We start from the raw sequence: 288,358 nt of genomic DNA on the forward strand, positions 1-288,358 counted from the left end.
CCCCACCCCAAGCCACAAGGTCTTGCAAAGTCTGGGGATTCTTAAAACTATTCCAGGGCAGCAGAGAGACCCCCAAAGCCTTCTGTCCACAGGGCTGCAACAGCCATGCTTATTCTCCAGGGCCTCACTGTCCCTTGGCATCTGATAACTCTGCCGTTTCCACGCCATACTTTGGGAACTTTAAAAAGCTGTAAACCTAGAGCTGGTTTCCAGACTCCGAAGGGGACTCAAGTCCTGCTGCCCTCATGACCCTTTGAACCCCAACTTTCTCTTTCCCTGTAAATCACCCTCTGTTTTCTTCCATCTCTCTCTCCATCTCTCTTTCCACTTTCTCCCCACCTCTCTATGAAACCAGACAATTTGGTCAATAAGTTCAGTTGTGTACAAATGACAGGCAGAGCCAGGGAGATTTTGTCTGGCAAATCTGGAAAAATCCATGAGATAAGAAAATAGAAAGGCTGGAATGGGGGTAGAACATGCTTACAGGAAGAACAAACACAAATTAACCACTCTGTCCTGCTTCATCATGTCTAGCTTTTTCATCTCTGTTAATCTGATATTACAAAAATTGCTTTTCTTTTCTTTGCTCATTCTTCTCTTGAGGTGTTTCTTGTCTTCCACATTGATTAGAAATCTTTTAAATCTTTGTCACCCTAATAGGTATTAGATTATATTTTGCTTTGGATTTGTATGTATTTAATTTAGTGATGTTGGTCAACTTCTCCTGTGTTTGTTCTTCATTTATAAGTCTCTTCTGTGAATTGCCTTTTCCTTTTCTTTGCTTATTTCCTAATGAGTGTTTGACTTACTGATATGTAGGCATTCTTTTTGTTTTTTAATTGGAGTATAGTCGATTTACGATGTTGTGTTAGTTTCAGGTGTACAGCAAAGTAAATCAGTTATACATATAGCCACTCTTTTTTTTTTTTTTTTTAGATTCTTTTCCCATGTGTAGACACGCTTTATAACAAAAATATTCAACCTTTCAAATGCATCACAAGTACTTCCTCTTAGTCTGTTATATACTGGCCAAGTTTTCTATGGTATTTAAGTTTCTAAATTTATGTAATCAAATGTCAATATTTTCCTTTTCACGTTTCGGATTTTTTCCTGAGTGTCACAATAGGCTTTTCTACACCAAGAAAGATTTTTGTTTTAGTGCTATATTTTGTTTTGGTGCTCCCATATTTTATTATATTATTATATTCTTTATTTGCATATTTAAACTATCTGGATTGTGTGTGTGTTATATGAAGAAAGAATATAATTTTTCTTGGCTGGCAAATTTTCCCAAATTATTTATTGATTAATCTACCTGTTATTTACCTACTTGAACTGCTTCCTTTTCCTCATTCTTTTTTCTAAGTAGTATTGCTGATGTATATAACTAATTCTATATATCTACCTTATTTCTAACTGCCTTACTGAACTCTAATGTGAAACTATCAGTTATTTCTTTGGGTTTTCTATATGTAAGAATACTAGCATCATCAAAGAGAGCTGTTTTTAGCCCTCATATAAACATCAATGAAATTATAGTTTTCTTCATATGAGTTTTATGTATTTCTTATTAAATTTAGTTATTATTATTGGGAATAGAGTAGATAGGTGACTGTGGGTCTGTTTGTCTTATTGCCTAAGTAGGACAGCTTGAGCAATATTAAATAATAAAGCTGAACCCCTTCTTCCCTTAAAAAATATTTTGCTGCTAGTGAATGCACATTTAAAATATTTAAGGGACTGGTCAAGTTGCCCTCTTAAAAATATTTCCAATTTATACTCCCACTCGAGTACCTAAGAGTGTCTATTTCCTACACCTATGTCGGAAAAGGGTCATAATGTGTAATATAGATATTTCATCTGGGCATGAAATGAACATGGTCTTTGAAGCAGTAAATCAGATCACCCTGGCAATAGTTTGGCATATTTCTCTCCTAGTCTTGTTTTCCCATTGCACCAACTGTGGGCTCAAATTCTTTGCTTTGCGGCTGGTACTTTCTCCACTCAGCTCACAGCCTCCTATCTTGCCTCAATCTTGGCTCTAACCTAGCCATTCCTCCCCCTTGTTTGATTTGCTAACTCATCCCTACGTGTAGGAGATGGAGTTGGCCTGGTCAGTCAGATACTGGCCAAGTGGAGCAGAATGTGTCAAAGACTGGGTTTCCCAGGGACTGGAGCTGGAACTAAGTCAAAGTCCAGAGGTTGAAAAGCAGAAGATACCCTGTGCAAACAACAGGAGGACCAAATGCAAACACTGGACCCGAGCTTTCGAAACCCAGACACAGCCGGCTCACTGCTGAGCCCATCCGCCTCAGGGAAGCAGGTAGCACAGTAAGAAATAAGTCTGGAGAAGTGGGCAGGTACCAGAAAATGAGTAGCCATGTGTACCCTACTTAGGCGTTTGGACTTGGATGTCTAAGTAATAGGGAAAAGATCCAAGTTACAGAAATATGAAATCAGATCTGATAATTATTTTGAAAAATAATTGGAAAGGAGTATGACTGGGTGAAAGCTCTACAGAGGAGAAAGTGTTGAGGAAGGCTTTTAGATTCTTAGTATGGATGTCTAAATGGCTGGGGCATCAATTCCACGGTTCTTCAGAGAAACAGAGCCATGATGGGTGATGGCAAGTCTGAAGTACGTAGGGGAGGTTGGCAGGCTGAAAACTCTCAGGCAGGAGCTAAGCTGATGCTGCTGTCTTGAGGCCAAATTTCTTCTTCTTCAGGAAAGACTCAGTGTTGCTTTGCCACTGATTGGATGAGGTTCACTCAGATTATAAAGATATTCTCCTTTACTTAAAGCCAACTAATTGTAGATGTCAGCCACATCTACAAAGTACCTTGTAAGCAAGACCTAGATTAGTGTTTATCTGATAACTGGCTACTATGGCCTAGACAAGTTGACATATAAAACTGACCATTACAGACTGTGACACTATTAACTGTATAGAGACTACAGGAGAAGCGAATTTGGGGGCAATTGAGAAAAAAATCTGTTTGGTTTTGGACACGTTGAGAGTGATGAACCTACAGTACATCTAGGGGGAACAGAGATACTGTAGGGTGTCTGAGAATGTGTTCTGGATTAGAACTTTAGAGTGAGGTAGTTCAAAGCACAAGTAAGGATAAGACTCCTGAGGAGGAGTTCATGAGGAGTAGCTGCAAATACTCACTCATGGAAGTGAGTTTAGGGGGTAGACCAGAGATTTCAGTAAGTAGGGAGTAGTGAGGGCTATAGTAACCGGAGAGCAAATGGCCAGCAACTTCTATTTAGTTCCAACTAAGTAGCTATGCATAAATGTTGGTCTAGTGTTGTCAAATCTTTCCATGTTTTAAAGGAACCTGGAAAATCTAAATGAATCAATGAAAAGTTCAGGTTTCAAATCCTGTTTCTTTTTTTTTTTTCTTTTTTTTTTTGCGGTACGCGGGCCTCTCACCGCTGCGGCCTCTCCCGTTGCGGAGCACAGACTCCGGACGCGCAGGCTCAGCGGCCATGGCTCAGGGGCCCAGCCACCTCCACGGCATGTGGGATCCTCCCGGACCGGGGCACGAACCCGCGTCCCCTGCATCGGCAGGCGGACTCTCAACCACTGCGCCACCAGGGAAGCCCAATCCTGTTTCTTATGTTTGCCTAAAATACCACTGAGCCCAAATTGAATGTATCTGTGGACTGTATCCAGTTTGTGGGCCTCTACTTGGAGAACTCTGAAGAAGAGTGAGACCAGAAGACTGTGGATGGAACTCTGGGAGCTCCAGCATTTAAGGATCACTATGAGAATATGTCAAGCGTGGGATACAAGGACTAAAATGAGGCCATAAAACATGACCATTGGAAGTCAGGTGGTGAATTAGCCTGTGCAGTATCTTAGTAGTCTGGTGGAGGCAAAAGGTGGATTATACATGTGGAAGAGTATTGAGACTATTTTTTCAAGCCCTGTCTCAGAAATAATTTTTTTCCACATAAACAGTTTAGTAACTCCCGCCTCACTTTTAGTTCTTGAGAACACAATGTACGTTTCTTGCTCCCTTCATGGGTCTGTGCTCAGACTGAGGGAATATGTGGTTCTATGGTCCACTTTGACCTTCCTGGTTCCTGGAGTTCAAGGGGCACAAACAAAAAATATCAAATAAACCAAAAATGCAATTTATTTCTGCCAATAAATTCGATGTAAGTTTATGCAAAGCAATTAATAAAAATAATACATTGCAACAATTTATGAACACTGCCCTAGACAGAATCACTGCAACTTCATATATTCAGCAAAAATAATAAAATTTACACAAAACCCTCATTCTTCCCAAGATTCTCTAAGACCTCCAGAGAATAAGTTCATCAAAGGCCAAGGAAGTTGAAGTTCGTAGCTTCTATACTTGTCAATTGACAATTCAGTATTTAGCCACCAGTCACGCCTGTATTTTTTTCTATGTTCTAAGACCCAAAAGGTGAAAAAGTGTCCCATGCAATTGAAATTGTGTTTGCCCATGAATGAGGAAGAAGTGTTGCTTGTGTGCATATGTGTGTGTGTGTGTGTGTGTGTGTGTGTGCGCACATGAATGAAAAACTTTATTTCCTCGTGGGTTTATACCAGTCAGCAGGACTCTGCAAGCTGCTTTCATGCTCCATGAACAAAGCTGCACTCTTGCCGTCAAGCTTGAGATGGCAGCTGGAAGCGACTTTTCTGGGGAAATAAATGTAGGGTCTTTGGAGACTGGCCCTAACCAAAGGGGGAGGAAGCTTCATAAATGAGTTGAAAGTTAAGGGAATGAAGAAGTCTGTTACCATAGATGTCCCCACCCTGTCACCAAAATCCCCTTTAAATTCCATGCGATTTCACTAATTGTAGATGAGTATGGGTTAACATGCTTAAAATGCAAAATCTCAGGCAGGAAAAAGCAGTTTTTTCACACTTTAGGCTTGATTTGGTTTTTCTGTTTACACTCCTCTGAGATCAGCAGGTGTGAGAGAATGTGAGTTTGATGGAAAAGGAAACTGGAAAAAAGTAGTGATCACCTTGGAGGGGGAGAGCCTTCAGAGGAGGCAGGGAGAGGACCTCAGAGAAGACATGAGACTCAAGGGACCAGGGGAGCACGAATCTGGGTAAGGATAAGGAGAAGGTTAGGAGGCAGAGGATAAGAACCAAGAAGTTGAAATGCTAAGTAGCAAAGACAAGTTTTATTTATGTCTTATTGCCACTTGACTCTCCTTGCGGTTAGGTGATGAAGTGCTTTTCCTGGTGGCAATTAAACTGGCAGGGACTTCCCTGGTGGCACAGTGGTTGGGAGTCCGCCTGCCAATGCGGGGGACACGAGTTCGGGCCCTAGTCCGGGAGGATCCCACATGCTGCGGAGCGGCTGGGCCCGTGCGCCACAACTGCTGAAGCCCACGTGCCACAAATTCTGAAGCCCGTGCGCCTGAAGCCCGCGCTCCGCAACAGGAGAGGCCACCGCGGTGAGAGGCCTGCGCACCTAGGTGGGGAGTGACCCCCGCTCGCCGTGGCTGGAGGGAGCCCACGTGCAGCGGCAAAGACCCGGCGCAGCCAGGAATAAATGAATGAATGATTGAATGAATAGATAAATTTATATTAAAAAAGATTTAACTGGCAGCTGCCTGGGCTGGGGTTGGGGATGATGAGGGTGGGGGAGAGGAGGGATGGATCCCACCCAGAGATGCTGGGCTAAAGTGAAGATGAGGAAGAACCTAATTAAAAGATCTCAAATTAATTAAGAAACCATGGTAGTTGAGGGATGAGTCATCAGAACACTGCCACAGAAATCACTTTCTAACATCTTCATCTATTGGAGAGGGGCTTTCCTCGGATCTGATTTCTCCATTTGGCTAAACTTAAATTGAAACTATGTGTGTGTGTGTGTGTGTGTGTGTGTGTGTGTGTGTGTGTGTGTGTGTATAGTAGCTAATACAGTTTAACTGTACAATACTCTTGTTCTAACTTGACTTTAATTTGTCACAGGTTATTTTTTACAGGTGACTGTAGTTGTGTTAGTTCTTGGATTTTAAACGTATTTCCATAATTTTTATGTGAGGGGAGGAGTTAAGAAACTGGTACTAAATTATCTTTAATATCTTAGATTCACATACAGATTTACAGTGCTTAGTTTTGGACTGAACAGTAAAGGTGAAAAGAACATTTAACCTTTCAATCTGCACAAATTCCCTGAGGAAGGCATTCGTATTTCTACTTAACAGCTAAAGAAACTTAACTTCCCTGTCTACCCTCTTTGTGACTCTGTGTGAGCTATTTATTCACATATGTTGTTCAGAGGGCATCAGGAGGAAGCAGGCAATTAGGAAACGATCTGAGTAAGGTAAACAAACACCATATAGAATGCTACAGAGTTTGTTTAAAATGATAACTCTTGACTTATATTTTTATTTTATTTTTTTTTTAGTTGATTGAATTGAGAAAGTTGTTTAATTTCTTTGAAATTCAAATAAAATTAATGGCTATTGTCAGGATGGAGAAAATCCGCATAATATTATTTGCATATTAATTACTACAAAGTAACACTCTATAATGTTAATTATTGCTATTATTATTATTATAAAAAGAAAAATCTTAAATCTAGTGCTCTGAAATTATAACCATTGACTTTTAAAAGAGTAAAGCAGAACACCAGATTCCTAACAACTTGGCTGTCCACATGTTTCTGTAGTACATATGGCTGAGGCCTAGCAAATTTTGTCTTCACATTTGTTGTGAAAAAGAAATCCTTATGACTACCTGATAGCTTGCTGTTTTGTTCTGAAGATTCAGTAAAAGCAAATGAAGTAAAGAGTGTGACTAGGGGCTTCCCTGGTGGCGCAGTGGTTGGGAGTCTGCCTGCTAATGCAGGGGACACGGGTTCGGGCCCTGGTCTGGGAGGATCCCACATGCCGGGGAGCGACTGGGCCCGTGAGCCACGGCTACTGAGCCTGCGCGTCTGGAGCCTGTGCTCTGCAACAAGAGAAGCCGCGATAGTGAGAGGCCTGCGCACCGCGATGAAGGGTGGCCCCCGCTTGCCACAACTAGAGAAAGCCCTCACACAGAAACGAAGACCCAACACAGCAAAAATAAATAATAAGTTAATAAACTCCTACCCCCAACATCTTAAAAAAAAAAAAAAAAAAAAAAAGAGTGTGACTAAATATGATAGATAAAAATGGAAGAACTATGCGTCAGACATGAAAACTCAAGAAGACCCGTGATATTCTTATATTGCTGTTTCTCTTAAGCTTCCCAGGGTATGCTAAATTTTTGCAAAAAGTCAGGAGGTTTAGAAACCACACAGAGAAACATTCCTTGGAAAGAGGAACTCTTCAATGGTCTAAGATTACAGATCCTTGAATTGGAATGGTATGCAGTTGAGTTTTCCATTCACAGTTCCAGGAAAAAATGGGATTTTTTTCCCATTAAGAATACTGTTATTTAGTTATTTTGAAGTATACAGTACATACATGCTTTTTTCTAAAACCACTAGATTTCATAAGAGGCACACATTTGAGTATTTCAAACCTTCTCTGTTGATTTTAGATCAGACATGGGGCTCAACTGTAGATAAAATTTCATTTCAAGTACAGTACAGAACAGAAGCAGAGACATCCATCATACGGCTCATAAAGTGCTTAAATTTACTATTTACTTCTTGGGAATGGCTCAGCATTCATATTTATAATAACAAAATACTACACAACAACTGCCAATAAATATTGGAAAGGCTGACCTATCTAGATACAGTGCAGTAATTATTATATCCTGACGAAACTCTTTTAAGTCTTGATGGCAAAGAGAAAAGTGCTTTAAAACTTTAAAAGAATCTTAATTAAATAAAAAATTAGAGCATTGCCTTTTCAGTCAATTTTCCTTTTGCCCTACCAATTAAGTTGCTTAAGATCTCTAAACCTCAGTTTATTTTCCTATAAAACAGGGAAAGTAGTAACAGCTCAACAAAAAGCATAGGATTCTTTCAGTTGCAAATGAGAGATACTCAGCTCAAAATGGCAAAAGGAAACAAAAATAATGCATTGACCCTCCAGGAGTAGCCTTGCATTGGTGTGGCTGGATTCCGGTTCAAACAGTATCAGTGAGGACTCAGTCACTGCCATAGACTGAAAGCTTGTGTCCCCCCAAGAACTCATATCTTGAAACCTAATCCTCAGTGTGATGGTATTTGGAGGTGGGGTTTTTGGCAGGTGATTAGGGCGTGAAGGTCTTGAGGTGACCTGGTAAAAGGTAGTGCGTTTTAAAAGAGACCCCAGGGAATTACCTCGCAGTCCAGTGGTTAAAACTTGGCACTCTCACTGGCGTGGGCCTGGGGTTCAATCCCTGGTCAGGGAACTAAGATCCTGCAGGCCGTGTGGCGTGAACAAAATATAAGTAAATAAAAGAGACCACAGAGAGCACCCCTGCCCCTTCTTGCATGTGAGGACACAACAAGAAAATGACATCTATGAACTAGGAAGCAGGTTCTCACCAGACATCAGTCTGCCAAGCAACTTGACCTTGGACTTCCCATCCTCCAGAACAGAGAGAAATAAATTTCTGTTGTTTATACACCACCCAGTTTATGGTATTTTGCTACAGCAGTCCGAACAGACTAAGACAGTCACTCTCGATGCCGTGGCTCTGCTTTCTTCTGTTAGATCCAACTCTCAGGCAGGGGGTGAGATGGCCACCAAGAACTCCAGCTTATATCCAGCGAGCTTCAGAAAGAGAAGGTCTGTTTCTCAACTGTTACAACAGTAGTTAAATCATTGATTGGCAATGACTCTGATTAGCATGACTTGGATGTTGTGTTTATCTCTGAATTACTCCTTGCAGTAAGGCAGATGTGAAGTTTTATTGGCCCGGTCTAGGCTCTATGTCCATCCCATAAATTAGAGGTATAGTCAGCTCCACTCAAACAGTAGGAACTTGAGAGTAGGTGAAGAGTAGCATTCTCCATAGAAAATCTGGGTGCTATGATGACAAATAAAAATAATATATTAGGGTGACTATGATAATTAAATAAGATAATACATGTACATAAGATATTATGTGAACATAAGGAATTCTTATGTATTATGCCAGATGTTATTTAATTAGGATATCCCTAAAAAGACTTTTTTTTTTTTAATAACGACATTTGAGATTTTGTAACTTGAAACATCTGAGTTCTACATCTCTTGAAGGTCTCTTTCAGTTTGCCAAATTCTCCTCTGTAGTTATGGTGGCAAATTCTCATAGAGCTGATGCAGGATTAAATAACCACTAAGTATTGGAAAGCCTGACCTATCTAGATACAGTGCAGTAATTATTCTATCCTGACGAAACTTTTCTTAAGTCTCTATAGCAAAGAGAAAAGTGCTTCAAAACTTTAAAAGCCGATGCAGGATTAAAGAACCACTAAGTATTATCTTTAGCATAAGGATTTGAATTTCTCTGGAAGAATTAAGCAAGGCTTTGGCATCCAAATAACAAAGTGTCTTAAATGAGTAGAAAAGACTAGTATGATCTTATTTTGGAATTACAAAATAAATGATACATTCTTTGAACAATACATCTGCATGGGAGCACAAATGTTGACAATTGGTATTGTATACTTGTTATTTGAGCACTTACCTGAAAACTAGCTCTTTGATTTTGAATTGTTGTAGAGACTGTCTAGATGGTCATCTATCCTAGTTCCTATTCCTAGGCAGACACAGGGTTGGATTTAACAGCCTCCTTTTTTTAAAAAAAATTATTTATTTATTTATTTATTTATGGCTGTGTTGGGTCTTCATTTCTGTACGAGGGCTTTCTCTAGTTGTGGCAAGAGGGGGCCACTCTTCATCGCGGTGCGCGGGCCTCTCCCTATCGCGGCCTCTCTTGTTGCGGAGCACAGGCTCCAGACGCGCAGGCTCAGTAATTGTGGCTCACGGGCCCAGTTGCTCCGCGGCATGTGGGATCTTCCCAGACCAGGGCTTGAACCCATGTCCCCTGCATTGGCAGGCAGATTCTCAACCACTGCGTCACCAGGGAAGCCCTAACAGCCTCTTTGCATTGGGTTGAGACCATGTGACTCTGTCTGGTCAATGGAATGTGGGCAAAGGTGATTTAATCTCCTTCTAGGCATATTCCTTAAAATATCTTGAGCAATCCTTCAGCCCCATCATCTAATATGACACCCTCAGAAGTCACATCTCTAAGATAGCAGATTTATAAAATTGCAGGAGCTTAAATCACTGAGCTAGCAGGAGCTCTGATAAGGGGAACCACTAGACCAACTTTGAAAGGTTTCAAGAGAGTGAATTTTTATCATATTAAACCTGATTTGGGGATTGTTTATTACAACCTGCTTAATACAATGAGCGAGTCTAGAACAAAACAAAATTTCACTAATAATAACATTGTTTCATTTCTAGACAAATCTACATAGAAGTTATTGAATTTACCAGAGCAGCAATTGATTCAGGCTTCTCTAGACCTTAGAGGAAGTTTTCCTTATCTTTTCCATCTTCAGTATAAAAATAGCTGAAGAAATAATTAACAAATTTGACTCCTTTATTTATTAATTTTTAAAAATCAAACAATTACTATGCACCAAGGTTATGCCAAAAACTTACTATATACCTGCAAACTCTCAAGCACAAGATAGCCACATTGAATCCGTTATCTTTCCCTATACCTTTGAATGACATCACCTAAGCACCCAGGCCAAATAATTGAGAATCATTCTTAATTCCTATTTCTCTTTAACTGGGTCCTGTAGACCTTACTCTCACATAATTCTTTAATCTTCACATTTCTCTCCATTCTTATCACCACTGTTTGGAAACATTTGTGACCTTGGATTAGGCAAGGATTTCTTAGATAGGACAACAAAAGCATTATCCGTAAAAGAAAACAAAATGGAAATGTTGAACTTCATCAAAAGAGAATGAAAGACAAGCCATAGACTGGAAGAAAATATTTGTAAATCAGGTATCTGATAAAATATTCTACTCAGAATATTTAAAGAACTCTCAAAACTCAACAATAAGAAATAACTCAGTTTTTGTAAATGGGCCAAAGTTCTCCACAGATACTTTATAGGCCAAAGTATCTCAAAAGATACTTTGCAGCTAATCAGCATGTGAAAAGATGCCCAACATCATTAGTCATTAGAGAAATGCAAGTTAAAACCACAACAGGGTACCACTACATACCTATTACAATTGTTAAAATTAAAGGACTGACCACACCAAGTGTTGACAAGGCTGTGGCAGAAGGAGAATTCTTATAAACTGCTAATGGGAATGTAAAATATTTGGAAAATATTTTGGCAGTTTCTGAAGAAGTTAAATATATACCAATCACATGATCCAGACATTTTGGCTCTAGGTTTTTACTCAAGAGAAATAACAGCATATATCTCTTCAAAAACCTGTATATGAATGTTCACAGAGGCTTTATTTGTAATGATCAAAAACTGCAAATGACTTAAATATACATCAACAGGTGAATGGATAAAAAATAAAATACAATCCACATTGACAAATAATGAACTGCTGATGCATGTGACAACACAAAACAATATTTGTATCCATGGAAAGTGCTTTACAGTTTGCTAATATTTTGCATTTCCTAATGTATGATGCTGTGAACTGAATGTTTATATCCTCCCAAATTCACATGTTGAAGACTTAATTCCTAATGTGATGGTATTTGGAGGTAGGAGTCTTTGGAAGGCAATCAGGTCATGAGGGTAGGGCCCTCATGAATGGGATTAGTGCCTTTATAAGAAAAGACACAAAAGAGATGATCTCTCTCTGTGTCATGTAAGGCTACAGTAAGAAGACAATGATTCTGCAAACCAGGAAGAGGATGGAGCCGGGAACTGAATCAGCCAGCCCCTTGATCTTGGACTTCCCAGCTTCTAAAGCCAAAATTAAATTTCTGTTTTTTAAGCCATCCAGTCTATGGTATATTTGTTGCAGCAGCTGGAATTGACCAAGATATATGGATAGAGTCATCTCATGATAATGTAACTGTCATTTAGTAATGCAATGCTTATAGAGTCTAGACCAGGGAGTGACAAACTCTTTATATGAAGGGCCAGATAGTATATATTTCAGGCTTAGCAGACCAGACTGTCACTGTCACAACTATTCAGTTCTGACTTTACCACTCAAAAGCACCTATAAACAATACATAAATGAATGGGGATGGCAGTGATCCAATAAAACTTTTTTGAAACAGACAGTGAGTGGATTTGGCCCCCTGGTTTAGATTATTAGCACTGGTGTGAGTCTTTCAAACTTCCCCCTACTTGGTAGGTTGGATCTGTGTCCTACTGGCCATTTGCCTAATTCATTGATCCTGGATATCAGGAAAGTCATCAATGGATCTCAGCCATCTCTGTGGTGCCAAGAAGCCTGAGTTATCTGGGGACTTTTCCAATGTCAGTGAACAGATTCTTTATCTCACAAGATGCCAAAAGTCCATGAGAAGTGTGGTGGATTAAATATGACTGCAATTTTTTTTGTCCCCACCATGGAGAGGTGGTTTATTTCTGCTCCCCTTGAATCTGAGCTGGCCCTGTGATCACTTTAGCCAATAGAATGTGATGAAAGTGATACTGTACCAGTTCGTGCCTAAACCTTAAGAAGGCCTTAGAATATTCTGATTTTATAATTTGGGAGCCCTGAGCCACTATGTAAGTCATCTTCTTACCCTATGAAGATACCATAAGCGGAGATCACATGGTAAACACACGTGAAGAGCTAGAGATCCTGAAACTAGATGGAGAGAGAGAGGCCCGACCATTCCAGCATCCAAAGCTAAGTTTGGCCTCACATCCTTCCTTATCGAGGCATTAAAGTGGGCCATCTTGGGTGTTCTAGCCAAGTCAAGCCACAGATAACTGCAGACTCAGCCAACATGTGGAACAGAACTGCCCAGATTATCCCAGTCAACAAAGATAATAAAATAAAAAGCTACTAAGTTTAATTAGCTGAAACAAGGAGATAAAAACATTGAATGAGACCTCCGTCTGAATGAAAGAATTAGAGTAGGTTAGTGATTCTCAGAGTAGGTTCTATGAGATGCCTATAGGTGTCCACAAAGTAAGAACATAAGGGTTTCATGCTCAACTAAGATGAAAACTACCTTGTGAGTCAATATTAAACAGGTTTAATATTGACTGCAGAATTAATGTGTACATTTAATAATAAACATTATGAAACTCCAAGAGGAGGATGTAAAATTTGCCTGTGACTTTTTTTAAGGTGTACTTATTCACATCCTGAGGAAGAATTCCCAGAAGATATGATATCTAAGCTGTGTCCCGAACAAGAAATAAAGTCTGGAAGATGCTGGACAAGATGGTCTTAGTTTATTTCCAGCTCCAAAATGTCATTATCTAGAATCCATTATGAAATGGTCTCTCTCGCTAATACAAGCAGTAGAGCAAGCACATGGAGTTCCTGGTGGATATCCAAGCCTCTCATACAGCCTTCACTCAGTTGCACTCATTATGGATAAAGGCTTCTGCTTTAAGCCACCCAGATACTTTTGACCTCCAATCCAAATTAATGCCTTGAAACGAAAATATGGTCATTGAGGATGGAAAATAAAACCCAAATCATGATCTAAGGTGTGAGACCTCAGCAAAAACTTTATACAAACTAAGCTTTTCTCATTTGGTATCATATTTCAAAATAATGACTCTGGTGACTCTCAATTTGAAAATAGGCTCAATGGGCTTTTCTTTTTTAAACTAGTGAAAACAAAAATGAAAACAGCATAACACTATCCAATCTCATTTACTTGTTAGGATATTATCTTAATTGCTTTACTCAACATCTCAGCACCAAATTTCTTGAGTTAGCTGTCCGTACAGTTTGCATTTCTCTCCTCTCTTGCCATTTACTCCACAGTCTACTACAATTTGGCCCCTTCCTCTCATTCTCAATTACTTTCAAAAATGGCACCTGCTCCCAGGTAAGCTCATCCAATCCCAAACTTTCAACTCTTACCTATGTACAACATGACTGAGAGTAACGAGTGTCCCTATTATCTATACTCCAGTCCACCTCCTGCCCATACCATAAGCCCAATACTCACACTCCAGACCTATACTGTCAACTGCCTATTTCTACTTGAATATCACACAGGTATAGAGAAACTTCTCCATCCCCAACAACAACATCAGACCTGTTCAAGTGTTTATTCATTGATTCAACTAAGTTTTGTTGAGCACTACTCTGGGTGAAGAACTTTGCTGGATATTAGATTCTGGCTGTGATCAGGACTCTATCCTTGGGGAGCTTACACTCCAGTGGTGGAGATAGATAAATAACCAGAGATAAATAACCAAGTCTTCCACTTACAGGGGAAAACACAAGTTTCTATGTGAGCACCTAGGAGGGACCCTTCATTCAGCCTTGATAGTGATGGTGGGGAGGTTGGAGAAGGGTGGTATAAAGGCATTCCAGAGATAAAAATAATTAAGTCAAGTCCTTAAGGATAGCTACGGCAGATAAAGGAGAAGAGAACAGCAGCCAGCCAGAGGAGGTACCTTTCTGGCAGACTTACAGGGAAGAGACTAAGTCACGTACTCACAGAACAGCAAATCATTCTGCACGGCTGGACCAGTGAATGATGGTGGATGAAGAGTAACAGGAGAGGGAGCACAGGTGGAGGAAGAGCTGCTTTTACAGAACACAGGTTCATTGACCGCGTTGATACTGTACAGCAGTTACATGTTTTCTTTTGTTTTTTTCCTTGTAGATGGAATATTTTAAATACATATTCCATGTTTCTAATACAGTTAAACAAACTTCTACCCTGTGACCCAGAATTCTATTCTCAGGTATTTACTCAAGAGAAAGGAAAACATATTATGTCCACGCAAAGACTTGTACAAGACTTTTCAAAGCAACTTTATTCATAATAGCCCTCAACTGGAAAGAACCCAAATGTCTGTCAATGGGAGAATGAATAATTGTGGTATATTTAAATAATGGAGTCATAGTCATAAAACAGAGCAAGGTACCAAGACACGCAACAACATAGTTGCCCAAAATCACTATGCTGCGCAAGGTGAGACAGATACAGATCACACACTATATGGTCCAATTTATATAAAGCTCAAGAACAGGCAAAGTATATTACAGTGACAGAAATCAGAAGATGATTGCTCTGGGTGTCAGGGTGGATGGGGAAGGGGAAATCGATAGGAAAGAGACAAAGGGAATTTCCTGGGATGGTGGAAATATTCTTTCTCCTGTTTTAGGTGGTGGTTACATGGGTCTAGTCAAAACTCATTGAGTTAAACTCTATGATCTATGCATTTTATTGAGTGATAATTATACCGCCGTTTTTTAAAATGCCAACAAGAATATTTCTTTCAAGAGTCTAAGGATAATAATACTGTTTGCCCACAGAAAAGCTGCTCAAGTCTTACAGTGTGGTCCATTACAATATAATGACCCTAAAATATATTCTCAAAGTCATGGAAGAGAACTATAAACACAAACTAGGTGTAAAACATTTACTCAAGAAGATGATAAAGCATAAGTACTGGTTTTTTTTTTGTCCTCACCGTGCGGCATATGGGGATCTTAGTTCCCTGAGCAGGGATTGAACCTGCGCCATCTGCATTTGAAGCGCGGAGTCTTAACCATGGGACCGCCAGGGAAGTCCCAGACTTCCCTGTCATTTTAACTGCAATTTGTAGATGTTTTGGAACTTTTCAATTGAAAAAAACCTGAGAAATCAATGACTTCCATGAATTAATTTATTAAAGCACTGAGAAAAAATCCAGATGAAAAAAGACTATAAAAGAAAATCGAGTGATAAAATCAACAGAAATTCTTTTAATATCAAGAAGTAAATTATAACAAAAACATCTTTCAGATAATACAAAGAGCAATAATTCATTAAGAGGAAGAGATCAGTTTTGAATTAAAAGTACTAAACAGGCTATTTATTCTTTGATAATCTAATTAATGAAGAAGAGTGAATTACATGAACTTCTTGGAAAAATATTTAAATGTCTTTCAAATTAGATACACAACACTGGCTTTGATGGAGACAAAATCAAATTCACAATATACCATTATAAAAAGGACACGAATGACTAGCTGATTCACCACCATCATCAATTGAAAGAGTATTTAAAATTATTCATACATCAGAAAATTTGCAGTGCCCTGGAATCTTACAGCTCTTACAGCTTACGTATGAAAGAAACTTGATTGAGTTTTTTCTCTACTTGACAATTCTGAAAATTTACTTTTAATTATGAACAAGTTGTGAACCAGAAAGAAAACAAATTTTGATCAAGCATACCAGAGGAATAACTGAATTATCATTCTATGGGAAATGATATAACAAAATTCTTGTCATGTGGTCAACAGTATGCAACCAAAATGTAAGACAAATAGAATTATAGATGTGAACCAGGTAGTTAACTAATAAAAAATATAGTTTTTTCCCCTAGAGTTTGTGATATTTCTGGAATTTGTCCGAATTTTAAAACTTGTAGTTTGTTGTGATTTCTCTTTGAGATAAATATTCACTTTCACTCTTAATTTTGTGTTTGTAATTTTGTATTCTTTTCTTAAAATGCAGATCCAAAATTACACTAGTGGAAGGCCCTACCACACCTGGACCCAACTGCTGTTTTTAGATTTTGTGTTCTTCAAGGTCGTGGGTTGTGATCCTTTTCTCTTTGTATTCCAGGCACACTGCCTGACAAAAAGTAGGAGCTTAACAAATATATGTGCAATTAAATGACGTGGGGGAAATAATCTGATAGCTTAGTATAAAGCAAAATATCATTGATGGAGGGGGCACTGCAGATACATCAGATCACAACCTAAATTCTCTCCAGGGAACAAATATCCTTTTACTTCTTGGGATACCGGCCTGGAAGACTCTAATTTTTAAGAAGGTTTATCCAATCCAGCCCTCCTGTAACTTCACCTCTGCAAGTGCTACTCAGTTAAAATTAAAAATTAAATATAGGGCTTCCCTGGTGGCGCAGTGGTTGAGAGTCTGCCTGCCGATGCAGGGGATGCGGGTTCGTGCCCCGGTCCGGGAAGATCCCACATGCCGCGGAGTGGCTGGGCCCGTGAGCCATGGCCGCTGAGCCTGTGCGTCCGGAGTCTGTGCGCCACAACAGTGAGAGGCCCGCGTACCGCAAAAAAAAAAAAAAAAAAAAAAAAAAAAAAAATTATTAAAAAAAAAAAAAAAAAAAAAAAATTAAATATAGGATTCTGTACATTGCCTTATCTCTAACCTCCATGTGAGGACATAAACTGAGTACCTTTCTGGTTTCATAATGTTTTGGGAAAATATTACAAAAGGGTAAGTAAGTTTTGAGCCTTTGCTGTACATTAAACTATATCCCGAATAATTTAGTTATCTATCTTTGCATTGCAAAACCTAATGAAAACTCTTTTATAACGCAATTAAATTGATAGTCGTTGTAAGTCCCAGTTTGCTAGGTGAACTGAAGTTATTTGTTACTTTTTCACAATTAGAAATAGAAGTGGTAGAATTACCAGCCTATGGGTTTGCTTGAGAAGCTGTTTAGTCAGGCAGTACCACCATTATTCTATCCCAACAGATGTAATGCTATTTTTAAAGACTTCTGGGAAAGGGAGATTCCCTCACCTCCCTCAGCAACCCGTTCCGATGTTTAACAACACTTGCTGCCAAGGATGCTGGTTCTCTGAGCCTGGCTGGAGTATTTTTATGTTTCTATATGTTGGTGTTTTTCCTTGTTTCCATTTCCTCCTTTAGTATTTCTTTTATCCCCTCCTTTCTTTGCCCTTTTTTCCATTAATTTTGCTGGTAGACAGCCTTTAATTTTTTTTGCAAATTAAAAAGAAATTTAAAATTGCCAAAACTCTAAAATAAAAGCAAAACAGGTAGAATATTAATTTAGGTGTCACATATACTTGGGATGGAAATGAGTTTTAACTTAAATTTTATGCAAATGATACACAGGCATTTGGTAATCTGTCATTCTGCTTCTACTACACATTTATGAACTTGGCTGTGTTGAGGACATATACCATTTTATTGAAACACATTACATTTTGGTAGCTTTAAACATTTCAACATAGGTATAATTTCATTTTAGTCTTTAGTCTCTTCTGAATCTCTCCAAATTTCCATATTTTTCATTCTGTTAATGAGCTCTGAACTGGAAATGAAACTCTAACAGAGGTCTGGGTAGTGCTAAACATCTCGGGCAGAACGCCTACCTCGTTAATTTACAGTTTTTACCTGTAAATCCATCAATACATGTAGTACATAGCTGACCAATAATTCTTAAACACCCAGCTGGCTAAGTCTCATAGGAGAGGGGTGATTTGACAGATGCCAGGAAAATACTGTTGTTTTGAAATAGTTCTCATTATCAGACACCTGACTACTTGAAATTTCACTGTCAGTGAATGATTTGATTGGAACTATTTCTTTGTGGGATCTTTGAAAATGGAAGACTTCCTAGAATTATAAGACTTTAATCAATTTAGTCCAAGAAATCAGCACCTGGCCAGAAGAGTGTCTGATAGATGGCTGGGAGTGGAGAGATGAAGAGAGAGGGTGACCATACATGCCAGTTGGCCCTGGACTGTCTTGGTTCATGCCAGTTGCCCAAGCTTGTTTATTCATAGCTTCTCCTTTCACTCTCAAATGTATGGTCACTTCAGTAAAGTCAATCAAAGGGAAATGTGGTTACTAAACGGATTTGTGAAGTCTGGGCCATAGCTTTCGAGCCCTTACTTCTGGACTTGAATCTCAGCTCTCACTTGCTGGCTGGGTCATTATGGGTAGGTTATGTAACTTCTCTTGCTCTCAGCCTCCCCACAGACCAACAGGGACCTAAAATCAACTGTCTTTTGGATATGTCTAGTAATGAATGCTGCCGACATTATTATTGGAAACTCCTGTTTTGCCCGGGCTTGGCATTTGTACACTGCTCAAACCTACCAAGACAGATCCTTTTCAACTCTAGAGTCACTCTCTATCTTGTTATTTGCATTTCATTTCTTTTTGTTTTCCTAAATTTTACCTTTTTAAATGTTCTTTTATACATACCAAGGAACTGATCACACTTATAATCTGTGCCATTCTGTTTGGCGCTTACTTTCGCCTTCATCTATGTTATTGGCTATGGTTCTGTGTGTGTTCACTCTGCCCTTCCTACCTTATTGTAAGTTTCTTGAAAGCAGAAAGATTCATCTTGCCTTTTCCCAGAACCTAGAGCAATATGAAGAACGATAAAGAACAGATTCGTGCGGCTTCACTGAGTTAAAACCCTAGGCTATACAGCACTCTCAGCTTCATTCTCAAATTATTTTCGCTGAGGATGAAAGGCACTGAAACGATGGCCATCGGTAAAGGGTGTCTAATAGCTTAAGAGAGGCCCAAACATTCTTAAAAAGTGTAGGAATTGCATCTTTCAAGATTGAGATTCAAAAGAAAAACAACTTTGATAGTGACAATTTCTTTGCAACACAAACTAAGAAAATGAGTCTGCCTTGAACTAGAGGAAACTTCTACAGAGTTTGAGCTGTGTCTCCATGTGGTTCATTGGGTTCTTAGCCTTCTCACTGGGCCTGCCAATCAAGACACTTAGGAGATTGCTTTTTTGGTAGACAAGCTCTGACTACTTGAAATGAGGCAGACATCACCAGAGCATTTCAGAGGCCAGACAACAGATGGTAATAGTACATTTCAACTATTAGAAGTTTGGATCAGAAAGATAAAGGCGAAGGCCTTATCTCATTTGTCAAATGATGTAATTCATTATTGAATCAGGACAAACCAGTTAACATCTGAAGTATAATTTTGGTTGCTATTTATAACGCACTCACCGGTTCATTTGGCTTAACTGGCTTATTTAATTGTGTGTAGCATTTCACAAAAAGGTTAGGGTGAGTGAGGAAATGACCTATGCAAATCGCAGTTCTGGATAAATCAAAACTTTTCTTCAAGGGCCAGTTAAACATTAGCATGCTTGAGTTACTTGATGAAATTATGTTTTATTTAAAATAATTTGAAGCAGGAAACTCTCCAAGCAAATTTAGTGAGCTTTGACAATATGTGTAGGATTTTGGTGCCATAGGTTTTTAGAACGAAAGTGCACACAAAAAGTACTCATATTCAGACTCACAAAAAGAGAGGGTGGTGATAAGTGAGTCAATTAATCTTTTAAAACTTTGTTACCAAAAGAAAAAATGAAGATGTTAGCAGATCAGGGTATCTACACTGGGAAATCTCTATTTCTTACTGAGAAGTGAATACATTTAGTCTTGAAGAACTTTAGAGGATAAAATCTTGGTAAAGCTGGCATTGACTCCAGAAAAAAGAGATCATATGATCAATCAGATACTAAATGTTTTATAACTATCACACTATTTACCAATGGAGTTATCATTATCATCATCACCATCATGGCTAACATGTATGTGCCAGGCAATGTTCTAAGAATTTCTACCTGTCTTAATTCATTTTATTCTCTCAAAAATTCTGTGAGGTAGGTGCTCTTAGTATGCCCATTATAAAGATGAGGAAACTGAGGACACACAGATAGTAAGAATTACAGAATATTAGAGTTAAAAGGACACTTCGGGCTCACATTGTTCAACTCTCAGTTTATAAACAAGAATTCTTAGGCCCAGAGATTAATGGCTTACTCAGAGTCACATAAGAAGTTAGTGGCCAAGCCACAGATATTTATATAAACAACCAGCACATATTAAGTGCTTACTGCATGCCAGTTATCTGTTGCAGTAACACTGAAATAAATACTATTGTCCCAATTTTGCAGGAGAATAGGCTCTCAGAGATGTTAAGGTATTTGTGCAAATTGACCTCAGGTAAATGAGGGTTTTCGGATTTGGACTTGGGTCTCTCACTAGAGGTCTTAATAATATCAGTAGACTGCCTTCCAAATAGGACCACCTCTCCTGTGTGTGCTTTCCCCTGTACCAGCTGGCCTCCTCCTTAGGCTATAAGCAGCTGCATGTTAATCTCTGATCTTGTGAGGTCTGATGAGGGAGGAAGCGGTTCATGGGATCCTGGAATGATTGAAGAAATAAACCAAAATGAGTGGCAGCTTCTCTTCTAACTTCTGAACCACCTAATCCAGTAATAGCCTTTCAATTTTTTCCATATAAAACCAAACCTCCATAATAATAGAAAATTCAACCATATAGCTTTATGCTTTCAAACATTTTGATATTTAAAATCATGTACATTTTCTTCATTTCTGCTTTCATTTAGGTTTTTTTTGGGGGGGGTGCTTTTTGCAAACACTGCTATTATATTTATGTGAATGAACCTAGCGATGAAATCACTTATTGAGAACTTAAACTCAAATGTAAGTTGTCTTGATTTTTTCCTTCCTCAAATTTCACCCTGACAATGAAATTTAGTATTTCCCAGCATGTATATCTCACAGTGTTTGTTTTCAAATAACATCATGGTTTTAATTAATAAGGGATGTTTTTAAGGTGATACCTGGCTATGTGTTTTTAGCATATATTTGTTTCTACACATTTGGACCAGTAAATATTAGAAATGCTTTTTAAAATGAGAAATATATATTGTTGACTAAAGAGAAGATATATATGTGTGCATATATATATACCTGAAATTTTTTTTGAATGTTTGAATTTTATTTATTTTTTTATACAGCAGGTTCTTATTAGTTATCCATTTTATACATATTAGTGTATATATGTCAATCCCAACTGAAATTTTATATAATCACATTTTTTGTAGTTACACACACATGAAAATGGTGGTTTTCTAAGCCGCCCAGCCAAATATCACATTTTCTGTATAAAGGGGAAAAATTGAAAAATTAGATTTTCAAGAGCAAAGTGAATTTGGGAGTTGCTTCATTAACATGGAGACATAATTTGAACTTAAGTATTCGCTAATAAGAGAAAGTTACCCTTAATAGATATTCAGAAGGCTATTATTTTTACTCATCTACTCTGATAACACAATGAATGTCTGAGACGAGCTGGGGGTGGTAACCAAGGGCTTCATTTATCTGAAATTAGAAGTGCCCATAATGGGTTGGCAGGGCTGTGGGCAGCATTATGTGTTTCCCAGTTCTTTCTAATTAGCCGTAGAAAAATGTGAAGAATAGCACCCACATTATCCAAATTCTCTTTAGGATTTGTTACCTTAAAAACTATTTTCTTTTTATTATGTTCAAAGTGTATAATTACGCTTTCAGAAATTCCTCTGCTTTGGAATTCTTTCCTTGCTGACCTGCCACCCAGTTGCAAGTCATATCCAGCAGTCACTACTTATTTACAGAAGGTTCTTTATGGGAAAAGTTTTAAAAGTTAGTTAAAAGAATATATCATACATATATTTTTAAAATCTCCAATGTCTGTCCCCTTTTTTTTTTTTTTTGTCCCCTTTTTTAAAGTCACTTACCCCAAAAAGGCATGTTCCTCTGGCTCCTGGTGGCTTCTCTTACATCATCTGTCACGATTCTCAGAGCTTCTTCTTGTCTTAGGGACTTTACACCTTCAGTTCCCTCGTCCTGGGGCTCTCTTTCCCTGCTCTTAGGTCAGTTCTCAGAGCAAATGTCACCTCTGCGGATACTCCCCACCCCCATCCAGTATTTCTCTACCTTACCTATCTACTGTCTATCGATTACCTTGTTTCATTCTTCATGACTTTTTTCATGATTTAGAACTATCTTGTTAACTTGTCTACTATCAGTTCCCCAACCAGAATGTGAGCCCCACAGAGCCCAGAGGCCTCGTCTGCCTTGTTTATCCCTATATCTCTAGCTACCAAATAGTACCCACCACATGGGCACTTGATACATTAATTTTGGGAACAAAAAAATAGATACATGGATAGATGACAGATGTCTTCACTCAAAAACTAATCTATGGAGATAGAAGTTAGAATGCTGATTACCTCAGGGGTATAATAACTGGGAAAAGCCACAAGAAATCATCTTGCAGTGTTAAAAACATCCTCCATCTTGATCACGGTAATGGTTATACAAACGCACACATAGGTATATGCAAAAAGCGATCTAGTTATATACTTACAATGTGTTCTTTTTTTTTTTTTTTTTTCTCCCGTTGCGGAGCGCAGGCTCGGACGCGCAGGCTCCGGACGCGCAGGCTCAGCAGCCATGGCTCACGGGCCCAGCCGCTCCGCGGCACGTGGGATCTTCCCAGACTGGGGCACGAACTCGTATCCCCTGCATCAGCAGGCGGACTCTCAACCACTGCGCCACCAGGGAAGCCCCAATGTGTTCATTTTGTGTACCTAAATTTAAAAATAATACTAACTGCTGTATCAGTCCAACAATGCCCAGTCTATGTGCATGGCATTTCGTAAGCTTGGTGCTTTGCCAGGCAACCCTAATGCTCAGCACAAAATCTTTGATTGTGCGAAAGTAATTATTGCCTTAAAGGACAGATCTAAGATCAACAGCAGAACAGGCTGCTTTCCCAAAGCCACATATTATTCTTTTTAATGTAGATCTGTTTTAACTCTGATCCTATCTGTGTCATTATAGGAGACTTTATTTGGCTAAGGCCATGCCATGGCTTGTACATAGCGGCCAGGGAAAGGTAAGAAGGCAGGTGTAAAACACTAACTTTAAAATTTATTGTACTTATTCACCCCAATGCATAGTTGACACAGTCTCTGCTAATTGAGGATTCCACAGTCTAGATCAGGAGAAATAGAAGACAATGATAGATAAAATTAGAGGGCACTAGGGGGACATGAAGTATGTCAGTTTGCTGGGACAGAGCCTTTTGACATATTCATCTATATAGGCAGGAATGTCAATGGGAAATGACATACTGAATAAGTGGCTCCTCCATATAAAATTTTTTAAAAAGATATAAACCAAATAATTAGCTTTCCGGTACTGCTATACTCTATGAAAATCAATGAGAATGGTCTCATCTATGTAGGTGGACTTTTCAGATAATTGAATCTTAACCCTCTTAGCTACAAAATATTTTAAAAATAACTTTAATTTTCTCTTGTGGAAATCTTTCTAAACGATCATGCATTTCTTCCTTTCCTTATGCAAAATGTATTGCGATGACACCCTCCTCTCCATGGTTTGAGCTCATGACGCACACTGATGGTTGCATGGGACCATCTCAGTGGTTATGCCCTGCACTGTGTTGCTACTGAAGTAACAGCTTGATGAACGCCCCTGCTGAACATCTATGTAATTTTGCTATCTCCTTCTTTGCTGAGAGTGTCCTCCTCTGGGTCTCAGCTAATATCCTCTACTAGTACATCTCCTCTTTGACGTAAGGCTTTTAACATGCTACCTTATTTTACATAAAGTGTCTAGCTAAGGGCCTGAGTCACTACTCAAGCTTTGTGACAACTATTTGACTTCTTTTTCTCCTCTTAACTCAGATTCCAAGCTATATAAAAGAGGGTAAGATCTGATCAGTGGATAGATTGGGAGTGGGTCAAGTCACTATTCTCAGAAATAACCTAAGTGTAAGGATTTAGGTACCAATAAAAGGCTTCATTGGATAAATTCAAGAAAAACACTTTTTTCCCTAAAACGTTTTAAGGCTGATAATGGGAAAAAATTCTTCTCATTTCTGGGCATACAGCACATTGAATTTATATAGCATAGGTTTAAACCAAAATCTCTATCCCCTTATCCATACCCATTATTATTATTTTTTTAATATCTTTATTGGAGTATAATTGCTTTACAGTGGTGTGTTAGTTTCTGCTTTATAACAAAGTGAATCAGTTATACATATACATATATCCAAATATCTCCTCCCTCTTTCGTCTCCCTCCCTCCCCCCATCCCTATCCCACCCCTCTAGGTGGTCACAAAGCATGGAGCTGGTCTCCCTGTGCTATGCGGCTGCTTCCCACTAGCTATCTATTTTATGTTTGGTGGTGTATATATGTCCATGCCACTCTCTCACTTTGTCACAGCTTACCCTTCCCCCTCCCCATATCCTCAAGTCCATTCTCTAGTAGGTCTGCGTCTTTATTCCCGTCTTACCCCTAGGTTTTGCATGACCTTTTTTTTTTTTCCCTTAGATTCCACATATATGTGTTAGCATACGGTATTTGTTTTTCTCTTTCTGACTTACTTCACTCTGTATGACAGACGCTAGGTCCGTCCACCTCACTACAAATAACTCAATTTTGTTTCTTTTTATGGCTGAGTAATATTCCATTGTATATATGTACCACATCTTCTTTATCCATTCATCTGTTGATGGACACTTAGGTTGCTTCCATGTCCTGGCTATTGTAAATAGAGCTGCAATGAACATTTTGGTACATGACTCTTTTTGAATTATGATTTTCTCAGGGTATATGCCCAGTAGTGGGATTGTTGTGTCATATGGTACTTCTATTTTTAGTTTTTTAAGGAACCTCCATACTGTTCTCCATAGGGGCTGTATCAATTTATATTCTCACCAATAGTGCAAGAGGCTTCCCTTTTCTCCACACCTTCTCCAGCATTTATTGTTTGTAGATTTTTTTCATGATGGCCATTCTGAATGGTATGGGATGATATCTCATTATAGTTTTGATTTGCATTTCTCTAATGATTAATGATGTTGAGCATTCTTTCATGTGTTTGTTGGCAATCTGTATATCTTCTTTGGAGAATTGTCTATTTAGGTCTTCTGCCAATTTTTGGATTGGGTTGCTTGTTTTTTTGATTTTGAGCTGCTTGTAAATTTTGGAGATTAATCCTTTGTCCGTTGCTTCATTTGCAAATATTTTCTCCCATTCCGAGGGTTGTCTTTTCATCTTGTTTATGGTTTCCCTTGCTGTGCGAGAGCTTTTACGTTTCATTAGGCTCCATTTGTGTATTTTTGTTTTTATTTCCATTCCTCTAGGAGGTGGGTCAAAAAGGATCTTGCTGTGATTTATGTCATAGAGTGTTCTGCCTATGTTTTCATCTAAGAGTTTGAAAGTGTCTGGCCTTACATTTAGGCCTTTAATCCATTTTGAGTTTATTTTTGTGTATGGTGTTAGGGAGTGTTCTAATTTCACTATTTTACATGTAGCTGTCCAGTTTTCCCAGCACCACTTATTAAAGAGGCTGTCTTTTTTCCACTGTATATTCTTGCCTCCTTTATCAAAGATAAAGTGCCACATGTGCATGGGTTTATCTCTGGGCTTTCTATCCTGTTCCATTGATCTATATATCTGTTTCTGTGCCAGTACCATACTGTCTTGTTTACTGTAGCTTTGTAGTATAGTCTGAAGTCAGGGATCCTGATTCCTCCAGCTCTGTTTTTCTTTCTCAAGATTGCTTTGGCTCTTCGGGGTCTTCTGTGTTTCCATACAAATTGTGAAATTTTTTGTTCTAGTTCTGTGAAAAATGCCAGGGGTAGTTTGATAGGGATTGCATTGAATCTGTAGATTGCTTTGGGTAGTACAGCCATTTTCACAATGTTGATTCTTCCAATCCAAGAACATGGTATATGTCTCCATCTATTTGTATCATGTTTAAATTCTTTCATCAGTGTCTTATAATTTTCTGCATACAGGTCTTTTTTCTCCTTAGGTAGGTTTATTCCTAGGCATTTTATTCTTTTTGTTGCAATGGTAAATGGGAGTGTCTTCTTAATTTCACTTTCAGATTTTTCATCTCTAGCATAGGAATGCTAGAGATTTCTGTGCATTTATTTTGTATCCTGCTACTTACCAAATTCATTGATTAGCTCTAGTAGTTTTCTGGTAGCATCTTTAGGATTCTCTATGTATAGTATCATGTTATCTGCTAATACTGACAGCTTTACTTCTTCTTTTCTGGTTTGTATTCCTTTTATTTATTTTTCTTCTCTGATTGCTGTGGCTAAAACTTCCAAAACTATGTTGAATAATAGTGGTGAGAGTGGGCAACCTTGTCTTGTTCCTGATCTTAGTGGAAATGGTTTCAGTTTTTCACCATTGAGGACGATGTTGGCTTGTCATATATGTCCTTTATTATGTTGAGGAAATTTCCCTCTATGCCTACTTTCTGCAGGGTTTTTATCATAAATGGATGTTGAATTTTGTCAATAGCTTTCTCTGCATCGATTGAGATGATCATATGGTTTTTCTCCTTCAGTTTGTTAATATGGTGTATCACACTGATTGATTTGCGTATATTGAAGAATCTTTGCATTCCTAGGATAAACCCCACTTGATCATGGTGTATGATCCTTTCAATGTGCTGTTGGATTCTGTTTGCTAGTATTTTGTTGAGGATGTTTGCATGTATGTTCATCAGTGGTATTGGCCTGTAGTTTTCTTTCTTTGTGACATCTTTGTCTGGTTTTCATATCAGGGTGATGGTGGCCTCGTAGAATGAGTTTGGGAGTGTTCCTCCCTCTGCTATATTTTGGAAGAGTTTGAGAAGGATAGGTGTTAGCTCTTCTCTAAATGTTTGATAGAATTTGCCTGTGAAGCCATCTGGTCCTGGGCTTTTGTTTGTTGGAAGATTTTGAATCACAGTTTCAACTTCAGTGCTTGTGATTTGTCTGTTCATATTTCCTATTTCTTCCTGGTTCAGTCTTGGAAGGTTGTGCATTTCTAAGAATTTGTCCATTTCTTCCAGGTTGTCCATTTTATTGGCATAGAGTTCCTTGTAGTAATCTCTCATCATCCTTTGTATTTCTCCAGTGTGAGTTGTTACTTCTTCTTTTTCATTTCTAATTCTATTGATCTGAGTCTTCTCCCTTTTTTTCTTGATGAGTCTGGCTAATGGTTTATCAATTTTGTTCATGTTCTCAAAGAACCAGCTTTTAGTTTTATTGATCTTTGCTATTGTTTCCTTCATTTCTTTTTCATTTATTTCTGATATGATCTTTATGATTTCTTTCCTTCTGCTAACTTTGGGGTTTTTTTTTTGTTGTTGTTCTTCTTTCTCTAATTGCTTTAGGTGTAAGGTTAGGTTGTTTATTTGAGATGTTTCTTGTTTTTTAAGGTAGGAATGTATTGCTATAAACTTCCCTCTTAGAACTGCTTTTGCTGCATCCCATCTTACCCATTATTTATCCATCCTCCCAAATAGATCAATTTCTTTCGAACTAGAAACTGAGGTTTTGCCCTAAGAAACAACTCAATAGCTTGGGAGGAATGCAAAGGTCCTTGATAAGCTCTTTCCCCTATTTTTCTCCTGCTCCCCTCTCTTCCTGTTCCCTCCCTTCTGACCCTGCTGGATTGCCAGGAGTTCAAATTTCAGAAACTGTGGTTAGAAGGGGATCCCTTTGTTGTTTGGATGAGGAAGTGGAGGCCTAGAGAGGGAAGACAAGTCTCCCTCTAGCTCAAGGTGAGAGCGGGACATATACTTTGGGCTGACAGAGCCACCCACCTCACTGCTCCCTGAGAAGCGCAGATCATCATGGTGCCCTCTCCATGGGCCCTGAGCAGAGGCATCCTCAGTGGGTGCCAAAGACCTTGTTCTGCTTTGCCTCTCTCTCACTTCATATTTCCACAACTTTTCCCCTTTAGTCTATTTCCTATTCCTAGACCTCTAGTTTAGCCCATAGCAGTTCTGTCCAAGCTTTGGCCTCTCTGTCTTACCCAGGCCCCCAATATCATTCCCATTTTTGCTTTATCAACATAAATCAGTGTGTGTCCTAAGGTAGCTGTCACTCTGGAAAGGCAATTTAATAAATTAATCTCTCATAAGAAGTTAATGACTTATTAAGAGCTTAGGATATTAAGACCTCACTATTTGTATTTGGCTTGAAATGGAAGATTTCTATAGGTGCAAAGCCTTAACCCCAAGTGACGACTGTTGAGTGAAGGAATTTCAGCTACGACTTATTTTGGAGTGGGGAGGTGATGGAAGAGAGTAGAGTGGGGAAGGTCTAATTTGATGTTGTTAAATTATTAATGAGGCATTGTAAGCCTACGTTTCCCTATATCTAAGGGGGCATTTGGGCTTCAGTAATCCTGGACAGAGTCCTACTCCTGCTACTGACTGTTACCTAATCTGATATTTTTGTTCTTTACTCTTCAAGAAGGTTTTCCATGAGAAACCACTGAACTTGTCTTCCTTAGGATAAAGACCAGATGTGTGCAGACCTTGAGTGCTCTCAGGAATGAAGAAGCTAGTTTCCCTAGCAGCTTGGACTGCTGAAATGTGCAGTACCCTTTCAGAAACTGTGGACATGGCTAGTCCCAAGCTAAACCAGAAAATTATCAAAGTTTGTTTGCATCTTGTTCATCCCCATCAACTAAACTCTCCCTCACCCTTTTCTCCCCTGTACATTCCTAATTCTGTTCTCCAGCAGGCCTTCATCTGCTCTCCATCCTTCCTATCCCCAGGGCTGGTTTATTCACTGGGGCCTTTTCTTTTCTAACATATTTTTACAAAGATGAAATCTGGTTAAAATAAGATCCAAGAGACTGTCTTTGAAGAATAAAAAGGGCCAACTTGTCAAAAGGGATCACATGAAACCTGAGGAATGTGATAAAGAGGGGAGAAGGGGGTTCTCAGGCAGCCAGCCAGCCCCAGATCAGTCTTAGAGGTAAAGTGTAAAGCAGTGGTTCTCAAGCTTAAATGAGAATAGGAGTCAGGGGAATCTTATTCACTTAGGAGTTTCGCAGGCCTAACATTGAGGATTCTGATTTGTAACTTTAGGGGACAGCCCAGACTTTTAAATAGGCATTTCAAGAAATGTTGCTACAGGTGGTCTTTGGAATATACCTAGAGAAACTCTGGAGTGTGGGGTGACATGTGGTTGGTTGGATATCTCTGGGCTCCACCCACCCTGCAAAAGGCAGGAGGATCAGAGCTTTATCCTTCATCCTAACAGATGTCACCTTGCGTCTCACTCGATAAGTCTGGCTTTAGCTGATTGGTCCTTAATTACCACCCCCTCCTTCCACTCCCCAACCAAAGGAGGTTATAGTGGGATAAAGAGACTGGTCTGCATTACAGTGGCTTGTATCCTAGTAACAATTCAACAGACAGGCTGATTCTCCCTCAAGATTCTTTTCTTCAACTAATTTTTGGAGACCTAAGTCTTCTTCACACCACACAAATCATGATTCTGCTTAATTTTTCTCCATATACCAATTAAAGCAGATGAGTAGGAAGTGGGAGATCCATTAGAAGGCAGTTCTAAATCATGCCTCTTTATTAAGACCCAAGGCTATAATCCATTTATTCATCAGAACCCCATAGCAGGTACCCCTTTAGTATTTTATGGATATATATATATTTTTTATGCAACACTTACATTTTATTTTCTGAAGTTTATCATTTTTACAAAACAGAACAAAAAGCAGGTATCAAAAACAGCAAAGAGTTTACAGAATTTCTGTACCAGTTTTCACACAAGTCAGTGATTATGAAACTGGTGTCTAATGTAAATACTAGATACAGTTTGATTTCCTTCTTGGTCATAAGCATTCAGGTGGTTTGTTTTAGAGCTACTGAATAATTACTTTTCATAAGCGATGGTCATCTTTTGAGAACCGATTTGGTTTGTCCAACAAAGTAAACACTTTTTGATGTGTGGCATTTTCATTAAAAAAAACAAACACTGAGCTAAAATACAGAATGTGTATGTGTTTGGATCCTAACCAAATCTTCTGAGATCCCAATTACCCTGAAGAACACTGAAGACATTTATAGGACATATTAAATACTAGTTATATACCTCATAATGTTGAAGGCAGCTACTATAATTCTAAAGAAAATAGCATTTCATTCAGAGGCTGCCCAGAGTTTGAACTACATCATAGTTTCCACATCCTTTCTGATTTGGAGTAGTTTCCCCAAATAGGGCCATATTATTAGACAAAAAATTGTATGCTCATGCCAAACAGGGTCTGGCATTTTACAGATACATTTGTGTAGAGCAAGATTCCTTGCTCTGTACCCCAGGTGACCACAAAGAAATCAAGAGGCCACGATTATTGGATGCTGAGAGGAGGAAGCGTACTTAAACTCACATAATCTGGAGGCGGGTAGAAACAGAGTTGGAACGTGGTTGTGGTGTTCAGCTACCACTTGTTCCAGGAACACACTTCGTTTAAATAAGGGAAGTATAGTCCAGTTTTGCAATGTTAATAGCTGCCAGTATCGCAAACCTTTTTTATAAATTTATCTGAGGGAATGGCATGCCAGTTAATTCATTTTGCACAGTTTTGTGGAGGTATTTATTACAGAGATTCATATAGAATGTATAGTCATAAGGAGTCAGCCACATCATCTTGACCCACTTCCTTACTTAAAAAAATAGGGAAACCAAGGCCAAAGACTTAAGGAAACTAGTGGACACCTCCAACCCCCAATACCTAACTCCTCTTCTTTCCTTTGGGAACTTGTCTTTCCATGAGGACCACATCCCTACTCCAGGAAAAGATATGACCAATCAGATCATCCCATCATCCAGAGCTCAGTGATCGGTTTAGGTGCAAGGACTTGACTACTAAGGCTGCCTGAGCTATCTGGGAAGGTCTTTTCCTACTGGGGTTGCTAACCCAGGAAAACAATAATCTGGGACTGTTGCCACCACCCCGCAGAATGTTTGTCTGAAGAAAGAAATGAAGCAGAGAGACACAAAGAGCTGTGAGAGGAGAAATGACTGAACCAGGGTAACATCATTTGAGCCTCAGGATCCCACTGAGTTGGAATTTAGTCCGTGAAATTCTAGTTGTGTGAGTCAGTGAAGTCCCTTTCATTAAGCTAATTTGAGTTGAGGATTGAAACTTGCCAACTGAAAGAGTCCTGATTAGTAACACGGCCTTGCCTGGTTCTGGAAGCTTTATGTACAATGGCTCCTGGTACCCAGTTCTCCTGCCTGGGTGTATCAGCCTCCGTGCTCTGTGGCAGTAGGTCTCAAGCTTTAGAATGGATAAGTGTCAACTGCATTATCTGTTAAAATGCAGATTCCTGGGCCCACAAAGGTTCAGGTTCAGTGGGATTGGGTGGCAATGGCCATAAATCTGTCCTTTGTCAAGCTTTTTCCTGAATGAGAAAAGTCCTTACAGTGGCCTGGGAGGCTGTTCTATTCACTGGCTGTCACATCTGTTCCCATCACACTGTTTCTCTTAAGGTCCACAAACATGCCAGGCTTGCTCTGGTCTTAGAGCTTTATCTTAGCTGGTCCTGAAAAGTTCTTTACTCCAGGTCTGTCCACTACTAAATCATTTCCTTCAAGCCTTGGCAGGAATGTCACTTCTCAATGAGTCCTATTCTGACGTTCCTTTTTAATACAGAACCCCCCCCCCCCACCCCACACATATCCTTTACCCTATTTTTGTTTTTCCCTGTAATTCTTTTCATCTTCCGAAGTTCTCTACCATTTATTTCTTATGGCTATTTTCTATCCTGTTCCTCCTCCATCTCCTTTCCCCCCACTAGGATACAAGCTACAGGACAGCAGAGATCTTCCATGTGTTCACTGATGTATCTAGTACCTTCAGCACATAGTAGGCACTCAGCGCATATTTTTTGAATGAAAGTGCTGTCAGTTCGAAGCGATTTCTGACTCTGTAAAAATTCCATACTGCCATGTGGACATTAATTATTTTACTTTCTTAATATCTCATAATCCAGATTACCAGATTTCCCTTTCCTTTGAAACTGAGAAGTAATAAGAAAGACAAGTAATGAAAAGAAAGTTCCTACCTTGTTGTGATACTCCATATGGGTGGCTAGATAGGGTCAGCTATGCTCCAGCCAACCTCACTTTCCATAGATCTCCTTAGGGCTGAGTGCACAGTTTACCAATGCCAGTTTTGGTTTTGACTACAGAAGTTTTCTGGGGAGAGGAGTTTTTCTGTTACCATATTGCCCTTAAATATAAGCAACTAGACAGACATGTGTCAGCATTAGGGGCTGGAGACAGGGATGCCTTTACTTAAAGACAGTGATTCTTCCTAGCAGAGGGGATGTCACCTAGTTTACACATATTCATAAATATTTTTACTTGTGCTTCAACTCAATTCAGGCTATCTTCTTTAGTGCTTGATGATTTTGGAACAAGGCAGTAAGAATCAAAGTTTGACTAATGACTGTCTTTAGGGGTCTTAGGTCATCATAACTGATGTCTATTTGCTTTTTTTAAAAAAAATATTTAAACGAATTACCTAAATATCCTAATATTCACATTATACCACTTAATCTAGTCCTTTAAAATAGGCATTTAAGATTTCAACTAATATTTATTCTTGTGAAGCAAAACGCTGCTTGCTACTTTCCTTGCTCAGTTTCTGGGAGCTTGGGCAGCTGCTGTTGTGTGTGCTGAAGGGAAATTGGATTCTTAAAGAAAGTGCTTAATCTTCTCTATTAAGCAATTAAATAAAATGGGCTCTGGGAGTATGTAGCAGGTGGGTTTGGAAGTGAAAAAAATTTTCGAAAATCACGTTTTGCGTTTTAAGTGGATGTTTTAAAAATGCAATGGCGTACATTTAAGAGAAAATGATGATGAGGGGGGCGTTTTTATTAATTGCTTCAAGTCAAGAAAGGCTGAATATTAAAGAACTTATACAATGAAAGGAGAAGCCGCTTAAGTGGAAGTAGGCCCTGAAGTTAAATGAGATCAGTCTCAAAAGACACAGTGCAACTTCTTTCAAATAGTTCAGATTTTTCTCCTTTGAAAAAAAAGTATCGATAAAAAAAATGTATCACCGGTTTATTTTGCAGAGTCGCCCTTCGCGGCTATGTCGCCATTGCTCGGGCACCTCAGAAATACACTGATTATAGGTCGAAATGAAAACAAAACAAAAACGAAACCGGCAGTGCTATTCTCGCAGTCATTAAAGGGGCTGTCCTTTTAATGCACTCGCTTTTAATGAAAAGGGAAAGGAATATTTGATATGCCTTGACATTTGGTCCCTTTCCGCGAAATCTGAAACTTGAGACGCAAAACATTCCGCAGTTGTCGGTGAAATACCTGCCTTAAAAGCAGAACCACAGTGAATGTCTTTGGCCCGGAATTCCAGAGACTAATTTCCACCCCTCCCACGGAGTCACCTGCTCAGGGGGAACCCCGGCCAGAAATCCGGGTCGCGCCAGGTCAAATCTTGCGCGTCTCTTGTTTACTCCGCCCGGGGCAGGGCGGCGGCGCGGCCGCTGGGTGGGGAGGGCCGCTTCGGCCCGCGGCGCCCGGGAACTCGGCTCCGCTCGGCTCCGCTGCTTGGGCGCCCGGGAGGGGCGGCGCGCGGTCCCCGCCCGGCCCGGAGACCACCCGGATGCGGCGCTCAGGGCGTCGGCTCGGCCCGGCGGCCCCTCACCGCGGTCCGGCCGCCGCGGCCTCCCGGGAGCCTCCCCCAAGGGTGCACACGAGTCCACACAGGCAGGCTAGCGGCTCGAGGGAGCCCCGGCGTCCCCCGGGTGTCGCCGGGCCGGGGAGGAAGCCCAGCGCCCCGGCCCCACTCGCCTGGGATTCCCCCGCCCCCTGGCCCCGCTCTCCCCGCTCTGGGTGTGATTTCACTCGCGTCCCTTCGGAGGAAGGGAAGCGCGCAGGCTGGAGGCGGCTTTTCGCCCCAGGTCCCAGCGCGGCCCACCAGGAAACCGGCAGCTGCTCCCCGCGCCGCTGCCCAAGCCGATTTGAATACCCCGGCGAGGGCGGGCCGCGTTCCCCGAACTGGGTGTGCCCAGGGAGCCCTGAGGAGTGACCCCGGGGAAGGCAATGGGGGCATTTCGAGCGCGTGAAAAGTTCGTGCTTCCGCAGGGGCAAGGGAAGGGCTACTAAAACACTTTGCAAAGCTCCAGAAATGCAGCCAGGAGCTACAGTCTGATTTTGTTTTTCTTGACCGATAGCATAAATGTGAGTAGAGGCGGGGGCGAGGGAGAGGAAAGGGATCAGAGGTACCCTGACAAAATCTTAAAGACAATACTAATTATTCTATAATTCCGTGTGTCTTCAAGACAGGGAACTATCATCTGGGGAATAGGGAAGATGGGGGTGGGGGGAGGAGGTTTCCACATCCCTAAAGGAAATTCTCAGGCTCCTAAAGACGCCCAAGGTTTTTTTTTTTGCAAGACAAGTAGAGACCGGCTCTCCGGGGAGATCCCCGACCGGAGCGAGCGGGAGCGCGGCCGCGATCTTCCCGCCCGGAGCGGCCTTGGCAGGGCCCGGCCCTGCCCTCCCGGTCGCCTCCCTCCCCAGTCTCCCCGCACGCCGCTCAACCCTCTCTGTTCGCCGGCTCCAGACTGGTTTTTCTGGTTCAGCCTCCCTCCCTGGGACGCGCTGGGGGATCCGATGACGTCGCTGGCTGTGTCTCTCCCTCTTCCTCCCTCCCTCCCTCCCTCCCTCCCTCCGCCTCTCCCCCCGCCCGCCCTCGCCGCGCACTCCTCCTAGTAACTTCTGTTCGGGGAGGCGCTGCCAGGAATAACCCGGTGCGTCCACAGACCGGGAGGGGAGGCGGCCGCTGCGGCTCCCGCACGCAGACTACTGCGGCCCGGGCCTCGCGGCTCCCTCCCGAGCCCGGTGGCCGCTGCCCCGGGCCCATCTCCGTACCGTGTCAGAAAAATAAATAAAGGGAAGAGGAGCCTGGGCAGGCGGTCGGGATCGCTTCCCTCCCTCCGCGCCCGCCCTCCCTCTGTCCTTAAGGAAATGCTACCAGACACCCCCCACCAGACACGCTCAGCCTTGGCGAGGAGCGGCCGCCGCGGCAGCGAGAACAAGGGCACCAGGGGGGTTTCCTCCCCCTCCTCCTCTCCCTCCTCTTCCTCCTCCTCCTCACCGTCCTCCTCCTCCTTCTTCTCAGCGGTGACTTTCCAGGTGAGCGGCCGCCGCTGCTGCTGCGAGGATCCCCCTCGCCCACTTGGGCTCGGGCCGCCGTGTCGCGCCCTCCTCCCGCCCCTGTCACCCGGCGGCGGCCGGGAGCTGACAGCCGCCCGAGGGGCTCGCGGCCCGGAGGCTGGCGGCCGGCGGGAGGTGGGCTGGAGGTGAGGGGGTGGAGAGGAGGCGAGCGGGGCGCCGCCGAGCGCTGTCTCTCCCCGCCGGAGGAGGGTCTCCACAGGAACATCTTCGGTGACTGTGGCACAAGTCTTGGCCAAGTTGTGTCCTGGACGTTGAAGCTCCCGGGAGCCCGGAGCAACTTGGAGGGTCTCCCGGCCAGTTAACCATATTCCTGCACGTCTCGACTTTGGGGTGCTGGGTGCAGCCTTGGGGTGCGTGGACAGACCATTCGGGCGAGCAGAGCGGCGGGAATCTAGGTTCCTCGGCTCGGTAAGTGGCCTCGGCGCGGTGTTTTTCCTGTCTCCTTTAGCATTAGGAGCTCGTTTCACTTTACACGAAATCGCCTCCGCCGGACCCCACGGCCCCTCCCGCCGCGCGCCCCCGGCTTCGGGCGGGCGTCCAGAGGGTGAGGGTCGGAGGGGGCGGGGATGGGGGAGACCTCGGGAGGGGGGTCCGGCGCGTTGGGAAATGCGGGGAATACCCTGGCCGAGGAGCTATGCAGATGAGGGGACGCTGCTTTGCGTAAGGTCCTGGGTGGGGGGAGGAGGGGGGCGGCGCGGGAGCGCTGGAGGCAGGAATGTGCCTGGTTACTAATGAGGGACGTGCACCGGCGTGCACCGCCGGGCCACCGCTGCGGCTGCCGCGGCCGCCGGCCGCCAGTCTTCAGGTAGCGGGGGAGGGGGCCGCGCGGCGCTGGCCGGGGGCGGGCGGCCGGGCGGCGCGAGGGCCGGGCCGCCGGCCTGCGGCCCAGCGTGCGCAGCGCAGGAGCCGGCTGTTGGCATTTCGGCGACTCCTTTCTCCTCGCGAGCGAGGAAGGAAGGAAGGAACGAGAGAAGGAAGGAAGCGAGGAAGGAGGGGACTGACTCGATGGAAGGTTCAGGCGGAGGCGCCCTCGGCTTGCGGGTGCACCGGCCGCAGAACGGCTCCCCGCGCGGCGGGCTGCCCGGGGGCGCGCGGAGACGGGTGGGGGCGGTTTGCATGCGTGTTCCTCTGTGCGTCTACCCGGGGACCGGGAAGGGACATGTGTGTTTGGGCTGTGCACTGTGGGGAGCTGGGTCTGCGCCTTTATGTCTGTTCCCTGAAGTGGGTGGAACGTTGGCCCGTTCCGGGAATGTTCCATGACGTGGTGCAGCCACAGGAAGGGGGTTAACGAGGGGCTCTCTGCCGCGGCGGCTCTGCCGGCTGCTATCAAAGCAGATGTGCTGCCGCTGCTCCTCCTCCTTTCTCACCTCCCTTCACCCCTCCCCCCGCCTTTCCATTCTGAGCGTCTGGTACTGGTAGGGGTGAGACAGGAAAACACTGCTGGGCGGGGGGTGGGGGTGGGGATGGGGGTGGTGATGTGTGTGTGGTGTCTGTCGTATTTGGTGGGGGAGACTCCAGATCTGCTCTGCCAGCCCAGCTGTTATCACAGATCGGTGCGCTTTTTACGCATGTGCCTCCCGTGTCCTGTCCCTCTTACATAACACATCCAGTGCAGCAGAGGACACGAGAAAATGCGACCCCAGCCCTCCAAGCCCAAACTGGGTGAGGGGATAGAAGGTCAGGAAGTGTCCCTCGGTGTTGTCCTTCAGGGACGTGGCTCCAGTGGGGGAAAAGGAGGGGGGAAGGAGGGTTTTCTTCAAGTGGCTCTTGTCTGACTTGAAAGCATCTAAGTAAAAAGGACTGCAGGAACTAGTCCTCTCTAATGGGAAAGCTTTTACATGCTACGCCGAAGAAAAGTGGGTACTTTAACCTCGGGAGTGCAGAGAAGAGAGAGGGTCCTTAATAAAGGCACTCGGAGGAGATGGGCAATAATACGTGCGGGGTAGGGGGCAGTGGGGATGGCTTTGAGGGGACCGGAGGATTCCCCTGATTACAGATAGGTTTCGCTGGAGGGTTTAGGACACCTGTAATGGTTTAGAATTCGCACAGGAAGCGGAGTGTGCAACTGACATTGCAAAAGCCTTCCTCTCTGCACAGTTACTTAGGCCTAAAATGAACATAAAAAGGCTCGTTTCCGGTACTTTCATTATAGTGGAAAATTTGAACTGATTTTTCTCCTTCCTTTTTTTTGCCATTTTAAAAATAATTCAGTCTACTTCCAAATTAATATTGGTACCCTCCCCCATCCCCAAAGGCTAGACCTGGGTAAGTCACAAGAGAGCTGTGTTTTTCTAGCATGCTCAGAGCCCTAGTCAAGGGCTATTGATTTTTCTCTTCAGTACAGTTGTTTCTTCTGTAGTGCATAATCAAGCCCAGAAGTTACTTGAAATATTAATAAGATACATTTTAATTAAATTTGCAATGATCTGTCCTCCTAGAAAAAGGCAGTTTAACTTTATTAGAAACATTTCCTCTAGTGATATAGTAATATTTGGTGATATTTGTCCTTGAGGAAATCAAGTTTTAAAAAATATTTGCATATATATTATGTGTAGTATATATTATATATATTATATTCATATCACATATATATATATCAGAATTTGCAAATGTCCTGTGCTTTTTCACCTTATAAGAGTGCCAAAGCAAAATTTTAACCAAGAAGATTGTGTAATGAGTAGATTGGTTTTGATTTTTAGGATATAGGCCAAATAGTTTATCAAGACAGAAATGCCCTCCACGTGAGTAAAATACATATCATTTTCATTATTCAGACAAAATTCCTGTGGAACACCAAGAAGTCATGGTACCAGATGAAAACTGTGCATTTTCATTTTGAGGTGAACGGGATTTACTAACATCTCCTTAATGATAGTGTGCTTCAAGTGTCATAATCCTTTTGACCACTAGGTTTGAAATGCAGTATATTTCTTATATACAGAAAAATGTTATATTACAATGGTGAATCTTTTGAAAATTGTCTGAGTTTCTTGCTTTGAACATAGGTCAGGTATAAAACAAAATCTGCTTGTTGGTGACTATATTTCTGTGATGGTGATTGTATTTTATGTGGTTGGCTTTATTAGAGACTGCTTTTATTTATGTAAGGGTATTTATGATTAAACTGATGTGAAATTGATTTGGGGACAATGTTGAAATGGTAATATATTAATGATATTACAAATTAAGATCTAAGTGATTTTTAACTGGTTAGATCCTTGTGGAGGTCTTTGGAAAAATACCATTAGAATAGATAAAACATGTCTATATTTCTCTTAAACATGGAATGTAAAAGTGAATTTACTATGTATATATTATCACATAATGAAATCATGCTATTTGACTACATTGAAAGATTAGCCGGAAGAATCTTTTGATTGATCAGGCTCCATTTACATGAGATGTGTTTACAAATGTTCTTGTTACTATGAAACCAAAACAGAGACAACGTGTATGCAGGTGTTCCTTGTGGAATAATGGTACATGTGTCTGCTTGAGCTTTTGGCCCTTTGTCACTGTTCAAAAAATTAGGCTGAATCTTTTACGCTGATTCAGTCTAAAATGAAGAATCTTTAAGAATTTACCAATTTTGTTTTTTGAAGCAGGACTTATTTCAACAAGTAGCAACAACAAATAACATGTACTCTATCTGTGTTGGTTTTAGATTTTTGAGTTATCAATAATTAGCTGAAATTAATCAGAAAGCTTCAACATACGGAAAGTAGCTTTAAAGACTTATAGAAAATGTTATTTGGCTTGGAAAGTGTAATCCATTAAGACAGGGAATAATTTAATACCTGATGTGGTAATTATTATAATAAGGGGAATGTGGCTAAGATCAACTGTGTAGACGGTGGTGGATCAAACTAATCACCTATGTCTATCACAAATAAACACTGTTTTCATGTTTGGTTCATAGTCAACATCAACGGAACTCTCTGTAGGTCTATGCAGTAGACCTGTAGGTGGAGAAATGGTTTGCAATTTAAATCATCTTCACCTGACAATTACAGTGATATGCTTCTGGTTAATGTATTTATATATGAATTCATTGTGAATCCATATTTTGGCTAAAACTTGGTAGGTAAGTATTGCACCTTTTTAAGTGATATTATAAAAAGGAGCAGAGGCAGTTTTCTAACTCAACTCAGTGGACTTCAGATTTCATAAGGAACTTCAGACCATGTGTATGGCTTTGCTGTAACCACAGGGGCAGAGCCTTCATTAATTTTGAGTAAAACTATAGTGAATGTTCCAGTGAGTCTTCTCAAAGTTTGAAGTTGTGGGTGAACACAGAAGATGGAGGGAAAATGGGAAAACTTTATGAAAACAAGATTGTGCTTATTTGAAGCAAATTTTGTAAGTGATGTAATTTTCTGTTTGTTCCTGTTATTTGATCACAATCAAAAGCATTGCTTTCTATATGCTATTTATGGCAACTCTAACAAAAAGGAGGTTATAAATCAGTATTTGTAGCTATGAGATGGCTCTAAATAATTTGGAAAAAATATTTCAGCATTTTGTCTATTCCTGTGAAGCAACACCCAGGTCTTTTTTTTTTTTTTTTTTTTTTTTTTTTTTTTTCGGTACGCGGGCCTCTCTCTGTTGTGGCCTCTCCCGTTGGGGAGCACAGGCTCCGGACACGCAGGCTCAGCGGCCATGTCTCACGGGCCTAGCTGCTCCGCGGCATGTGGGATCTTCCCGGACCGGGGCACGAACCCGTGTCCCCTGCATCGGCAGGCGGACTCTCAACCACTGCGCCACCAGGGAAGCCCCCCAGGTCTTTATATACAAGGAGAAGACACAGCTTACTTGGTCTGTGCAATCTTTGGTTTCTCTGAGGTGGATCATGGCTACTAGCATGAAGTTAGATATAGGACTATACCGTCTTAAACACTGCATTTCGAATAGAATCAGAACTGCTTGATATTTTGTGTCACTATTGTCCCGGGCCAAATAATGCGCTGCTAATCTTAACATATACTCCCATTACCCATCATGTGGGGTATTAACTGTGATGTGTGATCTATCCCACAAGTGTCCATAGTGTTAGATTTCCTAACAGTTACAAATTTGGAGTCTGACCATTTGACATATTTGAAGAAAGTGCTTTGGAGAGAAATGATGGAAATGATGTTTGTGTGCCTTAAGACAATTCTGGGCAGAAAGCAGGTGGGGTTTGACCTACCCCTTCGGTCACAAGGTGGCTGGATGTAAGGTCAGGAAGTACTCAGGGATGTCCAGCATTTTTGACTTGTCACTCACTTCTAATCTTAGCCCTTTCTTCAGAGTAGTATGACAGGTGCCCTCGTTGTCTTGATCAATGCAATTTATTCGTCCATTCATTCAACCAGTATTTACTATGGGTCAGGCCTTGTGCTAGACACCAAAGGTATAATGATGACCCAGACCAGAAAAAGAGCTTGTAGTCTAGTGGGGCTGACAGATAGTAATCCTGAGGTTTGTTATAAGTACTACGGAAGAAATGTAAAGGAGTGTATAACAAGGGGTCTACCACCTCTGTCTGGGAGTGAGGAAGAGGTCTCTCTGAGGAGGTGATGTTTGGGCTGAGACTGCAGGATAAATAAGAGAAGAAAAAGGTGGGTGGGGAGAGGGAGCATATTGTACAAAGAAGAAACGATGCAAATGCGCTGAGGTTGGGGGATATACAGTGTTCTGAGGAGTTGAAAGCAAGCCAGTGGGGCTGGAGGGCACATAACAAGAGAGGTAATGCAAGGTGAGGCCAGAGCATGTGAGCATGTTGACCACATGAATCATTATCTAACTTGGCATAAATGGAGACTGTCCTTGGCACATCAGGGCAGGTGATGACCCTACTCTTAGCCATGTTAGAGACTGATCATTGGAGAGGGAATTTGGGGGGCAGGGCCTAGAAGCTGGAGGAGGCTTATGTATAGCATGTGTCTTTTCACAATGCTTCCACATAAATGACCTCCCTGGAAATTTGTTATGATTTTATGTGCTGACATTAGTTTGAGGGGTTTAGTTGTATAATTATTTGCAGATAATTTTTTTTAGGAATAAATAATTTGTTTTAAAAAGTAATTATTTGGGGCTCCAGTTAACCAAATTGGCCAGCATCATTGATTCAGTTAATGAATAACTGCAAATTCAAAAGTCTCTACAAGGTCACTGTGTGAAGTAACCGATTAATCTTTAGAGCCCTGCATGAGCTGGATCCGTATGATTCTAAATAGCTACTAAAACAGTCAATTCCCCAGATAATTTGTCTACATGTTTGCAAATATCAGAAAGTTTAGAGAAATTTGGATGTGATTTTTTTACTTTCCATATGATGAGGAATCAGTGTAATACATACAAAAGAGTATGAAGGCAAAGAATAGAAAAAAAGAGGTTCTTGAAATACAGCATTCCTTTATGCAGCCTTGGACTAATATTCCATTTTGTCAGCTGTATCATTTAACTATTTTCTCCCTGTTTTAAAATTTATATAATGTAGAAAATGCTATTTAGGTGGCAGAAAGGGTATGTAGTAATCCCAAGCCTGAGCTGTGGAGTCATACTGGGCGTCAGAATGAGTAACTGAGAGAATAAAAGGACAAAGATCCCTGACCGCAAGAATTTTACTGTCTAGAGAAGGCATATGGCTTCTAAGTAAACTTTATTAAAACTTACTAGTGATTTTATTTGAACTAATTACAGAGTCACAGAAAGTTATAAAAGTACTACAGACAGGTCCTATGTACTCTTCACTTGGTTTTTTTCCCAGTGGCTGCCTTCTAGAATGAGAGTATTATACCAAAGCAAAGAAATTGATATTGTTATATGGTATACTCCTATGTCTTGTTGCCACAGGTATAGATTCATGTAACTACCCTGCAATCAAGAAACAGAACTGAAAGATGTTCCTTGTGCTGCCTCGAGGAGGTGTGGATATAGATCATACCTATCTCCTTTCTCCCCACCATCCCTAAATCTAGACAATAATTAATTTGTTCTCCATCTCTGTAGTTTCTTCACATTAATAATGTTAAATAAATGGAATCATATAGCTACAGCAAACAAACAAAAACCCCCAAAAAACAAGTGAAAGCAGTGTATAAATGAAGACATATTTTTTTCCAACAAGAAAGATTAGAAAGTCTTTATGGGAAGATGTGAATTTTTTGATTGGGGGCCTTTGAAAGTTGAGTAGAATTTCAGTGAGCAAAAAGGGAAGGGAGAGGGGCTTCCCTGGTGGCGCAGTGGTTGAGAGTCCACCTACCGATGCAGGGGACACGGGTTCGTGCCCCCGTCCGGGAAGATCCCACATGCCGCGGAGCGGCTGGGCCCGTGAGCCATGGCCGCTGAGCTTGCGCGTCCGGAGCCTGTGCTCCGCAACGGGAGAGGCCACAACAGTGAGAGGCCCACGTACCGCAAAAAAAAAAAAAAAAAAAAGGGAAGGGAGGGCCCCAGCATAATTTGATCTGGAGTCGTGGGGAATAGTTAAAGTTACGGGAGGGAAAGAACAAGGTGAGCCTGGGAGGGCATATCGGTTCCAGATCCTGTGAGGCTGTATAGCCCTCCTAAGAAAGCTGGATTTCACTTAGGTTTTTGAGCAGAAGGTTTTTGAGCAGAAGAGTGATGCTATAATATGTATGTTTTAGAAAGATTATAAGGGTATAGGGGATACTGCTACTAGGACCCGGCGCAGCCAAATAAATAATTTTAAAAAAGGGTATGTGAGTTGGATATCTTGATAGCTAAGGGGCAGTAAAATTCCTGTAACGCCCAAAAGAGAAGTAACTACTCTCTTACTTCTACTTGGTAGTAGATTGATACTACTGCCTAGCAATAGGAATTCTTTCATCCTGTTAATGGATGTATTTAAAGCACCTTATAAAATAGCAACAAGAGTGATTAAAATATTTTGATAAACGCGGCCAAATAGATATGGCAGATTGTCACTCTGCACGACATTTTAAGTACGGTGCCACTACAAAACTTTTTACTCCAGAAAACACTCGTAAATGTAATAGTGAAAGTTGACCATCAAACACCAAGTTATAAAAATGGTTATACTTAGAATTACAAGGTATTTGTGTTTTCAGGTATAAATATTTAAGAAATGAATCGATGATTCATTTCATGGTTCATTAGAATGCTGCTTTTTATTTGATACCCAATTGTACCTAACGCACGACAATACTGGACAGATAGCCTACTGCAGTGTATTTGAAAAGCAGTGTTTTTTGGACAAAGATTTATTTGGTGGTTTCGTTTTCTCTGAAAAAGAAAGCAGGAGCTCACTGTGGCAGATTCACTTAATTTCAGAAGCTTAACGAATAGATGGGACTTTTGAAACTAGGCAGTAGGTAAATGTAGACACACCCTCATTTGTACTTGCTTGGGGATCTGTAGGCGTGCATATGTGTACGGGCACGTGTGTGCATGTGAACACACACATATACTAAGAAAAGCATCTGTATTCAGTGAGAAAGAAAATTTTGATACGTAAAATACAGCACAGTAATTCTCATCCTCATAGTCGCAGGAAGTATTTCTTTTAAAATGGAGATTAGGTCTAATTCCATAAAAAGAAGATTATAGGAAAGGTAATTTAAATTGGAAGGAGCTTTGTTCACTAAAATGCTACATTCATTTGAAACATGTTTTATTTCTTTTGGAAGCCAGACAACTAGTTTAATAGTGTACATATGAAACACTAATTGGGCTTGTTAATTGGATGCAATTAAACTGAGGTTATTTTATACTGCTTAATTGTCTGACAGTGACATGCGTTGCCATGCCTGTGTAATGTGAGGCAAAAATGGGGGGGGTATAGTGGGAGTGGGGGGCGGAGGACGTAAGGTCTAGTTGTGTCTTTGCAATTAACTTTCCTTCAAAACTTGGAAACAGGTCGTTTTAAACTCTCTGGACTTGACTTGGAAATGGAAAGGATGGGAACAGATGGCCTCTAAAGCCTCTTCCAACTCATATTTTATCAGTTTATAAATTCTACTTTGTAGTTATAGAGAATGCAGTGTCATTATATTCTGTAATTATGGTATTACAAGGATGAACTAAACACTTAAAAAAATCACCACAGTGCCAATTTAGCAAATCCGTTAGAAGGAAAGGAATTTAGGCTTGAAGAGCACTTAGTCTGTGCAGGTTTCAGACCAGGCACTCTCCAGTAACAAACCCGAGAAGATTTGTTGCCATATTCATGGTTACACTTAAGGAAAGGGAGACTCAGAAAGGTTAAGTGGTTTTTGCAAGGACACTCTGATATGGTGAAGCAGGATTTGAACTCAGGGCCATTTAGTTCCAGAAACGTTTGGTCTTTTCACCATTCCATGCAGCATAAGCAATTGTTTACACATCAAAATTATTTCAAAAATTAAAAAAATCGTCAACGATTTTATCCCTTAGCACAGTGTTCTCCACAACAGTTTATGCACATCTGCCAGTGGGAAACGCAGGTAGCCCTAGGGGTTAAGAGCCTGGTTTGAAGTCACACAGAACTGGGTGAATTCCAGCTCCATGACCAGCTGGGGGAATTTATGAAGGTCGGTTACCTTTCCGAGGTTACAAAATGAGGATGATAATATCTGTTTAAGGGCCATTGTGAAATTTTTATGAGAATGTGTATACCAATCTCAATGAGCACACAGTAAACATTTGATACCTGGTAGCTATGATTATTATTAAGAAAAGGTGAGATCAAAAGAAATGGCAATAGAAGACATATTTGATTGAAATGGTTTAAGAAATGAAGTCAGAAGGCACTTGTTTTTCAATAGTTAACAAATGCAAATAGCAATTAAAGTTCGGTGTGTTTTTCCTTTAGCTCAGCCAGTGCTACACTAGTGAAGTGAACTAAATTCTCTGGTTCTCTGTGGATCATCCTTCTGGAGTTTTTGGTCTAAAAATAGGCTTTGAGGCTGGAATTACCCAACTTGAACTTCTACGTAAATTGCAAGAGCCAGAGAATCAGTATTTACCCCTGGGGCCTTGGGCTTTCTTAGGAGACCAGCTAAACTGTTCATGGGAGTGCTGACTTTTATTGTTTGTTTTTTTAAACATCTTTATTGGAGTATAATTGCTTTACAATGGTGTGTTAGCTTCTACTTTATAACAAAGTGGATCAGCTATACATATACATATGTCCCCATATCTCCTCCCTCTTGCGTCTCCCTCCCACCCTCCCTATCCCACCCCTCTAGGTGGTCACAAAGCACCAGCTGATCTCCCTGTGCTATGCGGCTGCTTCCCACTAGCTATTGATTTTACATTTGGTAGTGTATATATGGGACTGCTGACTTTTAAACAAACAGTTATTAATTCAACAAAAACTTATTAAGCACCTACTCAGGAAAAAGTGCTATTCTAGACACTGGGGATTCATCAGTGAACAAAATAGTGAAAAAAAAATTCCCTGTCCTCATGGCGTTTACATTCTAGTGGATTAATTTAGAAACTTTTTATGGCATATTCAGCCACTGTACTACTTTCTAGTGTTTTTAGGAATTTCTACTTTTTAATTGGGTCTCTCAACCCAAATAACAGTTATAGAAGCATTGCAAAATCTTACTAAATCAATAATGAAAATATCCCATTATATATATATATATATTTTTTTTCTTAGTAAGGTAGTTTTACCTTATTATAAATATTATAGCATTAGTTTTTCTAATGCTATATAGCATTAGAAAATGCTATTTTCTAATTATATTATATATATATATTATATTATAGCATTAGTTTTTCTGGTTTTTTGTATTTTGGCTGTGCCGCACAGCTTGTGGGATCTTAGTTCCCCTATCAGGAATTGAACCTGGGCCCTCAGCAGTGAGAGCACGGAGTCCTAACCACTGGACTGCCAGGGAATTCCCCATAGCATTAGTTTTTTTTAAAAAGTTCCTCTTTATGGTTCAGCATTTCCACTCTTCATACCTGTAGAATCAGGTCCTGGCTATTTTTTTATGGGGAGGAAAAAAAGATGGTTTACAAATGACGCATATTATTGTAAAATGCATTGCTAAGCTTGTTAAAGTGAAGAGATTACCACAAATTATATTTGGAATGTATATTTTTAATCTTATTTAAATGAATTTTTCATTTTTTAACTGATAATTTTTGTTATAAAATTTCTAGTGGGTTAGGATGGTTTATACTTTTACAAAAGTATGGTAAACACAGTGCGTGGTATGCAGTAGGCACACAATAGATATTTGGTGAATGCTTAAAGTCATAATTCTCAAGAAGCTTACTGTCTACATGGTGAGAAAAGACATTTGACCCAGTGTAAGAGAAGGGGTCATCAGAACCACACAGGGCATGAAGTCCTGCTCTCCCACACACCCAGTCCATCAATCTGCTCACCCTTAACTGCTTCTTTGGTTTTGTAAAGAAGTTCTCCAGGAAACAGCTGCCTCACCGATCCACGCTGCGATCACAGACACTTCTTGAAGCCATAGTCAGCGCCTCCTTGGGCTCTGCACTTCCCGTTTTGTTTTTATAGCCAGGGCACAGATGGAGTCATCTTGAGGTAATTTTTTCCTACAGTTGGACAGAGAAGTTTAGAGTTGAACTGGGATCTTTTGTTCAGGACAGTTTTCTTTGGATGTCTTTTGTTCAGGGTGCTCTGAAAAGGAAAGCAGTGTGAGGATGGTCATTGCTCAGGAGGGTGGGGTGTGAGGAAGAGTTGTTTCTTGGTGGGCCTGCTTGGATGAATTAGCAGAAAAGAGCGAGTACTGTATATATTCCTTTCCTCCTTTGAAGACGCTTGCCCTATGGAGGCAAAGGAAAATGAAGAAGCAAAGGCTGGGGGTGAATCTTTTCCTGTCATTTGAAGCTAGTGATGAAATCTGGCGTTGCAACTCAGTAGTGGCCCATGGGACAATCCTGATGGCTGGCCCTGAGACTTTATGGACAGGTCATGGGAAGTTCAGCTTCTCATTATCCAAGGAACAATTATCAAACTATATTTTTCTTTTTTATCCTGATGCTTACATTTTGAATAATCCCCATTTCTCTAAGCAAGGGAAAAATCCAGGGTTAGAAACATTGAATTAATTTTCTTTGGGAGAAATAGAGATTTTGGGGGGTAAAATGGGGATTTCAAATATCTTTTGTGCCCGCATCGAGAGGGTGTGCTCATTAGAGCCCACGCCAGGGGTGCAGAGGACACCAGAATGGCTGATGGGAAACCCTGATCCCCACTAGTTTATTGCTTGCCTCATTATTGATTTTCAGAATGATTCAGGCCAAGTGACTGTACCTCTGTTATATTTCACTGTTTCTTCATCTGTAAAAAATGAAGCATTGTTTATAGCACTGCCCTGCCTCCTGGGAACAGAGCAGGGTTACAGGAGAGAACTGGAACTATTTTTAGGATGTGAAGCAACACTAAGTTTTGAGAATAATTCAATTGTTGAAAAAAAATCTGATGCACAGCAATACATTTGTGACAAGGGTTAGTAGAGTGTTCTTGAGATAATTGACTGCTATTGATGCAGTTTATTACAGGCATATGTAATTGTTTTCAGAAAGATCATGGTCAGTGGCTCCATAGCTTGGTGTAATATCCCCGATGCATCTAAATTTTGCGTAGGTCACTAATGCACATGTGTACAAATTTCGAGATAGTTATACCCATGTGGAGCAAAAGAAAAGGAATCCAAAGACATTTGTTTTTGAATTTGTAATCTGTTTACCTCTTCAGATGACCTCAGTAATATTTACGATGAACTTGTTGCCCACATTTAATCAAGTGTAGCTTTTAAAATGGGCCAAGTGGCTGAGAATATTCAAAATGACCTTTAAAAATAAATCACCTGACAGTGTAGAATATAGCAAATAATGGGATGCTGTGTGGAGATTAGATTTTTAAATGGATAAACTCCAAATTCGTTCTGTCATCAGTTGACTTTTGTCCATGTTTGGTGAGAATTTACTAATGTTAAACCTAATAGTGTCTGTAAATAGGTATGATGGGTATTAATAGCTGATCTGGAAAAAATTTTACATTCTAGCTAATAATCTCAGGAACTTATATTGTGAAGACATTGTCCTGATAATTTGTCTTTCTTTTCCTATATTCTTTTGGGTTATATAGAATGGGAACAATGAGAAGCAAATAGAAGACATTTTGAAATTAATAACAAAGTTTTCCTGGCTTTGAAGCTTGCTGTGATTATTGTAACCTTTCTTATAGCTGTAAAAGCAGTCAGTGTCTAACAGTATATTTAACATTTGTCATCTCCTTTAAGCCAACTGGTTTTGGTTTAAGTTTCATAAAAAATTTTTATAATATGCCACAAAATTGTGTAAATCAGACTACTGTTCTTATGTCTGACGTGTAAGTATTTCTGAAAAATGAGGCAATGAGAGGGGTAGGCATGGGGAAATGGGATTTTCAGACTCTTTTGGAATATGCAAATGGCCTCCGTCCTTATTCAATGGAACCTCTCCTTGTGCTTTTTTCCAGACAGGTCAGATCTTGGTTTTGAACAGGCTGCATCTTCAGTATCAGTTTAGTGTTTTGTGGGAAATTTTACCTCTTCCTGTCACTCTGATACAATGTGTGGTACTGCAGTGATGACTTATTTAGGGCATCCCTTAAAGTGCCTAATTTGAATTATGCTGGTTAATTTCCTTAAGGGTAGGATCTGATGTATTGATTTGCCAAGTGGTGACAGGACACTTTGCAATGTGAAGTCTTTCATAGAATTTCAGGATTAGAGAAAACCATCATTTAATCCCCAACTGAGCAAGTAGAAATCACTCAGGACAAATCACCAAGGACTGCCTGCATTTGGTCTCCACTTACACACCTCTTCCTTTCTTAGGGAGGCCTTTTCCACTCTTGGACACTTCAATTTATCAGCAGTTGAGCCCTCTGCCGCTATCCAGAGCAAGTTTGCTCATCAACTTGCATGACAATCTTACCATTATTTAAAGATAGCGATCATGTTCACCGTAAGTATTCTTTTCTCCAGGCTAAATATCCCTAACTCCTTCAACTAGACCTCTTATTATGTAGTTTTCATTTTTATTTTATTAATTTCTTTAGGGATCAGGCTATTCATTTCTGAAATTTACTCCAGGCTATTATTTTTTTTTAATGAATCCTCAAAAAGAATTACTTATCTTCAGTTACTCTTCAGAATATATCCTCTTGCCAACTGGCTTAGAAACGTTTTACAGAAAAGGCCTAGACATGTTTGCTGAGACTTACAACTGGAACAGAGCAGGAATGTCTAATAATATAATACAAACCTATTTTAACATATATTATTTTGGAGATCCTGGTACGTGTAAGATATATGGGAATATGAAATAAAGTATAAATAGAGGATAAAATATAAAGAAGAGTGTTTCACTCTTCTCATCATTGAAACTTTTTTTAAATAAAATAAACTTAAATAATAATTAAGGCGAGCTTGGTCGGTGAAGGCAGGTTATAAGCAGAGGGGTTTTTAACAAGCGGTTCCCTTACCTGCTGTTCTTTAAGACAAGCTCAACAATTTCTGGTAATCACCAGTTTCTCTTAACCCTATGGGGCACGGTTTCAAACTGTTTACACCTGTGAGACTATCACTACAATCAAGATAGTGAACATAATCCTCACTGCCAGAAGCTTTCTTCTGCCCCTGTGTGTCGTCATCAAAACTTTTACAATTTACTATATTGAGGGAAAGAACTATGCAAAGGAAGCCATAATTAAAAGAAGCAGGTTAAGTACCACAAGGGAGGCATGTATGAAGTACTAAGGTGCAAAGTCACCCTTGGCTGGGGATATCCAGAGAGGCTACCTGGGAGGAGACGCTTTAGATAGGCCTTGATGTTGACAGGCACCAACCTGGGAAAGTGCCAAGAGTGTTTTCAGAGAAGCATCTGATTTGAGGGCAGCACAAAATGCATATTAAGTGAATGTTGGTGAAAAAGTTAGAAAGGTTGGGGTATGTTGTCTAAGGGCTTGTATTTCAGCCTAAAGAGTTTGTACCTAAAGTGGTAAGTAGTGGTGGGCATACGTACTGTAACACATGGAGAGTTTGGTCCCCGATTTGGGCAGTTCCATACAAACACAGTTAAATGAAACAGATGAAAGACATGTATGTGAAAACTTCTATGCAGAAAGTCCTACTGCATTTATAAATAGTTTGAAGTATGTGTATTTTGCATAGGAGACATATTGGCTTTGAATTAGCATATTATTATTGCAGTCTTTGTCCCAGGAGCCCAGAAATCTCGAGTATAGTGACTTTAATCATAAAAATAAAGCAAATATATTGCTGGTGGACACGCTGTTATTCACACCTGTACCAGTTATTCAAACCTGTGCCAGTTATTCGAACCTTTTCTACTTCCCACTTTTTGGCCATAGAAATGACATGCCATACTGATAACTAAGTTTAGCTCAAATGGTTACCACTTTAATATAAATGAACCTTTTCTTCAATTTATGTTTTCTGTTAATTAAAAGTGCAGATATAGAATGTTGGGAGGTACGTCCATGCAGGTGTATTACTTTTTAAAATTTTTTTGGCGGTACGCAGGCCTCTCACTGTTGTGGCCTCTCCCGGTGCGGAGCACAGGCTCCGGACGCACAGCCTCAGCGGCCATGGCTCACGGGCCCAGCCGCTCCACGGCGTGTGGGATCTTCCCGGACCGGGGCACGAACCCGTGTCCCCTGCATCGGCAGGCGGACTCTCAACCACTGCGCCACCAGGGAAGCCCCAGGTGTACTACTTTTAAGAATATTATCTAGACAGTACCTGCGTGGGTTTTGTTGCATCTTAATCACAGTTTTGAGAAATATTCTTAATTTAGATCTAGCTTGTCTTTAGTGTCCATGAGAAAACTCTCTTCTTTTAATTTGCCTGCACAGTTTGCTTATTAATCCACATAATGAATAGGAAAGAAGGTGGGTATCTAGATGGGGGCATATTTCATAGAACAAGTGGCACTGTATGTAGAAGTGATGTATCAGACAATAACTGAAAGTTAATAACTATATGTTACTGAAACAAAGGATATCATTTTCTGAGTGGGCACTCTGACTGTGGAATCCTTGTAACCACTATGGAAAGTAGCTTATTTTAGATTTAACTCTAGTCACACTTTTAGTCTCTGAGGAAGTACACAGGGTTTTGTGAGGAACTAGGAGAGAATAAAACACTACAGTGTCGGGCTTCCCTGGTGGCGCAGTGGTTAAGAGTCCACCTGCCGGTGCAGAGGACGCGGGTTCGTGCCCCGGTCCGGGAAGATCCCACATGCCTCGGAGCGGCTGGGCCCGTGAGCCATGGCCGCTGAGCCTGTGCGTCCGGAGCCTGTGCTCCGCAGCAGGAGAGGCCACAACAGTGAGAGGCCCCTGTACCGCAAGAAAACAAACAAACAAACAAAAAAACCTACGGTGTCGTAATAAAAGAATTTGTACAGTTCATTAATTTTTGATCTCACTTTAGTTCATGTGGGAGCCCTGATGTCCCAATAATATGCTTGATGATAGGCCATGGGGGCACTTAAACTATTATTTAGACTTTATCGAGGGCCAATTCTGAAATATTAAATGTAGACGGGGGCTGGAAAAGGAAGGGTGTTCTTAAGCATTTGAGTGCTGCATAAATATATTTCCATTTGAAGAAGACACTAACTTTTACGGAGAGCCTGAGGGTATGAGGTGATGATTCCTCCTCTTGCTGTTGTCTAGAGAGAGTCAACCACCTGTAAGTTCTTGGACTGTCTTAGTGCTGTCCTTTGTATGGTTATACAGTCTTGAAGAGATCAAGGCACTAGTCATTTGTGCTGAAGGCCACTTGATAAAGAGAAGGTTATAATTCGGGGGGTGATTTGTAAGAAAAAATCATGGGGCTTGGAAATACGGAAGTAGAAAAATGGTCTTACTGGAACCAGATTGTGAAGCATGTAGGCAGGTAGGTTTTTCAGGAAAGGTTTATTCATTTGTGTGTGTGTGTGTGTGTGTGTGTGTGTTTAAAAAGAGGTTCTCCCTTTATTCCTGTACTTTCCTGTTCACTCAGTGAGCTGTCCTCTCCATTGGACTATGCTTCAGATATTTCATTTTGAGCTGGGCTCTGACCTGGGAAAGTTCTGGCTCTAGAGGAACAATGCAGTCCTACAGTGTGTAATGAAATAGGATGTGACCTGAGAAAGAAGAGCGTCCTGATGATTTTGTTACTGCGTTTCTTGGGAGCCAGTTTTCTGGGAAAACAACAAATGACTGGCAGATGTCCATTTGAGAAGAAGAAAGACTCAATATTGGATATTATGAGAGAAGGATAAAAACTTAGGATGCCTGTATATTTTTAGAGATGCCAGCTTGTGAGACAAGTCAGTCTTTCACAGTCAAGTTGCATCAAAGACTAGTCAGAGTCTAAGAAAATGTGGAACCTCTTGTAGCAAACTGGGATCTCAAGAAACATGGAGACCCAAACAATTACTGCAGTAACTCACTATTACTCTCATCTCGTCACTACACATCTAAGGGAAACCAATCCTGAATGAAATAATGAGTTTTAAAAGAATTAACTTGGGAGAATTCAAGTCTCAATCCTTTTCATTGAATGAAGTGATAATACATTTTATTAAGTTGGATTTGTTCACTCTCATACTTCAAAGCACAAAATTGGAACATTAAAAAATTTTTTTCTGGCAGTTGCTAAAGAGAAAGTCTAAAATATGCTATCCTGCAAAACATCCTTTTATCCTCACAGTCTACTTGTTCTCTTTTATGATATAAAAGAGATGCATTTGAAAATAGCACCAGGAACCTAAAGAATTCATACTTTATTATTATGGTTTATATTTTCAATTATATGTTTATTCACAAGTTGATTTATTTTATTGCTGTCATACTGGTCTTCATATAAGTCTATACTAAATTTATGGTAATACTGATTTCCTTTAGTATGTAATTAGGATTATAAAATAGGGTGATTTTTAGTCGTCCTTCTTTTGTTCTTTCCACGTGTCATCATCAGCAATTAAGTATAAACCAGAGAGCATGAACTTTGAATAAAATCTTCAGTGAGCTTAGACAGTATTTGGGCAGTTACTTGCAGCTTGTGGAGTGTTAATTATATACCATTGACAGATGATTGAAAGAATAAGTAAAAATATGTTCTAATCAAAAACACAAGAATCACTGCAGTGATTTAATGGATAAAAGGATGATTGATATGAGGAGAAAAAAGACACAAAAAAGTTGATGTGAGATCACCCAGGAGACAGACAACCACAGCAGTATTTCCTAGGATCGAACACATTCGGAAACACTTTGACAATGGAGATTACTTTGATACAACTTGGGAAGCCCAGGGAAGTTGTTTAAAAGTTGCTGTATTCAAACTAAGTAAATAACAGTTTGATTATTTCCCAGGCCTCTCCCAGCATTCATATCACAGAGGCGCTGGCTACCAAGCTAGCCTAAGAACATCTTATGTAGTACAGAAGGGGTGGTTTTAGTTTGGAGTTAGGAGTATGGAAATAGGAAGGGTTTGCTATTCCTTTTCAAAAAGATTGGAAGGAGCCCATCTGAGGTCCGTACATCTATGCTAGTCCTGTGTTCTCTGAGCCAATTTCTTGATAAAATGGGGATAGGGAATATATGTGAAATAAATGTTAATTCTAATAAACCGTGCCACTTTGATATTATTAGGTGATAAAATATCCCATTGTGTTATTCAGATGTTTGGAAAATAGGACAGCAGAAGTTCTCAGAGGCTTTGGATCACTTTGAGTAGAAGCCAAGGTTACCTTCCATATTGCCCTTAGTACATGCCCGGATAGGACAACTAACATTTACTAAATCGTAAAGTCTTTCATGTATGTTTAAAATGTAAAAAAAAAAAAAAAAAGAAAATTTTAGTAAACTTAAAAAATGTAACTTCTGGGAGTTTTTATTTATTACAATCAATGAACCTACAATGACATGTCATTATCACCTAAAGTCCATGGTAAAGCCCTAAATATTTAAATTCCATGTCCTGATGTGAAACATTGCTTAGTTCAAATGTTAAAGATATTGGCACAGTATAACATCTGTAACATTGATTCACCAGAATAGAATCTATAATTTGTTAAGCTCATTCACTTTTTATTTAAAAATGATTGTACAATACCTTATGGTCTCATTTTTAACCCTTATTAACCTTAAGTCATTGCTTCTCTGGAATTACACGTGGTTGTCATCTGGTTTATGGTTTGTAACTAAATGGAAGGCTGGAAATTTAGGAAAAAGGAAACTTTAAAAATCACCATTATTTTTATATGAATAGGTAATTTCCATTTTAAAACATTCTGGCCAAAAGTTCTGTGTGCCATTAAAGTGGATATGTACAAGACTGATTAAGAGACGGATCTTTTCAAATATTAGATGAGATATGATAACTTAGGACCTAATAAGTAAAAGGACTTTATATGTTGTGTTTAATAATGAAAACGTTCAGAATATGCTTTTAGAAACGTCTAAGGGGTGTCTTCTTGCCTTCTTTGACCTCACTGGAGCTGTGCAGGAGAGAACAGTTCTTTTTCCTCTTACAACTGGCAGTTACTTGAGGAATCCGCAAACAGGAGATGGCAAACGAGGAGAAAACATAATTGCAACAACACTGACATGCTTTTCACTTTTCATTATTTAAAAATAATCCTACTGGAGAAAAAGTCATCTTGGGGGAAATTACGTGAAAAATTAAGAAAAGAAACTTGCGCCAGGAAACTGCTTCCTCTGAGCACCTGGAAACCCACGCCTTTCCCCTCACTCCACGGAAGAAGCAGGAGGACGAGAGGCCGGGCCGGGCTGGGCTGACCCGGGCAGGCGGAGAAGCGGCTCCTGCGCGGCCCCCGGCGCCGGGGTCCTTGCTGTCCCGGGGAGCCCGGGCCGCCCGCCCAGGAAGGGGCTGAACTTGGGCCCCCCGGGCCGCTGACACCCGAGAAAGTGTGAATGCGGTGACGTCTCCGCCGGTTTCAGCTGCACAACAGGAAATGCTCTCGGCCTCCCCGCTTCCTGCCCGGAGAAAGTGGGGCTCGTGCTCGTGCTCCCGCTGCGCCGGCCCAGACCTAGTTTCGGGGCTGCGGCGCCGCCGGCTCCCCCGGGGGCAGGGCACTCTGAGAAGGCACCGACTTTGCCAAGGCTCCCTCTGCCGAGCCTGCCTGGGGACTCCGCTGTGCTGGAAAGGCCGGGAGATTGGGCGTCACAGGCCTTGGGGGAGACCGCGGCACTTGCATCATAGAGAACCCCGGTCCGCTGGACCAGAAGCCTTGGGGCGGATAGTGCTAAATAATGCTGGCTGCAGAGGGCCTGAGCGGACTTGTTCATTGCCTTGACAGAATGTACCATCTTTCTTTTTACAAAGCCCTAAAGGCAACCTCTTGTTTCACCCTACTTCTGTCACCTTTTTACTTTGTTGTGGAAGCAAAGATAGGATGTTTAGTGCAAAGCACAAGCGTCGTGCCCTTATACTCTTCGAGACAGAATCATTACAAGAAAACACAGTATTTATGATTTTCATCGTTGTTATTTAGGTCGTGAATCTTATTTGAAAAAAATGCTTATGATCTTGTGAATTTAGGAACAGTACTGTGGCCCTGGATTTACTATGCTCAAATTATAGATGCAGGTTTTTTTTGTTTTTGTTTTTTTTTACTATTTTTCTACTTTTTTTTTTTTTTGCTATAGATAGGCTTAAAAAATTGAAGCCAAGCAAATCTAGCCTTTTTAATAACATGTGTTTTACTTTGCATTAATGATCTTGAGTTACATTTTAGAATCAATGTTCAATAATAATCTCTTATTTAGTCACATGAATCTTGCCTCTTTCCTATACTAGTGAGCATGGTAAAGAAGAGTAATAGTAACATCGGCTGGGCGGTCATGATTGTGATTACTTCTCTGGTCGACTCACGAGTGGCCTTTGTAATGGTAGGTTGTGCCTTTGGTCCCACGTTCAAAATGCCAGGGTTCCCTGGGAGGTCTGCTAAGGTTTCTTACATCACAGATTTGACAGAGAGGATTTAATAGATGAAAATATGATTTAGTAGTTCATAGTAAACCTAGAAAATCATTCTGAACTGGCACATACACTGTTAACATGTTTTAAGTCAAACTGAGTCACAAAGCTAATGACTGACCTATGCTTTTACAATCGTTGCCTAAATATTTTCCTTTAAAAAAATTCCCACAGGATCATTAGATGTGGATGTAGTACCATGTCATTTCCCTTGGGATGCTTTCAGCTGATGTATGCAATATGGGAATTAAAGAGTATTTGAGTACCCTTGGAATAAGAGCTATAGACTTAAACATTACATCTTTTTTAGATAGCTTTTTCCTTTGACAGAATATAACATAAATATCCTCTTTTTACCATGTGAGCCTCATTCAAGTTGTTTTCATAGCACTCTTATTTGGTTGTGAGATGCACAAAAATATTTGTACAGATATTCTCAGTGACCCTCTGAAGGAAGAAATAAAGTTAGAAGTTAAGAACAGAGGGGAAGTTGTGACTGCTCCATATTATGCCAAAGAGAGTGGACTCCATTAAAGTTTGCTTTCAATAGTTAAATGGATTCAAGGGGCAAATGGGATGGTTTGAGGGAAAATGTGTTGTAAAGCTGGAAAGCAATACGTTAATGCAAGATTCGGTGTGTGTGTTTTTTTAATGTGATTCTTTTTTCCCATCTCTCCCCCATAATAAAATTACACAGGAGGAATATCTGAAATAACAAGGAAAACTGTTAAAGTGGAAATTAGTTTCAATCCTTTGTGGCCACAATATAGTTGGGTCCCCTGCATTATGCCTATTTGCTTTATAATAAGATTTAACTGCTTTTAAACCGAGCTTGGACATTTGTAGCACTGGTATTATGGAAGTATTTATTTAGCAGTATTAATATAAGGGTCAATTACTCCAGATCTGTATTAGCAATAATCCGCAGTTTTTATGCAGCATCTCATTGGGGGTGCCAAGTAGGATCCTTAGACACATTAATTAAATCGCATAACAACCAGGAGATTAGCGTGCTGTTTTGTAAAAACCACTGTGTGAGGCATTCTTATGGCCTATATAAGAATATAGAATCTGCCTTTTTATAATGTTAACCCAAACCCAACACCTCATCTGTAATTGTGGTCCAAACATATATAACTTGATTCATATAGGAGTTACAAATATATCTACTATGGGAGGTAGATTCTACTTTTTATGTGGCAGGAGACTTTTGTGCCTGGATAGTGAACAAAACTATAAACCTGAGTAGGGTGGGTAGAGGAATAAATCATTTATTTCTCAGCTGAGAAGTTTGTGCTTCTTGGAGGAAAATCCTAGAATAAATGCAATCCATTATATCTTGGAATCATAATTTGAAATATTTAAAAAAGTATTTAAAAAAAAATTTGTTTTCTACTGTCTGCCTTTCCCAGTGAATTTCACAAGCCAGGGCAGAGTTTGTCTTGTCCTCACTGATTCCTCAAGGCCTAGAGCAGGGCCCTGCCCAGAGCAGTTGCCCAGGGCACAGGTGCCCATTGAAGATACTAAGATGCTGCCACTATCTCTCATGTTTTAGACGCTGTTTCCTCTTTCTGGGCTGTAATTTCAGAGTCCTCTTTTTGTTCAGTGGTTTGAATTCAGCGAATATGAGACAGTATTTGATTTTTTTCAAAGAAGTGTAAACACATAGTAGATGCACGGTAGGCATTTAGTAAGTTGAAAAATGTTGAGAGAAGCCTGATATTTAGCAATATCGTCAGCCTGGGTGCTTTGTTTCCTGTACTAATCATGTGTAATCCTCCTTTTTCATCTAAGGAGAATCATTTTTTAACAAACATATTGGCCTATTGATTTACAAAGGAAGACCTTCAGTGAAGCAAGAGATCAGTCCACTTGAATTTGAATCATTTTTATTAGCACTTAACCCTAAGGCGCTACATACCAGTATGAGATCCAAAGATTCTTTGAGCTCTTAAACATGATTTCTCTTTGACCATTCATTGCCTAATAGGATCTTTGATGTTGCCTTTGAACCTTTCTGGAATTGGGGATTATGGATTAAAAGGCCACTTCTCTACTTTCAGTGCCTAGGATGGTGCCCAGCATAGAATCTAGGGGCTCAAGAGGGCTAGCTTCGTGGGTGGGTATGTGACCTGTGCAGTCCCACAGGCCCCTGAGCTTGGTTTAATGCTCTGTTGCCTGGAAATTCTTAGTTTTTGAACGAGGGGCCTTGTATTCCTGCTTTGCACTGGGCTTTGTAAATTATGTAGCTGATCTTGGTGCTCAATAAATATTTGTGACAAAATGAGTAACTTGAGTATAGGACTTGGAAACTTAGATATTTTGTTCCTGAAAGCGTTGGTTTGATGCTGGGTCTTAGTTTCCCTGTCTCTCTGAGGTGCAATGAATGAAAAGCGGACTGGGTTCCATCCAATAAAGTATCTCCACTAGAATATTATTTGGAAGTGAATATGAATGGCCTTAAAAAAAAAGTATTTTCCAAAGTGTTCAATATAACCTCTTGGTTGGGTTGGGCTAGGTAAAAGTTCTGATAGAGTGTGGAAGATTGAAGCTAACATAATGGGAAATGTAATAGGTAGCATCACCTCTCTATTTTATTCTTTTCTTTATGGTGTCAGCTGTATTTCAGTTCGTGTTTATTTAAGTATTAACTTATAAATATTTGTCCTTATCAGTGATGCAGTTGTTCATAATTATTGATTTATTGATAATACTCAGTGTGTTAGATATTGGGCAGAATTTATATTAAAACATGTGTCTTCGTTTTCTGGGGAGTATGGATGAGTATGTAAAATAATGAGAGAAGGTATATAGTAGTGGAAGGAGCATGCTGTGGTCATCTGGTCTTTCCTTTGCCTCCAGAGACAAGTTGGTCTTTAAAAAAAAAAATCTATATTTAATGCTCTAGGGATGTAAATTTCATCATCCTTGTTGAGAGCCAGTTCTGTTGCTTAATCAGGTTTATGGCTAGAGAAGAGGCAGTATAGAGCATGACCAGGAGTGTGGGTTTCAGACCTGGGCTGCCTGGGTTTGAACGTTGCCTCAGCCACTTTCTAGTTGTGTGACTTTGGGAAAGTTGCATCATGTCTCTTAGCCTCAGTTTTCCTCACCTGTACAACAGGGTTAATTCCTAAAACGGATCTCAAAGGTTGTTCTGAGGATTAAATGAGTTAATCTATGTAAAGTACTTGGTCTATCATAAGCACTCAATACATACTAGGAAAGGAGGAAATTGTAAAAAGTCTACTTATTTACCTATTTAAGTTACTTATATATTATCAAATAATAATTGAAAGCTTACATCGCTACCCTCAAAGCCATCATGGTCTAGCGAGGGAACTGGCTTGTAATCCAAGGACTAGGATATTGTGGAATAAGTGCAAAAATAGAAGGCAGTAGAGGGTGAGAAGACCTGGAAGGAGCCCTAAGCCATCCTTGGGGGAGGGGTGAACCGTTCTCTCAGCAGCTTTTCTGAGGGTCAGTAGGTCTCTAGAACAGTGTGGTGAAGGTTTGAGAATGCATGGGGGAGTTTGGGGAATCCTAAATAGTTTAGTGTGTGTGAAGCTTAAAGGATAATTGGGAGCTCATGAAAAATAGGGTAGAGATGTAAGCTGAGACCAGGCCATGAAGATGTGGACCAGAGATACAGGAGGGCAACCAGGAAAGTCATATCGTAGGAGCCAGGGTTTCCCCAAAGAGGGAGGGAGGGTCAATACCAAAGGCTATGGACAGTTAAAGTAAGATAAAAACTGAAAAGTGATTTAATAACTAGGAGATGGCTGGCATTTATTTTTTGTTTATCATTTGCTATTTCGTGCGAATGGCTGTTTAAGCTCCTACTATTGGTAGGTGTGGGGAAGACATTTAAATTAGACACTGAAGTTTCTGATTTAGGATTAAATCCTCGAATTACCAAAAGAAGTTTAAAATCCTTTTTTCTCTAGTGTTTTCAGATTAGGATAAACAAGTTCAAAGTTAGTTCATGACCCCACTCCATTGTCATCTTCAGTTGGGAGTGGGCAATAGAGCTTATTTATCATTGTAACTTTAGAATCTGATCAAGCTTTTAGTTAATAGTGATAACTAAAAATAAAAATTATTGAGTGCCAGGCACTTTTCTAGGCACTTGACGTGTGTTAATTTAATCCATATCTTTAAATCTTTATCCTCTTATCAGGTGGGGCTTTTAGTCTCCTCATTTTAAAGGTGAAAAAGCTGAAGGACAGAGAGATAAAGTATCTTGTCCAAGGTCGCAAAGCTAGTGTGTTTTGGAGCTTGCGTTTAACAGGCAGTCTGAATTCAAACCTCAAGACACCTCTATCATGACTGACCCTCCTGCTTCCTTACTGTAGCTGTTATACGTTTGCTGGATACATGGGTGAATGAATGACTAAATTACTGGAAACAGATGGGATTGATAATTACTCTTATCCAGGTTAGTAAATCTGATTTTAAAAAGTCTTTCTCCCTGTTAGTGGTTAAGTTTCTTTTCTTTTTCTGAAGGGCACTTTTTTTTTTTTTAATTATTTCAAACAGTAATCCAGCTCCTAAAGTCTTGAAGTTTAAGATGTATTTGGGAATTTGTTTCTTGGTAGCTGGGGAATAGCCAAATGAGCTCTCTTTCTGGTATGGGTCTTGGGGGGGTGGGTCCTCAGTTTGTTAGTGGTGGTAATCCAGAAGGGGAACGTGTTACCTGGGTGGTACAAGAGTGGAACAGTACTGGAACTCCCTGGGAAATGGTAGCACTGTGAGCCACTGGACCAAGGCCAGCTCTGAGTGCCCTGACCTTTAGAAGCCAGGACTCTTGGAGATACCAAGATAACTAAGTGACAAATAAGTAGCAGAAGATGACAGGAGGGACATTATTCTTATGTTTGTGACTTTCTTTTTAGCTGTAACTCTGTGACCTTATGTAGCAGGTATGCAAAATGGTCTATAATTCTTATCTTTGGAGGTGAAATGAGTGTGAAAGGAAATGTTTGCAGGGCTTATAGAAAATTTGACTACTGTGTCTTTACAATGAACAGAATAACTTCATATGATGAAACTAAATTTCCTACTGTAGAAATATTTTTAAAAAGTTTATGTTTAAGGACATAAAAATTGTGCTTGAAAGGTCTCTGTTTTTACCCAGAATAAAGAATATGTAGAGTGTTTTTTAACTCCTGTGGTTTCATCAGTGAATAGGTAACTGAGACATTTCTGCCTCCACTGAGGACCAAGATTCTTTGCTCTTTAACATTACTGACCAATGTGGAATTGGCATATATTTATTTATAAGTTATTAATATTACTTGAGCATAGTCACACTAAATGTGAAAGGAGTGGAGTGAGAGCTGTGTCAGGGTATGTTTTTTTAAACTAAATATGATTATCAATATTTAAACGTGTAATGTTACTATTCTTGCACAGATGATGGATATTGCGTTTTATTTCCCTAAACGTTAATAGGTTTGAACATAGAGTTTATTTGTAGAAGGAAAATAAGAGGAAATTTATAAAAGTGGGTCTTTGAATAGAATAATAATAAACTTATCCATCCTATAAACTGCATTTCGACATGTGTTTCATTAAGAGCAATGTGATTTGAAAAAAAGGCCTGTATGTGAGGAGACTACTGTGGCCCTAGATTTAATTAGAAGATATTTGTAGACGGTTCCTGATTTGAGCTGTCGCTGGCGAAGCACATCCCTGACCTCGCCAAAGAGAATCTAGTAAGATTCACTTTTTGATTTTTAAAGCACAATTATAATCAAATCTTAAAATATGAAGCTCTGAAATGGGTGAATCAAAGCTCTGTCATCAGGAAGAAGATAGAGGAATTTTATATATTTCATACAAAATGCATTTCATACTATTATTTTCTAGTTTTCCTTTTATTTACTTTATTTAGATCATATCTCATGAAAAAAGAGAGTTGAGTTGACTTACTTTAAAGGTCTTTATAATTTTTGACAGTTCTTTTTGCTTGTGTTTTTATAGACCTAAAATTTTTTTTAAAATGGCAAATACACTGGAATTAAGAAATCCAGTGTGAGTGAATGAAAATGTCATTAAAGGGATAGATCAGTGACTTGGAGTTAACAAAGACATTTAAATCAAAGTGGAAAATATGTTTTAAAAAATAAAGCAATCTAGATTGTATGACTTAAAAGTAAAATAATATGTAGGGAATTATATACTAAGAAGAAACACATGAATGTGTTAATAACAGATATTTATATTAAAAAAATCATGGTGAGAATGATTTAATCTCAGACTTCAGGCTCTCTCAGTTAAATTGCTTTTATGCCATCCTCATTTTCAAAATTATTGAAACCTGTATGTGTCAGTTTGTTTTTACATTGCTTGGTCATGGGAGAAAAAACATTTGTGTAAGTTAAGGCTCTTTCATTCATTTATTTCCCCTGTACTTATAAGATATGAACATGTTAGTTCTCTAAAATTGAAAGCACATTGTGTTTATTGGTGAATAAGAAGTTCTTATAGAGTGCTCTATTTTTACAGCTGTGCTTCATGGCATCACGTTCCAAAGAGGTCAGCTGGGCATGACCTCATGGGCATGAATCTTGGGGAGACAATTCTGAAACAGCCACAGGCCTGCAGAGTTGAAAGCCAATGCAGAATGCCCAAATGCTGTAGTTAGGAGGCATCTAGTCTATTAGTGCTTTAATAGGGTTTTTTGGTTTTTTTTTTTTTAAAGTAGAATCTAAATTCAAAACTGAATTCAAAGATAAGAGGACCAAGTAGGGTATACGGCCCAGGAAGATGTAGCTAGTAGGAAGCAGAATTTGCATCCATGAAAACTCTGGGTACTGTTGCAGTTTTAACTCTGAGTTTGCTTAATAGAAAAAATAAATAGGATGGTGAAGAGAAGGGTCGGGGTGGGGGGTGTTGAAGGAAGAAAGTATTGAAAAAGGGAGGAGAGAGACTATTGTGATAGTTTCATTTCAGTACTGATAGTGTTCCTGTTAAAATTATGGAAAAATATTATAGTTTTGAGAATGTGTGTGAAGCTATTTGAGAGACAGAATTTGTTTATCTGATGTACAGACACGATTATTTTGGGGATATTGCTTAGCGTTGTTGCCCTTGGTACAATCATGTCCAAGGTTTGTGGCAGCTGTTGGGTACACATATCATTGGAAGTTGTACATAAGACTCTCATAAAATAAAATAAAATCTGAAATACTAACATTTCCCCATCATTTAGAAAAGATGTGTTACATTCTCTTTTATCATCACTGTTAATGAGAATGAAATTTGTCAATTTGAAGTTCACATGCACTCGTACCTGTTGCCATCTTCTGTGGGTGAGCTTTACAGGGAAGTCATACATGTGGCTTCTGCTGGCTGTTGCTGTGGCCTTCTCAGCACCACACCAAGACATGCACTCAGGAAAATTTGAGGAAAATGTTTTAATAGGGCTGGGATGAGTAAGTGACTCTCATTTTGGAGATGTAACACCAGTACTTTATTTTTCTACTATTAAGCGTATTTTATTTTTCAAATCAAGTAGATTGATCATCTTGGAGAAGGAAGAATTGGTGGCAAAACTGAGAGCATATCACAGATGAAACTGTTACTTAACTTTCACTTACTCATATGATGACGATTAGAATAAGAGTAGGAAAGAAGTTAGCTAATTAGATTTGAAATTTTTAGTGACATAAATTAATAATTTTTTGTGGCAGCATACGTATTAACAGTACCATATTAGAAGAAATATGTTTAAAATCTAGTTTAGCTAAACTAAACTATTGCCTATAATGTTTTTGTATATCCACTGGGTTAGAATAGAAGCTTTTGGAAAATTAAAAAGTACTGTATATAAAGAAAGAATTTGCATTACAGTATGATAGACAATTAAAACACCGTAGCTTCTTTCAACACATATATCATGTTTGCTTACTATTCCTTAAGTTACTTAACAAATATTTATCGAATGTCTGTTTATATGCCAAACACTGTTCTAAGAGCTGGAGATACAGTGGGAACAAGAAAGTCGTGGTTTCAGCCCTTGTGGGGGACACTCATCCATATTAATCCGATAGTCATATGAATGTATAATTACAAACTATGCTTAAGTGCTACTCAGGAGAAGAGTAAGGTGCGAGGAGAGAGGAGAATGGGGCAGCTTTGTCTTTTTGGCGAAGCCCAGGAAAGATCTTCTGAGGAGGGTTGTGTTGAGCCCGGAGTGACTGATGAGAAGACATTAACTAAGTGAAGGGAGTTGGCGGGTTCTGCAGGTGGAGGGAGCAGCTTGCACACTGGCCCGTGATGGGCGGGATCATGGGTCCCATCAAAATCAAAGGAGCACTACTGTGGCTGGAGCACCTTCAAGAGCAAGGGAGGCGAAGGGGGAGAGTCGGTAGGGCCATTCCATGCAGAGCCTTGGTTTAGGATTTTGGTGTTTATCCTAAGACGAATGGAATGGAAAGCCAAAGAAGTTGTTTGAGCATGGAGATGAAAGGGTCAAATTTGCTTTGTGAATATTACTCAGTCTGCTGGGGAACAAATTGGAGGGTGCCAAGAATGGATCTGGAACTAGTCAAGAGGCTATTGCAGTAATCTAGGGAGTGGATTGTTAACATTGGATTAATCCACTGCAGTGGAGCGGTGGAGGTGGAGAATGGGGAAAAGTGGGGAGATTTGAGAAGTTTCCGTGGGGAGAAATAGAGGATTTGTTGGTGGATTGGATGTGGAGAGTGAAGGAGAGGAAATAGCCAAGAATGAATCCTGTGTGTGGCCTGTACACCTGAATGGGCAGAGTTGCCATTCATTGGCCTGAGAGGAGCCCGGTTTCAGGGAGTGGTGATGTTAGTTTTTGGATTTGTTGAGTATAAAGTGGCTTTGAACTATCCATGTGGAGATGTCAAGTAGCCAGTTGCACATGTGGATCTAGAGGAGAGGATAGATTGGAGATAGGAATTTGGGAGCCATCAGCATATAGATGGTAATTGAATTGGGGTAGATGAAAGGATGTAAAGGAGGATATTTAGTGTGAGAAGAAGAGAAGTCTTGGGGCCAACCCTGGAGAATCCCCAACTTTTAAAATCTTGAAACAAGGGAATGAGCCCACCAAGAAGATTAGAAAAGGCTGGCCAGAGAAGAAGAACAACGATAAAGAGAGTCCAGTGTCACAGCCTCAAAGTGAGGAGAGATGTTAGTTTTCCAGGGCTGCTATGACAAAGTACCATAAACGAGGTACCTGAAAATAGCAGAAATCTATTTTCTCACAGCTCTGGATATTAGAAGTCTGAAGTCAAAATGTCAGCAGGGTTGGTTCCTTCTGAGGGCCATGAGGAAGAATATATTCCATGCCTCTCTCCTAGCTTCTGGTTCAGGCCTACAGTCCTTGTGGTTCCTTGGCTGGTAGATACATCACTGCAATATTGGTCTCCATCTTCACATGCTGTTCTCTCTGTATCTCTGTGTCTTCACATGGCATCTTCTCCTAAGAACACTAGTCATACTGGATTAGGGTCCCACTGTACTCCAGTATCACCTCATCTTAACTAATTATATCTGCAACAACTCTATTTCCAAATAAGGTTACATTCTGAGGTACTGGGGTTCGAACTTCAGTATCTTTTTTTTTGTGTGGGGCGGGGCCCCAATTCAAATATAAGCAGATGGACTCTATGTGAGACCTTACAGGGGAGGCAGTGACAATTAAGACAGAGTTCCCATTCTGGTATAATATTTTAGCACAGGTAGTGTTCTTCTGTCCAATGAGGTCCAAATAAAGTGAGTATGGTGGCTGAGATGAATGTGAGGGTGCAATAGAAAGAGGGAGGATAAGATGGGAAAAAAATCTTAGAAGAAATGAAATTTGAATTGGGCCTTGACAGATGGGGTTCAGGATTTAAATTTGCAGACAGTCGAAGTAGAGGGGCCATTATGGGGGAGAAAATCTGCCCAAAGTCTTGATCTAGAAACATGTTCCCAGCCTTTAAAAAGTAGGAATCTGTTATATGTAATTTAACCTCAAAGAGCCATGTACCTACTGGTTCCCCTTTATATGAAGGGATATTAGATGTTTTGTTTGTTGCAAGGAGTCTTGTGGCATGAATAAGGCTGGGTTGTACATTCAGCTGCTTTCGTCAGCAGTTGCTTATTGAGAACTTACTCTGTGCCAGGCACAGTGCCAAGGGCTGGGGATAAATCAGATTTTAATTAGGTATTTCACCATCCCTCCCCACACCTCTGCGTTAACCATCATTCTAACACACAGTTTATGGTTAATAATAGGAGGATTTTATCTTATGACCACATCCATTTTCACAGCCATAAATTTAACTAATAATAATTGTACATCTTACTCAGGGCCAAGCACTATTCTAAATACTAACATTATGTTAACAAATTTAATCTTTACCAAAACCCCTATGAAATAGGTTCTACAATATTTCATAGACGTTAAGGTGCCGTCACTCGTAAGATGGCATTTGATGTATTTCTAAGAAAGAACAGTAAACCCTACAATTAATTGAAAGATGCTCTTGATGATAGTAAGACACCATCTGGCTTCAGAAATGTTGAAATATGAAAACTATGCATATGTCTTAGAATTGGTGGACAACTTAAATTTGATGGCATATGGTAACTGTCGTTAGTTGACAGATGAGGAAATGGAGGCACCGAGAAGGTAAATAGCTTGCCCAGGGTTACACACGGATATGCAGTGATGCCCGGAGTCTAACACAGGGGGCTTAGCCATCCTGCTCCATCGCCTGTACCGCGACTGCAAAATCCAAGCACCTCCCCAGCGCCTTTGTTCATATACTGGGAGCCTGATAGTGTTTCAGGGCCCCAGGTTGACCAGGTTTGGGGGACGTTGTGGCAGAAAAGGTGTGTGCGGAGGTGCAACTTGCTGTTGGCGATTTGGCTAATCAAGCATTTGGCAGGGTGGGGCTTTTGGTTGGCTGCTTTTTATCAATCTAAAATGTTAAAAACGAAGAAAGGCGATAATGATGAGCAGAGAAGATGGGGGTGAAGGTGAGGTGGGGGCAGGAGTGGGTGACTTTCTTGTGGAAAATGATGCGTCTACACGGGTTTGAAGTTTCGCTTCCTCTGTAGGCCACCTTAGCACCCCCTCTAGCCTTTATCTTGATCTCTCCGACTGTCATCACTTGTGCTCTCGCTCTTTTGCCTGGTTTCATTTCCTGTGAAGTTACCTTTCCCCTGGCCTAAGGTGGCCCTGAAGGTATCTTTAGCTTCCACGGCTTGTGGGAAAGTGTCCTGAAAGCTTAATTAAGAACTGGAAACTGAATTAAAGTTGACTAAATAAAACCCTGAGTGGTGAAGTACAAATGTGATAACTTTCCCTTTTTAATTTTTCCATCTTCATAGACACATCCAGTGTGCCCTGATACATGGGTTGCCCCCCGCAACAGGTTTTTTCTTTTTTTTAAATGAGACCTTTAATTAATTAATTCATTCATTTATGTATTTATTTATTGGCTGCGTTGGGTCTTCGTAGCTGTGCGCGGGCTCTCTGTAGTTGCGGCGAGGGGGGGCTACTCTTCGTTGCGGTGTGCGGGCTTCTCATCGCAGTGGCTTCTCTTGTTGCGGAGCATGGGCTCTGGGCGTGCTCAGTAGTTGTGGTTTGCGGGCTCTAGAGCGCAGGCTCAGTGGTTGTGGCGCACGGGCTCAGCTGCTCCGCGGCATGTGGGATCTTCCCAGACCAGGGCTTGAACCTGTGTCCCCTGCATTGGCAGGCAGATTCTCAACCACTGCACCACCAGGGAAGCCCGCCCCAACAGGCTTTTAAAAAATATCAGATATTGTTCATATGTTAGATTATTTGAAACTATCCAAATGATAACAGGAAGGAAATTTACTTTTTTTGTTTTTTAGTGGTCCAGAGGAAGTTCTCAGAGTGAGGGAAGGGGTTCTCATTTGAATCCCAAGGCTTGAGGTTTTGAGGACAGTGTAATTGCATGAATAAGAATCAAACTGATACAAACTTTATTGAAAAAGCTTCTCCTCAGCTATGCTGTCCAATTCCCATAGGGCACTGAGAGCACTGGCTTTGTCACCCTGCACAGGGGTTGGGGCCAGTCTCTGTGCGCTGGCTGATGACACTGACGTAGGGTAGCTGACAGGTAGCCCAGTGCTCCTCTGGTTTATGATATCAGCTCAGTACATTTTCGGACCTACTCCTAAAAGAATTTGATTTTTCTCCTTCTAAATATGCAGCACAAGCAATATTTCCATCTAAGCAGTTACCACTTGGTAATGATTGCAAAACCTTACCATGCTTTAGACCTTTTTCTGTCTTCCTTTCATTTCTATTATGTTCTACCTAGTAGTCTTTTTTTTTTTTTTTTTTTTTTTTTTTTTTTGCGGTACGCGGGCCCCTCCCGTTGCGGAGCACAGGCTCCGGATGCGCAGGCTCAGCGGCCATGGCTCACGGGCCCAGCCGCTCCGCGGCATGTGGGATCTTCCCAGACCGGGGCACGAACCCGTGTCCCCTGCATCAGCAGGCGGACTCTCAACCACGACGCCACCAGGGAAGCCCCTTAGTAGTCTTTTAATTAAGAATATACCTTGTATTTATGGAACTCTTATTGAGCTGGGTTGTGAGAGTGCTCAAGTGACCCCTCTGGTCTGGAGGAGCTCACTGTAGGGGGAATGATGTGCACATAACTATCAAGTTAGGATGAAAACCACCATGAAAAGAGAAGTACGATGAGCAGAAGGGATTAATAGATGTCTGAGGAGCAAGCTATGAATTTCTACTCAAGGCACTTGGACAGGCTTAGTGGAAGGGAACAACACAGTTTGGTCAGTGTTGTTGGCATATGTTTAGAACTAGATGTAAATAACAACTGTTGTTTGTATTGGGATCTGTAGTTGTATTTTTGGAAGGAATGGTACTCTGGAGCAGTGGTGTCCAATGGAACTCTGCAGCGATGGGACTGCCCTATATCTGCACTGGCCACAGGGTAGCTGCTAACCCCATGTGGCTTTGGAGCACTTGAAATGTGGCTGGTGCACCTGAGGGGCTAAATGTTTAATTTTATTTAATGTTAATTTTAAATTAAATTTAAACAGCTACCTGTGGTTATCATATTGGACACTATAGCCAGAGGAAAGATGTGTCTAGCTAACCCAGTATGGCGATTTGGAGTGGTCATTTTGATCACAAATCAAAGAGACTTTGATTATTTTTCAACACAATTTGTCATAAATGCTAGTGCTGCTGGAGCAGTCATGAGATGCTAAAGTACAGTGACTCTTTATTAAGAAATAATGACTGGTTAGTTAAATTAGTCACACACTCGTGTGCATACGTGTATGCTCACATGTGGCCACGTGTTGCACACGTGCATGCACACACACACAAACACACACACACACACATCTTCCCCCTGGCTTCTTGAAATGGAGGGAGGGAGAAACATAATGTTTTTGAATGGCTTGCTGTTTTGAAGGACAGGTGATGAACTAATTACCCTTCTACCTGGGGCAGTGTCAGGCTGGGCGGAGAATCTCTGATGGAAGGAAAGGACCAGTTCTGGAAAGGGCCTCAGATGATTCTTAGTTTCCTCATCTATAGACTGGGCATAACAATACCTCCTCTGTCTGCCTCAAAAGATAATATGTATTTGTAAAAGCTCATTTTCAAGGTTCGCCCAAACAATGTCTAAGGTTTTGCTAACCCTGCATCTGGACATTTCTCTGTGGCAGCAAGAGATATGATGATACGTATTTTCTTCTTGATCTTAAGTGCCCTCTGGCAACCCCTACACCTCTTCAGAGGCTCGCGCTTGAAAATCTCTCCTTTTCAGTTCTGCCCCACGCTTGTCTTGGAAGTCTTCCTTTATGGGTTCCAGTGGTACTCTGCTCAGTCCTGGACTCGGCCCCTCTCAATGTTCGTTTGCCCACCGTACAGCGGAATGCTGCTGGGCCCCCATCAGCTTCCCCTGAATGCTGCGTGTGTCTATTTTAAAGCTTTTTCATTTGTCTGTGTTTTGTCTTCCTGGTCAGAATAGAAGCTTCCTGGGCAGCGACAGCTTTTCAACGTTATTTTTTAAAAACTTTTTAAACTTAATTTTATCCAGTGCTTTGCAGAGGGTGGCACTTGGTAAGTGTGACAGGCTGATAGTGAAATAAGGACTTGGGTCTTTAAGCTCAGCCTGACATCTTCAATGAGCACTCTTTGATTATTCAGATCAGTGGTTCCAAGCTTTATCATGCTCAACAGGCTCCCGAGGTGCTTTAAAAAAGTTCAAGTTCTTAGGCTCTATAAATATGATTCACTAGGTCTGAGGAGGAGCATAGGAAACCTGAATTTTAAGAAGCAAATCAGGCAACTCTGATGCAGGTGATTTGAGGACTACTCTTTGAGAAACATAGTCTATATGTTATGATACCATTTCCAAGTACTCTGCTTAAAGAAACCTTTTCTGACAGCAAATATATTTCTTTTAAGCAGAAGTGTGGGGTTTTTAATGTTTTTGTAATGTTTTTAGAAGGGGTTGGGAGAAGAGGTGGGAAATTTTGTGGGTAGAACATTTGCTTAAACTGTCTTCTCAAACGCCTGTCTGGGTCAATAAGATAATAGAAATATCACATCAGAAAGAACGCCACGATTTCATCAAACCACAGTGATATAAAACGCTTAATAAGCCATCACTTGGAGCTTATTTGTCCTGATTTGAGTCTCAGTTTTCACTGGCTTAGTGATCCAATCTTCTAGAGATGATCAGGAGCTGTACATTAGAGGGAAGGAGAAGAGTGTCACTGGTAAAGGATGGCACACTGATTGCAAGAGTGATAGCGGACAGCCTGAAAGTGAAGAAGGAAATAGACAAACTGTAGAGATCAGACATAAGATCTTAAAAAGGCAAACAAAATGTAGGCCAATGGGGAAGCCGAAGAGTGAAGGAGTAAGCAAATGCCTGCATCTCAGCAGCTTGAGGAGGCATTACTGAGTTACCCCAGTTTACAGTAACTGTTGATCTTTCTTCTTAGAATCTAAGTGCTACCAGGGCTGAGACCATGCTTATCCCATCTGGTACTGCATTTCCAGGGCTTAATGTATTCCTTGTCTTATAGGAGCATCTCCATAAGTGTTTGTGTGTGTGTGCGTGTATAAGATTTGCTACAGTAATCTATGCTCATGATAACGACTCTAGTATTTTTCTAATAAATCAATATAAATAAATATGTAGGTGTTCTGGGTGATCTGTGTTCACGATAATGACCCTGAGAATTTTTTGGCTGAAAGCCAAGTACTTTGAACCTTTTCAATATATATTGTTAAAAAATCTCAAAAATTTTTGGTATGTGAAGGCTTATTTTACATCCTTAGTATATAATTCATTCCTCAGCTCTGTACTCTTTAATATTGTTGACCTTTCCTCTGCCCTGTTCATATTTAAATTGTCTTAAAATGCATAGGGTTTATTTTTCAGATTATAAATGCTCATATATGTAGATACATACTAAAATATTTTGAATCATCAACCAGTGTACACTATACCAATGCCACGTGAACACAGCATATTTTAAAGTCTTCAAAAATATTCAGATAGATTTATGTATATAGATAGAAATCTGTATATACCAATTTGAAGATGTCTCTTTTTATATAGTTAATGCCAAATCATATTTTATATGGCTAATCATCCTTTGATATATCATAATGGTTTCCCTGGATCATGACACATCTATTAAAATTGATATTTTAGCATGCATACTAACTAAGAAAATGCATATTATGTGCTAGGCAAAAACATGGGCTCCATATAGTAGAGAAAACCATATTTAGATCCTTCCGAGATGGTATATCTCCTCTCCAGGTGTTTCTCATTTGTATTTAAACTTGCTCTTTAGTAGGTTTTTGTTAACTGAAAAAGGAAAATCATTTCTTGATATTATATAAAGCAGGTTAAATTGTGCTGGCTTACTTTGTATTTTGTTTCAAAACTGTGCTTTTAATTGGTCATGTAGAATTGGGAATTCATTTTCTCAGAAGGTTGTGTCTTACTGGCAGGAGGAAGAGGTGAAGAGGAAATTCTCTTTTTCCATAAGTACATGTTTGGTCTTAGGCAAAATTTTTTTTTTTTTTTTTTTTTTTTTTTTTTGCGGTACGCGGACCTCTCACTGTTGTGGCCTCTCCCGTTGCGGAGCACAGGCTCCAGACGCGCAGGCTCAGCGGCCATGGCTCACGGGCTCAGCCGCTCTGCGGCATGTGGGATCTTCCCGGACCAGGCCACGAACCCGTGTCCTCTGCATCTGGCAGGCGGACTCTCAACCAGTGCGCCACCAGGGAAGCCCTTAGGCAAAGTTTTGAAATAAGGAGAAGTGTGACTCTGAGAGTGACATCCTGCCACTTAGCACCCTGTCCAACCTAGTGGGCCTGAGGGCATCAGGTTATCAAAATTTAGTCCTACGTTATCTATCACTATATTCCTTTCCAGTCTAAACTACTCCAACATTTCTAGTTCCTGAATCATCTGTTTCCATCCCAACCAAAAGTCCCAGTCAACAGTTATTTAAGTACCTGTCCTGATTTGGGCAATGAGCTTGGAACTGTGTAGAAAGAAAGGTGAATCCTATGCTATTTACATTTTCAGGGAGTATACATAAAATCTAGGATTGCTTATAAGACATGCATAACTAACTCATTATACTGGAAGACAGAATATGCATAAAAGAGGCATAAACCAAATGAAATGAAAGTTCAAAGAAAAAGATTACAACCAATTGTAGGAACTGGGAAAGGTTTTATGGACTTTGAAGAATGTTTAGCATCTTAAAAGCAGAGATGCGGTTGAGAGATGGCATTCCAGGTGGAGAGAATGTTACAGATGAAAGTAGGAGCACCCCATATGGCTGCCTAAGAGTTGAATATTGCTAAACTTTTGAAGGCAGCATTCACATAGACTGTGATATAAATGGTGCCCCCTGTAGTTGTTCAGCATGGTGGCCGTGAGTGAAAGCCAGGAGGCAAGAAGTGTGCAAGGATAGGATCAGAGAATCATAAGGAGTATAGCCTGGACCATATTGTGATGGATCTTTAATGAAAGAGTGAAGTTGTTTTACCCCTTTCACTGTGAGCTAAAAGGTCTTAAAACCTTCTCAAACTCTAAGATTCTATGATTTCTCTAATTCAGTTGGTAAGAGGGGCTGAGGAAGATTTTTGAGCAATGGAGTGGCTCAAATTTTCAGAAGATGAGTATATATATATATATATATATATATATATATGGTGAAATGAATTGAGAAGTTACTAGACTTCAGATGTGCATAAAGTGATTCTGCCATCTAAGTGATGCTGGAGTAATACATCAAACTGGGGCTCTGAGGGGTCACAAGATTATTCCCAAACCAGCCCACCCTTACTTTGATACATCTTTACTTCTTCCATATCACACTAAGACTTCATTTTTTTTTTTTTTTTTCCGGTACACGGGCCTCTCACTGTTGTGGCCTCTCCCGTTGCGGAGCACAGGCTCCGGACGCGCAGGCTTAGTGGCCATGGCTCACGGGCCCAGCCGCTCCGCGGCATGTGGGATCTTCCCAGACCGGGGCACGAACCTGTGTCCCCTGCATCGGCAGGCGGACTCTCAATCACTGGGCAACCAGGGAAGCCCAAGACTTCAGTTTTTTGATCTCTTATTTGGCATCCTTATTAATAAGCTTTGCTAGACTTTCAACTTCAGTATTTCTTTCACCGTTTATGTCTTGTCTTAGCTTTCTGTATATCATGTACCTTCTGCCTGCACGTTTGGAGATAGACCTTTCTGAGTTGGTCCTAGGCTTGGACTCTGTCCTGTGAACTGCCTTAGTGGGCAGCCTCTTGATCACAGCTGTTTGTTTCTGGATTTCAATTCCCTTCTTTAGCTCCAGCTCTGTGAATCAGGAGCCCGAGAAGGAGGCCTGTTATTAGGCTGTTGGAATAGGATAGGGACAGAGTCATCAGGCTTAAACTACAGGAGTGAACGCGGAAAGTAATTCATTAATTCATCAAATGTTTATTGAGCCCTCTTGAGGGTAAGCACGGGCCTTGTGTGGCTTCCCTGGCTGGTCCTGCTTTCATTTCTTTGACCCTTCCTCCCTTCCAATGCTCTAAGAAGTTTAAGATTTTTTTCACAACAGCTGAGTCTCTCTGGGAGTATCAGCAAGACCTCTGGTAGTGTTAGAAGGAAACAACCCGGGGACAGCAGCAGCTGGTTTTATTTTTGGTTTTCCTCAGTCAGGTGTTTGTAAGTTGAGAACTGCCTGTATTCAAACAACATGATTTGGTAGCATGTCATGAACTCCCGTAGAAATAATGGATGTGGTACAGTTAAAAGGATAACAATGAGCCATTCCTAACGTCACAAGCTATACAGTAAATGTTTAAAGACCTGGGTGTGGATTAATGGCTCTGAGGACACGGATATGCTACGGATCCTTCACAGTCTCATTTTGTGTAAAATTTGAGTCTTGCTTTGGGTACAGAGATCCGGCCGTGGGTGAACTTGCCTGAGGAATAGTCATTGTCTCATGGTAGGTACTGGTTGATGCATTTGGGAGATTTTATTTAGGAACTCATTAGATTACTGCATTCATTTGTTCTAGTCAAGTTTTAAATTTTATCCCTCATGCACTATTATGAAACAAATAAATAAAAGATATAACTATCCAATCACCTTTTACAATCTATCGATCTGATTTTTAATTTTTCCTTGTATACTCCTGATCTTTGCTCATAGCCCCACATTTGAAATGGTTATAATCATGATATGGATATAGCCCTTATTTTCAAAATCATATTTTCATAAACACTTTCCATTTTGCTAATTTCTGTACTCTAATTTTTTTTTTTTTTTTTTTTGCGGTACACGGGCCTCTTACTGTTGTGGCCTCTCCCGTTGCAGAGCACAGGCTCCGGACGCGCAGGCTCAGCGGCCATGGCTCACGGGCCCAGCCGCTCCGCGGCATATGGGATCTTCCTGGTCCTTCTCATTTTCATCATAACAGTACCAAAGTGAAAATCTTCCCTGACTTGTTGTTTTGGTTTGTATTTCTTTAATAATTAGTGAGCTTCCTTTTTAATTATATTTCTTCTCTGAATTGGCTTGTCATATTTTCTACTTTATTTCCTAGCTATTTTTTTGTTTGTTTTTTTTTTTTGCAGTACGCGGGCCTCTCACTGTTGTGGCCTCTCCCGTGGCGGAGCACAGGCTCCGGACGCGCAGGCTCAGTGGCCATGGCTCACGGGCCCAGCTGCTCCGCAGCATGTGGGATCCTCCCGGACCGGGGCACGAACCCGTGTCCCCTGCATCGGCAGGAGGACTCTCAACCACTGCGCCACCAGGGAAGCCCCTAGCTATTTTTGAAAAATAAATTTCTATGAGCTGTTTACATATTATAAATATTCTTTTTTGTGTGTGTGTCAACAACTTTTATTACCACTTACATATTTCATAGGAAAGGCAATGTAGCAATCAAGTCAGAGTGGTGTAAAAATGCAGGTCGGCCCGTGTTCCTCCATTGACACCCGGGGCAGGTTCTCCGCGACATCAGGCACAGCAGTTGCACTTGTCCCAGGCCCCTTTGCAGACGCAGCTCTGGGCACACTTGGCACAGCCCACGGGGCAGCAGGAGCAGCAGCTCTTCTTGCAGGAGGTGCATCTGCAGGCTTTGCAGGTGCAGGAGCCAGCGCAGCTGCAGGAGCCGCCAGTGGGGCAGGAGCACTTGGAGTCCATCTGGAGGAGAAGTGAGGCCCAAGGTCCAAAGCAAGGGGCAAAGCTGCTTCACGGGTCTGGTGGGGGCCGTGTATATAAATATTAATTCTTATTACTTTTACTTGGTTCTAATATTTCTCAATGGGATTTAATTTTGTTTTGTTATTTTGTAAGTTTAACAATTTTAGCTTAGTTTTATCTGCTGTATCTATTTCTGATTAGTATTTGATGAATGCTTTCAAAGTTTTTTAAAAATTATAGTCATAAAGGTAGTGCAGTTCTCTGCTTATTATTCATGTTGCTTCTTGGTCTACTGTCAAGTGTATTGGATTCTTAAAGACATGTATATTCTAGAATCATGGAACGATCAAGCCAGAGGGAAATTATCAGCTTATATTTTTAATATTTAGACGATCTAACAAATAATATTTCCCGTATCTACAGATAAATGTAGATTTCCAGATGAGAGTTTAGAAAGCAGATGAAAATTACATTTAAGACCTGAATACAGTGAAGCTGGTTGGTAAATTAAGAAATATATTTAACTTCAGGGTTTAATGACAAAAAATTGTATCATGTTTATAAAACACTTTAAAAACACTGTTTGAAAATCAATTTTTCCATGTGTTTTTGAGCATTTATGACACTGCTTTCCAGTGTCCTAATTTTAAAATTTAAATATAATTTCAGAAATGTGGCTTCAAATCATTGGTCATTTGCAAAAATAACTTTAGTGGCCTCTTATTGATTACCTAAACTGTGTCTTGTTGTTGGTTTTCTTCTTTTGAGGCTCAGATTCTATTATGTAACTGGGGTATACTTTTGGAATTTATAAAGCACTTCAACATTTTTTTTATTGGTTTAATTGACCTTATAATCATTTAAAAAAACCTCAGTTACCTGATAAATATTTAGTTTATTGGTAATAGTTGAGCAGTTTTATTTTTCAACTGATTTAGAAATAGGTGTCCAATATATCTTCCAGTATTTCATTACAGGGAGGAAGAATTTAAAAAGCTAATGAAAGGTTGTTTCCTTTAAGTAATTTTAGAAGAGAAATTGCTATATCAAAAATATAAATGGGGCTTCCCTGGTGGCGCAGTGGTGGAGAGTCCACCTGCCGATGCAGGGGACACGGGTTCGTGCCCCAGTCAGGGAAGATCCCACATGCCGCGGAGTGGCTGGGCCCGTGAGCCATGGCCACTGAGCCTGCGCGTCCGGAGCCTGTGCTCCGCAACGGGAGAGGCCACAGCAGTGAGAGGCCCTCATACCGGAAAAAAAAAAAAAAAGGGTAAACAGAATCATCAGAACAGTAGTTAGGTTGGTTTTAATACATCACAGAGAAGGAGGAGTCATTCCAGTTGTGTGCTTATGACATATCAGCATACTCTTACTCTGGGTCAATAGATACGATAACCACAGTTTGCTCATGGTTACTGAACTGATAAATTATGGTGTGGGTTGTGAAATTGAACCAATTCAATTAGGAAGGCTCAGAATGAAGTTTGAGGCAAGTTAGGATTGACAGATGAGAACAAATGAATAATAAACTGTTCTTACAGACTATTATAGGTTCGGTTTTACATTTTTAATATCTTCAGTATTGGTAAAGATGTTCTTGCATGTGGGACTTTTCTTTTGAGGGGTAAAAAAGGGCAATTTATCTTCTTTGATCACATGATCAACTTCATTGAGCTGCTTTATTTTCACTCAGAAAGAGGATAGGAACTAATATCCATAATATGTTACTGTTTAGACCTAAGTACACTAAAGGGAAATTTGTCAGTTCTGATAGTGTTTGGAATGGAGTATGACATTCATCTCTGATTCTGCACCTACTGTGTTTTCTCATAGGTTTTATTTTTTCATTTCAAGTTTGCTGTCCCACTGCTCATGCTGAACAACGGACTTACAGAATCATATCTAATATATTATTGAAGGAAAGTATATGTGACACTGCGACCTTTTGACTCTCGTATTGTTTTCAAATGTTATTTACTAAGTTTTCCATGAAATGATTTTTAAGGAGAATCAAAGGGATTCTCTGGCATAAAAAGGATTGATAAATCATATTTGGGAATGATGTTATAATGATTTCCGTTATAACAAATGGAAAACAAAACAAATGGAAAACAAAAGAACATGTGTCTTCAAACTCATCTACTTCCTACTCATCTATTTCCTACTTCCTCATTTGGAGGTTCTTGTCAAATATACTAGTTGAAATCCAGGCAGGGCGAATTGATATTGTAAGTCTTAAAAGTACAAGAAGCTCATGTTTTGTATTGATACAAGCTCTTGTATTTATATTTAGTCTTCAGTGAGTGAGCTTGTACATCTTGCTCAGTTTTTGTCTCTGTCCTCATTCCCCAATGCCAGGCCGCCATTCTGTCTCCTTATAATATAACAAAATGACCAATCAGTGTTAGGACGCTTTGAGTGAAAGAGATGCTCAGAGACTCATTTAAGCAGCAAATTGTCACAGAGATGTGGTTTAGTTTTGGCTATTGTTTACTCTATTTTGGTGGAATAATCAGCAAGAAAACAAGAGAGGAGTGGAATAGATGCAAGAGAGGAATATTGTGGACTTTAAGAAGGCATTGTTGGTTGATAACACTTTCTTGAAAAACGAGCCCCAAAGTGTACTCCCATAGTGGCGATTTCATTTGTTTTGTTCTCTTAATTGATATCGGATATCAGAATCAGTATGGGAATAAAAGGGAATCACTTGAGTTATCTGCCCGAGTATGGAGACTCCATATAAGTGAAGTCTCTGAGTCTAGATACTCTATACAAAGGAAGCACTATGTTTTATTTCAGAATTTCTTGAATTTACTCTTGACAAGAATGCCCCTGAGCCTGTAAATTATTATCATTGTTGTTACTAAGTGGCATAGATGAGAGACTGAATGTAGTAAATAATCATTTAAATTATATATTCAATCCACAGCAAGGGTGGATCTATTAAAAGTGTTTTCTGGGGCTTCCCTGGTGGCTCAGTGGTTGAGAATCTGCCTGCCAATGCAGGGGACACGGGTTTGAGCCCTGGTCTGGGAAGATCCCACATGCCGCGGAGCAACTAGGCCCGTGAGCCACAATTACTGAGCCTGCGCGTCTGGATCCTGTGCTCCGCAACAAGAGAGCCCGCGATAGTGCGAGGCCCGCGCACCGCAATGAAGAGTGGCCCCCACTTGCCACAACTAGAGAAAGCCCTTGCACAGAAACGAAGACCCAACACGGCCATAAATAAAATAAATAAATAAAATTAAAAAAAAAAAAGAATGATCCATGCTTTAAAAAAAAAAAAAAAGTGTTTTCTGGCCTGAAAAAATATTATATTTTCACATCATTGTTTGCATTGCCTTCAAAGGATGATTACAGCATTTGTTCAGGGTATAGTGTTTATGGTTCAACAGCCCAAAGTCTTAAATCTTGTGCCTGGGTAGATGCTGTGTTGTACAGTAGTAATTCTGTAAATTATTTACAATAAAGGGGAAAACACTGGAGAAAACATCTATCTGTGTACTGCTCCCAGTTTTACAACAAGGGAATACTGTTAAAGTTCCAGAGTAGCTTCAGTAGTTCAGTAGTTGAGCTTTTCCATCCCCCTCCCCGCTCTCCAACATCCTGTTTAATCACAAATATTTATCATTTTATTCATTGGTTCTCCACCCGCCTTGTGGGCTGTTGTGCTTGCTGTCACCCGGCCAAGAGGCTGGGGAATGCCTGTCCACAAACAGCATGGGGTGTCTGGCTAGGGTGCTCACCAGGTCCTGTAACTGGCTAACACTGAATTGTCATCACTGTTGTGCCATTGAAATCCATGTAGAGTCAGCCTATTTAAATAATTACCAGAATCACCAATAGCAGGCATGTTGCTGCTAGTCATAGTGAAAATATACATACTATTTGTGGTGAGAAAAAAACTGAAGTCTACAGCGTTTGGAGATGTCATTCTGATGTGTTATGGAAGCATTAAAATTAAAGAAAAAGAAAAATGACTATTTAAACAAAATTACTGCCTAAAAACGCTAGTCTGTTTGACTGCTTGGTTAACAGTTTAAAAGACTTGTCTGGTTTTCCTGAAAAGTCCATTTAGTATTAACTGGCTACTCACTTTTAAAATATTAAATGTAAATGAACACAAAATACAATATGATAGATAATAACATACATAGCATACCGCGGCATACCCCGCTTGTTTCAGAAGGGATGGATAGTTTTGAAGAGTATTGGCCAGGAATTTTGTAGACTGGAGTTATGGGTTTTGGGGAAGAAGACCAGAGAAGGTGCCCTTCTCATTGCATTATATTATGGGGTGTGTCCTGTCAACATAACTGATCACCGTGATATTAACCTTGATCACTTGGTTAAGGTAGAGTCTGCTAGGGTTTCCACTGTAAAGCTACTACTTTTCTCTTTCCATGTTCTGTTCATTGGAAGTCAGCCCACACTTAAAGGGAGAATAATTAAGCTTTACCCCTTGGAGGGAGGGAGTATCTACATGATTTATTTATTTTGGTATGGACTCATAAATATTTATTATTTTATTCTTTCGGTTATCATCCAGTGCTAATCACTCTTTATTTTTGTTGCTCATAAGCTTATTTTAAACTTTTTAAATTGTATTTTGCTTAGCCATCTGGTATTCTGTGTAGCTTGGTGCCTCATGTATCACCCGCCTTTTTGGCCTGTCCCACCTCCACGTGTTTATGTTCTTTCTTCAAACCAAGAGATTTGGTTTTGCAGCTTTGGTTAGCACTTAAGGTCATTTTCATAGTCAAGTCTTAATGTACGCGCTGTGGGAGGAGAAGTCATAACACAAAACTTCTTGTCAGCAGGTTGGCGAACTTACCTGAGAAATTGAGACTCGAGATTGTGAGAATGTGTGACTAGGACCGAAAGCAGATTTCCAGGTAGGAAATCAAAATGATTTTCTTTAACTCCTTTGCACTTGACTTTGTAGAACTCAAATCACCATTTCTTGTGAGATGCAAAATTCCAAAAGGAGGGGTGGCATAAATATTGGGGTTGCATTAGCAAATCACGTTGTGTTCCTCTTTTAGATTCTTTTTAAGATTCTTTTATTTGATTTTTAAACAGTAAGGTAATAGCTGAGCTTTGAAATGAAACCCAAGGGGAGCTTGCAGAAGTCTATCTGTATTTGCAAAATTATGATAGATATGATTTTGAACGTTGAGGCCTATTGAGAAGTACCCATCAGAGTAGAAATAATATTCAGATTTTTCATGTCAGAAAACAGCTGTGGTTACAGGATGTTTTATGTGTTTCACAGAATATTTACTAAATACGGATTGATTTCTATTTGGCATTTCTCATCAACTCCCTTAAGATGTGATAAGGTCATAAACTCTGTTAGAAAGGAGGGGCTCAGGGAGAGGAAGCTCCCAGATTGCATATGTGCTCGAGTTTCTGCATACTAATGTTACCAAAACAAGCATCAGTTTGCCACTGTGGCAGTCTTACAAAGAGTAAGTTAAAAAAAAATCGAGCTCATATGAACACGAAGACAAGCAACTGAAAATCTGCAATACAACTAGAGTTAACATCATGCAGTGATTCTTACCTTTGCTGTTGGAAGTATAAAAGCAGCGTGATCCCTCCAGCTAAATTACAGAGATTTCAACTCCATGGGAACATGAAGAACCTATCTGTCAGAGGGTGTGTGTACACAAATGCTTTCAAAGCACGGGGGTGGGAATGAGTTTGGGGCGGGCACGGTGGCCGGGGCACGGAGACCAACCCTCCAAGTCTTGCCCACGCATTTTTATGTCTGTATTATAATAAGGCCTTTGTGCAAGGAGGCTAGATAGAACTTCATGTCCGCTGCCCTCTGGACTTTTACATGATCTAGCTGCCATCACCCACCTCCCTTGTCTCTTCAGAAAGGAGGCAAGAAAAGGCAATTAAAGAATACTGCTGGGAGGGAAATGCTCCTCCCCCTTTTTCTTTTTGGAATGTCAACAGAGTTACGGCTTTTCTGTGTGTCTCTAGGGGTAGTTGGCTGCTTCTGTCCACCGTCGTTTTCTAGGGAGAGCCTTTGAATTGCAGTCTTCACATAGTGGGGGGCTCCTGAAAGCTGTAATCAGCTTCCTCCTTTGTGGGGAGGAGTGCTTTCTGGTGGTCATCTGGTGTCCTGCCTTCTACTTAAGGCACTGGGGATGGCGTGGAGTGATTGGTGAATTAAGTATCCCTGCCCACCATTACTTGGCCTCTGTCTCAACTCTGAAACTTCAAATCCCTTATCGAACTGTGCCTCACAGCCACGCTCATCTCCGTCAATCCCACCAATCCTTTGGTTAGTTTCTCCACTTGAAGAGATAACTTCATAACCCGACTATTTATTATTTGTCCATGTCCCTGTCCTGTATTTTGGGAATGACAGAAAAGTCTGGAAAATGTTTATTTTTGCTGTGCTTCAGTTTAGCTGATCCATGGGATAAATCAAATGTCCTGCTCTATCTTGGTTAGCTCTGAGAATAATCTCTAATAAGTCTTAGACCATTTTTGTACCACTTAAAATTTGAGGTTGAGTTTGGACGGCTCTCTGCACCAGGTTCAGAGATACAAATCTTTACTCTTTTCCTTTCACTCCTAAAGGTTATGCCTGCCCAACCTCATGGATGGCTCTGTGGTGGTAGAAGGAAATTATTGATGAGAGGCCTGAGGACTTTATGTGCCTGAGGGCATAATAGCTAAATGTTTTCAACTTACACTTTGGGCCACACTCATCATTTCTTCACCCAAAGAAATGATCTATTTCCCCCATTGTTTCTGCTTGAAACATTCTTTCTGGCTTTACTCTTAAAAATAAATGATCTGCAACTAAGATGACATATACCCACATACCATCAGTTTCATTTATTAATTAATTTATGACTTTACTATTTTTGACTTACTTTTGTGTGCTGGCCTGAGCAGCCGAAACACAACTGGTAAGTGTCTGAGCTAACGTTCTAGAAGTAAAGTGCAGACTGCAAAATATTGCAATGCGTTGAAATGGGCTGTAAGAGAAAATACACAAAGCCTAGCTGTGACATAACAGGGAATCAAGTTCTGCTGGGGACCTGACAGAGGAGAAAATTCTAGAGCTGCATCTCACAAGCTGCATGGCAGTCTGTCTAGAAGGCAGCACAAGGAAGGGCATTCCAGGAAGACAGAGCCCTGGCATGCAAAGAACCAAAGACATAAAACCAACAAGTAAATCTTCATATGGCTGGATGACAGGGTATAGGGAGAGGATGGATGTCACGAGGGAAGGATCTGGAATGCTCGGCAGGAACCAGGTCAGGGAAGGTATGCCATGCTTTATGTTGGAGCTCTATCCTGTAGGCAAGGAGAAGAGACACGTTCAGATTTGCGTTTTACCAGGAGCTCTCAGGCCGCATCACGAGAATGAATTAGCGGGACCCAAGCCTGCACTGAAAGACATAGCTTGCAGACAGTTACAGTAATCTTCAAAAGGAACAACTGGAGGCCTGAACTTATGCTGGGATATTCAGAATAGTGAGCACAGGATGGATTTGCAAGTCTGGGAAACAGTACTAGTGAGTGAGTGAGTCAGTGTGAAGGATGAGGGAAAGAGAAGGCAGTTCTCAGGACTGTAACTGGACCACAAGGTGAATAGCGATGACATTGCCCGGGATGAGAAATACAGGAAGATGAGCAGGCCTTTGAGACAAGCAGTGACCTGCATTTTAAACTTGTTCTATCTATCGTCATGTGTGGTCTATGGAAGGATCGCTGATTTGGGGATCAGAAAGAACCTGAGTTTCAATTTTACTTCTCCAATTTATCACCTGTGTAGTTTTAGGTAAGTTACGTAACCTCTGGGGTCCTTAAGTTTCCTTGTTGTTAAGTGGGCGCTAGTAGTTACTAGCTTGAAGCCCATTGGTGAGGGAGAAGAGAGATAATCTATGTAAAGCTCCTGACTCAAAGCCAGTTTTTAAATAAAGGGCAGATCATTATCTCTGCTGTGGTCTGTAGGCAGATCTTGAAACCTGGAGCCTAGAGGGGAGGCTGAAAATGCCGTCTTCAGAGTCAAAAGCATAGGGAAGAACAGAATTTATCAGGGGCCAAGGCAGCCTGCCCATTCATTCGTCCAGAATCAGTTGTTCAGAGCTGGTGTGTGTCAAGTTCTGTGCAAGAACTAGGGAAGTTAAGACGAAAAAGACTGTCTCTGGCCTCAAGGATCTTAGAGCCTATAAGGGTGACACAGGGAAGGGAATCAAGAGTGTTTTGAATAAGAAGAGGATCAGGGCAAATCAATATATCCAGATTTTAAAAGTTGTGTAGGGCTTCCCTGGTGGCGCAGTGGTTGAGAACCTGCCTGCTAATGCAGGGGACACGGGTTCGAGCCCTGGTCTGGGAGGATCCCACATGCTGCGGAGCAACTAGGCCTGTGAGCCACAGCTACTGAGCCTGCGCGTCTGGAGCCTGTGCTCCGCAACAAGAGGGGCCGCAATGCTGAGAGGGCCGTGCACCGTGATGAAGAGTGGCCCCCGCCTCGCTGCAGCTAGAGAAAGCTCTCGCACAGAAACGAAGACCCAACACAGCCAAAAATAAATAAAAAAAAAAGTTGTGTAACATAACATATATTCATAAAAAGACATATACAGTTGGATGAATTTTCATGAACTAAAGAGCAGATCAAAAAACAGGACATTATTAGCATTGCAAGAGCACTTCTCTTGTCCTTTTCCAGCACAAGGGTAACTACTATCATATAGATTTTGCCAACTTTTGTACCTTACATGTATGGAATCCTACCATACGCTGTGTTCTCTTTTGTTTCTGGCTTCTTTCAGTTACCAGTACGTTAGCAAGATTCATTCATGTTTCGGGATGTAACAATCATTGTCTCGTTGTATGGAATCCCACTGTATGAATTTACTACAATTTATTCATTCTACTATTAATGAATTTGGGTTTTGTTTTTGGCTATTACAGATAATGCTTGTGTGAATATCTTAGTACATATCTGTTGGGTGTATACCTAGGGGTGGAATTGCTGCATCTCAGGGCTTGTACATATTTAGTGTTAGTAGTTAACAACCACACACTTTTTCAAAGTGGATGTGCCCATTTATACTCCTTTCAACAATACCTGAGGGTCCTAATTGCCCCCACCCTGCTGTGGTATTTTCATCTTTCTCATTTTGACCATTTTCATGGTTATGTAGTGGTATAGCCTTGTAGTATTAGTTTTCATTTCTCTGATGATTAATGAAGTTGAGCCCCTTTTCATAAGTTTTTGGCTGTTTTATGCTCTCTTTTATAAAGTGCCTGTTGAAATATTTCATTCACTTTTCTATTGAACTTTCTGCCTTTTTGAAGCATCAATTTTAAACAATGAGAATTATTTACAAAGGACCTACCAAGAGCTATTCTAGCAGGGGGATCAGAGGAGAGGACAGTAGAGTCATACTTTTGCCCTCATAATCTTGACCAGTCTTTCCAAAAGGTTGGCTGGGCACAGGAGGAGTGAGATGATGGACAGATAGAGGTGGGACCCAGAGAGCATTTTTGCATAGATGTGAACCTATGTATGTGTGCTACCAATATAGAGCCCCTGGAGAGGGAAAGGTGGTTGATATAAAGGAAAGGTGATCATTGATTGAGCAGAATGCTGGAGCAGCCAGAGTGCTCTTTTTTTTTTTCGTTTCATTTTTTTTACATATTTATTGGAGTATAATTGCTTTACAATGGTGTGTTAGTTTCTGCTTTATAACAAAGTAAATCAGCTATACATATACATACATCCCCATATCCCCTCCCTCTTGAGCCTCCCTCCCCTCCCTCTTTTTTTTTTTTTTTTTTAAACATCTTTATTGGGGTATAATTGCTTTACAATGGTGTGTTAGTTTCTGCTTTATAACAAAGTGAATCAGTTATACATATGTTCCCATATGTCTTCCCTCTTGCGTCTCCCTCCCTCCCACTCTCCCTATCCCACCCCTCCAGGCTGTCACAAAGCACCAAGCTAATATCCTGTGCCTGGCGGCTGCTTCCCGCTAGCTATCTACCTTACTACATTTGTTAGTGTGTATATGTCCATGACCCAGAGTGCTCTTAACTCCAGGAAGGGCTGATTGGGGCAGAAGGAGGGGAGGATAGGGAGGTGTGCTACTAAGTTTATGGGCAGAAACTGTACGTGGATGAAATTTTTCCTTGACAAACTCATTATTTTATTTTACTTAAAATTTATTATTTATTACTATTTTTATTTTATATACAATTTCTAAAGGTTATACTCCATTTACAGTTTTTACAAAATATTGTGTTGTACAGTACATTCTTGTAGCCTATCTTACGCCTAGTAGTTTGTACCTTGCGGTACGCGGGCCTCTCACTGTTGTGGCCTCTCCCGTTGCGGAGCACAGGCTCCGGACGCGCAGGCTCAGCGGCCATGGCTCACGGGCCCAGCCGCTCCGCGGCATGTGGGATCTTCCCGGACCGGGGCACGAACCCGCGTCCCCTGCATCGGCAGGCAGACTCTCAACCACTGTGCCACCAGGGAAGCCCTGTACCTTACATTTTACTTACGGTTTTTGTGAAGGAGAAGGCAAAGCCACTTGTCCGTAAAAATTGGATAATACTGAAGAAAATGGGGAACATTTGGAGCTGCCTCTAGAAGCATGGTGATAATGCTCACCTGACCTGCAGAGGGCTCAGCAGAAGTAGCTCTGTCTCCACAGCTGATGGTCCTCAGCCACTCCGAGGAGGTGATGCAGGACCTGGAGGGCCAGTGATCTAAAAGTGGTTTTGTGGATGAGTACGCTGAAGGCCAAGGTGGCAGAGGGTGCTGGCAAGGATAAGGGAGAAGCTGGTTCCCAGCAGAATCTAGACAGGATCGGGAAGGGAGCCTGGAAGAGGGGGCTGGGGGAAGGGGAAGGAGCTGGGGAAGAGAGAGATAGGCTGGGGAGGAAGAGGTCCTGAAGTGTTGGAGGAGAGGGGCTGAGGAACTGAGTGTCTCTGTGAGGCTGGAAAACAATAGCCCGGGAATGTGACAGGTTAGGCGATGTGAGGAGATTGACTAGAATACCTGTCCTATCCCTGTAAGGTGTTGTGGAAAATGATCAAACACTTAATTAAGCAAAGAACCTCTCAAAGGGGGTCACATTTTGAGTTTTAGTTTATCTTCATTGTTAGTCAATAAATATTTGTCATTAAATGAAGACTTCTGAAGAAGTTTCATTGGAGTATTGTCCCCCCCCCCATATCAGTCATTGGTCCTTAGTTGGTTCAATAAAGTTGGTTTTAGATAATGAAGGCAAATATAGGGACCCAAATGTCAGGTTTTACCCTTAAGTAAAATGCTGAAAATGGAGATCTGTTGCATCAGCAACTTCCACTGAAACAGGGTGGGCCTGTCACTTTAAGCACTTACATTGGGCATCTTCATTTGATCCATTTGGAGTCCTCATTTAATCCAACACTCATTTGTTGTGTTTCCTCATTGCTACACATGGAAATTAATAGACTGTGCTAAAATCTTTGGTTTAAATTTAGTACATAAGATGCATATTGTGTGATGTTCTCAGCTGAAGTCTTGAGAGTGAAGTTTACATTTTCCTAAAACTAGCAAATATTGCATTGCTAAATGAAAAAGGCTTCAATAGAAGAACCGTATCAAGGAACTGGCAGATTGCAAATCCTATGATGTATCCCAGTATGTGTACGATTTACCAGGCAGCTTGCTGAAAATGTAGATTTGGGGCCCGTCCATGGAGGTAATGATGTGGGTTGTCTGCAGACTCAACTTTGAGAGACCTATAGACAAGTTTCTAGTTTTGGAAGATTGCTACAGTACTGGGCACCACCCTAAGTCATTGTGACAAAGAAACAAAATAAACAACAAGAAAGGAAAAAGTAGAAAGTAGAAAAAGTATAGTAGAAAAGAAAAAGCTAAGGAGAAAATAAGATTGATGAGGGCAAGAAAAGAGACAAGAATTTAAGTCCTGAAGAAATCCCTCTACAAATTTCTGTTTCAAAAGGCAGTTTTCAAAGGCTGATAGATAGAATCACAATGATTTTAAGATTACAAGTGAAAAACAATGTGAAGTATGCAAGGTAACATGGGAAAAAATATCAAAAGATACTGTCCATGAAGAGCCAAACTGATTATAAATGCAAACTTCAAGTATCAAAATTAAAATGTAACAGTAAGTTTTATTTTTGCAACAACTTTTAAAATTGTAATGTGATGGGTATATTACTTGGGGTAAGTTTTGGTCATAGAACAGGATTGTTATTATAAACAAATTGGATTCTTTTATTTTTCTCCTGAATATCAGATCATGCCAGTGAGTTATCGAGGCAACCTTCAATGTCCAAGATGATTAGCACTGCTGCCTAGGGTTGTTGTAAAGATTAAATGAGATTTGAACTGTGGATGCCAGAATCCCTGGGTTCAAATTATTGCCCTGACACTAACTAGCTTTATACCTTTGGGCAAGTTAATGCTGCTTAGTTTCTTCATTGGTGAAATAGGATAATAATAGTGCCTACCTGTAGCAATGTTGCCAAAAATAAATAAGTTAGTAAATGTAAAGCATTTGGAAAAGTGCAGGCCACATGGTAGACATTCAGCAAATGTTACTCTGAAACATAACATCTATTGTCATTCTCTGTTAAAGCACGTACATTTTTTACAATGATTATTCAAAATAGGGACATACATATGATTTTATAAAGTTATACTTATCTTGAGCCTTAGTCAATTAAATTATTGAATACCTACTCCTAAGACACCCCAAGCTCTGCTGTGACAAGTAAAACATGGCCCCATCCCCCCAGACACTCGAGCCTTGGTAAGTTATCCTGTTAACTTGGTTTTCTGGGGTAGATATTATGCTATGTTGGGGAATAGCATAGATGTTAATTGAAACTGTTTTGAAGCACAAGTAAAAGATAGTGCATGAAGGACAGAAGGGGATGCTAATAATAGATCATAGCTTGATGTATTTCTAAGCATAGCAGATCACCCAAGAAAAGATGTTGGTATTCTTCCAGAGCTAGATATAGTAAAATGGATGCAACAGATAATATCAGAAAAACTGGATATTCAAGTGCTAAGTCTGCTATTTCCTGATTATGTGACTGTAGGCAATTGGTTTGACCTATGTCTCCATTTCTTCATCTGAGAAACAGGCCCATAGCCACTTTGCTGAGTAGCTTGTTTAGATGAGCCAATGTTTGTGAAGATGTTTTATGAGCTACGAGATGTTAGGCATTTGTATGTTTTTTTTCATGATTTATATTATATAAGGCTTGCGGATTTCTGAAGATCCATGGCTCAGAAATGAGTACTTAGAATAATGTAGTTTTAATAGGATTACAGAGAACTTTATTATTCTCTGTAGAATTACCTGTAGATCAGTAATAGATGGGTAACTTGTGGCAGAAATCAGAGCCCCCAAAAAGTCGCAGCTGGAAGGTGAAACAGGACAGGCTGACCTAAGGAAACAGTTCACAAGCTGTGGAACAGGAACTGAACCGGAAGATTCTCCCCTCCGCTGTCCACACCATTCCTTGACTATTTCTCAACGGAGTGGAAGGAGTACAGGCTTTGAAGTCAGACCTGAGTTAAAATCCCTGCTCTGTCACTTACTAGCTGTGACTCAGGCAAGTTATGAAACCTCTGTGAGTCTCACGTCCCTCATCTGCAGAGGGGTAGAATCACTTGCCTGGCAGAGTTGTGGGCACTAGAGATCATGTCTGCAAGGTACCTGCCCAACAGCTAGCTGATATGTTATTTTTCTCATGATTATACACTGCCAAATTTCAAGGCAACTTGAATTACACACTTGCTGAATAGGAATACTAATGCAACTAATAATAGCAACTGTTTAACTGAAGGGTTCCATGTGCCAGGCACAAGTCCAAGTACACTACACCTATGAGTATTTATTTAATCTCCAAAACAGCCTGATGATGGAGGTATTACTGTTATGGCCACTGAGGCTCCAGGAGTGTAACTAACGTGTCCAAGGTCACCCAGCAACTTTATGGTGGAGCAGGTTTCCAAACCTGGCCGCTTGTGACTCCGGATCCCACTTTCCTAGTTACTGGATTATTCCTGTTCCTCCCTGGCCAGTTTAGGGATGTGGGACAGAGAATGAAAGGACTAGTTGTTTCACGAGAACGGTTTTTTGAGTAGGGTGAGTATTTGCTTTCGGAATCTTCATTCGGGTAGACGGTATTGGAAGGGGCCAGCACTTACCCATCATGTAACTTTTGAGTATGTTATGAAGCCTTGTAGAGCTCCACCTTCCTTCTTTGTACAGTTTTATGCTTGTCAGGATTATAGTGAGCATTCAAACGGTGGATGATAACTGGAGGGCACAGTCCTGGCAGCCATCTCCAGTTCTAATCTCTGCTCCCCACTCCCTTCTTAAGTAGCAGGCTGGCACTGAGGACAGAGCCTTGGGGAATGCCTGCTTTCTTTTTCCACTTTAAACCAATGGGGTTCTCTGTTATTCAGCACTCCCATGTTTTAAACCAATGGTGTTATATCACAGGATTCTGCAACTGATCCCCTTGAAAGGGCATTAAAATATTTGCTCACATACCTTCTCATTGATCTGTTACATACTTCCGATCAACTGCCTTAGGTGAAGATGGGCACATCACGTCAGTCTTTTCATTGATTTGCATCCTGTGTCTGGATATGTGCACTCAGAGCACAGTCCCTTTAAGAACCACTAGCCCTCAGCAAAAATAACCTAGAGCAGCTCAGGTTACTGCCAGGCTCCAAAGACTCTTCAGGGGGTCAGGTTGCTTATTTCTCTGGCACCTACCTCCGCAGGAATGTAGGAAGTTTATTTATGCCAGCAGAGGGGGTCTGGGTGGATCTGTGCACTGGAGTCCCCACCTCTAGCCAGGAGCCCTCACCTCTGCTTTTCTGGACGTGCCCCCTATTTCATGGTAGGAAGGTTTTTGGTTGGGCCACTTAAGTGGCATTTGATTCATTGTGACCCTGTCCCTGGACCTGGATGTCGGAGCCAGTCTTTCCTATCAACCTTGGGTTTTGGATTGTTTCTTTGAAAAACAAAAATGAAAACGATATCAAAAGCCATCAAAACAAACATGCACCTCCCATCCCCAAATTGAAAGCATGGCAGTGCAGTGAGGGGAAGTCACGGGAGGACACGGCCTTTTCCCCTGGACCCCCTGTGCCTGCACGTGTCTGTCTCACCAGCCTTTCTTGTAAGGAATGTTTTTGCTGGCTGTACATAAGCCCAAGGAACAAAGAATAAACAGGGCCTAATGCTCTGTAAAGATAAACAAACAAACAAATGGAATGAAGTCTTCAATTGTGAAAACAGTGAGATATCTTAAGAGGCGGTACAGTATGGGAGGGGGCAAAGAACCAGCGAGGGCTTAGACCATCCGGGGCCTTGTCTCAGCCATGCTACTGAATTAGCTGAGAGGCAGAATTGTTGAGTTTTGTCAGCTAAGTGGTATCTGTGAGTGACTCACATTCTTTAATTTTCCTAGAAGGAAGATGTGGCTCAGAGAGGTTGGGTGACTTACCTAAAGTTACTCAACTTTAGGTTGGTAGTAGATCTGGACCTACAGCCCAAGTACACACATCGTTGCTCGTCATCCTGCTGCAATGACATTATAAAGAGTCAAGATCTCTCCAAGTCCCTGTTTCCTTATCTAGAAATGGGGATTCTGCTACCTGGCATACCTTCTTTGTAGGATCTTTTAAGGATCTGCTAAATGAGTATGGGTGGAAACACTTTAAAAAACTATTAAATTATATATTAATATTAATTAATAGTAAATTATATATATACACATATGATGAGATATATGTACGCTGTGATACCTAATATTTTGTTAAAATTCTTCTTGTGGGAGCATATTAACAAAAATCTGGATTCTTCTTTGGAAATGTGAAGCACCATGAAATTCCCGGATGTATGGTAAAAACTCTAGACTTAGAGTCATTAACCTGACAGTTTTACCTACTAATGCTATCATTACTCTACCTTTCTGAAAAATGGGAATAATAAATTTCTCGGCCTATCTTATCCTGAAGATAACTTTATGAATATATGTGAAAGTACTTCATGAACCGTAATGCACAGAAATGAATTATTATTACCAAATATTCCTGAGGGCCACAAACCCTATCCAGAGAGCACGTGAGGTATGATTAAGGAGATAGGTCATATATTCAAAAGCAGATTTCAACATTATCTGACCTTGGTGTCAGATAAAGACTGTACTCTACAGATAGTGATTGCAATGAATTAATAAGTCCTTTTATTATAGTTTCCAAATGGAAGTATAATCATATAGAAGGTAGAGATTTAAATGTTATTTTTACGACTTTCTCAGTTACACCATCTGCTCTAATATTTATATGTCTGATTTATCTCATTTGATTATTACAGAATATTTGTGAGTTTTAATTAATATTATCATTATCTGATGAATGAGAGGTCAAAAGATTTTCCTAAGACCTTATGGAATGTGAATGGCAGAGCTGAGAATTGAAACAAGGTCTTATGGTCCCACATCCTGTGCACTTGCCGCTGTAACCTGTCTCTGTGCTGTGTTGGGGGTTCCATTCTGTGGACTGTATTCTTCATTGGTTTCTTTCATTGATACAGTCATTCATTCAACATGAATACTCTATATGGAACTCTGTCATATTATCTCATACTCCAGGACTAAATCTCTTTGGATAGAATGGGTTGTTTTATGTCTGATTCCTTTAATGGAAGGAGAAGTAGTGACACTGACACTTGAACCTTGCAAAAATACTGATTTGGGGTTGGGGGAGAAGAGGAGACAGGCCATGAAAGGGGGAACCACTGCTGTCAGAGTCAAAATAAATCTTTGCTGTGCAATAAGGTAGTCCCCCAGTCCCATAGGGTATTTACATTTACATTAATTAAAGCTTAAAAATCAGTTCCTTGGTCACACTAACCACATTCCAAGTGTCAATAGCCACCTAAGGTTGATGGCTACTATATTGGATAGTACAGATATGTAGACATGTGTCTGGTCACTGGAATAGATAATTTTGATGTCTGATACGAGTATGTATAATTGCACACCGGAAATGAACTTGTTCTGTTATACATTTCTACGTAAGACATAATGAGAGCTACCATTTACTGAGCACCTTCTCAATAAGCACTAGGCACATAATGTATATTGTTTTATTTTATCCTAACAATGTTTTTCACACTGGGAATCTAAGGTTTGGGAGGTTATGTAACTGCCTAAGATATGATAGGGCTATGGAGTGATGCCAGTTTTCTTTGATTTCAAAGAGAATGCTCTTTTGCTCTAGCATGCTGTCTTTCTATAGCCTAATTGGATTGCATCAGGAGTTAACATTCTCAATGCATTGTCTTATCATTCAGTCCATTTCAGTTCAGCAAATGTGCCAGGCGGTCACTCTGTTGGAAGCAGGAGGTGCAGCAAAATCAGCACAGCACAGTCTCTGACCATAGGGAGCTCCAAACCAAATAGAGAGTTCAGACATATAAAGAATAATTGTGAAAGTGGAGCATGGTCTCTGACCCAAGACTGTGTGATGTAACCAGGAGCCATTGAAAGGTTCAATCCAATGAGTGCCATAGTCAGATTTATATTTGGTAAAACTCCCTTTTTAGTCATGGAGAGTCTTGTTTGAGAGGGAAGGGAGAACCTATGATAGCTATTGTATTTACCTAAGTGAAGGAATGTTGAAGGCTAAAACTAAGGTCATAGTGGTGGAGTTAGAGAGAAGATTGATGAGAGAGAGAGGCAACTTGATAAAACTGTCAGGCTTCGGTGATTAGAGCTGAGGGTAAGAGCAGTTAAAGGTGACTCTCTCGTATCTACCTTGGGTGCTTGGTGAATGTTTGGCCTCCTCAAAGGACGTTAGCTATGAGGAAAATGTTGTGCATGAGCGTGTGTGGTGTGTTGTTGTGTGTTGTGTGTATTGTGTATGTGGTGTGTGTTTTGTGTGTGTGAGCAGTCACCCTCAAGTAGGTGAATTGCAGGGTGGGAAGGGGTGAAGATAATGACTTAATTGACCACAAGCCCATAAAATATCCAGAAAGCAATCTTATTTGGCAAGTGGAAAAGGCCGCTATAAAACAATGACATCTTTTAAGAATGCAATTAAAAAAATGAAAAATAAAACAGAATCCTGCCATAATACTGACTAAAAGGGAGAACTAACCTTATAGTCTAAATATGATGCATCTGTCCTAAAAGGACTAAAAGGGAGACTAAAAGGGAGACTAAAAGGGAGAACAAACCTTATAGTCTAAATATGATGCATCTGTCCTAGGCTAGGCATAGTATAGTGAACTAGAGATGCATTTTCCATATAGTCACAACATGTAAAAATATTTATTATCATGAGATTCCAGTAGTAACATAGAGGATGGATTTAAATATGGCTTCTAGGGAGCCTAATGTTGAAAAGGCAGATTTTTGCTACATTTTCTTTGGTACATGTGCCCCCCACCCTTCTTTTTATATAATTAAATAATCTGTTTTTAACTTAGTGACCAGATAATTATGTTGTTTGATATTTCTAAAAGAAAAAAGTTAGCAGGTGTTCTCTAAGATGGTTTCTGGCAGTTCTTAATTTTTTTTTTTTTTTTTTTGTGGTACGCGGGCCTCTCACTGTTGTGGCCTCTCCCGTTGCGGAGCACAGGCTCTGGACGCGCAGTCTCAGCGGCCATGGCTCACGGGCCCAGCCGCTCCGCGGCATGTGGGATCTTCCCGGACCGGGGCACGAACCCGTGCCCCCTGCATCGGCAGGCGGACTCTCAACTACGACGCCACCAGGGAAGCCCAGCAGTTCTAAATTTTAAGCAGTGGTTTGTTTGTGTTGCAGCAGAAAATAACCTCATAGGGTTAAATAATTATAATGATAGCATAGGTTCCAATCTAGAGTAAGGAGGTTCCATTTTCTTTAGAAAAAAAAAATCAGTTGTTCTGCTGATAGTACATTTAACAGACATGGAATTACTAAAACCAGGAATGCTGATGGAAATAATTTCTTCTGGAACTCAATCTGTGGTCTTTGGATTGATAGTTATGTCTGTGCAGTTTGAAACAGTGTCTCCTTTGGAGATTGTCATTGTTTTAAAATTATATGAGGATCCTCAATTCAGATTTGACCAGCATAGACCACCATGACAGAAGGCTGTCAAATGCATGATGCGGGGTGAAACCTGATTATTTCCGGGTGCCTTGTCTAGTTTTGAGTTATTTAAAAACACGAGCTTCTGTAAAATTTGTGAAACATTTTTGGTTTCTGAGTCAGTTAACTTTATGTACTTCTTTCTTCTTGAGCAAATACAGACATATCTCATTATCTTGTGTTTTAGATTTTTTCCCCCAGTTTCTTAAAATTTTTTTTCCTCTATTCATTTTCAAAATGAATAATAAAATCTTATGAAATAAAATAGACTCTAGATTTAATGTTTTATTATCTCACATTTTATGTTAGGAATTACTTGCTGAGCTGTTATTAATTAGGAAGTTTGCAATACTTCTATGGGGAGAGTGATGCAGGTACATGTGTATTTCTTCAAAGTTGCTTAGCAGTGATGAACTAGAGGGCACCAGCGAACATTTCTATTTGGGTTCTTTAAACTAGGCCACGTACTGTTGACACGTATGCACAGGAGAGAAACGTGAATGCTTTGCGAAATCTTAGTACTAAAAATAATTTCCACCTGTATTTATAGCAGTGTTATCATACTTGAGGAGAGTGATGTAGAACCTACCAGTACAGGAAGAAAAATGTCATCTTGTTACCCTTCCTGGAGAGCTGCCCTCTAGAATAAAGCCCTTCAGTTTGTCCAGAGTTAGAGCAATGCTGCTCATAGGTCTTCCCCAATTGCATGGGCAGGATAGTTAATATCACTAAGTGCTGAGATACATTCTATCACAGAGAAGTGTTCTGTGCCTAATAATTAACTGGGTAACAATGAAAATCTGTCCACTATTAGGAAAAGATTGGTAATTAAGACTTCCAAATAGGGCATGCAAGTAGGAAGTGTTCAGGTCCCGAGGCAGCATTTGGGGTTCCGTCAAAGCCAGTTGCCTTTCTGGTTCATTGTGTCGGCACATTTGCTTAAAGGAAACTGGAGAGGGAACATTTAAAAATATTCAGATATTAAAATGTACATAAATCCAGCATTTTCTAATATGAAAGCTGTGTGAAAAGACTTTCCTTTGCAGGGTAACTGTCCATATGTTTGAGTGGGAGAATAAAGAACAGATAATTTGAAAACTGTTGAAATTGTTACACATGTAAAAAGTTATTTTCCTCCTCATAAAATAAAAAACCAGGATTTAGTCTGAGTTAACATCTTGTCACTTAATTAAAATATTTGCATATTGCATTTCATTGGTTGATTCATTCATTCAGCGTTTTGGCACACAGTAATATGCCTACTATGTGTAAAATACCACAGTAGGTATTTCTAATACATGTGAGATTTATTTCTATACGTGAGCAAACCAGCTCAGAAGAGATATAATTGCAAATATGGTGTGCAAAACGTCCACTTCTTGGGTGAAACTTATAATTAAGCTTAACTCTACTTGAAAGCATGTTTTAAAAGAATATAGCTGCAGAACTGCAATCTGTGTCACTTTCCTAACGTTTATTTGGAAAGCAACTAATGTTCTTCTGTGGATCGATTAAGTGTTGATGTTTGGGGAGCACGCTTTGCAAAACGAGGGGCTGTTATATGAAGGAGAATGTGACTAAGAGAAAAGATTAGGTGGCATTTTATAAGAGAGTTGGTGGTACTGTTTAATGCTTATAGAGTTGTGTTAAAATTTACTAAATAGCTTGGTATTGCAGGAGCTTATTTAAACCAGCTCTTTGTGGTTATGTCTGGTGAGGAAGCTTCAGCTTCGACTCTCTCCAGCCATTTAACTGCAGCATAGTGACTTCAGGTCTCTTGTAAGAAAGTCTAAATGTAGGCTGTTGAATAATCCCTTTGAGGGCCCTGTAACTATTTTTATGCCTGGATATGCGTCATCAGTGGGTATTTTCTCTGGTGACTTGCTTACATCAGGTCTCCTACCATACATTCTATCAGTGAGTGACTTATGATTGATGGGAACCACGGCTGTTGTTTAGCTTATCTGTGACCTCAGCGAACGGACAACAGGAATTTCCAGGCTGTCACATTCTCTGAATGCTTGAAGACAGGGGCTCACGGTGTTGATCCAGGCAGGTAGCAGAGTGATATTATTCACCAGCAGGGGAGGATGGGAGGAGGGATAGGAGAAGCAAGGGGAGGGAGAAGGAGGGGAAGGGAAGGGGAATTCCTTTGGTGAACGGCGGCAATTCTGGCTCAGCTGGTTGCTTCGCCCTTTGGAGGCTGTGTTGTGTGGGGAAAGGTGCGTTTCCTGACCCAGTCAGAGCCTTGATGGACGCACCGAGTGACTCCGTGGGGTTGGCCAGGGAGGGCATTGAGTTCTCGTTCATGAGTTAAGATTTTGTTTCTCTAATCAGTTGGGTTGATCCATGAGCCACACTGGATTGTTCTGATCCTGGAGAGAAGTAAGGGCTTTGAATTGAAGATGTACCAGCATTCGTGGCGATGCATAGGAATCCAGTGCTGTCTTTCATCTAGAAATGTTGGGAGGTGATTTGAAAAAGTTAACCTGCACCTCACATCAACACATTTTTGGGGAGTAGAGCCGTGCATTGGTGTATGTGTGTGGAAATGAATTATAACTGAATTCACAAAAATGTTTTCTCATTTTCTTCCTTTTCCCCACCTCTTTCCTACACATGGTGAATAAGTTTCCTGAACTGTAGAATGAGAGTTACCAGCATTTTCAGAGCTACATTTGCTTTGGGATAAGCGTGTCCATCTCCTAAACATTTTTCCTCATCTCTGTATTCCCGTCTCCTCCTTTTCTTCCTCATCCTCTTTTTTCCTCTTCCTCTCTATTTTTCCCTGGTGTTATTTTGTTTGCAAAAGCAGTTCTTGGCCTTTTGCTGAGTTAAAGATGACCACATTCTGCACAGATGGAGTGAGGTACACATGTGAATCAAACCGATGCTGGTCTGCCCGTGTTTGCAGGCTATCCTTCCTGTGATTATTTTGCTTTTTTAAGCGACAATTAGACAAAATTACAACACTCTTTTTAGTGTAATGCAATTATATCATTTAAGCATTTAGGCAAAATTGTTTTTCTGATCTTTTAAGACTATTTTCATTATGGAAATATAACATTTATTGATTTGACTCTCCAAGTTTTATTCCCCCCTTTCTTCCCCAGTACTGAAGCCATATCCCCTTAATGTAACAGATTACTAAGGTTACCATTCATGTAACTAATTTCTTACTGGCTTGCCTCCCGGGAACCACATTCTGAGATATATCCAAGAGGCTAGTATCCCCAAACAGGTGCTAGGTGGGGCAAAAAAATTCCTAATGGAAAAAAGAGATGTTTATTCTGATCTTTTGTACCTCATCCAATGCCACTGAGTGGGCATGGACGTTCATTATTATTTCGATAACCTCATTTCCAATTAGCTATCCTAATGGTAAAGATCTGTCCAACTGTCAAGTCATATTGTTTCAATTTCAGACTTTTAAAATTCAGATGGTGAAAGGAGAAAGATAAATGAATGCCTTTGTAAGCCTCATCTACCAAAAAAGCCCACTTTTCTTTCCTCTCAAAAAATCGCTTCTTGGGTAAGCAGTGTGACTCATGACCAGCAATTTATAATTTGAAATTTGTGAAAGATTAAAATTCAGAACTCTGTGAGTTTTGAGTCATTAGTAGCTGAATGAGGTAAGGCTTCATAATGTACCTAATTCGAAAGAAATCATTAAAGTGTTAGATCTGTTGTTTATATCATGATACTTTCTCCAGGAGCCATTGGTGACTAGCTTTACTTTCATAAAAGTAACATTATATGAAAAAGGTACATTTGGGTGTTTGCTCAGATGTTAAGATTCTTTTTTGCCCTACATTGTAGGGGATGTTATTAGAAGCTGTAAAATTCTCCTTCTCTTTAAAATGTATGTATGCTTTTATGTGGAGGAGTGTAAGAGCAGAACCAAACATGTAGGAGGGTTATGTATTCTTCATTAAAAATATATTTCACAAAAGATTATAGTTTGTGTGGGAGGGAAATAGCTGCTTGTCTGCTGATTGCATTGTGCTTATTCCGTGTAAGAACTATTTGAGTTTAGAAAGGATAACCTCATTTTGATAATTTGATGACTGCTTCTGCTTGAAGAAGAGAATGTAATTTCAAGGCTGCTTGCTGATGGGCAACAGTAATTACTCTCTTTTTGGCAGAACTTAGCATGGAATCTGCTTTGGTATTTTTGTAACTACATGTGCAAATCTTTTCTTCCAAACCTTTTCTTTCCCCCTCCCTCTATGTGCAGAGCTTTTTGCAGTCTTCAAGACTGTGAAATTCCAAAGGTGTAATATCTAATGATATCAGTGTATGATGATGTATAAATTTAAGTTAGAGCAATACCTTGCCTTGAAGTGGAGTCTTTTTGTTAAAGCAGACCGTTCACTGTGAGTGGATTCCGCTGTATACTTGGTTTCTATGGAGACACTTTTATTACTTATGGATGATCAGAACATTTGAATGTAGTAGGAGTGACTGGCGTATTGGCTTTGGTCAGTGCGGCTGGTGGGGTTTCCTGGTTAATATGGGATCTTTCACTAAGTTTCTTGTTATGTTGCAAGGGGATGATGCAAATACCCAAAACCCACCTAAAACACTGAGGCGCTATGATAATTAATTTTACCTTCTTATAGATACATTACTCCAGTGTTACACAAGGACAAGAAGAAACCCTCAAAATTATGTAAAATTAGGATAATACCTATAGGGAAGTGTCAGAACAATTGAATGACCTATATATATAGCTCATTCTGGGAGGGTGTAAAAAGATTTCATCTGGCAAATGATTCTTCCGCTTCTTACCTATGTAATTAGTATGTTAACCGCATGGAAGGAATTCCTTAGTTTTATGAATCCTTCTTAGTGATTTTTCAAGTTTCAAGAGGCTGTGTATTTTACTGTTGTCATTTTACAGATGAGGACTGAGAGGTCTGATAAACTGACGGGCTTTATACCCCAAATTACACATTGTACTGACAGCAGCTAAGGGGCAGGCCCTCTCCATTGGAACTTTCCTGCTGTGGCTTAGGAGCTGGAAGGCTCAGATCTCATAGGTGTGGTGTCAGGAGAGAGCTTGGTGACACTGGGCCCAGTCCTCCTGCAGCCCTGATAATGGTAACAGAACTGTGCTAATTAGGTAGGGCAATGTTTGCAGCTTTGAAGGTTTTGTCTTGATTCTCGTGGGACAGAAGTTGCCAGTGTCCTTCAGTGACTGGTGTGTGGATCCACTGTGAGATCCTCAGATGTCTATTACAAGACATCATTACCTGAGTCAGCAGGGTAGAGGTTCCTGTTGAATGGTGGCTCATAGCGCAGGAACAAGGAGCTCAGTGGTAGATGCAAATCACTCTGGACAACAGTGGATGGAGATAAGTGTATTTCTTGTGGAAATATTTCATTCTACTCTTTTCACTTAGTGTGAAAGATCTAGTTTCTATAAAAGGAAGAACCCAGATGATATATTTTTGGATACAAATGATGGAACTCAGGTCTAAGAATTTTCATCAAAGGCATCCTTCTAACTTACTAAAGTTAGATGACACTATCTAATTTCCTCAAAGCTAAGGGATGGACAGGAATATCCTCTAAGAACCTGTGTAAGGGAATTCTTGCTGTGTCTTAAACAGGTTGCTGTAATTATCTACACTCACCATCTCAGCATTCACTTGCTGCAGAATTTCATCTAAAAATATCTCCCTTTCCAAATCTTTAGATTTTTTATTGGATGTTTAAAAATTCTTGACATGGAGACTTACAGGTATTTAAATAACTAATTGTGCACAAGTGCCTCATTTTCTATAAAATTGCAGTCTGACTCCTGTGTGAACTAGGTAAGGTCATATTGAAAATGGTTTCCTTCTGTTATTTAGGTTAGTTTTATGTGAGTGGAGTGGTATTCACAAGGCCACATAGCATAATCCAACAAATAATTTATCTTCCTTCTGAGGGAATAAGTTTAAGAAAGACCAAGAATAAGTGGCGCCAACCATGAAAAAGGCCTATGCTTTTTAACTGTAAAGCATAAGGTAAAAATCCTCTGTCCTCAAGAAACTTGAATCTAGTATGGGGAGAAAATGGTGTGTGTCCCATGCTTTATCCAAACTGAGTGCTGGACGCATCAAGGGTGACTGAGGTTTGAGCCCCAGTGGGTCAAGGAAGGCAGGGGGTCCTAATAAGAGAAGGCAGAATCACTGGGGTGAAGGCATATTTGATTTTATAGAACTTCTCTGTCCAATAGATGTGTGAGGAACCTGCCATTATGATCGTGACTTTGAGTTATGCCTGGGCATTGATGGGAAAGAGAAATCAAGATGGAACCCAGCTGTAGGCTGAACTTTGCCTGAAGATGTAGTCAGAGTCAAAGCCATGTTGGCTAAAGGGCAGGTTTGGCCAACTGCAGAAGCAGAGTGGGTCCGTTTTCCCCATTACATTCATTTGTAATGAAGTACTGAAGCAGACCTTTCTGTTTTATGTGGAAGACTGTCTTCAAGGAAGGGCACGAAGTGCCTTTAAAGGTGTAAAGCCCTCGGGCCTCCGAGAGCCTGGACTTTGAAAGGCAGTAACATCCCTGAGAAAAGAGGCTTCTTTGTCATTAATGTAGGACACTTTGGTGACTGTCTGGTGGCAAAGACCTGCCTGTCAGTCCCACTTGAGGCTCAGCTGTCCCCACTGGGAGGGTCCGATTCCTCTCTGACCTTTGTTCCTTTTCACTGGAATCAGTTTTTTTTGGCAAGGCTTGACCTCCTGGAGCAGCCCTCAAGTTATGGGAATCTTGGCAGGAGTGTTGAATTTGTGTCCTAGTGAGAATAATTGTCTGAAATATCTCGACGTTCTCCTGTGTTGGTGGGGATGGATCTCTGTTGGAGAGAGAACAAAAAGGGAATGTAAGAGAGCCGACTTTAGAACCCTGGGAAATAGTCTTATTTGGGGGGCAGGAAGAAAAACAGAATCTAGTAGAGAGGAACAGTGAGGGGGTAGATGGAAGACAAGAAAAGAAAGTAAATAAGAGAGATGCACTATAGAGTTTCCAAATACTATCAAATTTACTCGTTCAATATATATAGAGGGTGTTCTGTATGCCAGGCCCTGTGCTAGCTTCTGTGGATACAGTAGTGAACCAGACATTGTCCTTGTCCTCAAAGAAGTCTTTGGAAACCAGAGATCTCTGCCCACGTAGCACGATTGAGTGACTTCTGTTGGTGTTTCCAAGTAACCGAGAGAAACAGAGAAGCAGCCTGTGGGGTGAGCCAGGTTAGGAGGGGGGTCGGGGTGGGAAGATGGAGGGATGTGAGGAGAAGACACTATAGGAGGCTGGTGAGGGTGTTACTGAAATGTCTGACTCTGTGGTCCGTGGTTGCCCAAACAGCTGAAGTCCAAAGGCCTGGGAAGGGTGAGATTAAGGGGCCAGAAGCCAACAGGAGGGCAAAGAGCCTCCTCTCCAGCTGTGAGGAAGTGAAAAACATTTCATGAAAGGAGTCTGGCCTGAGCCAATAGAAATCTGAGTTTGAGATAGAGGAGAAAGAAGGTCCAAGAGGGTTAAAGTTGGAATGTTAGTGGAGGGCTGAAAAGGTTGAGTGACCGAGCTGACCCTAATGGTAGCTCATGTACTATCCATCCCTAATGTGTTATTATCCCTGATACTCAACCTTTGTGTTCTTCCAAAAAAAAAAAAAAATCCCCTACTGTATATTTCAGCTACCACTACCCTCGAAAGGCTTCGCCATGTCTAATCTACTACAGCCTTCTAGATGCTGCTCCTGACTCAGGTTACTCTACCTGTGATTCATTCCTCAGTCCGCTGCAGGGCTCACTTTCTTAAAATACCATTTTTAATAGGTTACTGTGAAGATCTAGAACCTTCACTGGCTACCCATTGCCTACAGTTTAAAGGATGTGCTCCTCCATAAAATGAGAAATGTCCATTTTCACAAGACTTCATAATTCACCCAGGGCTTCCTATACATAACCTTACTGAGTTCTTACAAAACCCATATGGTGTACAGGACAGATATTGCTCTCTTTCTAAGTTCATAAATGACATAACAGAGGATCAGACAGGTTAAATGACATGCCCGGAGTCACAGAGTTCATGAATGGCAGAGCCAGGAATAGAAATCAGGGGCTTCTGAGTTCAAGTTCAAGGTGCTCTGTACCACACCATGGCCTCACCTTGCCTGTGGAGCCCCATCTCCCTTCTAACCCTGTGATTTCTGTAATTAGGGTGACAAGGTGGTCGGTGTGCCTTCCCTTCCAGCAGGAGTACGCTGAGGCCTCTCGGCATCCTTGCAGTCCCTGTTCTATCTGCTGAGAACCGCTGGGAAATTGTGATCTAGAGTTGTCAATGGAGACACATTTCCTGGCTGGTTTTCCCTTAGACCGGGAAAAGACTGTCTCCTGCCAGGACATCTGGGGAGGCACAGAAAACACTCTGTACTTCCCTGATGTCATCCTTAGTGCCTGCTTGTCTCATGGGACTTGTAGAGAGGGTTGTCACTGACTTTGCAGTGGTTTATGGAGGTCCTTTGCTGGCAGGACCATCTCTTCCTCCTTTGACTGCTCTCTCTCCAATAAGGTGTCACTGAAGCACAGTTTGCCTTTTCACCCAGAGGAAGTAATGGTCTGAAAACTTGTTTAAAAATGTATTCTTATTTGTTATATTAACGAATGTATAGATTTGTTACCATTTAGACATGAATAGTTCTGGGAAATACTGTATACAGAAGGAGGTAGAGCTGTGCTTTGAACTACTTGTTAAAATCAGGAACATTTGTTAGAATGCAATGATTAGTGAGTCTGTTAACGTGATTTTAGAGTACACTCTGTTTCCATCATTTTCTCATTGGACTGAAGCCAATGTGATTTGGATTTTGACAGTTTGGGGAGGCAATTTACTGTATTCGAAATTTAAATGATATAAAAAAATATGCCTGACAGTTGTCTAGAATATCAAGAATGGCCTCCACTCCTATAAAAACTGATGTAGGAAATACATGCATAAGGATTAGCTAAATCATGTATTGCAAGAGTGTTGCACTGCCTTGAGGGCTCCACTTTAAGACACACACACACACACACAAATCCTGGAGTCTGTTTGGAAATTGTGACCCTGAATCCTTTAAGCTGTGTTTCCGTGATGAAGGGTGCATCATCTTTCCAATGACAAAAGCTTAGGAAGAATAGTTGCAATACCTTTTTGGAAAATGAAGTATTTTAGAGTCCTCATTGTTTTCCACCCCCTCGTAATAGTACATTCCTCCTGGGAACGATAGCATACTTCTCAGGAGGCTGAGATATGTATCTCTTAATTTTTTTCTAATGCTTTCCATATGTTGGAATTAAAAGGCCAGTAAAGGTATGGGAGTAGGAATATGAAGGATTCAACTGCTAAACTCTGAATTTTTTTCCCTTTACTTTCTTTAAGTTTACCAAAGGTATTATGATATACAAAATACTGGAATGACATACAGTTTGAACTTGGGTAGTAAAGCATTTTAGGGAGGCGACCAGACATGTATATTTTAAATAGTGTTGAATGGAAATATTTCTGAAACGGAATTTCAATTCTGAACTCTTAATGTTGTATTATTTACCTTCTAGGTAATTTTTTGAAGTTTTATTTATTAAGGTACTCGTTGGAAATACTGACTTATATTGTGACCTTATATTCTTCATTGGACCTTAGTTACAATTAGCTGGCCAGGTAATAAAAATTGAATAATTAAATAGGACACTCTTGGTTAAAAATAATTGGACTGTACAATAAGGTAAAAGATGGTTAGGTAGACTAACTTATATTTTATTTAAAGTATTAGCAAAACTAAAAGAAGCCTGATTATAATATTTGATAAGGAGAAGAACAAAAATATGGAAAATTGATATTTTGTAGATATCTTTATGCCAGTCTTGATGTCACGTGACATATCTGTAATAGAATTTTTCAAAAGGGCTTACTTAGACTTTTTGTATATTACCACATTGTTTTTCTCCTACCTTGTTAAATGACTTTTACTATTAGTGGCACTCAGTTTAAAGTCATTCTCACTTCTTTAGAGCTGCCCCTGTGGCCCATTCACCTCCATTCTTGCCCCGCCAATGCAGGCTGTCATCACCCTGCAGCTGGAGACCATGGCATCTTCCACCTCAAATTGATCTTGTACATGGTCCAGTTAACTTGACCATAACTCTCTCAGAGCACCCCTCTTTCTGGTTCAGAATTCCTCAGGGGGTCTTTATTATTTACAAGATGAGAGGCAGCTTAGAGACAAAAAATAGCATAGGGCGTGGAGTCCAGACACCTGCTTTTAAATTGCTGGGCCTGGAAACATGACTGTTCATCAACACTCCTCAGATTTATATGTTTCTACTAACAGTCTCAAGTTCACCTTCCGTACATCTTGTCAAAGCCAGTGGTGTCATTCTTTGTCTTCCTATAGTCAACTCTTAACAGTGTTTGGAGCAGTTGACCATCACCTTCCTTAATGAAATGCTTGATTCTCCCAGCTTCCCTGATCCTACACTTTCACAGCTCTTCATCTGCCTTGCCTTCTCAGTCTTCTTTGCTGGCCTTCACCTAAGTGTTGTAGTCCCCCGTGGCTGTGTCCTAAATCCAGTTATCTTCTTTATCTAAACTCTTTAGCAGATATCAATAATTGCATGGTTTCAAATATCATCTATATGCTGGTAATTTTCAAAGTTTTATATCTATGAATGGGTCTTCTAAGTTCCTGACTTAAATAATTCCTTAATATGTGCCCTGGGCAGTCCGATGGACATTTCAAAGTTAGGAAAGTCAGAAAGGAGCTATCAATGTCCCCCTGCAACAGCTCTGCTCCCACACCGAACTTGGCCCATTTCAGTAAGTAGAACCACCATGCCCCCCGCCCCCATTGCTCAGGCCCAAATTCCAGAATTCATCTCCTTCCCTCTGACTTCCCATTCAGTGCAGCGAGTCCTTTGGCTCTCTCTCCAAAATAACTGCTGAATGAGAGGTCTTCTTACTGTCTTCTCTGCCATAGCCTCAGTTCAAGCCACCAGCATCTGGCCTAGTCTGATGCAAAAACTCTTAGCTCACTTCCCTGACCCCGCACTCCCCAGAGTAGCCTATTAAGTATAAATCGTATAACGCATTCCCTTGCTACAAACTCTCCAGTATATTTTCATTACCCTTAGAATAAAATGCAAGCTTCTCACCATGCCCCACAGGGCTCTGCCATTCTGAGCACATCTCCCTCTACTCTCCCCATCCCCTATGAGACTCAACCAAACGTTCAGCCTTCATTCCATTCCTTAAACTTGCTAACCCCCGCCTCCTGGCTTGGTCTTGCACTTACTGCTTTTCCTGCTTGGAATGTGGTCAAGCCACATCTTCTGAGGTATGGCTCCTTTTCCTAGTTGAAATCTCACCTGCAACCTTCCTTCTTTGGACAGGCCATCTGGGATCCAAGTCTGAGGAGTTCTCTCCATCTGCAATGCACCCGATATCACACTATTGTGATAGAACTTATCAGAACCTGAAATGATCAATTTAATTGTTTATGCGTTTTTTTGTGTGACTTTCCCCACTCTGGACTCTGTGAGGTCAGTGACATTTTGCCACGCTCCTCTGCATCTCAGTGCCCAGCAGAGTAAATAGTGCATCGTGGGCATGTCAAAGTTCTTGTGGACTCGTTCACCACCTTGAGCCCAGTTCCTTATTTATTAAATAAAGGTGTTTGGACAGGTGACTTCCGAACCTGTCCTACCCAGACAGTTTTAATTCTCTTCATGTCTCAGCCTTCTGATGGAGTCCACTTACCTTATTATTTTTTTTTTTTTTCCCGGTACGCGGGCCTCTCACTGCTGTGGCCTCTCCCGCTGCGGAGCACAGGCTCCGGACGCGCAGGCTCAGCGGCCATGGCTCACGGGCCCAGCCGCTTCGCGGCATGTGGGATCTTCCCGGACCGGGGCACGAACCCGTGTCCCCTGCATCGGCAGGCGGACTCTCATATATAACTATATGTTATAACATATAACATATAGTTATATGTTATAACTATAACATAACTATGTTATGTGACTATGCGCCACCAGGGAAGCCCCACTTACCTTCTTAATGTCATGTAAATGGGCTGTGTTAATTCAGGTCTTTAGGCCTTTGCTCACTCGCTTCTCTCCTGAATGTCCTTCCCCTCTTCTGTGCCTGACGAATTCCTTAAGGATTTCCCTTTTTCTCCTTTTGTCTGTACCCCTCAGAGAGGAATGTAATTGTTTTATGTCTATGGGTCTTGCCTGTGCTACTAGATGGTTAGCTCCTAAGCATGGGGCTATAAGTTATAGTTATAACTTTGAACCCCCATGGCATCTATTATGGTGCTAGCCTACACCACATACTCAGTACATGCCTTATAACTTAGTAATGAGGGCATGATGTCCCAAAATGTTGATTTCAGAACAGTAAGAGTGTTTGGACTGTTTTACTAATTTACTTGGAACAAAACATTTTTAAAAAGCAACCAAATAGGTATATCTCTTTTAAGCCTGAACTGGAGAAAAAAAAAATCTGCAAATGGAAATTTAGGCTTATGATGATGTGATATTTTGCAAACATTTGTAAGCAATCTTAACAAAAAAGTTTTTAAAAAATATATATTCATAGATATTTGAAAAGAGAAATAAATGGGCATTGTTTTCTTATAAACTGAGGTTAAAGCTTGAGCTGGGTTTTTAATTTGGTTTGGTTGGTTCAGATATTAGGAATTTAGAGAAGCTCTATGAAAATATCCCACCTACACATTTTGAATATCCACTTCCTGCTTATCTTCGGAACAGCTTGGTTCTTTTAATAGCAAATGGCTGAGTGGAGGGGGAACCATTTGTAGTGGGTAAACTTAAGTACAGTGTGTCCTCCCATCCCAAGCAGAAGTCATGCTAACTGCCCAGGGATTGGTGCAAATGTGTTTGCTTTTTGCTGTTGGCCAGATGCCTGAAAACTCAGTAACTCAGGATGTTACCCATTCTTATGCAAGTAGAAGAATTACTGGTCAAATTTTTAAAAATTCAGGCGCTAGGGAACACCTCATCTATTCTTGCTATAAACGTGTTGATTTATTATGTTTTTTTAGAGGCTGTTTTTTCAAATTTCCGTAGGCTAGGACAGGAAGAGCTGGTGTTGGGGAGAATCACAGGCTTGTTTCTTCATTTCGTGCGTAAACCTAATGCTGTATGATTGTGTGTATACACAAATGGTAAATTCCTCTTAATCCAGAGCGGCTGGATAATGTGTGCTCAAAATTAAGGGTAATCATATATTCCATTCATGGATTAACTGTTTTCAAAGAATTCAGTCAAATACACTGATAGTATTTAAAATTAATTTTTAATAACATAAATGGCACTTAGTAGCCCATGGTAATCATTGTGTACATCAACTATCGGTGAAGAGCATTATTCTAAATAATGCCTGTGATTGGATTAATTCTTGGTCTATCCCAGAATTTGCTGTTTTGCATAAACGGCTTGTTTTCAAGACATCCATTTCTTTTGGAAAAGTAGAGATGAGAAAAAAAGAGTCTGCTTCTATAAATATCTTGTTTGGGGTAAATAGCCTTTTTTTTTTTTTTTTCTAGTGAATAGATGCAAAGGATTTCCCAAAAGGTTGCTGTACTTTTGCATGGGAGAGCTGGGAGAACACTTGTTGGGTGCACTGTGGGCTGTTGAAGGCAGGGGAATCTTGTTCTGTGTCCTTATACAGCAACCTCATGCTGGGGTATAAGCTGTGTGGTGTCTGGAAAAAGGTTTGCTGTGTAATGCTTTAGGATTGGCATTGCAAATTCTTCCTGTTAGGGGAGCATTGCTGATGTGGATGGTGGAAGGATGGTATCCTATGGCTGCTGGTGTGACCCAGTTAGATCCCTCAGGGAATTAATACCTACAGAGGTCGTGGCTGAGGAGACTGGGAATATAGAGAATATAGGGAATACAGTGGATTCAGGGTGTCTCAGTCGAAAAGGGTGGGAACCATCAGGGTAACACACCGAAAAGTGTCGGATGGGAAATGAACCAGGAAGAAACCCAATGATGCATGGAATTTTACTGTAACCCTCAAAATTGGCCATAAAAGGGCTGACTTCAGTTTCAGGGAAAGGGTAAATACTTAATTCAGACCTATGTGTTTAGGTAAATCACAATATCTCTTTAGTTTGTTTTGGTAGGATGACTTGGACTTTTTCCTTTTGTTTTTAGGTAGAGACGAGAATGCTCTTTAAATGATACTCTGTGATATTCTGTGGGTTTCCTTTCCCGGTGAGCTCACCGGCTTGTCATCCCCCAGGCTCATCAGCAGCTGGTGTTTCACCAAGTAGTGGTGTGACTTTCACCACACATTCGCTTGAACAAAAAGAGAAGCCATCAACTTATACTTTAAAATAGAGTTTGAAAGGTTTTATGAAATCACCGTCCATTTTGATTAATTTTTGCCAGCAACTGCCCGCACTCGGGCTTTGTTCTTGGTTGGGTCATAACTATTGAGGGAAGATTGCTGCTTTTTTGGAATGGTTCCAAAGACTCATTGTTCCAGACATCGGACATCCTTATGTTTTTCAGGTTCTACGGTATTTGGTCTAAAGCAGATTAATTACTAAACTCTCAGTGAATAATTAACCATTTGACTTGTTCCCAAGTTATATACTCACTGGGTTAGAAATGATTTCCCAAACTACTGAAGATAAGAGAAGGTTATTCCTGGTTTCACAATGTCCCCATTGTTACCGACTTGTGTGTATATGTGAGAGACATCAGGTAATACCTATGCACTGGTCCGGCTACTCAGTCAAACCACTTCCTGGGGTTTTCTCCGGTAATGGCAGTGATTCAGAAGATACCACAGTAGTTTTAGAGGACTGCTCCCTGTGCGTAAGACTGAACCTGAATGACTGGGAGCTGTCAAATTCAAAAGGAGCATTTTTGTTGCACTACCATTAAATCTGCTGTTTGCTTTTGCTCAAAGTTGCATTTCAGCTGAGTTTAGGATTGCTTGTCTGTTTGCTTTCAACAGTATATTTTTAAAGATTATTTACCTTATAGTAGTGGGTTAATGCCTAATTTCCATCACTTCATCAGTCCATGCCTTAGTTGAGTTCCCACTATGTACAAAGTCCTATTGGAGGCTTGGGGCTCCACAGGCAAAGGTAAATCATTTCTGGCAAGGTAGTCATTTATACCCATTCAGGAGGTGGTGGTACTGGGGAGATAAGAGATCAAAATGGAGGGGCCCAAAAGGGTGTTAATGTAAACATATGCAATGTTACTATTACAATTACGTATTTCTATGATTTTAGTTTATGAGTCTATTACATCAGGAGTCCGCAACCCCTGGGCTGCAGACCAGTATTGGTCCTCGGCTTGTTAGGAATGGAGCTGTACAGCAGGAGGTGTGCAGCGGGTGGGTGAGTGAGTGAAGCTTCATCTGCCTCTCCCCATCGCTCGTGTGACCGCCTGAACCGCTGGCGCACCGCCCCCCCCAGCCCCCATCTGTGGCAAAATTGCCTTCCATGAAACGGGTCCCTGTGCCCAAAACACTGGGGACCGCTGTATTGCATGGGATGTTGCATAAGACAAACTTTGTATTTTTAGGATTTAATTCACAATATAAAGATGCAGATAGAATTTCTTTTATAAAACTTTTGTTTTATTATCTTCCTTAAAAAGAAAATAAGAATTTTCATAATTATCTGAAATCACAAGATATGTGTTCTTTTCCAGCCCTTCAGAAACTCCAAAATTGCACTCTGGCCTTTGAGTAAACAAGAACCTTGGGAATTTCAGAAAGTAGTTCTCTCCTTGGTTATTTTGACACTTGACTTGCCTTTTTCCTTCCAATTCTTTTTTTTTTTTTTTTTTTTTTTGCGATACGCGGGCCTCTCACTGTTGTGGCCTCTCCCGTTGCGGAGCACAGGCTCGGGACGCGCAGGCTCAGCGGCCATGGCTCACGGGCCCAGCCGCTCCGCTGCATGTGGGATCTTCCCGGACCGGGGCACGAACTCGTGTCCCCTGCATCGGCAGGCGGACTCTCAACCACTGCGCCACCAGGGAAGCCCTTTCCTTCCAATTCTTGCAAACCTTCTCCTACACTCTTGGCTGGATGATCCAGATCTGAAGCGATAACGTATAAGGAAGCATTCTGTAAGCTGGGAGGTATTGTGAATAAGCGTATATTATTATTGTTATTATCATTGTTGTGACTGTTTTCATGTCATCACTGCATTGTCCTACCAAGCATACTTCACTTCTGCAATGTCAGAGATGACTGTGACTATCCCAATGTAGAAGCTACTTTCTGCTTTGAGCTTAAGAAAATTTGGTTCACTGACGGGACCTTGTCGTAGGCAAAATGTTGATTTCACCAGACCTGCTATTGGTGTCCTGACTGAGATTGTGAGATTGTCAGAGAAAAGAGGTGATGGGGAGGTTTATGAAGGGAAAAGATTCAGTCTATTTATGTTGTGTGGTAATTGCGCGTTGTTTGGCTATCTGCACACCGTGAGGCTCACTTTATAAAACGGATACTTGGTTTTTATAAATATCTTTATTCTTAAAATGAGAGGCTGTTCTTGGTAGTGGTTAAGAGTGCAGGGTCTGGAATTAAATTGTCATGCTTCTCATTCTGATTCCTTCATTTCTAGCTGGGTGAAAACTGGGCAAGCTTTCAATCACTTTGTGCCTCAGTTTTTTAAGCTCTAAAATAGGGATAATTTCATTACACGGTAGGGTTGTTATGAAGCTCAAATGGAATAATGCATCTAGAGTAGTTTGCACTCAATATAGATTAAAGAGGAAATAAAATTCTGTGCTGAAGTGATGACATGTACCATTTCTTATACTGTTTTAGGCTCTATTTGATGGAATTTGGTTGAGTTTGATGCTCTGTGTCTTGAGAGGAAGAGAAAGGGACGAGGAGGGGTGGTTAGAGCAGAGGATGCACGTGGAGGAGCAGGAAGGAAGGTGCGGGGCTGGGGTAGCCCTTCCTAGACACAAACCCACGTGCTTTACGGTACTCAGCAGCTTACAGAGTTCTCTTATATACATATCTTCCCTTCAATCCTCACAACAACCCCTATTTTACAGAAATGGAAACTGTGCCTCGGAGATACTCCTTGACTGGCTCCCAGACAAGTAGCCAGAAAGGGGCTCAGGGAGGTCAGAAAAGCAGAACTCCTAGACTTGGGTGGTAATGTCCTTGCAGGACATGGTCCTTCTCTGCTGTATACAAATGTTTATGATAGCCTTGGTGCTGAAGCCCAAAGGAGCAGAGGGTCACATGCTGCTGCAGACCTGTGGGGAGGGTATTGGTGGAGATCTGGTGGTAGGGGCGTCTCCTCCTGTGACCCTCAGAGTACTAACCCACCGCTGTTCAGGGCTGGTCTTGCCACTGCGAGGGCTGTAAGTGTCCCTTAGCTCCTCCTGGCCTCTGTGTGACGATTGTGTTTCATTTCTCCGAAGGGCCATTTCGAATTGGTGTTCTATGGGAGAATTTGTCAGTCTGTCCTTCTTGCTAGGGAGGAAGGGAATGAGCGCCTATTGAGTGGTCAGACACAAGCGATGCAAGTTTAGCAGTATGCATACACCTTAACCTAGGCCTGTTTGGGGTCACTGTGTTGATAAACCTGAAATTACTAACATATATAATCTAAACCTTAGTTTGATTTAAGTAAGTCTTCTGATTGTGAGTCGGTTCAAGTGTACATTTTAAAATGGTGGTTGTTATATAATATGTATTTTACTTTTGGGGGGGCGGGTTCTAAGATTAAACACAGCTTTAAAGTTCGATTTTCTCCTTATGCTGGTGGTCCTATTTGTCATATTAAAAATCAAGTGATGAGGGAAAATTCAGTAGAGTGCTCTGGAATTTTAAAAACATTGAGAGCAAATTAAAATTGGAAGAATTAATTTATGCTTGCTAACGAGTAGAGATTGAATTGATTTTAGTATATTTAAATACATTATTTTTATGAAATCATTTTCTCCTCTGAATAAGAAATTTATATATAGTTGATACAATATGTTTGTCAAATAAATAAATTTGTTTTTATGCATTAACATTTTGATTAGCAGTAATCCTTTTTTTGGATCTATATGCACTGTAGTTTTCAGAGAAGAGGTAGGTAACAGTGACTTTTTTTTTAAGCAGCATCTAGACCAGGTATTCTCCACCTTGATACTGTTGACATTTGAGTCTGGACAGTGCTTTGTTGTGGGTAGGCTGTTTTGTATATTATAGGATGTGTAGTAGCATCCCTGGCTACCCACCAGTAGTCACCAATAGTACCCCCTATTCCCAGTCTTGACAATCAAAAATGTCTCTAGACATTGTGAAAGGCTCCTGAGAGAGCAAAATCATCCTCAGTTGAGAACCATTGATCTAGGATTTTCAATATATACTCAAATCATCTACCTTACCTAAATCTATATTATTTTATAATTTTGAATGGATGTTCAGAATCATACCAAAAAGGAGAAAATACTATATTTATAGAGGCAATAAACTGTACTCATCAGTTATGAAAAAAATAAGACTTTTCTTCAATATGCATTGAAACATTTTTTATGAACTCTCAGTTACCATGACAAATCCAATTTACCAGCATTCCAGATGTTTGCATATTCTGCCTCCTCATTTTCTCTCAAAGTAGATGTATCCCTTTGATTCTGAATTAATTTATAACAATGACTTTTTCTTAACTTCACATGACTGGAAATAATAGTGTGGTTTGCCACATATTAAATGCTCTCTCTGATAAGAACATTCTATGTGTTCCTCATGCACATACCGAAAGGCTTCATTGCCTTTACAGATGTGCCTCAGTGAAGCAGTTGTGCAAAAGGTGCTGAAGTTTAGTTTCAGAAACCCCTTTATGGACTTTTTAGTGGATGCTTTAGCATAAGGAGACACATAGATACACCTGGCTATTAACTCCCGTAGGGATACAGACGTTTCACTTGGCCCAGGAATTACATGACTGCTTTCTAAAATGTGTTTTGTTAAGGATAGAACATATTTTTTGTTCTTGTGAACCATGAACTGAAGCTTTAGCCAATCAGAGGAAGGAATGGACTGTCGGGTAAAAGGAAGTATTTGTTCCGTTATTATAGTACATGGCCTCTCGCCATCTTTGATAAAGGATTGAAGTGTTGTGCACCCAAAGTCTGCTACCCTCTTGACCCTTCATCAGTCATCAGCCAGACTGTGAGGTTAAGTGAACTGTGGCTCAGTAGGGTAACTATTGTTTAAGCATTGTGTAACTCTTGAAAACGGAAATTACTGACACAGCAGTCTTGCAGTGTGATGTCTTTCTAGTTTTAAGATTATAGACATATGTTTCCTTTCTGTTGCTAATTGTGCCAATTAGAGGTACAAGATAATATATAAGACTTGAAGTTGGGTTATTCAGATGGGTGACCCTGAGACTGTTGGAAGTTTCTTTTTCTTTTTCAAAATAAGAACATAGACAGAAATGACCTAGCACAAAATTTCAAGAATTTCACATGGGATCCTGTTGGAATTTTTATTGTCTTAAAACCACTAGGGTGCCTTGCAACTCGTGCATGCTGCTCTTCCACTATTCATGTATTAATTACTGAAAGCATATTTTTGTCCACATGTTTTCTGAGTAACTGATAGCACATACAAATCCTTTCATCACATAGCTTTTTTTTTTTCTAACTAGCTCAGGAAAACTTTATAAGAGCTATGTCCAGTATTCACAGCTTTATGTCATCTCATCTCTATATTTATGCCATGTCCTTAAACAAGTAGAGTAATGTGTCAGCTGCAGCTGTTGCTGACCAAGGCTGTTAGAGAAGTGGGTGGAGGAAGAATCAGAGATGCTGTGTTCAGGTTCTGTGTTTCAGAAGCATATCTGTTGCAGTCAATCTGTGATGATAACAACTGGCTTGTAGAAGGCAGATAAAGCCAGATATGTGTTTCATCTTTGACCAGACGTACAGTAGCTTGGATGCCCTGGCGATAGGCACTGCTGACAGTTAATAAACTGTTTGCGGATATGCGATTGTCTGACTTGTACAATAAGAAATACTCATTAGTGTGAAATATTCATTAGTTTTGGCTGCAGCCTTTCTATAAAGTTATTAACATAAAGCTTGATTTTTAATAGCATGCAACATTTTAAAAGAGGACAAATGAAAATACATAATAGCCAAAGAGTAAAATGTATGTTTTCTGATGTAAGTGGGCAATGATGCTTTCTAGTTAAATGTATTTTGATTAAAGTAAATATTTACGCCAAGGCACATATCCAGTTGCTTATTAGAAGAATATTAACACCACACTTACTAGAGCTGGTTAGGAATACTGGACTTAGTATAGTCCTATCTAAGATTTCTCATAACCCACTGGATCTCACCCTTCCCCATCTTCCATCATTCCCATTTTCCAGTTTACCATGAGGGCAGAGAAGAGAACTAAAAATCCCCATCAAAAAATTGTAGCCAGATTTTTATCTTTTTTCCCACTTTTTATAAAGACAGTTCAGGGGAAAGAGAAACTATGTTTTTAGTAGCAGTTAGAAAGGGATAATTAGCCATGATGGGCTGCCTCTCCTTGTTCTTTAATCCTGTTGGGGGTAAAATGAAATCCTCATATGGTCAAATCAATTAAGGGAGAGACTTACCTTAAAGATAAAAAGAAAGCCCTTTGACAGCTTTACATATTAGACCTCCCAATAATTCTTCTCACTGTCATTAACATCAGCATACATACTGCTTTTGAGATTGTCTACATGTTTTCTAAGTAACTGATGGCATATACTGATTCATTAGGCTATAGGTGCCTTACAAAGACAGCCTCCCAGACGAAATACTTAACATTAAAGATAGATGCTTTGATATGGATATACACATACATTGGACAAAGATAATAAAGGAGTTAGCTCTTACCTAATTCTGAAAAAAAGCTTCACAGCGACGTGGAATTTCAGGAACTCTTTATTGCCGAAATATCTGTGTGGCTGGGGGTTGAGGAAAAGGAAGTGTGTGCCAATGTTTATGCTCAGTGACTTATTAATAGCTAACATTTACTGAGTAGTTACTCTGTGCCAGGTGGGAGTGCTTTATATGGACAGTGACCCCTCAGTATCACTGGGGAATTGGTTCCAGGATCCCTGCAGATACCAACATTTGTGGATGCTCAAGTCCCATGTATAAAATGGCATAGTATTTGCATATAACCACAAATCCTCCTTTATACTTTAAATCAGCCCCAGGTTACTTATAATACCTAGTACATTGTAAATGCTAGGTAAATCATCGTAAATACAATGTAAATGCCACGTAAATTGTTGCCAGTGTGCAGCAAATTCAAGTTTTGCCTTTTGGAACCTTCTGGAATGTTTTTCTGAATATTTTCAATCCTCCGTTGTTTGAATCCCTAGATGTGGAACCCATGGATATGGAGGGCCAATTGTATTAACTTATTTAGTTCTCCAACAAGCTTTTGAGGCAGTTACTGTTACTACTTCCACCTTCTAGATGAGGAAACTGAGGCACAAGGAGAATAAATAACATGCTTAAGGTTCTAGAGGTAATAAGAGGCAGAGTATGCCTCTTAACCAATGCACCCTGCTGTCTATCTAATTTAATTTCCATCACAGCCCTGCAAACTAGGGGTTTTCCTCACTTAACAAATTGAAGAAATTGAAGCCCAGAGTTACCTTTGTCAAAGTCACTGGTGGCCAACGGCAGAGGAAGGATTTGAACTAAGGTCTGACTCTCTCAGAGGTCTGTGCCTTTTCACTGCAAGAGGAGGCCTTCTTGGGAAGGCTCAGTGGCCCAGCTGGCACACACAAAACATGGGAGGTCTAACTCTTTCCTTGTAAAGACGGTTAAGGTTATAGATAATCCTGTGTAGATTGTTCAGAGCTCATCATACGGCAATAGAGTAGTTGTTTACTGAGGCATGAGAAACCCCTTCTGGCTCAACTCTCTTCCAGAAATCGTCTGCCTCTGTCATCTGCCTGGGTTGTGCTTCATTTGGTTTGGTGTGCCTCTTTTCAATGCACTGGGCTGTTCTATTCCTGTTTATAAATCTTTTAAGTGTGCACATTGCAGAAGTAATTAAATTGTCATTATAATTTATAGTATGCCTGAAGTCAATCATCTAATTAAACTGCAAGAGAAGAGAGGTGGTGGATTCATATGCATTTATTAAGTTACTGGATTAATTATTCAAGGATTTAGAACCAAGTAAAAGAGAAAACAAATGGTAACACTAGTCTTTAAAGGTTTTTCTATTTCTGCTCTTCTCAGTTCAATAATTTGAGGTCCTCACTAGTTAGTAGCATAACCCTAATATCTTTGGGGGGTAACTTTTAATGAATTAGGATTTTTAGGTCTTTCGCTCAGCATTTTCTTATAATGCTCCTGGCAGCATTAATGCACACCATCCCACATCCTAACTGAATAAGTAATTAGAAATATAATAGAAAACAAAACTTAAATTCATGAGTTATATATTTCAGTCCAAATTCTGTCTTGAACTATAAAAATGGTAGCATTTTAAATACCTGGAGTTATTCAGAGGAGATTTGGTTTTCCCAGACCCATAGTGACTGTTAAGATGCTTATTTTCTTATTAAGGAATACAAAAACCACAGCAACAAAAACAAAAACCAAATAGGGTATAATTAAACTCTTGCTGGAGGAAACTATTTTTGAAGAGTTTACTTTTCAGTTCTAAGCTCTAGTGCATATATATGTATATTTATTACATGAGGAGAGAATTGATAACTTGGATAGGTGTTTCAGCCCCTTGGGAAGTAATTACAGTTTGTAATGGAATTGGCTGAATTCATTCTTTTGGGATTTGGGCCTTCAGGAAAAGGAGAATACTGAGAGACATGATCAGGTGTCATCCATGTGAGTGACAGATTGTGTGCAGTGGATTTCCCCCTCCTCGTGTTTAATTTTTTTGGGGGGTGGATGGAACTGAAGTCTGTAATTCCAAAAGAGGCAATCCTTAAAAATAGAAAAGGCAATGGAGAGCAGAATAAAGACATTTAATTGAGTTATGTATTAGCAAATGTACATGCCTAGAAGTTACTAGATTCTCAGACAACTCTTGGATAAACAAGTATCACATGTAAAGATTCCAGTTTCTTTGCCCCTCTATGTGCATATAAGATATCCTCAACTTATAAACAGTTTTCTTGGATAATATTTATTTTTCTTTGCTGAGTCACAAAAGCTGAGTTGACCTGTAAAGTACTTGAATTATTGGTAATAATTAAGGAGTTACATACCTGGGTGTCAATTTCTCTGCAGAAATGCATTCTGAGTGATTTGGGGGAACACAGCTCTTTCTGCGATTGTGGGAGCAGTGTCTCTCCTACATCTGATTTCTAGGCTTCTCCCAGAGTTCTTTTTTTTTTTTTTTTTTTTTTTTTTTGTGGTACGCGGGCCTCTCACTGTTGTGGCCTCTCCCGTGGCAGAGCACAGGCTCCGGACGCGCAGGCTCAGCGGCCATGGCTCACGGGCCCAGCCGCTTCGCGGCATGTGGGATCTTCCCGGACCGGGGCACGATCCCGCGTCCCCTGCATCAGTAGGCGGACTCTCAACCACTGTGCCACCAGGGAAGCCCCTCCCAGAGTGCTTGATTGAAGAGATGAGGGGAGGCTCCTGCTGACACTCTTGTGGGCTGGAGAGTGGGGGAGAGAACCAGTAAAGGTCGGTTTTGGTTTCAGGCTGCAGGACTAGAGTGGAGAGGGCGGCAAAAGAGTGATATCCCCAATGTGGGTAGTGGAGGGAAAAGGCATCCCCTACAGCCCTTTTGCTGGTCTGACTGCTTACTGGGTGGTCTTTCCAGTGGAAGAGCAAAAGGTAAATCATGTACTTTTAATTTGAAAATTGCTAACGCATATATATATCCTTTTAATACAGTCTTTGTTTATAGCAGTATAGACATTTTTCCATACTGGAACAAAAGCTACATAAAATAATAAGGATGATATTTAAACAAAGATTTTTCATATAAATGTGTTTTAGGGACCTGTGGACTATAAATATTCCTCAAATCAATGCTCAATGGAATGTGAGCTTTTCCATAGAAAGATATGCATCTAATAAGATCCTAGCTCTTGTCCCAGAGTTTGATAAATTGCAGGCCCTCAAAATGTGTAACATGTAAAAGCATGGTTAGGAGGAGATAGATGTGAATTATTGTGAAAACTTTGATTTGATATTTTTCATTTACCTTAAATCTGGCATGACATTTACTGTTGAATTTGACCTCTTTGGGGAAAGACTTTCTAAACTTATTTCCTTTTTACTTCTAAGAACTCAATTAAATCTGTAGAAGAATTCATAACTTGATATTTGCCATGCACTATCTTTAGAAATATTTTGTAATATTATATCTTATATGCTTTTTTTTCACACACACACACACACACACACACACACACACTGTATTTTATTTTTACAAGAGATAAATAAACTGACACCAAGCATTGTAAATGGATGACCACAACAGAAGCAACAATGATTGCAATTACCAAACATGAAACACACTCATACTATGTCATAATATTGACATTCAGTCCAGTAATCCTCCACTGTAACAGCTCCTTTACTTTGCAGTGAAAATTGATTTGTATCTTATATGCTTTTTGATTCTCCAGAAAGCAGTATTTTAGAAAGTTTTTTATGCATAATAACCATTAATAGACATTAATAATGTAAAGAAGTTAATTTGTAATTTCCAAAAAGATCTTAGGTTTTAAAATAAAAGTAGTATCTGTGTTAATGTCAGGAACATTGACAAGGCTGAGAAGAGATTTTGCCTGTATTCAAAATTTATATTAAAGAAACCCAAACTAGTAGAATTCAGAGTTTATTTATACATATAGTTCTGCTATCTGAGGTTTCATATTAAATTTTGTGGTGTTTTATGTATGGAGCTATGGACAGAGAATTTATAAGAAAAACATAACCAAATCTGTTTTTGCCATTTTTATGTATTTCGTTTGCTACAGTAACAAATCCATTATTCAATATACTTTTTTTTTTTTTTTTTTTTTTTTTTTTTTTGCGGTACACAGGCCTCTCACTGCTGTGGCCTCTCCCGTCGCGGAGCACAGGCTCTGGATGTGCAGGCTTAGCGGCCATGGCTCACGGGCCCAGCTGCTCTGCGGCATGTGGGATCTTCCCGGACCAGGGCACGAACCCATGTCCCCTGCATCGGCAGGCGGACTCTCAACCACTGCGCCACCAGGGAAGCCCCTCAATATACTTTTTAACTGTTGGAAGTATTAAAAATTGAGGAAGAAGTGACCCTTGTCTTTCACATCTGGAATCTAATACAAATAAATTTGTTTCATGCTTTCTTGTAATTATGTTAGTCAAACACATGTTTCAATTATTATTAGTGTTTCTTCTCTGTTATGGAGATTTATATAGTGGAAAAAGAGAACATAGGGCTAAAGATTCAGGTATAAAATATTGACAACAGAGTCTTATCGAGATTGCTGGGCTGATGTGCTTCCTTAACTTCATAAACCTAAAATCTGAAAAAATTTTCAAGTGCATTATAAAAATCTAAATACTGTTTCATTGTTGTTGTTGTTGGTTTTAATCATTACATAAATCAATAGCTCTCAAACTATTTTCCCCATCTTCCTGCAGCTGTCCAGAATTACCATCTGCTCTTGCAGGTGGACCAAGTTCTAATCCCTGGTAAGGCTTGTCACACTGTCTGGTCTGCTTACTTACCATTTCTTTCTTAGGATCCCACTTTGAAATGGAATCCTTTTCTAAATAGAAGTTCCATACACTGAATTTTATCTATTTATAATTTGAAAGTGTGGGGCTGACAACTTTGAACCTAAGAAGACATGAAATTGTTTAGAGGGAAAGGATGAATTTCAAGGGCATTTATTGACAGCTTGGAAAGAAAACCAAAACAGATCTTGTTTTCTGGAATATTAAATTTCTAACATCAGCCTGACTGCACAATGTGTATGTGTGTGTGTTTGTGTGTATCTTTTAGAAATTTCTGTTATTTGTGTGGTGCTATTCTACTTTATCCAAGCACACCTGCAAGAAACAGAATAATTTTGTTAGGCTGGTTATCAGTGCAATCAATGTTATTGCGTCAGATCTTTGGCTTACGTGGGACATGGCCTTCCTTTTTCTCCTATGCAGACACTAAAGATTACTCATCTCAAGCTTAGAGTAGTATACATTTGTTAGAGCTCACCATTATTAGCAAATTGCTTCTAGAGATCAATCATGTGAGTACTGCTACTGGGGAAGGCCATTCTAATTGATCTGTCAATGAACAGGGAAAGACTTTGCTGCTTCCTAATACAATACAACGGTGATCATGTTGATTTCCAAACAGATAGAAGCAAAGAGGCTTTGTTATTCTAGCCAACATTTGCCTTTGTGAATGCACTTCAGCGTTTGCTTATGCTGCCTGGGCTGCCTTCATTTGTCACTTGTTAGTGACTCTCTTGAGGTGTTTTCCAGTTATCTGATGCATGTACTCTCTAAGTAGATTTTTAACTTCCTTGAAAATCGATCCAAGTCTTATGAAATGATGGTTGAATTTTAACTTCTCTTTCTCTTTTTTCCATAGTTTAATGAAGCACCTAGAAATTAAAGAGGGTTTACCTCATTTTAAGAAGTCTGTTTATTACTCAGACAAGTTGCAAAATTTGTTAGGAATAAGGCCTTCTACCAGGGCCAGTAGTGACAGTAACAGATAGCTTGTGGAACTTTATAATAGGAGTGAACATATAAGTAATTGAAAAACATCTGGAAACAGATGATGAGTACTAGGAGTTTATTTCTCTCACATCAGGAGCTCATTTAAGTTTTTATCCTCTTGTTCTTCTTAATATTAGTGGGAATCATGTGAAGGCAACACATGTACATTTAAGCATAATTGTGACTCAGAGTTTTTCTTATCCATTTTACAGTTCAGGTCTGAGAGGATCTCTATTTTCTTTGCTGAATTGCTGCCTTTTAAAAGGAGAACTTGTAGGAAGGGGAGAGATGTTTACACTTTCCCTGTTGTGAAGTGTAACCCAAATGAAGATTTTGATTTTGGTTAGAATCCTTCCCTTTCAGTGACTTTCAAAGGATATTACCTCAACTTCTTGCCTAGCGGGACAGCAATAAATATTTTATTTTCAACTTCCTTTAAAAAAATTCTTTCTCTGGTCTTTATTTGGACAAGTTTACGTGGATTAAGTCTTATTGCTTTGCCTCTGAGAGGATGTTGTTGGCTGAGAAAATGCCGCAGACTTCTCTAGTAGTGACCAAAAGTTACAGTATCAGTAAAAGAAAAAAATACAGACAGAAATCTGTGTGTTTTACTCCTTTTTATATTTCTACAGTGTCTACATGGTCCCTGGCCCCAAAGTAGGCGATCACAAGTGATTCATTTAACAACACTCAGCTGATGTTGTTTTGAGCACCTGGTATGTGCTAGGTGCTCAGCAGAGTTTCCACCTCCAGAAGCTCTGGGTGTAGAAGAAAGGCAGATGTTAACGAACTCAGTGCAGTAGGTGAGGGTTTCCACAGAGGCTGGCACAGAAGGGGGGAGGTTGTGAATAAAAAAGAGGCATTCATTCTGATATTAATCAATCACTTGCTGTTTTCTAGGCACTGTTTAAGGTGTCCAGGCTACAGGGAGTAAACAAAACAATACTGCCTCTCTTGAGAAGTTTCTATCCTAGTGTGAGGGACAGATATATATATATATCAACCTTCCTAGCACATATGCTTTGTGTGTGTGTGTGTGTGTGTGTGTGTGTGTGTGTGTGTGACTTAGGTAGGGAGAGGAAAAGGTGTGGGGGCAGATGACATTGGAGCAGGGACCTGACCATTCCGGCAGAAGGAACAGCTGCCCTTGTAATAGTGTGGGCTGCATACATATACTTACATGTCCCCTTAAAAGAAAGGAATGAACATTTTAAAGTGAGGAAGAGGGATAGCTTATTATAAATGGGATAATGTATCAGGCAGGGCATTTGATGCTTTATGCCATGTGTGGGCCACCAGGCTCCATACCTAGGCTTCGGCCAACCTGGAGGTGCCATTGGCCGGCTGCTGGTCCTGGGCACGGCCGTGGAGTTGGAGTGCTGCCCAAGCCCAGGCTGAGATCCCCTTTCCAGAAGGGTGCCCCCCCACTTCCTCCCTAGGTCTTGACCCTATGCCTCAGCTCTCCTCCCACCCTTGGGTCTTGGCACAGGGAAGGCTCTGGCTTGGAAAGGATGAATCTGACCTAAAATTAAACCTGGAGCTATAATATAAAAAAAAAAAAATGCCATGATTAGGTGTTTACAGTATGGAATCTTCAACAATTAAAGAGAAAAGGTGTGGGTGGGGTAAAAAATAGCAATACCCACACTCTGAAGTTTTTGAGAAAAACAGGAAACTAGTCTTTTTTAACCAGCAATGCCCAGAACTGGTTATTGCAGAGAGGGTTGTTTTTCTAATGCATTGTGGTCAGTGCAGCTGTGCCAGAAGTAGATTTCTGCTCATTATGACAGCTGTCTGTGGATTTCTTCAGCTGACAAACCTATAGAGAGGCAAGCATAATTATCAGTAGTAACCTGGTTATTATGGCCGGATGGTGCTTGGAAAACAATTTGCACAAGTCCTGAAAGCCTGTGAAAACACAGAAAATAAGAGCGTTTGACCACCAGGCAGCTATTTCCAGGAGTTGTGACTGACCCAGACCTGTGAACCATACAATAGCTTATTGTAGATGGACCATTTGAATTCTCTCTTTATTTGGATTTTTTTAAAGTTGCCAGACAACATTTGATGGCAAGTGACATAATATTTTTTCTAATTTGCTCATTAACTCAAGCTCTACTTTCTAACAGTGTTTTAGACCTCTTTATCTTTTGCTTATATTTGCTGGTTGGTGGCAATTAAATATGATTTAAAAAGTAAAATTGTTGAAGTCATAGAGATGTTGTCTCTGGCTCTCAGAATCTCACAAATGCACCCTTACTGCTGCCTTTGTGAAATAGGAAAAATGATTACAGAAGGGATCATTTGGGCAATTATTGATTACTTCTGAATAAGGTAAATTTGGCTTTAGAACCAAAGTGAAAAAGAGCAGTTCCCTTTATCTGCACTTACTTGTATACGGAAGACCAGGTTAGTACAGACTAGTCACTGAGGTTTCCCCTCAACTTCCTGTGTGGGTTCAGTGTTATTGGGGAGCCCCTCTAAACCAGAGCACTCCCTTGCAGGCCATTTCTTTGTGCACGTGGAGATGTCATCTTTTTAAGGATAAAAAGGGGTTGAGTAATAGAACCTAGAGTTGATTGATTATTGCATTTTATGGTCGCCAAGCCAAGCATTTGGTCTGTGCATTGAAGGATTTACACTTGTCTGTCTGCATCAGGCTTTACAGTTATCTCTTTTTTTTTTTTTTTTTTTTTTTTTTTTGCTGTATGCCGGCCTCTCACTGTTGTGGCCTCTCCCATTGTGGAGCACAGGCTCCGGACGCGCAGGCTCAGCGGCCATGGCTCACGGGCCCAGCCGCTCTGCGGCATGTGGGATCTTCCCGGACCAGGGCACGAACCCGCGTCCCCCGCATCGGCAGGCAGAGTCTCAACCACTGCGCCACCAGGGAAGCCCTACAGTTATCTCTTTAATAAGTAAATTATGCTTCTCTCTGGTGAAACTTGTTTGCAGTGCTTGATCCAGGCGGTGTGCCTGGGCTGAGCAATGCCCCCTGTCCAGCTGACTGCCCAGCCTGCTCCAAAAGGGCAGTCGTTACTGCTATTGACTTTTGTAGCGTGTTGGTCATGTTAGAGTTATTTGCAATGAAAGGGAAGTCAACTCCTTGCATCTGCCTTTCTGTTTCACTGCAAAAGTACTGTATACCAACACTTTAGTCTCTTGGTGGCAGTAACAGAACTCAAGGGAGATTCTTTTCCCTCCTTTTCCTAGGGGCAGCCTGGGGAGCAGTAGGTGGACTGGGGGGGCATGAAGATCACCCTATTTTTAACCATTTGCAGCCTGCTTCCTAGTGAAATGGGATGGGAGTACCTGCCGTTTCCCCCTCACCAGCATGTGGCCAAAAGTACTGAGACAATGGTTGTCGAGTACTCTTAAATGCAGATGACAGATGTTTTAAAAAGTACCAGCTCTGGGCTTCCCTGGTGGCACAGTGGTTGAGAGTCCGCCTGCCGATGCAGGGGACACGGGTGCGTGCCCCGGTCCGGGCATATGTGGGCATGCCGCGGAGCAGCTGGGCCTGTGAGCCATGGCCGCTGAGCCTGCGCATCCGGAGCCTGTGCTCCGCAACGGGAGAGGCCACAACAGTGAGAGGCCCGCGTACCGCAAAAAAAAAAAAAAAAAAGTACCAGCTCTTACTGAGAAAAACAAAACAATAAATGAACCCATCAAATGAACATGTTTTATCAGAATTCCTCCTATTTCAAACACATTAAAATACTGGTTTTTAGCTGGGAAAACATAGCCCTGGGAATGTGTGATAATGTTGAAATGGCAGAAAAAAAGGCTTTTTATTACTTTCCCTTCTTCTCTAGAATGGTGTATTTTTAATATGTTTTCATATTCAGATTTTTTAAATCTTGAGGACTAGAAATATAACCTTTTACTTTTCAGACTTGGTAGAGCCTGAGGCTATCATTGACATTATTACTTTTAAATAGCCCCACTAAGCATATGAACAGAAAAAACACAGAGTAGAAATCTCAGTGGGGAGACCGGGGTGGGGGGGGGGGGGTGACACACACACCATACCCATTCCTTCAGTAGAGCAATGAATGGAAATCCCAGTAGATCCTGCAGCAATGCTGAGCGGTTCCCCAGAACTAATCTGGGTCTCTACCAAAGGGTTATTAAGATGTAAAGTATGTGTCTGTTAACTACTAAAGGGTCCTCAAATTCCTATTGTTGTTGCCCTCGCGTTTTGCTTTCCTTGGCAATTGTTACGACAAAGACATAGTTCAAAACACACTGTGCTCTTTTTCTGTCCTTCCTAATGAGAAGGTGGTGCTTGGAGGTGATGCCTGTTTGTGCAGGAGACTGTGGCTGCCGAGGCCGGTGTGTGATGATTAGCCCTTTCCTGAGGTGCACACATGGAGATTGTCCCCTGATGTCTTGCTGTCATCATTCCTAATGTAGCCTGAAGCTAAACGGAGACTCGCTGTGTCAAGCTTGGGGCCAAAAGGTTTCTCTTGCGGGGACCGGGTGGACTGTGTGCTGTATTCCCAGGCACCCCACAAGTGGAGCCTTCACTGTGGAGGGTTTCACAAAGGGACTTTACCTACTTTCTTTGGAGCAGCCCCGCTTCTCATTACCATCTGGGAAGAAAACCGTCATGGTGGTGAGACTCGAAAGGGAGGTCGGAGATGACTAAGTCAAACTCTTTCTCTTCTTAGTTGAAGAGAGGGCCAGAAAGAGGTTACGTTTCTTGCCAGGGTCGTGGAACTCTTTGTGCCCTGATTAGTGGCTCTGCTTTCATTTCTTTTCACACAGATAGCCCGGTAAGGCTTTTCCTGGGGGAGATGGTTACTTTAATACTAGTGAGCTGTGAGCATTTCAGGAACTAGCTGACGTGCCTAGGCTGTCATTGGATGCTAGGGGAAGAATACGGCCGCTGTTTATGGAAATGCTTAAGAAACAGGATGTGGCCTTGATGGCAGGGTTTACATTCACACAGGACTTGCACAGTATGGCGCTCTAGGAAACTGCCATGTGATCCAGGTGATACACCAAGTTCGTGCCATACCCTTTCTGCCATCCCCTCGAAGTGTGGCTCTCCTGCTTTAATTACATCAGCGAAAAAACAAATGTCATTCTTTGTAACGCTGAATAGTGCTGTTGGTTGTTTGCAGAATTTCCCTTAGTTGAGCATGATCTTCACAGTCTGTCTCAGTGATTTGTGTCATAATCACTCGCTTAAACACATCAGGAGCACAGTTCACAGGTAACAGAAAGTTACTGCAGCACAAGGGTTAGAGGGTTTCTCAACTTTGGTGCCATTAACGTTAGGGGATGGGTAATTCTTTGTTGTAGAGGGCTGTTCTGTGCATTGTAGGATATTTTCCGGCGTCCCTGGCTTCTACCCACTAGATGACAATAGCACACATCCTCCCTGGTCATAACAAGTAGAAATAACCCCAGACGTGGCCCTGCGTCCCTTGGGGGGCAGAATCACCCTGGTTGTGAACCACTGTAGGCTAACGGTCAATCTTGGTAGGATGGCGCATCAACCAGACTGAAGCAGGTTGTCATTAACAACACACAGCTTGATTCTAAGAAGCCAGAGTCAGAAGTAAGGATTGGGAGGGTTAAATTACTAAATAACGAACATTCCTCGTCAGTGAATAGCAACCTAAACCGGGGATTTCCCTTGCTGGCTTGTGGCAGGAATTCCCTTTCTCTTCCTCTCGCCCGCCGCCCTCAACTGTAGGACGCTCCCTTTTCAGGACTGCCCTAGCTTCCGATTCACTTTCTCTTCCGCTCTTCTGCCATGTCTGTCTGTTGCCACCAGGGACTGGTCCACCACTGCTGCCTCTGCAAAAGCCTAGAGCCACTGGGATCTTCCAGCTGATGCCGCTGACCCATCACTCTGATCCTGGGGAAAGCGTCTTGCTATTCTTACTTCGTTATTTACTTATTAGAATTTTACCTAAATTTTTATGGCCCGTGTAGGGAACCGTGAGGAGGAGTTTCGTATCCCATGGACGCCAGTCCGCAGTGTGACTATTTTTTTCTAATAGAAGCTATGCCATATAAGGTGAGTAGGCCCCAAAGTCCACTTATTACATTGACTTAGGCTAATTCTCAATCAGGTTATATAAACTTTTGAAGGCTAGCCTGGAATGCCAACCACTATTTGTGACACAGGTTCCAGAGGGACACATTCCAAATTTCAAATAGTAGGTTTAAAAGCAAACTTTTAGAACACAACTTACGTTAAGTGGGAACCACTTTGGCAGGCTGGCAGATGAGATGTAGTAGTCCAGCTTGCACCTGTTTCAAGCAAGTTCTTCCCCCAAACCACAAAGAGACCCTCAGATAGGCAGCTCAGACTCTCTCCCTTCCATTGGGACTGAACCTTCTTACCCTAAGTCCCAGACTTGGCAGGCAGACGAGCTGGACCAGCTACGGTTTGCTTCTCTGATGTGGAAAAAATAGGCATCTGGCAATCTCCTTGGATTCCATTTGGACATGCTTGTGTGTATAATCTCTGCCAAGTGAACTTAGGCTGCCAGAGTTTGCCAAAAGAGGAAGAGAAGAACACCTTAATCTATGGGTTGAGATACTCAATGAAGGAAATCAATAAGAAAACAACTGGAATCTTAGCAGGTCTAGAAATAGTAAGAGAAAGATATGTGTTGTGCAATTAAACTAAGGAGGGTTTGGATTAATTAAAAGATAAGTACAAGAAATTACCTTACTCTTTGTTTCTACATCAAATCACAAACATTTACATCAAATTTGTCAAAGATGGGGATGCTTTTCATTTTAGACTAGAAACATCCAATGGAAAAGACGCCTACTCCAGGACTTGAAAGGGTCTTCCAATTCTGATAATCCTATGGGTTTTTCTCCCTTTCCCTCTAAATGTGTCAAGTTGCACACATTAATATGTTAGACTGAGTGATAAATCTATGCAAGCTAGAATATAAGAATGGTAGCCAATGACTTCTTTGGGGAAGTTTCTAGAACACCTATACTGATGATTTTCAAATTAGATTTTCAGGGTATCCTGGAACATCTAGCAGTTTTGAAAAAAGTATAGTTGTGGTGGATTTGACATGTGTCTGTTTTAATCACCTCTAAATTTGAGGCTTCAGATCATGACAGGAGGGAGGCTTAGACCCCAACTTTAAAATAGTGTACATTTAGAAAACAGTTGCCTTACTCAAATACTATTACATAGCTTTCTGATTACACAGCACGCCTTTTGTTTGGAATTTACACAGTAACAGTCTGTTTTCAATGTCCGTCCATCACTAGCCCCTAAGTTCCATGAGGACAAGAACCATGGCTTTGGGAGTACACAATTTTTTGTTGAATGAATAATCGAATAAATGAGGGGAAAAAATTAATCATGAACATTTTATAAGAAAAGCAGACTGCTTTCTTTTTTATAGAAAAATAAAATATAGAAAATTTTCCAATAATGAAGTTAAAAGAAAATTGAAAAGAATGTCATGTAGTGAAGTTTTGTTTCCTTTTTGGAAATTTTTGGCTTTTTTTAAGAACAAAGAAATATTTTGTTTTCTAGAGAAGGAGAGCATGGCATGCCCTGCAAAATTAATCTAGTGGAACATGGGCATATAAAGTCCTCTAAACCTATCAATTTTAGTCTTAGTTTATAGTAATAAACACTTTTTAGTGCCAGAGTAAATTAGGACAATGATCTGGGTAAAAGAATACTCTTGAGCTGTATAAGATTTTAACTTTGTTGCCAAACTTAGAGCAATGACCTTCATTCTAAGCATGAAAGCCTTCCATCGTCGTCGTATAAAGACCTGGGTGACCCACCCAAAACTCTGTTGCCATGTGGTTCAGTAGTACCAACATAGATAGTGAGTAATCAGGAATGGTTCAGTATATTAAACTTTCTTTGGTTTGGCACTGATGGTCCATTTGCCAGGTCAAAATCATGAGTACAACTGAAAATTGAGTGCAAGTAACTACAGGGTACTTGGATTTCTTCAACTTGAGAATCTTTTTATATTGCCACTATGTGTATCTTTTCAAGAGCATTGGTTTAGAGTCAGACTCACTGGATTAAAAAGCCATTTTCAGCATTTACTGTGAGGCCATGGACAAGTTTCTTAAACTCTTGGGGCCTTAAGTCCTCTCTAAGGAAGGTAGTAATGGTACCTGCCTCATAAAAGATTTAATGGGAAAATACACATAAATCACTTAGTACATTGCTGGAACACAAGGACTCAGTAAATGTTGATTGTTGATATCATTCTATGTGATGATTGTTTCAAACTCCATTATTATTTCTAGATCTTTCATTTTCTTAAGGTTTTCAGTAGTATGCCCAAACTTTTAAGCTTCCTTTTTATGGAAGTCAGAGTCTAAACAGAGTCAAGGCTGCCAAAACTATCTGCTACATCTTATAAAGAGATAAGATAATGCTTGTTTTATGTGTGTGGGCCTCCATATGAAAGAATCACAACCCTAAATCTTGCCGGACCGAGGGCAGGTGGATCCCACTCTTGGCTGGGAACCAAAATCCTATTACCAGGCCTTATTTATTTCAGGCCTGATAAAGATGCTTCCTCTGGGTGATTTTTTTTTTTTTCTCATCTCTTATTTAAAACATAAAGACCCAGGGAGTTGGAAACCTATAAATTAAACTTATAAAAGAAGTACAAAAGTGCTTCTATTATTTTTATATTTCCCAGAAACTGACTTTATAAGTCATTTTCAAAGTTCTAGAGAAACTCCTTTTTCCCTGAATTTTTCATCACATGAATGAAACTGGGTTTCCAGTTATAATCATGCAACACAAACTATCACATGAACATTAATATGTTTACCTTGGTAAAATTTCTTGTTTACTCTTTTTAGGACTTCTTTTTCATGTAGTGACCTTCAGGGTGCAGATCACTGAGGGGCATGACCCCAGACTGAGCAGTCTGAGTTAGTCATGAGGTTTCAAGCGTGGGGGAGGTCAGCGGACCTTTTAGGGGGCTCTTCAGAAATCTTCCTGGTACACTTACTGGGAACTTGTGATCGCCAGGTTTAGGAATTGCCTCCTCTTTGTCATGAGCAATTTCTTTCATCTTGCACAGCTTAAATTTGGTTTTGATATTTCCCAGTGGAAGTTGTTATTATTGCACAGAGTTAAAATCTGTTTTAAAATAAGGGATTTAAGTGGATCATCTGTAAAGTTGTTCAGCTTGAAAATCCTATGATCAAAGTTCACCTTTTTGCCTTTTAGTAGTTTTACTTTTAAGATTTCTCCAGTTTTGTGTGATTTCTTGCTGATTCCTTTTGGTTCCCCAAATCAATATTAGTAGTTAGTTAATTGTTGAGAATTTGAAATTTTACTTTAACACAGTCAAGTTTTAATTATGTCTCTCCACTGTCGCTAAAATGTAATCTTGTTAGAACACTTTTTTTTTTTTTTCAGGACTATAGCTTTTAAAAGGTCTCCCAACTTCAAAAATTAAACATGGTCAAATATCTTCCCTTTTGGAAGTAAACAAACAAGCAAACTGAAACCAATAATCGTAATGGCTTGTCTAGCTCATATGTTATCTATCTCAACTGCATCATGGTTTTGGCCACCTGCTTTAGAAAGGAATCTCAGTAACCTCTTAATTTTGAAATTCAGTGAAATCTTTGCCTTTTTTTTTACCTAGTTTTGATTTATATTTGACACTGTTTATCATTTAATTTTTTCTCCACTTGGCTCTGTGATGCTGTGGCCTGGTACCCACCTCTGTTCTCAGCCCCTTCCCACACTACTCAGTTTCTCTGGCTTTCCCCAAAGTGCAGCCCTTATGCCTCTTCTCTCTGTAGCTTCCCAAACCGCTGACAAGGCCCGTTGTTTCAAGTATCACCCTAGATGCCGACGATGCTAGTGGTCTTCTAAACTGGGTTTTCAGCTTGCATATTCTTGTGGGTTTTATATCTATATGTCCCGCTGTCTGCTCGGACATTTCTATCTGAATATTCTTAAGGCACCTCAAACCTAGTTTGTTATAAAACGGAGTATACTCTATTTCCTTTCAAACTTGGTTTTCTCCTTGTTTACCTGACAAGCTTCTGCTGATTACTCCAGGTCCATTTCAAGTGTCTCCATTCTCAGCCCTTCCTTGATCCGTACACCTCACTCTCCTGTGGGCCCTATTGTAACTTGTACTACAGCACTTTTCATCCTACCTGCAAGCCAGGTATTCGTTGAGATCAGAAAACACATTTGTGTGCCTTCGGATGCAGCACAGTGCCTGGTGTGGGATAGGTACTTAGAAAATGATTGCTGAATATGTTAACAGGTGACAGAAACTGCAAATTATAGATATTGAAATAGGAAACAAAATTTTTATTTCACCAGGCAGAAACGTTTGTAAGTGGTTGGGTATTAAAAAGGTATTTTCTTACAGTTTTATAGAAAATGAAACCTTTGTTGATTAGATGTAGATCCTAGGACTTCAGAAGGGAAGAGAAGCCTATATTTCCTTCCTAGACTCATGGTCGACCCGGTACTTGCACTTGGTTTGAATGGAGACTCATTCATGGAGTCCTGGTAGCAGGTGTAGTTTTCTGAGTGGTTTTCCCAGCTATTTCAAAAGGCATCTGAATGCGCAGAGCAGAGCTCAGCTATCTGCTGGGAGAACATTTAGGTGTAATTTTTTCCTAGATGCACTTCCTCTCCACTTACTCTTCATTCCCAAATGGGGCTATGTGGGTCAGGATACGGGGATGATATATAGGCTGCTGTTTACTTAGGCAGAAAGTAGTGAAAAATAACGGTTTAATTTACAGAGTGCTAACCCCTGCTCCATCCTCCCTCCCTGCCCCCATACACACAGATAAAATTGTGTATCTGGGTGGGCTAGTCACACCCATTTAAAATCATCTCTAAATCCACTAATATTATCCTTTGGTACCAGTAGCTTCATCACATTGCATTGAAGGAGTATTACAAAAAAAGTTTGTTATTGGAATCTTTATGTTGTTGGGATCAGCTTCTAACTAAATGGAACAGGTATAATCTTAATGGATTCATCCATGTTAATTTTTAAAATGAGGTCTTAGCAGTGAAGACTCATCTCTGACTGTCCTGTATGTAAGATGAAGTTCTCTGCACTGGACCACTGCAGAATTATGTTATGTAACTATTTCTCTTTTGGCATTCATAGAAACAAGAACTATGTCTCCAGAGGTCATCCCACATTGAGCAACAATTTTAAATACATGAATAAAAATTCCATCTGGCTTTCTTAATACTTCACATAGACTTGTCTTTTTGTTGTATTTTGTAGCCTTATACTGGCTTGGTAGTCTTTTATGAGGAACAACAAACAACACATCCTGTTTTTATAATATCCAGCACAAATCCCAGTGGAATTATTTCAGAAATAGCTAAGGTTCTTCTTATATCAGTTAGCAGTTTTTTTGAAATTTCCATTATTTAATGTTTCTCCTCAAAGTCTTAGAAGTGTAACTAAAACAAAATTGATTTGTGTCCTCAGGCACTGAAGTCCCGCTAAGTGTTAATGGTCCAGGGTTTTTATATTGAGTTTGAAGATAACGGAAGAGCAATGGTGACCATTTTAAATTGCAAATATTTGTAAAACTCTTTTTGATCTTTCTTTTCCCCCTTCCATTTCACGGTTTCATCTTTTTGGAATTCTGCAGGATTAACTTTGCTTATGTTCAAATAAGTTAAAATTGAATAGAAAAGATATTTTTAAAGGGTTGCACTATGGCTTTAGGACTGGTACAAGAGCCAGAACGATGATTCAGAAGCTGAAAATAACTCTACATTTTATGCAATCAGGTAAAACTCTGTACCTTGGCCTTCCCCACACCGGATTAGCAAGGAGTTGGAAGTTATTCTGCCCCCAGCATGCCACTAGGGATGACTAGCTGGGCTATGACAACCTGCCACCTAAATGGAGCATGTGCGGTAGAAGGATAACCCTAACGTACCGGGTGGATTAGAGTTGAGTGACCTCAACTCATATTCATTTCCTCGGAAAGGAAAGCTCACAGGGCCCTTTCTGTCCTAAGGAGTGTTGATGCAGTGTGGGTTCTCACGATGGCACCCAGTCACTCCAGTGGCCTACGTGTGCCATGTTTCCCTGGGATGCTTGCTTCCTTGAAAGGGCTTCGGTTCATTCACAACATTTATCCTGGTCCTGAGGAATCACATGTTAAGATTACAGAAGGGAAAGTGGTTGATTAATTTTTCTCTTACTTTCTTACAGATTTTCCTTTCTTACTTTGTTTTCTGTATGTTTCTATGCAAAAAGCTATACAATAAAGTGGGGAGGAGAGAAGATAATTAATTCCTGAATGAACTCCTATTTCTGTTGAGCAAGTAGGGTAAACGTTTCCAGGTAGAACATTCTAGGTCCAAAAGCTGAGTCATCTTTGTGACAGAGTTCGATGCCTCCCCGTAAGTTCTTGTTACTCAAAATGGGACTCTATGCTGTGTCCTGTCAAATAAATAAAACTGTCATGTTATAATTAACATGCAGTGCTTCTCTAATTAAACAGAATTGATGGGAAATATCTGGGAGGATATTAGCAATGGAACAGTGATGTTTGCATTTAAATGATCTTAATTACCCCTTAGACTTAATGCCCTATTAAGATGGACGGGAGAATGTCACGTCTCACTTAGCCCTATTGTTTGAGACAGTGGCTGCAAGCTGAAAAGGACCAGAGTGCATTCACTTGCATTGTGATGTCTGCTTTTGCGGACAGAAGGTTTGGGAATGTATGTTCTTTGCTGTTCTTTCTTTCTTTCTTTCTTTCTTTCTTCAAAGGAAATTAAATCACATCCCTGACAGGAGAGGGTAAAATCTCTGAGCAGACCTCCCCAGTGCTTGGAATTCACAGACTCTACCCTGTCCCAGTTTGCTATTATCCTAAGGCAACACACTCCCCTGCCGCTCTTTGCATCTTTGGCTGCTCGCCAGCCTCCCAGGGCCTCCGGCTTTGATGTGAGGAGCAGGCTGTCCTCGGGCCAGCCTTTTGTTGCTGCCCTGGCCTGGGCTTCACTCACCCACAAGGCCAGAAGGGATGTCCTGTCTCGCAGTATACATTTCGACAGCCCAAGTCATCATCAGGGGTTTCTAACCCGCCCCCCACCACGAGGCAGAGAGAGCTGCCTTTGTGTCACCACAAGTGGCTGCCCCCAGCCGCTCAGCTCGCTCTGCTGGCTTTTGGTGCCTGTCCTCGGGGGAGGGCCTCTCTGCCTGGGGGAAGACACCAGCTCTGCCAGGTTGGCTGTCAGTCTGAAGGGCCTCCTTGGCAGGGCTCAGGGGAACCGACCCGACGAGTTGAACAGCTTCCTCTGGGGACTGTGAATCGACCTTCATTTGATCTAGGCCTGGCAGCCCGGTTAGTGAGGACATCAGTTCTGGCTTGGGGAAATCTCTCTTAACTGAACCTATTTCCACCATGGTTCCAGGCTTGCAGTTAGAAGTCGGTGGCATTGTAAATTTAACTCTTAAAACTTCTGGTAATATCTGTGGGTAATTCTAAAAGTAGGTGGATGCATAAACACAGAGGATTACAAGGAGAGATACCAGGGAAGAAAAAATGGGGCTATGTCTTATGAGTAACCAAAAGGCCAGCTCCGAGCCAAAGGGAGGGGGGTGGGGGGAGAGAGAGAGAGAAAGAGAGAGAATATTTCTCATCAATGAACTGTCTTCAGAAAGGCCAATTTGATTCAAATAGAAATGGCCTTACAAACCTGAAAGCAGACCATGTCTCACTGTAGTTTAGATGGCACAGTACCTTGCCCTGGATCTTCATAGGATTTAGTAATAGCATCTCCCACAGAGGGTGGCTTTCTTGCTTCTATTCTAGTAAAACCCACTCCCCAGATATACCTCTTTGCCAGCCATTATTTATTCATTTGTATTAAGTTTTATAATCTTCCAAGTTTTTTGTTTGTTTGTTTTCATAAAGTAAATTCTTTTCCTAATGAGAGTGTATTACATTTTTGGCAGCCAAGGATGAAAAAGATTATTAGCTCTTTTTTGCAGTAGATGGGGAGTGCAGCCTGAAGGATCCCATGACCTAGTCAGGGGAGGACACCTGAAAGGGTTCAGAATACAAAGGGGAAGAGATTTGTAGACGATAAACTTCACAGTCTTATTAGGGCATGCCCGTTTGCCTTCTATTTAGTATTTTGCAACCATTCATGGGTAACAGTTAATTTAGCAGTCTCATATTAATCTCTTTTTCTTGTCATTAATGAGGATACGCCTGAGTGGATTAGCGGGGCGTAGGGGAGAGTAGTGGGGGAGTAGGTAACCAGCCGTGCATCCTGAATACCAGGGCTTCATTTAGCACAGCTGTAGTGATGAATGTATCTTATGTTCAAGTTTCGAGACTTTGAACTTGCAGAGTTTTGTCATAATCTATTACCTAAATTCCATCTTCCAGCAAGCCCAGGGAAGTTTTGTAGCACAGAAACATAGAAGGGACAGTAGTTGTGGTTAAACCATAGTCATGGCATTTAACATTCATGTGAAGTGTAATATTTGCAGGTAGCTCACATATCATTTCTTAATGTTTACGATAAGGTGATAAGGTTGGCAGTGCCAAAGACAGAGCTGGAACTCGGTGAGATTGTTGACCTGCCTTGGGAATGCTAAAACCTACTGTTTCTCTTTCAAACGTTCCCTCCTGCAGCTTAATAGGTATCCTCATTGCCCTATAATTTTCTTTAGTAAAAAAAGTGTGGAGTTTGAATTTTCATGTTTATATTGACCCTTGCGATCCTCTGTTCCTTTTCAGTTGAATCCATTGGGCAATATATCTGACATACTGGGGGTTGATGGGAAAAGCTCTCTAAGGATATTTAAAAAAAAAACACAAACAAACAGGGCTTCCCTGGTGGCGCAGTGGTTGAGAGTCCGCCTGCCGATGCAGGAGACACAGGTTCGTGCCCCGGTCCGGGAAGATCCCACATGCCGCGGAGCGGCTGGGCCCGTGAGCCATGGCCGCTGAGCTGAGCCTGCCCGTCCGGAGCCTGTGCTCCGCAACGGGAGAGACCACAGCAGTGAGAGGCCCACGTACCGCAAAAAAGAAAAAAACCAAAACCTTTAGGTTATAATTCATTAATAATTTCATTCTGTTTCTGGATGGGTTTTCTTCCCATCGTCAGCCAGCGTGGGAGGAAAGGGAAGAATAATGCTGGAGCCGGGGGTGTTGTGTGGGTATGTGCCATCCAAAAGTATCTTCTAGGAGAAAAAAAGTGTTTATTTTTATAATAAAAGTCGAATTCAAACACTCTGAATAACAGAAAATTATTAATTCTATTGTAGTGTAAAGTTATATCCTAATGCTGTTAAAATCATTAATCATTAAAGACATCAGTTAATCAAAGGCATATACTGCATAAATATATATACAAAAATGGTAACTTTGTGGTACCAGGCTTAAACCTATCAAATGTCATTAATAACTATTGATGTTGCCAGTGAAGAAAATTTAAGACTAAAGCAAGATTGCCTGTTGCTTTACTGTCCTCAAACAGCATTGTAATTCCCAAACCTACACATTTTAAACAAGGTCAGGGGTTCCCTTCACCTGGTTAAAAGTGAATTCTGGTTAACATTTCTAATGATGATGTCTACAGCCACAAAGCAGGTGACGTAGTTTTCTCTTATTGGAACTCCAGGCACATAGCTCCCTTCAAGAATTGCCTTTTCTTGTCCTGCTGTTTCTCTATCCACATCCCCCCAACCTGGGGCCTGACCAAGTCCAGCCTGCTCTTTGAAGCCCCTTACCACTATTCTAGCCCTGACTGAACTCTTCTTCTTTTCAATTTCTATTATTCTTAGAATCATTAGCGCACATTTTAGCATTTAGCACTTAATTGTTAAAAAAGTCATTTTTTATGGGTTAGCTCAGGGCTAATCGTATGTACTTTATTATCTCCTCCAACAAGCAGCCTAGTGTTAGGTACCTCGCAGACATTCTTAGTTGTTGATTATTATTTCCATTGCCTGGCAGTCAGTAACAATTGTTATAGACTAGAATCTCGCTTCTCAAAGTGTGGACCTCAGTCGAGCGCATCAGCATCACCTGGGAACTCCAAGCTGGACCCCACCCAGACCTGTAGAATCAGAATCTACATTTTAACAAGCTCCCCTGGTGGACTGATATGCACGGTAAAGTTTTCATTGCCCTGTTGAGGAAGGTCCCTCTCGCTGGGCATGGCAGAGATCCCATGAACCTTCAACTAACTTTTACTTTCTGCCAGCATTGTATTTAGGTATCTGATTGTAACAGAATGGAAACTGTGCACTCTTACTGTAAGAATGAGGTTGTAAATGTGGTCTTTCCATAGAAACTGTACCATTTAAAAGTGGCCAGAGGGCTTGTTTAAGTATTCAGGACCGTATTTGTGTTCTGATTCAAGACAAATGCTAGATCCAAATCATTAAAATCCCTTTAAATGGCCTCTTTTAAAATTTCAAACTGAGGAGCAAAAAGTATGATTTCCTTTTTCTTAGTTACCTTTTTTTTGCACTTGAAGTGCTTACACCCACTCAACTTGCTATTTTGAACACTGGGAAAGAAAATTTGTGGGCATCTTGCAGTCTTTCAGGAAACAAGGCTCAGATTAAATATTCGCCACATTTTCTCCGTGTTTCTTTCTTCAGGGAAGTGGAGAAGCACATCATTCATGCTTTCACTCAATTTGACACAAAGTGTGACTTTCTAAGTGTGGATGGAAAACGACTCCTGTCCTTATTTGTCTACCTTCACCCAGATAGATATTCCTGGATTTTCTCCTCCCATTCCTTCTATTTGTCCTTCTCTTCCCTTTCACCGTGGTGTCTACAATTGTTCATATACCACATAGATTTCATAAAATATGAGATTTTTTTTTTAGAGTATCTAGGTCCATTAAATCAGGGAGGATAACGTGGATTTAATTATGATGTACGACATTATGTAGATTAATCTCAGTCAAGTTTACATTTAAAATATTTAATTTTAAGTCATTTACGTTCCCTGTTGGTTTTTCTCTCTCTGTGAATACACACCTATTTCTCGGATAGCAGAAATAAGAGATATTGGTCAAGATGGAGGGAAAAGAGGGTATTAAGTAACCTCAGCCATTCAGCTTTGTTTTAAATGAACTCAGGGCTTTGTCTTGTAAATACACTAAGAAAATAAAGTGGTTGCCAAGGCTATTATTTTGTGGTGGTTTTGTCCTTTACAGACAGCTTCATTTCATTTTCATTGAGGCAATTAAGATGTTTTGTTTAGAATAGGGCTTAAAATACTTGTCTTCCATTTAATCAGTGTTCACCTACATGTACAGGATATTATTCAGGGGACCTTGTGAGGAATTAACACAATTTAGTAGCTGAACTTGAGAATGAAGTATTTCCAAGCAAGTGAAATGGAAATGAGGAAAGACACAGAAGGAGGAGACTTGTAGAATGTAAATGTTTATTGAATATAAAAGTTAAAATGTGATAGAAGTAGAGGTGCATCATAATGTACTATGTTTTCTTTACATGGGGAAACAGAATATTACAAAGATGCTTATATATGCGATTCAACACAATTCTATTCAAACTCCTGATGAGAATTGTTTGGGTATGGCTGAATATGGAGGGTAGAAAATACACTTAATCAAATAATATAATCTGGGAAAATGGGTGAGAATTTCTCAAGTATATGTGTGCATACAAGGAAATATCAAGGAATATTTGAAAAAAAAAGAGACTAGGGAGTAGAATCTAGACCTACTGTGGATTCAAACATAAAAAAATAACAGTAATTAAAGCCACCTAACACACACACAAGTTCATGTAATAATGCACATGAAAACTATATAGCACAATGCCCATCACATAAGATCTATTAGGTCTGAACAAACATTCCCTTTTAAATATGTAGATCAATGTAACAAAATTAGGAACCCAGAAATGGACCCATAATAATACAATATACACATAAAATATAATGTAGCAAGTTTAGTAAACAGCATTGTGGGAGAATGGGCTTGGTCAAAAAATCTTTGAATATATACCTCACACTGAGGATCCAGATACACACCAGACATATTAACTGGTTAATATCTAAAGGCAAACTTAAGAACAATTTGTAGAAAATTTAATGTATACATATATTAAAAGGCCATTTAAAATCATAAGAAAAAGTAGGACCTAAATACAGTCAAATTATGTGAATAGAATAATGTAAAATTTTATATTAAAGATGAAACAATAAAATTATCTTAAAATAGGAGACTATGATCACCATTAAAATAAAAAAGCAATCCTAAAATACCATTTTATATTAAGTAAATCACCAAACAAATTTAATCACATACAGCGGTGAGGAAGTTTAGTGAAAGTAGACCACTCATATGCCGGTGGCTTTATAGGTAACTTCAATCTCTTGACATCAATATGGCTTTTTATGATGTCCATAAAAATATTTATACCCTTTGATTTAGTAATTGTATTTCTGTTAGTATTTTAAGGAGAAAGTTGTGTTTCCAGTGGTAAAATTAAATGAGAACGTCTGAAATACTCCCACATGTAGGAATGACTAACGAAACGACTAAGTAAGCATGCTAACTCTACGGAATATTATATGGCTGGTAAAAACGAGAACTTTGTGGATTACATGGAAATATAGTATATGTTTATGAAGTGTTAGATGAAAAAAATAGAATGCCTAATTATGTGTGTTATGAGAGCATCTGTGTGAAAACATGCTTACATGGGGAGCAAATAAATACTAGATTAGAAATTTTTTTAATGAAAATAATTGTGTTTGAGTCATGGGTTTAAGGGTGTTTCTCTGGTTAGAAATGTCTTCAATGTTGTTATGTATTTATAACTAAGTAAGGCAGCTGTACTAACTGACCGTTAGGACACTGTTTTCTAACTGTTATTCTGTAACTCTGCTAAAATATGCCGAGACGTTTTGGATGTGTAGGAGTCTAAGGCATTCTCGGTCTCCTATTCTCCTTGGCCAGTTCTTCACTAAGTTTGCAGAGAAGTGAGTTGACTATAGCTATGCTGAAGAGGGTGGTATGGCACCTGTGGTATTTGTGGGTCTGTTCTCATTCACTTTGCACCCACTTTCTTCCCTTCCTAAACTGAGAAGCATCTTTAATGTCGTTGGTGCTCAGTAAACTCCTGCTCAATGTTATTGAACTTTCGCCTACGGGAGGCAAAGAAGCTCTGTGATGTAAAGGGGAAAATGGTAGAAGAACAGTCAGGAGACCTGCCTTCCGGCTGTGTGACCTGAGGCAAGTGACTGTGACCTTCTGGGCCTCAGTCTCATCCTCAATACAAGGAGGGTGCTCCACAGCTGCTAAGCTTTAAGTACCAGGGCTATAAAGACATTACAGTTCACAAGCTTACTCCAGGGTGTCATTTACTCCTTTCAAGGGCAGTTTTGTGTGCTCCTAAAAGAGCTAATTTACTGTGTTCACTGTTGCAACAGCTCAGACAGCTAAAGCGTTCCCGGGAATGGCCTGGTCAGCTCAGGGAGCATGGTTCCTGTCTACTACATGGGGAACCATTCAGCCAGAGAAAGTCACTCTAATCCCGCACTGTAGGTACACCTATTTATTATACAAAAATGACTGAAACACACCAACTGGTGACAGGCATGATCAAATATTAGCTAATGATAAATTACTCCATTGTTTAGACTATGTACCTGACTGAAATACAAAGTTCAGATGTATTTAGCTTTTCTGATGGAGCCGAACTACCACTGACTGAAGTGGGTTGTTTTGGTCTTGCTTTTCTTTTTTCCTAGTGTGGTGAGGCAGGCAACAAAAACAAGTTGAAGGCAAGGAGGAGTAGACTCAACTGCTTTCATCAGCTTATAAAATTGTTTTAGGTAGGTACTACTGTATGGTATAAGAATTATAGGAAACCAACCGTCATCTCTCAAATGTTAGTCATTTCCAAGGAAATGAACATTTCTAAGGAATGTTGTATCATGGTTTGTGCACATGAGGCTCACTTGTTATACAGGCAACGTATCTGTACCTTCCGCGTCAGTTAAGGGTGGTCATTTAACTGATAACATCCATACAGGTGACTAACATATTTTGTACTTATTGCTTTTGAAGCTTGGTAGGAAGTGCCCATGCCAACTGAAAAATTCCTCAATAATTTGAAGTCACTAACCACTCAGATAACCATAGTTAGATTTGAAACTAGAGCACACTTGCTATATTGTAGGTGAAAAACCTAAGTAAGATATTGGCTTGGTGGCTAGCCATGAAATGGTGCAAGAAATGAGGCAAAAACTACATAATTGAAGAAAAAAGTACTTTACCAAAAAAATGAACAATGACAGAAAGAGGGATTGTAGATCTAGACGCTTATACAGGTCAGTTTCATATTATACATTGAAAAAATCAGTGAGAAAAGGATTCTTAAGAATCTTCAAGTCATTCTGCATCATGATGGGATGTACCCTAGCTTTTTCTTGGCAGGTGACTAACTTAAACAGTATGCTAGCACAAAACCATCATGTAAGAATCCAGAGATGATAGGAAGTTAGTTACCGAACATCATTTGAAAGCGCCTTTGTAACTCTTTCATAAAGGGCCTGTAAAAGTACCAAAAAATATTTTCACAGCTCTAGATGCTCAGTGTGCAAATTATATACCATTTTGCATCTCATTGTTTAGGTGCTGTATTTGTTGGTCCAGTGTAATTAAAATAACCAAACCATTTGGCATTTGTCTTGTCATATTTATGGCAAGAACCCTAGAATAATAATAATTAAGGCTGTTTATCATTGTTAATGAAGAAGCCATTTGAGACCATATCCAAATGAGTTTCCTAGATAACTATTTCTTGAAAATAAGCAAGACTAGAATCTAGACATTGGTTGTCTTGGAAGTGAACACATATTTCCCATGGCTACCATGGGTTTCTACTTAGTATAATTATTGCTATTTGTCTTCTCCATTGGTAGGAACATTTTTTTTGTTTTGTTTAGTTGGAGCATCTACCTTCAAATTGTGGGAACAAATCTATTTCAATCTCCTTTTTTATACAACTGAAGTAACTGTCAATCTTCCTAATACATGTAGTGAGACTAGGGGAGTGACTATGTGGCTAATTCCAAATTGCATAATAAAAAATCATGTATTTATGGCCTTGCAATAGGTTTTTGAACTTTCACTGGAATATAGTTGTGTCTGATGTCCAGGGACTTTAAAATTACTTAATCTACCCTAGGGGGACCTGATTCAGAAGTAGCTGGAAGCTGTCCAATTTTCTGTCTCACTCTTCTGCTCTGCCTCCCAGAATCCCATTTATCTTAGGTTCTATCAGTTGAGATATAGCTTTCCTTCTCTAAAACTTTCTCTTGGAGCTAAGATAGCAATTTAGCATTTGAGCTTCAGAAAAGGTACATCTACTGGTAAAATGAATAGAATTAACTGATATTATTTATGAACTATAATTAAGCTGTTTATGGATCTTTAGTAAACACTTTCTGTGGGAGACAAGGTATAACATTCTAAGAATGATTTGGAAATTTATGCTAGTGAATTCTCTCCATATGATCTGTCTGGGTATTAGTTTATATGCCTCAACAGAAATTGCCTGTACCTAGGGCTTAACAGTTTTAAAGAACTGCAACCTACACATTTTCATTGCATCAATAAATTAATAAGAACCAATGAATAGAATTCCAAAGTAGTCAGTTGCATCTTTTCCTCATCTCTGATTTTACATGTCCTAACTGACATTATGTAGTCATCACTTCCGTATGCCAATCAGTACTGAAAATAAACTCTTCTGCTCTTGCACTTTGTTATTTTATTGCTTTTTCTATGCTTGAACATTCTTTTTATTTCCAAACTGGAAAATTTAATCTAGTTGCCAGATGCTTTTGTTGTTTTATAGTTTTAAGTAGCACAGTAACTTAGGAGAAGATACAATAATAATAATCTTGCTTTGATTTCTGTGTTATTAATGTATAGATCATATAATGCTGCTCTGGTTTAAATGCAATTCTTTGTTGTGTTTTTTTTTCTTCTTTCTTCATTAGGTGGAGTCTTTGAATTTTTTAAAAGACGATGGTAATCAGATCTACTTGAAAAATAAAGTGAATTGATTTGCTTGGAACACTCTTTTACCAGTTCTTTAACATTTAACCACTGGGTAAGTTGAGTCAAGTACTTTCTATGTGGTTTGATTTCAAAATTATTGGAAAGATCTCTCAAGCAAAATATTAAGCTTTATGGGAAGTTTTGACAGTAATAATTTGAGGACCTCAAAACCTGTGAAAGATGTCTGGGATGCTATTTAAATGAAAATGTTGATAAGTCTTTACCACGTCGGCGGAACTATCCTGATGAGAAAAATGGGAAGATGAGAAAATGCTATCATGTACAGTTTGAAACCAGTTCCCTTCATTTACTGTTCTAATGATTATTTTCTTGTTGTAATCTTGAGGTAATGTGAGAATATCGAATTTTACTTTTAGTGAGATACGTGTAATTGTACTGTATAGTATCAGATTCAAATCTAAGGTATAAAGAATATATTGAGTAAATTAGTAACCCTCCTTATTTTATTTCTTTTTTTGGCTGCGTTGGGTCTTCATTGCTGCGTGCGCGCTTTCTCTAGTTGTGGCGAGCGGGGGCTACTCTTCGTTGCGGTGCGTGGGCTTCTCATTGCAGTGGCTTCTCTTGTTGCGGAGCACGCTCTAGTCGCACGGGCTTCAGTAGTTGTGGCTCGCGGGCTCTAGAGCGCAGGCTCAGTAGTTGTGGCGCACGGGCTTAGCTGCTCTGCGGCATGTGGGATCTTCCCGGACCAGGGCTTGAACCTGTGTCCCCTGCGTTGGCACGCGGACTCCTAACCACTGTGCCACCAGGGAAGTCCACCCTCCTTGTTTTAAACCATTCTCATTTTGCAGAAAGCTTGGTTTCTGTGATAAGAATAGAAATCTTAAGGACTTGCTTGATCCAGCTTCCTTGTTGCGCTGTGTTGCTTCGGAATGCTCTTGAGGTAGAGAATTCTTAACCAGGAAGAGTTTAGGCTTTTAGCAAATTCTTGGCACTGCCAAGACAGAATTTAGCGAGAACAGGACTTTGGCTACTGTTAAAATGTCAGTGTAGTAAAGTCTGCTCTGTCAAACAGATTTTTGACATCAGAAATCTAAATGATGCTGATTTTAGGGTTTGGTAATTTTTGTTTTAATCCAGGCAAACTCATGCTTTAATTAACTCTTTACACAGTCACAGAAAATTTGGAAAAAATTTTGTATTCCTATTCTAGGTCACATGATTTTAGTTTTTGAAATTCTAAATTTTATTCATGATTCTAAATTGTGCATCTCATTACTTAATTTCCCTCTGGATAAGCTAGAAGTATTTAAAAATATGATGAATGATGGTAAATAAGAGAGGAAAGTGTCTAATCATTCGGGGAGCAGACTTCCAAACCAAACTAGTAGTGTCTGCTTTACCTCTGGGCATCTTCAGACGTGGTGGGGTGAGGTGGTTTTTCAGGGATACTGTCGCATATGGTTTATACAATGCTGACAACTGCCTTTGCTTTGTCTAAAATAATCTTCCTTGAGGCTGCTTTCCTGGAACTTGATTTGTTAGTGTAGCTTTTGAGCATCCAGTGAGTGCAGAAATATCAAGTGTGGAAACCCAGGGAATCTTTTCATTTGGCCTGTGAGGTTCATGACCCAAGATTCACTTGTGACCAGTAATTTCCATTGTTATGGGCACACGGTGCCATTTGGAACATTTTTTTGATAATTAGAGGGATATAAGGCAGTTAGATTGAAAAACCCATCGTGAAGAGAAATGATAAAGTTTCAAAAGCAAAGCCTTAATTTCTTCAGTAGTCGTAATAGATGTTAGAAGATGAAAATTGATACTCTGAACTACTCGCTTAAATGTCTTTGTCTGCCACATTTAATTTTCCTTCTACTCACAAGGATTGGCTTTTACAGCTATTCCCAAGGTACCCCACAGTGTTAGAGTTACATTTCGATTGGTGGGACCTAATTTAAATTATGTTTAGGAAACTGTTCTGTAAGTGCCTCCTGAGAATGGACATTGGTCTTCTTGCAAATGTCACTATGAATTCTGGGTGTCTTTGGTTAAGTCAGCTCTTTGAGGTCACTGTGTATTAAAAAATTTTTTTTGTTAATTACATAAGGATGCTACTTAATTAATAAGGTTATGTGAGGATTAAACTCCTGGCAGGTGGCAGAGACTCAGTAGCTAGTAGTGATTATTGACAATAGTGATTCATGTCGGTAATAGTCACAATCATGGTTTAAATGTAACAGTAATTGTATTTTATTAATCACATGACTGATTCTTTAGCCCATCATTGTGGACATAATAGAAATGTACACAGAGATGAGTAACACTAAACCAAACACTTGGTAAGGAAACACTTCATATGAAATTGGTAAGCTTTTTTCGTGCTGTATACAACATAATCAGCAACCTCTCAATCACTTTAGCGCCTGAGCCTGGTCTTGTCCATTGATCCGAGCAAGGATTTTTCTTTCAAATAATAAATTAAAAAAATGTCTCCAATTTCCCCCACTCCAAATTGGTAGTAAGAGAAAACAGGGTAAAAAAGATAAAAAGGGGAAGTTTGCATGATAAAATTTTACACAATATAAAAGGAAAACCTGCATCATTAGAATGGTCTTTCTTTTATGGTACTTTTTGTAAAAGATAATAAATACAAATTACTTTATAATAATAATATTACTATATAATATTACTATATATTACTATATAATAATAATAATGTGACTTTTCATGCCCTGCCATTTTTCTTCAGATAGCCAGGGCTTTTGACTCGTCTTGACCTTATTCATTTTAAGGTAATAGTAGCTGGACTATAGACCTTTAAACCAGGTGCACAGATTTATATGCTCTCATTGCATTGGATGTAATTATTTAAGAATTATGTAAGTGGTATGTCTTCTTTAAGCTGAGGAAAGATAAGAAGGAAGGTGAAAATTGTTAGCATTCACTGGATGTGTTCTGCAGAGTCAGGTTCTTTGCTATAGCTGCTTAATCTTTGAAAAGCAAGAATTAAGAATCCCATATTCATTTGAGAAAATCAGGTTTCAGAGCAGAAATCAATTTGCTGAGAATTACATAGTTATGATAGTAATTTCTGGAGTCAGAAGTTATTGAAATCTTACTTTAAATTAGAAAATCCAAACTATGTAACTCTATTTCCTGTACAAATTGCTGTATTTTGTGATTTCCCCAGACTCAGTGTTTATCCATCCATCTGTTCCTTTATATTTTTACTTTTTTTGTCATTACTTACACCAGTATGGAAAATAAAATGGGAAACTTTTAATCTATCTAACTTGGGCACATTTTAGTAGGTCTTATAAAGATTTGATGAGGTTGCAAATAAGATTTGCTGTCTGTTCCCTGTGGCTTGATACAACTTTTCCTGCTATCACATATAATTCAGAGCAAACCTTATGAGCTTCAATGCGTTGTGGCCTTCAGTATGTTTCCTTTTATATTGGGCCATTTTTATAGGTTTTCAGATGCACACGGTTCTTCTGTTGGGTCCTTTGTGTTTCAAGGTAACTGAAGAGGGTATCAGTATTTCTGACTGAATTTTACTAAACCGATGTGAAACCTATAGACTCGTAAGCTCTTACTTACTCTAAGGACTGCGGTTTGTTTTGCCATTGCAGCCTTTGTGAGTGGAGCCCATTACTGTTAGCTTCTCAGGCTATATGGTTTCATTATTTTCTTAACCTCTTCTATAAAACTGGACTCCTCCTGCTTTGTTTTTCAAGCACCTCACTTGACTATACCTTGATTCATTCATACATTCAGTTTCTTACCCATTCATTTATTCATCATCAGCAAGATTAATTAAACCAGTAGTATGAGCAAAGAACATTTTGTTCCTTGCGCATTCTGTAGCCGTTTGAAAAACTGAGTGAGAGTTACTTTTTTTTTTTTTTGTGGTACGCGGGCCTCTCACTGTTGTGGCCTCTCCCGTTGCGGAGCACAGGTTCCGGACGCGCAAGCTCAGCGGCCATGGCCCACGGGCCCAGCCGCTCCGTGGCATGTGGGATCTTCCCGGACCGGAGCACGAACCCGTGTCTCCTGCACCGGCAGGCGGACTCTCAACCACTGTGCCACCAGGGAAGCCCGAGGGTTACTTTTATGTCATTTCATAGTACTCTTCCTGCTTGTCGTTCTTCCCGTCTCCTTCCTTTAGCTTGCAGTGCAGGATGACTGTGTGTGGCGGGACCTCTCATCTTTTACTGGCTACGTAGAATGCCCTGTTTCTAGGATGACCTGAATTACCATTTGTGTAATGCTTTACAGTTTACCAATGGCTTCCATGTTACGTGATCTCACTTAAGGCAAGAACTATTCTGTAGATATTACTTACATTTTATTTTGTATATGAGCAAACAGAGGCTCTAAGGGTTACAGTTGAGTGATTTGCTCAAAGTCACAGCATTAGTGAGTCATGAAGCAGGATTCAACCCTGGTTCTCCCAACCACAGGCAATATGTCATTCGATGCCAGATCACTGGTCTGGTTGACTGGTAGTGTTCAAATATTGGAGCTTTGTTGATACGATCTGTATATTCTGTTTAGTATGAAACATATAAGGAAGTAGAAGCCATATTGGAGTTTGGGAGAAGAATCAGATCTCAGAGTTTTAGGGAATCTTGGAGGCAGTGTACCTTCCCTTCCTTGATGATAACTGTGAAATTCACCCAGTCACTCCCCTGCTCTGAGAATCTCATAGACTCCAAGCAACATCCTTATAGATCAAGAATGGCTTTTGGAATTCTGATTCCCTTGGCTGTTATAGTTTCCCTGTGAATTACTAAATTAGATATTGAACAGCATCATCCATTTCAGAGATCTTCATGCTTTATCTCTTCTTCTCTCTGAATCCCCTTAGTACTTTTCATTTCTCTCCTGTCTCTTTTTTGTACGTATTTTTGTGCTTATGCTTTTTAGTAAAGTGATTTATGTGGGGCTTTTATCTCACCTACCACACTGTAAGCTGCTTGAGGGCAAAGACTGCATCTTCATTTCATTGGTGTCCTCTTCAGCCTTGAAAATGGTGGTTGAAAAAAATAGTAGATATTCCATAAATATTTGTTGAATTTAATAAAAATATCTGATTGTGAGTTTTCATCTAAAATTCATTTTGGGGACTGCAAATTGATACCTGGGCACAGATTTAATTTTAATCATGTTAGGGAGATGAATCAGCAAGTCTGATTCTAATTAGATATCCAGAGCAGAGCCATAAACAAATTTACGTGCTTTCTAAGTGATCTTTTTGAATGCAAAAAATTAGTCTTGAAGTAAAATAACAAACCCACCCCCCAAAACAAAACAAAACTCCCTCCATTCCCCTACAAGCATGTTTTGTCTTTGTCTTGACCATGGGAACAAAAACAACTGACCTCTGAAAAGATTTAATGAGATAAAATAAAACATGGCCTCTGAATATAGAGGCTTCCTGGAAGATACAGGTCATGTGGATGTGAAGCACAGCTGTCTCTGGTTTCAGGACTAAGGATGTACATTTAATCTGCCCTGCGGTGCTGGGAAGCCCCTGAAAATTTTTGAGCAAGAGAGTGATGTCATCAGAGCTGCACTTTAGGAAGCTGAATCGGGCCAGGCTGTGTTGGATGGTGCGGGGGTAGAGGTGAGGGTGGGGTGAGTGGGTGCAAGAGTCCCTGAAAGCACAGAAGCCACTTAGGAGGCACTTAGCATTCATTCACACAAGAGCTGTCACCGCACATTATGCCCTTTCCCTCTCCTCCCACACGTATAGCACAGATGAAAGCACTAAGAAAACTTTAGTGAACACTTGAATCCCAAGTTCAGGGAATTCTTTCTTTTTTTTTTTTATTGAAGTAGAGTTGATTTACAATAATGTGTTCGTTTCAGGTGTACAGCATAGTGATTCAGTATTTTTATAGATTACACTCCATCAATAATGGCTATACTACCGTGTGCTGGAATTCTGACTTAACTTCCTCCAACCTCTTCCTTAGTTCCTCACTTCGCAAGTTTTGCATCCTGGTGCCTTTATGGCTACTTTCAGCTCAAAGTGTTTTCCTTAGGACTCTCCTGATGCTTCCACAGGTGACTGCCTCTGAGAATTGTCCCTGGATTCCATCTACCCAATACCCGAGGGCATAGTGCCTAGACCTGTCCTGTGGAAATTTGACAGTTGGACCCGAAGCACTTTCGGATCTGACTTTGTACACTGGGAGTTCAGGCAGGTGTTGAAGGTCTGAACTGCAGTGGCGGCAATAAGCGTTGACAGGACGCAGACAAGATGAGAGAATGTGCAGGAGGCCCACGGAGGGCCGCCTGATTGGGTGCGGGAGGGGTGTGTGTGTGTGTGTGTGTGTGTGTGTGTGTGTGTGTACGGGCGCATGCTTATATCCGTACTTCTGGGGGGCAGGGAGCAGTAGGAAGCTGTCAGTGATGACACCAGGCTTTTGAGCCTGCGAGTTTGAATAGGACTTTTTTTTTTTTTGGCGGTACGCGGACCTCTCACTGTTGTGGCCTCTCCCCCGTTGCGGAGCACAGGCTTCAGACGCGCAGGCTCAGTAGTTGTGGCTCACAGACCCAGCCGCTCCGCAGCATGTGGGATCCTCCCAGACCAGGGCTCGAAGCCGTGTCCCCTGCATTAGCAGGCAGATTCTCAACCACTGCGCCACCAGGGAAGCCCTGAATAGGACTTTTAATAGAAAAAAAAAGGAAGTAAAGAGAGAAGCTGGCTTGGGTCTCAGGATGATGAATTTGATTGTGTACCGAGTTTGATATAAAAGTAGATAAAAAGCTTATACTTTATACGACTCAACTTTTTTTTTCCCATGAGGGTTTATAGCTGGAAACAGGAATTCACTGGAAGGCATGAGTCTTCTTCCTCTTTTTACTGTTCCTCCAGCTCCTTAAATATTTCCCAAGAGCTTAAGATGTTTTGGGTTTTCTCAACCTTACCCCTGCCAAAATCCCCCACAAGTTCACCTCCTTAGGAACATGTGTACTTGTCAGAGTACACATGTTTAAATCATATTAGGGAGATTAAACAGCAGCCAGCAGTGTGCCTTTCGGCCTGCCAAAATAAAACATACGGGAAAAATAGCTATCTTTTCCTTTTGATAAGCGTGAGCATTGTCACCTCACAACTTGCTGAAATAGCACAGCAAAGGAACACTTTTGGGCAGGCTGGAAAATCAAGGGAATGCGCGAACACAGGCACTTCTTCTTTTCTTTACTATGAGGCCTTCGATTGAAACAGTCTAATTCAGGGAAGCAGGGGCATTTTTACTTGAGCACTAAAATCGAAAAAGCGTATTAACCATTCGAATTGCAAGTTGTCCTCTCAATTGGTGGTGTTTCTAACAAGATCCTTAGGCTCTTTAATTTGTTGGTGGCAGTGAGTCCGCCGGTCCCAGTGTAATCCACTCCCATCCCCATCCACTGAGACGTTTTTGAATTTCAGCAGAGATACTCTTGATTCAATCAGTTTAAAAGCATATAACGATCCTATAATTATCATTTGTCATTACCTTGTGTACTAATGATTAAAGCAAACATTTAATAACCAAAGGGCAGTAAATATATTTTAGATCTTGAGCCATAAAAAGATTTCCATTAACAGAATATTTGGGCAGAAATAAATTATTCATTGACTGTAGCAGAGCTTGAGTCTGTCGTCAGCCTTAAGTGGAACTTTTGAGAACACCAGTCGTCACGGACACCAACACTAAATTGGCTTGAGACCCCATCCTTCTTACATGGAACCTGAGGTTTTTTTGGCTATTTGTAAAAGCTTTAATTCGGTTTAATTCAATGAATGTCCGTGGTGTTTCTGCCATATGCAGTTCAGTGTTCTGGTGGTTGGAGGACTACAGTGATAAGTCTGCGTTTTAGTCTTTAAGTTGCTTGTAAACCCAAAAGAGAGACAAGATTAGTACATAACTGACTTGGATGTAAGGAAGCTTAAGTAGCGCCATCAGAAATGTATAAATAAAATGTGTTGCAAATTCAGAGGAGAAAGAAGTCACATAAATTTTCTCATGGGAATGTGGAGGGAGGGATTTGGAGATCAGGAAGTGTTTCCAGAGGAAGGCTTTAAAGACAGGCAAGGTTTGGACAGATGGAGAGAATTACAACCACATAGGCAAAGCGTTGGGATGACTAATGTAGGTGTCATAGGAACGAAAAGTAACATGATGTATTTGGAACACAGCGTTGGTAAGTGAAGAGGAGACACCAAAGAGAGGAAAGAAAGATACCTAGAGACTTAGAGAGTGCATAGAGGACCTTGAAGGAATAATTAGCACATCACTTTGGTAGACATTAAAGAACCAATTTTGAGCTAAGGAGTAATATGATTGGATTATATTTTTGAAATATACCTCACCTCACCTTACCTCACCTCACAAATAAGAGGTCGAAAACCTGAAGGTAGACAAGTTAAAAAGCCACTGAGATCATCTCCGTGAGAGGTAATACGTTTCTGAACTAAGTTGGTTGTAATAAGAATACGAAGGAGGGGACAGATGGGAGAAATAGTGCAATCATTTGTCTATAAGTTTCGGCACATGATTGCCTACATGAGGGGTTAAAAATTCCATGCAACGACTTTTAGTAAACTTTTGAATCCAGCCAACATTTATGGAAAACCAAGCCATGTGCAAGACGTTGTGCTCTGTGCTAGAGGTGTGTACTGAGAAAAATGAGAAGGGTCTTGTCTCCAAGTAGCTGAAAATTTGGGTGGGGATATAAGTGTACTCAATTAACTGAAGTCCAAACCAGATCATGATTAGTGCGACAACAGGAGTAGCGCAGAGAGTTATGAGAACACAAAGGAGGGTGATGTTAATTTTGATGCTGCAAAAGTAGGGAAGCATCTAGGGGAGAAGACACTTGGGCCTGGAAGGTCAGATAGAGGAATCCAAAATATTGTAGCTGTCAGAAACATAGCAAGAAAACTAAGAGAGGCAAGTGTCAAAGAAACTAAGGGGAGAGGACCTTTACAGGTAGAGGAGCTCTTACTTATTGCCCCTGGTATGTCGGATCCTGAGCTGGAAGCTCTGTAGTTAAGGAAGGTGTGCCCCACAGTGCGAAGTGCTGCAAAGTGGTAACAATGCCATCTAAGAAAGGGCCCCTGCATTCAACAATTTAAGGGTTAAGAGTGGTTTTTGAATAGGTTTCAGTTGAGCAGGGGGGAAGCATTCTAAAGGTTATTTCTTGTCTTGAACATATAATTAAACTCCATCAGTGAAAGAAAGGCTGAGCTTTCCTCAGTGATTTATCCTTGACGGGTCAAGTTTATAGAAACCTCAGTAGATCTTAGCTCACCGGCTGGTCTTCAAGGTACCCCCTGAGAATGTGTTAGTCCTGAGAAGTCTTTGTAAATTTTACAATATTGCAGACATGTTGGATGCCTAGATGATTTTCTCACAGGTCCAAGATTTCAACTGACTACAAGCCTCCTTCTTTCTCACTTCTTCCTTCCTCCTTCCCACCACTTCCTTTTTAAGCACCCGGCTGGTTAGGGTGAGCACATTTGCCACACCCTTGGCACAGGGTCAGGGAAGTCCTCGGGCTCTCCTTGGCACTTTTCCCACGTGGAAGGAAATTTCTAGAGAACAATCCAGGGAAGTGCACGCACACATAGACACACACACACACACACACACCATTTCTTTTCCTGTCCTTTAGGATATTCATGTGCCAATAAACAGACAAAACACACTGTCACATACAGGCATACTGTGTCACATTCACCCTTAGGAAACTGGGCAGAGAGGCAGTCATCTCGTAGGAGGTAATGGGGATACTATTAACATTTAGGAATAATAATAGAACTTAAAGAAAAATTTAAAAATTACTTCGTTAAGACGAATAGCATATTACTATAGAGTGTGAAGGGATGACATTTGTATCAAGGTTATGTTTAGTGGATTTTTTTAAAAAAATCAATTAGTACAGCAAATTGGGCACAGTAAAAGAACTTTCACAGAGGCACTCACACGACCACAGAGGGGCATTTTAAATTGTATCAGGCCACCCCGTAATTTATTTATTTATTCATTTATATTTTTTTCCTGACATCAGGGGAAAAAACAATGAACAAATAACCATACAATCTTGGGCTTTGATAGGTGTTATAAAGAAAAATAAAGTAAGTTAAGGGGATTAAAAAGTAAGGAGGGTGTAGTGTTTTGGATAGAAAGTTAGGGAAGTCCTCTCTCAGGTGGTAATGTTTGACTAGAGAGCTGAATGAGGGGTTTCTTGTGTATGATGTATACTATGTCCATTGCCACCCCGTAATTTAAAAGGAATGAAAAGAGAGAATTTAAAAGGAGTAGTAGAGTGGAGGAAGAAGCAATTGCTTCTTTACCCCACAGATGCTTAATAGTACATGCACATGGTAAGCGTGTGTTTATAATCATTCACTCATTTATTCGTTTATCCATTCACACACTTGATCCCTCAATCCATAAACATTTACTGAGTTCCTGTTGTGTCCCAGGCTGAGTGCTGGGAAATATAAATGAGTAGAGAAAAAAAAGTAACATTTAAAATAAAATACTTCCTTATTATGGGAAACTAGACAATATAAGTAGATTTCCCTGTTTTATAAGTATACAGCTTGATGGAAGTATATTTATGAGGTATTATATACTCCTGATTTTACCCCTCAAAGTTCTTTCCTGCCATTGTAAACCCTAAAATGTGTTCAACCTGCTACAACATAGTAATTCAGTTATTAGATTAATGGTAATGGGACTTGTTAGAGCTTCTAAAGAAATTGTCATATGTTCTCATCAGACTTTACCTACTACACCACTGGAATTCCTTTCCCTTAAGAATTGAATTGGCAGGATGATTTATCAGGCTGATTTTCCTCTGTCTTGTCAGACGCCTTGGGATAGATAGGGTCAGTATGCTTTTTTGTGTATCCATAGAAATAGCCTCAGGGAATTCTCCAAATGTAGGGCCATCTTCTACCTTTGAAAGTACTGTCAAGATCTTTTCAAACAGCAATCAAACTCAGAAGTGGGTAGGACCATTGAGTCTGACTTAGGCTGGTCTCCTAGGGCACAGTAAACCTGAGAGAGTTAGCGATATGTTCCTTGCCAGGTAATACTTTCTCTTTTTACTCTTTTTTATTTATTACCTCTCTTTGCCTCGTTTTAATAATTTTTATACTTTTTTCCCATACTTTAACAACTGTGGCTGATAGGTTTATGTCTTGCAGGACTTGTTTTAATGTCACCTTGGTGATGTATAAGAAAACAAGACCTTCATTTTCTCCCCCGCATTCGGTTTTTCAGCATACATTCATGTTTTGGGGTCAGCTATAACATGCTACCATGTTTACCTCTATTTTAAAAGTCAAAAATTTAAGTTGAACTAAGAAACCTATGGGACTTTTGTCCCAGAACTCTTAATCTTTTGTTCTTTTGATTTGTTTCCAAATCAAATAAAAAATATATATGTGCATCATATTTGTGTAAATGGAAGTAATTTTTATTATAAATGTCAATAATTTTTATTATGTCAAAATAAAATTTTGAGGTTTTGGAGTTGATGAACATATTAACATAGATTTTTGTAGAGATACTAAAATATTTTAGTTCAACTCTGTTAATTTGAAAGTTTTATTACGCATACTTTAAGAATGCACTAACCCAAATTTGGAAATATTTATTGACAAAAATAAAATGTTTATGTGGATTTTTTTTAATTCTAGAGAGAGAAAAAAGTTAATTTCACTTCAGTATTATTTTCTAAATAGTATGCATTTGTGCCTGCCTATATCGTTTTCTAAGCATATATATACTCTTACACCTTTTATCTGGGGCCATGGAGGAGAGGACAGGAACTGGTCTGATGTGTGTACCAAGATCATTCATTCATTCACTCACTCATTCATTCATTCATCCAGGATAGGGATGGATGTTGACAAACGACTTGCATTTTCCATTTTGATAAATGCGAGTAAGCTAAATGTTTTTACCTGGAAAAGATAGTATTAACAGGGAGGGATTTGACAACATATGTAAACTTAAGGTTGTTGTAAGTGGATGGAAAATTGCCACCTGGTCAGGAAATACATGATAGGATCATTTTAATAACTTATTGATTAATTAATTATAAAATTCCCTTTGATCATTTACAGGTAAAAGGGATATAGTCTTTTCAAAATGTCTAGAACTATATGTGTGCTTTTAAATTTATGTGCTGTGAACCTTTACCAGTGGCAGGAACAAGACTTAAAATACTCTGATTAGTTATCAAGAAATTTTCTGCTATATTAAAAAAAACATTAAAAGAATTAGGAAGATAAATATGTACCTAGAACAGAGTCAATACTCAATAAATATTTGTCATATAAAAAAAAGAAATTTTCTACTACTTTCAATAAAAATAGAGCTCTTCAGAGTCCTCATCTAAGCTTTTATTCTTAAACTATTTAAATATATACCTAATGGAAATTTATTCTTAAGAAGTTTATGATGAGACATTTTATTTTAAAGAGCTAGCTACAGATATTGAAAAAATTTTTCTATATCAGATATTTTATATTTGTATTTTTTGACACAAATGCGGTTGGCCTGTACAGCATATGGGATATAATATCTGTTCACTTGGGATTTTACTTAGAATATAGAGGTGAGCCAATGGACAAAGAAAACTTAATCATTTATTTGAAGATATTTATTACTTTATTTTAAACATTGCTAGGATTATAATCACTTATTTTTAATGTACCCCATTTTATATACATATGTTTGATGTCTTTTGGAAATCTGATAAAAATTTAAATTAAAATAAATTAATTCCGTTTTAAGGTTGGCACTGTGAATTATTCTTCAGAACAGATGCAATTAGTTAGCATTTTCTGAAGCACACATTTTAAAATCTTTTTACTCGTGGTATCGTTATCATTTAAACCCTCTTTTAGAAATCTTAGAGAATTACGTTTGGAAGTGTTCTGTATAAATTCTGCAATGTCTATTATAGTTAAACATGCTTGAGTTTATACATTTAGTAATAAGATATATAACTTAGGAGAAGGATGACTCTTGGTAACTCAATGATGTCTAAGTCTTATTTTCTAACATTATCAAAACCTTAATGAGTGATTCCTGAATTGAATAATACCAGTGTTACATGGCAACACATAAACATTATGTGGGTAGTTAACTGTGGTAGGTAGGGAGCAGTGGTTGGTTAGAAAAGTCATTGGTTGAAATGTCAGGAAACCATCAAGGTTCTTGCCCTGGATCTCATAGACTAGTTTACGATCTTGGGCAAGTAACTCAACCTTCCCTTATTCTACTACCCGCCCTCTTAAGTTTTATATATATATAATTGCATTTCCATATATATCTGAAAAACCTCTAAAATTCTTCCTCTGTTTAAAATAATAATCTCTGAGATTCTGAAGAGGAGTAGAGACGAAAACCTGGTGGACTGCTTTCATGACAGTCTTGACGGCGAGTTGGTTAGAAGCCAAGCTTGGTTTGGACTTAAGAACACACAACTCGGGGTTCGGCTGTTGCCACCAATATTTGTGGGGCCTCCAGGGTAAGAGTTCAAATGGAGGCCCACATGCCTTCTTCTTAACTGGATCAGTGACTAAACCTTTATTTATAAAGAATGTGAATTTGCAGGGATTTCATCTGACCTGTTTAAGTTGTGGATTTGGTGAGAGTAAGTTTCTGGCTCCTTTTTGTTGTGAAGAGTAATTAAATCCTCATTAAAGAATTTGTAATGTCCTGTTAGTGAATTTTATATGGGTCATGCTTGATAAAAGTTTGCTTACTTTCATTGTTTTCAAGCTTCAAAAATTTAAGCAGATTGACTATTTTTAGATTTTTCTCTTCCTTTTTTCCCCCTTAGTTTATTGCTTCTGAACTCCAAAAAAGAAGCTACTTATACCAAGATCTTGACTTGCACTCATTCTCAATGAGCTAAGGGATATAAAAATAGAATGTTACTTGTATTCAAAGTATACAAAATATCACTATGTTTTCATCAACAATGTAAATTAAAATTCAAAAACTTTTAAAACACTGATTTTTCTTATTAAATATCCAAAATTACTTAAAAATGAAAAGACAAATCCATATGATAATGAATGTATAAAACATTTAAAATCTAAATTATTTAAACAAAGCTAAAGCTTGTAAATATATTTTCTAGAAATTTTATTGTCTTCTTAAATATTTTAATCAAAGTAAATCTACACACAGGTTTAGGATTCAGTGTTCTTTTAGTTGCTAATGTAAAGAATTAGTGTCGTGTTTTATGCAGTTTACATCTATACAAATTTAAGAATAAGAATTGCTTACTTGTGAAATGTTCCTGAGGTACCATGTGTGATTCTTTTTCCAAATGCTGCACTAATCATTAATAATTCTAGAACCACTGATCAGATCTCTAAGAGAAGCAAGAAAAAAGATGCTGCCATTACTGTACTTTGCTATAAAAGACTTTGTTGCGCCATTTGAGAGAAATGACTGACTAGATAATTCAAAAGGAGTCATGTACCACAATGTTCATTGCAGCTCTGTTTACAATAGCCAGGACGTGGGAGCAACCTTGATAGTCTTTTCTTAAGCATTAATGCTGCTTACATCTTCTCTGCTTTTGAAATGATGTCGAACTCCACACTTTTCAGTGTCACAGTCCACAAACCTTCAGGGCATTTGAACTCGTTCACTTTTTGACTGGAGCAAAGACATTGGGTGCAAGATGAGGAAAAGCATTTCCTGGGCCTAAACAGCTCTAGTCAAGAGCTGGGACGTTTAGTGCTACAGGACAACTGGATGCCAGTGACAGAGGTGCCCGTATATTTGTCCATACATTTCTTTTGTGTATTTGTGGTATGTGGCCTTTCTGAAGCATGGGACCCAAGGCAGGAACCCCTCCTGCTCGGCGGTGTGGGCTCTGCTGGCTGTATCTGGGCGTGAGCGTACTCTTGAGGGGCACCATCTGCAGAGGCAGCAGAGTAGTTCCTTCCTGAGGACATTAGGGGGAGCTGTTGCAGGAAGGAAGAAGTGGCAGATGGTGTTGTGACTGGCTGTCAGACTCCCTTTGGGCTCTTATAAGTCCCCCTTGCTGGCATCCTGGAAATACTTGGTTGGGACTTTTCAAGGGGACTGGAGGTCCTGTATGAGCAGGTGGGGCTGGAAACAGGAGCTGTGGTTAATTGGCGTTGATGCCACTTCATCTGTATACACCCGTAGGCTGAGAGGGTCTGGTAGCATTTGGGTAGCACATTTCCAAGTCAATAAGTGCTCCCTTCACTTCCGTAGGGATGGGCAAAGACACTTCTATCCCGGAAATCTGTTTTCTCCACACATTTGGAAAGGATAGGATAGTTCCAATTTCTTTTATGAATATTCTCTGTGAAGGGAGCTAGGGAAACAATTAAATCATTGATCTGAGATCAGTGAAATGATAAAGGGATTTATTATTTACGTAGGTTGGGAGCCTTAACCACAAATGGATAGAATTCAGGGGGTCTGAGAACTTGGTTGAGAGAAAAATTAAAACTTTATTTTCACAAACATCTAACTGAGCTTCAGCACTCCCTCCATTATTAATGTAGGCAACGGATGATAGTAGTTTTAGCAGCATCTGTGACTTGGTCGCCAGTGGAAATCACAGATATTTTCATGTCCCGCTACTGTTGTGGATAATATCTCAGAGTATCTTTATAATTATAACTACTCAGAATGATGGTAGATATTATCCTGCACTATATCTTCTAAAAATTTATTTATTTATTTATTTTTACATATACAAGTATCTGTTCTTTTTCAAATTCTTTTCCCATTTAGGTTATAATGGAATATTGAGCAGAGTTCCCTGTGCTATACAGTAGGTCTTTATTGGTTATCCATTTTAAATATAGCAGTGTGTGCATGTCAGTCCCAAACTCCCAATCTGTCCCTCTCCCCACCCTTCCCCCCTGGTAACCATAAGTTCATTCTCTAAGTCTGTTTCTGTTTTGTAAATTCATTTGTATCATTTTTTTTAGATTCCACATATAAGCGATATCATATGATATTTGTCTTTCTCCGTCTGACTTACTTCACTTAGTATCATAATCTCCAGGCCCATCCATGTTGCTGCAAATGGCATTATTAATGGCTGAGTAATATTCCATTGTATATATTACCCTGCACTATATCTTGTTTCTAATTTTTAATAAAGGGTCACATATGTTCCTGTCAACAAATTTGTTTAAATTTTTTAAGGTAACTGTATTTCATTATAATTGGTTTCCTTTATAATTCTTTTTTTTTTATTTTATGTAGTTTAAAACATTATGCTAAGAAGGGATCCCCAGGCTTCTTCAGACTGTCAGAGGGGTTCATGGTAACAACAAGGTTGAGAAATTCTGATCTAGATAAAATCTCCTATTTTGCTGCAGAAGATCAAGGCCTTGGAAAGGCTAGTGAGTTACTTAAGGTCATCTAGCGGGGCAGGAGTTAAAAGTGGTGTCCTTCCTGTCCTGTGTGGCCTCCTTGCACCTTAATCCTGATCTCAGTGCCAGGGAAATGAGCTCCTCTGTCTTATTCAGTAAGCCCTTTTATTATGATGAAGGCCAAGCCAACTTCCTTCTTTCTTTGTGTTTCCCTGGCCTGGAGTGGCCTTCCCACCTCTCACTTCCAGGCCTGCTGGTGGTGGATGGGGAGGTAGGGTAATCTCCAGCAGTGCTTGCCCCTGGGTCTCACAGCATCACAAAGCATGTTGTTCTAAGACACCTGAGCGGGTCAACAGAAAGAGCAGAAAATTTAATCTTGATCGCTTGACACCGTTTTAGTGGTGGTATTTCAGGCAATATTGGTATCCCCATGTTAGCAGGGGAAATCTTTCATCCAACCCAGTGGGGTTTGTTAAATTAATTAAGGAGCTCTTGTCACATGGTTTCTTCCTCTTTTAGACTAACATAAGACTGAAATATCAGCAGAGAAATAGAGAATTAGTTACTAATATTTATCTTTCACTTCCTAGTGCCATTTCTAAGCACTGTATAATTCTCTTACCAATTCTAACAACATTATCGTTATCCCTATTTTACAGATGGGAAAACTAAGGCACAGAAAGGTTAGGTAACTTGCCAAAAGTTATTTATATGTCTACTAAGTGTCAGATATGGGATTCAAAAGAGGTATTCTGGCTCCGGAGTCCCTGGTCTGGGTCACTATGCCACACGTCCAGTTACTATTTCAATGTCTCACATCACCATTGCCCAACCTCTATCTTTCTTTGGTTTGGGGTTGGACTAGGAACCTACATATCTGGGATGAAGGGAGCCTTTGGATTTTGAGGCAATCCTAGGAGGAACTCTTTCCAGTCTCTCGGGGCTGTCTCTGAAAGGTACTGTGTCATTTAGTTCCAAGTCTGTTCAGCTTTAATCCCTTGCTTCTATGTATTCAGGCAATATGGAGAAGGAAAAACACGTTCATACCCAAAAGGTTTAGTAGTGCTGCAAAATGCTTGCTATGGATTGACTTTGTCTCCATTTCAAGGACTTGACAGTGCTTTCATCTTCGCTTTTGAAGCCTTCTCATCAGCAGCATTGGCAAATATACCTTTGAAAATTTGTACCTGAATTCTAGTGTTTTGAAAAAAAAAAAAAAAGTTTGTTAGTGTTTCTCTTCTTGAACACTAGTTGTTGTTTTGCCAGCCAGTTAAATGTCTGAAAATCTGAGTGCTGGCTGAGAAGCTAAGCTTTCTGTAACCAGTTATCCCCAGATGGCCAGATTCCGTTGTGTACCACTTTTATAGATGTTTACTGGTTGCATACTTGGGGTTATGAGGTGTACTGTTCCACTTGTTTCTGCCAGCCATGCACAGCACATTATTTGGTAGCATGAGACAGATGGTATAGCTCAAGCTAAGATGATGAGGGAGCGAAGAAAGTGAAACAACAGAAAAGGGGCACTGGATTTTCTAATTCACATTTCGGAAGTGAATTTAGCTTCTATCGTTAACTAATAAATGCAGTGTTGCTCTAAGACTTCAATTCATTAACGTCTGTTTAAACGGATATAACTGAGTAATCGGCAGGAAGCAATCTTTTCCTTCATGGAGGCTGTGCCAGATTATGTGGGGTCTCCTCCAGATTTGAAAATGTTGAGCCATTGGAAGTGTCAAAAATAGATCTGGGTTTTTCAGACTAAGATGTACCACCATCAGTACCAATCAAAACAGAAAAATCCCAAATCTTATTTTTAAACTGGAAAAAAATATGTATATATAGCCTGGTGAAGTAGCGGTGATAAGGACAATTAATCAGTTTTCATGCAGCTGCTTCCTGACATTTCTGCAAATTGTTGTGGAAAAATTAATGAAGGTTAGAGCAGTAATGGTTTCAAGCTTGGCCAGTGGAAAGTATGACAGTGTTTCCATCAGCAATTAAGCTGGGCTGCTTTCTTTTTTCTATAGGGGAAGTGGTATGATGTGTGTTCTCCACAGGAAATGGAAAACGGCAGCTGAACCCTGTGAGCACAGGTATGGAGCATTCTGGGGCTGCTCCAGCAGACTCTCCTTGATGGGCAGGACCCATTATTTTCTGCAGAAAGGCTTTTGCTCTACCACACTGAGACATCATTCCTGAAAAAGAGAATGAGGATTTAGGGATTTTCTTGAGCTACCGTTTCAGAAACACAGATAGGCTCTGAATCTAAACTTTGGGAACCAGAAAGTGGAACTTATGACAAACAGAAAGTGAAACTCACCTATCTAATTTTATTTTTCAAGCCAAAGGTAGTTCAGTACAGGCCCAGTTCACATCCTGTGTAACCCTATGGGATTTTCCCCAGTATTAGTTAAAAATTTTCCCATAGGGTCACACAGGATGTGAATTAAAGTAAACACTTAACAAGCAAGATGAAAAGGAAATTAGCTTTCTAAATGATCCTTTCACTGTTAACATCCTGAGTAGCTATTAGAAACATGGGAAAGGATCACTTCAATGTCTCATTATCAAGTTGTTACATTATTAATAAACTATATTAATATTCTTTCCTACGACATATGAAATATATTTCTTTATATATGAAACTAGATTTTACCTATATATTTGCCTTTTTGGAAAACATTAAACAACCTACATAACGCTCTATATATAAATCAATGGTTCTTAGCCTTTTGCAGGGAGGGATTCACAGACCTCTTCAGGACTCTGAAAAAAAGCTCCTGACCCTTTCTTCCAGAAAAATGCATATATAAACAATATTTTACATACAATTTTAAAAGTTTCACAGATCTCTTAAGTGACCTTGGACCTCAGGCATTTTTTCTAGGACTAGTTTTATAAAGCTTTTTATGGACAGATAAAAAATTATGATGAAAATGTTAATTCATTCCAAGTAAAGATTTTATAAGAGGCACTTTTTAAGAAACTTTAACTGTAGCAATAATAATTCATTCCCTTTTCCACCTGGAAAATGCTTCCTTGTCGTTGGAAGGGAGCTTGTACGTTGGACAGAACATACAAAGCTGGCTTTGAAGCTGGCTGTGTGACATTTTAGCAAGTGAGTTTAGGTGTCCTGCCTCAGTTTCATGATCTGTAAAATGGTGGCAACAGAGGTAATATGTTACTAGTGTCTGGCAAATAGTCCATCCTCAAAATATATCCCTTCCCTTCTCTTCTTTCCTTCCTCCTTTGAGATGTAGCTTAAATGTCACTTTCTTACACATTTTTTTGCGATTTCTGAAGGCAGATTTTGTTTTTCACTTTCCCCTTAGTGTTTCTCTAGTGCTCTGTAAATTTCTTTACTCTTTTTTTATTTTATTTTATTTTTTTTGCGGTACGCGGGCCTCTCAGCGCTGTGGCCTCTCCCATTGCGGAGCACAGGCTCCGGACACGCAGGCTCAGCGGCCATGGCTCAGGGCCCCAGCTGCTCCGCAGCATGTGGGATCCTCCCGGACCGAGGCACGAACCCGTGTCCCCTGCATCGGCAGGCGGACTCTCAACCACTGCGCCACCAGGGAAGCCCTCTTTACTCTTAAAATTGTGTCATCATTCATTGGTTACAACTAAAGGTGTGAGTTTTGAGGCTCTTGTATTTTATTAGTGATGTTTTATCTCTTTGCATGCTGTGTCCAGCATAGTGCTTAAGACACAGACATTTCCTATTTATTAAATTAGTAATAGTATAATGCTTATTAGAAATGAAATAATTTGGATTTGGGCTTATAATTGTAATTATATCATGTTTATGTGACAACTAGTCATCTCAGAAGGGAGGTCAAATGATCTGTGTACAGCCGAAGTGAAATTTAGTGAGAGAACAGAGCTTCGAACTGAAAGTATGTGTTTTCCAGTTTTGGCTACGTCCAGAGTGTATTCTAAACCAGAGCTATGGTATTTTGGCTAGAGTTTTTAGTCAGGTTAATCACCAGGTGATTGGGGAAAAGTGATGCTATGGCATTACTAAAATATATATATCTATACATTATCTGACTCTCAGAAGAGAATGTGGGCCCCCAAAGCCTTAGTTTATATTTTATTATTTAGAATCTGGGGTTGAACGATAGCTTGAAGGACGTACTGATCTGCCTTTCTTTGGATTAAGTCCTCACATGCCCTTGCTAATGCTTTTCAATTCAAGTTGAACAAAAATGTGGCCTGTCTTTGAGGAGCTGTCATTCGTCAACTCCCATTTCTCAATCTCTCTCTCTCTATACACACACACACACACACACACACACACACACACACAGACCTGCAGCTATTACAAATATTTTTAAAGGCAACTTAAAAATTTATATCAAACCACATTGTCTTAATACTTGAATAACTCAATGGCAGTCAGCTCTGTTCTTTCTATATGTGTTGAATGGTTTCCAAGCAGTAAGTCATGATTTGGAGACTTGAGCATAAAGAATGACTTTAGGAGCCCTGGGAGGCTGGGAAGAGAGAAACGTCTAGTTGGCTGCTGGGGGTCTTGGAGCAAATTAGTGTGGGGAAACGGCAGTGAGATAGAGTGGAGAAAGTGAAGAGAGTGGAGAGAGCGGAAAGGGAAATATGGGAAGTATGGGATGATATCTGGTGGTCTGGGGAAGGTTTTTGACACACAGAAAGAAACTAGGAGTCCTAATCTTTAGCGTACTAGAAAACCGTGGGTTGAACACTGGCTGGGGTGATAGGCGAATCAGACCGATGGAAGGAACTTCAGAAATAGAACTGAGAATTTGTAGAGGTGCCAGTGGTGTTGAGCTGAGTGATGAAGAGGTTGTCATAGTTGAAACAGAATATGAACAGAGGCTTGTGCGTGGGAGATATAGGTAAAGAGATGAATTTAAGCTATAGGGAAGGAAAAAATAACGTGTCGGAAATGGGCTGACTTGGGGACAAAGAACAGTTGAAGATTTTGCTCAATACATCATTGGCCATGAATTCTTGGCACTTGTGAGATGCACACCATTCCTTTACTCAAGCATTTCCACCTCCTGGAAAGCCTCGTCTCTGCCTGTCAGAATTTTCAAGCCCTTATTTAACTTCTACCAGCTGCATAAATATTTCTTTCACAACACTAGCTCATAGCAGTTGCTCCTCTGCTGAGCTTACATAGTACGATTGTAAATGCAGTGGCACTTAATTGAGGTTTAAAGCTATAATTTAAATTTTCACCTGCATGTCTTGTCTCTTCAATGAGCTTCTAAACTTGTGTAGAATTTGATAGTGTAAAACAAAAATATCTTTTCTGTGGTCTAATATGAAGTGGTACCTATAGCAAGAAGTCTATATATATATATATATATATATATATATATATATATATTTTTTTTTTTTTTTTTTTTTTTTTTTTTTGCGGTACACGGGCCTCTCACTGTTGTGGCCTCTCCCGTTGCGGAGCACAGGCTCCGGACGCGCAGGCTCAGCGGCCATGGCTCACGGGCCCAGCCGCTCTGCGGCATGTGGGATCTTCCCGGACCGGGGCACGCACCCGTGTCCCCTGCATCGGCAGGCGGACCGTCAACCACTGCGCCACCAGGGAAGCCCCCATTAATCTTTTAAGTGAAATAAACTCTCCTAACAATTTTGATTGCATTAATATAAGATGATTGTCTACAATCATAAAAAAATAATAGCCTGCCCATGGGTTTTTATTATTGCCAAATATACTAATATATATGTACTTGGTAAAGTCAAACTAGTTATTTAAAACTGTAAAATTGGGCTTCCCTGGTGGCACAGTGGTTGAGAGTCCGCCTGCCGATGCAGAGGACACGGGTTCGTGCCCAGGACCAGGAAGATCCCACATGCTGCGGAGAGGTTGGGCCCGTGAGCCATGGCCGCTGAGCCTGCGCATCCAGAGCCTGTGCTCCTCAACGGGAGAGGCCACAACAGTGAGAGGCCCGCGTGCCGCAAAAAAAAAAAAAAAAAAAAAAAAAAAAAAATTATAAAACTGTAAAATTATTTATAAGTTTTGTTAGTCCTTATTTAAGGTTCTATAGCAGTGACAGTTCTTATAAACAGTGTGTATAACCATCAATAGAAAGATTGTAAGGTGAGACAAGTCCATAATGTCATATACTTTTATTAATAGAAAATATGAGTACTTTCTTTTCACAGCGTTAAATGGATCTTCAACTATACCGCGAATTGTGTCTCAGCCTCAGGATAACTGCCCTCATTTAACTTTCAGACACACTTTTGGAATTGTGGACTTTGAGTAGGGCCAAGTACTTTGTCTCTCTGTTTCATTTTGGATGGTCTCTATTACTATGTCTTCAAGTTCACTATCCTTTTCTCCTGCAGTGTCTAATCTGCCATCCAGTGTATTTTTTCTCTCAGATTTTGAGATTGTCCTCTCTAGTTCAGTTGGGGCCTTTTTAAAAAATATCTTCCGTATTGCTTCCACTTACATATTCATTCTTTACTCTAGTTTCTTGCACATAGGGAATACAGTTAAAATAACTTCTAAGGGCCTTTTCTACTAATTTTGTCATCTGTGTCGTTTGCTCCATTCATTTATTGCTCCATTCATTCATTTATGCTCCATTCATAAACTCCTATTTATGAGTCAAGTTTTTCTGCTTCTTTGCAGACTTGGTCATTTTTGATTGAATGCTAGAATTTTACTTTGTTGGGTACCAAAGACTTTTGTATTCCTCAAATATCTTTGAGTTTTGTTATTGGACATAGTTAAGATACTCGAAAATAGTTTGATTTTTTTCAGATCTTGCTTTTAAGCTTTGTTAGGTAGAACCAGGGCAGCATTTAGCCTAGGTTTAATTTTTTCCTCCTACTAAAGCAAGACCCTTCTTAGTACTCTGACAACTTGTAAATTATGAGGCTATCTACTCTGGCTGTTGGAAACAGGCACTCTTCTTGGCCCCTTTGAGTACTGGGCACTGTTCCCTCTAATAGTTTCAGTGTTTTTTCTCCTGACTGGGGGTAGTTTCCTCATATGTATATGCTGTCCAATATTCACCTGATATGGACACCAAGGGGGGTGGGGGTGGGGGGATGAGATGGAAGATTGGGATTGACATGTATACACTACTATGTATAAAATAGATAACTAATAAGAACCTGCTGTATAAAAAATGAATAAAATAAAATTAAAAAAAAAAATTCACCTGAGTACTTTATCTACTGATCTTCCAAGTTCTCTCAGTCCAGTGCTGTCCTTATCATGCCCTGTGACCCCTAAACACCATAGGTTCCCTGCACTTCAACCTAGGGAGGCCACTGGTCTCTTCCTGAGTTTCCCTTCCTGACCATGGTGAAAACCTTCTCCAGGTAGTAATCTGGGGCAATTTTAGGGCTCACTTCACTTGTTTGTTTTCTCTCAAGGATCTCTGTCTTTTGTTGCCAGTTGTCCAGTATCTTAAAAGTCTTTGTCATATATTTATTGTCTGCTTTACAAGCAGGAGAATAAATCTGGTTCCTGCTACTCCATGTCGATCTGAGGCTGAGTCAAGGCCTATTTTAGTATTTATTTACTCACTTATGTAGTATTCATTAGCCTGAAGAATTCAAGGTGCTGTTAGATAATGGCTAAATAAAGGATGTAACTTAATGTGCACACCTAACATAGGGAGTTAGGTGTGTGAAGTCTGTGTTGAGAGAATGTGTTAGGAGGTCTTTTCACAGCACGATGCCAAAGTATTGTTGGCTGTTCCTTTCGAAACGTTTTATCCATTTTAAAATAAACTAAAAAGTTATGTGATTTAAATCCAGTTGTGAATTTGTGAGATTTCAAAATAATGGCTCTTTCTTCTCCTTATTCCCGACCTGATATTCTTAAAAGCAGCCACATTGTGTGGGGGGAGGAAGGGAAAGAGACTTGTGACAGGCATGAAATTTTAGCCATTGCACAAAATGATAGGGTTTAGAAGATGTAAATAGCGTGGTTTGGACAAATCCACCTACTTACTCCTATTTGTAAGAAGCCAGGTTTTTAAAATTGATCTTAAGTGATCATTTTTCTTTCACTAACCTCTCTGCATCTACAATGGAAGAAGAGTTTAGATGTGCTGCATTTTACTCATGATTTGTCTTATAATGCTTCTGAGGTCACTGTGGTGGAATACTGTCAGACCCCCCCCCCCCCAACACACACACACGAAAATAGAGACATCTTCCAGAGAATTTCCTGATGTACTGTTCTTTGAATGTGATGACATTTGTTTACACTGGAAGCTAGACACTGGATTCTTTTCTTTGGAGACTGTTTCAGAAACACATTTTCCACATCGGTTTTGCTCAATATGGCATGCATATGAACAACTTAACATATTTAATGTTTGGGAGACTGATGAAGAATTCCTGATATGAAGTGCCCTTATCAATCTACTTTAAATGTTTAATGTTGGGAAAACATCCTCTTTCCTCTCCACTGATTTTTGTTTTAATTCTTCTTGGCAAGCCATAACATAGAAATCAGATTAAAGACAGACTTTATAACCTTACCTCTCGTGCCATGTTTTGCATGTTTTTCTATCAACTCAATACAGCCCCTGTAGATTCTATTATATTTTCTTTGCCAGTCGAATCCAGATTCTTACTGGAAACATGGCAAATGGTTTGAGCCCCAAAGATATGGACTATGTCTGTGTGGGGTTTCTAGAAAGCGATTTATTTGAAAAAAATATATATCAACATTTACTTTTACCTGTCCTTTTAATGTAGTACTTATAACTGCTGTCATCCTTGAGTACATCCAATTGCCAGGAACTCTGTTAGGTGCATAATTTACATGAACTCTAGTCCTCACGACAGCCTGCAAGGTAGGTACTATTATCCCCTTGGGAGACATGAAGAAATTGGCTCAGAAATGTAAGTGAGTTGTGCGAGATCACATCCCTAGTAAGAAGCAGAACTGGTGTCAGACTAAAGTTCTACTACCCTAAGAGATCAAGCAACATATCCCAGGTTGTTAACGGTGATTAGTATACTTAGTAGCTAAAATGTTAACTAAACACTTCTAAAATAAAATATTACTAAGAAACTTTTATTGAGTGCCAAGTGTGTGCCAGATCCTGCTCTGGGGATGATGGATTATAGAAATGAACAAAGCCTACTCTTGTGCCCCGAGGAGAGACACAGGGATTGTCAAATACATCTTAAATTTAAGATAATTATAGCTGTCCAGAAGAAAAAATTAACAATATAATAAGTAAAACCATATTAATATTGATTTTTAATTAATTAATAATTTCTGAAACTTTAAATTGTTGCTGCGGAAACAATTTGTGAGGGGAGCATATATTAGAATTGGGATGCTTTTTATTAGACCATGGATATGAAATGTTACTCTCATTATAACATTGTTCTTATGGGAAAATAAGATTTGATTTACATCATTTCAACTTACAGGACTTCCCAGGACTGCATCCAACCCCAACTTGTCATCCTACCTGTCTTTGGATGAAATACATGTCCGCTTGTCTTCCTTTTAGCTGGCCCCTCAGCCCAGCCTCATGAGAACTCTGCCTACAAGATACCTTGATCTGGATACAATGGTTGACCTCAATGCAAACGAAATATGGAGTGGACTCAGGGCATGCAAACTGAGTTTCATATTTGCTTAAATCAAACATGAAAGCAACATTGGCCTCAGCTGACCTTTCTAGCCTTCCCATTCTCAGTCCTCTGTACAAAACTACAAAGTACTATAGCCAAGTTGACTCCACTTTGCCCACCTACTGTTTCCCATCCCTAGGCTATTTGTTCATTGTCCCACCTCCCTGGGTTGCCTTCCCCTGTAATCTCTGCCTTTAAAATCCTTTTAACTCTTCAAGGTCCGTGTCCAATGTCACTGTTCTTCATTTAGCCATTCATGATTATTCCAGCCATAAATACATTTTTACCTCCCATGGATTATTCTTGTGCTACTTGTCACAGACTAAGAGCTGGGGCATTGCATTGGGATGCACCTAGTTCCAATGCCAGCTCTGTATTTACAACCTGTGTGACCCTGGACAAATTACTTAACCACTATAGCCCTCATCTATAAAATGGGAGTCACGCCACCTACCTCTGAGAACTGTTTTGTGATTAAATGTGATAATGTATGCAAAAAGCTTAGCATAGGGTTCTCTGTCACGTGGTATGTCTTCAGAACATGTTAGCAATTTTTGCGTCTCTCCTCTCAGAATAAGTTCTGAGGTCAAGTGTTTTGTCTTATTTTTCTTCGTGAATTCCTCTCCAAAGCCTGCCTTTAAAATGGCCTGTCATAGTGCTTGAATACAGCAAATATTCCATAAATATTTCTTTGCAAGGAACTAAATGTGATTTTTAAATGGCAGAATCCACACCCCAAGGAGGGCTTTATGAAAAAAGTGACCTTAGATTCTGGTTTGCCAAGGAAAGTCCCGGTATTAAGTATTAATAATGCTCCCTTTTGCTCTGATGTTTTGGATAGTAAATCTTATGGGCACCCTATTTATGGAATATTTGCAGTTTTGAAATGTCCATGGTACTTTTCCAACTATATCGTTATTTATTTTTCATGTAGACATTTTGTCTCTTAAAGGAGATTGTAAGCTACTTGAGGACACAAACCATTTCATATCTCACTTCTCCAGAATGTACTGAGTGCATTGGGAGTTCTGACAGTGCAGTGGAACCAGGGCAAATCTACAGAGCAGTGACCCAGTTCATGCTTCGGTTGTATTGGTATTGACCATGATCTAAATGCTGCTTTTTAAATGAACACGTAAGTAATGTGTAGATGTGTTAGGCTAAATGTCAGTGGAGAATGGTCATTCTAACCCATGATAGGAGGACTGTCTACAAGACAGAATTTCTCGAGGGCAGGGATCATATCCATTTGTTTCCCCACTATAGACCTAGAAGCAAGCACAGCACCTAAAGCACGATTATGTGCTCAATAAATATATGTTGAATGAGCGAATGATGAGGATCTTGGTGCCCCACATATTGGTGTTTCATGAGTCTCTCCCAGATTCCTTTCGGGTCCTTTGCATATGGCAGAATATAATATATGTAGTAGAGTCTGAAGAGCTCTGGTATGCCTGAACATGAGCTCAGGAAGCTTATGAGAGGATAAAGCTAGGTCAGGAGACACCTAGCCTTCTCAGACCTTCTCTGGAAACTGTTTCCATGTAGAGTTTTTTTTGTTTGTTTGTTTTTTTCTGAATAAGCCCCCTTTCTAGAAGAAAAGTGGAAGATTTATTTTTGAAAAACTCTGCCTACTTGATAAGAGAGCAAATGAAGATCAAATGAAGGCAGCGCCCCTCTGCCTCTCTGATCCTCTCTTCCAACAAAAGAAAGAGCAAGTTCCATGGTGTACAAGGTTCCTGTATTAGGTGCAGGGGGATCTGGCTTCTTCCCATTGTATTCTCTGAAGCTTGTTGGAATCTGAGAGAATGTGGAGGAGTTGGAGGGCTCCTTGGAAAGGAATGTTGGCATTAGTTGCTTCCCTTTCCCTCCTGGGGAGCACAGGCTGTGCCTTCTACGTGAGGGCAGCCAGGAGAAGTGGCCCAGGGTCACGGGCCATGTTTACCTTGCTCCCCTGGTTCTTTGTTTCCCTGAAGATGCCTGTTTGCCCGTGGCAACCCATGTAATTACCCTTCTGCTTACAGTTACTTTGTCTACATTTTGCATATAGTTCATCTTGCAAGGTAGAAACCTCACAATCTAGCATTACACAAAGTGACATTCTATTAGTGCAATGTTAAAGGATTCTGTTGAGTCTGTGTTTCTTGTTTTTGTAGTTTGTTTATCTTCGGGGCATGGGCTGAAACTTTGGTGGTCATACCCTATGGAGTCAAACGTAAAGGACTGATATTTCGCCATTCGTCTTTTTCAAGTCTATTCAAAATAATAATCTAGCACTTTTCCTGTGGTGACTCATTCAGCCTTTCTCCAAGCTGAGGTGAAATGACCTTCTATACAGGCACATATCCTTATTAGGGTGCCCTATTTTCTTAAAAGAATGTCAGCTTTGCCCTTCTCCCATTGGCCATCTGTCTTAATTATCTTGGGCTGCTATAACAGAAATACCATAGGCTGGTATAAACAACACACATTTATTTCTCATAGTTCTGGAGGCTGGAAGTCCAAGATCAGGGTGCCAGTGTAGTCAAGTTCTTGGTGAAGGCCATCTTCCTGGCTTACAGATGGCCATCTTCTCATTGTATCCTCGCATGATGGGGAGAGAGGGGATGCAGACGCCCTTGTATCTCTCCTTCTAAGGGCATTAATCCCAGCATGAGAGCTACACCCCCATGACCCAGTTAGCTTCCAAAGACTCCACCTCCTAACGCCATCCCATTGGGGGTTAGGATTTCAACGTATGGATTCTGGGGGGACACGCACAGTCCATGCAAGTGAAATTCACCTGAAATTCACGTTCATTCTTCAGCTGGCTCTTGGACACTACACTCCCTCCTATCTTCACCATGACACTCTATTCATTTTCATTACCTGCCTGGCCCCAAAGTGACTAGAATTGTGGACCCTGATATTCTAAAATTTATCCTGGTGTCAGGCTAGAACAGGAGAGAGTGAACCTATTGTACATACCTTCACAACAAAACTCCAACCTTTGTGAGACAGTCGATCTGGTTCAATACTGATGCAATTTTTTCTAATAGTGAATGAGGCTGGCCAAGTGTAGTATTTATTTGTAATTATTCCCAATTCCTTTGAGCTCCTTCCCACGAAGGTGTGGTTGTTGAAGCTGTGAGCAAATTCTTCCAATTATAATTTATACATTTGGGTAAAAGTAAACTGGTATTGTGCTTCCATGAGCAGTTAATGTTTGAACCGGAGCCACTGTACTGTGTCATTGTCAACTTGCTTGCAAGCTTCATAAAATAATTAAGGGAGATTATGAAAATAGCTTTTGATATTCATGCTTAAGAGCTCCTTCGGCTTAGAAGTTGAAACGCTTGCCAGTTCAACAAAGGTTTTTATGGAAATGAGAGAATTTGGTTCCTTTCCCAGTACTTCTAGCCTCCCTTGCCTGAGGACTCAGGTGCGTGAAGGGGCAACATTCCCACACACAGGGCACGCAGAAGAGAGGTTTCTACTCTATGACTTGGGCACGTGTACTTGGCCTTGACTGTAGAAAAAGAAGAAGCACTTCATTGTTTTCCCTCCTTCTTTTGCTCCACTTCCTAATATTTGCTGCACACGTGTGAGGTGGAAATAACTACTGAGTCTGCTTTCAGTGCAGAAGGCTATCTTCTCTTTGTGTTCTGAGTCAGTTTTACTTGTGTGTGTGTGTGTGTATGTGTAGTTGTTTTTGCCTCAGGGCTGGTTACAGCTGTGCAAGATACAGACAGCAGTTGTTTCCTAGTTAATCCTAACTCTTTGTGCCCACGTAGTGTAGGTGAAGTCTTTTTTTACCCTCTTCTTCAACTAATTATATGCCTTGCCTATGCAACTGTAATTATTTCACCAGCATCAGTGAAACCTATGTCATTCCTCTTTTAAAATATAGTCAGAAAAATAGCAGAAATAAACCTATTTTGAGAGCCTGTGTGGTGAAGCAAATTCCACTAACGTAAAGAGATCCTCTGGATTGGCATTACCCACACAGCCTGTCATCGCCTGAAACTTCCCAGGGGTGATGAAGTACTGGCATATACAGCTAGTTTCCTATTGGAGCTTAAACGTATACTTGACAGACTTCTTTTAGCAAAAATTAAATGCACTAGCAATTTTGACTTGGTCAAATGTAGACTTAAAAATACTTTACATTCTACAAAGTTTTCTATGATGCCTTTAAAAGACCATGCGTTCATCCTTGCTGTTTTTAGTGACTTTACTTAAAGCAAGACATTTTAAATGTCTTTTTCATCTGTGCGTTTGGTCAACTTTTAAACTCAATTGATTTTAAAACCAATTAGATATTAAAACATCAACATCTGAATTCTGTGATGTGAAGTCTAGCTTAGCTATGGAAACATGACAGGACTTTTCCTCTCAGTCATAAAAATGTAAAATTCTGAAGTAAATTGCCCAGCAAGTAGATTCTGTCATGTTCTATCTTTTCTTAATGTATCACTAGCAATACATTTTCTTGTTTATGATTCTCCCTCTCTGTAATATTCCCTTATTATGTGGTGATTCTTTTTAAGAACTTTGGGCTTTGCTTATGGTGCTTTTCTTCTTTCTCTACGTAATATAGTTTTTTATCCTTAATAGTGGGTTTGGGTAGCAAGCCACTAGCATTAGGAAAAGAAAGGCAAGCAGTGAATTACATCTAGATGCTATATTTTAGATACAGTAGATTTTTCTCCTTCATTACTACATGGCCAAGACTTGGGTGTACCATTCATACATGAGGAAGCATCCCTGAAGTTTCTAGTATGAGCGTGGCAGAGAGAGGCTGGCTCTTCACCAAGCCTCTGTCCTGTCCTTCCGGGGCTCACAGTTAGACTGCATTTCCCAGCCCCTCCTGCAGTTAGATGAGCCATGTGGCTGAGTTCTGGCGAATGGAATGACGTAGGAAGTGCTGGGTGCCACGTCCATGCCTGACTCATAAACCCTCCCATGGGTGACCCTCCATGTTTTTCCTCCTTTGCCAGCTTGAGGCAGATAATCATGGTGGCCTTGCAATCCTTGTTTCAGATGATGAGCTGTAAGATTGAAGGAGCTTAGGTTCTTGAATTGAGGGGAACCACCCATCTGTCAGGACACTCTTAGACGGCTACTGTGAACGAGTCGTTATGTGTTTTGGATGCTGTTTGGTACAGCACCCTGGAGTACATTAACAGATACAGATAGAATTCCTGCCTCCAAGGACCCCCCACTCTAGTCTGAGACATACATACATCAAAACTGTGGTACAGGGTGATGAACCGTTAGTAGGTGTCTATGCTGTGGGGTCACAGAAGAGGATCTGGGGTACCTTCAGGGACGCAGGACATATTCAGACTTAAAGATGAATGGGGATAAACCAGACATGTCCCTAAATCCATGAAAGATCAAAATCCTGTTAGAAATTGAGTCATGACACAAAAGGCCTGGGATGGGGCCATCTATAAAACTGTGACTGAAAAGGGCCATGGAGTTAATATTCACATCTGCCAATGATTTTCATTTTATTATTATTTTCAAATGTATAGAGTCATTTAGTTCTTAAAATAACTAAGGCAAGTAGCAGGGCAGGAATTATGGTGTCCATTTTATAGGTGGGAAAACCAAGGCCCACTGATTTGAAGTGATTTATCCGAGGATACATAAACAGGAGAGCTGAATTCGTGTGCTGAGAGGCACCGTGGCTGAGTGGAAATATTGGGGGTACTGGAGTAAAAGAGAATTAGCTTAAAATTCTGTGCCTGGTCTGTACTATCAGTGTGATCTTTGGCTTTAACATTCTCAGCTGTAAAAATATTAAGTTTCAGTATTATCATGAAAATTCAATGAATTTGGGTATTGTAAAGTGTACTGGTACTTGCTTTAATCTAGCATTCTTTTCCTGTTGTTATAAGACCTGTTACCTACAGCTGTGCCTCTTGTTCCTGCTTTTTTGATACTGGCCACTGCTTAACCTCATTCATACTCGGTAAGGCCTGGGGAAGACCCTCTCTTTTCAGATCTGTGGAGCATCAGAACAGGGTGGCAGGACAGGCTGGGCCGCTGGATAAGCCATCCGGCCCCTCTTCCCCGAGCAGACTCTAAGTGCGCAGTGTTCTCCATGCCATGCACTGAGGGGGTTCCTGCCTTCCTCGGTCTGTTCAAAATGTAGGGGTTTCTACACAATGATCATTATGTAACCAGTCTTTGTCAAGCAAAGCCAGCATTTATCCATTAACACCAAGAAGCAGCAAAGGATAAAATGATATGCCTCCAAAACTATTGTCTGGTACCATTTGGATTGCCTGTCGTTAGCAGGGAGAAACACTCCATATTAAAACAAGGATATTTCCAGTTTCAGCAAAGAGGACCCGTTCTTTTAATTATTTCCATGGATGTTAATACCTTCTATGCATTTTCAGGGATTCCTCCTCCTAAATCTTCCCAATTCTCCCTTTTTCTTATGCTTTTCATCTCTCAAGATAGTAAAAGGAAGCCATTTCTAAAATTTCATCTTCTGGTTTTACATTTTAATCTCTTTCAACAACTTGAAATCTTTCTCATCAACTAGATATTCTAAGTAGAAAATGTGTTATTTTATAAATTTTCATACATAAATTTACTCTTGATGATCGCCATGCATTTCTTGTTCCTAAGCATATTGGGCGTATATAAAAATGAAGGCCAGATACTTTGAAACTTGAGGCGATTCACTTGGAATGGAAGCAAATTCTCATAAAGAAGCATAAATCAAATGAAGATGCCATCTGGCAGTTCGAGCCCTACCTTATTAAACTTGAATTCTGCACTTTGCACAGAGGTGCTTAATAAGTGTTAACAGCGACTAATATCATCTCATGGATGTTAATTGAATGTTGATAAGCATCTAAAAATTGCAGTGATAGAGCCACACTGCAGTAGCTGAGGGCAGTGATGCTCTCTCCCTCGGCTTAATGCCTCAGTGATTTGTGAGCTTTGAGATGGTTTTTTCACACCAGTCAAATGCAGACATTTTCAGAGTTTTTTGCTGCCACCCAGCTGCACTGCAACTCAGGCACTAAGTCTGAAGTTAAGGGAAAATACATGCTGCTTAATCTAATTTCTGGGGGAGTTCTTGGGCAGCAATAAGGTTTTAAACATACAGGGGAGGGGGTGGGGTGTGGAGTAGACTAGCAGTTTGACCTGCATTTGAAGAGAATCCGTTGTTCATCGGTGTTAAGTGATCTGTGGATTTTCAAGTACAAGGTGAGTCAGGTGAATTCCGAGCTAATCAGTGGTGCTGGGTCACTGTCAGGGGTGTTTCACCTCTTGCCAGCCTGCACAGGTGCTGTTTGCTCCCACTAACTGGATCTTAGCCCAGAGATTTCTCTGCTTTCTGATGTGACTAGTTTGTTCCTCCACCACCTAGAACTTTCATTACAGTTTCAAGTTGTATGATAGAAGTTAGCTGACAAAACTGATGTTGGGAACTTTAATAATTTGGGGGCGGGGGGAATTGCTTTTAGCATGTGCTAATTTTCCAAATAACTTGTCGACTTTGAAGACAACTATTAATGACCAAAAATTCACTAATTTTTCGTCACTATTCTATAGGAGCAGAGGAAACAATAAATAGCAATATGGACATCCAGTTTTTCCAAGAAAAGATGATCCCTGATTCTCTCTCCCTCCCCCTTTTCTTAGCATTTTGACCTCTCGAGGAGAGATGGCTCTCCTGAAGTTGACAAGATACATATTCACATTTGCTTTTCAGGGATACTTAGATGTCCCTCGTGGGCTGCACTGGGGCGCCTGAATGGCTTTCCTGCTGACAAGCCAAGAAACGAGCTACATGTGATGGCTAGCCATTCTGCCATATGTATATATATATATATATATATATATATATATATATATATATATATATATATATAAAAAACAGAAATTCTTACAACATTGATATTCTACTTAACAAGTTTTACTTTACAAAATACAGTTTTTTACTTTACAAAATACAGTTTTTTAAAGTTTGCCTTTTGAATATTTTCATGCTTTAAGTTATACCTGCACTGAGACAATATATTCACACGTGGTTAGACACAGGCAAAATTAAATAACCATTTTCAACAAATTTGATACATTTGTTATTCATATAGCTCAAATAGTAAAAGTCAAGTACCTACTTTTCTAAATATAATGTTTGCCTATATTTACAGCTGCTGGAAATTTAACTCTGATAGTATATCAATAAGAATGCCAGTACTTTATGGGTATTTTTAAGTGCTGGGTATTGTCCTCAGTGATTTACGTGTGGTATCTCATCTAACACTCAACAACCTTCTCACATAAGAACTATCGTTAACCCCATTTTATAATGAAGAAGCAGATGTTAGTAGCATTAGTAATTTTTTTTTTTTTTTTTTGCATTAGTAATTTAACTAAGGTCTCACAGCTGGTGGGTATGTTAGACTTGAGACCCAGTTCTCTTCCAGAGTCCATGGAGTTCATCATCCTGACACAATCTTCGTGGGGTCACCTGTGACCCTGAGCAGTCAGGAGCAGAATACTTTTTATTCTGAGAGAGCGAGGCAGAAAATTGCAACCCAGGTGAAAGACTGTACACCTTTCCTTGGCATCAGGCCTTCTTCAAGTTCATGGAGGTAGATCTAGGAAGTGGGAAACACCAGCCCAGGTGTTTTAATCATAGTATTTGTATAATGATGCCTTTGATAGCAAAGAACAGAGAACCTGACCCAACTCTCTACAACAAAAATGGAAACATTATTGGCTCATGAACCTCAACAGTCCAGGGGTAGTGTGCTTTCAGGCTAGGCTTGATCCAGAGACTTGTGAAGCCTTCAGGATCTGGTTTCTTCTGTTGGGATTTTTTGACTGTGTCTCCTCTGTGTATCAGATTTGTCATTAGGCTCGCTCCCCTCATGGTAGCAGCAATGACAGACGAGATTCCTGACTTCCTCTCCTCACCACACAAATCAAAGGAAGAGACAATTTCTTGTGGCTTTTCAGGATGAAAATCTTTTGACAGGCACTACCTGCTATTACCTAGAAGCTCAATTCATAATTACATATAACACTCTTCTTGACATAATATCACCACATTAGAAACAAAGGGAAGGATTTATTTATTTAGTTTTTGGCCGCCTTGGGTCTACGTTGCTGTGCGCAGGCTTTCTTTAGTTGCCGTGAGCAGGGGCTACTCTTCGATGCGGTGCATGGGCTTCTCATTGTGGTGGCTTCTCTTGTTGCGGAGCACGGGCTCTAGGCATGCGGGCTTCAGTAGTTGCAGCACGCGGGCTCAGTAGTTGTGGCTCACGGGCTCTAGAGCGCAGGCTCAGTAGTTGTGGCGCACGGGCCTAGTTGCTCCGCGGCATGTGGGATCTTACTGGACCAGGGATCAAACCCATGTCCCCTGCATTGGCAGGCAGATTCTTAACCACTGTGCCACCAGGGAAGTCCAGGGAAGGATTTTTGAGGCACATATATGTACATGGTATTTGGGCATACCAAACACATATGTACACAACGGGAAAACTGCTATTCCAGAAAAATAGCCCTTTGTTTACAATTTCGGATGACATTGTCTCCATTCCCTGCCTAGATGATTTGTGCCAATTTTCGCTTAAAGTCCTAATTGCTGTCTCCTTGAAGAAAGTATTTCAAATGTATTGCTTTTTGATGAGTTACAAGTATTTTCTTTGTTCCATGCAGGAAAGGGCTGTGAAACAATTTATAACTAAATATTTCAGTTCGATGTTTGGATTCACTTGTGTAGGTCAAGTTTAATTAATGCCTAATGAAAATAAAAATACCAATTTCCCATCCAGAACTTTGAAGTATAACTATTTTACACTCTACCCTTATTTTGTATCTCATGGAAATTAAATCACATAGCGATATAGTCACTTGAAATTTTCTCTGAGATGTTTTTGTCAGAGAAAATAAGCTAACAAGAATATGAAAACCCTCCATTTATAGTAAACCCTTGGTGAGGAGGTACTATTTATAAATATTTTCCATATGATGTGCTTGTATTTTTTGGTTCTGAGTACTATGTCCGTATTATTTCTTTTCTCTTGCTTTTTTTCTTATGAGTAAGGAGTTCCACTCTCTGTGCCCCTTTCTCCATGAGGAGAAAAGAAAGGAAGATCTATTTTATGAAACAAGTCATGGTAGCAGGCAATAAAAGGTTTTCCACAGGCTTATTTATTGCACTGTTTCTGCCCTCTTGTTCACACATCTTCAGGTTCTGAAAAATGGATTTTATTGTTAACAGATCTGAAGAGAAGGGACTGTGATAGTCAAAAGGGCCATGGTCCAAATATAGAAAACCATTAAGGGTGAATATGCCATGTGTCTGCAAATGCAGAGCCCTGTCCTTTTTATGGACTACATATCACTAAGCAGATGTGAACATTTCAGGGTTTTCAAGGGTATCAGTGACTCCCTACAATTAAAAACACTAGGGATCCTAGTGTTTTTTTCATGTGTCCCCTCCCATTTACTAAACTAAAGGTTGATGCTTACTGTAGACTGTGGCAGGCACAGCTGAAATAATGCCGTTTTTAGCTTCTGGGGTGAAGATGTCGCAGGGCCTGCACTAAGACGAGCCGTAAACCTCCTTTCAGTGACGCATCTTCCCACCACAGCCCAGCAGGGCTCACGTGTCTACAGCCTTTCCAGCCTTTGCAGGTCCTTGTCAATGGAATCTCACTGTTGGTTGGATGCTAAAGTCATTTCTCATTAAGGCATAAAATGAATATAAGTTTATTGTTGGTAGATGCGTACAGAAGGTTTTGACTGACCTTGCTTAACCATCGAGTATAGAAATCAAGCTAATATCGAGTAGTCACATTATTATGTAGAAAGCTTTCTGACGGGTTACTGTGTGTTGATAGAACTTGGTCAGGGCCATCAGGGAAGTAGGAAGTATTAGTTAAGTCTCAGACATTTTAATTTCTTCTGTTTTTGTTTCTTTACCAACAAAACTGATTTGCCCATGAGTATCAACAACATTAATATCTACTATTCGGTGACTTAAAATTTTCATGTCACCGACTTTCACGTCCTCTCAATTTTTGACTCACCAACTGAGGCGGTAGAAAAATGGGGCCGGCACCTTTATTATTCCCATTTTGTATATGAGGAAATTTAAGCTCAGAGAAGGTAAGGGAACCACACCCAAGGTCAGTCCATGGTGGAGGGGATCTTAAACCTATGTCTCCTGCCCACGAATCCCATACGTGCTCTCTTAAAACTGGTTTATAGGATCTTCTGTGGTCCACGGAAGTGGCCTTGGGCTAGGAGACAGGAGGCCAGGTCTCTACTCACTGATTTGAGAGATTGCTTTGAGAATCACTTAACCTTTCTAAGCCTCAATTTCCGCACGCTCTTCTCACCATATGAGGAAATTATGAGGATGAAATGATAAGCTGTGAAAAATAAAATAATGTACATACTCAAGATATTATTAAAACATTTTCTTCTCTATATTGCTAGTTATCAATTAAAAGAAATATTATAATCTACTTGTACACCCATGTTAAAACCAGAGAGCAGATGCTGCAGTAAAATTAGTTCTGGCACCTAGTCCAAGGCCTTTAATGAAATCAGAGCAAGCCTGATAAATTAGACAATACAATAAAATAGTTAATTTTGTAATCTTCTTTGTGTTTTTATTTGCTTAATTGTTTTTGCTTATTTTCTCTACTTTTGTTTGTTTTGATGAGAATCTGTGCTAATGAAGAATTCTTAATAAAATTTCTAAACAAATTATTTTCCCTTCAGTGATATATCAGGGAGAATGAAAGTGAGATTCCAAATAACATCAGTATACGTGGAGTCAATGAATAATGTGTGAATTAAGACCATTTGTAGCCCTGCAGGTTTTGGCAAACGGCTTTAAAGCTGAAACCAAAGCATATTTTTCAAATTTATTATAATATTTTTCAGGGTGAATTATTGCTGGTTGCATTACTTAAATTGTGTTCCTCAATCGTTTATATAACTGTGAGGAATATAGAAATCAAGCTAATATGCCCATATTGGATACTGGTCAATGTTGACTGAAACCCAAAATTATGAATCCAAACACACATTCTCCAGCATTTAGATTTATTTGAAAACAAAGAGCAAATTAAATCACATCTGATGGCTAATCAAATCCTCACTGAAAATGGCTTTTATATTCTAACTCATTGTTTAAAATTTTAGTAACATTTATGATAGACGATGCTTTTACCTTTAAAGTAGAGGTTGATTTGAGACTTGAAATACTTTCTGATCAAATGGATTCTAAACTTGTTAAAGTACATGTGTCCAAATCTGATTTTATACCCTATGGTTGTTCAACAAATAAAAAACATTCATCCAACCCTCTCAATACTCTGCACAGGATCTGCATGTAGAATCTGCCAGTGTAAGTTATCTGTGTCCAAGAATATGTCAGATGCATTTACCACGTCTGCTGCTGAGCCTTGACAGTAGCTGGAAATTTGACCATGTCTCAAAGATAATATAATTTGACCATATTATTTCCATATTATTCATATGCAATTCCTTAAAGAAGGAAAAGTAATTAATGTTTTTCTTGAGTTGTGTTATATGTACCTTTTCTGTTGTATTTATGAAATCCTTTCTCTTCTTGGAATCAATACAGTCGAAGGCTGAAGGAAAGAACAATACTTGGGGAGTTTCCACATTACTTTTTATATACCTGGAACCGATTAATTTTCACAGTTGTGCTGCCCAAACACTATTGAAATATACAAATAGATTCAATTTTGGAAACAGTTCCCAGCTACATTTATTATGTCTTTGTAATATTCCTCATTATTGAGGTGTGTATGTGTATAAATTAGTAAGTGTGAGCATGAGACAGTAGAAAAGAAAGGTATGACTAGTATTTGAAGCTAGAAATGATGTTAATGATCAGAATACATGCCAACAAGGCCTAGATACTTCCTAGAGAAAGGCCCCAAATTTAGATGTTTGCTTTCTAGCAGCCAACTTAAAAAGTGACACGAAATAGGCTTAAAATGTAGTGTCTATAAAGTCAGTTTTCAGCAAAAATAAAATTCTTCTTAATACTGATACCAGATAAATTTCTCTCATCTGTCTTCGCTTTAAATAGGCAATTAAAACTTGTAAGTTGCACAGCTCCTTTTTAATTGCTAAATAAACTGGAATAGACACCTTGCCTTGTCCACAGTAGCAAGCAATGCATATTTTCATTACCATTGAATTTGGAAACCAAAACGTGGCATAGAATCATCATCAATTTTCTTTGATAAATTATTGACTAAAACACTGAAACAAATCATCGCAATCACTAACAATACCATAAAAGTGAATATTCAGGCCATCAATAAATATTTCCTTAATGTTAATAGAATAAAGCACAACATGACTATTGCAATGTTCTGCTTTAGGTAGTAATATAGAATTATGAGATACGATACCTGTAGTTATTGTATTCTCTTCCTCGCAGGATTCCCCCTTAATCTTACTATCTTTTAAAGATTAATTTATTGAGTACCTACTATGACAGACATCCAGTTACAACAACCCTGATTGGGAGGAATTATTGTTTTCATTTTCTGAGAGAAGAAAGAAGGATCAAAAAGGTTAAATAAATTGTCCAAGATTACACAGCTACAAGATATTAGAACTAGCACAGGGGTAGGAATTTCCTGAATCAAAATGCAATATTCTTCTCATTGCACATTTTCTTCCTCATCAGAGCAACTTCAGTACTTTTGTAAAACTGTGTTAAATTATTGTATTAGTCTGCTCAATCTGCCATGACAAAATACGACCGACTGGATGGCTTAAACAGCAAATTAATTTCTCACATTTTGTAGGCTTGAAGTCCAAGATCAAGGTATCAGCAAGGTAGGTTTCATTCTGAGACCTTTTCTTGGCTTGTAGACGGCCACCATCTCACTGTGCATTCACACATGACCTCTTCCTTGTGTGTATGCAGAGAGAAAAACTGAGAGAGAACTTTCTGATGTCTCTTCTCTTCTTATAAAGACACTTCAGTGTGGGAGGATATAAGCCCACTCTTATAAGCCCACACTTATATGACCTCATTTAATCTTAACTACTTCCTTAAAAGCCCCATCTTCAACTGTAGCCACACTGGGGACTAGGGCATCAGCACGTGAATGTGGGGGAGACGTGAACATTCAGTCTCTAACAGTTATCAATTAATGAGAAAATTTCAATAAGGAAGTGCAACCAGGCATCCCTTCCTCCTTCCTGTGCCCCTTGTGCATGCTGATCTCAACCTAGACTCAGGGTCTTAACTTAGTACCAAGGCAGCTTGACTGAGTCATGGTCATCCAGTGCAGTTGCTTCACATTCTAGGTTGGCTCTACACCCTGGTACCATTTGGAATTGGAGCGACCAAGGGCCCGGCAAAGTCTCTGAGAGCAGTTATAACCCATAATAATAACAACGATAATATTTGCACAATTGCCACGTGCCAGACACTCTACTAATTGCTTTGGGTTCATTGAATTCAGTGGGTCTCATTGAATTCTCGCAATTAAATGAGGTTGATAGGTGATATTTGATATTATTACTTCCCTTTGTGCTAAGATTTTCATGGTCACATATCTAGTAGATGCTTAATTCATGATTTATTTGAACCTAGACAGTCTGATTGCAGTGCCTTAAATACTACCCCATTCTGCCCTTCTAGTTAGCGAGTAGACCAGCATCTTGATAGTCAGTGAGGTAAATGTACGCTAAGACTGCAAAAGTAAAAATATTCATGATCAATGCCAAGTGATGACTTTTTATATCACGAAGGCCATTGATGCCAGCATTGCCTTACTCGTCTTGACCACCGTTCAGGGCAGAGACAAAAGTTTGTGGCTATGTTGCCTCCATGCTTCAAGTTCTAATCCAGGAACAATCTTTTCCCCTGGTTTTCAGTGACCTTCACATTTACATATTTGACATAAGTATACATAGAATCAGCTCAGACCTCACAGGTATTTAGCAGTTAAAATGACCACTCCAATCAGTAAGGAGACAAGAAAGAAAGAGTGAGAAATTGGCGAGAACAAGTTAAATTAATATTTTATTGTTTACATCTTGGGTAAAGAGATTTAAGCCTAACTCTTAAGTACTTACTTTAGTTACTGTGTTGAGATTCTTAACAAAAGGTAGAGTGATTGGATGTTTAAACTTATTATTTGGTAAAAAAAAATATATATATATATATTTTTTTCCTACCTAAACTTCTAAATAACAAATAACCTCTCTGCACCTTTCAACATTTGCAAAAAATTTCTCTTTGTGTTTGGTAGCTGAAAAAGTGCCAGAAATTCTAAAACTAACCCTTTTTGAGGTTTTGGGATGCTCAACTTTCATGAAGTCCACTTAGGTCAGTCACTTAGTCCTGAGGGGTTTCCATGTCCTCAATTGTTGATGGTCCACCACATGGTGGTGGACTTACCAAGATCCCATCTGTGTGGACTTACCAAGATCCCATCTGTGTTCGATGTCTGAGGGTTTATGAAGCTCTTTTTCAGTCGTTAATCAAGAAGAGTGTTTTCTCAGGTGCTGGGCACACACACGTGGCATATTCACACTCATTCATTGTTTCATTCATTTATTCATATTTATTTGTTCATCCATTCACTCAACTGACAAATATCTATTGGCTTCCTACTCTGCCAGCCAGTGTCCTATATCCTGTGGGACATTCAAATGACTTTTTTAACCTTCAGTATATTTCATATGTGGTTGAATATATGTAGTTAATTCAATAAGGTAAGGAATCTTTATCCAGATATTAACTAACAGTTTGATCTTTTAAACTCTACAACATTTCTACGATCAGTATAGATAAGTTTTCATGTTTACAGTAGAAGATCGCCACAGCTGTTCTTTTAAAGAAACAGTAAAAAAAAAAAAAAGAGTATATAAAGTTTTTTAAAATTGTTTTAAATCTACTATTCACAGATAGTGGCTTATATAGTTCATCATCTTCAGAGTTTTACTGAAAAATAAAAGATAAATTTATATATTTTATTGTATTATTAGATATAATTATGTTATTTAGATATATTTATCAACTTAGATAACTTTTACATATATTCTGGTGCAAAATATTCTTTTAAATAGCCTAATAAGAAATAGTATTCTTCCTAAGACTGTTAAATGCGTTAAGTACTCGGGGAAAATAGCTGTTTAGACTCATCAAGCCCCTCAGCAAGCTCTAGCTCCCTCACACCCATCAGATGACCAGCCTTCTGCTTTTCTGAGCAGATTAAGAACATCTTAAGGGGAATTCTCAGTTTCTTTTCTCTCTATCTAAAAGGTCATCTTGCTTCATTATTCCTTCCTCTCCTCCAGTCTAAAACAGAAGTTTTCATTCTTTCTTCTGAAACCGATCCTTTAATTTATGCCTTTGAGTTCCCTTTTCTTTCCTACTTTTCCAAGAGTTTATTCCCTAATGATCTTATCACTTGTATCTTTTCCCCCTTAGCTTCAAGCCTTCTTTATCTTTTTTTAAAAAATAAATTTATTTATTTTTATTTTTGGCTGCGTTGGGTCTTTGTTGCTGTGCGTGGGCTTTCTCCAGTTGAGGCGAGCAGGGGCTACTGTTCGCTGTGGTGCACAGGCTGCTCACTGCGGTGGCTTCTCTTGTTGCAGAGCACGGGCTCTAGAGCGCAGGCTCAGTAGTTGTGGTGCATGGGCTTAGTTGCTCCGTGGCATGTGGGATCTTCCCGGACCAGGGCTTGAACCCGTGTGCCCTGCATTGGCAGGTGGATTCTTAACAACTGCGCCACAAGGGAAATCCCAAGCCTTCTTTATCTTAAAGCAAATTTTGTCTCAATCTTGTTTCTTTTTCAGGTAACACATTTGTAGTTTGCCCAAGAAGGGATGGAAAGAGATGAGATATGTGTGAACTTTCTAAAATGTCTGATTATGGCAGTCTCTGATGGCAATCACTGTCTACCAAATGAAGTTCCCTTAACATCTGTCACCACCTTTCCTTCTCAGCCCTCACTCCCATTCCCTCAATATGCCAAATGTTCTAGTCACACCGGCTATTTCTTCAGCATCCCCTGCTCTTCTCTGTTGCACAGTGATATGTTCATATTAAATGCCTTTCCTCTGCATCTCTACTTACCAAATCCTAGCATTCTTTTAAGACCTAAGAGAGTGTAGCATGCCCAGTCTCTTGTTTCTGTACTCCCATAATATCATTTTATGCCTCTGTAGCTTTTACAACTTGTTGTTTATATGGTTTTCTCACACACTAGACAGGAAGCTCTTTGAAAAAAGGATTCTTGTCTTATTTATCTTTGAATTCCACACATGTACATTATTTTGAATTCATACTTGGTGTCATTGAAATTGATATAAATTATTAGATGGATAACTGAGACAATAATATCTAGATTCAAAGTAATATGAAATTTGATTTCCAATAATATCTTATTTCATTGCATTACTATATATAAGCTTTGGAAAAAATATCATTTGACTGAGTGAATGAGCCAGTAGATGAAATTCTGGAACTGTCTGACAGAGTTTGCCTATTAGGATATTATAAACACCTGCTTGAAACTTGAGCATTTTTCTAGGCTTAAACTTTGTAGGTGATGACATACTCCAAGATGAGGCTGAAAATATAAATGCCATCCAGAGTTTATCAAAGTGCCAGGGGAGTGCCTGAATAACCACATAGCAGAGGTGATTATAAAGCTTTTCTGGTTACGTCATTTGGATGAAGCATGGCTTCCATTTGAACCACTTACCTCTGTTGAGTCCTACCTGGTTGTTCAAACCCTTCTTGAGCATATGCTTTCTTAAACTCTGTTAATAACTGATATTCAGATTATTTGTTGTTTTCTAACTTTATGTCCATTTCTAAACTCTTGAGGTTTGGTACCCTGTCGTTTATTTAGCCTGTTGCCTCACCAATCCTTGGACAGTGTGTAATCAAGATTTGACGTTGGCGCTTCCCTGGGGGCGCAGTGGTTGAGAGTCCGCCTGCCGATGCAGGGGACACGGGTTTGTGCCCCGGTCCGGGAAGATCCCACATGCCGCGGAGCGGCTGGGCCCGTGAGCCATGGCCGCTGAGCCTGCGCGTCCGGAGCCTGTGCTCCGCAGCAGGAGAGGCCACAACAGTGAGAGGCCCGCGTACCGCAAAAAAATAAAAATTAAAAAATGTGAGGTTGTATACCTCTACACTGGCGCATGAGTCAATTTCCCGATTCCCTGTAAAGCTTTTCAAGAGAAGAGACAGAATTGATTATTTCAGCAGCTCAGTTACTAACAGTGGATAGGGCCCATCTGATTAGGTTACACGAAATGCCATAGGCCTTGCCTTGATTTCTTTTTGAAGGATCTTTATTGTATCGTGGACCTAGGGGAGGGAGACTGAAAGCACTTTTTTTCATTACATCTGAGAATCAGTTGTAGCATGAAATATTGGAATGGAATTCAAGTTTTCAGCTGTGCTTTCATTACTTTTGGTATTATTTCCATTGATGTGGGAGACTCTTCCCTAAGAGATGGATTTTCCTTCAGGCAAGGTCAGCCTGTTTTATGCATACTCAAGAATATAATGCATATTTTACCGTTTGATTTCTTCATTCTCTTTGTTTACATACTCCAGAGTTAACATTGGCTTTTCTGTATGCTAATCTTGGCACGTCCAGGAGTAAAAGGAGAATTGGAGAAAGAGTCATGACCTTATTTAAGTATACTGAAATAGTAACCAAGTAGTAGCCATAAGTGCCATAAAAGATAAAACTGGAGAAAACAATACCTTGGAGTTATGACTTTGTTATGTCATATTTCTCATTAGAGTATAGTAGTCAAATAGTCCTCCTTTGGTTTTATCCTCCAAATATCAAGTTAAAGAATAAATATTTAAGGTAGCTTGGCAAGAAGGAGTTATTTACCTGCCATAATGTTATTAAGAGATAGAATAGAGGGAATTGAAAGGAAGGGAAAGAAAAATGAAAGTGAGAATATAAAAATAAAATGTATCACAAAAAAAAATTTTTTTAATTATACAAAACGTCTAATTGGCCCTGTTCTTTTGCAAAAGCAAGTCAGCAAACACCATTCTGCAAGAGAAGTAGTACCTGTGGAGATGGGGTACCATATGTCTATAGGCCTTGTTGGTGAAATTTTGATTTTATGAACCGAAGGGCTTACCTCCATTGACTGTCAATGAAAGAGCTGTCCTTGCTTTGGGAATAAAAATTGATAAACAGTTTAATGGAACATTGGTTTTTAGCTACTGTTATTTTCTGTTCATTTGACTGATTACCTTTAAGGTATGGATGATAAATGTCTTTGCTCATTCTAAGTTCAATTTTATTTATTCTTCATTTTTTTATTCCTTTATTCATTCAGTCAGTTTCTGCAATGGGGCCAGATTAATAAACTTTAAATAAGATAGTAATATGGATAATGGAAAATAGTTGACTTGAAAGGTTGAAGACCTAAGCTATAGCCCAGACTCATCCATAACCACCTTTGAGTGCTTAAGCAAGTATTTTCATTTATCTGGTTCTCAGCTTTTTTCCCCTATTATTTGGCTGATGGGTTCAATGATTTCTAAAATCTTTCACAATACTAAATGCTCCCTATATGATTTAGAATAAGCTTAACAAGTAATTGTGATAGAAGTGGATGGTTATATATTTGCTCCTAAAATAAGTTAGTCTGATGTCAAATATGTGGTCAGGAAAAACAAAAATCTCAGTTACATCCCTGATCTTAGAAAACTTGACATGTGTGTAAGAATACACGTGGGGGAGAAGTTCGCATTGCCAGTACCAGACAATCACAGTCCAGATGCAGAGTACGGAGCAGAGAGCACTATACGATCCTGAATCATCAAAGAAAGATTAAATTATGTTCAGGAAACTATAATTAACTCAAGGAGAAGGCTAATGTACTTTGGAAAATAATCACTAGCAGATGTTAAAACAAAAATTATTTCTCTGTCGTCTTTACCTAACCATAAGGTTGTATTAACTAGAACATTCACCTTATTCCTGAGCTTCCCCATGAACCAACCTTTCACCACACTAAACTAAAGTATATGCAACTCAGGAATGATAGTCTTATGTTTTTATTTCAGCTGATAAATGTATTTATCTCTAAATCTAACACTGAGAACTGTGGGCTTTTGTATATTAGCACACATAGTTTTCTTTAAAGACTTACTCAGTATCACTGCCTCTCTAAAGCCTTTTCTACTTCTTTTGGTAGGGTTGGCCACTTCCTTGTTTGTGCTCCCCCTGTACTGTGTTTATATTTTTCTCAAAGCACCTAAAACACTTTGTTGCACTTATTTGTTCACAAATGTTTCCCTTCTAGGCTCTGAGCTCTTAAATATAGAGCTTGCCTTTTCCATTTTTGTATTTTGTAATACAAAATACTTAGCTCATTTTCTGACAAATATGGACATTCTATAAGTTTCTAAAAGTATCATAAAATAGTCAGAAACCCTAGTTAAGGAGGCTTAAGTTACAATCACTAATTCACATGTACCTACTTTTTTGTGATTTTAGTAGTTCTAATTTACGCAGTGCTTTTATTTTGTATCTTTCCTGTGCTCCAGCACTAAGGACCTGCTGAGAAGTGGCAATAGACCAAAGGTAGCTCTAAGATCATTTTTACGGCAGTTTCCAGAACCGGAACCCTAAAAAAAAATGGCAGAGTTGGCGAATTTTGACTCAGTTTGCCCCATCCTCCTCTTGTGAAAACTCCTTTTTCCCAGACACACTTTTGACTTTTCAAAGCCTTCTACTTAGTTGTCCCAGCAATGAATTGCCCCATGCTCCCAGATACACTCTTTCCCATTCCTACTTGTATCTCTTTAACCCTTTTTCATCTTCTTTACATTCCGAACTCAATCCCAACATTTACCTTCATATCATAAATGTTTCTAAAGATCTGAGCTTATAATCAAATCATCATACTGATCAGGGTTTGTGTGCGTGTGTTGTATGTGTGTGTGTATGTGTTTGTGTGTATCTTCCCAGCCTATAACTGCCTTCTCTACCACCTCCTAAGTGCCTCTTACCTTGCCCCTCCAGATACTCCAGGTGGAACAGTGACCCCATTTAGAGTCTTTTTTTGTAGCAGGGGAAAGTTGCCTCTTTTGGTACACTTTGATAAAGTCTATCTTTTTTTCTAAATTTTTATTTATTTTTATTTTTGGCTGTGTTGGGTCTTCATTGCTGCGTGTGGGCTTTCTCTATTTGCAGAGATCTTCGTTGCGGTGCATGGGCTTCTCATTGCGGTGGCTTCTCTTGTTGTGGAGCACGGGCTCTAGGTGCCCAGGCTTCAGTAGTTGTGGCTCGTTGGCTCTAGAGCGCAGGCTCAGTAGTTGTGGCGCACGGGCTTAGTTGCTCCGTGGCATGTGGGATCTTCCCGGACCAGGGTTCGAACCCGTGTCCCCTGCATTGGCAGGCAGATTCTTAACCACTGCACCATCAGGGAAGCCCTGATAAAGTGTATCTTGAGCGTGCATTTATCTTTCAGTACTCTCCTCCCACCTTTACCTAGTGCTTTTGAATCCCTTCTACTCCCTTCTATAAAAGAAGTATCTCTTCTCTAGTATATGAAGAGTGGTGTTCATTCTTTTAAACGTTCCTTTTAACTAAGAAATATAAAGATCATATCTTGTTTCCAGGTCCTATTTGCCACTTTTCCCATAGAGTTGATGCACATAATTATTACTTTTAATTGTGACAACTCTCATCTAAAGTGTAACTGGAATATCTTATTGGCTTTTCTACTGAAATTATGATATAGTTTGTATGTGTTTAACCTCAGTAAAAGGAGTGATGAGAGGCACTTATCTTTGCATGAGAAGTTTGCCAATAAAGCCTTAACTGTAATAAACCATTAAACCATAACTTGTCTTAAAATAATTTGGAAGAATGGAGAAATGAAATAATAAAGAATCTTACCAACAATGGATATTTTTTTAAAAATCTGTCTCTGCCTATCTATCTGTCTATCTATCTATCTACCTACTTATCTAATCGTAGCTCAACATGACCTTTGCTTAGCTTAGTAATAATAACCTGTAAGCATCCAAGAATAAATATCTAATGCCAAGGTTTTTTTTTCTAAAAATGGAAAGGCTGAGAAACAATAATGCTTAAACTTTCCAAGTGTTTGTTACAAATAGTAGATGGAGGATTGGAAAATATTTTAAAGGCACTCTCCTATAAACCTGCAGACAACAGAAAAATCAGTCTTTACTTTGTTAGTAAAGTGAAGCATAATTTTCTCCTCATATTTAGGAATGAATTTTAAATGACTTGGGGATATTTAACAAGATCTGTTAACACACTTTTCTGAAAACTTGTTAATTTTATTGAATATTAAGGTTTCATTGCATAGTGATTTCTTATGAATCTAAAAACCTAAAAGTAAAGTTTGAAAAAATGAAAAGTCTCTCTTTCCTTTATTCCATTGTTTAAAAAGTATGCTATATGAACTGCTGATTTCTAGGAAACATAAGCATGAGTTATAATACCAAATTCTCAAGAACTGTTTGAGGAAATATTTTTCTTTTATTTTGATGAAGAAACTGAGGCACAAAAATTCAATTAAAATTAATGCAAAAACAAATTTCTGAGATGGTTATCTCTACGTCTTTATTTTAATAGTAACAATAATTACCTCCCTTGTAGAGGCCACTACTAATTCAACTGCAACAAAATGATTTGTGCAAAATCCCCAAACTTGGTGTCACATCTTTCATGTTAATATCATTTAGATCTTTGCTTTAAAATCACACTAATTACCTGGAAGTTTCTGTGAGGTAAAATATAAGTACAACATTACGACCACCACTTTTTTGTTCTTCAAGGGAAAACCAATCATTGAAGAGGTCATGCATAGCAATCCAGACGACAACAGAAACAATTTTCAAATCCTCTGAGTGAGTGAAAAGAGGGATCTTCTAAATTTAAAATTCCAGATATATGTGCATATCATGAGACAACTATTTTCTATTTCCAGGAGCCATAGTCCTGGAGATTAAGACTGGAAAAGTAGAGTTAGAACTGGGAACACTGCCCCTGACACAGCTTGTCTGGAGGACTTTCGTGCTCTCTTTTGCCTGTGGAAGCTGTTGGTAGGAATGATGGTTTCTGGGTTAGGGAATGGTTGGGTGCTTGTCTATATTTGCAACACAGCTGGAAGGAGTGTGTGTCAGTGCTAGCCTTCTGAGGATTAAGTTCTCCTTTTCTCTTTTAAGTCTTAGTTCGATGACTGTGGGACTGCCAATCATAGGTAGTCACTGAATACTGTAAGTTGTTGTTCCCTATAAATAGCTGTATCTATAGAATCTTGGCCCATTTATGTCTTGGGTGAATTCTGTTCAGAGTGCGAAATAGCTCAGTGATTTATTCTTTTTTTTTTTTTTTTTTTTGTGGTATGTGGGCCTCTCACTGCTGTGGCCTCTCTCCTGTGGCCTCTCCCGTTGTGGAGCACAGGCTCCGGACGCGCAGGCTCAGCAGCCATGGCTCACGGACCCAGCCGCTCCACGGCATGTGGGATCTTCCCAGACCGGTGCACGAACCCGTGTCCCCTGCATCGGCAGGTGGACTCTCAACCACTGCGCCATGAGGGAAGCCCTGATTTATTCTTTTTTATCTGGGAGATGCCATGCTTTACTTTAGCTTAGGTCGTGTTGCTAACATACAGTTTTGTTTTGTTTCTTTAGCATTTTAACTTGATTTTTTTTCCAAAAGAGGTGCTCTTTGGTTTGTTAATATGGATGTGGTTAATTATCATATATATATATGAAGGACCCCACCACTATTCTCTCAGTGTTTAATCAATCATGTTCTTTGGCTTTGATGAAGCTTTCAATTTTGAGAATGGTAGAGCTTGTCAAGAGTCATTTAAGTGCCAGCAAATGGTTGATTTGAGGCAAGAAGAACAAAGTTAAAAAAGAAAATAAATCTAGCTTTCGCTTAATAATTTGCCCTTTGCAGCAACAGAATCTTATCTGACCACCCACATTCATCTGGCTGCTGACGTGGTTCTTGCTTCAATTGCAGAAGCTATTTTTGCACCTTTTGTGTCTTTTGAGGAACCGAGTGGGCCTACTTGCTTATAATGATTCATGTTGCAAAGTGAACAGGGTGTCCTGAAGTGCTACTGCAGTGATGTGCAGAAAGGAGGAGAAAATTAAAGCTAACTGCTTCCTTTAAGCATTTTGAACGTTCACATGACGTGGTAGTAGATTAAGGCACATTTTAACTGTCCTGTCTTGATGCTTTAGTCCTTCCTATGAAACACAACTTGTCTGAAAGAAAGAGCAATGTTTTTAAAAATGGACAAATATACAATAGATATCTATGGATATGTAGTAATATTTTTATATGGGCCTTTTTTACCAGGAGATAAACCATCTTATCTATTTGGATTAAGTAGTTTGACTGACCTTCTATGCTTTTTTTTTTTTTTTTGGATCAGACTTGAATAAATTAATTCTAAGTATGAGAAAGTTCCTTTCTTTGTTACTTTCCAGAGTTTGTTATGTCTCAGGATTTTACTTTGGTTGGTTTTGGCTTCCTATTTTAGAAATTAATTTTAGCACAGAGCATAACATTACTGAAATAAACTATAGAAAAGAATTTTCTATGAGGTTCTTCATCCTGCGGAGTTTAGTTGCTGATGCACCAAAAGAAGTTTTGTGGGAATCTCAGCTTTAAGACAGAGTTGTATCGTGGATTGCAGTGGCATAATTTCTAGTTCCAATACATCGTTTTAACTCTAGCATTATTTTCCAAATTGCTTCCACGTTTGCTGTTACAGACAATTCTCTTATAATGCAAGTACTTATTCAAAAGATTTAAACTATGTGAAAAGAAAGGAAATTTTTTCTTGAAAGGAAAAGTCTTCTCGAGAGATCCAGTTCCAGATTTTCTTTTCTCAAGGAAGGCATTTCTATGAGTGAAGAATAAGCATGTCTGTTAAATTCACTACAAGTGTCATCATTTAAAAAATCTTCTTGTTCATCTTTTAGATTCCCAGAAGTTGTGCATGAGTTCCTGTGGAGAGAGTTGGCATCGTGGATAGCAAAGACGGTTATGATGCAGTTTTTTGATACGAGGATAACAGGTTAATAACTAAAATTTATTGTTTTATTCTATTGTTTTTACATTGAACTTGAAAAGCAGTTTTAACTTACTGCACACCAGTATGTGAATTTACTTTGTCTTCCAGTCTGGTAAGAAACAAGGTATATGCTATTTGGAAAGAAATATAGTGAAGGTTTTATTTTGTTTTTCATAATAGTCCAGTTTTAATTATAATTTGCTTAATTGAGATAGGCTCATTTAAGAGAATTTCTTTCTGGTACAGTTTACTTTCATGCAAAATTCTATGTAGTAAATCCTAATAACGTTTGTTATAGAATGGGGGACACGTTGCACCAGAAGAGCAAAATCACAATTGTAAAAAAATTGCCAAGAAAAATTTATGACAAAATATTAAAATTAGCATGCTAGAGTCAAAATAAGTCACAAATACTCTGAACAGATATGCAAACTATACAACTATCTGCACTCATTGTAGCCAACATGGAAAAAATACAGTTCAGTTTTCCATTAAGCTTTAGATGTCAAATTAGATTTTAATGTATGTCCAATTAGACGGTGATCATCACAATCTCTTTACTTTTCTCCAGAAGTTCTCTGAATTGTTTGGCAGGGTTTTGTGTCATATACAGTATCCTCCTCATATTGGCGACTTGCTCCATTCAGGGAGAACGAAGGTTGTTATGGGAGTTTTTACTAATAAAAGAAGCATTTATAATGAATTTGGCTCTCAGGAAGGTGCCTTTTTTTAATCATCCTGTGTAAATAAGTCACTATTCAGCTGGGCTCTGGCACTGGTCATGGTTTTTCGGTAGACCCTTGTTTCCTTCATCCGGTACTCATATGTGGTAATGACTTGTGGGTCCGTCAGCATTAAAGCAACGGTGCTCCGAGATGCTCATGTATTTCCTAAAATATTTTGTAGTTGATCTATGGCATTTTGAAAGCAAATATATGGAAATGGCCTCTAAATTTTTGTCTAGTAATTGCTATCAGAAGACATATATTTTTTTACACGTGTAATACCACCTAATTCTCAACAACAAAAACCCAAATAACCATTTTAATTTGTTTGAAATGTTTTATTATTAAAACATTGGAAGCAGAGAAGTAGTGTTTGTTGCCCATCATTTTATACCATTATTATCTAGGATGTTATTATTTAATGCTCACTTGACTTTTGCCACCACTCAAGTAATGATTAATTTCCTGAGGTAAAGTTTTTTTCTGAGATAGTGTTTTTCTAAGCAAAAGATCCCAGATTGACAGCCCTGGATACTGTAGGCCTTTATTCATCTGCAGAGCTAGGCTGCCCTTCTGCCAATCCCACCCAGCTGTTATCCTGAAGAGACCTCTGTGGAGGTCTATAAGGGAGGCTGTTTCTGTGCCTTTCCTTTCAGGGCCTGTCTGAGAAATTACTTAACTGGGTGCCAGATTTATTTGAGTGGGACTGAAGCGTGGCCAAGGGAGTGGGCACACTTTTAGAAAAATGGCAACTCTTCCAAGTAATATCATTTTCTTTTCTTCTGCTCAGTTCCCTTATTTCCATTACCACTGAAATAGCCACGCAGAGGGTAGTGTCTTTTTCAATATTACCCCCCTCTGAAAAATGCACTGAGCCTGCTAGACAATGCCTGCCTTTCTTTACCAACCGAAGGACTCCTATGGGCTGGAGCGTCATCCACAGGAAAGCCAAAAGTCATATCCTCTTGCAAAATATCCTACTCCTTTCAGAGCACTCAAAGGCATTAGGGAAAATTTTAAATGTCAATGTGAAGCTGTGTTTGGAATACCGTTCCTTTGTTGGCAATGGATGCCAAAAATCAATTTGCGCGGGTTTGGTTACCATATAAAGAAATCTCAGAGAATGAAATGATAACTGGCTGTTTTCTTTTCATATAAGGATTGCTCGAATATTGCATTTTTAGACATATCAATCAATTGGGAAAACCAGAGATTTACTTTTAACACACAGTTAGAGTATGAAAAATGAAATGAATCTACACAATCATAGAGAAGTAATGTAGCTGTAATTAACCACATTACTATGGATCTTTATAGCTCCAAGTAGATCTTTATTGAGAAAATTTTGGTAAAATTGCAGGTATATACAATAATACATTTGATGGTTTATAATAATATTCTGAGATCCAAGGAAAATATTTCCCTATCTTATAAGCATTTTCATACATTTAAGTAATACAGCACGAGCTCAGGAATTTACGCCATTGTTGGTAGAGTAAGATGGCTAAGTAAAAGTATCACCTAGCAAAAAAAGACAAATGTCATTATCAAACTTTGGCTTAAACTTTGAAAGCCTTATGGATTTTCAAGTGAATTTTTTTCCCTAAGTGTAAGTTGAGGAGAGCAGCAAAGAGACTTTGAATACTAGACAGACATGCCATGCCCAGGAATAGATCTATGGTGCAAACAGTCTGCATTGCAGAATTTTTTTTCAGTTTCCAAGATAAAGCAACTGAAGACAAGAGATTAATGAAAAGAGTCCATGTTCTTATTGGTTCCTGAATATGAACCAGTATCCCAAAGGACCCATTACTCCTGTTTTCTCCAATCTACCTTTCTATACGCCTCAGAAACTCCAAGAAGGAGAGTGATTTTATGGATAGCAGTTAGTTGAAGGCTGTCCAAGGATGGTGTTGGAGAGAATATTATATGCTCAGATATGTTTAAAATCTCATGTAAAGGGTTCATGTGAAATAGGAGTGATTTCCAATTCCCCAGTAATATTCTTAATTAAGCCTTTCACTGGTGTGAAAAGTTAGACACTGTAGTTCAGAGGAATGTAGACCAGAGGTGTCCCTGATACTTCTGGGATCTCCAGCTCAGACAGAAGGACAGAAGCTCTTCTCTGAACAGCAGTAGGGAGCATGGCACTGGGTTTATCTAATTTCATGATGAAATGGTAGGACATCTTAGGCAGGTTTGTCATAGAAATTTAAAAGGAGGAGGTTTTCCTGACCAAAGCTATTTGCATAATTGTCATTTTCTACTGGGATCAAAGCTGTGAATTTTAAAACATTTTCTGGATAATAAATGCTATTGGAATATAGGACGGTCTTCTGTTAAGATCAGCAAGATTGATTTTTTTAAAATAAAATAGTAGGTGTGACTTTTTTGACGAGCCCTTTTCTAAAATTTAAACCCATCAAAAATTAAATAACTATTCTAGATAATTTTTGTTCTGACCATTAATTGTCTACTTTTGAATTTTATGTAAATCGCTTTTCTTCGTCTCTGATCTGTTCTTTAATAGCAAAATATTATTGCTTTTGCTTGAAGTTTATTTGGTGATTCTCTTTTTATGATATGTCCTTAGTGAATAAGAATTGTATATGTCTGGTGTAGGGTGTAATAATTTTAATTTTTTACTATAAACCATAAAAATTAAATCTGATTTAAAAAGTTATTGCTTTGTTGCTAAATGAAAACACTACATTCTATTTAATTATTAAATATAGTATCCCAGTCCTGTTTTTTATAAAATTTTATGTACATGTTTAACTTGAAGTCCGTGTTTTAAGCAAAATTATATATTTTATGTAAACCAAGGAATGAGAAGTGACCATATGCCTAATTTTCACTTGTGAGGTTCTTACTTTCCTTAAAAGTAATGCTTCTCAAAGAACAAAGTAAAACAGTTGTATGTCATGAGAATTAATCATGTTCTCACGAGGAGCTGTCTTCATTAATACTTTAATATAAAGATTTTGAACATCATTTACACTATGGGTTTGTTTGAAATCCGTACAAAACTCAAATATTCTCCCAGGACCATGAAATATTCAAGCATTGGAAGTATTGGAGTCAAGTGAAAATATTTAGGAGAAAATATTCTTGAAGATGTATTATTTTACATTGTGATAAAACTTAACAGTGGAGCTGGGGGTGGCAGGTGCTAGTTGGGGAGGTGAGACCCCTTAGCCTTGGCGGTCTGCCAAACCTGGATTTGATTCTGGTTCTGACCCTAAGTATCATCCTCAACTGTATATATGGGTAATAACACCTGTGGCGTAGGACCGTCATGAAGCTCTATACCAGTATAACTCTACCAGTGCATGTAGTAAGCACACAGTAAATAGCAGTCATCATCCTTGTTATCAACAGAACTGCATACATAGATCAATACCATGATAAGATAATAAATATGAAAAGCAACCTAGAAGATACTCAGTTCAAGCTCTGACTCTGAATTAAGGAAAGATGTGCAAAAGTTTCTGACTTGAATTGGAAATACACTGTACTTCCATTTTGGAGGGTGTTACCTCTAAAGGTCTGACAGAGGTTGTGTCTACATGAACCTTAAGTATGTAGTTAATTAAACAAAAATTCAGCCAATTTGGGCTTAACGATGCTTATTCTTCTTATTTGCATTGAAGTCTAACAAAGCCATCACTTCTCTTTCAGTGTTTGCCTTTTTACCTATAGAGGGATTCATAGGAAAATAACTGTATGGGGAAAAATGTAATTCAATAATAAAACTTTTTAGCAAACCAAAGTTAATATGCTTGTTGTTTAGTTTTCTGACAACTGCTTTACAAACCTACTGTGCTTCATGGCTATTAGCAGAAAGACTTTTTGATTATAGATACCTTGCTACAAATACGTGGGGGCTTCTGATTTCTCATCCAAAAGATTTATTGCTCCTGTGGGAATTTCCATGTTTTCCACCCTTTCTAAGTGCAACTACTATCATCATCAAAGTAGCATTCTATATTAGGGACCAAATTGGTCATGGAAATAAAATCAGTATTTGAGTTTTAGTTTGGGAAAATACAGTACGTTTACATGGTGGCATCCTTTTTCTTAACCAGTACTTTATTTAAAATGTGAACATGCCCGGGTTAAAAAAATAAGCAAAAATAAAGATTACCAAAAATCATAAGGTTAAAAGTAGAAATCCCTTCCTGTGTCCGTTCTTCTGACTCCCTGGCTCCACTTATGTGATTTAACCAATGTAAAATCTGTTCGGCATTCTTGCAGAAATTTTCTGTTTATTGCTTGTTTTTCTTTTACCCAAATGGGATTATAAAATACATTCTAGGGTGCAATAAACTTTTTTTTTCACATCTAATGTTACTATCTCCTGAATGAGCTTTTATATTAGTACTTATAGCTATACTTACTTTTTTTTAATGGCTGAGTTTATGACTGACTTAATCCTTGTACATGTAACTCTGTGCATTTGTGTACATCCGTGAGGATACATTTCCAGCAATGGAATTTCTGAGCCAAAGGGTATGAGCTTTCTTACTTTGATAAGCACTGCTACATTGCCTATCAAGGAAGTACCTCAGCTATCGTCGTAATTGATAGAGTTGAGCATTGAAGTTCTCAGAATCCTCTGGGTACGACATTGGCCATTCCCTTATGGAAATTGAGTATTCACTTAAAATCTGATAGTTTCTAAGTTGTCAAGTTTTCCTGAGCCATTCACAGTCATCTGGAGGACTCCTTCACTTTGCTGTCATGCAAATTTCCTGAAAAGGATATTTATACATTTAAATGCTTAAACCTGTAGGTTGAATTTTTTAAAAACCCACTATTCTCAACTTTTTAATATCTAAAGAACTAGAACCAGGCTTATTGTGTCAAAAGTCTAAGATGTTTTAATATATTAATCTTATATCTTAGAAAATATGAATCTAAAGTTTAAAAAATTTTTTTCTCCTTGAGTTGTTTTTGGACACAGTGTCAATCAGTATGAGGTTTACTACTTTAGTGCAGTGTTTTCTAAAGCAGTTACCTGCTGATTTTTTAGAGCACATAACATTGTGAGCCCTACATATAATGAACGTTAAATTGACATTTGCATACAACAATGTTGTAGTTTAATGGAACAATCTTTCCTAACTGCATTTATTTTCTACCCAGGAAGCGTCAAGACAATCATGCCCATGAGAACTCTAAACCATTCAGGTAATCATTATATTTTCTAATTGTCCCCAAAATATGTTTTGTTGTCCATATTATGAAGGTTTTATAACTATTTTATTTAGATGCACTTTTCTGCCTTTTCCAAAGTTCTGTGACAATCTTTGATTCTTACAGGCTTAGTCTAGCTCTAATCACTCCTGATCACCAATTTTAAGCTGTAAAATATATCTGTATTTTTATTAACATTACATATAATACATATAACATTTTATATTAACTGTTGTATTATATACTTATAAATTATATTGTATTATATATTTAACATATATTTTATATTAACCTATGAAATATATCTATATAGAGAAATATGTAGTACACTTAGCATGTAAGTCATAAAACTTGGTTAGAAATAGCTCTAAATTTATTTTAATGAAGCCTTTTAAAAATCTTATGATTTTATAAATAATATGTATCAAAAGTTTTCCTTTAAATGCTTTTCTGACCAAAATTAAGGGGTATTTAAAAGGATGACCAAAAGTTAAGCATTGAGGAGATTTATGCTTATGACTTAATGCTGTTTGCAATTAATAACCTTTCATTGTGGGATTAATGTAGCAACTATAAAAAGGATTTCTTGGAGTAAAAAAAATTTCAGTTTATCCAATTTCAGGCTGTTTATTTAGGAATGGTTTTGGTTTCTTGCTTGATAACTACTATGACAATCTCTTTGTGTTTCGTTTTCTTTCAGACCATTTTATCTTAGTGAAACTGGCAACTGAACTTTGCTCTAGTTGATGGGCAAAATTTCTCCTAGAATATTCATCACCCCAATTTCACCCTAGTTGAAAATATTCAAATGCCATAAGAGATCTTTATAGATTTGCACTTAGCTTTTGGATGGACATTTCTACAATGGAGAGAACTGTGTTATAGCCCTGGTCCAAGGACATTACCATCTAATGCCCATAGACTACGGTGTGGGTGTGGAAGGTTCCAAAGAGAAGGAACACTCAGCAAGTTTGCAGACACCCTGGAACATGGAAGCAAGCAAGCTTTGAAGACACTCCATGAGTCTGCACGGCTTTCAAGCGAACTAGCACTTGAGACCTTGTGTAACAAAATGGACACTGGGGACACAGCTCTAGGACAAAAAGCTACCTCAAGGTCTGGAGAAACTGATAAAGCGTCAGGTAGATGGAGACAGGAACAATCAGCTGTTATTAAGATGAGCACTTTTGGCAGTCAAGAAGGACAGCAGCAACCACAAATAGATCCTGAGCATATCGGAAACACAGCATCAGCACAACTCTTTGGTTCTGGGAAACTGGCCTCACCTGGCGAAGTGGCACAGCAAGTCACAGAGAAGCAATACCCACCGCACCGTCTGAGTCCTTATTCATGCCAACATTCACTCTCTTTCCCTCAGCACTCATTGCCACAGGGGGTCATGCACAGCAACAAGCCACATCAGAGCCTTGAAGGCCCTCCGTGGCTTTTCCCTGGCCCTTTGCCATCTGTTGCCTCCGAGGACTTATTTTCCTTTCCTATACACGGCCACAGTGGTGGTTATCCTAGAAAAAAGATTTCAAGTCTGAACCCTGCTTATAGCCAATACTCCCAGAAAAGTCTCGAACAGTCGGAAGATGCTCACAAAAAAGAGCACAAACCCAAAAAGCCCGGCAAGTACATTTGCCCTTACTGCAGCAGGGCGTGTGCCAAACCCAGCGTATTGAAAAAACACATCAGGTCCCATACTGGTGAGCGGCCATATCCATGTATACCTTGTGGTTTCTCTTTCAAGACAAAGAGCAATTTGTACAAGCACAGGAAGTCACATGCCCATGCAATTAAGGCAGGATTAGTCCCTTTCACAGAGTCAGCTGTATCTAAATTGGACCTAGAGGCCGGTTTTATTGACGTAGAAGCAGAAATACATTCAGACGGTGAACAGAGTACAGACACAGATGAGGAGAGTTCTTTGTTCGTGGAGGCTTCTGACAAAATGAGTCCCGGCCCACCCATGCCGCTGGATATCGCCAGCAGAGGTGTCTATCATGGGTCACTGGAAGAATCACTGGGCGGTCCAATGAAGGTGCCGATTTTGATTATCCCCAAAAGCGGGATTCCTTTATCTAATGAAAGCTCTCAGTATATTGGCACTGATATGCTACCAAATCCGTCTTTAAATACTAAGGCTGATGACTCTCACACAGTTAAACAGAAACTTGCACTAAGACTGTCAGAGAAAAAAGGACAAGATTCTGAGCCATCTCTAAACCTTCTGAGCCCGCACAGTAAAGGAAGCACTGACTCTGGTTACTTTTCCCGCTCAGAAAGTGCAGAGCAGCAGATAAGCCCTCCAAACACAAATGCAAAGTCTTATGAAGAAATCATCTTTGGAAAATACTGTCGGCTTAGTCCGAGAAATACACTCAGTGTTACAACCACAAGTCAGGAGCGCGCCACGATGGGTAGGAAGGGCACCATGGACTCATTACCTCACGTTAACACCAGGTTAAATGTCAAGATGTTTGAGGATCCTGTTTCACAGCTGATCCCAAGCAAGGGAGAGATCGACCCCAGTCAGACAAGCATGCTGAAATCCACTAAATTCAACAGCGAGTCAAGACAATCCCAGACTATTCCATCATCTATCAGGAATGAAGGAAAACTTTATCCAGCCAGTTTCCAAGGCAGCAGCCCAGTTCTCCTAGAAGCTCCTGTTGACTCTTCACCCCTTATTAGAAGCAACTCAATGCCAACTTCTTCAGCAACGAATTTAAGTCTTCCTCCTTCTTTGAGAGGAAGTCACTCATTTGATGAACGGATGACTGGTTCTGATGATGTGTTCTATCCAGGGACTGTAGGAATACCCCCTCAGCGCATGTTAAGAAGACAAGCGGCTTTTGAGCTGCCTTCGGTACAGGAGGGGCACGTGGAAGCAGAACACCATGGCAGGATGTCAAAGAGCATCACGGGTCCATCCTTGAAGGAAAAGAAATTGATTCCTGGGGACAGGGTTGGGTATGACTATGATGTCTGCCGGAAACCCTATAAGAAGTGGGAGGATTCGGAGACACCGAAGCAGAGCTACAGGGATGCTTCCTGCATCAGCCCCTTGAAACACGGCGGAGAGTATTTCATGGATCCCTCGGTGCCATTGCAGGGAGTGCCAACCATGTTTGGAACTACTTGTGAAAATCGAAAACGCCGGAAAGAGAAGAGTGTAGGGGACGAGGAGGACACCCCGATGATCTGCAGTAGCGTCGTCAGCACGCCCCTGGGCATCGCGACTTCAGATTTCGAGCCCAAATCGCAGATGCAGGAAGGAGCCAGGAGTGGATTCGGCCTGGCTGGACAGGAAAACACTTCTCATGGTCACTCGGAGCGCTTTGACCCGTGTCGACCCCCGCTGCAATCTGGAAGTCCATCGCTTGGGTCAGAGGAGTCACCCGCAGCTTCTGATTCAGACAAGCCGTCAGACGGAGGGGGCAGGAAGCCTCCCGGCAATGTGATCTCTGTGATTCAGCATACGAACTCGCTGAGCCGCCCCAATTCATTTGAGAGGTCCGAGTCCGCTGAACTCGCCGCTAGCGCCCAGGAGAAAGCCTCGTCACCTTCCGAGACCTGTGACAGTGAGATCTCAGAAGCCCCGGTGAGCCCAGAGTGGGCTCCGCCCGGGGAGACCACGGAAGGCGGGGGGAAGCCATCCCCTTCGCAGCAGGTCGCGCAGCCGCCCTACCACGCGCAGCCCCGCCTCGTGCGTCAGCACAACATCCAGGTCCCCGAGATCCGCGTGACCGAGGAGCCTGACAAGCCAGAGAAGGAGAAGGAGGCCCAGAGTAAAGAGGCAGAAAAGCCGGTGGAGGAATTTCAGTGGCCCCAGAGAAGTGAGACCCTCTCCCAGCTCCCGGCCGAGAAGCTGCCACCCAAAAAGAAGCGTTTGCGGCTCGCGGATATGGAGCACTCCTCCGGGGAATCCAGCTTTGAATCCACAGGCACTGGCCTCTCCCGCAGCCCCAGTCAAGAAAGTAACTTGTCGCACAGCTCCAGTTTCTCCATGTCTTTTGAAAGAGAAGAAACCATGAAGCTTGCGGCACCTCCCAAGCCGGATGAGTTTGGGAAGCACTCTGAGTTTTTGACGGTCCCTGCTGGTTCGTACTCGTTGTCCGTCCCCGGCCACCACCACCAAAAGGAGATGCGACGCTGCTCGTCCGAGCAGATGCCTTGTCCCCACCCAACGGAAGTCCCAGAAATTCGGAGCAAATCATTTGATTATGGGAATCTGTCCCATGCTCCGGTGGCAGGGGCGTCGGCATCCGCGTTGTCCCCATCCCGGGAGAGAAAGAAATGCTTTCTGGTGCGGCAGGCTTCTTTCAGTGGCTCTCCTGAGATCGTCCAGGGGGAGGCCGCCGCGGATCTGAGCGTAAAGCAGGAACAGCTAGAACATCTGCACGGCAGCCTCAGGGCCACGTGGCACCACGCCCCGTGCTCTGTGCTTCCTGCCCTTCAGGCAGAGGACCCAGGGAAGCAGGTGGTGGGTCCTTGTGCCCAGCTGAGCTCAGGACCACTCCACCTGGCCCAGCAACAGATCATGCACCTGGATAGTCAGGAGTCTCTGAGAAATCCCTTCATACAACCGACATCCTATATTCCAAGCAAGCACTTGACTGAACAGCCACATTTATTTCCACATCAAGAGACTCTTCCGTTCTCTCCAATCCAGAACACCTTGTTCCAGTTCCAATATCCTACCGTCTGTATGGTTCATTTCCCAGCTCAGCAGCCCCCCTGGTGGCAGGCACACTTCCCCCATCCCCTGGCTCAGCATGCTCCAAAGAGCTATGGAAAGCCTCCTTTCCAGGCAGAAGTTCACCCCAGCTACCCCTTGGAGCCTGTGGCGGAGCACACTGGAAAGAAATCCGCTGATTACGCGCACACGAAAGAGCAAACCTACCTGGGTTATTCAGGAACATCAGGGCTACACTCCAAGAACCTTCTTCCAAAGTTTCCGTCAGGGGAGAGCACCACGTCAACAGATACTCCCTCCGAGCAGGTTCTTCAAGAAGAGTTCACCTCAGCAAACGCTGGGCCTTTACAGTCCTTACCAGGGACAGTGGTTCCTGTTAGGATCCAGACCCACGTACCGTCCTATGGGAGTGTCATGTACACAAGCATTTCTCAGATGCTTGGGCAGAACAGCCCTGCCATTGTCATATGCAAAGTCGACGAGAATGTGACCCAAAGAACACTGGTAACCAACCCGGCCATGCAAGGGATAGGATTTAACATTGCCCAGGTGTTGGGGCAGCACGCAGGCTTGGAAAAGTGCCCCATCTGGAAAGTACCTCAGACCATACCCCTTGGCTTGGAATCCTCCATCCCCTTATGTTTACCTTCCACCTCTGACAGCGTCGCCACCCTGGGAGGCAGCAAGCGGATGCTTTCTCCAGCCAGCAGCTTGGAACTCTTCATGGAAACAAAGCAGCAGAAAAGGGTCAAGGAGGAAAAGATGTATGGACAGATCGTGGAGGAGCTCAGCGCCGTGGAGCTGACCAACTCAGACATCAAAAAGGATCTCTCCCGCCCGCAGAAGCCCCAGCTGGTTCGACAGGGCTGTGCTTCTGAGCCAAAGGATGGCTTGCCATCAGCGTCATCGTCCTTCTCCTCGCTGTCCCCCTCCTCATCTCAAGACCACCCGTCCGCCAGCGTGCCCTTGAGGGAGCCCTTCCCTCCGAGCTCCAGGGCACCCGCTCTGGGGCAGAAGTCCAGTGGGCCTTCTGAAAGCAAAGAGTCCTCAGATGAGTTAGACATTGATGAGACGGCGTCTGATATGAGCATGAGCCCACAGACTTCCTCATTGCCACCCGGGGACAGTCAGCTGGAAGAGCAAGGGAAGGGCCAGAAGCTGCCTGCCGGCGTGCTGGTCCCCAGAGCATCCGATCCAAGCGGGAAAGTGGCAAATTCGACTCTTCTTTTCACGGACGTGGTAGATTTCCAGCAGATTCTGCAGTTCCCCAGTCTGCGGACAACAACGACTGTGAGTTGGTGCTTCTTGAATTATACAAAACCCAATTACGTGCAACAGGCCACCTTCAAATCCTCGGTATATGCTTCATGGTGCATTAGTTCCTGTAACCCAAACCCATCAGGATTGAACACCAAGACCACGCTGGCTCTTCTGAGGTCCAAGCAAAAAATCACCGCAGAAATTTATACCCTGGCCGCTATGCACAGGCCTGGAGCCGGCAAGCTTACGTCATCAAGTGCTTGGAAGCAGTTTGCTCAGGTAACAAATATTGTTTCTGAAAGCACTCGTGTTGTGGATTTGATTGCTGAGCAGAATACGTAGTGAAGGACGTACGGAAAAAAACATACAAGTAAAATGAAGACCAGAGCTGGGGAGGGGTCCTCTGCAAACGGGCCTTACCCATTGACCCTGAACTTAGTTATGAGGGGTCAGTACCAGTCAGTACGTAGGAAAGTACCAAGCACAAAGTATCTCCTCAGCCGGGTGCAGTGAAATTCCACCGCAGGGACTAATTCCTTCGAGTTCCTCCCCGTTCCAACCTGTGTTAGTGACCTAGCAGACCAACTTTCCTTTGAGGTGAGGACTTCAGGAAATTGTGAAATGAGGACATAGAACAGGGAGTGGACACAGGAGAGGAAAGATCAGGAAGGAGGCTGCAGGGTGTTAGAACTGAACTTTGTGAACTTCTGAGGGAGGGGTTGTTCCCATTGGCTATTGTTTTACTAAAATTTATTTTTAATATATTTCTCTCAAAACTCATTTTTCCAAGGGATTAGCAGGTTCGTTCCTACATGAACAATTATTGCCTTACATGTAGGATTATAAAAATATTAGTAAGGGCCACTTTGGAATTTATGCTAAATTAATAAAGAAGTACATGGAGGTCTTAAACAAAAATATATAATAAATAAAATATACTTACTCACTTCAGTTACCATTTCTCTTTAATGATTTTTGAGAATATTTTCTAAACGCATAGAGATTGCTTGAATTGCTACTTCCCAAACAGAACGTGTTTTTAACATTGTTATTAGGGTTGTACAGTGTACGTGCTAGTGGGGTCTTGTTGGTTTTTTTTTTTTAACAGAATGTTGAATTTATTCTGTAGAAGCTGTCATCTTTTCTGATTTTATCCCTGTTGTCCCTTATTTTATGTAGCCAGCCTATGGCCTTTTAGCATGGAGTTTAGGCTGATTTTCAGAGATCATGGAAGAGTGGGATGTGTGCGCTTCCTCTGTGTCTTAGGGAATGCATACGAAATGATTCTCTCTTTTTGGCCTACAGATGAAACCTGATGCGACCTTTTTATTTGGCAGCAAGCTAGAAAGGAAACTAATGGGAAATATCTTAAAGGAAAGAGGGAAAGGAGATATTCATGGAGATAAGGATATTGGATCCAAACAAGCTGAGCCCGTTCGAATTAAAATCTTTGAAGGAGGGTAAGGAAACACATGTGCAAATGTAAAGTATTCCATTAAATTCAGCATAAATGGTCCTGAGTGTCTGCATGGAAAAGTCATATCTCCTCTGGTCTGAAGCATAAAGCAAATTCCTTATTCTATACACATTCCTGAAGTCTGTCTGGTAATAGATAATGAGCTCGTGCCCTTGCTTTCATGACTTGCTTTTAATGAAAATGTCCCTATTGTATATGGTTCGAACTTCTGCCTTAAATTTTCATACCTCTAATTCAATATGAAATCGACTAAATTGCTGGACTCTTGATATTGTCCAAGTTTGTTCATTCTTTGGTATTACTTTGATAGGCATTTGTTGTGTTAGTAATGGACATAGTTTTATTCTATGCTTACAAAAACGCAGTCATGCACACTCATGTATAAACCTAGAAACTAGTTTTATTTTATTGTTTTTATTATTACATAAAGTCCAGACCTTATTGGGATTTCGCCAGTCCCTTCAACACCCTCTTTCTGTTCTAGTATCCAAGCCAGGGCACCACTTCGCATTTAGTTGTCATGTTTCCCCAAACTTCTCTGGTCTGTGACAGTTTCTCTGTCTTTAGGAATTTCTTTTTAAATGTTGAATTCTGAGTTGCAGAAACTCAAGTAATAAGGTTCAATGATTTTGTTGTCTATCTAGTTAAGAAACACTGCATGTATGTGTAATGTCCAGTTTTAGATTTTGATAGAAAGGTATCTTAAATCTAGTCACAGGGGAGAAAAAGCCCAGACTTCTGCTTTAAAATTAAAAAATTTTAAAGGACGTTAACCACATTTGGGGATTGTGATGTGTCTACCTTATCTTTGCAACAGATCTATAATTGACATATTTCCATGAGCATGATTTTATTCTAATTATATTTGGAGAACAAAATAATGTTATCTGTTTGACTCTAAAATGTTGAGTGGTTGGTGATATGAAGTATCAGTTTCTCACATAAATTTACCAGTTTGGAGATGGATTATCAAAGTTGGTTCCCTGGTAAGGTTGACCCCCTTGGATGAATGCCTAGTATTGTCACCACTAAAGCCACAGCCGTTTGTAGTCATGAAGCTTGTCTCGGTATTTTTTCACATTCCTCATCTTTTAACACAAACAAGAGAAATTGAGATTTTATCTTTACAGAGACTGAGTGATCCCTGTGACTGAATCAACGCTTACACTCATCAGTCTTCTTCATAACAGCGCACTTGTACTAGATTAGTGAGACTTTCACAGTGACTGTATGATTTGGGGAGCCCATCTCCACTAACGAAGGACACAAATGAAAAAGCATATGTGAACATTTTATTGCTGTGTTTTGATGATCCAAAAGGATTGGGCCATATTTAATTTTCTCCTCATTTCATTGTCCAACGTTATGGGCTATGTCCCAATCATTCCTTTTTTTTTAAAAAACATCTTTATTGCAGTATAATTGCTTTACAATGCTGTGTTAGTTTCTGCTTTATAACAAAGTGAATCAGTTATACATATACATATATACCCATATCCCCTCCCTCTTGCGTCTCCCTCCCACCCTCCCTATCCCACCCCTCTAGGTGGTCACAAAGCACCGAGCTGATCGCCCTGTGCTATGCGGCTGCTTCCCACAAGCTATCTATTTTACATTTGGTAGTATATATAAGTCCTCAAGTCCATTCTCTATGTCTGCATCTTTATTCCTGCCCTGCCCCTAGGTTCTTCAGAACTATATACATATATATATATATATATTTTTTTTTTTCGATTCCATATATATGTGTTAGCATACGGTATTTGTTTTTCTGTTTCTGACTTACTTCACTCTGTATGACAGACTCTACGTCCATTCACCTCACTACAAATAACTCAATTTCGTTTCTTTTTATGGCTGAGTAATATTCCATTGTATATATGTGCCACATCTTCTTTATCCATTAATCTGTCGATGGACACTTAGGTTGCTTCCATGTCCTGGCTATTGTAAATAGAGCTACAATGAACATCGTGGTACATGACTGTTTTTGAATTATGGTTTTCTCAGGGTATATGCCCAGTAGTGGGATTGCTGTGTCATATGGTACTTCTATTTTTAGTTTTTTAAGGAACCTCCATACTTTTCTTCGTAGTGGCTGTATCAATTTACATTCCCATCAACAGTGCAAGAGGGTTCCCTTTTCTCCATACCCTCTCCAGCATTTATTGTTTGTAGATTTCTTGATGATGGCCATTCTGACTGGTGTGAGGTGATACCTCATGGTAGTTTTGATTTGCCTTTCTCTGATAATTAGTGATGTTGAGCATCCTTTCATGTGTTTGTTGGCAATCTGTATATCTTCTTTGGAGAAATGTCTATTCAGGTCTTCTGCCCATTTTGGGATTGCGTTGTTTGTTTTTTTGATATTGAGCTGCATGAGCTGCTTGTAAATTTTGGAGATTAATCCTTTGTCAGCTACTTCATTTGCAAATATCTTCTTCCATTCTGAGGGTTGTCTTTTCATCTTGTTTATGGTTTCCACTGCTGTGCAAAAGCTTTGAAGTTTCATTAGGTCCCATTTGTTTACTTTTGTTTTTATTTCCATTTATCTAGGAGGTGGGTCAAAAAGGATCTTACTGTGATTTATGTCATAGAGTGTTCTGCCTATGTTTTCCTCTAAGAGTTTTATAGTATCTGGCCTTACATTTAGATCTTTAATCCATTTTGAGTTTATTTTTGTGTATGGTGTTAGGGAGTGTTCTAATTTTACTCTTTTCCATGTAGCTGTCCAGTTTTCCCGGCACCACTTATGGAGGAGGCTATCTTTTCTCCATTGTATATTCTTCCCTCCTTTATCAAAAATAAAGTGACCATATGTGCGTGGGTTTATCTCTGGGCTTTCTATCCTGTTCCTTTGATCTATATTTCTGTTTTTGTGCCAGTACCATGCTGTCTTGATTACTCTAGCTTTGTAGAATAGTCTGAAGTCTGGGGGCCTGATTCCTCCAGCTCCATTTTTCTTCCTCAAGATTGGTTTGGCTATTCGGAGTCTTTTGTGTTTCCATAGAAATTGTGAAATATTTTGTTCTACTTCTGTGAAAAATGCCATTGGTAGTTTGATAGGGATTGCATTGAATCTGTAGATTGCTTTGGGTAGTATAGTCATTTTCACAATGTTGATTCTTCCAGTCCAAGAACATGGTATCTCTCTCCATCCGTTTGTATTATCTTTAATTTCTTTCATCAGTGTCATATAGTTTTCTGCATACAGGTCTTTTGTCTCCTTAGTCAGGTTTATTCCTAGGTATTTTATTCTTTTTGTTGCAATGGTAAATGGGGTGTTTCCTTAATTTCTCTTTCAAATTTTTCATCATTAGTGTATAGGAATGCAAGAGATTTCTGTGCATTAATTTTGTGTTCTTTACCAAATTCATTGATTAGCTTTTGAACTTTACCAAATTCATTGATTTGAACTTTACCAAATTCATTGATTAGCTCTAGTAGTTTTCTGGTAGCATCTCTAGGATTCTCTATGTATAGTATCATGTCGTCTGCAAACAGTGGCACCTTTACTTCTTCTTTTCTGATTTGGAGTCCTTTTATTTCTTTTTCTTCTCTGATTGCTGTGGCTAAAACTTCCAAAACTATGTTGAATAATAGTGGTGAGAGTGGGCAACCTTGTCTTGTTCCTGATCTTAGTGGAAATGGTTTCCGTTTTTCACCATTGAGAATGATGTTGGCTGTGGGTTTGTCATGTATGGCCTTTATTTTGTTGAGGTAAGTTCCCTCTATGCCTACTTTCTAGAGGGTTTTTATCATAAATGGGTGTTGAATTTTGTCAAAAGCTTTTTCTGCATCTATTGAGATGATCATATGGTTTTTATCCTTCAATTTATTAATATGGTGTATCACATTGATTGATTTGCATATATTGAAGAATCCTTGCATTCCTGGGGTAAACCCCACTTGATCATGGTGGATGATCCTTTTAATGTGCTGTTGGATTCTGTTTGCTAGTATTTTGTTGAGGATTTTTGCATCTATGTTCATCAGTGATATTGGCCTGTAGTTTTCTTTCTTTGTGACATCTTTGTCTGGTTTTGGTATCAGGGTGATGGTGGCCTCATAGAATGAGTTTGGGGGTATTCCTCCCTCTGCTGTATTTTGGAAGAGTTTGAGAAGGATAGGTGTTAGCTCTTCTCTAAATGTTTGATAGAATTCACCTGTGAAGCCATCTGGTCCTGGGCTTTTGTCTGTTGGAGGATTTTTAATCACAGTCTCAGTTTCAGTGCTTGTGATTGGTCTGTTTATATTTTCTATTTCTTCCTGGTTCAGTTTCAGGAGGTTGTGCTTTTCTAAGAATTTGTCCTTTTCTTCCAGGTTTTCCATTTTATTGGTGTATAGTTGCTTGTAGTAATCTCTCATGATCCTTTGTATTTCTGCAGTGTCAGTTATTACTTCTCCTTTTTCATTTCTAATTCTATTGATTTGAGTCTTCTCCCTTTTTTTCTTGATGAGTCTGCCTAATGGTTTGTCAATTTTATCTTCTCAAAGAAGCAGCTTTTAGTTTTATTGATCTTTGCTATTGTTTCCTTCATTTCTTTTTCATTTATTTCTGATCTGATCTTTATGATTTCTTTCCTTCTGCTAAATTTGGGGTTTTTTTTCTTCTTCTTCTTCTTCTTCTTTCTCTAATTGCTTTAGGTGTAAGGTTAGGTTGTTTATTTGAGATCTTTCTTGTTTCTTGAGGTAAGATTGTATTGCTATAAACTTCCCTCTTAGAACTGCTTTTGCTGCCTCCCATAGGTTTTGGGTCATCATGTTTTCATTGTCATTTGTTTCTAGGTATTTTTTCATTTCCTCTTTGATTTCTTCAGTGATCTCTTGGTTATTAAGCAGTGTATTGTTTAGCCTCCATGTGTTTGTATATTTTACAGATTCTTTCCTATAATTGATATCATTCCTTAATCTGTGATCCATCTTCTGCCTGGTGGTAATCATCTGTTTATTCCAAGAAGTGTGTTACCACCTCTTATTTTGCCAATTGCAAAGTGATAAGTTCAAAAAAAAAAGTATTACTGACCAAATTTTTAAGTGTATATGTTTCTTATTACTATTTAATTCATAGACAGTAATTTAATTAAACATACCTTTTAATTATTTTTTTAAATCCATTAATTCTTTTTTTCCTTTTAATTTTTAAATTTTATTTTATTTATTTTTTTATACAGCAGGTTCTTATTAGTCATCAATTTTATACACATCAGTGTATACATGTCAATTCCAATCGCCCAATTCATCATATCTTTTAATTATTTTTTCAAAATCCATTAATTCTTGTATCAAGTAAATTCATGGGTCTGCAGAACTGTTGAAGGGTAAATATTTTATTTGTGCAGACTTTTCTAATATGGTTATATTTTATACAAAATTTACTCTGTTTTCATTCTGGAAGCAAGTTAATCAGCTGAGACTTTAAAATAGTGTTATTTGAAGATAATACATTGTACATCAAGTACAATGATGGGCCTGGGCCACAGTAAGCTTAAAGTACCCTTTCCTGAAGAAAAGTTGCTTTCTATAAAATTATTTGTTTTATTCTATATTCCTTAGGTAATTTCATCCTAAGGTAATTTCATCCTTAGGTAATTTCATGCCCTAAGTTTGGGGCAGAGAATAGTGATATTAAAAGATGAAAGATATTTTGCATCTTTAAGTTCTTTTCTTCTTTATTACAAAAGATAATGTGAGATGAAAGACAAAGTTCAAAATAGTTTTGAAGAAAAAGTTGACTTTGGAAATTCCTTGTCCCTAAATGGGAAAGATTTAAAGGAGCAGAAAGCATGCAAAACTGACTATTCATATTTCTGATACTAGTCACTTCTCACCTGGATTGGTACTGAACAAAAGATAATCTTAAGATTAAATAATATCCATAGCAGAGTGGATATTTAAATATGTTGGATGGATTTTCTCTCTTAAATATTCTTCAGTGGATTTGACAAATGAATTTGAACTTGCTTTTACTTCTGATGATAGATTAGCTAGAACAAAATAGAGAAGTTTGCAATGCTCTTAGAATGTAAGACGAAACGAAACAAAACTGTAAATCTAGTGCCTTTAAGTCAGTCCACACTGAGTTAAGGCATTTTGTAGGTCACTTTACCTTTTGAAGTTATAAAAAGAGCCCTTCGAAAGGAATATCTTCCCAAGAATGACATTAGACCCATAATTCTAGCCTGAGATTTAAGAGATAATGGTATTCATTGAGTTATTCAGTAGAATGCTGCTATCCTGTATGATAGGTCATGTTTCCCTGTATTCTAAACAAAATGTGATGGGTGGTGAGCACTAGATAGGTTTCTTCCATTGATAATTACAGTGAATACCTAAGACTTTGCACATCTAACTGATTTAATTAAACTAGAGGGCCTCATTTATCCTTTCAAACTTCTCTATTAAATCGTTCCAGAAACGAATGCAAATTTGATTGAAAAATAGAAAGTCTAGTTTTCATTATGTAACAGTACCTTCCAGAAGCCACTTGAAATTTAGACTTCACTTTAGTACAGATTCATGGTCCTTGAGAAGAGCAGATCAAATCTGTAGGCAACAGTTGGTGAGCTCAGCTCAGCCTGTGTAAGCTAGAAATTTCTGACTCTCGTGCCAGGATTGTAAAAATAGAGTAGAAACTTGCAATGAAGAATTCTATAATCAGTCATATTTATTCTAGCAAATTCAGAGGGGTATGCACATCTTAGATGATGGAATATTAGCAAATGATATGTGATGATTTAAATATGCTAGTATAACTTTTTGGATGTTTCTTGGCCAGAGGCAGTGAGGTGCACAGCTCTGCAACTCTTTGAGGCTTATATAAGCCCATTGAACATCTGTACGGAGTCCATATATTTACACTTCATAGAAGAGCCAATTCCGTTTTGAACTCCATATAGAAAAAAATTCCCTTTTATTTACAATGCCAAATCTGTTCTTTCAGGACTTTACTGCATAGATTTCACAGGCTTTGTAGAAATAAAGTTAAATAATTGTAAAAGTCCCTCCTAAAAATTTGTCTTGCAAATGATTAGCTTTTGGTTTGACGTATAACGTGCAAAAGTATTTGGAAACACACTGTATTTTCCCTTTTTTAACAGGTATAAGTCAAATGAAGATTATGTATATGTCAGAGGACGTGGACGTGGAAAGTACATTTGTGAAGAATGTGGAATTCGCTGTAAGAAACCGAGCATGCTCAAAAAGCATATCCGCACTCATACTGATGTCCGGCCTTATGTATGCAAGTTATGTAATTTTGCCTTCAAAACAAAAGGTACAGGTCTGATTTTTCTTTCTTTTTTTTTTTTAGAGGAAAAACACTTTTTTTAATGGCTGCTCCAGATTCTGAATACTATTTTATAACCGTCATCGACAATTAGTTGGTTTTCTTTGTGAAAATGTGACCCCACAAAATGTATTTTCCTCTTCCTGTTAAGTGGTCTGAGGATGTACATGAGACAGTGAGGCTCCTTTTATGACCTAAGTAAGAGCTACAGACTTAGGTCCAGGCTAGTTGTCTCGAAGGAAGTGGCTAAGAATTGCCTGGATAGCTATTACCTCATGTTGGAAATGTTATGTGGTCTAGAGAATCTTTGCACCGCTATTGAAATACTGCAGGGAGATAATCCATGCCATGGCATTAGAAAAGCAAGGCGGCAGCCGGAAAGAAAACATGTGCCCATGGTCAGTTTCAAGATTATAAATGATGTAGAGACCCGCGGACTCCCCGGTGGGCCCCTCCATCCACACTTGCATTAATTATGCATAGAAATTTGATAGCTTGTATTCTGTGTATTTATCAGCATGGAGACAATTTCTTACTCTCAGGCCATGGCTATTAATCTCATAAAACTAAGACTTGCCTTGAAATGATATTCTCTTTTTTTAAAAAATATCTGTTTTTAGAAGGTAGATTTATATGAAAATATTTTATACTAAAAGGTTGCTTCAATTATATTTCTATCATTTTATAAAATTATGAAAATGTTTATAAACCCAGTGTTCTCAGAATACAAACAGTAGTGAATTAGAGGTGGATGACTTCTGTAGAAGTATGTTTTACTATTTACTGTAGAAGTACTAATGAATCCTCTAGACACACCCTTACTAACCTCACACTAACATTTTCCAATGTTTTAACTTTAGATTTGCATGCCAATTAATCTGCTCCACTACCCATCAAGAAAAATAAATATCAAATAAAATAATCTTTGGTAGAGAAATGTGTACCTATTTTCTCTTATACACAAAATCCTAAATTGTCTTTATTCGTTTGTCAGAAGTAAAAATGTGTAGCCTCTCAACGTATCTGTTTCTTCTTTATTAAAAAGATATTTATATTATAAGTATGCCTCTTTGTAAGCCAGAAAGAGGGGGAGGGAGTGTTCATTTGCATTTCAAAGGAGATAAACATAAGGTCCTTTAAATACCATCCACTTTTGCACAATCAAGACCTTTTATGTAGAACTTCACTGAGAGACTCCCTAGGACATAAGAAAATATAAACTTTGGTTTTAGGAAATAATGCAAATCCGCCAGTCATTACAACTGATATTCCCTGGGCATATGAGTTAACTGTAGGTATAGCCGCATGAAACACTGCGTGAAGAAACGTCACATAGCTATTTCTTTTCACCCAAATTAAATTTGGCTTTGAACCATCGTCTTGGAGTTTTAGCAGGAAATAATTGTTTCTTGGTCATTACTGGAGTTTCCTTGTCACCCTTCGGGAATGTACAAATGTCTTGGAATCTTAAAAAGAGCAGATCATCCTGGGAAACCCCTCGTCCGCCAGTTTTCACTTCCGGCTGAAGTGCTTGTTGTCATGTCATCTGAGCACAGAATCAGAGCACACTTGTAGGACTGGTACCTCCTCTGTGCCTGTGTCACTTCTCCAGGTGCCCTTTCCTGCCATCCTGTTCCCCTCTCTTTGCTATAATCCTTCATATGTTCAAGACTTTAATAAGCCAAAGTCAGGGTGGGGTTGTTTCTGAGCCCTATTTCTAACTACAAAACTACCCTGAGGATGAGAACGCAAAGCCTCACTGCCTACTTGAAACGAGTGGAAAGAAAAATATAGAAGAAGAAACACATACTGAGCTCTAAATAAACTATCTTGACATACCTAACATCTACATATGTCCACATACTCAGATCACTTGCACCCTTACAGAAGCAGATGATTTCCATTAATTTATAGACATATTTAATTAATTTACAGATTTTAGAATTCTTGATGATGTATCTATAAAAATTGTTTAGATCTTTAGAAAAATTGTAGATATAGTTTTTTTGATAAAAAAGAGCAGTAAGGGCCAGGACATATTTCTATGTTTGGAGTTACCAAAATACCACATAAAATTTGTAGGTATATAAGCAATAAGCCAAATGTTAAGTAAAAAATAAAATAATATAAATAAAATAATAAACAACAGTGCCCCAGTTTAGAGTTGTGGCTCCTATATTACATTAATAGTAAGCTAAACACTCTTACAAGGGGAATAAACTATTTCAGCAGGCTGAGTTTCCATCTAGATTCAATGAGCCTACTCTTAAAAATAAAGCATTTGCTGCTATGTTACTAAAGCAGCGTCAAAGCGCAAAGATAATAATATGGCCCTTACAGCTGAATTACTTCCTGGATCTCTTTTGATAAGTTATATATATGACATGGAATAATATAATTTCATAGATCCTAAATCAGAGGTGATTGGATCAGTGTTTTCATAATTTCTCACATTCCATATAGCAATTATATAAATCTATAGAAATACACATATGTACTTAGGTACACGTATAACTGTATAGCCAGCGCTTCATATCTGTGAATGCTGAACCTGCGGATATGGAGGGCCAATTGTACTACACCATTTTACATAAGGGACAATTGTGTATGTCTTATCATCATCATAATACATATTTGACATAAAATTCTTTCTTTTTTCGTAGAACAGTGGGAGTTTCAAGATAAATAAGAAAGGAATTTTGCTGCTCCAGAACTTTAGAAGCTGCTGTCATAAACTTTGCTGATATATGCCAGATGGATAGATGCTAAATACTGAGACTAATGCTTCCTATAAGTAGTTAGCTAAGTATTTGTATGGATCTTTGCATTCATTTACAGGATTGGCCCCAACATTAGTTTGCATATATTTTTTCTTCTGACAAGTGAGGATCCTGTGAGTTTAATCTATATCTGATCAATGCCAGAAGGTCTGGGGTCTGGTGGATATGTTGATGACAATATTTCATTCTGAAGTTGCTCAGAGAGGTGTGACCCAGCTTGTGCCATCCTGGTTATATGGAGTCCAAGGAGGTGGGCCCAACTGGGCCAAAGATATTAGATCCCTTCTCAGCCAGGAAAGCCTGGGATTCCCAGTTGTACTTGAGCCTACTCTTGAAAAGCTGTGACCCTAGACTTCGACAAGTCTTCTAGAATGCAGAAAACCTGAGATTGGGCTGAAGCTGTCTGGGGTTAACATCTTCAGAAGCCCAATTGTTCCTCTTAAGTTTGAGACAAGGGGGTAGGGGCGAGAAACAAATCTTTATTATCTCAAGTCAGTTCATTTCACACTGAATTTTGCAGCAATCATCACATTTTGGTAACCAATTCATTGCTCTTTTTTTGGCTGTATTTTCCAGGAAACCTAACGAAGCATATGAAATCTAAAGCACACATGAAGAAATGCCTGGAGTTGGGGGTCTCAATGACATCAGTGGATGATACCGAAACCGAGGAAACAGGTATTTCATACTTTAGTTGACTGAACTCTTTACTGTGCATGCTGGAGCTTTGTGGCCAAGGTGGTAAAATAAATTTAGGTATTTAAAAAAGATACTGATCACATTTCATTTTACTAAATACTAAATACAGAAAAGAAGTCTGACACATTGAGTTGCTTGAAACTTACTGAGAAGAAATGCATTTCAGTTCTGGCTGAGGAGGTTGAAAGGCCTTACTATGGAAATACTTCTATCTAGAACCATAAAGGAGATCTAATTGCACCTAAGTTGTGATGGTGATTTAAAGTTTATGAAACCTTTTGGGAAACTTGGAAAGCATTTTGTCTTACTTTTCCTATTAAGAGGAAATCTAGTAGTAAAAAGAATCCATCAGTAACCTCAATAGAAAACCTGAGGGTCAGCTGGGCCTCGTGAGGTCTTATACCTGTAGAGACAAGTCTTACTTCTCTTTTTCCTCTAATACCATCATTAACAACATTGCATACCCATTTATTGAGGGTTTTCTACGAGTGGTATGACGCCTGAGTTATAAGGTCCTACTATGGAGTCCGTATTACAGGGTGGAGATGAAACCAGATAGGTACATAAAAAAAAAAAAAACAAGAACCAATCTAGAGTCACAGAGGTATGTGCCCATGTGTGTTATAGGAATTCAGAGATAAGACTGTCTCTAAGGGCTGGAGGGTTGAGGAAAGCTTTTGGAAAGAGATGGGGCCTAAATTAGCTCCTAACCTTCGTATTTGGATCTTGATCTTCACTCTCTTTGTTCAATTGCTTCAGAAACGATGGAAGATTTGCACAAAGCGGCTGAGAAGCATAGCATGTCCAGCATTTCAACTGATCATCAGTTCTCAGATGCTGAAGAATCGGATGGTGAGGATGGAGATGATAATGATGATGATGATGAAGATGATGATGACTTTGATGACCAAGGAGATCTGACACCAAAAACAAGATCAAGAAGCACCAGTCCCCAGCCTCCTAGATTCTCCTCCTTACCTGTGAATGTTGGCGCCGTGCCCCATGGGGTTCCTTCTGATAGCTCCCTGGGGCATTCTTCATTGATCAGCTATTTGGTTACTTTGCCAAGTATTCAGGTTACTCAGCTTATGACACCAAGTGACTCATGTGAAGATACTCCAATGACAGAATACCAGAGATTATTCCAGAGCAAAAGTACAGACTCGGAACCAGACAAAGACAGGTTAGACATCCCTAGTTGTATGGATGAAGAATGCATGCTGTCTTCAGAGCCGAGTTCCTCCCCAAGGGACTTCTCACCCTCCAGCCACCATTCCTCACCAGGATATGATTCTTCACCCTGTCGAGATAATTCACCAAAGAGGTATCTGATACCCAAAGGAGATTTGTCACCCAGAAGACATTTATCACCTAGGAGAGATGTATCGCCCATGAGACATCTTTCACCAAGAAAGGAAGCTGCCTTGAGAAGAGAGATATCACAAGGAGATGTTTCACCAAGAAGGCATCTGTCCCCAAGGAGGCCAGTGTCACCTGGGAAAGAGATCACGGCCAGAAGAGACCTCTCTCCCAGAAGAGAGAGAAGATACATGACCACCATAAGAGCACCATCTCCCAGAAGGGCTTTATACCACAACCCACCGTTGTCCATGGGACAGTATTTGCAAGCAGAGCCAATTGTATTGGGGCCTCCTGTAAGTATAATTAGCTTTCTCTTTCTAGTATATAAGTCCAAGCACATTGGAGTCTCTTGATGACACACTAGTGTGAAATGTATTATGACATGGGTCTCTTTCATGGGGAGGAGTAAACTTGGTTACTGAAAATAGAAGGAAGACATTTTTATTGCATGCTATTGTCAGTAACATGTCTGTGGTATTATCCCAAGTGTAGTATTACATCAGAGAAGAGCATTTCCAGCTGGTAACAGGGGCGATCTTTCTAAATGCTTTCTAAACCTAACTCATTATTGACAGGAGTTGAAACCTTTGCATGAGTAGAAAAGGTGAAGTCTTTGGAATCGCATGGCTGCCGAGACAGACATTCTCAGGGACATTTAGGTGTCATTTATGTAACTCTTTGCCAGATAAGGATTCTGATTCAGGCATTAGCATTGACTTTCAAGCAAAAAAAATATTTTAAAATAAACTCATTACTTTGCCCACAGTGAGTGGACATGTGAAACCAGTGAGGGATCGGAAGAGGGGAGAATGAACCCCTTGGTATGTTTATAAATGAAAGGCATGAACATGTATGCTTTGCTTCCTGGTACCACCACTTCCCGCTATTGAGTGCCCTTGTAAAGTGAGATCTTGAGCCCGCAGAGAATGGGGAGTTGGGAAAGCTAAGGGAGAAAGCATCAGAGGCGATTTCTATGGTATGCCCTCATTATAGATTAAGATAACAACAGCAGCAATCATGGATGAAATTTAGGCAGTGGGCTTATGCAAATCCATAGAAAAGCACCTGCCCTGCCTCATTCCACCAGCGTGGTAGACCTTGATGTCTCTTTCAGCTTGTGTAGGGTTTTAAAAAATGAATGAAGCAGGCACCTAGCGTAGACAGAGGAATGATACCTTTGGAGTTTGGCCGCTTTAAGTGTGCTTTTTGTTTCCTGGGCTCTGTTCTTTGCCATTCTCCTTTTGCTCTGGATTTCCATCATGTGGGTCGGCACTGTGCTTCACAGCCAAAGGAAGCACTGCCAGCTCCCAGCTCTACCGTCTTATCATTGCCCTAGTGGTCGCCTTCCTCCCTCTCATCACCTTTCCTCCACCCTGAATTAGATGCTTAGGTTGTCACTTTTGAACTTTAGGAAAACTCCCTGCTGCATTCCACTCCCCTGCCCCCAGCACCCTCTGTTTACAAGCCCGCCACCTGCTTAGTCTTCATGGTTCAACTACTGCGGAAACGTGTGTAGCTATCAGGACTATTTGTAACTATTTGTCAAACAAATAAATTAACAAGCTAAGAAAAAGAGGGACATTTCCACAGGTTTTTTGCGTCTTGGTGGTGCTAAGTAGAAAGCAGGGCTCTTCTGAAGTTCATGCTATTGCAGCGTGAATAGAGTGAGAAATGCCTCCGATACCAGGATACCACATCCAGCGTGTAAAATGCTTTTTCTGGTATAGACCCAATGATGCTGGTGAAGTGTGTGAGATGAGGCTCTCCTGTTCCTGATCAACTACAGCCGCAAAAAATAACCCTTTGGTGCCAACACACTATTGTTATTAAAAAATAATAGCAACTCGCAGCCAACTTGGGCAAAGGAAGTGAAGGAGTAGACTGAAGGACTTCACCTAATTTTTAGATCTATGGCCAGAAGGTTGTTGTTGGAAGGAGATTGGTTTTTATTAGTCATTGACTTTGCACCAGTTTTTTTTTTTTAATACCAGTTCACCTGGATACTTAATATTATTGTTGAACTTTACCATTTATGAAGCCCAACTGTTGAGCCTTTGGTCTATTACCCAGTTTAATTCTCTGTAGAGGATTCTTAGCAGGCTGCTTTGTTCATGCGATAGAAAGGAATAGACCTTGGAATCCTCCCTGAGGATCCTCCCCAAGCAGAGACACTTGGTCTCGAACGCTTCCCGTTTGATGCTTTACCACACCTTTTTGGAGGGGCTGCAGAGGGTTTTCACCTTTCTATGATGTACGGACAAGATTTTCATTGCCAGAGCAAAGAAGAATCAATGATCCTATGAGAAGTACGTCTCCCGATTGCTGTAGTAGATGAGTGCTTCCCCCTCTCTATTATTTTGGAATAACCCTAAAAATAATTCTTTTTGATGGAAATTCTATTAGCAATACCTTGTTGTGTAACATTGACCAAGGGCTCACAGGGCAGTGACCGTGGCATGAAAGGACCCTGTAGTCCAGTGTGGCAGGCTCATAACCTGGTTCAGTCTGGAGTGGTAGGTCCCAGGGAGCAGGTTTGGAGGAGGTGATATGCAGTCACTGAGATTCTAGTATCCTGCGGTTTCCTCCCTAATGCCCTCCGGTTAGTGTTAATTTTAAGACAGATGATAGATAGGTAGATGTGTGATAGATAGAAAGGTAGATAGATAAACAATAGAATGGGAAAGAGAGAGGGAGGAAGGAAGAGAGGAAGAGAGAAAAGAGTTTTTTATTCATTCATTCAGTAAATATTTTTTGAGGGTTTATCAATCATATGTGGCTCAAGGATGAAAAAATTGTACAGTTTCTGGCCTCATCTTTTTTAAACAAAAAGTTTTCCTTTTCCATTTTTAAAGTTTTGGTAGATAGACAGCAAGGAGACAAAGAAAGTGTGTCCTGGTCCTCGGTACAGTGTCCGTGAACATTGTCTAGTAAAAGTGTGGTCCTACGGTTCCATCCCTTTTGCTCTCTGTGTGATCTTGAACAAGTCAATTAACCTCTTGGCCACAGTTTCTTAATCTGTTTGTGGCAGTCAGGGGGCTGGGCCAAGCAGATTTCTGTCCTTGAAAGAACTTGCCATTCAGCTCTAAGGAATGCAGTGAGCTGACAGCCTCCAGCTGTTCATACCTTCAGGCTAGGCCTCCATTTTCAAGCCAAGGTCACATTCTCCCCTGCAGCCCCCAGTCAATGGCTGAGCCTGGATCAGCCCCAGCTGACCACCTGCTTCCTCTTCCCATTACCTTCCCATACATTAACTCCCCGCTCCCCCATCACCACCCCCAGCTGAACCTCTTGCACCCCTACCTCCTTCTGAGCCTTTGCTTCCAGAGGACCTAGTGACACTGTTGAAAAGATGAGTGGGGTAAATATCTGGTACATGGGGTATACGGATAGATATACACACACACATGCATGCACTTAACACAACCCACACATGCATTCATTATTCATCTTTCCGTATCGAGATTTTTAAGTAAGATGGGAGTGTGTTCACGATAATTACAATGATAAGGTCCAAGTTATGAGAACAGTGTTGCAAATGGAGTAAAAACTAGAGTAGAAAAATCTTCTTGAGAGTTTATTTGGAGGGTGAAGAAAGGGTCAATTCAAGGACAGAGGATATGTGGAAAAGGCTGGCAGTATTTGGAGCCATGGAAGTGGTTACATGATAGGAATTGTACTTGTGCACTTGCCTCTGTGACCATAATCATTTAATTTCTGGTCAGTAAAGGTCTGACTGTAACACTTTTACTCTTAACACAAAATTCTGTTGGCTCTTGAACATGCTGAATACCTCCTACTTTTAGAGGACAGTTCACCACTCCCTTTGTTAGGCTTGACTCAGAGATCTCATGAAATGGGACAGCTGTGTCTCTGGCTGCCTCACAGACCCCCATTCTGATTAGGTGTATGCAGTGGACATCACAGAATAGCAATCAAAAGCAAAACGGAAAAATAGCCAAGCTACATTTCGTTTTAAACTTTGAATCTGTGATAATCGTGATTAAAAGAAGATTCATTTGGTTAGCTTCAAAGGTCATTATTGTAGGCATTATGTTCTTCCACCTTACGTGGTGATGGATGAAGGAAACACGCCTTTTTTCTAAACCAGAGCAAGTACAAGAGGCATTTTTTTTTTTGGTAGCATTTAAATGATTCTTTCCCATACCATAAAATTCTCCCCTTACCTAGCTTATGAGATGCTTGTGGTTATAGGGTTGATGATTACATGATTTCTCCTGCACTTTCAGCACAGGTCATTTGTTTTTGGCTTGAATAAGGTGAAGCCCAGAACAGGGTAAGGGCCAAGCCTGGTACAGAGTAGCAGAGACGATGCATAACTTCTCGTTCTTGAGCTGGTCTCACGATCCAAATAGAACTGGATGAATCACTAATGGTATAGAGCATATCTTGAATTTTAGAACTGAAACATCCTTGAAATGAGTTAGAGCATTTTTGGGTCTCTCCTGATTACTACCGTATTTGCCACATTTGTATCTCTCTGATTTTAAGTTCTCAAAAAACGTAAAAATAAAACTACAGTGAGTCTCTTTTAGATGACGATTCATTAAAAGAATGAGTCTCGGCAACTGAAACCTCATCATCTCATCAAAACCTGATAATCTCACAGTATTAAGTTGGGTTTTGCTACAGAAACAATTATACAAAATAAGTTCTCCATTCTCAGGACTGGGACGATAAAATCTGGAATACTGGCCCCCAATTTTAAGTGTCTTAATCCATTAATTGCCAAGAAGATATTTAAGTGGAAATAGTAGTATAAACAGAAGAATTAAAACACAGTCATCTTTGGTTCCCGGCTGTGTAGTTGAATGCAAGTTGTAACGATTTGAAATATTTAATATTAACTACTTTGATGCATAGTTTCCATACTAAATCTGGCCTTGAATTAAGATTTGATGGAGAAGCTGTGCTGATCTTCTGCCTCGATGTCTCCTGAGCAGGAATTTGTTCCTTTAGACCAATGCTTTGCACATTGGAGTAACCAGTTTGTGTTATCACCACCATTTTGTCATCTGTTCTGTAGAAAACTAAAAAAAAAAAAAAAAAAAAAAAAAAAGAAGCAAGCTAATTTTCAGACTTGTCACTCCATTTCTATTCATCAACACTTAAGAAAAATATTAAAAATCTGCCATGTAAACAGATGGTAATCTTTTAACTTCCTTTTGAATTAAAAAATCTATTATTAGTGTTTTTTGGCTCAGTAAAGTGTTTTTGGTAATTATCCATTATTTTCTTTTCATTCCATCTTATGAACAAAACAGAGCTGGAACATGTCTCTGTACCTAGTGGAGAAAACACATTGCATGATTTATTACACTGCTGTTTAACAGCAAAGGCAACTTTTCACAGACCCACCGCCTCATTCAAGAATCCTAAAAGACCGCTGAGAAATTCTCTTTTGTCTTGAGAAATAAAAAATGGATAAAAAGATTAGGGAGTCTCCACGTGTCTTGAAAGAATGAGTGAGTGAGTGAATGAATGAAACAGCTTGACCTAAGCGTGAAGCGTGATGGGTCCTAAGCGTTGTGCTCTGTTTCCCGATGCAGAATTTAAGAAGAGGATTACCTCAGGTTCCTTACTTCAGTCTCTATGGAGACCAAGAAGGTGCTTATGAACATCCAGGCTCCAGCCTTTTCCCTGAGGGTCCTAATGACTATGTCTTCAGTCATCTTCCACTCCACTCTCAGCAGCAAGTGCGAGCTCCTATCCCCATGGTGCCAGTTGGTGGGATCCAAATGGTTCACTCCATGCCGCTGGCCCTTTCCGGTTTACACCCTCCACCCACATTGCCTCTGCCAATGGAGGGCTCTGAGGAGAAGAGAGGAGCTTCAGGGGACTCCTTCGCCAAGGATCCCTACGTGGTTCCTAAGCAGCACGAGAAGCGACCTCCTCACGCTCTGCAGTCATCTGGTCCACCTAGCACACCCTCCTCTCCTCGGCTACTGATGAAACAGAGCACTTCAGAAGACAGCCTGAATGCAACAGAGCGGGAACAGGAGGAAAACATACAGACTTGCACAAAAGCCATCGCCTCCCTCCGGATTGCCACAGAAGAGGCCGCTCTGCTGGGGGCAGACCAGCCAGCTCGGGGGCAGGCGCCCCATCAGAAACCCTTGGAAAGTGCACATGTTAGCATTAGACACTTTAGTGGACCTGAGCCAGGTCAGCCCTGTACCTCAGCCACCCACCCTGACTTGCATGATGGTGAAAAGGACAATTTTGGTACATCACAGACTGCATTCGCTCACTCCACGTTTTACAGCAAGAGTTGTCTGGATGACAAACAGTCGGGCTTTCAAGGCAGCAAAGAATTACCCTCAAGCACAGAGGAAGGCAAGGAACCTTCGTCGGAAAAGAGTCAACTACATTGATCTAAGATGCATGGAGACTTTCATTTCCACATTTTCCCCTTTGTTTTTTGTTTTTCTAGACATAGAGGTAATCAAGTTTATAGCATGCCTGTCCTAAGTTACAGTAGTTTGCTATTATATATACTTTTGTTATATCAGAAGAATTAGGTAAATTAACAAGTCATCATGAGCCTGACCAAAACAAAATTTGAAATTAACCTATTGGGTCTGGTACTTTTAAAATTGTACAGATGTTTGTGCCTTTTCTTTACTTTGCTTATATTCTTATAAGCATTTTTTAGCAGTAATTTGTACATATTTTAGAATTTGTGTATCTGCTTTGTAATAAATGTAATTTCTTTCCTTTTTTGGACACTTGGATCTAAATGATGTAAAGCAAAACAGCATCAATATATATGTGAGGTTGCACTAAAACATATTTTTATATGATTAAAACTGAACAGCTTTTATGTACAGCTCTGATTCTGTAATACTAATATTTATTTACTTTGTTTCATAAATTGTACATTTTTTCTTAATGTTGTGGATTGCTTTTCTATGTGAAGCATGGGATTTACTGTTGCGTAACTAGAACAAAAATGTATATTGTAAACAAGATATTTAAACTAGAGTATCTTATTCTGCACTTATGCATTAGTTTAAAAAAAAGATAAAGGATGTATCAGTCAGTTCTTAACTCTTGTAAATTTTTTTGTCTCTTGTTTGCTGGATTGACTATAACTTAAGTGCTGATTGTGATTTTAAACTGATAGGACCGTAAAGCATTAAAGTAAACAATGTGCTATTGTGAGTTTTTTCAAAGCTTTATAAATCAGTTATAAATAATATTAAAAGTATTTGGTCTTATGTGAACATGTTGATCTATATACTCATCTAAATATATGGGAAAACATTCCGCCCCATGTAAATATGTACAAGTGCATCACTGGTACAATTTTATGTAACTCAGTTGGACACTAGGTTGCCACAGACCTATGCTAGGGTGTCTTTAAAAATTAAAGTGACAAAGCACATGGGACTGTGTTGAGCTTGGTTATCGGCCGGCCCGGTGGCTTGGCAGGCAGTGCTGTGCGCTGCCCACGGAGAAGACCTGGGCTTAGCAATCTCCTTGGTTCTTGCTGCACGAGATGGTGACTGGAACTAAGGCTACTACAGAGGGGTCGCGCTTGGACTGAGGGGTGGGTGTGGAAGTGGGGAAGGGCACGGAGACCTGGTCCCCAGCCCTTCCTGTCAGCCAGTCTGCACGGTAACAGGGTTGGCATCAGCTCTAGGGGAAGCCACTTGACCCTACTGCGGAGGGGAAGAGTGTCACACTCCTGGCTATCTCAGGGGGAACGGAAAAGGAGCTTTCCAGGGAAAAGAACTTGTGGGAGGATAATGTCTTTTGTAGATAACATTTAGAATGGGTTTTGGTTAGCGTGGACAGCGGGCAGAGCCTTTGTAGGTTCAGAAGAATGGAAGGAAGGGAAGGGGTACAACACATGCGCGCACACACACACACACACACACACACACACACACAATCTGGGTTATCTTTGTGCTATATAGTGGATTATAATTCTGTGAAACCAAGTTTGTATATTGAATTACATTAAGGAGTGTTCTTTAAAAAGAGAAATAAATATACGATTACATGCTTGAGGTGTCTAGTTTTTATGTGTTGTTTTACATTTTAATTTCCCAATTTTGTTGCTGCAGAAATTTTGAGGCTACCAACATACCATCTGTGCTTTTAATTGCTAGGCTCTGCCTATCCCGAGGTGTGCAGAGTATGAACGCTTTTAGCATGTGAAAAGGCAGTCATTGGCTTCCATATGTCATCCGATTAGAACAGAGAGTGGTCAACACAGTGCGAGCTCTAGAAATGGGGTCCTCAGAACCTGGGCATGGGAATGGGCATCTGAGAAGAGTCATGAATAAATCAAATGATCATTTCCCCTTCTGCTTCCCTCTCAGTATGCATACATGTCTGAAATTCCCCCAGTGGGGAAACCTCTTTATTTTTGCTGAGGTGACTGAAGGTAAAAACCAAATACACCATAAAATATCCAGAAATCATAGTTCTTTCATTACAAAAAAGTAGAACTTTTAATAATGGAAATAGCTTATTAAAGGTCAAACTCTTATCAGTATTTTCATTCCAAAAATCTCAAACTGGTGGATTTACAGCTTACCTATTATGTTTTACGAGCCAGACTGTCTTTTTAAAACTGTGCTTTACAAAGGTGAATTAAAGGCCACCACAGCTAGCCTAATATCTGTCTCTCACAGAGAATAATCCTTGCAACATTTAGTTGCATACGGTGATTTGTGTGTCTTACTCCTCAGTTGGGGGGGGGGGGTGTATGTGTGTGTGTGATCCCTGGCCAAATCAAATACTCTTCTTCTTCCTCTGTCTAACTCATTTCATGTATTCACTTGTTCATAAAACAGTTTTTGAATGCCTACTATGAACTGGGTACTATAACTGACATTTAGGATGGATAAGAGAGTATTCCTGCCATCAAGGAGCTCAAATAAAGAGGAGAGATGTATATGTGAGTAAATATATACAGTATGCTGTTAGCGCTAAAATAATGGCGCATTTGGTGTGTTTTGCAATCACAAAGGAGAGAGCAATCACCCTGCTGAGAATGAAAGGAAGCATGGAGCAGGCTTCACTGCAGAGGTGGCCCTGGAACTGTTACAGATCAGGGTTCTTGGCCTTCTTCATCAATGGAAATTGATCAGAGGCCAGACAAGAAATTCAGGCAAGGCTTTTTGGGGCCCCTGCTGCAGCCGCGGGGAGCGAGAACAAGCAACAGGTTCCCTCCCTTGCTTGCTCACTGAGGGGAAGTGAGCTGGTTCCTTATATGGGGTGAGTACGTGCAGGTCCAGCGGTCGGGCTGGAGTGATGGCTCAGGTTGTTTGCTCCCGCCTTTGGTGGTGTTGTGTGCAGGGGGCATGCGCAGTACCCTGCTTTTGCTCCCAGCTCTTCAGAACTGGCCGTTGGTCCTTTTGGTCTTTTTTTTCTTTTTTTTTTTTTTTGTGGTATTAGGGCCTCTCACTGTTGTGGCCTCTCCCGTTACGGAGCACAGGCTCCGGACGCGCAGGCTCAGCGGCCATGGCTCACGGGACCAGCCGCTCCGCGGCATGTGGGATCTTCCCGAACCGGGGCACGAACCCGTGTCCCCTGCATCGGCAGGCGGACTCTCAACCACTGCGCCACCAGGGAAGCCCTGGTCTTTTTTTTTTTAATTTAATTTTATTTATTTTTTTATACAGCAGATTCTTATTAGTCATCAACTTTATACACGTCAGTGTATACACGTCAATCCCAATCTCCCAATTCATCCCACCACCACCCCACCCCCCTGCCACATTCCTCCCTTGGGGTCCATACGGTGGTTCTCTACATCTGTGTCTATTTCCACCTTGCAAACCAGTTCATCTGTACCATTTTTCTAGGTTCCACATATATGCGTTAATATACGATATTTGTTTTTCTCTTTCTGACTTACTTCACTCTGTATGACAGCCTCTAGATCCACCCACATCTCTACAAATAACCCAATTTTGTTCCTTTTTATAGCTGAATAATATTCCACTGTATATATGTACCACATCTTCTCTATCCATTTGTCTGTCGATGGGCATTTTGCTTGCTTCCATGACCTGGCTATTGTAAATAGCGTTGAAATGAACATTGGGGTGCATGTGTCTTTTTGAATTATGGTTTTCTCTGGGTATATGTCCAGTAGTGGGATTGCTGGGTCATATGGTAATTCTATTTTTAGTTTTTTAAGGAACCTCCATTCTGTTCTCCATAGTGGCTGTATCAATTTACATTCCCACCAACAGTGCAGGAGGGTTCCTTTTTCTCCACACCCTCTCCAGCATTTGTTGTTTGTAGATTTTCTGACGATGCCCATTCTAACTGGTGGGAGGTGATACCTAATTGTGGTTTAGATTTGCATTTCTCTAATAATTAGTGATGTTGAGCAGCTTTTCATGTGCTTCTTGTCCATCTGTATGTCTTCTTTGGAGAAATGTCTGTTTAGGTCTTCTGCCCAGTTGTTGATTGGGTTGTTTGTTTTTTTAATATTGAGCTGCATGAGCTGTTTATATATTTTGGAGATTAACCCTTTGTCTGTTGATTCATCCGCAAATATTTTCTCCCATTCTGAGGGGTGTCTTTTCATCTTGTTTGTAGTTTCCTTTGCTTTGCAAAAGCTTTGAAGTTTCATTAGGTCCCATTTGTTTATTTTTGTTTTTATTTCCATTACTCTAAGAGGTGGGTCAAAAAGGATCTCGCTGGGATTTATGTCAAAGGGTTTTGTTCCTGTGTTTTCCTCTAAGAGTTTTATAGTGTCCGGTCTTGCAATTAGGTCTCTAATCCATTTTGAGTTTATTTTTGTGTATGGTGTTAGGGAGTGTTCTAATTTCATTTTTTACATGTAGCTGTCTAGTTTTCCCAGCACTACTTAATGAAGAGACTGTCTTTTCTCCATTGTATACCCTTGCCTCCTTTGTCATGGATTAGGTGACCACAGGTGTGTGGGTTTATCTCTGGGCTTTCTATCCTGTTCCATTGATCTATATTTCTGTTTTTGTGCCAATACCATACTGTCTTGATTACTGTAGCTTTGTAGTATAGTCTGAAGTCAGGGAGTCTGATTCTTCCAGCTCCGTTTTTTTCCTGCAAGATTGCTTTGGCTATTGGGGGCCTTTTGTGTCTCCATACACATTTTAAGATTTTTTGTCCTAGTTCTGTACAAAATGCCGCTGGTAATTTGATAGGGATTGCACTGAATCTGTAGATTGCTTTGGGTAGTATAGTCATTTTCACAATATTGACTCCTCCAATCCAAGAACATGGTATATCTCTCCAACTGTTTGTGTCATCTTTGATTTCTTTCATCAGTGTCTTATAGTTTTCTGAGTACAGGTCTTTTACCTCCTTAGGTAGGTTTATTCCTAGGTATTTTATTCTTTTTGTTGCAGTGGTGAATGGGATTGTTCCCTTAATTTCTCTTTCTGATCTTTCGTTGTTAGTGTATAGGAATACAAGAGAATTTTGTACATTAATTTTGTAGCCTGCAACTTTACCAAATTCAATGATTAGCTCTAGTAGTTTTTGGTGGCATCTTTTTGGTTTTTTTGTATCTTCTTGTCCATAATTTGCCTCAACTGTGCATGCACAGTTATTTTTAGTCCCTTATAGTTTCTTTGTATTTTGTTGCTCAAGGAGAATTTGTCCAAGTGTAAGCATTGCAGCAAAGGGTCCCAGGTCTCAGCCTGTCTCAGAACAATTTATTGACTTACTCATTCAATAGATAAATTTCATCATGTACTCTGGGACACTGTTCTGTGTGCTGGGTGCATGGTACTGCACAAAACACAGTAAGTCTTTGCCTCCATTTTATATTCTGGTAGAGGTGAGGCATAAAAATAAAGTGGAAAATGGCATGCTAGATGATCCAGGTTGTAAAGCTGTGAATGGGGAAAAAGCCAGATGTATTATAGCTAGCTCCCTGAGTCTGGGACAGGGTGGACGTGGTAAAGCTAGAAAGGTACTTCAAAGCCCAGTTTCCTAATCCAATCCAAGCAGCGTGGATCTGGCCCTGTAAGCAATGAGGAGCTGAGGTAAGCAAAGATTGAAGCAAGAAAGTACATGGCCATTGTTAGTGTTGTTGTTATTATTCAGAAAAAAATCAATGTGACAACAAGGAAGACAATGGATTTGAGAAAGAGTGGAGGCAGGGAGACCAACTGGGAGAATTATGAAACTATGTCGTTTCCCTGGAAATAAGAGCAGCAACAATCCAAACAGACAATGGGGTCATGGAGATAGAAGGGACAGTTTTACTTAATGAAGAGGAATTGATCATAACTAGTGACTGATTTGGTGTCAGGGAGAGAGAGATAGAGGGGGTAAAGATGACTGGCGTTTTAACCTGGGCAGTGGAATGAGGTGGCCTTGTTAACCAAGAAAAAAGAGTGGGTTTATATTGCATTTGGAGATGCAGGTAAGAAAATGAGTTCCCTACAGTAGTTCTCAAGAAAGGCCCAAGCTGGAGACTGGTTTGTCTATTCTTGTCACTTACTGGTAGCTGAGAGCACTGAATTGGACGTGTACAGAGGGGTAGAAGAGGAAGTTAGAGGACTCTCACAGGAGAGAAGTTAATTCATGACACACAATGGATGTCTTAGGGCATCAGGGCTTACCCTTCTTGTGGAACCCTATTTGTAAAGGGATGGACTGTGGTATATTTTCCAATTCAACTCAAGGCCAGTCATGGAGTCAAACCTGGCTTTCCAGAAATTTTATATTGAGTATCACAGCATAGCATAAAATTCTCTCAAATTGTACTTGAGGTGTGGGGGGTCCAAACTGATAGGTGCTGTAAATGTAAAATATATGCCAGATTTTGAAGACATAGCAGAAGGAGGAGGCCAAATATCTTTTATAATTTTTCATATGAATAACATGTTGAAATGATTAAAATTTGGATATAGTAAGTTAAATAAGTTGTTATGAAAATCGCCCACGTTTCCTTTTCTAAATGACGGTCCAGAAAATTGAAAATTGCATATGTGCTCATTGTATTTCTACTGGTTGATGCTAAAGAGAAGATAGATCTGAGGGGATAAGAAGGGAGACTGAGCTTAGCTCGGAGGCTATTTCCATAATTGAGGTAGGAGATGATGGTAGCTTGAAATAATGTGGTAGTAGTTAGGTTAGAGAAAAGCAGATAGCTTTGAAACACATGGTGGGAGAGAGGGGGATATCTGGAATTTATGGGAATGGGGGTTTATTGGATATAGGCCTCTCAAAAAAGAGAAGAGTCACAGGTAATGCTCCTTTGCTAGCTGGTCACTACTGGGTTAAACATGAAGCCTTTTCACTATTGGTTAAACCCGGGTAGGGGACTTCCCTGGTGTCACAGTGGTTAAGAATCTGCCTGCCAATGCAGGGGATACAGGTTCGAGCCCTGGTCCAGGAGGATCCCACATGCCACGGAGCAACTAAGCCCGTGCGTCACAACTACGGAGCCTGTGCTCTAGAGCCCGTGAGCCACAACTACTGAAGCCCGCTTGCCTAGAGCCCGTGCTCCACAAGAGAAGCCACCACAATAAGAAGCCCATGCACCGCAAAGAAGAATAGCCCCCACTCACCGCAACTAGAGAAAGCCCGCGTGCAGCAACAAAGACCCAATGCAGCCAAAAATAAACAAACAAATAAATAAATAAAAAACCCGGGTAGGGGGCATGTTTGGGAGAGCAATGGGCAGTTTGGTGACCCTGATCTCCTAAGTTTGAGGACCCTCTGGGACATCCAAAAGGAAAGATGCAGGAAGCAACTGGATATGTGTGTCTTCTAATACTGTATCAAAAAATAATAATACCACTATCATTTATTTAAAGCCTATCATATGCCAGGCATATCTCATTTAACCCTCACATGTATTCATGGATAAAAAAAATATGCCAACATTTCCTTTCTTTTTAAAAAAAAAACATACTCTATACCCGTGGTTCACAGCCACCCTCTTTTCCTAATACATATTTTATTGTGCCCATTTTATATAATATAATTGGCCTTTACATATCATTTCAAAAATTTCAATATAATATCCTAACTGTATGTAAGGGAGAAATGGCAGGAACGTAATCTCTAATACAACTTTATTTCTTCATTCTTAGATAAATGCTCTTTAACTATTACAGTTAAAGGTTAGAGTAGAAGATCTAATGAATATTTTGATACTTGCACCTCTATATAGATCACCAGGAATACGACAGCTACCAATGCAGGCTCATACCAGTGTGTCGTGTTGGGAACTCATGAACCACAAGTGGCATTGCCTCAAGGACATGATTTTCTGGAAAGGTGAATAAATCTTGGAAAGTTCCAAACAAAAGAAAACATTTTTCTTGATTTACGTAGTAGTTGCCTTCCTAGAACAATTCAGTCTACAGTTAGTTCTGCTGTAACACTTGCTTTAAAATTTGTTCGAAAGCAATTGACAGGAACAATCTGAACATAATACATTTGCTTATGAGGACTTTTTCAGCGAGAAACACCAGGCAAATCCAGAGAAGTGCACTTCGCTGAATGAGCCATGTAGGAATACACACATGTACATGCTAACACACTAAACACCTACCAGCTACCTCGTTTCACCACACTTGCACACGTAGTGAATGGGGCTGTAATTTTCTGTCCAGTTTCACATAATCCTCCCTCCAAGACTTCACAATAACTCACAGATGGAGGCTCTTCTGTTGCCCACTTCTACTAGCGAATTTTAGGTACTTTTCCAGTAAAATATTTATTGTAGTTCTTGTGTATTTCTTAACCATTTACCATGTATAAAACTGTGCTACTATTTTTACTGGGATCCCACCTTTTTATTTATGTCACTCATGAAGTTTTTGAGTATCATGTCCCTAAACCCATTTTTCTCATAAACCCTGTTGTTTTTAGTGCATGATTTTGCATAGCACAGTGATTTTTAGAAACACACATCTTACTATAGCAGAAATGACTTATTAAAGATCTACCCCCCAATTTGTCTTTATAATAAAACAGGTTCTAGATTCATATAGATCTAAATAGATCTTTCATTTTCATGAGTGTCTCCTCTGGAGGGACATCAGAAAGTTGTACAAAACTGTCCTACACGTTGCTGGGACCCCAGTATCCCAGAACCCGGTCTCCTAAGTGCCGGTAGCTCCCTGCAATAATGACACCCTGCAACCATAGCAGTAATTGACAAGCCTTCATACATTTTCCAAAATACCCTAGGTGTTTATGTGTGTGATACTGCCCCAATTGAGAACCACTGGTCTGTTTCACGCTGGGGGAAATAAAGATGAATAGAAATTCATCAGACAGAAATGTATTTATTTATTCTAAAAAGCTCATCCTCAATATCATGGAATCAAACATTTTGAGTTTTATGTGTGAAACAATGTTTCAAAGCATTTGACAATTTCTGTAAGTCTATTCTGATTATAGTTGCTAACACATAAGTTCACCCATAGTGTGTTAAGAAGACTACTACTATTTGAGTCAATTTAAAAATAACGATGCCAATAACTGCTTTTTTACTACTTTGTGGCTGCTATTACTAAGATGATGAAGTTCATATCCAAGTAATTTAGACACCAAGATCACTTCTATATCTATTACATTAGTGTAGTCCATGCAGTCTCCCTATTACTATGTTTATTCAGTGTGATAAGATAGATTTGTAAAATCTACGAGCAGGCAAACACCACTTTACATACACATTCAAAGATCTTCAAATTGACCTGTACCTAATAGATTCGTAAGAGTACTGCATTTCTTCATTCTCTTCACAAACCAAGTTGAATGCTCAAAGCTGCTCCCTATACATCTGTGCATTTTTGGTGTCACCAGTTGAATTATCTGCGGTCGAATTTAATCCCAAACCAGTTTATTCAAGTTTTGTGGATTACTGAAGTTACATAATTTAAATGTCCCATAAAACTATGTCGTACGAATGCGACAAGCATAGAGTACTTATATCTATGACGACTAAGTTATATGCTTTAGAAAGACTTAATAAAGATGAGTCGCTAAAAATTTCCATTGAATTATGTGTGGTTGATACAACTGTAAAAGATTCAAAAAATAAAATAAAAAATGATTCTTCCCTCCAACTGATTCGTGACTGTCTTTGAATTCTCATTCCTCTTTAAATAAATTAAAATTCGGATTTTAATTTATTGTGATTTATTTAAGCTACCTGATTAGATTTCCAACATCATACTCAAAAGAAAGATGGCACACTATAGTATGCTAAAAGATGGTAAATGTATGAGCATTTTTAACTTTTAAGTTAAAAGGAAATATTTAAAGATGCAGTTATGAAGTTTTTATGATTCTTTGACTTTTTAAAATTAATCAGTCAACTACTAGTTCTGGTTCCATTGTATAAGACAACTTACTGTGCATGGCATTTGTAGAATTTGGCATGTGAGAACCAAACCACAACAACCAATAATGGAGTATTCACAAATAGGGCAAATTATATAGATATAGATCATTACTTGTTGGTCTTTAAAACACTGAGAGTCCAGGATAAGTAAAAATAATATCTTTCATCTACCTTCCTGAACCAAAACCAAAAAAGCAAAGTCTAAGGAAAATTCCAAAATGAATCATTTTTAATTGCTTTCTTTTCTAACAACCTCTGTTTTCATATTAATCATCTTCTTTTTCCTGAGATAGACAGGAGAGATTAATTACCCTTAATTTAAAAATGCAAACATCACCACAGAAAACTTCTCTTCACATTCTTTATCCATGAGTGAGATCTCAGAATTAAAATATCTATTTTGAGACCAACCGGTAACTATAAACACCGAAGTAAACAAATCCTGCCCGGTGGGGAAAAATGGCAAGAATGAGCAGGAATGGTATTTTAGAATGCCAATTTCTTTCTTCCCAAACTTATACCAGGAAGACTTGCCGATTTTTTAGGTACATTATACACCATCCAATATTTTGGACATGGACGTGTTTAGGATAATCTATATCAGACCACGTTCATTTCATTTTCATTTTCTGTAAAGTTCCAGGAAAAAAATTCTTTATTTGTTTTCTTAGTCATTTTAAATAAGGTGTCAAAAATCTCTAAGGAATGTAGACTTTGGAAAGCATGGGATGTCCCAGAGCCAGCCCTTATACATCTCTCCATCCCACCTTTTTCCAGCAGAAGTGCAGTATTGCTTCCAGATTTGGGTGGACTCTGCACTGAGGGACACTCCTGAGAAGGTGGCTGGTAGAGCTGGAGTTGGAAGAAATGGTAATTAGCGGGTATTTATAAGATGCGAAACATTAGTCCTACTCCTTGAAGGAACAGTAACAAGCCATTATCCTTGACACTATCAAACAGGATCTCTTTATTAAATTGGGAACATGTGGGTTTTCAAGGCACAGTTGTGTAACATAGAACTCTTACTATGTCTCTGTGCATTTCTTTCTGACTCAAGGTTTAGAATTGGGGTGGCAGTATGAAGCAGCCCTTGGAGGATGTCAACCGTCAAACTTGTCCTGTTTCTCAACAGGCAGCACTGTGCGGTATCAGCAAGTTCAAATCTGTGCTTTGCTACTTCCCAGCTATGTGGCCTTGGATAAGTTATGGGAGGCTAACAGCTGGAAAAAACAGCCCCCAAATTTCAGGAGCTGGACACACAAGCTGCCTGTTATAAACTCATGGCAAGTTTCCTAGATCAGCAGGTAGCTTTCCTTTAAGCAATGATTTAGGGCAGGCTTGGTAAACTAAGGCCTGTGACTGAATTCGGCCTGCTGCACTTTTTTTGTACAACCAATGAGCTAAGAATAGTTCTTACATTTTGTAATTACCATATTTTAAATGGTTATAGTCGTATCTACATAATACCTTCAATTCTGCTTCTTGGTCCTCAAAGGTATTTACACTTTGGTATTTTACAGAAAAATTCTGCTTGATCTCTCCTTGATTTATGGACCTAAGCGCCATCTACCTATGGCTCCACCATATGTAACAGGGGGCTTCCCGAGTCCGTTCATTAATCAAGAAGGATGGTTGGTACATGGGAGGATTTAATGATCCAGGCCCAGAAGTGCTACACTCCATCCCCCAACCGTGTTCTCACAGCCAGAACTCAGTCACTTGGTCACACCTAGCCTCAAAAAAGGCTGAAAAACTGTAGCCCAGCTGCCTTCTCAGGAAGCCAAGGAGAGGAGATGGATAATAGTTCACTAGTCTCTGCTACAGCAGATTACTTAACTTCTCTGTGTCTCTGTTTCAACTTGTGTGAAATGGGAATAAAATTTTAAAGAGAATTGAATGAACAGGGCCTGGAACAACACAAATGCTGTGTAAGTGTTTACCGTTATTTCTCTCGGCCTACAGCTTAGAAATCTCGATTTCCTTCTTGACATCTACTTTGCCCCATATGCAATCAATCACCATGTCCTATTGATTTCTAATATCTCTCAGATGTACCCTCTCTTCTCCACTATGCCACTATTGTAAAATATAGTTTTACTGTTATTGAGGTACAGCAAGGCCAAAGAATCAGGAGACAGTTGCCATTGAAAAGATAGTTTGTTATACTCACAGATCCCAAGAGGAAGGGTCATACCGCTCCATGGGGGGGAATCACGCGGGGAAGCACCAGGGTTTGTCAGGAAGCAGAGGGAGAGAGAATGTAACATGGCAGAAGCCTTTACTGTGGTTTCCAATGGAAGGGATGGGCAAGGCAGGGTAAACAGGTTTAGGTTTAGCTGGTTGAATCATTTCTGTGGGCTCTAGGGCTGTCTGGTTGTCTGGTACCTGGTCTTGGGGTGACTAGGGCAGGTAGATAGTGGCCCAGATTGTAAGAGCTTGATTAAAAAAAAAAAAAAAAAAAGACAGTTGGGGGTATGGGCTCTGAATTGTTTGGTTTGCATATAAAGATATGCTTGATGGCCAGTGGTTTACAATCTCTAGGAATTAGCTAATCCTGTGGAGGGCAGTCCCTCCAGGGTCAGCCAGGCCCCAGATGTCCAAGCATCAGAATATAGAAAGTGAGAAGACACAGCCGCGATCCTCAACTGGATGACTTGCAATTTTCTTCCATCTCTCTTACCCTCGTGAATAAGACTCCCTCCCTGCAGGCAGAGTGACCTTTTGAAAGCCTACATTTGATTGTATCACTGGCCAGCTTAAAATGATGCAGGGTTTCCCGAGGCCCTTGGGAGGAAGATCAAAGTCATTCACATCACTATAGTGCCCTAGTGCGCAGGCTTCTCTTCTGGTCTCTTCCCACACTCCTCTTTCCCTGGGCTCTGTGCTTCAGGCACACGGGCACATCAGTTCCCCCAAAGTGCCCTGTTCCTCCACCTACTGGGCCTTTGTACTTGCTCTACTTTCTGCCCGAAAAGCTCTTCCTTGCTCTGTGCTTTTGCCTCCTTCTCTGTTCAATACATGTTTCAAATTTCACCCCAGATTCACTTCCTCAGAAAAATTTGCATGACCCCCCTGACACACACATGCATTGTGTGATTAATTTCCTGGGTGCAAAGTGGCAAAGTTGATAAATACTAACCTTTGGATTCTGACTAAATGGATTCAAACCCCACCTTCATCACTTCTCCCCGTTGGACCTTAAATAAGTTATTTAATCACTCTAAAACTCAGTTTCCCCTCTCATGGCATAAGGATAGCAACAGGAACATTCTCTTGGGCTTCTTGTTAGGATTAAATAAGATAATACACATATAATGTTTAATAATTTCTAAGACTTAAATGTTTCATATTAAAATTTCCTATTAAGCCTCAGAATTTTTTGTAACCTAGAATTCTTGCCAGCTACTAGCAATTAGTCAGGATTCAAATTGAGACCATCTTCATATCCCTGATTAAGAGAATGGCTTGTTAAGTAGTATCAATCACTTCAGAAGGTTAATATAAGCTAATTAATAATTTAAATACTGTTATGGAAATGACATTTGCTCACCACGGGCACCAAAATGATTTTTTTGCTTATCTACCATGACATATAACAACATTCTTTTTATTAACCAAGAGTTCTACATACTGAGAATACAGAGAAAATAATTAAACATAACATATGATGGAAACAAATATAAGGGTATTGTTATTAACTTGCCTCTTCTCACTTTCTGCAGACGAAATTTCATTTTTATCCCTGAATTCCTTCTAATAAAGTCTTACTTTTATTAGGGTGAAAGAGTGAGGTATGATGAATGTGTTCATATACTGGATTTGATCAATGGTTGCCCAGGGCTGGGAGTGGAGGGAAGGCTTAACTACAAAGGGTCAGGAAGGAATTTTTGGAGGTGATGGAATTGTTCTATACCTTGATTGTGGTAGTGGTTATACAACTACATACATTTGTCAAAATTCATGGTGTTATACATTAAAAAGGTAAATTTTACTCCATACAAATTGTATCTCATTTTTTTAAAAAAGAAAGATTGGATTGACAATTTGGTGTTTTCTTAAGCTTAGGAAATGCTTGTGGCGACACTGGTCTTCCATTATTGAAGAGGTCAAGAGTAGTACATTTGTATATTCACAGAATCATGATCCACTGATAATTTCAAGTTTTAAAACTAATTACAAAATAGCTCAGTTATATGTAAGTGAACGTTGTCCTTGCCATGGAGACAGAGTCTGGCATGCTGCAAAGTGAGAAACAGGGGAGGCAAATACGCAGGACATAGCAACCAAAGGGGACCTCCCAGAGGCTACACTTTCTCCTAAATGCATGGAACTTGGAAAAGTCTAGATTTTTTGTAAAAATGGTGAGAGTCCCCTTTACATTGGTGCAGTTACTGTGATGTTAAGGCAGAGTGTGAAGGTGCAAATAGGGCAATCACTACACAGTAGAGTGTATGCTTTCAATACCAAAATGATTTACAGCCTGCTAATTAAATCATGCTGAAAGTGGAATTTCATTCTTATTTTTGATGGGTAAAAGGGGTTTTATTATATTTGCTTGGCTCTCATCCCTAGGGAATCCAGAGAGCGAATGCCTTCTACAGAAACATACGGCTTCTTGGGAAGTATGAGTCATCAATTGAACCAGAGGTGTGAAAAAAAAAACCTGAAACTAAACACAACAAAAATGTTAAGAAGGTGGTTCCTATCCTGAGGCAGATGCTGTCATTGTTATTTGTAATGTTGTTCTTACTTCATCGAGGAGAACTTACCTCTGACAACCATGAGCTCTTTTTCTAGTTAAAAAAAAAAGAATCTGTTTTAATGTTTGAAGGTGCAAAATCAGCCCTCTCTCTTCACTTTCCCTGGAGTGATCCTCTTGTGAACAACTGATAGGTTATTTCTTGCATTTGTTAAACATTTATGAGCACTTTACTAGTTTCTGGGTATTATACTAGATATTTGGAATTCAAGGACCTGTTACCCAGAGATTTTCTTACTACTATACCTATGGATTTCTTACATTTAACTAGGTCAGCCTAATTTAATTTTTGGATTGAAAGAATTACTTTTAAAATGTTTCTCTTTATTCACTAGTACTTCTCTTAACGTCTCTATTATAACAATCTATATATGATACTCACCGGCAACATTATAATATGTATCATTAAAATTCTTGTCACAAACTAGAAAAGCCTATGTAATATGAATGAAAAACAAATAATTAAAAAGAATTTTAATTTCTAAGGTTTGGGTTCTCGGGCTTCCCTGGTGGCACAGTGGTTGAGTCCATCTGCCAATGCAGGGGACACAGGTTTGGGCCCTGGTCCGGAAAGATCCCACATGCCGCGGAGCAACTAAGCCCGTGTGCCACAACTACTGAGCCTGCGCTCTAGAACCCTCGAGCCACAACTACTGAAGCCCACACGCCTAGAACCCGTGCTCTGCAACAAGAGAAGCCACCACAATGAGAAGCCTACGCACTGCAACTAAGAGTGGCCCCCACTCACTGCAACTAGAGAAAGCCCACGCGCAGCAACGAAGACCCAACACAGCCAAATAAATAAATAAAGAAATAGAAAAAAAACGGTTTGGGTGCTATAGGCACTTAAACATGTATCCATTTATTCAAAATTACTTCTTTAGGACTTACCATATGCCAAGCCATGTATTAGATATCAGAGATATAGGAGTAAACATGGCGGATGAGGCAACTGCCCTTCTGAAATGTATGTCCCAGTGAGGTGTAATACGTTAGTAAAGGAGTGAGTAACCATGGTTCAGTTCAGAGAATAAAGTGAAATAGAGCAGCGTGACTGAGTATGGGCTCCTTCAGGAAGATGTTCTCTGAGGATGTGACATCTGATAAAACACCTCAGTAATGAGATGGAGTGGCCGCGTGAAGAGCGAGGAAGAGCTTTCAGGTGGAGAGCGTGCAAGTGTGAAGTTCTGTGGAGAGAATGCCCTTGGACTCTTCTAGGAGCAGTGCGAGTGCTGGGTGGTGCTGGGCAACTGGGGGTTTCTGTGGTGGGTGAGCGGGACCAGTTGAGGCTGGACTGCTTCTCCTGCTGCAGGTCAAGCGAGGAAAGCTGGATTCACCCTGAATGCATGGGAAACAGCTGAAGTACTTTTAGCAGGACGTTGAAAGGCTTTTAAGACGAAGGGAAGATGGCGGAAGAGTAAGACGCGGAGATCACCTTCCTCCCCACAGACACACCAGAAATACATCTACACGTGGAACAACTCCTACAGAACTCCCACTGAACGCTGGCAGAAGACCTCAGACCTCCCAAAAGGCAAGAAACTCCCCACGTACCTGGGTAGGGCAAAAGAAAAAAGAATAAACAGAGACAAAAGGATAGGGACGGGACTCGCACCAGTGGGAGGGAGCTGTGAAGGAGGAAAGGTGTCCACACACTAGGAAGCCCCTTCGCGGGCGGAGACTGCGGGTGGCGGAGGGGGAAAGCTTCGGAGCTGCAGCAGAGAGCGCAGCCACAGGGGTGCGGAGGGCAAAGCGGAGAGATTCCCGCACAGAGGATCAGGGCCGACCGGCACTCACCAGCCCGAGAGGCTTGTCTGCTCACCCGCCGGGGCGGGCGGGGCTGCGAGCTGAGGCCCGGGCTTCGGTCAGAGTGCAGGGAGAGGCCTGGCGGCGTGAACACAGCCTGAAGGGGTTAGTGCGCCACGCCCAGCCGGAAGGGAGTCCGGGGGAAAGTCTGGACCTGCCGAAGAGGCAAGAGACTTTTTCTTCCCTCTTTGTTTCCTGGTGCGCGAGGAGAGGGGTTTAAGAGCGCTGCTTAAAGGAGCTCCAGAGACGGGCGCGAGCCGTGGCTAAAAGCACGGACCCCAGAGACAGGCGTGAGACGCTAAGGCTGCTGCTGCCGCCACCAAGGGGCCTGTGTGCGAGCACAGGTCACTATCCACACCCCGTTTCCGGGGAGCCTGTGCAGCACGCCACCGCCAGGGTCACTGGATCCAGGGTTAAATCCTCCGGGAGAACGCACGGCGCGCCTCAGGCTGGTGCAACGTCATGCCGGCCTCTGCCGCCGCAGGCCCGCCCCGCACTCCTTGCCCCTCCCTCCTCCCTGCCTGAGTGAGCCAGAGCCCCCGAATCAGCTGCTCCTTTAACCCCATCCTGTCTGAACAAAGAACAGACGCCCTCCGGCGACCTACACGCAGAGGCGGGGCTAAATCCGAAGCTGAGCCCCGGGAGCTGTGAAAACAAAGAAGAGAAAGGGAAATCTCTCCCAGCAGCCTCAGGAGCAGCGGATTAAAGCTCCACAATCAACTTGATGTACCCTGCATCTGTGGAATACCTGAATAGACAACCAATCATCCCAAATTGAGGAGGTGGGCTTTGACAGCAAGATTTATGATTTTATCCCCTTTTCCTCTTTTTGTGAGTGTGTATATGTATGCTTCTTTGTGAGATTTTGTCCGTATAGCTTTGCTTCCACCATTTGTCCTAGGGCTCTATCCGTCCGTTTTTTGTTGTTTTATTTCTTAAAAAATTTTTTCCTCAATAATTATTTTTTATTTTAATAACTTTATTTTATTTTATCTTCTTTCTTTCTTTCCTTCCTTCCCTCCTTCCTCCCTCTCTCCCTCCTTTCTTTCTTTTTCTTTTATTTCTTTCTTTTCTTTCTTTCTTTCTTTCACTTTTTCTCCCTTTTATTCTGAGCCATGTGGATGAAAGGCTCTTGGTGCTGCAGCCAGGAGTCAGTGCTGTGCCTCTGAGGTGGGAGAGCCAACTTCAGGACACTGGTCCACAAGAGACCTCCCAGCTCCACGTAATATCAAACAGCGAAAATCTCCCAGAGATCTCCATCTCAACACCAGCACCCATCTTCACTTAACGACCAGCAAGCTACAGTACTGGCCACCCTATGCCAAACAACTAGCAAGACAGGAACACAACCCCACCCATTAGCAGAGAGGCTGCCTAAAATCATAATAAGGTCACAGACACCCCAAAACACACCACCAGACGTGGACCAGCCCACCAGAAAGACAAGATCCAGCCTCATCCACCAGAACACAGGCACTAGTCCCCTCCACCAGGAAGCCTACACAACCCACTGAACCAACCTTAGCCCCTGGGGATAGACACCAAAAACAATGGGAACTACGAACCTGCAGCCTGCAAAAAGGAGACCCCAAACACAGTAAGATAAGCAAAATGAGAAAACAGAAAAACACACAGCAGATGAAGGAGCAAGATAAAAACCTACCAGAACTAACAAATGAAGAGGAAATAGGCAGTCTACCTGAAAAAGAATTCAGAATAATGATAGTAAAGATGATCCAAAATCTCGGAAATAGAATAGAAAAAATGCAAGAAACATTTAACAAGGACCTGGAAGAACTAAAGATGAAACAAGCAATGATGAACAGCACAATAAATGAAATTAAAAATACTCTAGATGGGATCAATAGCAGAATAACTGAGGCAGAAGAATGGATAAGTGACCTGGAAGATAAAATAGTGGAAATAACTACTGCAGAGCAGAATAAAGAAAAAAGAATGAAAAGAACTGAGGACAGTCTCAGAGACCTCTGGGACAATATTACACGCACCAACATTCGAATTATAGTTATTATTTTCTCCTTGCTACTAACAACCATGCAGATATACTGATTCTTACCAAAATTTACTCCCTATACTTAGCATTTCTTGATGATTCTTGCCTGCATTTCTCTTTACTGTGATGCTTGCAAATGATGATTTTCCATATCCAGTACTCACCCCACATTTACAATATTCTCCTGTTAGCAAGAGCCTCTCCTTCCCCTTCATTCTTTGATTCATTATTTATCATCAGTGTGGACTTGCAGATTCCTATTTTTTAAAGGTTTATGGTTAATTACTGCCCTGAATTTTTTTTTTTTCGGTACGTGGGCCTCTCACTGTTGTGGCCTCTCCCGTTGCGGAGCACAGGCTCCAGATGCGCAGGCTCAGCGGCCATGGCACACGGGCCCAGCCGCTCCACGGCATGTGGGATCTTCCCGGACCGGGGCACGAACCCGTGTCCCCCTGCACCGGCAGGCAGACTCTCAACCACTGCGCCACCAGGGAAGCCCTGCCCTGAATTATTTTATTTCTCAAATTGTCCCAGTGGGAGCTACTTCAAATTTTTCACTTTGTCCTTGTGACAAGTCCTTATCAATTTGAGGCAACATTTCCTTAATTTTTCACATCAATGGAAAAATTGTATCTTACTGTGTTTCCCTTACCTCAGCCCAGGAAACAATCATTTCTCTGAGATCCGTGATTCCTTTGAGTGGAGGTGGTGTCAGAAGTCAAGTTCTGGTTGCTAAATGTGCTCATTTTTTTTACTGAGAGTGTCATCGCTCCAGGGTTCTTTCAGCAGATAGAACCAGGAAGTGTGTGTGTGTGTGTGTGTGTGTCTCCATATCCACACGTGTATCAATACATACATATATTCAAACACATACACATTTTAGAAATCATGAGTCCATGTCAATGCCTCCAAATCTCATCCATTCTCTCAAGGTCTCTCCTGCCTTCAACAGAGTAAGAAGACAATGTCAAAAGCTTTTTCTGTGGGCAACTCCATAGACAATGTCCTCAAGGGTGGGCAACATGGAAGCAGGGAGACCAATTAGGAGCCATTGAAGCAGTTCAGGGGAGAAATGATGGTGACTTAGACCAGCGTAAGGGAGGGATGGTCAGACTAATATTCTTAAGGTATAGACTGTACTGTAAGGACATGCTATGCTATGAGAGAAAAGGAGAGAAATAATGTATTACTCTGAGAGATTTAATCTGAGCTGTGGACATGACTCAATAGGCAGAATTTTCAGTGGCATTGATTTGACACTTAAAATGCAGGAAAATGGCCTTTTTTAGTAGATCCCTACAGGATGTGGAAGTGAGAACATGATCACTGTGACCAAAGAAGTCCCCACAAACTTGGAGTCTATCAGTGGGAAAATATTTTAAAAGACTAACATTTAAATACTTCCTTTATCCACTTCAGGGAAGTGTTTGGGATACACAAATCCTCGAGAGGAGGCTGTTGGCTGAGGGGAATATGCTGAAGTTCCCAATGTGAACAAGTTCTGGAAGCAAAGCAAGAAAACCAGCCTGCTTTCCAGGTATTCCTTCAATTTATTTTTTTTAAATTTATTTTATTGTGGTAAGAACACAACATGAGATCTACCCTCTTCACAAATTTAAATGTATAGCACAGCATTGTTGCTTCTAGGAACAATGTTGTACAACACATTGCTAAATAATTCCCTGACCTCAGGATACATTCAAAGTACATTCCAAAGAGATTCCAAAGAAAGCAGAAATTGCATTGTCCACTGTTCTAAGAGTTGTATCTCCTAACTATGACAGTCCTGGGGGAACAAGAAGATCCACTATCCTCCAAGAACATAACTACTTTCATTTCTTGTGTTTCCTTCAAGCAACGTTAATAGACATACAATTTCTACAATGAAGTCATCTTTGCATGCTTTATGATGTGTTTAACCCTCGTTTTCTGCTTTTATATCTATTGAAAATTATTATAGAGGCATTTTAATGTTTCTGACTATCCCGTTTGGGACTTTTCACGTCATCTTTTTATAATGTAGATATTCATTCTTATATGCATCCTACCTCACTTCAGGCTGAGAATGCGTTTCAAGTCACAGAAAGAAAAATGATTAATAATTTATCTACTGATTCTTTGATCCTCTAACCAGAGGCTGAGCTGTCAAATCTAAGCCTGCTTTCTTAACTGCAGAAGAAACCAAACACAGTTTGATCTGCTTCATTTACTATGGACATTGCTCCCATGAAAGAAATTCCACAGCAATGGCCAGATAGGAACTTAGATGTAAGTTTATATATACACACAACAAGCCCAGGGAGGAAACCCAGCTATCCATGTTTCCCAGGTCCTGATAGGGATTTCCAGTGGGTGATGACACCTGAAGAATGGCTTCTTGTCTGGTCGGTTTAGGACTGCCTGCTCTACGTCTGGTGCAAAATTCCAATGGTCTTTCTAAAACCCAGAACAGTGCAGAATCTTCCTTATCTCTGAGTGCACAGGGGCCTGTGGAACCAGCACTTCCTGCACTACAGGAATAGGAAACACAGTGAAGATGATTTATTAAAGATGTTTCATGTTATAGTTTGTGCATCACTAAACCCCGCGACTGTCTGTGTGGCCGTTGGTCTCCTCTGCTTCCGGAAACATTAAGGTCTAGGATGTACTCACCAAGAAAACATCAAGAGAGATTCCTTGGGTGTGGAGTAGATGCTGACATGTTGACCTTCAATTACTTGAGAAACACGATTGGGGTTTACTGATATGAGGAGGAAGTTGAGGCAAAGGAAACAACACAAAACTTAAAGCTAATTGTTTTCAAACTGCAGTCTGTGGGAATGTGAGTTCATTCTTGTTTTCCCATTACAGCATTTTCCCCTGCATACTCCCTTCACTGCACTTCCCCAGGAGATGATGTTTTATGAGACAAGGGATTTAAACATTTATTCTAAGAGAATTCTATCAAACAGATCAAAATTTGAAACTCTAAATCCAAATTATCACACACATATGGGAATAAAAGATAAAATTCTTACACTGGAGAAAAAGGACAGCAACTTGCAACTCACAGCCACTTTTTCTTGGCATTTCATTAGTAATTTCCTGGTAGCAGTTCTCAGTGAGGTGTTACCTGGAATTCTGCCAATCAGTCTTACTGCAATTTGTTACAATGACTGTAGGTCACAATCTTTAACTGTTGGCAGGTGTTCTGGGCTTGCCCTCACTTGAGGAGCCCCAGTTAATTCAGTTTGGTACAATTCTTGTCTGCTTAGTTCTCGAAGATCCTTTTATATACTCTCTGAACCAGAAAAATTAGTTAGCATGATCTCACACACCACTCAAATCCTCTCAGTGCCTAGAGCGTTGATTTCCAAGAGCTGTGGGAATCTTTCGAGAGCGCTTCACATATCTCTATCTGTTCTCAAAAGAATTTTCAATGGATCTGTGAAAATAAAAGGAATGTAATAGATACCAACATATTGTCAAGAGTTACCTGAGCTGCTCCTGTAACTGTATGCATTAGTCCGTTTCGTTGCTATAACAAAATGTCATAGACTGGGTGGTTCAAACAACAGATACTTATTTCTCTCACTTCTGGAGGCTAGGAAGTCCAAGATCAAGGTTCTGGCTAATTCTGTTCCTGGTGAGAGCCCTCTTCCTGGCTTGCAGAAGGCTGCCTTCTCACTGTATATTTACATGGTACACGAAGAGCTCTGGTGTCTCTTCCTCTTCTTACAAAGTCACTAATCCCATCATGACAGCCTTACCCTAATGATCTCATCTAAACCTAATTACCTCCTAAAGGATCCACCTGCAAATACCATCACATTGGGATTAGTGCTTTGACACATGAATTTTGAGGAAACACAAACATTCAGTCCATAACACTGTATGATTAGAGAATATAAATCCTGGAAGGAGCCTCGTTGAGTGTTGGATAAAATGACTTGACAAAAGAGTATCTGTCGTCTGGGAAGGTAACCACCCTAAGCACTTATGGTTTCAGGAAGCTCAAGAGCAGTAGAACATTTTATTGCTCTTGGGTGAGAAGGTGTTGGGAGTTTCCCTGACATCCAGGGTATTCATTCAAAGTGCAGTGACAAAATACAGCTTTTACTGCAGAAGCTGTGCTTGTGACTCAACCGGGGAAGCTCAGCCCATGAGGCACCTTTTAGAGTTGTGTCTGCCCGAGTTTCAGGAGTGGAGGACCAAGAGAAAGGGATCCTCGGGGGGCTTCTGGCTCTCTCTTCTGTTTAACCGACCAGCCCACTGACATCACTGTGAATTCTTGTAGTCTCCAATTGCCTCACACTTTGGTGATGAGCTCTGTCTTCTGGCTCTAATGGTGCCTCTCCCTCCAGGACTGGCTTCTTGCTCCTGAGAGGATGCCCCTTTAAGCTTTGACTAGCCTCATGGTCATCATCCAGACTGTGACTGGAGATTAAGAACAACAAAACCACCACAAAAGATGTTGCTCATCCAGTGTTCCCAGTATTCCCAAGGTGGTGATATTGTGATATCTTGGTTACTTTAGGTTTTCATTACAACTCAGTCCGGCTATGATTTTCCATCGGTTTTCAGATATGCACTGAGTGGGCAACTTCACTTTCATTTCATCCTATCAGATATCACATATCATATTCATATCATCATATCAGACTGCCTACCACTCTCCCATGCTCATACTAACTATGGCAAGTGGCTATGTTATCTGTTCTGATGTGCTTGTTCATCTTTTTTTTTCTATTCTATTCCTTTAATCTTTTTAAATTTTATTTATTTAGGTTTTATACAGGAGGTTCTTATTAGTTATCGATTTTATACATATTAGTGTATATATGTCAATCCCAATCTCCAGTTCAACCTACCACTCCCCATCCCGGCTTTCCCCCTTGGTGTCCATACGTTTGTTCTCTACATCTGAGTCTCTATTTCTCCCTTGCAAACTGGTTCATCTGTACCATTTTTCTAGATTCTACATGTATGCGTTAATATACGATATTTGTTGTTCTCTTTCTGACTTACTTCATTCTGTATGACAGTCTCTAGGTCCATCCACATCTCTACAAATGACCCAGTTTTGCTCCTTTTTATGGATGAGTAATATTACATTGTATATATGTATCACATCTTCTTTATCCATTCGTCTGTCGGTGGGCATTTTGGTTGCTTCCATGACCTGGCTATTGTAAATAGTGCTGTATTGAATATTGGGGTGCATGTGTCATTTTCAATTATGGTTTCTCTGGGTATATGCTAGTGGGATTGCTGGGTCATATGGTAATTCTGTTTTTAGTTTTTTAAAGAACCTCCATATTGTTCTCCATAGTGGCTGTATCAATTTACATTTCCACCAACAGTGCAAAAGGCTTCCCTTTTCTCCACACCCTCTCCAGCCTTTGTTGTTTGTAGATTTTCTGATGATGCCCATTCTAACTGGTGTGAGGTGATACCTCATTGTAGTTTTGATTTGCATTTCTCTAATAATTAGCGATGTCGAGCAGCTTTTCATGTGCTTCTTGTCCATCTGTATGTCTTCTTTGGAGAAATGTCTATTTAGGTCTTCTGCCCATTTTTGTATTGGCTTGTTGGTTTTTTTTAATATTGAGCTGCATGAGCTGTTTATGTATGTTGGAGATTAATCCTTTGTCCATTGATTTGTTTGCAAATATTTTCTCCATTCTGAGAGTTATGTTTTCATCTTGTTTATGGTTTCCTTTGCTGTGCAAAAGCTTTGAAGTTTCATTAGGTCCCATTTGTTTATTTTTGTTTTTATTTCCATTACTCTAGTAGGTGGGTCAAAAAAGATCTTGCTGTGAATTATGTCAAAGGGTGTTCTTCCTGTTTTCCTCTAAGAGTTTTATAGTGTCCAGTCTTACATTTAGGTCTCTAATCCATTTTGAGTTTATTTTTGTGTGTGGTGTTAGGGAGTGTTCTAATTTCACTCTTTTATATGTAGCTGTCCAGTTTTCCCAGCACCACTTAATGAAGAGATTGTCTTTTCTCCATTGTATATCCTTACCTCCTTTGTCATGGATTAGTTGACCATAGGTGTGTGGGTTTATCTCTGGGCTTTCTATCCTGATCCATTGATCTATGTTTCTGTTTTTGTGCCAGTACCATACTGTCTTGATTACTGTAGCTTTGTAGTATAGTCTGAAGTCAGGGAGTCTGATTCCTCCAGCTCCGTTTTTTTCCCTCAAGAATGATTTGGCTCTTCGGGGTCTTTTGTGTCTCCATACAAATTTTAAGATTTTTTTTGTTCTAGTTCTGTAAAAAATGCCATTGGTAATTTGACAGGGATTGCACTGAATCTGTAGATTGCTTTGGGTAGTATAGCCATTTTCACAATATTGATTCCTCCAATCCAAGAACATGATATATTTCTCCATCTGTTTGTGTCATCTTTGATTTCTTTCATCAGTGTCTTATAGTTTTCTGAGTACAGGTCTTTTACCTCCTTAGGTGAGTTTATTCCTAGGTATTTTATTCTTTTTGTTGCAATGGTGAATGAGATTGTTTCCTTAATTTTTCTTTCTGATCTTTCATTGTTAGTGTATAGGAATGCAAGAGATTTCTGTGCATTAATTTTGTATCCTGCAACTTTACCAAATTCATTGATTAGCTCTAGTAGTTTTCTGGTGGCATCTTTAGGATTTTCTATGTAGAGTATCCAGTCATCTGCAAACAGTGGCAGTTTTACTTCATCTTTTCTGATTTGTATTCCTTTTATTTCTTTTTCTTCTCTGATTGCCATGGCTAGTACTTCCAAAACTATGTTGAGTAACAGTGGCGAGAGTGGACATCCTTGTCTTTTTCCTGATCTTAGAGGAAATGCTTTCAGTTTTTCACCATTGAGAATGATGCTGACAGTGGGTTTGTCATATACGTCCTTTATTATGTTGAGGTAGGTTCCTTCTGTGCCCACTTTCTGGAGAGTTTTTATCATAAATGGGTGTTGAATTTTGTCAAAAGCTTTTTCTGCATCTATTGAGGTGATCATATGGTTTTTATTCTTCAATTTGTTAATATGGTGTATCACATTGATTGATTAGCATGTATTGAAGAATCCTTGTATCCCTGGTATAAATCCCACTTGATCATGGTGTATGATCCTTTTAATGTATTGTTGGATTCTGTTTGTTAGTATCTTGTTGAGGATATTTGCATCTATATTCATCAGTGATATTGGTCTGTAATTTACTTTTTTTGTAGTATCTTTGTCTGGTTTTGGTATCAGGGTGAGGGTGACCTCGTAGAATGAGTTTGGGAGTGTTCCTTCCTCTGCAATTTTTTGGGAGAGTTTGAGAAGGAAGGGTGTTAGCTGTTCTCTAAATGTTTGATTGAACTCACCTGTGAAGCCATCTGGTCCTGGACTTTTGTTTGTTGGAAGATTTCTGATCACAGTTTCAATTTCATTACTTGTGATTGGTCTGTTCATATTTTCTGTTTTTTCCTTGTTCAGTCTTGGAAGTTTATACCTTTCTAAGAATTTGTCCATTTCTTCCAGGTTGTCCATTTTATTGGCATAGGGTTGCTTGTATTAGTCTCTTATGATGCTTGTATTTCTGTGGTGTCTGTTGTAACTTCTCCTTTTTCATTTGTAACTTTATTGATATGAGTCTTCTCCCTCTTTTTATTGATGAGTCTGGCTAAAGGTTTATCAATTTTGTTTATCTTCTCAAAGAACCAGCTTTTAGTTTTATTGATCTCTGCTATTGTTTTCTTTGTTTCTATTTCATTTATTTCTGCTCTGATTTTTATGATTTCTTTCCTCTACTAACTTTGGGTTTTGTTTGTTCTTCTTTGTCTAGTTCCTTTAGGTGTAAGATTAGGTTGTTTATTTGAGATGTTTCTTTTTTCTTGAGGTAGGATTGTATTGCTATAAACTTCGGTATTAGAACTGTTTTTGCTGCATCCCACAGATTTTTGATCATCGTGTTTTCATTGTCATTTGTCTCTAGCAATGTTTTGATTTCCTCTTTGATTTCTTCAGTGATCTCTTGGTTATTTAGTAACGTATTGTTTGGCCTCCATATGCTTGTGTTTTTTATGTTTTTTTCCCTCTGATTGATTTCTAATCTCATAATGTTGTGGTTGGAAAAGATGCTTGATATGATTTCAGTTTTTTAAAATTTACTGAGGCTTGGTTTGTGACCCAAGATGTGATCTATCCTGGAGAATGTTCCATGTGCACTTGAGAAGAAAGTGTAATCTGCTGTTTTCAGATAGAATGAACTGTAAATATCGATTAAATCTACCTGGTGTATTGTGTCATTTAAAGCTTGTGTTTCCTTATTAATTTTCTGTCTGGATGGTCTGTCCATTGGTGTAAATGAGGTGTTGAAGTCCTCCACTATTTTTGTGTTACTGTCGATTTCCTCTTTTATAGCTGTTAGCATTTGCCTTATGTATTGGGGTGCTCCTATATTGGGTGCATAAGTATTTATAATTGTTATATCTTCTTCTTGGATTGATGCTTTGATCATTATGTAGTGTCTTTCCTTGTCTCCTGTAACATTCTTTATATTAAAGTCTATTTTATCTGATAGGAGTATTGCTACTCCAGCTTTCTTTGGATATTCATTTGCATGGAATATCTTTTTCCATCCCCTCACTTTCAGTCTATACGTGTCCCTAGGTCTGAAGTGAGTCTCTTGTAGACAGCATATATACAGGTCTTGTTTTTGTATACATTCAGTGAACCTGTGTCTTTTAGTTGGAGTCTTAAATCCATTCACATTTAAGGTAATTATCGATATGTATGTTTCTATTACCATTTTCTTAATTGTTTTAGGTTTGTTTTTGTAGGTTCTTTTTTGCTCTTGTGTTTCCCACTTAAAGAAATTCCTTTAGCATTTGTTGTAGGGCTGGTTTGGTGGTGCTGTGGTTGATTGTCTTAGTCTGTTTCAGCTGCTATAACAAATACACTATAGACAGGACAGCTTAAACAACACACATTTATTTCTCACAGTTCTGGAGGCTGAGCAGTTCAAGATCAGGGCTCTGGCAGATTACTGTCTAGTGAGAGCCTGCTTCCTGGCTCATAGACAGCTGTCTTCACACTGTGTCCTCACACGGCAGAAGGGACAAGGGAGCTCTTTCTGGTCTCTTTTGTAATGGCACTAATCCCATTCATGAGGGCTCTGCCTTCCTGACCGAATTACCTCCCAAAGACCCCTCCTCCAAATACCAACACGTTGAGAGCTGGTTTCAGTATATGAATTTGGGAGGGGTGGGGGACACAAACATTCGGTCTATAGCAATGATGATGGTGATGAAAATACTTATTTTGGAAACTTATGGCCTGAATTTGTCCCTTTGAGGCCATGTACCTGTGCAGTACAGAAAAGGTCAGAGGTGGTCATAGAATTGGATTCTTCCTGCCTCGAGTAAGTGTTCATTTGTCTCGCTCTGCAAGAGCCAAATACAAATTCCTGAGAGCTTCGGATTACCACAACTCATCCTGCACTCCTGGGAAACTGAGCTCTTCATATTTCCAACAGATCCCTTCTCATCAGGGAAAAAAACTAGTTTTCCTGCTAAAAATGAGTTCGGAGGCTCTTTTTCTACCATTGTAGAACCCAATATGTTCAATCCCAGTGGCTACAGACAGTTTATTTTGAAATCCGTTGTAGGATTATTTTCTGCAGCAAAACTCATTTCAGCCTTTGGTTTCTCTTCACTTCCAAGCTTTCACAAAAGAAAAAGAAAACCTTTAAATAGCAATATTATTATTGCTCTTTTTGTTAATAGAAATAGCAAGAACATCATGCAACAAGCAAAATATTTTTCACATTCACTTTCATTGATATTCATGACAACCCTGTGAAGAAAGTAAAACAAATCCATTAGAAAACTCACTTTGTTTTCTCAGCATCTTTAAGTATTTTTTAAGAACCTTCATTTTAGGTTCTTCATTTAAGAACCTTCATTTTAGGTTCTTTTCAATAACGTGCCATGTTGGACCAACAATGACATTTCGTTAAATCTTCCTGCTTTAGGACATTTGACCTTTGAATCTGTCTTCCCCATTCCCACTGAAATTGCCTTAATTAAAGCTGTCTTGTGTCTTAAAACAGCCTCCAATAGGTCTTTTTAGCTCAAATCAAAACCAATTGTCACTCATTGCTGTAAAATCTTGCTCAGCCTTCAAAGATTGAGATTGAATCTTATCTCCTCCTTAGAGGTCTATCGAATTCCACCAGAATTAATGTCTGTTACTGAACTCTCATTGCCTTTTACTTAAGGCTCTTCTCATAATAATATGCAGTATAATTTAGTTGTCTCCTTAACAGTCAGCAAGCTCTTTCAGGGCAAAGCTCTGATTTATTCAGGTGTGCAATTGCTCAGCCCCTAACCTAGACCTTCCACTTGGTAATATTACACTGTTGAAAGAACGAAAAATCATGGTACTAAAGTGCTCTAAGACAGTCCATTAAATTTATTAACATCAGCTACTCTTCTTGTGTAATGCTAATAACAGTTTTTCAATGTTATCTTCAGCAAAGAGCAGTTTTTGTTTGTTTTGCACTAAGATGACTTTAATTGATCGGGTGACAGAAATTCTTTCTTGCCCCCAATTTCATGTTGGCGCCTATGGAAATCTGCTTGTAGAATAAATATAGAATTCAAAATGTCCCTGAAATTTAAAGAGGTGTTCAGAAAGAAACAGGAAGTTGAATCTGAATTGAGGACAAATTCATTCACGGACCTCCTCAAATTAAGCAAGCTGTGGTTAACTTGGAAGGTTCTCAAAGGTCATACTTAGATAAAATTGAATTTTGAAAAGTGGGGTCAATGATAAGAGGATAATGTAACTCCAGTTTGTCAGGATAAAGAGAAATATGTATTTAAAACTGTGCTTTAGAGAGCATAGGTTATTGTTTTAAAGTTGTGTACAGGAAATTTCAAGAGATGTTGACTTTAACAAAATCCAAATGAAGTATTTCTTGATAATTGGCAGGATATTACTTTATACTTGGTAGAGAAACTTATCAGGAAGAAATCTTTGGACTCTAATCTCTCCTCTGAAATCCGTAATTGTATGTCCAATTTACCTATTTGATATCTACAGTCGAATGCCTAAGAGACATCTTATGTGTAGCATGCTTATTGTTAAATGCAAAAAAAGGAGTGTACACAGTGGTTTTTCTTTTGTATGTGAAAAAAGAGGAAAGAGTAAATGAAATAATAGCAAAGAGTAAGTGAAGTAAGAATAGATATGTTCTCTCATATATGCATATTTTCTCATATTCTCAAAAAGAAACAAAGGAAAAATAAACCAGTAATTTAAATGGTTAACTCTAGAAGTTCATGAGAATGAAGTAGAGGTGACTGGGATAGGAGTGAGATTTCTCTGCTAGTTTTGATTTTTGTACCATATAAATATTATATATTATCAAAAAATAAAATTGAATTAAGTATGGTGAAATAAGAGCAAACCCTAACATTAGATTTTAAAAACTTACCTGTATATCAACTTTGTAATGAAATCACATAGAAAAAAATTAATCCAGATAATTTTGAACACAATGCTCTGGCTGTGCTTCTTATGTGAGAAATATTTTAAAGAAAAGAATAATTGCCAAAGAATCCCAAACTTTATTAGTTTTGTCATGGAAATGGTGTTGATGGAATAATTATAAAGTTATCTTTGTGTGTGCTAAGCTGAAGAGTAAATATATTGATGTTTTATGAACTGGGGTTTGCACTGTGGTAAAAGAGAGACAGATATATGACATGAGGGAAGGTGAAGAGAATGCTGGCAGATTTGAATTCAAGGTATCAGTATGAAGTAATGGTTTTAAAAGTAACAGATCCATACAAATGACAACACAGTTTAAATGAGCAAATCTAGCTCCACAGTACTACCTGCTAAAGGAACCAGAGCTCCTTGCAGAAATGGCTGACTCTGAGCATGGGACTGGAAAAGCACAGGATGAGCCTAGAATAACTAGTTGTGTTCGAGAGCAAAAAGATAATCAAATACTGATGGGGACTGGACAAAGAGGACTTTTACTTTCACCAGTGATAGAGTAACAGGCATCTAACTTACCTTCCTGTCCTAAATAACTAGAAAACTGGGGGGAAAAAGATACAATAGTGTTTAGACATTGAACAAAGATATCACAGGATTATAACCCCTGAGAAAAGGAAATAAATAAAATTAACCTTTCAATTGACCTAGTTTATTGCTTGAAGGTAATTTCTAGGCTACAGCAGGGAGGGGAAACCTAACAGAACTTGGAATTCTGATCAACTGGAGGAGAAAAAGATTAAAATTCAGGCCAAGGCAGCCAGAATTTTCATGGCAGAATACTGAAGATGAAGGAGCTGCATAGAGAGAGCTCCAGAGATTTGCAGAGGGTCACCTCAAGGCTTTAGCAGAGTACTGTTTTGTGCATGCTTGAGAAGAAAATACTCAAGGCCAAAGAAAGACCTATTGGAATGCAGTAAGCTGCAGAATTTCTAGAGCTCACACATGGCTGAGAATGATTTATGTTTCCACCAGCCAGGAGGGAAAGACTCATAGCACATGGAACATTGGATAGGATTCTCAGGAGGATATCACCTTTGTAGTGGGGATAAATTTGCCCTAAACTAAAGGCTGCTCTTGACCCACTTCAACAAAACTTATTCCAAATTACATAACAAATAAAACTTATTCCAACTAACTACATGTCAGAACAAGTTCCAATAATAATTGAAGGAATATGACAAAATACAGCACTGACAACCTAAAAATCACAATATCCAGCATCCATTCAAAAACGAATAGCCATGCAATGAAGTAGTATAATATAACCCATGTCTATGAAAAAAGTCAATCAATACAAATTTGCCCCTAAATAACTGAGATGTTGGAACTGGCAGACAAAAACATTAACATTTCTATTATAAATATGCTTGGTATGAGCAAGAAGGTAAAGGAGAAATGACCATAATGAAGACAGAAAAGAAAGACACAAAAAAACCCAAACAGAAATTCTAGTGATGGAAAACATATTAGAAATGAAAAATGTACTAAATGGTATTAATAGATTAACTGAAAAAGAAAAGGTCAATAAACTTGAAGATATAGAAACTGACACATGAATCACAGAGAAAAAGCACTAAAGAAGAAGGAGAAGGTAGAGAGGAAAGTGATCGGGGGGAGGAGGAGGAGAGAAGGAGGAGAAAGAGGAAGAAGAAGAAGAAGAGCAACAACAAAACAAACACAACAAGAACAACAAACTTTGGGAGCTATATGACAATAGCAAGCAATATAGTATACATGTAATTGAACTCTGAGGAGGAAGTATTTGACAAAATATTTGAGAAAAAATAGCCAAAGTGTCCCCAATTTGATTTGACTATATATATATATATATATATATATATATATACACATACATATACACACATATTTCCCCACAGATGCAAGCAGCTCAATGAACCCCAAATATAATAAACCTAAAATAAAACCACACTGAAGTACATCATAATCCCAGTGTTGAGACCAGTGCTAAAGAAAGAGAATATTTAAAGCAACTAAAAAGAAAGACACGTTAACAGAGAAACAAATATATGAATTACTGCAGGCTTCTTGTCAGAAGTTATGCAAGTTAAAAGACAATGGAATAGTATCTTTAAAGTTCAAAAAGATAAAAATAAATCTAAAATTCTATACCCAGCAAAAAATAAATGAAACAAAATAAAGATGTTTTTGTCAACAAAAATCCAGTAGAATTTACCACGAGCAGACCTGCAGTAGAAAAATGTTAAAGAAAATTCTTCAATAAGATGAGGTAGATATACCAGGTAGATGTTTGGATCTACACAAAGGAATAAAAAGTACTAGAAAATTACATATATATATATATATATATATATATATATATATATATATATAAAACATTTCTTATTTTTAATTGCTTGAAACATAATTGACTATTTAAAACAAAAATAACAATTATTATTGTGTTTACAATACATACCGAAGTAAATTGTATGACAACAACAGCACAAAGGACTGGAGGAGAGATATGGAACCATATCATAAAGTTTTAAAATTATTTGTAAGACAGTATAATATTTTAAAGTAGACTGTGATTAGTTAGATATGCATATTTTAAACTCTTAAGCAACCAGTAAAAGCAAAACAAAATAAAGAGAAATACCTAAAATTTCATAGGAGCCCCTTTGAAGGGGCTTTCATTGATCACACCTGCAGCAATTTGAACATTAATGAGAATAATGAGCGTAATGGCGCATTGATTAAAAACAATCCATCAGTTCATAATGATGTTCAGAGAGAAAGAAAGAGAGTGATAGAGGGAGCGAGAGAAAAAAGAAGAGAAGAAAAACATTTTAAAAAATCCAAAGGAATTCCAATTAGTACATGCAAAAGGAATGATAGACTTTTTAAAAAATTGCTGTTTTGCAAAGCTAAATGAATAAACGTTTCATGCAAGAATAATTAATGGATGCTAAAACCACTGGGTAAAAGAATTATTCAAGAATAATGAATGGATACTAAAGCCACTGGGTAAAAGAATGCGCTTACAAATTTTTACCCCACCAAATATTATTATTTATTAATTACAAAGAGAAGCAGTTTCTTTTGAGCAGGGTGTTCTGGCAGAAACTACCTTAAAAGAGTTATCAAACTTGGTATCAAATCTGAAACTGTTATGTGCCACTTGATGAGAGGCAATGAGAAGTGTGCACCAACTTTGTAGTGTTCTTGCCAAACATTTCTAATATGAACCTAATCGTGAGGAAATCATAGGACAAATTCAGAATGTGGAACATTCTCCACGACGATTGTCTTGAATTACCAAAAAATGTCAACATCAAGAAGGACAAGAATAAACAACATTTTACAAAATAAAGGGGCGTTGTTCTATATTAACAGAGACTAAAGAAATATGACCATCAAATGCAATGTGGGAACCTTGAGTGGGAAACCGAGGCTGTCTGAGCATAAAAAACTTGCCCCAGGTCACAAGGTAGTAAGAGGCAAGAAGAGGAGACTAAACTGGTTGTGTTCATCTCCAAAGTCTGGCACTCAACTTTTTGTCAGTATTCATGGGTTTTCATAAGACCCCATATTTAGCTTGTTAAAAGTTAGAGGAAAGGGCTTCCCTGGTGGCGCAGTGGTTGAGAATCTGCCTGCTAATGCAGGGGACACGGGTTCGAGCCCGGGTCTGGGAAGATCCCACATGCCGTGGAGCAACTAGGCCCGTGAGCCCCAACTACTGAGCCTGCGCGTCTGGAGCCTGTGTTCCGCAACAAGAGAGGCCACGACAGTGAGAGGCCCGCGCACCACGATGAAGAGTGGCCCCCGCTTGCCACCACTAGAGAAAGCCCTCGCACAGAAACGAAGACCCAACACAGCCAAAAATAAAAACATAAAAAGAAGGCTCAACATTAAAAAAAAAAAAAAGTTAGAGGAAAATCTTAAACATCAGTTTTCCAGAAGTGCCATTTTCACAATTCATCCTTCAGTCTCATCAACTGATCAGAAAACAACAGGCATCCCAAATTTTGAAAAGCATATTGATCATAGACCACAAAAGTGACAGGTGATTTACTCCATCCTAATGGGAAATTGCAGGTCCATAGAGCCACTCTTTAGACCAAATGATAGATCTGGAAGATGGAGTCTAGCTCTTGACCTCCAGGGCTCCAATCAAAAGCACCTACTTTTTAGAAGCTAGGAGGGAAGTGAGCTAATGTGAAGCAGAGGAGGCAACAGCATAAGAGGTAGGATATTTAACGGGAAAAAATGTGTCTGTAACCCCTGTCTCCACATTTAGCTCAGCTACCATCCATCATTTGCCAAGGAAAGCATGAAAAGCATCATGTTTGTGTTGAAAGGAGGAAAATGTGAGTGGCATACTTGGTAGCGAGGCTTGGAAGTAGGAGTCAGTGAGGAGCTATATATTATACCTGGAACTCAGGCATACTGGTGCCAGCTTCAAAAATGGATTTGAAAATAAGAAAGAGCTAAAATTTTAACAGAATCTGGAGCCTTTTGAAGTGTGAATGAATGAAATGAGATGTGTGAACATGTACAGACCCGTCCTTCTGTTCATCCTAGGAAGCTCCCAGCCTGCAGATCCCCAGATACCCACAGAGGAAAAGACCTTCTGGATGAGGACACACTGTGGGTTTCCCTGTCAGAACAGTGTGGGGCACTTAAGGATGTGTGTCAGCCTACTCTCTGGCCAGTTTTAGATCTCTCAAGTGATGGGGCTTCCTTGAGTCCATGATGGAGCAGCTTGTGCTGTCAGGGACATCTTCAGACCCTCACTGGCACGTTCACAGTGTGGATGTATCTGTGAAACACATTTGGCTCCTTGTCTCCTCTTGATGGTTGCCTGCCGTTCTCAGCATTACTGAGGGAGCTGGCATCCTGTAAGCTTTTCTTGTGAGGGCTTCATTTGGACTAAATTTCCCTTTAGAATTTCATTTCCCAGGGGATGCAAATTGGAAGCCAAGTTATTAGATGCAAAATCATCCGAGTTCTCCAAGATCTGGGCATTCTGAACACTCCTGATGGGAAGTGAGGGCATGGAACGTACATACAGCCTATGGAGAACAAAGGCTCTGCGTGTTCAGGAGATGGGAACATTCAATTCTTATATGTGCAACTAGTGATCCAGATATTAATAATTGTGTTTCTTCATGAAATTCAGCACCCTCAATTCTCGTTTCATACACCTCTCCTTTAATATAACATTCCTTTCTTAAGGCATTGAAAACAGTACTTTAAAATTTTGTATGTGTGGCCCTGGGATTCTTCTCAAATAATTTCCTTTGTGCCCCAATTGTTTTCCTATTCAGGTTTCTAACTATAGAAACACCAAGTCCTCCATTCCCACTGTGCTTTCCTTAGAGATCATTTTGCTTTAGGAATGTGGAAATGGACCTTTGCCCTTAGTCCCAGGCATTTTAGTGATGAAGCTGGGACCAGGCTTCCTAATTCCTGACCCCTGGAATTATTATCCCACTGCCCCTCCTGCCTCAGAACAGCTCTAATTCCCCCACCTCTCACATACACAGTACAGAGTAGGCTTTCAGGAGGCTCCTACTAACTAAATGAAAACTTAAGTATCAAGGAGGTTGGATACATTTCCAGTTCTCTTCCCACAGAGCTCCAGCCTCCCTCCCTGGGGCAGAACTTCAGGCTGTCAGGGCACCTCCTGGGGGGAGCAGGGTATGAGAGGTTTGCCAGAAGGCTGAGCAGCCCCAGCTTGAACTGAGCCAGGCAGCCAGGACACATTATGGCATGGGACCTTCCACTCCCACATTCTTGCCTGCTATTTAAACCCTAGATTATCATCAAGACATATCCTAACCATTAACACATGCAACAAGCACACAAGTATCATTTCTTCTCCTTTGCTCCTTGCTGTGTGATGTCTGGAAAATGCACACTTGGAGAATCAAGCAACCTCAGTTCTAGTTCCAACTCCAGCTAAATAGCTATGTGACTGTGGGAGAATCTTCCTTTTTTCTTGATTTACTCATTTGTAAAACAAAGGGCGTTGAACTTAGACATCTGGTTTTCAAACCAGATATTTTTTTAAAGCGAGAGCACCTTTTCTTCAAAAGCATGCTTACTACAAAAGTCAATGTATAAATCTGATGCTGAGGAAGCTGCACTGATCGTGGGGCTTTGGGGGACCCTGAGCCCTTTGGGTTTCCTCATCTCCTCCCCTAACCTTGAAGGGATTTTACAGAATCCCTGGGACATAAAAAGAAAGTCTAAAATATATGTGCTAATTAGTTAAAGTGCTTTTCACTGTATCATTCTCTGAGTAAACATGCATGCACACATGAACGTATATGCACACATGAACGTATATACACATGCAAACAGTTTGATGGGTCACACTTAAGAGGCAGTAGTTAGAGGAATACAGTCAGACTAGGAGTGATCAGGTCTTGGAAGTGAGACACATTCATGGGGGCGTGTCAGAGGGGGAACCAGGTCTTGGGAGTGCACGGCGCCTGCGTCTAGGGACAGCCAGGCAGTGAACTGTCCATAGAATTTGGTGACTGTGAGGTGCTCAGTGGTCTGGAGGCTCAACAGATTGTAGCAGATGACATCCCAGTGGTGGAGACTTCATGACTGGGAGTCTGGGAACAGTGTCTTGGAGAAATTGATGAGGAAACAGGCTGGACACAGCTGGGGTTACTTAGGAGGCCCATGTTCATTAGATGTATTCACTGTCCATTGAAAGTACCATCCCCTAGGTCTCCTATATCCCAGATACACTGGCAATTTCCAAACAAGTTACACATTTTTTTATAATTAGAAATGGAAAGTAGCCCGTCTCTTCATTTCCCTTGGCTCTCCTGGATATCTCCATAACTAAATGCTTACCTGAGGGACAGCCGCTTAGCTATCTATCAACTGATATATTTATCTCAAGAAAGATTTCTTTCTTTGCCCTGAAAGAATGCCTAGTCCCAATTCAGAGGGGGTTCTTAAAAGTAAAAGACATTATCTGGAGTTAGACGTCCATTTTCTTAAAGCATACTTAACCGTGAGGAGAAAAGCTTGCTGAATCTTAGACATTAGTCCAGTATTTCCGGGGACCTCCTAACTCTACATGGAGAGGTCCATAACCTCCCTTCTCTTGACAAGAAAAGGAGAGGGTTGCACTTTCATGCTGTCTCTCAAATAAAATCAAAAGTCACCTCAGGACTTTCCTTCAGAACTCTGATATTAATCATGCTTTACAGTCGGCAGACGAACTGTGGCATTCCCCTAATGAAACTATTGATCATTGGTGTCACTCAAATAAGGGAGATATTAGTCATTAGTGTCTAACACAGTGCCTGTTACCCGTAAAAACAACAGTTACACAAACCAACTGGCTTCAAGCCAACAACAGTCTTGGAAGCTTATTTCAGTTAAGACCCGAGTGAACTGAGTCAAAGTCGGTTGCCTGCCAGGGCTCAACTAGTTGGTGACTTACAAATGTAATTTGAACAGCTCTGACCTTTCAACAGCAATTGATTTTTCTGCTGTACCCAAGGGTCAGAGCGTCTGCACTAACATGGGGGTGACAGGGAGTGTACCATTATTTTGGTAGGTTCTCTTTGAATACTTGTGAAGGTAGGAGGTTAATTAATGACTTCCTACTGGGATATTGGTAGCGCTAGGCTTCCATCAGCCACTGCAGAAGGACTGAGTGGGTTGGTATGAGTCAGGTGGGTGGAGTTGATAAGGGGTGATGAATAAGATACACAGGAGTGCTGGATAGGGTAGAAGACAAACTTGGATCATCTGCTAATTCCTAACAATTGCCTTGACTCTTAGTCTTCATAATACACTGAAGGAGATGGCTGTGCCTGAAGTTTGGGAAGATACAGAAGAAATGGCAGAGGTGACGCATAGCCTCAGATGGGGTGTGATTTAGGTGAAGAGACAGAACACACAGGAAATGCTAGGTGATGCATTTCTAAGCTTGCCTCCTACTGTGGTGCATCTCTTGCCAGGTGTCCATTTTGTTTTGACAGCGGTACCAGCAGAATTTTTTTTTTTTTTTTTTGGTACGCGGCCCTCTCACTGTTGTGGCCTCTCCCATTGTGGAGCACAGGCTCCGGACGCACAGGCTCAGCGGCCATGGCTCACGGGCCCAGCCGCTCCACGGCATGTGGGATCTTCCCGGACTGGGGCACGAACCCGTGTCCCCTGCATCGGCAGGCGGACCCTCAACCACTGCGCCACCAGGGAAGCCCTCAGCAGAATTTTTGATGATACAGGGTCATAATTTTATCTCACACCGTGAGGATTCCCTGTCAATAGGGAGATCGGTAGATGGGTATAGGTAACTAAGAAAGTCTTGTTTTCTTCATGGAAAAGATGAAGAATGTTGTATCCATATGCTATTTCTTTTCAGAACAATAATGCACAGTGATGCCTTTCCCAATTGCAAAACATGGGCCAATCTGCTCCCTCTATCCCACCTTTCATATAAACTCCTAAAAAAGAGAACGGTCAAGTCTCTGTCACAGCCTCTGGGAATCTACAGATATCATTGAGCAGATAATTGCTGCCCAAAATGGAGTTTTAAAGTCCAGCAGCAGCAGAATGACCTTAGAGCTGGGAGCTCATGGAAATGCAAATCATCTTCCCAACCCTCAAGTTGGGAAGGGTGTTGCCCAGGAATCTGTGTTTTAAGAAGATCTTCAAAAGGTTATTATACAAGCTGAAGGCTGAGGAAATACTGTTATAAAAACAGAGAGAGTTGGCCAATGACAGAGCTGTCTCTTTTTGTTGATCAGTCCCTGGCACATGAATTTTTAAAAATTTGATTGGACAATATTTGCCTCTTAATGGGAATATTTAATCCTATTGCATTTAATGTAATAACTGACATATTTGTGTTTATATCAACCACCTAACTATTACTTATTTTCTGTTTTATCAACCTGCTCTACATTCCTTTTTTATCCCTCCTCATTCTTGTTTTTTTTTTGGATGAATCAACTATTGCTAGCAGTCCATTTTTCCTCTTCAGAACCTTTTTAGTTATACCTTCTTTGACTTTTCATTTAGTCATTACACTAGAGATTACAACTTGTGTCCTTGACATATCAGTATCTAACAAAAATTAATATATTTATCACTTCTCCTATAATACAAAGATTTTATAACATTTTAACTCCACTTACCTCCTCCTACCTTTTGGTTATTGTCGTCATGCATTTTAATTTTATGCATATTTAAAACTTTATAAGACATATTATTGCTTGTACAGCTAACATTTATTTATATTTAGCCAAATATTTGTCCTTTCCTTTGCTCATTATCCTTTTTTCATTTCCTTATATCAAAATTGCACTGTTTTCCTTCTGTATGAGCAATCCTTTAATATTTCTTTTTTTTTTTTTTTTTTTTTTTTTTTCTGTACGCGGGCCTCTCACTGTTGTGGCCTCTCCCGTTGCGGAGCACAGGCTCCGGACGCACAGGCTCAGCGGCCATGGCTCACGGGCCCAGCCGCTCCGCGGCATGTGGGATCTTCCCAGACCGGGGCACGAATCCATGTCCCCTGCATCGGCAGGTGGACTCTCAACCACTGCGCCACCAGGGAAGCCCCTAATATTTCTTTTATGCAGATCTACTGTGACAAATTTTCTTTCTTTTTTTTTTCTAGAAGCTTACTTTTATTTATTTTGCATTTAGTTTTGAAGTATATCTCCACTGGTTATAGAATTTAAGGTAAATCACTATTTTATTCTAGCACTTTGAAGTTATCAGTATATTATATTCTGATTTCACATTTGTTGAGAAGTCAGCTGTCAGTCTCATGGTTAATCCTTTAAAAATAATATTCTTTATCTAGCTACTTTTAAGATATACTATTTTCTTTTTCTTTTGTTATGGTGATATATATATGGATATATATAAATCCTAAAATTTTCCATTTTAACCATTTTTAAGTGCACAATGTATACAATTCAGTGACATTAATTACATTCACAGTGTTGTATGACCATCACCACTATCTATTTTCAAAGCTTCTCCATGACCACTGTTGAACATTTGTTGAAAATTCATAAGTTGAAACCCTACTACACAAGGCGATGGTATTAGGAGTTGAGGTCTTTGGAAGGTAATTTTAATCAGATGAAGTTATAAGGGTAGAATTCTCATGGGGGGCTTAGTGCCTGTATGAGTCATGGTAGTTTGTTTCCTCTCTCTGCTCTCTATCACCTGAGGATACAGTGAGAAGCTGGAAAGATGCAACCTGGAAGAGGGCTCTCACCAGAACCTGAATATGCTGGCACCTTGTTCTTAAACTGCTCGCCTCCAGAACTGTGAGAAATAAATTTCTGGATTTAAAAATTTTTTTAAATTTTATATTGGAGTATAGTTGATTTACAATGTTGCATTGAAAATTCTGTTTTTTATAAGCCACCCAGTCTATGATATTTTTGTTATAACAGCCTAAGCTGACCAAGATAAGCACAAACAAAACTCTGTCCCCATTAAGCAATAACTTTCTATTATACCCTCCCCACCCCAGCCTCTGCTAACCTCTATGCTCCATTCTGTCTCTGTGATTTTACCCATTCTAGATAATTCATATAAATGGAGTCAGTCATACAATATTTATCTTTGTGTGACTGGCTTCTTCCACATAGCATAATGTTTTCAAGGTTTATACATGTTGTAGCATGTGTTAGAAATGGATTCCTTTTTATGACTGAATAATATTCCATTTTATGGGTAGACCACATTTTGTTTGTCCAATTATCTGTTGATGGACACTTGGGTTGTTTTCATCTTTTAGCTCTTGTGAATAACACCACAATAAACATTGGCATACGTGTTTGAGTCCCTGTTTTCAATTATTCTGTGTACATACCTAACAGTGGAATTGCTAGGTCATACAGTATTCTATGTTTAACTTCTTGAGAAACTACCCAACTATTTTCCACAATGGGTGCACCATTTTATATTCTCACTAGCAATATACAAGGGTTCCTGAAGTCTGAATTATGAGGTCATTGGAATTTCTATTCCTTAGCTTGTGTTCAGAATGTGTTTTGACAGGGACTTCCTTGTTTGCCTTTTTCTTCATTAAGCATTTGTTTGGTTGCTGTAAAACTTTAAGTATTTTTCAGAGTTTTGAAAAACTTGATTCTAACAGTTTCTGCTTGTTTTTGATTTTTTGGGGGAATATGTTTTTTGGGAGCTTGGAGCTGCTTACTCCACCATTTTGCTGATATCACTCCCAAGTGATATTTCTGTTTTTAGCAATGTTACTATTGTCTTGGAATGCTTTTCTTTGTATTTATTCTCTTTGGTACTTATAATATTTCTTGAATCTGTGCTCAATTCTTTTCATCAAGTTTGGAAAATACTAAGCCATTATACCTTCAAATATTGTTTCTTCCTCATTATCACTCTCTTCTTCTCTCCTGCATTTCAATTAAGCCATATATTACGCCTTTTTCCTGTGCCCACATGTCTCTCATGTTCTGTATTAGTCCAGATTTTACAGAGACACAGAACCAATAAGATACATATATATGCAGAGAGAGACAGAAAATAAGCTCATGTGATTATGGAACCTGGCAAATCCAAAATCTGCAGGGTAGGCCTGCAGGCTCAAGACCCAAAAAAAGAGCACTGATGTTACAGTTCAAGTCCAAAGGCCATCCACTGGCAGAATTCATTCTTGCTTCGGGGGAGGTCAGTCTTTGTTCTATTGAGGCCTTCAACTGATTGGATGAGGCCCACCCACATCATGGAGGGCAAACTGCTTTACTCAGAGGCCTCTGACTTAAATATTAATCACACACACACACACACACACACACACACACACACACACACACCCCCTCACAAAAACATCCAGAATAATGCTTAACTAAATATCCTGGCCTAGCTAAATTGACCCATAAAATTAACCATCACATTTTCCTTTCTGTATTTTCCGTCTTATATGCTCTCTGTACTTCAAGGTGGATTTCCTCCTGGCCTATTTTCCACCACTAATCCACATAGCTGCTGAGTCCCAACTGCTATTAAATCCAGCAGTTTATCTATTGGGTATTTAATTTCAAATATTATATTTTTTCTGCTCTATAATTTTCATTTGATTCTAAAATGCCAATAGAGAGCCAGAAAAGTAAAAAATTTTCCATCTTTGACCTGTTTTATTGGTAATATATTTACATTTGACTTTTTCTTTCTTAATTTTGTCACATTAATTATACCTTTCAAAATGCAAGTGTAATAAGTTTGATAATTAAAATACTTGTGGGTCTGCTTATATTATCTATTTTTTTCTCTTGGTTCTTTCCCTTAATATGACCATAATTTTTTATTGAGTAATGGATACTGTATATGGAGAACAGTTGAGGCACCCTCTTCCTTTGAGAGGGTTACCCTATCCTTTGGTATGTAATCAGAGAAGGGGCAGATCATTTTGATTCAATTAGTAACTAAACTGACTGGAGGCTGGATTGAAGTTTTAAAAGCCACATCTACTTCTGATTTGCTCCTCATCAGTGGTGAGGTTCCCAGGAATTCCAACTGAGAGCCTGAGTGTTGAACTGGGCCTTCTCTTCCAAGTCAGGTTCTGAACTCCAATTTTTGTGTCTTCAACTGTGTGAGGCTCAAAACTCTGCTCCGATTTTCTGTGACTTTCTGCTTAGCTTCTTGTCTAGGCAGCTTAAGAATTTGGCATATGCTTCTAGGAGAAAAACGAGGTATCTAATTTATTTCTCTATGCTTCTCTTTTCTCCAGCGTTCTGCTTCCTCAAGTCTCGGATGCTTTGGCAAACCAACCTCCCCTTCTCTCCCAGTCTTTTTTTTTCCCTTCCCAGTCTGCAGCCTTTCGATATTTTCATAACCTTTGTTTCTCTGCTTATTAGCCAAAATTCTCTAGGTGAATTCTTAGCCCCTGATTCCAAGCCCCAAACTAGCTATTACCCTGAGGGGAAATTTTGCTTGCAGAATATCATCTCAGAGGTCTGTGGTTGCCTTTTCTCTTCTTTCCTGCGTCTTGGCCCCTCAAATCCTGGTTGCCTCAGTCACTTCCCATGCTCCCAATCAGAAGGCTGTTATTTGTTATTTTTCTTTACATTTCAACTGACTTTTCCATTTGTTCTTACCAGAATAATTGGTCTGGTGCAAGCTACTTCATCTTAGCCAGAAGTAAAGGTCTAACATACGATTCTGAAAATATCACTCAACGTATCTTTGCCTGTCTTTTGGTCACTTACCTGAAAAAATACTAGCATCTTGCCTTTCTATTCCCATGCTATAGTTCATTCAAGTAAATTTGTAACGTGCTTGATAAACTCTAGAATTGAGAGAGAAATCATTACCTAGAGATGTGCAGTAGAAACACTGAGTTTTGGGGAAAACAATACCACAAATAAGATTATATATGTAATTAGTGCAGATATCAGTTATCCTTGCAATAAAGACAATGTCTGTTCTACTCTTATTTTAATATAATAAGCTTTCCTCAACTTCCTCTGGGGAAATATTTTGCATCAAGGCACTTGATATTGAATCTGGATGTGTTTCAGGTCTGATTGCACCTAGACCAGCACCTGCAAATTCTGCAATTTATTTTTCATCACTCTTGTTTATAATTCCTACATTTTACTTCAGTAATTATTAAGGCGAATTACAGGTAGCTAGATTTTCTGAGGTTGAGCTGTCATTTAAGCTTTTTAATTTTTGTTTGCTGGCACCATTTCACTCTGTGTTAGTCAGTATTTTGTCCCTACCTTGTCCAGTATTTTAGAAGGAAGTTTGTTTCTTCTTGCTTACTATTCTCTGCCTGTTTCATTACTTTTGTCCCTGAGGAACCCTGGGAGAGTGAGTACCAAATACAGAAACAGAATCCAGGTTTTCTTACTTTTAGATCTGAACTGGAAATCAGAAAACCAAAAGGCCAGATCCCAGATAGCATGCTTTCTCTTTTATTCCTAGCATTAGGACAACCTCCACAAGAAGTGACCTACTTTTTCATAAGCCATTACTCATATCTTAACCTGTCTATGGGTATATTGCCCTCGGTCTCTGTGATTATTCTAAGCCTAAAAATATGATCCTCCTAAAATTACCTCTCCTTTTTCTTCTACCTACTGCCACAGCATGTGAAGAACAGTTGTATTATATTGATTATATACCTGTATAAGGGGTAAAATGTTATAGATATTTATAATCATACAAATTATCTAAAGCTGGCTCCTTGGTGAATGGAAACTGAAAGCAACTAATTCACTTTATTTTATGCCTGGTCATTTCTATAGCAGCCAATGAAATCATACCGTTATTGCTAATTGTTTACATAATGTACTCCACCCACCTGAAAGGAGCTCCAGGCATTGTAATGTGATTTACAAGGATATTGTAACATCATGGCAACTACATAGCTAATTGGGAAAATTAAGTCTGGCCTCTTAACTGGCAAAAAGGAGCAGAAATAAGACAGCTAAAGGAAACAAAGAAAGGAGAAAGGATTTAGGAATTATTCTCCAGCAGTCATTGCTGTAGAAAACATCCACAGAAATGACAGTTTTGATGTAGAGAGTGGAGGGTGAGCTGTGAGCTACAGATAAAGGAATATTTGAGGGTTTATTACCTTGACAGAGCAAGTAGATTTTGCATGGCACCGGGACACTAAATATTGCTTTGAAGGAAAGATTTGGGGGGAACAGCAATAAAATTAAAGCAACTGAGTAAAGAATGGGAGTTGCTGATTTAGTGATCAAACAACATTGTTTTCTTACCTGATAAAGATGGTGCATTAACTCTGTAACTCTCAATTGTGATATGTACTTTCAGGCCATGTATTCCTACTCTTTCAAGGTTCTCAGGAGGCCCCATTACAAATGAAATTTAATTACTGACTGATGGAAGCCACACTAATAAACGAGGAAGAGGTTTATTAGTTCTCTCTTTGTTCATCCCAGAGAGGGAAGCCAGTGGTCCTCTCTGTGTGTGTGCTATGGGGAACCCCAAACTTGGGATGGGGAAATAGACTGATGATCTAACACTGGACCCACCGGTTACTGATCCATTTTATTTGACTCTTACTGTTGTCTTTGAACATATTTCACACTCAAGAAACATGGGGAGTTATTAATGAAACCAAGAAGTCCCTGATTAAGGAGTAGGGAAGGTGCTCCGGGTTTTGCCGTCTCTCACCTCTGTATACTTAAGCAAGTTATTCGAACTTTCTGAGCCTCGGTTTTATCATCCAATGAACAGGAATAATAATCCTTAATTAAGGGATTAAACGGGATAGTGAACGTCAGATGCCTGGCACATAGTAGTTAGTCAGTGAATGGTAGGAATTTTTATTCATGTAATTTTTTACAATTTCGTAAATAAAAGTGAGTAGTAAGAGGAAACATAAACTGTTTTTCAAGACTATATTCAAGGGTAGGGGGGAGAGAAAAATTCACTTTGTTAGTATTTGAGAGGGGATATGAAATGAAACACTGATGGAAGAAATCCTCAAATACCTTGACACTTGCTTAAATGCTCTTGATCAAATTTGGCGAAGCTTCGTTTCGTAGTGGAAGGGCACTGAGTCAAGTTTTCTCTACTCGAAGGGTTTGGTGATTAGACTTTGCACAGTTGCCAAACACCATGATATGGAATGCTCAGGGATCTACAGGCAAGTTCTTCAGGCTCAATAGTGAGTTGAGATAATTCAAGATGCCCTGATTCCAGGCGATCTCACAGATTCTCAGTACCCCTTTATGTCTTTCAGACTCTAGAAAACAAAATGTGTAACAAAATGTATAACTCAAATATATGATGCAATGTATTTTTTAATAGCTCTTTATTGGAGTATAATTGCTTCACAATACTGTGTTAGCTTCTTTTGTACACCAAAGTGAATCAGCCATATGCATACACATGTCCCCATATGCCCTCCCTCTTGAGCCTCCCTCCCACCCTCCCTATCCCACCCCTCTAGGTCATCGCAAAGCGCCGAGCTGATCTCCCTGTGCTGTATTATTTACTTTGTAATCAAAGAATACATTTACGTTAAAGGCTAGCAGTTTGCATTGAAAATGATCTCAGGAGTTAATGTATACCAGTCCATGCCTTCCCCCCATTGGCAACAATATATATTCCTACATAGCCTAGTTAATGTTGCCCCTTTACATTTTTTCTTTCTTTCTCAAAATTTCTTTTGTCCGGTTTGGAGACACAATGACCTTGACTTTTCCATAGTTGTAATCATAGTTGCTTATTGAGAGGTAACTGCCATCTGAGAGTCATTTGATAACATTTAGTCTAACAGAACTCTTAAGACAAGGACTTTGAATCACGTGCTTCGTTTTTTCAGCCCGTGTTTATTTTCTGTGACTGCCACAACAAATTACCACAAACTCTGTGGTTTAAAACAACAAAAATTAATTTCCTTACCGTTCTGGAGGTCAAAAGTCCAACACATGTCTCACTGGGGTAAAGCCAATGTGTCTGCAGGACTGTGTTCCTTCTGGCAGCTCTAGGGGAGAAGGAGTTGTCTTGCCTTTTCCAGCTTGTGGAGACTGTCTGCATTCCTTGGCTTGTGGCCCCTTTCTCCATCTTCAAAGCCAGCAATGTCTCATCTTTCTTACCCTGTTTCTCTCTCTGATCACAACTGGGGAAGGTTCTCTGCTTTTAAGACCGATGTGACTAGGTTGAACCCACCTGTGTAATTCAGGATCCTCTCTCCACCTCAAGATCCATACCATAATCCAAGGTCCTCTGTGCTAGGTAAGGTAACATATTCACAGGTTTCAGGGATGAGAATGTGAACATCTTCGGGGGTGGGGGGCGATTATTATTCTGCCTACCTTGAACAAAAAAGAGAATTATCATTTATTTTGGCAAAAATTATACACGGAACTTCTAAATGCTGTCTGCAGCTAGCTCTCAGGTAGATCAGTCTTCCACTACAGGAGAGTCTGGAGGTGGCTTGTTAGACTCCTACAGTAAGTAGGTCCTTGATTGAATACTGTGGACAGAGAGAGTGTGACCTTCGTGTGTCATGCCCTTTTATTACCCGGCAGGAAACGGGGCTCCCCTTCACACTCAGGACATTATCAAGCACACGAAATTGCTCCTAAGGATCCCGGAGAGAGTGAGAGAGTGTGAATGATTTGGGAAAGGTCTGGAGAGTGGGGTTTTACCTTGGAAGTCCGTGGATAGTCTGGGCAGGGAAGGAAGTTCAAGCTGCCTCAGAGATGGCCTCTCTTGAGAGCCATGTGTGTGCCAGAATGGATGAATACCTCGTGTCTGGCAATCTGAGCGTGATGATACCAGAAACAGGACACTGTAGCTCTGATTGGATTAAAGAACTTGTAGGCAGCTACAGAAGCTCCAGAGAGGGTTAGAGAGGGTGAAAAACACCCCCCACTGGGGAGGGTGGCCGTGTGTGATGGTGCCAGGGTGGCTGCGTCAGTCTCGGGGAGGCTGGTGTAATAGACCCTTCTCCTCTGAGCTGGAGGGGCCGAGAGTGAGCTTCTGGGCCCAGCGGTGAATATTCTCTTTGTGGAAAGTAAACTGAGTGTGTTCCAAGATTCGTCCTGTGCCCGTTTCACCTGCACACCTTCTCATGCCGCAGATGAGGGAGATGAAGGGCAGAGACAGAGCTAGGGGCGAGGAAAGGAGAAGTCGAAGGGTGATGGGCTTTCTGCAGTAGTTCGGGATGAGTTCAGGGCCATTCTCTCTCCAATCACTTACTGGAGCAGAGAACATTTCCAGGAGCTGGTAGAGTTTGGACTGAGTCTGGAGGGAGGGAGGAGAACAGTAGTGACAATGATGAAGATGCTATGATTGAAAACAGAGTACAGAGAAGTGAAGCAGAAATCGCAGCCTCTCATCTTGGAAAAGTAGAGGCAGCTTCACTGTCAGAGAGGGTCTTTACTGGCTGTGGCTTTTTATGTCTACTGAAATTATTAGAGCTAAACTGATGAACGGAGATATGAAGCAGCTGCTGATAGGCTGTGATATGAAGTGCTATGACTATTTAATGCACATTTGTTAAGAAGTGCCCTAGGGTGTCGGATGGTGTCTGAACCATGGGGTCACAAAAGACCATAAGGGAATTGGAATAGAGAAGTTCATTACTCACAGGCCTTGGAGGAGTACATGACGTGCCTCCAGGGGCCACAGGGGGAGGTCAAGGCCAGGCGTGGGTAGAGAGCCGCCAGGACCTGGGGCACATGCCTTTATCAGGGTCCAAGGGTGGAATGCTATGAGGTTCCCAGGCTAAGCCTGGATTGGTCAATTCAATCTAAAAAGGTCAGGGTTTTTGTAAGCTTTTTGGGGCTCTTACCTAAGGGTCACGCAAGAAGAAGGCCCTGGGAGATGAGGGAGATTGTTTATCACAAGGGTGACTGGGGGAGTCATGTCAGGGACTTTCATTTACTTGTGACTCTGAGGGCTATTGTCTAGGGTGTGCCGGGTGAGGGGCTAGTGTCAGTTGAAGGTCCCTGCAGGCCACTTGTCCATACAAAAGGATGACAAGGCAGCAATACTATGAAGTAGTTTAGTTAAACTCTCAACATGAAGGCTATTGAAAGAGGATTGGATCAGGAAGACCACACTTTGTGCCTTTGGGGAGATACATTAAAACAGACATGCAATTATCATTATTTTTGTTGTTGTTGTCTTTACAGCAGTCACAATTCGTGGGGTACCTGCATCATTCCAGGCACTGTGGTGAAGTCCATAGGCTTTGAATGCAAACAGCCTGGACTCAAATCTCAGTACTGCCACTTTTTAATAGTATGATATTGAGCAACCACTCCAAGCCTCACCTTCCTCAGCTGAAAAATGGGAATAATATGAGGTCGATCTTGTAGAGTCGTTGTCATGATTAAATGAGCTGATGTATTTTAAATGACCGGTACAATGCCTGACTCTTCACATTCAAATACTTTCGCGCCTTTTTTGTGTGTGTTATTTAGTATGTAAATATTTTACAGATTTACCTTCGTTAGAATGTTATCATATATGAACATCTTAGGGTGAGTGTGTTTTTCAGACCAGTTCTCACCTGCCAGGGCTCTGATAAAAAGGAATGTAATAGGAAAATTTGATGATGGGTAAGGACATGGAGAGACAGGTCCCAAGTAGGTGACTCTAATTAGGAGTGCCCCATGATGGGCCCTGGGGATCCTGGGGGCTGTACTATGAGACACTGAATACTTTGGGGTGCAGAACAGAGTCCATTGTGCTCTTGTGCCTAGTCTAAGTGTTAAGTGTACTAAGCGTATAACAGAGATTGATGTCTATAACTTAGCAATATAACGAAGTTCTGGTTTCCAAGGTGTTGAATCTAATTGTGTTTGCTTCTGAAATTAAAAAAAAAAATCCCAGTTGAGGACTTCCATTAAATAACTCTACAACTTCTGGCACTCCTCATCTCTAAGATGAAAGCATAGGGGAAAAAGATTTCTAATGTCCCTTTTGTGTCTAACATTCCACGACTCTCAAAGTGAGGGCTAATAGGCTTCCCTGGTGGCGCAGTGGTTGAGAGTCCGCCTGCCGATGTAGGGTACATGGGTTTGTGCCCCGGTCCGGGAGGATCCCACATGCTGCGGAGCAGCTGGGCCCGTGAGCCATGGCCGCTGAGCCTGCGCGTCCGGAGCCTGTGCTCCGCAACAGGAGAGGCCACAACATTGAGAGGCCCGCGTACCGCAAAAAAAAAAAAAAAAAAAAAAAAAAAGTGAGGGCCAATATTAGGTATTTCCTTTTATAGGAATTTGCTTTGCCTGGGGAGAGCAAAACCATAGGCCCCAAACATTGTGTAAGTCAGGTCAATTAAGAAGGATTGCTCCTTAAGCTCCGGGTTTGCTTTAGCAAATCTTTAGAGCTGGCTCTTTATTTATAACTCTGTAGAGGACCAAAACAAGCTTACATCTGACTAGGGCATGGAGAAGCAAAACAGTTCAGATGCATTCCTGAGTCGTGAATTTTTCTCATTGACGTACATGACGTCACAGCGAGTGCAGCTGCATGGCATAGATTTTTAGGGCTTGATTACAAACAACCTCCGACAGACATCCCTGGGAGAATGATGAGGAAGTTGTCCCTGTGACATAGCTGATCCTTCTCCTCTACAGAACAGGCTAGTGGTTTTAAGGGCAAATATCGGCACCAGTCTTGGCACCTAAGGAATAATATAGGTTGTTTAGGGATGGGTTGAAAATCATTCACCATCAGTTCTTTCATATTTTGAGTTTAGTAATTTTTCTAAAAGGCTATCCTGAGCATTTCTCATTTCGACATGTCAAGAAATGCTAAGACTTGGGTCCAGACCTTCAGTAGCATTCTAAGCATCATTACATCCTGTTTATTTGAATGCTTGATGTCAGACTGTCCCCCAACCTGATGCTCCAATACCCTTAGACTCTGTCCTTTCACTTCTGGAACCTTAAACAATGGGCTGTACTATCATTGGGTCATCTACTAGAGGGTCTTAAAATTCACTCTCCCATCTCCCCACAACCCACTCCAAATTTCAGTTGTAAATTTCTTTACACCCCCAGGATGAGGATACTTGTTTCTCTTAGACAGGCCTATAGTAACCTGTACTTAACGCCTTTGGAAATACTTCTCCCGTGTGTTAATTTCTTCCTTTTCAGAATAAGCTCCTGGAGGAAAGGAATAGAAGCTGATTCTAATTGTAGAGAAACAAAATATGTTTGTGGAATGATTGAGTGACTGTATCTCATCTCCAATATCAAACACTGAAACACATGGAGATGTTTAAGCAATGGCTTGGCCCATAGTGACTCCTACCCTTATCCTTATTCAGCTTCTCAGTCATGGTGGACAATACTACTGTCTCCCTCAATCCTCACAAGAAAACCTCGGAGTAATCATGATTCATTGCTCTGCTTTGTATGCATACTTCATGCAGCTGGTTTTTCTTTTTTAACTTCTTGCATATTATGTGAAGACTAACATTTATATATTTAGAAAGTCCGTAACATTCATTTAGACCCTCTCCTCAAGTGGAAATGTGAAACTAAATGATTAAGTTGTAATTCGTCCTCTATAACAAAGACATTTACCTACTTAATGAGTGGTTAATTGTTGGTCCTTTATATTAGGGTAGCCACATGCTTTATATTCCAAACCAGGACTGCATTGAGAGTGAAAGAGGGCGCTATTAATAACTGCACAGGTCGACAGGGGTAAGCTTGGACTCTACAGGTCACAGTGGGACATATGGTCACCCTATTTATAGATGAAGATGCTGCTGAACTAGCACCAGCAAAGCATGCCCCTGGGACCGTCCTTCCCTAATTGTGATGTGTACATGATGAGCCAGTTATACCTGCTTATCAGGATATCCTTACAGCTGTTAGGACAGTTATGGACAAGGTTGGTTTGTGCCTGGATTTTAATTTATAAATGTGACAGAGAGGCTAACCCTATTGAAAGAAGATTTTTATTACTTATAGTTACAAGGAGAGGCTTACATTTTCCCAGAGGGGGCATGCTATGTCAGGCAGGGCCACATGGGGAAGCACGAGGTTTGCTCAAGGGGCAGATGCAGGATCCAGGGGAAAGCGTGGTCCAGAGCTTTTATTGTGTTTTCCATGGGAAAGGAAAGGCGGGCAGCGGAAACGGCTTAAGACTGGCTAGTTTGAATGATGTTGGTAGGCTCTGGGCTATATGGGTGGGCTCTGTAGTTGTCTGGGTGATTCAGGGCAGGAGAAATATTGGCTTGGTGTGTCAGTTAAAAGAGGTGGTTGGGGGTTTGGACCCAGAATTGATTGGAGGGTCCGTGTTATGATTTTTGTGCCCTTTGCAAAATCTGTATCACAAGGGAGATGTAAACAACTTTGGCAATTCGTTCAACCCTATGATGAATGAATGCCAATTTATTAATGAATGCCTCTGAGAAACTCACTGTCTCAGTAGAGACTGAGACCTCACACTTCACATCATTAGCTTGAAGCTCTAATCCACACGACGAGCTGGCCCATTCTCAGCTTAGTAATAATGGCCCCCTCAGGAACCTCACATTTGCATGTCGGCTTTAGGAGACCCTAAGGTGGACACAAACAAAAAGGACAGCATTGAGGGTAGGTTGAAGGTACATCTTTGAAATCAATGGTTTGAAGTAGACTCCTCTCCAGGTTTTGCAAGAAGATGTAAAAATTTAAACATATTTTACTGCATTTCAAGGAAAATGGTAGCAGATTGGCTTGATTTTAGGTATGGTGTGAATGTGAAGTTCTCTTTTTTGGTATCAGGGAGGGATTTACAGTTGAGAACAGGTGGCCCAAACTCAGTGCTGTCCAATGGCGTGGTGAGGAAATGGGGAGTCCATTCAGGGAGGCCATGAAGCTGTCACTCCACAGGCTCTCTTGTGACCCCAACCAAAAGGCCACGGGGATGTTCCCATGTTTATTTTATAGCTGAGGACACTGAGAGGGGTTGAGGAAGTGTCCTAAGTACTTCAGCTTTTAAGATGCAGAACTGATAATAGAATGTAAGTTTGTCCAACTTCCCCAGATTCAACTGGGAGCTCCCTTACGAGGGAAAAACAGAGATCCTTTCTGCACAAGCCTGCTCTCTCCTGGTTTAAACCAGGGTTTAAAACCTGTGCCTTTGGAACGGGCAGCCCTTGCTCCTCGGGTTCCAGCCTGGAGCAGGCTTCTGCATATCTCCCAGCGTGTTGCCATTTATGGATTTGGGCAAAATAACAGAACTGCAAAGCTTCAGACTCCCAGACTTCTTTTTTTTTTTTCCCTTTTCTTCCACACCGAGCTTCCTGTTTCTATGGCAATGAATAGGATGTTTTGTACCAAGAAACACTTTAAATGCCACTGGGGGAAGGTAAGAACCCCACATAGCTCTCTACAGAGCAGAAAGGTGAAATGAGATGCTAAGAAGAGCTGAGAAGCGGAAAAGCTGGAATAGAGGTGGGAGGAGGGAGGAGGGAGGGAAAGAAGCATCTGCTGAGAAAGAAAACTAAAACCTAGGCAGCAACATGGCAGGCAAGAGCCAGGCCCCTCAGAGCGGCAGCTGTCAGTACAGGAGCATCAATGAGCACTTGGAAATCCATGCGGACATCATGAGAAACCCAGGGGTCGGGGTGTCAGGCAGTCTTCACCTGACAGCGGGGGGCAGAGATCAGGGAGGCATCTCTAGATACGCTCACTACACAGGACCCACTGCCAGGTGGCTTCCTGTGTAACCTATAAGGTAAAGAGGCTCAAATATTCTACCTTGCAAATGCTCACTCAACACACAGGCTGGTACAAGGCCACTGAAATCAAGCTCTTCCCCCTACGAGGTTAGAACCGGGATTTCTGGTTCTAACCAGATGCCCCAGGATAGACTCTGGAAGGCTCTGCCATCTTCCTTTCTTTTCCTGCCTTCTCTGGTTGTTTGGTTGTTTGGGTGGGATTGCTTACAATCCGTGTACCACACATGCTTACAAGAAGGCAGGTGTTTAAAGTAACATAAAATACAAGGGATACAAAAGAGAACCTGGAAAATTAAAGTGCTAATGGGGAAAATTTCTTTCCCTCTTTCCCCTGTCCGACTTTCCCCAACTGATGTGCAAAAATATATGACCAAATCCACATCCAGAAAAGAAACACTGTAGAACAGTTTAAATTTTCACCTGGTAGAGCTATAAGTGGCATATCAAGTAGTTCTCACTTTGGGTTTTACTAATTCCTCCACTAGAGCCAATCCAAATATAATCAAACTTCATCTAGCTTGAAGTTTGTGTTATACAAGTTTTTAAGAGCTATAAGCTGGAATTAAAGGCACAGTAACAGCAAGACCCAATCAGAGGGCAGCCTCAAAATAGCCCTGGTCCCCATGGAAGGCCAAGGCAGATGTATCTGTCCAGCTGCTGGATGCAGAAGGCCTCTCACTCACCAGAGTTCCGTAAAAGGCTCACCTACAGCTGCTTGTGGAATTGGTTCCTTGTAAATGAAAGTTGACCGGGAGTCACATGAGCCAATGGCAGCTGGACAGGGAGGGCCAGGGTGCCAAACGGAGCAGGAAGTGGCCAGGGGCCAGGGTAAACAGCGAAGGGCAGGAGCTGAGGTGAGTATCTGTCCCAGGATAGTTCAGCGAGGTCCTGCTTTCCAAGGGTTTGGCCAGGGCCACCTGGTTTATTTTCAGCTCATCTGGGTATGCCCTCATTGACTATGGGAGCCTCACATTTGCATGTCGGCTTTAGGAGACCCTAACAAGTACACATAATAAAATGTTAACTTATGCCTTCTGCTAGGGTTGGAATTGAGTGTGGCTTGATGCAAACTGCAACACAGAACAAATCTAGAAATTCTGGCAGGCAGAAGAGTAGGGCGGAGGGAGGACGTGCTCCTCTGAGCTGTGGAAGGGAGGCTGAGAGGAAACTTCCTGGCGTCAAGCTCCCTTCAGACCCCAGACAGGGGCTTTCTCCAGCAGCTGGGCTCAGTTTCCCCAGCACAGCTGAGCGATGGCCTTTCTGTCTTGAGAGCCCCGAGCCACACACTGTAACAGTGACCAGTACTGGGCACAGGGTAGGGCCTTCGTAAATATTGGGGGAATCGATTAATAATACTGGGAATGTTCTGAAGATGAGCTCTTCCTCCCATGTTTGCAAATTATCAGGTCTTGTTTACCTCTTTAAGAACTCCACACCCATCTCCACCTTAAAGGAGAAAGCCAGCGCACGTGGTGTTCTGAGTTATTCTAAAAAGCAATCCGCTGTGGGTCTCCGAATTCTACTGACCCTAGACCAGTGCACACTGCCTCAGGCAGTCTTGTGTAAACAACTCTTTCCATTCAGCTGTGCCCAGACCACCCTATCCTGGTGCCACCCCCATGGCCGACACTCCTGTGTGTCCTAAATTGGTCCCGTTAGCAGGAGTAAGACAGAAATTCCTTATAGCTATCCCCCTTTCCCCCATTCGTATGAACATAAAGCTGATATCATTCCAGGATTAAAATACGCCAGCAGAATTCTGGTTGGTCTCTGTAAACACCTTTTGGGGTTCCTGCCCAGCCCGTGACTCTGCATTTCCCTGAAGCTCAAGTAACCGTTTATTCACCAGGAACCCTCGACCTCCATCAGAGATTGCATCAGAGTTCCAAGCTGGACAATCATAGTCTTTCTCTTAGGAATTTGGAATTAAAGAGAGCTCGTTAGCATCTAGGTTTGGCTCAGACACACATTTTGGAGCAATGGTGGTCATCTGTGGGGAGAATTGGAACAAGTCAGTCTTGGGAGGCGGGGGAGGAAATGCAAATATGCAGAGTAAAGCAGAGTCAAAAGAAGCCTGCTTGCACTTCCTTCCGCTGGGTTCTGAAGGTGACTTTGGGTCTTTAAATTCCTATTGATTGATCAGCCTACCTCCACTGCTTTCTGATACATGTAAACAAAAAGACTTTAAAAAGACAGTAACAAGTTTCACCATAGACATCTGTGGCTCTAATCTATGCTGCAATTCCTAACCCTAACCTTACCCTTTTTCATCATATCTTGACTCTAAGACTACTCAAAGTCAGGGCGAAGTTCCCAATTGCCTATGTTACCATGACAACGACCCTTTATCTAGCTCTCGGTGAACCCCCTGCCTGCCCATCCCAAATGATTTCCCCCTGCCACTGCAACGTGCAGCTTTGCTTGAGTCTCGGCACTTTTTCACACTTCTCTGAACACACTCCTCTGGTCCTTCCTCTGTTTCCACTGGGATTGCTCGCTAGGCTTAGAATGGGTTTCCCTCTCTCTGTGGCCATACAGATACATCTAGATTGGATACTGGATGCTTTTGGTTTTGTTTTGTTTTTGTTCTTGGCAAATGCAATGGTTTCTACTTGCTGACTTATGGAAACAGAAATTTTGGTGATGAAAAAATTGACAATAGATGGGGCACAGCACCTATAGGCACTTGGCTTTCACGTGCCTGGCACGGTATCTGGTCCCTGCTAATATCTGTATGGTAATAAAAGAATTACCCAATTAAAAAAATAGAGGACATGAATGAGCTAAAAGGAGTGGTTGCTTGTGTCCTTGGCTTATCCAGGGATCCCGATTCTCCTCCAGCACGGGAAGACGTGACGGGTCTCCAGCCCCTGGGAAGTTAACTGGGCAGTGCCATTGTTCTCCTACGGGTAAAGGGGTGAAGAGGTTTGAGGAAGAACACACAGTATATAACACTTCATCTAACTTCTTTTTCTGTTTGATGTCAATAAACTACATCATGAAATGAAAGCCCATGTGATGGGGGGAAAGACCCGTGAATGGCTGCTTAACCGTCTGATGAAAATATAACCAAGGAACTTATAGAGATGCCCTGATCTCTTGCTCAGAGACCCAACAGGTGAACATAAATGCTTCTTTCCCACAGAGCACAGTTGAGGACTGAGCATTTCAGGACACATGGGGCTCTGCCGTGAGTGTGGGTCACACAATATTTCATAATATTCATGATGATATTTATGATGAGAAGCCTGAGGAAGCTAGTTCTGAGTTTCTAACTGTATGCGAAAGAAGCCTGCTCTGTGTCACAGGTATGCCTAAGTCTACCACTGTGATCCACCTGCGTTCACTGAGTGTAACCTGGGTGTACCGTTTAGCCCTGGGTCTTATTTTATTTTTTTATGTTTCTTTCTTCATCATATTCTTTTTCTTCTATGAGAAACACTCTTTGGTAATATCTGCAGGAATGGCAAAAAAGACTTTTTATTGTGAGATAGAGTTGTCTCCTGCATATGCAACATAAGGGATGGTAATAATTTTTTTAATGGCCACACATATGGAAAAGGTCTCTCATTGCTTTACACTCTCCACTGGATTTCTACTCTACTCCTTCTGGCTTCCTGTTGTTCCCTGCCAAAAAGATGTTTTTCTGTCATTCTTTGAAGCCATTTAAATTTTACTTTGGAGTGGGCTCCAATTTGTTGAAGTGTGGTACACTGATACAAATCATCATAATTTTTAAGGTTTGAAATAGAGCCTATTAGGAATAAACACAGTTAAATAATTGTTTAAAGGATCCCACCAGGAGGAAAACTTTTAGGAGGTGGAAAACCCATATAACACTGAAAATTTACAATCATTTCCAAAATGCATTTGTGAGTCGCTGGCTGCCAAAATGCTGAGGGCACTGTGTATAAGCGATAAACATCGTGGACTCAGTAAATGAGCTCTACTAGAGACTTTCTAAAAGAAAACCCCAGAGAGTAATGGGTTCCACTGGAGAAAAGGGAAGTCCTTTTAAAAGAATGAAGCATTACATTTTCTAATTAGGTTTCAGGCCAAAGGTTGAGTAACTTAGTGGGGAATCCAGAGTCATCCCTGGATTTCTCATCCTCACACCACTTAGCTACTTTCTCTCTGAAAGTTTCTAACATTGTTAAATGAAAGAACAAAGTAGAGCAGGAGTTTTGAAAAGCTGGATTATAAAAGACTGTGGCCTTCTGAAATATTTGAAACCTGGGACTCTGAAGAGAGGAGGGTGTGTGTCAAAAAGTCTCAAGACTGTACACACGAGAAAACAAGAAACTCATTAGAAACGAAAGTGGCAGTATGCCCTGTAGTCCTCTGACCTGTCCTTGTGTTTAAACTTTTTCTTCTCTGGGTCCCCTGTTCCAGGCAGGATGCCCCAGAGGCGCTCCTCCAGGTGGGGAGGTCACCGTGTGCCTATCCTGTGGTAAAGAGGACAGAGCAGCCCCGGTGGAGGACAGGCCTGGTTTGTGGGTATAGGGGAGGTTTCTAGTAGCTCTTTTCATTCTTCCAAGTCATGACGTTGGAAAACCAATTCTGAAGAAAGGGGACAGTAGCTGATTCAAATCACTGTGGAGAAGATGGCCAAGAAAATTCGGAATCTTCGTCCTCATGCACCCCCTAGTGTAGGATGAAAGGTAGTTCCTTGGTTACTGGGCTGAAGCTGAAAATCCTTCAAACCATTCTCAGTCACCCCCTTTGATAAATAGGACGTATTAAGGGCAAATAAATGAGAAATAAAGTCCAGTAATGAGTTAAATTTGCAACTGCAACAATTGCAGACTACAAACTAATAATCATTTAAAGAAAGGAAGCAGCTTTGATATACTCAGGACTCAAACGTGAAGAAAGTGGGCAGACTCTGACTGTTTAGACCAGCTTCTCAAATGTTAATGTTCATGTGGGTCACCCAGGGATCTTGCTAACATTTTTGATTTGGTAGTTCTGGGTGGAGCCCTCAATTCTGCATCTTTAACAAGCTCCAAGTGGTATAGAGGATGCTGGTCCACAGACTACACTTTGCTAGCACTTCAAATAGCATGCAGGGCTGGTTTGTCCCCTCTGACTGGCCTGTGTGTTTCATAGTATTCTGAAGTTCTGCTAGAGCTGCCGTCTCCACCAACACTCCAACCAGCCCTGCTAGCACACTGCAATGATTCCCTCATTCATTCGGTGGCACTGTAAATTTGTCAGCTCAGAGATAATTCTTTTTTATTTTCTGAACTTAAATAATATTTACCAATTTGCATTTAACTGTTTGTAACGCTGGATTGTTAATGACTACATATTACTGTGTGATCTCATGATTTATGAGTTGGTTTTGTTTTCCCAGCTAAGTTGTCTGCTTATAAGAATAGGGGCTGTCATACCACTTTGTTTCTTCCATGGGGGCATGCACAGTGCAGGGCATATAAGAGACAATGACAAAATTTGTTGATTCCTACTGTCAGCTTTGTGTGTGTGTGTGTGTGTGTGTGTGTGTGTGTGTGTGTGTGTGTGTTTTGCGGTACACGGGCCTCTCACTGTTGTGGCCTCTCCCGTTGCAGAGCACAGGCTCCAGACCCGCAGGCTCAGCGGCCATGGCTCACGGGTCCAGCCGCTCCGCGGCATGTGGGATCCTCCCGGACCGGGGCACGAACTCGCGGCCCCTGCATCCGCAGGCGGACTCTCAACCACTGCGCCACCAGGGAAGCCCCCTACTGTCAGCTTTGATATGAAAAAATTTCAGATCTCTTTCCTAAGACTGAATTTTGATTCTTAGGTGGCAGAGAGAGGAAGAGCTGGGAAGGCACCATGTTCCTGTAAGAAGTGAACAGAGGATGCTGGGGAAATTTTGGACCTCTTCTAGCAATCGAGATAAATATATCCTGGACCTCAACACTTTGCCTAAGGCTTCCCTTAGAGTTAGGTGGCTTGTTTTGAATTCTATTTAGGTTTGTACTTAAGATGACATATGTAACAATGTTCAGACATCCTGAGCAGAGGAAACAACAAAAACTAGATTTGAAAACTGGACACATGACATGACTGAGGAAAAAGTTAAGTGCTTTGAAGAAATATAAGATTTTCAAGTCAGGAGAAAGATATTGTATAAATAGGATAAATAACCCTTCTCTATTTTCATTGTGAAAGATGAGAGAAGGGTTACAATGCCACAGGCTTGAGTACAAGCTATACTCTCATGCTTGAGAAATGAACAGATTAGGTGGCTTCACATTCCATAGCGCTGGGTGTTTTTAAGACAGAAATGTCTCACACTTTCCAGAGCAGACCATGCTGAAATGGGCAACAAGATAAGATGTGAGTTCCTGGCCATAGGCAATCACTGAGCTGTCCTTGTTGCCTAAAGACTTTTTAATTCTGCCTGTATGGGCTCGGAAAGATGACTTCTGAGTTCCCTGACAAATCTGAGAGTCAGAGAGTTTTAAAATTAATTAACACCTATTATTAATGACTATGTATTGTACTGATCGATAATTATAATAGTTATTCATAATTATTTTGTGCAATAGACTTTCAGAATCTAAAGGCTCCCTAGAGGCCAATAGAAGCAATACACATCTTTTTTCTATAGCAGCGTCTCTCCTTACGTACCCCTGAGACCTACAACATCTACAGGTTCTGCTCAAACACCTCCAGCTAAAAGGAACTCCCTGTGTGCCAAGACAATCATTTCTGTGGGACAGTATTTTTCTGTCATTAGAAAAATAACTCATCTTCGCTGTAATAATTTTAGAAAACAAAAGAGAAAAGCACAAAATGAAATTTAAAAATGTCTATAATACTATCACCCAGAGAAAACCACTATTAACCTTTTGATGTATATGCCCAGGTGTGTGTGTGTGTGTGTGTGTGTGTGCGTGCGTGTGTGCACATGTGTATGCTTTCATTTTGAAAAAATCATACTACCCATATTTTAGAACCAGCTTTTATCATCCTTTGTCATTAGTATTTTTCCATAACGTCAGTTTCAGAGGCCGAATAAGCATATATATATATTTTTAATAGCTATAATTACTAAAAATTATTTTCTTTCTATCAAGTTGAAACTTACCTCTTTATAATTTATATACATTGGTCCTTTCTCTGCCCTCCAGAGCTACATGCAATAAAAAGTGTCATCCTTCTTTTCCACACAGCTCTTCAAATATGTGGAGACTGCTTTCAGATCTCCCTGAGTCTTATTTTTGGGTTTCAATCAGCCTCAGGTTTTCAGGCCTCTTTATGGTTCTCAGGCTCCACTATCATGAAAGCTCTCCTCTGGATTAATTTCAGTATGTCATTTTGCCCAAAATTGGATACAATATTTCAGGGAAGATTAAAAGATGACTATCACCTCCTTTTTTGGGTGGAATTTGGAATATTTGTATGTAGCCAGTGTCCTGTTCACTTTTTGAAGTCTCGACTTGTTGTTGACCTACTCGACTTGTTGTTGACCTGCTGCTCTTGAGTTATCACAATCTCCACCACCACCCTGCTACATCTTCTAATCATGCATTCAGGTTGCTCTTGGCCTGAATGCATAACTTTTTGTACATTCTTTCATTAATCCAACACATACTCATTGAACACTTGTTATGTGCCAGGAACTGCTGGAGTACTAGGGATACGATGGCGTTCTCTGCCCGTCAACAGACTTAGCAATCTGTAATAAAGAAAGGGACAGAGCAAGAT

General features: G+C 40.1%; 3 protein-coding genes across 10 annotated transcripts; 1 reads left to right on the forward strand and 2 right to left on the reverse strand.

The window, feature by feature from the left end:
- Positions 1-7,547: 7,547 nt before the first annotated feature.
- Positions 7,548-36,866, reverse strand: LOC116763273 (translation initiation factor IF-2-like). The gene is made up of 3 exons (XM_032650852.1): positions 36,495-36,866; positions 35,669-36,380; positions 7,548-8,953 (listed from the first exon to the last, which is right to left on the reverse strand). The coding sequence occupies exons 1-3, from the start codon at positions 36,864-36,866 to the stop codon at positions 8,847-8,849; spliced, it is 1,191 nt and encodes a 396-aa protein (XP_032506743.1). The 3' UTR covers positions 7,548-8,846.
- HIVEP2 (HIVEP zinc finger 2) lies at positions 35,313-229,074 on the forward strand. 8 transcript variants are annotated; one of them, XM_032650706.1, is made up of 11 exons: positions 35,313-35,706; positions 81,277-81,351; positions 144,393-144,505; positions 195,459-195,553; positions 201,424-201,468; positions 202,175-207,715; positions 208,742-208,896; positions 216,014-216,189; positions 219,558-219,659; positions 220,440-221,335; positions 226,610-229,074. In XM_032650706.1, exons 6-11 carry the CDS (start codon positions 202,547-202,549, stop codon positions 227,432-227,434), a joined length of 7,323 nt encoding a protein of 2,440 aa, XP_032506597.1. In that variant the 5' UTR covers positions 35,313-35,706; positions 81,277-81,351; positions 144,393-144,505; positions 195,459-195,553; positions 201,424-201,468; positions 202,175-202,546; the 3' UTR covers positions 227,435-229,074. The 8 variants fall into 8 exon arrangements, with proteins under 8 accessions (XP_032506597.1, XP_032506596.1, XP_032506594.1 ...); XM_032650705.1 differs by having other exon boundaries at positions 35,696-36,156; positions 81,274-81,351; XM_032650703.1 differs by having other exon boundaries at positions 35,696-36,156.
- On the reverse strand, positions 76,141-76,798 carry LOC116763234 (metallothionein-1E-like). Its single transcript, XM_032650712.1, has one exon. It carries the CDS (start codon positions 76,454-76,456, stop codon positions 76,271-76,273), a length of 186 nt encoding a protein of 61 aa, XP_032506603.1. The 5' UTR covers positions 76,457-76,798; the 3' UTR covers positions 76,141-76,270.
- Positions 229,075-288,358: the final 59,284 nt, after the last annotated feature.

Source organism: Phocoena sinus, chromosome 12 (genome assembly GCF_008692025.1).
Source record: "Phocoena sinus isolate mPhoSin1 chromosome 12, mPhoSin1.pri, whole genome shotgun sequence".
Taxonomy (NCBI): Eukaryota; Metazoa; Chordata; class Mammalia; order Artiodactyla; family Phocoenidae; genus Phocoena; species Phocoena sinus.

Excerpts from the sequence above, each read along its gene's own strand:
- LOC116763273 (XM_032650852.1), bottom strand. The coding sequence starts at position 36,866 with ATGCAAACCGCCCCCACCCGTCTCCGCGCGCCCCCGGGCAGCCCGCCG. Across the intron at positions 36,381-36,494 it reads TGGCCCGGCGGTGCACGCCG|CTCCTCGGCCAGGGTATTCC; the intron begins GTGCACGTCCCT and ends TCATCTGCATAG. Across the intron at positions 8,954-35,668 it reads GAAGAAGGAGGAGGAGGACG|CACCCAGATTTTCTATGGAG; the intron begins GTGAGGAGGAGG and ends TTGTCATCATAG.
- LOC116763234 (XM_032650712.1), bottom strand. The coding sequence starts at position 76,456 with ATGGACTCCAAGTGCTCCTGCCCCACTGGCGGCTCCTGCAGCTGCGCT.
- HIVEP2 (XM_032650706.1), top strand. The coding sequence starts at position 202,547 with ATGGACACTGGGGACACAGCTCTAGGACAAAAAGCTACCTCAAGGTCT. Across the intron at positions 216,190-219,557 it reads TTTTGCCTTCAAAACAAAAG|GAAACCTAACGAAGCATATG; the intron begins GTACAGGTCTGA and ends TGTATTTTCCAG. Across the intron at positions 221,336-226,609 it reads CAATTGTATTGGGGCCTCCT|AATTTAAGAAGAGGATTACC; the intron begins GTAAGTATAATT and ends TTCCCGATGCAG.